This window comes from Pongo pygmaeus, chromosome 10 (genome assembly GCF_028885625.2).
Source record: "Pongo pygmaeus isolate AG05252 chromosome 10, NHGRI_mPonPyg2-v2.0_pri, whole genome shotgun sequence".
Classification (NCBI taxonomy): Eukaryota; Metazoa; Chordata; class Mammalia; order Primates; family Hominidae; genus Pongo; species Pongo pygmaeus.
In genome coordinates this window covers 110803879-111087500 of record NC_072383.2, presented here as the reverse complement: position 1 = coordinate 111087500, position 283622 = coordinate 110803879, and the positions used below count along the sequence as shown (strand labels likewise).

The window sequence follows — 283622 nt, the reverse complement described above, 5'->3', positions numbered from 1 at the left end:
AGGAACAAAAACAGATGTAAAGGAGGTACCACATGCTGAAGGAAGAGTCGGAAAATACAGGCAGCTTTGTTGGTTTCACAAAGGCAGAGAAGGGCAAAGAAGCAACCTCAAAATCTAAATCCAGTACTATCACTGCTACATGATCAAGGGAGGAGTCACTTAATTGCTGAATGCCTTAGTTTTCCTACCTATGATGCTGAGAGATATCAGTACATTGAATATGCTTACATTTTAATTACTGGATGCATATAAAAGTCGAACCCAAGAGGAGTTATTTTGATAATTAAGCAAAACAAAATTCGGACTACTAATCATCATTCAGGTGTCAGTTCACACGATCACCTTCTCTAAACCACCTATCAAAACTAACTGCATTCTCCCATCCTCACATTTCTGTGAGATTTTTTCCCTCCTAGAATTTATTACTACCTGAAATTGCCCTGTTTAGTCATGTGTTTGTCTGCTCTCTCTCAGCCATGAAAATGGCAATATTTTCCTATCTTACTGCTTTATCTTGCCTGGCTCATTAACTTCCTGTTGAATGAATTAATACTAGGTTAAAGTAATTTGAAGGCCGGACGCAGTGGCTCATGCCTGTAATCCCAGCACTTTGGGAGGCTGAGGCAGGAAGATCGCTTGAGCCCAGGAGTTTGAGACCAGCCTGGCCAACATGGCAAAACCCTGTCTCTATAAAAAAATACAAAAATTAGCCGGGTGTGGTGGTGCACACCTGTAGCCCCAGTAACCGGGAAGCTGAGGAGGGAGGATGGATTGAGCCTACGAAAACAAGGCTGCAGTGATCGCACCACTGCACTCCAGCCTGGGCAACAAAGTGAGACCCTATCTCAAAAAAACATAATAATAACAATAATAATAAAATTCTAGGGCTGGGCAGGGTGTCTCACGCCTATAATCCCAACACTTCAGGAGGCCAAGGTGAGAGGATCACTTGAACCCAGGAGTTTGAGACTGCTCTGGGCAACACAGTGAGACCCCATCTCTATTCAAATAATTTTAAAATTTTTAAAAATAAAATTCTAGGAAATGCAAACTAATATATAGTGACAGAAAGCAGAATAGTGGCTGCCTAAGAACAAAGGAGGGATTATAAAGAACATGAGGCAAAATTACCAGGGGTGATAGATGTGTTCATTATCTTGACTATGGTGGTGGTTTCCCAAGTGTATATGTATGTCAAAACTGATCAAATTGTACATTTAAATATATGCAATTAATTGCATGTCATTTATACCTCATTAAGGCTGGTTAACAAATAAAACAGGCTTATAATCCAAAAAATAATGAATCATTCAAAATTATGTGTATTATGTTCATAACCCGGCTTTTTGGGTGGTGCATAATACCAGGGCTGGAGGGGAGAAGGAATTACTCCATTTCAAACTGTCATCTTTAGCACTTGCTGCTTTGACTATGCCCACACTTCTATGCTTCTAAATTAACAAACTGGACAATGTAGGGACTATTACTACCCAGACCTTTTCCCAACCCCCAGCCCCGTCTTTTTCTCTCCTAAAGCAGCAGATCCTTACTTGTCTGGAAGAGCAGACACCAGGAACAAAAGGCTCAATGACTATTTGACAGATTAAAGAATAGACAACTGTTTATTTAAAAGCTCCCTAAAGAATTAGAACATTTGAGGCTATACACTGTTATGTTGAAATGCAGTTATATATTACCCAGTCTGTAAGCACTTGCCAACCGACCTGTCCAAGTCACTCACTTCCTACGAGTTCTCAGTTTTCTTTTTTCTCCCCTTTTTAAATTCCAGATCCATGTATGAATAACATGCCAGGTGTGTTTGGAGGAGACATTCCTAATATTTTGAAAAATCTCATTCAGGCCGGGTGCGGTGGCTCACGCCTGTAATTCCAGCACTTTGGGAGGCCAAGGCAGGTGGATCACGAGGTCAGGAGTTTGAGACCAGCCTGGCCAACATAGTGAAACCCTGTCTCTACTAAAAATACAAAAATTAGCCGGGCATAGTGGCGCGCCTGTAGTCCCAGTTACTTGGGAGGCTGAGGCAGGAGAATCGCTTGAACCTAGGAGGCGGAGATTGTGGTGAGCCGAGATTGCGCCACTGCACTCCAGCCTGGGCAACGGAGTGAGCCTCCGTCTCCAAAAAAAAAAAGAAAGAAAAAAAAAAAAGAAAAGAAAATCTCATTCAAATAGCCTCAATAGCTTGAATCGTTTTTTAAATGTCTGAGACAGTGACCATAATTGAACAATCATGGAAAAGAATAGACAATGGGTCTTAAGTGTGAGTGGTATATAGAGTGACTATACAAAATAGCAGGATCACTATCTGAAAACAACAGGTCACACTACTGTTTGACAACAGAATTAAGGCTTACAAATGGTTAGCAATAGTTACAAAATAATAGAAGCAACACAGTGATTAAAAGTAGGGATTCTGTCTCCACCACCTACTAGCTGTGAGGTTAGGCAATTTACTTAACCTCTGAAACTCAGTTTACTCATCTTTACAATGGGGCTAATAGTAGCCATCTGATAGGGCTGTGGTCAGAACTAAGCAAACGTTAGCTATTAGTAGTAGTATTATCCTGACCTTTCAAAGGATCTCATTAACTCACTAATCCTCCTTAGTTTCAAATCTTGTCATTTACTAGCATGTTGCTTATGGGCCTCGGTTTCCTCATCCATAAAACGGGTACCAGTAAAGTGACCTGACTGTTAAGGTTGCAGTGAAGGATTAAATAACGAGATGCGGCTCCCTTCCTTTCCATCTCCCAAAGCGAAGATCGCAGAGGAAGGAAATACTTCTAGTGGCTGCAGATACAGTCAGTTTTTCCATTTCTGGCACGTGAGGGGTAGGAGGAAAAGAAGACACAAAGGGGCATACAAAAGGGTCAGGGGTCCTGCGTGAAGTCCCCAAATGCACGCAAGTGGCACAGTGACCCAGAACGACTAGACCACTGGGGGTCCGGCCCCGCGCAACTCCCCTCTCGTGTCCCAAGGAGCCTCCCCAAGTGAGCAGGGTTATTTCGGAATCACCATGAGGCAATTCTCATGAGGCAATGGGTCAGGAATGCGGCGCTGAGCCGGGCCACTGGCACCCGTGGTTCCCTCGGCGGCTCTACCTGCCCCGGGCCTGACGGGCATCCCCGGGGCTGCCGCAGACGGAACTCGGGGAAGCAGGAAATGAATGGGGACCCGATGGGTGGGGGCGCGGTGGGGCCGGCCCCCGGCCCCGGGAGGGCGAGGGGACAAGGAGGAAACCGGCTCCCAACCCCGATCCGGGGCGGGAGCCCGAAGCCCGGCCGGGGCGGGAGCCTGAAGCCCGGCCGGGGCGCCCCCTTCCGGACGGGGCTAACCGAACGCGGCGGGGGCCGGGCCGAGGCCCGGGCCGGGCCCCTCGGGGCTCCTCACCTCCGCGATGTCATGTTCCTCCCGCCCTCCGGCTCCGCGACGGACCCGCTCCTTGCTCAGGCTCCGCTGGGCTCGGTCACATCGGGCTGGCCCGAGGGAGGCCCGCTCGGGACCGGACGCGGGGCAGAGCCAGCCGGCCGCGCACAGACCCCCCTCCAGGCCTGGGGATCCCGGAGACTGTGCAGCCGCCCCCCGGCCCGGCTCGCTCCTCCTCCGCCCCCGCCCTTCGCCGCCGTCGCCCCCGTGATGTCATCGCTCGCGACGCCCGCCGCCACTTCCTGCTTCCCGTCAGCCGAGGACTGAGCGACGGCCGGGAATGGCAGCTCGGGGGCTCCGCGGATGCGCCACGCGCAGTGTCCAAAGCATGCTTGCTTCCTCCTGGAAACGGCGGCCGCCGGGTGTGAGCTGCGCGCTCCGCGTCTACGCCACCGACCCGTCCGGGCCCGCTGCCACATCGATTTCATTCATTTCGTTCCACAAATCGCCGCTCCACTCATTAGCTGTGGAACCTTGGGGAAATTACCTATGGTCTCCGAGCCTCGGTTTCCTCCGTTCTTTTCTTTCTATAAGATAAAGATAGTAGGCTGGGCGCGTTGGTTCACGCCCGTAATCCCAACACTTTGGGAGGCTGCGGCAAGAGGGTCGCTTAAGCCTAGGAAGGAGTTCGAAGCCAGCCTGAGCAAAAAAGCAAGACCTCATCTCTGCAAAAAATGCAAAAAACTAACCGGGCGTGGAGGCTGCGGCGGGAAGATAACTTAAGCCCGAGAAGTCGGGGCTGCAGTGAGTCGTGATCACGCCACTGCACTCCAGCCTGGGCGACAGGGCAAGACACTGCCTAAAAAAAAAATAATAGGCTGGGCGCGGTGGCTCACGCCTGTAATCCCAGCACTTTGGGAAGCCGAGGTGGGCGGATCCCGAGGTCTAGAGATCGAGACCATCCTGGCCAACATGGTGAAACCCCGTCTCCACTAAAAATTCAAGAATTAGCCGGGCGTGGTGGGAGGCGCCTGTAGTCCCAGCTACTTGGGAGTCTGAAGCAGGAGAATCGCTTGAACCCGGGAGGCAGAGGTTGCATTGAGCCGAGATCGCGCCACTGCACTCCAGCCTGGCAATAGAGCGAGACTCCGTCTCAAAATAATAATAATAATAATTACAATAAATACTAGTTTGGGGTGGGAGCGGTGGCACACGCCTGAAATCCCAGCACTTCCCTTTGGGAGGCTGAGGCAGGCGAATCGCTTGTGTCCAGGAGTTGGGAACCAGCCCGGGCAAAATAGTGAAATCCTATCTCTACAAAAAATACAAAAATTAGCCGGGCGTGGTGGCGCGCGCCTGTAGTCCCAGCGCCTGTAGTCCCAGCTACTCGGGAGGCTGAGGTGAGAGGATTGCTTGAGCCTGGAAGGTCGAGGCTGCTGAGAGCCGAGATCGCGCCACTGCACTCAGGCCAGGTATGCTGGCTCACGCCTTCATCCCAGCACTTTGGGAGGCTGAGGCAGGAGGATTGCTTGAGCCTAGGAGTTCAAGACCAGCCTGGGCAACATGACGCGACCATGTCTCAAAAAAAAAAAAAAGCCGGGCGGTGGGGAAGTATTACTTTGGACACTCTGTGAAGCTCGAGCAAGAGAGCAAGGCCACAAACACAGAAGCCAGTCAAAATACGGAATACTATAGTATTCTGGTCTGGGAATAATGGTGGCTCAGACCAGATTGAGAAGAGTAGAGCTTTTACTTGATTGATGCGCATATGACTCATTGAAGGCTACAGATCTAGCTAAGCGTGATGGCTCACGCTTGTAATCCCAGCACTTTGGGAGGCCAAGGAGAGCAGATCACTTGAGGTCAGGAGTTCAAGACCAGCCTGGCCAACATGGTGAGACCCCCGTCTCAACTAAAAATACAAAGATTAGTCGGGCTTGGTGGCGCACACCTGTAGTCCCAGCTACTCCGGAGGCTGAGGTGGGAGAATTGCTTGAACCGGACAGGCAGAGGTTGCAGTGAGCCCAGACTGCACCACTGTGCTCCAGCCTGGGTGACAGGGCGAGACCCTTTCTCAAAAATAAATAAATAATAAAGGCTACAGATCTAGTGAATGGCAGAGCCATAAGTTTAACCCATATCTATATGGCTCCAAAATCCTCATTTTTTTAATGCTTGCCCATTTCATTCATATACAAATGACTCTCATACTGTGTGCTAACTGCTTCAGCACTCATGTGCTCCTTACAAAGATCACCTTTAATATATGCCAGTTTAATTCACATAAGAGCCATTTAACAAGCAGTTGTCCCTCTCCCTAAATCCTGGCCACCTAGATGACAAGCAACATTTTAACTGATCTCAGGCCTGCAGGCCTAAACTTCCTAATCCAATCTCCACATAGTAGCCAGAGTAATCTAAACTACAAAACTAGGCGGGGCGCGCGGGGCGCGGTAGCTCATGCCTGTAATCCCAACACTTTGGGAGGCCAAGGCAGGTGGATCACCTGAGGTCAGGAGTTTGAGGCCAGTCTGGCCAACATGGTGAACCCTCATCTCTACTAAAAATACAATTAATTGTGGCCAAGTGTGGTGGCTCACGCCTGTAATCCCAGCACTTTGGGAGGCCAAGGTGGGTGGATCACCTGAGGTCAGGAGTTTGAGACCAGCCTGGCCAACATGGTCAAACACAATCTCTACTAAAAATACAAAATTTAGGGCCGGGTGCGGTGGCTCACGCCTGTAATCCCAGCACTTTGGGAGGCGGAGGCGGGCAGATCACGAGGTCAGAAGATCGAGACCATCCTGGCTAACACAGTGAAACTCCGTCTCTACAAAAAATACAAAAAATTAGCCGGGCGTGGTGACGGGCGCCTGTAGTCCCAGCTGCTTGGGAGGCTGAGGCAGGAGAATGGCGTGAACCCAGGAGGTGGGGCTTGCAGTGAGCCGAGATCGCGCCACTGCACTCCAGCCTGGGCAACAGAGTGAGACTCTGTCTCAAAAAAAAAAAAAAAAATACAAAATACAAAATTTAGCTGGGTGCAGTGGTGGGCACCTGTAGTCCCAGCCACTCAGGAGGCTGAAGCGAGAGAATCGCTTGAACCCAGGAAGTGGTGCTTGCAGTGAGCCACGATTGCGTCACTGCACTCCTGCCTGGGCGTCAGAGCGAGACTCCATCTCAAAAAAAAAAAAAAAACTGCAAAACTAGTCACTCCCTACATTGAATTCATCAATGGCTTCTCCTTGATTTTAGAATGAAGTCCAAAAAAAAAAAAAAGGTTTATCCCCCTGGATGTGGTGGCTCACCTCTGTAATCCCAGTGTTTTGGGACTCCTAGGTGGGAGGATTTCTTGAGCCCAAAGAGTTCAAGAACAGCCTGGGCAGAGTAAGACCCTTGTCCCTATAAAAAAAAAAAAAAAAGTTTTTTGTTTTGTTTGAGGTGGAGTCTCATTCTGTTACCCAGGCTGGAGTGCAGTGGCGCAATCCCGGCTCACTGCAAACTCCACCTCCCGGATTCAAGCAATTCTCCTGCCTCAGCCTCCCAAGTAGCTGGGATTACAGGCACCCACAACCATGCCCAGCTAATTTTTTTTGTATCTTTAGTAGAGACAGGGTTTCGCCATGTTGGCCAGGCTGGTCTCCAACTCCTGACCTCAAGTGATCCACCCACCTCAGCCTCCCAAAGTGCTGGGATTACAGGCGTGAGTCACCATGCCCGGCCCAAAAAAAAGTTTAAAAAAATTTTTTTAGACACAAGGTCTTGCTACGTTGCCCAGGCTGGTCTTGAACTCCTGGCCTCAAGCAGTCCTCCCACTTTGACCTCCCAAGGCCTTGGATTTACAGGCATGAGCCAATGCACCAGAGTTTTTTAACTCTGGTCCCCAATCACTTCACCACCCCCTGTCTCCCCACTACTTACTTCATTCTCTATGACCCAGCCATGCTGAATGACTTTCAGCTCCCATCAATATGCCATATTCTTTCCCAGCTTAGAGCCTTTTAACAATCTGCTTTCTTTCCCCAGAGGGTTCTTCCTGACTCTCCTCCACATCAACTCTATGCCTCTGATCTCAGGCTAGGAGCCACTTCCTCTGGAATACAAGTTTCACCTGATTCTCTAGTCCAGGTCAGATGGTCACCAAGACACCTATCCTTAGAACCTAACACGCTACACTATAAATCTAAGAGCCGTATCATATAGGAAGCATTCAATTAAGTTTTGTGGTTTTTTTTTTTTTTTTTTTTTTTTTAGACAGTCTCGCTCTGTCTCCCAGGCTGGAGTGCAGTGGCGCGATCCCGGCTCACTGCAAGCACCGCCTCCCAGGTTCACGCCATTCTCCTGCCTCAGCCTCCCAAGTAGCTGGGACTACAGGTGACCGCCACCACGCCTGGCTAATTTTTTGTATTTTTTTTAGTAGAGACAGGGTTTCACCGCATTAGCCAGGAGGGTCTTGATCTCCTGACCTCGTGATCCACCCGCCTCGGCCTCCCAAAGTGCTGGAATTACAGGTGTGAGCCACCGCGCCTGGCTGCCAATTAAGTTCTTGATCTAGCTGCCTGGGTGTCTATAAGCAAATCATTTGACTCCTCTGTGTCTGTTTCCTTCTCTGCAAAGTAGGAATCAAAATCCTACCATAGGATAGGTTTGTGAAGTACTTAGAACAGTGTCTGGCAAAGTCAGCACTTGATAAAAGCTGGCTATCATTTGTCTCTTTTCCAAAGTAAACTATTAGCTCTTTGAGTGCAGGAACTACTACCTTCCTAGTGTTTCCTATATTCTGCACACTCTGCAGCTAGAATGAATAATCTTTTAAAAATACAAATCTAATCATGTCACTCCCCTGTTGTATGAAGGAGGTTCAAACCCTCTAGCATTAAGTTGAACTCCTTCCCTTAGCACATCAGTCCCTTCTAGATATGGCCTGTGCCAACACCCTCACATAATCTAGCAGTTTCTAAAGGCTTCTAGCTGTTTCTTGCATCCCTGTCTTCCAAAATTTAGTTCCTACTGCGTGGAATACTCTTCAAACCCTTCTCCATCTGGAAAACAGTCATGCAAGGTTCAACTCCAACGTAAGCAGCTCCTCCAGAAAACATTCTTTCACTTTTTGAGAATAAAAGAGAGACTCCTTTCCTATGCTCCTGGGGCTGCCTCTTCATGCCTCTATCAGCACCTAACACATTTCAACATAATTGTGGGTTCTGTCATCGTTGTTCTGTGTCTTCCTTTAGATTATGATCTCCTTTTAAGGCAAAGTCATTGTCTTCCTTTTTTTTTTTTTTAATACAGACAGGGTTTTGCCATGTTACCCAGATTGGTCTAAAACCCCTGGGCTCAAACAATCATCCTGCCTCCGCCTCCCAAAGTGCTAGGATTACAAGCATGAGCTACCGTGCCCAGCCAGTCTTCCCATCTTTATATGCCTGGAGTAGTGCCTGGCATATTCATTTATATGGCCGGGCATGGTAGCTAACAGGAGGATCTCTTGAGACAGGAGTTTGAGACCAGCCTGGCAGCCTGGGCAACATAGCAAAAAAAAAAAAAAAAAAAACAAAAAACCTCAATCTGAATTTTTTATTATTATTATTTATTTATTTTTTGAGATGGAGTCTTCACTCTGTCGCCCAGGCTGGAGTGCAGTGGCACAATCTCGGCTCACTGCAAGCTCTGCCTCCTGGGTTCACACCATTCTCCTGCCTCAGCCTCCCGAGTAGCTGGGACTACAGGCACCCGCCACCATGCCCAGCTAATTTTTTTGTATTTTTTAGTAGAGACAGGGTTTCACCGTGTTAGCCAGGATGGTCTTGATCTCCTGACTTCGTGATCTGCCTGCCTCGGCCTCCCAAAGTGCTGGGATTACAGGCATGAGCCACCGCGCCCGGCCAACTCTATCTTAATTTTAAAAAGATATATTCATTTAGAAATTAATTCAGATAATAGCCATTACTTCATTTGAATTTCTTTCTCAATTATGAAAGCAATACAAGTTCCTTGCAACAAGCTAAACAATAAACAGTAATTTTCTGTGTTCCTTAATGCATACGTACTCCATATCCCAATCCCCAGCAGTGTTAATGGTTTGATGTATGTCTTTCCACACTTTATGCATATACAAACACACAAACTCATCCCACACACAGGCTCACACACATACATAACACATATAAAGATATTTTTCTATTTTATTTATTTTTATTTTTATTTTTGAGACAGAGTCTCACTGTGTGGCTCAGGCTGGAGTGCAGTGGCACGGTCTCGGCTCATTGCAAACTCTGCCTCCCGGTTTCAAGTGATTCTCGTGCCTCAGCCTCCCAAGTAGCTGGAATTACAGGCATGCACCACCATGCCTGGCTAATTTTTGTATTTTTAGCAGAGATGGGGTTTCACCATGTTGGCCAGGCTTTAAAAGATTTACTGCCTAACAAAAAAACAAAAAATACAGCTGAGGCAACATTGTGAGACCCCATCTCTACAAAAAATGTAAAAAAATTAGCCAGGTATGGTGGTGTGCACTGTACTCCCAGCTACTCAGGGGGCTGAGGTGGGAGGATTGCTTGAACCCAGGAGGTCAAGGCTGCAGTGAGCCATGATCTCACCTTGCATTCCAGCCTGGGCGACAGAGCGATACTCCGTCTCCAAAAAAAAAAAAAAAAAATTAGGCTGGGCGAGGTGGCTGACGCCTGTAATCCCAGCACTTTGGGAGACCGAGGTGAGCAGATCACCTGAGGTCAGGAGTTCAAAACCAGCCTGGCCAACATGGTGAAATCCCGTCTCCAATAAAAACACAAAAAATTTGCCGGGCACGGTGGCTCATGCCTGTAATCCCAGCACTTTGGGAGGCTGAGGCAGGCAGATCACGAGGTCAGGAGATCGAGACCATCCTGGCTAACACAGTGAAACCCCACCTCTACTAAAAATACAAAAAATTAGTCAGGCATGGTGGCGGGCACCTATAGTCCCAGCTACTCGGGAGGCTGAGGCAGGAGAATGGCGTGAACCCAGGAGGTGGAGATTGCAGTGAGCCAAGATCATGCCACTGCACTCCAGCCTGGGCAAAAGAGCAAGACTCTGTTTCAAAAAAAAAAAAAAAATTAGCCAGGTGTGGTAGTGGGCGCCTGTAATCCCCGCTACTCAGGAGGCTGAGGCAGGAGAATGGCTTGAACCCAGGAGGCAGAGGTTGCAGTGAGCCAAGATCACGGCACTGCACTCCAGCCTGGGCAACAGAGCAAGACTCCATCTCAGAAAGAAAAAAAAAAAAGATTAAGTGTCTGCAAAAATGTCTGCTTTGTGATTAAAGTGCTGCACAAATTTCAGAGAATTTTATATATGGCAAAACTAAACTTAATAAAAACATTTACTTTATAACATGATATTTTGCCCAACTAATGAATTGTAAATCTTGCAATACCGCAACAAAACACAAGAGGGGGTTCATCTACGTTTTTATTTTAATGACAGGTCATTCAACACATATTTTGGGGCGTTTACTAGGTGAAATTATCTGAGATTGCCAGAAATTTTGAGGGGCCCACGTAAGCAACTGTGCATTTCATTCATTCATTGTGGTACATTTTCTGCAGCTGAAGTTTCTAAGAGGTGCTTTGCTGAGGAAGCTAAACAAATAAAGCTGCTGACATTCCCATTCTCAAAAAAAAGGGCAGTGTTCATCTGATCATTGTATTTGTATCCTCAGTGAATCAGAACCAGAAAAAGGCTAAATGATTCCCAGAGACACTGCCATGAAGCAGGTGGTTTCGATCTGAAAAAATCAAGGTGAAAAGCTCTAGCAACCAGAAAGAAGCGAATGGAGGAAAATGGAAAACGCAAGCTAGAAGGTATTACAAATGTGTACATGTTGGCTTAAGGGCTTTGAAGCAGTAAAGAACTATGACATATACTGTGTTGTGTATTTTGCAAAAGATAATAAGTATTCTTATTTTTAATTCTAACATGAGCAAAACTCTCATGCATCTTCATTAATCATCTCTTTAATCTTGCAGCCTAATGGTTAAGAGTGCAATCTTTGGAATCAGATCTATGCTGTGAGCAAGTTACTTAATGTCCTTGAGACTCAGTTTCCTCATAATAGTATCATTCACAGGTTGTTGGGAGAATTAAATGAAATAAAGCAAGGCACATTGCATGCAATATTGCTTATTATCTCCCATGCATAAACTTTAGCAGAATACTTGACAACAACTAGGATGTTGATGATCAGATGATTGTAGTGGTGATGGTGACAATAACAAGAGCTAACAGTTCGCCAGGTGCGGTGGCTCACGCCTGTAATCCTAGCACTTTGGGAGGCTGAGGCGGGTGGATCACTTGAGGTCAGGAGTTCAAAACCAGCTTGGCCATCATGGTGAAACCCTGTCTCTACTAAAAATACAAAAAATTAGCTGGGCATGGTGTTGTGCGCCTGTAATCCCTGCTACTCGGGAGGCTGAGGCAGGAGAATCACTTGAACCCAGGAGGCAGAGATTGCCGTGAGCCAAGATCGTGCCACCACACTCCAACCTGGGTGACAGAGCGAGACTCCATCTCAAAAAAAAAAAAAAAAAAAAAAGAGCTAACACTTATGTAGCATTTACCATCCATCAAATATGCTTCTCAGTACTGTTTATATATTATTTAATGTTCCCAACATCCTTATGAAGTAAGTTACTATTGTTATCCTCACTTTAATTTTTTTTTTTACTTTTTTTAAGACACAGTCTCATTCTGTAGGCCAGGCCGGAGGACAGGAATGAGAAAGGCCATGTACAAGAGGAAGTAGCCGCTAAATCCAAGGTAAGGGAAGAGGGGACCACTGACCTAATCTCAAGTGACAAGATTAGAGCTCACTGCACTGCAGCCCAGATCTCCAGGACTCAAGTGATCCTCCCGCCTTAGCCTCCCGAATAGCTGGGACTACAGGCACTAACAACCACACTCGGCTAATTTTTTTTTCTTTTTTTTGTTGTTGTTATTGTTTTGAGACTGAGTCTGGCTCTATTTCCCAGGCTGGAGTGCGCTGGCACGCAGTGGCACGATCTTTGGAATGCTGGGATTACAGGCGTGAGCCACCGTGTCCGGCCTTTTTTTTTTTTTTTTTCTTTTGTGAGAATCTTGCTCTGTTGCCTAGAGCGCAGTGTCGCGATCTTGGCTCACTGCAATCTCCACCTCCAGATTCAAGTGATTCTCCTGCCTCCGCGCCTCGACTGGCTGGCATTACAGACACGCACCACCCACACCCGGCTACCTTTTGTATTTTTAGTAGAGTCGGGATTTCACCATGTTGGCCAGGCTGGTCTCGAACTGCCAGCCTCACAGGATCCTCCTGCCTCGGCCTCCCAAAGGGCTGGGATTACAGGTGTGAGCCACCGCACCCGGCCTAGGATTTACTATTTTTTTCTTAACGGGGAAATACTACATTCCCCATGATGCCCCAGATCCGGAAGGAAGTGAGACTCGCACTTCCCATGATCGCTTATAGACCGGAAGCCGGGACCTTAGTTCTCTTTCCCATCTTGCAAGGTAGGAATCGCGGGCTTGTCTGCAAGAGTTGAGTTCAGGACTCCCAATCCTTCGCCATCCGAACCTGGAGGGCATCCAGTCGACACCTACAGGGGTCGGACATGTCCAAGGCTAACTGAGAGGCCTTCCAGACGCTTCATTTTTGTTGTTTGGGTTTGCGGCAGGGGACAAAGAGGGTGAGGTAGAATGCCGTAGTGGCTCCCTCCGGCTCTTCGCCACTCTCTTGGGCTGGGGGAACGAGGCCCTTTCGGGGACCCGTAGCGGACTGGTGGGTGTCAGAGGAAGCGGGGAGACGGCGCGTGCACTGTGTTCCCGGTCCTGGGTTCCAGAGGATGACACTGAGCCTGTCGCAGCCACGTTGGGGTTCCGCACTGAAGCCAAAAGGTTTGGCGTCTCCCAGCGTCCGCGACCGGAAGTCGCTTCTTGGTCTTTGCGATCTTTTTCTGTTTGGGCTCAATTTGGGCTGATTCTGTTTGTGTCCTCAATTCCTAAATCGAGTTTCTTGAAAAGAGACACTGGTCTTAAGGGTTAAGACGAAAGGTACTGAAAGTAAGGGATTTCAAGTTCTGGTCTTGGTGCTTCTAACCTGTGGACACATTCTGCATCTACGTTTTCTAATTCGCAAAACAGTAATAAAAAATAGTAGTTGTACGGACTTCTGATCGCTCAGTATTTGGTAAAAAAAACCTAATAGGTGTGAGATAGTTTCAAATCCTCAAAAAAAAGAGTTTATAATGTATTGGGGAGACAACCCCCAAATGAGTCATAGTGAAGGTTGGAGGAGAATGGGTAGAGTTTGAGAGGAAGGCCTGTGTCTTACCGGGGGAGGGATTGTAGTCTGGGGAGCCCAGCCCATGCATCTACAGGTTCGTTATTGTCTTGTTAAAGAGATGACTGGTGAAATGCCTTTTTTATCTACAAAAAAATATTTTTAGATGGCGGGTGAAAAAGTTGAGAAGCCAGATACTAAAGAGAAGAAACCCGAAGCCAAGAAGGCTGATGCTGGTGGCAAGGTGAAAAAGGGTAACCTCAAGGCTAAAAAGCCCAAGAAGGGGAAGCCCCATTGCAGCCGCAACCCTGTCCTTGTCAGAGGAATTGGCAGGTATTCCCGATCTGCCATGTATTCCAGAAAGGCCATGTACAAGAGGAAGTACTCAGCCGCTAAATCCAAGGTAAGAGAAGAGGGGACCACGGACCATCATGTCTTAACCTTAATTGGCATTCTCTTACTGTTGATGCATTTGTGTCCTTGTAGGTTGAAAAGAAAAAGAAGGAGAAGGTTCTTGCAACTGTTACAAAACCAGTTGGTGGTGACAAGAACGGCGGTACCCGGGTGGTTAAACTTCGCAAAATGGTAAGATGTGGGGACTGTAAATTGGATTTTCTGCTCATGCTTGAATACTGTGAAGATGTTTTTGAATACTTAGATACTGTAAGTTTCTGCATACCGGAGAATTTCTGATAGAAAATAAAGGGCTCTGGGTTTGTAACTTGGCTTCAACATTTACTGTTAATCTAAAGTAATTTAAGTTACTCGTCTGTGCTTTATTCTTTTGCATATAATATGGGAATGAGGCTGGGTGTGGTGGCTCATGCCTGTAATCCCAGCACTTTGGGAGGCCCAGGCGAGCAGATCCCCTGAGGTCAGGAGTTCAAGACCAGCCTGGCCAACATAGTGAAACCACATCTCTAGTAAAAATATACAAATTAGCTGGTTGCGTGCCTGTAGTCCCAGCTGCTCAGGAGGCTGAGGCAGGAGAACCGCTTGAACCCGGGAGGCAGAGGTTGCACTACTGCACTCCAGCCTGGGCGACAGAGGGAGACTCTATCTCAAAAAAAGATAAGATGAGAATGAGGGTTTACCTCAAAGAGTTATTGTGGAGATTAAATGAAATAATACATAGCCTGTTCTATAGAACATTTCCCACTAGAGCAGTGTTTCTTGGCCCCCTTTACCACACACAAGACCCAGTGTAATCTCAGGATTTGCTCTGTAATTTTCATTATGAGAACATTCCCAAATAAGTTACACCATACAGTTTCACAGTTGAGGATCACTGCATGAGAGGGAAGATGACAGTTGTCTTGTGAACTCGTTTTCCTATTAGGTGATCATGTTTGTGGTGAAAGTGAGACTGCACTAATGATATGGTATAGTTGGAAATAGGTTATTGTGAGTTATTTGTAGTCATGTCTTTAATGGCCCTTGCATGGTGTCTAACTTTTGCAGAAATGATCTGCCAGTCCTAGTGTCTGGTTTTATGCAATTTGTTTTCCTTTGTGGATGAAGTGGAGATAAGACTTGTTGCTGTGAGGATCAGATGAAGTGACTAGGATATGAACACACTTTACTTGAATTGGAAAACAAGCCATGTATCCCTAATCTGCAAAATGTGGCATGTCGCACATGTAATCTCTGAGGTTTAGTTTTTGCTCAAGATTACAAAGGTGACTTGCTTGATGCTTTCTTTGCTTCAGCACATATCTCATTCATTAAATGGTTTCTGTCCTTTTTTGCACACAGGATGCAGAAGCATAATTGACCTTTTCCAAGTCTACTTAGCAGAAATGAAAATGGAATCGTATAAATACAGTATTATACTCTAAAATAAAAAGGCTATAGCAAAAGTTTGACTGACATAGCTCGCTTCTACTAATCTGAATGGCTTATTTAAATAAGTTGGATCTGTGGACTCTCTCCAGCCTAGATATTATCCTACTGAAGATGTGCCTCGAAAGCTGTTGAGCCACGGCAAAAAACCCTTCAGTCAGCACGTGAGAAAACTGCGAGCCAGCATTACCCCCGGGACCATTCTGATCATCCTCACTGGACGCCACAGGGGCAAGGTGAGAGTGCCTGTGCTTGGGGAGCACAGTGAGCTTCACTGCAGCTGCCTGGGGTGCCTGGTGGCAATGCGTTTGCACGCTAGGTGTAGTTTTCCTTTATTTACCTATGTTTGGGGCAAGGGGAAATGATCTGCAAGATACAACTTAGTTGTTGGAAATAACAAGTTTAATCCATGGTGATTTATTAGCCATTTCCTGCTGTTGATTATGTTACACATGTTCATTTACTCAAAAATGTATTTATGCCTGGAGTACTACCTTAGTAGCTTGCTGTGGTTGCTTCCAGAACTGCTGAGCTATATACATACACATGTAGAAATTTCCTTTACCCAAATTTAGATGCCTGTGATTTTATGAATTCAGAAGTCAGTTTTTAATTGCAGAAAACTAATTATTTTCTTTTTAACTTACAGAGGGTGGTTTTCCTGAAGCAGCTGGCTAGTGGCTTGTTACTTGTGACTGGTAAGAAAATTCTTGGATTGTGATGTTCTGTGAAACTTCCATTTATACATGCTTGCAGTAGTATACACATTTGTTTGCTACTGATTACATGGTAGACACTTAATGCCACAAGTGTCTGAGGCCCATTTCATTGCCTTGTGTGCAAGTGGGTTAGACAGGTGGTCTTTTTTGTGTAGCAGCATAACAAGTAATAGTCACCTAAATTGCAGGATGATGACTGTTCCCCCTTTTCCTTGCTAAATTAATTTTTCCCCCTTAGGACCTCTGGTCCTCAATCGAGTTCCTCTACGAAGAACACACCAGAAATTTGTCATTGCCACCTCAACCAAAATTGATATCAGCAATGTAAAAATCCCAAAACATCTTACTGATGCTTACTTCAAGAAGAAGAAGCTGCGGAAGCCCAGACACCAGGAAGGTGAGATCTTCGACACAGAAAAAGAGGTAAGTTTCTACTTGTCATCTCCTGTGTTAGCACTGGCCCTTCTACTTGGGAGTGAAAAGAAACAGACCTAAGCATTGTTGCTCAAAAAGAAGAAAAATGAAAGGTTAGATAATGAGGAATACTGGGAGATACTTAGTATTCCAGATTCTTCTAAATTGAATAGTTCTTTTAGCAGTCTGGGAGCTCAACTTAGAATCCTGAAGTTTGGTGGAATTGTGTGGGAATTAACTGCTACCATTGTATTGGGAATGTGCCCTTACTTATCCTTGATGTGTACTAAAGTATACAAAAGCTTAAGAGCTATTTTTGTTACATAAAAAATGGGTTGTGTTTCACAGCATTCCGAGGAAAGGATTGTCAAAATTGTCTTTAATGTTTTCTAAATATTCTTGGGGATTAGTACTTGTGAGACAGGCCTTCTTAGTTGACCTACAAGTAATTTGGTATGTGCCTGTTTTAAAATGTTTGATTTTCTCTTTAATTAGAAATATGAGATTACGGAGCAGCGCAAGATTGATCAGAAAGCTGTGGACTCACAAATTTTACCAAAAATCAAAGCTATTCCTCAGCTCCAGGGCTACCTGCGATCTGTGTTTGCCCTGACGAATGGAATTTATCCTCACAAATTGGTGTTCTAAATATCTTAAGAACCTAATTAAATAGCTGACTACATTTTGTTTGTGTCTCTTTTTTAAATTTTTGGTTTTTTAAAAATATTCTTACCTTCCTGAAGGTGTAGTTTGACCATGCCAGCTCACCTGGGGGTTTTCCTTTGTAGAGAATGGGATTGGAAGGGACTGGTGTCTACAAGAGAGCTTGTTTATTGGCTTTGCATTGGTGTTCTTGGCTTCAGATTCGTCTTGGTGCCTGGCTAATAACTTTTTCACCCACCCTCTACCAATGTAAAGTGGGGCCATTTTCCCACTTATCTCTGAAGGAGTCAGTGCTAAACTACATGGATGAGAGAAGAGAATAACTGCTGACTATTCAGACAACAAACTCCCATTTCTCCCCCATGTGCTCAATTCTCAACTCCTCCCCAATAATTATGAGGCCGTGCTCTTGTTTCCCAGGCCAGTGCAGTGGCTGTTCATGGGCACATTTATCACATATTATGGCCCCAGTTCCTATTGCCTGGGCTAGTTCAACTCCTGGGCTCTAGCTATCCTGCCTAGACCTCAAGGTATTGGGATTATAGGCATAAGCCACCACACCCTGCCAAATTTGTGCATTTTAATTTTGGCAGATTCTCCCAAACACTCTCCCAAGTGTTAGACCAGTTTATTTGTTCTGGTAATGTACAAGAGTACCCATCTTCTCATAGGTGGGTTATCAAACTTGGATTTCTGCCAATGGAAAAAAATGTGGGCTGGGTGTGCTGCCTTCCACCTGTAACCCCCATATTTTGGGAGTTGGGGCCAGGAGGATCAATTGAGCCTAGGAGGTCCAGGCTGTGGTGACCTATGATTTCACCACTGCGCACCAATCCTGGGTGACAGTGAGACCCTGTGTCCAAAAAAAGTGAAAAAAGGCCGGGTGCCATAGCTTAACCTGTAATCCCAGCCCTTTGGGAGGCCAAAGCGGGCTGATCAACTGAGGTCAGGATTTTGAGACCAGCCTGGCCAACATGGTGAAACCCCGTCTCTACTAAAAATGCAAAAAAAATTAGCTGGACATGGTGGGCAGGTATCTATAATCCCAGCTACTCGGGAGGCTGAGGCAGGAGAATTTGGTTGGGAGAGAGAGGTTGCAGTAAGTGACATCACACCACTGCACTCCAGCCTGGGCGACAGAGCAAGACTGACTCAAAAAAAAAATGTTACTAGAATATTTTAAAATGACATGTTTATATAAATAACATTTTTATTAAAAAAAAAAAACTTGGTCCAGGCACAGTCACTCACACCTGTAATGTGTGCACCTGTAATGTGGGCAACGAGCAAAACTCCATCTCAAAAAATAAATAAGCCCAGCCTGGTGGCGTGTACCTGTGGTTCCAACTACTTGGGAGGCTGAGTGGGGAGGATGGCTTGAGCCTGGGAGTTCAAGTCTTCAGTGAGCTATGATCACACCACTGCACTCCAGCCTGGGCAACAGAGCAAGACCCTGTCTCTAAAAATAATTTTTCCAAAGCAAAAAATAACGAGGACAATGGTTTTATATATCTGCAAATGTATTTCATGTCTGGCTTCATAGGAGACAGATTCTTATATCTGCTTCTTTATTCAATCTATTGCAGTATCACATATATTACACCTCAGGAAAACTCCATTTTGCACTCGAGTTAAAAGGACAATGTCTTAACAGTAGTATGACAAACTGTTTTAACTTCACAGGTCCCTTTTTAAGGATCTCAGGAACAGATAAATATCCCTAGATCCTACTTTGAGAATCATTGCACTAGCCTCTGCATTGTTTCAAAGATTTGGAATCAAACAGATTCCACCCCTTTTGTTTTGACCAATAGAATGGCATAAGTGATGTGGATCATCCAAGCCTAGGCCTTGTGCAGCTGCCTTTCTTTCCCTCCTGGGACATTGCTGCAGCCATGCATAGAAGCCAGGGCTAGCCTCCTTGAGGGTAGATGAGGCCATATGGAGAAAAAGGCAGCCAAGAGCTGGCTCCAACCACCAGCTATGTGAGTGAGGCCAGCCAGCCACAGTCAAACCTCCAGATGCCTGCACCCACATGAATGACCCCAGGCAGGACCAGCAGAACTGCCCAGCAGAGCCCAACCCAAAATGCTGACCCACAGAATTATAAGCACATAAAATAGTTGTTTTAAGCCACTGTTTTTTGCTTTTTGTTTGTTTTTTGAGACGGAGTCTTGCTGTGTCGCCCAGGCTGGAGTGCAGTGGTGCCAGCTCAGCTCACTGCAACCTCTGCCTCCCAGGTTCAAGTGATTCTTCTGCCTCAGCCTCCCGCATAGCTGGGATTACAGGCGCCTGCCACTGTGCCCAGCTAATTTTTGTGTGTGTGTGTATTTTTGTATTTTTAGTAGAGACAGGGTTTCACCATGTTGGCCAGGCTGGTCTGGAACTCCTGACCTCAAGTGATCCTCCTACCTCAGCCTCCCAAAGTGCTGAGATTACAGGCGTGAGCCACCATGCCTGGCATGTGTCTTTATTTTCTTTTACTTATCCACATGAGCTAACTTTCTAAAAGCACATATACTGCTTTTATAACAAAAGATTATTGTTATTTTAAAAAGCAAATTGCAGAAAATTATGTAAAATATCACTTTTTAAAAAGTATATGTGGGAGTGTATATTCATGGCAACTTGAATCTATGCTCCCGGGGGAATAAAGAAAAGAAAAGATATATAAGCTTAGTTTTACAACTATGTAAATGTGTGCATAAATACAAAAGTTAAAAAGGAATACGATTTACACATATGAATTGAAAACATGTCTACACAAAACCCGTACATAATTGTTTATAGCAGCTTTATTCATAATTACCAAAACTTGGAGCAATAAAGATGTCCTTCAGTGAGTGAATGGATAACCTGTGGTACATCCATACAATGGGACATCATTTAGTGATAAAAAAGAAATGAGCTATCAAGCAACAACATATATGGAGGAACTTTAAATATATATTGCTAAGGGAAAGAAGCCCATCTGAAAAGGGCTGCTTTCATATACTGCATCATATTATATACTCTATGATTCCAGCTATATGACATCGTGGAAAAGGCAAAACTAAGGAGACAGCAAAGAGATCAAAGGTTGCACATGGGTTGTGGGTGGACAAGGAGAGATGGATGGGTGGACCACAGGATTTCTAGGACCAGGAATCTATTGTGTATGGTGCTAGAATGGTGGATATATGTCATTACCCATTTGTCAAAACCGATAGAATGTACAACACAAAGAGTGAACCCTGGCCGGGTGTGGTGGCTCATGACAAAAACAACAACAAAAAGTGAACCCAAATATAAACTGTAGGCTTTGGTTAATAATGCATCAATATTGGCTCATCACTTATAACCAATATACCACACTTATGCATTTTTTTTTTTTTTTTTTGAGACAGAGTCTCGGTCTGTCGCCCAGGCTGGAGTGCAGTGGTGCAATCTCAGCTCACTGCAAGCTCCGCCTCCTGGGTTCATGCCATTCTCCTGCCTCAGCCTCCCGAGTAGCTGGGAATACAGGTGTGTGCCACCACACCTGGCTAATTTTTTGTATTTTTAGTAGAGACAGGGTTTCAGCATGTTAGCTAGGATGATCTCGATCTCTTCACCTTGTGATCCGCCTGCCTCGGCCTCCCAAAGCGCTGGGACTACAGGAGTGAGCTACCGGGACTGGGGTTTTTTTTGGCTTTTTTTTTTTTTTTTTTTGAGATGGAGTCTTACTCTGTTGCCCAGGCTGAAGTGCAGTGGCATGTTCCCAGCTCACTGCAACCTCTGCCTCCCAGGTTCAAGAGATTCCCCTGCCTTAGCCTCCCAAGTAGCTGAGACTACAGGCACATGCCACCACACCCGGCTAATTTTTGTATTTTTAGTAGACAGGGGTTTTCAACATGTTGGCCAGGCTGGTCTCAAACTCCTGACCTCAAGTGATCCACCCGCCTTGGCCTCCCAAATTGCTGAGATTACAGGCGTGAGCCACTGTGACCAGCTCTTACAGGTAGTTTCTAAGAGCACCTCCCCAAGTAAATCAGTTGCCCAAGAATCACCATGTCAGGCTGCAGTTACAGGCAGTCTGGCCTTAACGCCAACCACGTTGCCTATCCTTTAAATGTCAGGTGACATTTTGTGTTATGGTGTCTTTATTCATTTATTTTTTTTGAGATGGAGTCTTGCTCTGTCATCCAGGCTGGAGTGCAGTGGCACCATCTCAGCTCACTGCAACTCCATCTCCTAGGTTCAAGCGATTCCCCTGCCCCAGCCTCCCAAGTAGCTGGGATTACAGGCATGAGCCACCATGCCCAGCTAATTTTTTGTATTTTTAGTAGAGACGGGGTTTCACCATGTTGGCCAGGCTGGTCTCGAACTCCTGACCTCAAGTGATCCACCCGTCTTGGCCTCCCAAAGTGCTATGATTACAGGCATGAGTCACCACACCCAGCCTGTTATGGTGTCTTAAAGGATCAAATAATATTAGCTAATACTGACTGGGTGCAGTGGCTCACACCTGTAATCCCAGACTTTTGGGAGGCCAAGACGGGAAGATCACTTGAACTCAGGAGTTCAAGACCAGCCCAGGCAACATGGTGAGATCCTGTCTATACAAAAAAAAAAAAAAAAAAAAAAAAAACAGAAATTAGCTGGGCGCCTGTGGTCCCAGCTACTCGGGAGGCTGAAGTTGGAGAATCGCTTGAGCCCAGGAGGCAGAGTTTGCAGTGAGCCATGATCGTGCCACTGCACTCCAGCCTGGGCAACAGAGCGAGACCCTGTCTCAAAAAAAAAAGAAAAAGTTGAAGAGTAGTAGCAACTATGAGTTTCAGTCTGTTAAACTCAAGACGTGCCAGAAATAATGAATTTTTCCGTTTTTATTTATTTTTTAATTTTTGAGACAGGATCTCACTCTGTCACCCAGGCTGGAGTGCAGTGGCATCATCACCACTGCTCACTGCATCCTTGACTGCCCTGGCTCACGTGATCCTTCAGCTTTAGCCTCCTGAGTAGCTGGGACTACATGGTGCTTGCCACCATGCCCAGCTTGTTTTTGTTGTTGTTTTGTTTGTCTTTCTGGGGGTTTTTTTGTTTTTGCAGAGACAGGGTCTCACCATGTTACCCAGGCTGGTCTTGAACTCCTGGGCTCAAGCAATCCTCCCATGTCAGCTTCCCAAAGTGCTGGAATTACAGGCATGAACCACTGTGCCTGCCCTCGTTTTTAGAAGTCAACTTGCTTCTGACTTTTAAAACCCTGTAGATTAAACTTTAGGTATTCTTAATTTATTTTTGTCTTTTAGAGACAGAGTCTCACTCTGTTACCCAGGCTGGAGTGCAGTGGCGCCATCTCAGCTCACAGCAACCTCCCCCTCCTGGGTTCAAATGATTCTTGTGCCTTAGCCTCCTGAGTAGCTGGGATCACAGGCGCCAGCCACCAAGCCTGGCTAATTTTTTTTTTTTTTTTTTTTTTTGAGACAGAGTCTCGCTCTGTTGCCCAGGCTGGAGTGCAGTGATGCAATCTCAGCTCACCACAACCTCTGCCTCCCGGGTTCAAGCAATTCTCCTGCCTCAGGCTCCTGAGTAGCTGGGACTACAGGCGTGCACCACCATGCCTGGCTAATTTTTGTATTTTTAGTAGAGACGGGGTTTTACTATGTTGGCCAGGCTGGTCTTGAACTCCTGACCTCGTGATAAGCCTGGCTAATTTTTGTATTTTTAGTAGAGATGGGGTTTTACTATGTTGGCCAGGCTGGTCTTGAACTCCTGACCTCGTGATAAGCCTGGCTAATTTTTGTATTTTTAGTAGAGATGGGGTTTCTCCATGTTGGCCAGGCTGGTCTCGAACTCTTGGCCTCAAGTGACTTGCCTGCCTTGGCCTTCCAAAGTGCTGGGATTACAGGCGTGCGCCACTGCACCCGGCCTACGTTGGGTATTCTTAGGGCTTGAGGTAGATCATATTATTCAAAAGATGGCAACAATATCTCCCACCCAATTTGGTATTCTTTTTTTATTTTTATTTTTTATATATTTTTATTTTTATTTTATTATTATTATTATTATTATTATTATTATTATTATTATTATTTCTGAGATGGAGTCTTGCTCTGTCACCCAGGCTGGAGTGCGGTGATGCAATCTCGGCTCACTGCAAGCTCTGCCTCCCAGGTTCACGCCATTCTGCCTCAGCCTCCCTAGTAGCTGGGACTACAGGCACCCGCCACCACGCCCGGCTAATTTCTTGTATTTTTAGTAGAGATGGGGTTTCACTGTGTTAGCCAGGATGGTCTCGATCTGACCTTTTGATCCGCCTGCCTTGGCCTCCCAAAGTGCTGGGATTACAGGCATGAGCCACTGCGCCTGGCCTATATTTTTGTTTTTTATTATACTTTAAGTTCTGGGATACATGTGCAGAACTTGCAGGTTTCTTACATAGGTACACATGTGCCATAGTGGTTTGCTGTACACATCAACCCATCTTCTAGGTTTTAAGCCCCACACGCATTAGATATTTGTCCTAATGGTATCCCTCCCCTTGCCCTCAACTCCCTGACAGGCCCCAGTGTGTGATGTTCCCCTGCCTGTATCCATGTGTTCTTTTTTTGAGGGGGACCGAGTCTTGCTCTGTCGCCCAGGCTGGAGTGCAGTGGCGCAATCTCGGCTCACTGCAACCTCCGCCTCCTGGGTTCACGATATTCTCCTGCCTCAGCCTCCCGAGTAGCTGGGACTATAGGTGCCCGCTACCACGCCCGGCTAATTTTTTGTATTTGTGGTAGAGACGGGGTTTCACTGTGTTAGCCAGGATGGTCTCAATCTCCTGACCTCATGATCTGCCCGCCTCAGCCTCCCAAAGTGCTGGTATTACAGGCGTGAGCCACTGCGCCTGGCCCTTTCCATGTGTTCTCATTGTTCAACTCCCACTTATGAGTGAGAACATGTGGTGTTTGGTTTTCTGTTCCTGTGTTAGTTTGCTGAGAATGATGGTTTCCAGCTTCATCCATGTCCCTACAAAGGACATGAACTCATTCTTTTTTATGGCTGCATAGTATTCCATGGTGTATATGTACCACATTTTCTTTATCCAGTCTATCATTGAAGGGCATCTGGGTTGGTGCCAAGTCCTTGCTCTTGTGAATAGTGCTGCAATAAACATACGTGTGCATGTGTCTTTACAGTAGAATGATTTATAATCCTTTGGGTATATACCCAGTAATGGGATTGCTGGGTCAAATGGTATTTCTGGTTCTAGAATCTTGAGGAATCGCCACACTGTCTTCCACAATGGTTCAACTAATTTACACTCCCACCAACAGTGTAAAAGCATTCCTATTTCTCCACATCCTCTTCAGCATCTGTTGTTTCCTGATTTTTTTAATGATCATCATTCTAACTGGTGTGGGATGATATCTCATTGTGGTTTTGATTTGCATTTCTCTAATGACCAGTGATGATGAGCTTTTTTTCATAAGTTTGTTGGCTGCATAAATGTCTTCTTTTGAGAAGTGTCTGTTCATATCCTTCACTCACTTTTTGATGGGATTGTTTGTTTTTTTCTTGTGAATTTGTTTAAGTTCCTTGTAGATTCTGGACATTAAAGCTTTGTCAGATGTATAGATTGCAAAAATTTTCTCCCATTGCAAAAATGCCTGTTCACTCTGATGATAGTTTCTTTTGCTGTGCAGAAGCTCTTTAGTTTAATTAGATCCCATTTGTCAATTTTGGCTTTTGTTGCACTTGCTTTTGGTGTTTTAGTCATGAAGTCTTTGCCCGTGCCTATGTCCTGAATGGTATTGCCGAGGTTTTCTTCTGGGGTTTTTATGATTTTAGGTCTTATATTTAAGTCTTTAATCCATCATGAGTTAATTTTTGTATAAGGCATAAGGAAGGGGTCCAGTTTCAGTTTTCTGCTTATGGCCAGCCAGTTTTCCCAACACCATTTATTAAACAGGGAACCCTTTCCCTATTGCTTTTGTCAGGTTTGTCAAATATCAGATGGTTGTAGATGTGTGGTGTTATTTCTGAGGCCTCTATTCTGTTCCATTGGTCTATACATCTGTTTTGGTACCAGTACCATGCTGTTTTGGTTACTATAGCCTTGTAGTATAGTTTGAAGTCAGGTAGCATGATGCCTTCAGCTTTGTTCTTTTTGCTTAGGATTATCTTGGCTATATGGGCTCTTTTTTGGTTCCATATGAAATTTAAAGTAGTTTTTTCTAATTCTGTAAAGAAAATCAATAGTAGCTTGATGGGGATAGCATTGAATGTATAAATTACTTTGGGCAGTATGGCTATTTTCACGATATTGATTCTTCCTATCCATGAGCATGGAATGTTTTTCCATTTGTTTGTGTCCTCTCTTATTTTGTTGAGCAGTGGTTTATAGTTCTCCTTGAAGAGGTCCTTCACATCCCTTGGAAGTTGTATTCCTAGGTATTTTATTCTCTTTGTAGCAATTGTGAGTAGGAGTTCACTCATGATTTGGCTCTCTGTCTATTATTGGTGTATAGGAAAGCTTGTGATTTTTGCACATTGATTTTGTATTGTGAGACTTTGCTGAAGTTGCTTATCAGCTTAAGGAGTTTTGGGGCTGAGATGATGGGGTTTTCTAAATATACAATCATGTCATCTGCAAACAGGGACAATTTGACTTCCTCTCTTCCTATTTGAATACGCTTTATTTCTTTATCTTGCCTGATTGCCCTGGCCAGAACTTCCAATACTATGTTGAATAGGAGTGGTGAGAGAGGGCATCCTTGTCTTGTGCTAGTTTTCAAAGAGAATGTTTCCAGCTTTTGCCCATTCAGTATGATATTGGCTATGGGTTTGTCATAAATAGCTCTTATTATTTTGAGATATGCTCCATCAACACCAGTTTATTGAGTGTTTTTAGTGTCAAAGGGTGTAGACTTTTATTGAAGGCCTTTTCTGCATCTATTGAGATAATTATCTGGTTTTTGCCATTGGTTCTGTTTATGTGATAGATTATGTTTATTGATTTGTGTATGTTGAACCAGCCTTGCATCCCAGGGATGAAGCCAACTTGATCATGGTCGATAAGCTTTTTGATGTGCTGCTGGATTCAGTTTGCCAGTATTTTATTGAGGATTTTCGCACTGATGTTCACCACGGATACTGGCCTGAAATTTTCTTTTTTTGTTGTGTCTCTGCCAGGGTTTGGTATTAAGATGAAGCTGACCTTATAAAATGAGTTAGGGAGGAGTCCCTCTTTTTCTCTTGTTTGGAATAGTTTCAGAAGGAATGGTACCAGCTCCTCTTTGTACCTCTGGTAGAATTTGGCTGTGAATCTGTCTGGTCCTGGGCTTTTTTTGGTAGGTAGGTTATTAATCACTGCCTCAATTTCAGAACTTGTTATTGGTCTATTCAGGGATTCAACTTATTCTGGTTTAGTCTTGGGAGGGTGTATGTGTCCAGGAATTTATCCATTTCTTCTAGATTTTCTAGTTTATTTGCATTGAGGTGTATGTAGTATTCTCTGATGGTAGTTTGTATTTCTGTAGGGTCAGTGGTGTGATATCCCCTTTATCTTTTTTTTGTTTTTTTTTAATGGAGTTTCACTCATGTAGCCCAGGCTGGAATGCAATGGCGCAATCTCAGCTCACTGCAACCTCCGCCTCCCGGGTTCAAGCAATTCTCCTGTCTCAGCCTCCCAAGTAGCTAGGATTACGGGTGCCTGCTATCATGCCTAGCTAATTTCTATATTTTTAGTAGAGATGGGTTTCAACATTTTGGCCAGGCTGGTCTCGAACTCCTGACCTCACGTGATCCACCTGCCTAGGCCTCCCAAAGTTTTGGGATTACAGGCATCAGCCACTGTGGCCGGCCCCCTTTACCCTTTATCATTTTTTTATTGTATCTATTTGATTCTTCGCTCTTTTCTTCTTTATTAGCCTGGCTAGTAGTCTATTTTGTTACTCTTCAAAACACCACCTCCTGGATTTACTGGGTTTTTTGTTGTTGTTTTTGTTTTGAGACGAAGTCTCACTCTGTCACTAGGCTGGAGTGCAATGGTGCAATCTCAGCTCACTGCAATCTCCACCTCCTGGGTTCAGGCGATTCTCCTGCCTCAGCCTCCCAAGTAGCTGGGACTACAGGCACATGCCACCACGCCCAGCTAATTTTTGTATTTTTAGTAGAGATGGGGTTTCACCATGTTGGCCAGGATGGTCTTGATCTCTTGACCTCGTGATCCACTCGCCTCGGCCTCCCAAAGTGTTGGGATTACAGGCATGAGCCACCACACCCAGCCTGGATACGTTGGTTTTTTGAAGGGTTTTTCGTGTGTCTATCTCCTTCAGTTCTGCTCTGATGTTAGTTATTTCTTGTCTTCTGCTAGCTTTTGAATTTGTTTGCTCTTGCTCCTCTAGTTCTTTTATTTTTTATTTATTTTATTTATTCATTTTTTTGAGATGGAGTCTTACTCTGTTGCCCAGTTCAGTGGCATGATCTTGGCTTTCCAGAACCTCTGCCTCCCGGGTTCAAGTGATTCTCCTGCCTCAGCCTCCCAAGTAGCTGGGACTATAGGCATGCACCAGCATGCCTGGCTAATTTGTGTATTTTTAGTAGAGACGTGGTTTCACTATGTTGGCCAGGCTGATCTCGAACTCCTGACCTCATGATCCGCCCCCCCGAGCTCCCAAAGTGCTGGGATTACAGGCATGAGCCACCGTGCCTGGCCTTCTAGTTCTTTTAATTGTGATGTTAGGGTGTTGATTTTAGATCTTTTCCAGTTTCTCTCTTTTTTTTTTTTTTTTTAGACAAGAGTCTCACGCTGTTGCCCAGGTGCTTGAGTGTAGTGGCGCCATCTCAGCTCACTGCAAGCTCCACCTCCCAGGTTCACGCCATTCTCCTGCCTCAGCCTCCCCTGTAGCTGGGACTACAGGCGCCTGCCACCACGCCCAGCTAATTTTTTGTATTTTCAGTAGAGACGGGGTTTCACCATGTTAGCCAAGATGGTCTCAATCTCCTGACCTTGTGATCCACCCACCTCGGCCTCCCAAAGTGCTGGGATTACAGGCGTGAGCCACCACGCCCAGCCTGATCTTTTCCAGTTTCTCATGTGGGCATTTACTGCTATAAATTTCCCTCCAGGCTGGGTGCAGTGGCTCATGCCTGTAATCCCAGCACTTTGAGAGGCCAAGGCAGGCAGATCATGAGATCAGGAGATCGAGACCATCCTGGCTAACATGGTGAAACCCTGTCTCTACTAAAAATACAAAAAAATTAGCCGGGCATGGTGGTGGGCGCCTGTAGTCCCAGCTACTCGGGAGGCTGAGGCAGGAGAATGGCGTGAACCCGGGAAGCGGAGGTTGCAGTGAGCTGAGATCGCGCCACTGCACTCCAGCCTGGGCGACAGAGCGAGATTCCATCTCAAAAAAAAAAAAAAAAAATTTCCCTCCAAACACTTCTTTAGCTGTGTCCCAGAGATTCTGATACATTGTGTCTTTGTTCTCACTGGTTTCAAAGAACTTATTTATTTCTGCCTTAATTTTGTTATTTACCCAGTAATCATTAAGGAGCAGGTTGTTCAGTTTCCATGTAGTTGTGTGGTTTTGAGTGAGTTTCTTAATCCTGAGTTCTAATTTGATTGCACTGTGTTCTGAGAAACCGTTATGATTTCCATTCTTTTTCATTTGCTGAAGATGGTTTTACTTCTAATTATATGGTCAATTTTAGAATAACTGCTATGTGGTGCTGAGAAGAATGTATATTCTGTTGATTTTGGGTGGAGAGTTCTGTAGATGTCTATTAGATCCGCTTGGTCCAGAGCTGAGTTCAAGTCCTGAATATCCTTGTCAATTTTCTTTCTTATTGATCCATCTAATATTGACAATGAGGTGTTAAAGTCTCCCACTATTATTGTGTGAAAGTCTAAGTATCTTTGTAGGTACTTGCATTATGAATCTGTGTGCTCCTGTATTGGGTGCATATATATTTAGGAGAGTTAGCTCTTCTCGATGCACTGATCCCTTTACCATTATGTAATGCCCTTCTTTATCTTTTTTGATCTTGGTTAAAGTCATTTCTATCAGAGACTAGGATTGCAGCCTCTGCTTTTTTTTTTTTTTTGCTTTCCATTTGCTTAGTAAATATTCCCCCATCCCTTTATTTTGAGCCTATGTGTGTCTTTGCATGTGAGATGGGTCTCCTGAATACAGCACACTGATGAGTCTTGACTCTTTATCCAATTTGCCAGTCTGTGTCTTTTTTTCCCCGCCGAGATAGAGTCTTGCTCTGTTCCCCAGGCTGGAGTGCAGTGGCACAATCTTGGCTCACTACAACCTCCACCTCCCAGGTTCAAGCAATTCTCCTGCCTCAGCCTCCTGAGTAGCTGGGATTACAGGTGCAAGCCACCACGCCCGGCTATTTTTTTTTGTATTTTTAGTAGAGATGGGGTTTCACCATGTTGGCCAGGGTTGTCTCAAACTCCTGACCTTGTGAACCACTGACTTCGGCCTCCCAAAGTGCTAGGATTACAGGTGTAAGCCACCGCGCCCAGCCCAGTCTGTGTCTTTTTTTTTTTTTTTTTGAGATGGAGTCTTGCTCTGTTGCCCAGGCTGGAGTGCAGTGGCGTGATCTCGGCTCACTGCAAGCTCTGCCTCCCAGGTTCACACCATTCTCCTGCCTTAGCCTCCCGAGTAGCTGGGACTACAGGCACCTGCCACCATGCCTGGCTAATTTTTTTGTATTTCTAGTAGAGACGGGGTTTCACCATGTTAGCCAGGATGGTCTTGATCTGGTGACCTCGTGATCCACCTGCCTTGGCCTCGTAAAGTGCTGAGATTACAGGTGTGAGCCACAGCGCCTGGCCCAGTCAGTGTCTTTTAATTGGAGCGTTTAGCCCATTTACATTTAAGGTTAATATAGTTATGTGTGAATTTGATCCTATCGTCATGATGCTAGCTGGTTATTTTGCACATTAGTTGACACAATTTCTTCATAGTGTCATTGTTCTTTATATTTTGGTATGTTTTTGCAGTGGCTGGTGCCAGTTTTTCCTTTCCATATTTAGTGCTTCCTTCAGGAGCTCTTGTAAGGCAGGCCTGGTGGTGACAAAATCCTTCAGCATTTGCTTGTCTGTAAAGGATTTTATTTCTTCTTCACTTATGAAGCTTAGTTTAGCTGGATATGAAATTCTGGGTTGAAAATTATTTTCATTAAGAATGTTGAATATTGGCCCCTACTCTCTTCTGGCTTATAGGGTTTCTGAAGAGAGATCCGCTATTAGTCTGATAGGCTTCCCTTTGTAGGGAACCTGACCTTTCTCTCTGGCTGCGCTTAACATTTTTTCCTTCATTTCAACCTTGGTGAATCTGATGATTACGTGTCTTTGGGTTGTTCTTCTCAAGGAGTATCTTAGTAGGGTTCTCTGTATTTCCTGAATTTGAATGTTGGCCTGTCTTGCTAGGTTGGGGAAGTTCTCCTGGATAATATCCTGAAGAGTGTTTTCTAACTTGATTCCATTCTCCCCATCACTTTCAGGTACACCAACCAATTGTAGGTTTGGTCTTTTCACATAGCTGTATATTTCTTGGAGGCTTTGTTCATTCCTTTTTATTATTTTTTCTCTAATCATGTCTTCCCACTTTATTTCATTAAGTTGATCTTTTCTTTCTTTCTTTCTTTTTTTTGACAGAGTTTCACTCTTGTTGCCCAGGCTGGAGTGCAATGGTGCAATCTTGGCTCACTGCAAACACCACCTCCCAGGTTCAAGCAATTCTCCTGCCTCAGCCTCCCAAATAGCTGGGATTACAGGCATGCACCACCATGACCGGCTAATTTTGTATTTTTAGTAGAGATAGTATTTCCCCATGTTGGCCAGGCTGGTCTCGAACTCCTGACCTCAGGTGATCCGCCCGCCTCGGCCTCCCAAAGTGCTGGGATTACAGGCGTGAGCCACTGCACCCGGCCTCTGTGTTTAATTTTTAAAGGAACTGCCATACTGCTTTCAACATTAAAGTATATACCTTTTTTCCCCCCCAAGACAGAGTCTCACTCTGTCACCCAGGCTGGACTGCAGTAGTGCGATCTCGGCTCATTGCAACCTCTGCCTCCCAGGTTCAAGCGATTCTTGTGCCTCAGCCTCCTGAGTAGCTAGCTGGGATTACAGATGCACACCAACCATGCCCAGCTAATTTTTTTTTTTTTTTTTTTTTTTTTTGAGACGGAGTTTGCTCTTTCACCCAGGCAGGAGTGAAGTGACGCAATCTTGGCTTACTGTAACCTCTGCCTCCCAGGTTCAAGTGATTCTTCTGCCTCAGCCTCCCGAGTAGCTGGGATTATAGGCGCCTGCCACCATGCCTGGCTAAGTTTTGTATTTTTAGTAGAGATGGGGTTTTGCCATGTTGGCCAGGCTGGGCTCAAACTCCTGATGTCCGGTGATCCACCTGTCTCAGCCTCCCAAAGTGCTAGAATTACAGGCGTGAGCCACCATGCTCAGCCGCCCAGCTAATGTTTTTGTATTTTTAATAGAGATGGGGTTTCACCATGCTGGCCAGGCTGGTCTCTAACTCCTGATCTCAAGTGATCCACCTGCCTTGGCCTCCCAAAGTGCTGGGATTACGGGCATGAGCCACTACGCCCAGCCTAAAGTATATACTTTTAACTCACTTTATACTACCACAGTTGGAGGCATTTATGAATGGGAGAGAAGTACCTGAGGCTGGGTAATTCTGTTTATTTGATTTTGTTTTTGAGATAGGGTCTCACTCTGTCACCCAGGCTGGAGTGCAGTGGGTCCATCACAGCTCACTGCAGCCTCAGCTTTCTGGGCTCAAGCGATCCTCCTGCTTCAGCCTCCTGAGTAGCTGGGACTATAGGCATGCACCACAAAGTCCAGATAATTTCTATTTTTTTTTTTGTAGAGATAGATTTCACCATGTTGCCTGGGTTGGTCTTGAACTCCTTAGCTCAAGTGATCTGCCAGCCTCGGCTTCCCAGAAGTGCTGGAGCTATAGGCGTGAGCCACCGCACCTGGCCAAGGCTGAGTAATTTATAAAGAGAGAGTGTTTATTTTGGCTCACAGTTCTGCAGGCTGTACAGGAAGTGTGGAATTAACATCAGCTTCTGGTGAAAGCTTCAGGAAGGTTACAAGCATGGTGGAAGGTGAAGGGGAGCAGTGTATCAAATGGCAAGAGAGAGAGTAAGAGGTAGGGAGAGGTCCTAGACTTTTAAACAACCAGATCTAGTATAAACTGAGTGAGAACTCAATTATCACCAAGGGTGCTAAAGCATTCACAAGGCATCTTCCCCATGATCCAATCACCTCCCACCAGGCCCCACCTTCAACACTGGAAATCATATTTTTCATATCTCTTTTTGTCGTTGTGTTGTTTTGTTTTGTTTTGTTTTGTTTGAGATGGAGTCTTGCTCTGTCACCCAGGCTGAATTGCAGTGGCGCGATCTTGGCTCACTGCAACCTCCACCTTCTGGGTTCAAGCAATTCTCCTGTCTCAGCCTCTCGAGTAGCTGGAACTACAGGCACATGCCACCATGCCCAGCTAATTTTTGTATTTTTAGTAGAGACGGGGTTTCACCATATTGGTCAGGCTGTTCTCGAACTCCTGACCTCAGGTGATCCACCCGCCTCAGCCTCCCAAAGTGCTGGGATTATAGGCATGAGCCACCACACTCAGCGGTTTTTGATGGTTTTTTTGAGATGGAGTGTCGCTCTGTTGCCCAAGCTAGAGTGCAGTGGTGCAATCTCAGCTCACTGCAACCTGTCTCCCAGGTTCAAGTGATTCTCGTGCCTCAGCCTCCCAAGTAGCTGGGATTACAGGCGCCTGCCACCAAGCCCAGCTAATTTTTGTCTTTTTAGTAGAGACGGGGTTTCACCATGTTGGCAAGGCTGGTCTTGAATTCTTGACCTTAAGTGATCTGCCCGCCTCAGCCTCCCAAAGTGCTGGGATTACAGGTGTGAGCCACTGCGCCCGTCCCCGGGAATCATATTTCAACATGAGACATAAAAGGAATAAACATCCAAACCATATACATTTGATTGCAGTTAAGATAAGTACTACTATGAAAAATAGTGTGCAAAAATGACTGAGAAACAGGAGGACCTATTGTGTTTGGGGGAATCAGATGTCCTCTACGAGGAGGCTGATAACTGGAGAATATGTAGGAGTTTGCCAAGTGAAGCAGGTGGGGAAGGGCATTCTGGCAGGGGGAACAGCAAGTGCAAAGGCCTAGAGGTAGGAAAATGGTACAATTGTTAAAGAAACTGCAAGCAGTCAGGGTGGCTTGCTGAGATGAAGATGGGCATTGTATGCCTAAGATCTCAGAAGCACAGACAACAAAAACAAAGATAGACAAACAGGACTTAAACCAAAAAGCTTCTGTACAGCAAAAGAAATAATCAAGGTAATGAACAGACAATACACACAATGAAAGAAAATATTTGTGGGCCAGGCACAGCAGCTCATGCTTGTAATCCCAGCACTTTGGGAGGCTAAGGCAGGCAGATCACCTAAGGTCAGGAGTTCAAGACCAGCCTGGCCAACATGGTGAAACCCTGTCTCTACTAAAAATATAAAAATTAGCTGAGTGTGGTGGCGTGTGCCTGTAATCCCAGCTACTTGGGAGGCTGAGGCAGGAGAATCGCTTGAACCCCGGAGATGGATGTTTCAGTGAGCCAAGATTGCATCACTGCACTCCAGCCTGCTCAACAGAGCAAAACTCTGTATCAAAAAAAAAAAGTTCGAGACCAGCCTGGCCAACATGATGAAACCCTATCTCTATTAAAAAGACGAAATATTAGCCAGGCATGGTGGCATGTCCCTGTGGTTCCAGCTACTTGGTAGGCTGAGGCACAAGAATGGCTTGAACCGAGATTGCGAGATTGCGGTGAGCCGAGATCGCGCCACTGCACTCCAGTCTCGGTCACAGAGTGAGACTTTTTCTCAAAAAAAAAAAAAAAAGAAAAAAGAAAAATAGACATTGCGTGTTCTCATTCCTAAGTGAATGCTAAAAAAGGTGTACACATGGACGTAGAGAGTAGAATGATAGATACTGGAGACTTGGAAGGATGAGGGGGTGTTAGGGGGTAGATGATGAGAAATTACTTAATGGGTACAATGTATATTATTTGGATGACAGATACCCTAGAAGCCCTGACTTGACCACTTCTCATGTAACATAATTGCATTTCTACCCCATATATATACCAATGTCCAACAAGTACATGAAAAAAGACATATATATATATATATCTTTATATATCTGTGTTTTTATATATATATATAAAGATGGCACTGGCCTGAGACGACGTGAAGCAGGTGACAAGTGGGAGTATATGATGCAAATTATTTTTTGTTTTGTTTTTGTTTGATCGATTGATTTTTTTGAGACCGAGCCTCATTCTGTCGACCAGGCTGGAGTGCAGTGGCATGATCTCCGCTCACTGCAACCTCTACCTCCCAGGTTGGAGTGATTCTAGTGCCTCAGTCTCCTGAGCAGCTGGGATTACAGGGGTCCGCCACCACGCCCAGCTAATTTTTGTATTATTTTTTAGTATAGGCGGGGTTTCGTCATGTTAGCCACGCTGGTCTCAAACTCCTGGCCTAAGTGATCTGCCCACCTCAGCCTCCCAAAGTGCTGGGATTACAGGTGCAAGCCACCATGCTCTGCCATTTTTGTTTTTATTGAAATGAAAGGATGCAAATTACACTTGGAAGAGGGCCAGCTTGGCAACTTGAGAGACCCAAATGCCGCAAACTATTAAACAACATAATGGTTTAATGTTTGAATTCATTCAGCACTAAAATTCTTGACTAAGCAGCTGCAGTGTTTTAAGCACCATGGCAGGCACCGGGGACTAAGTGATTAACCACAAAAATCTCAGTGGCTGACAGTAACAAGCATGTATTTCGCCCCTTCCAGGTCTGCAGGGTGGCTGTGCTTCAAGGCTGAGACCTGCCTGCCCACGTATCTCATTCGGGGACCAGCAGCTCCCAGAGACAAACTGGGCAAACACATTTAACCTTTGCTGGCATAACATCTGCTACAATTCCACTGGCCAAAGCATGACACATGTCCAAGTCCAACCTCAATGGGGCAGGGAAATATACCTCACCTGCTCTGGTGCGAAGTTTGGGAACGCCATTGTATTTGTTTCCTAGGCTGTGGTACAGGAAACACAAACTGGGTGGCTTAAGACAACAGAAATCTGGCTGGGCATGATGGTGCACATCTGTAGTCCCAGCTACTCAGAGGCTGAGGCAGGAGGATCCCTTGAGTTCAGGAGTTCAAGGTTGCAGTGAGCTATGATCGCACCACTGCACTCCAGCCTGGGCAATAGAATGAGACTCTGTCTCTAGAAAATAATAATTTTTTGGAGCATTTTGAATTTTGGATTCTTGGATTAGGGGTGCTCAACCTGTATTTCATAAAATTTTTGTGTTGCTGTCAAAGCTACATAATTATCCTTTCCGATAAATATATACAATTTTTTTTTGAGACAGAGTCTCACTCTGTCACCCAGGCCGGAGTGCAGTGTGCAGTGGCGCAGTCTCAGCTCACTGCAACCTCCGCCTCCTGGGTTCAAGCAATTCTCCTGCCTCAGCCTCCCGAGTAGCTGGAATTATAGGTGCATGCCACCACGCCTGGCTAATTTTTGTATTTTTAGTAGAGACGGGGTTTCACCATGTTGGTCAGGCTGGTCTCGAACTCCTGACCTCAGATGATCCACCCACCTCAGCCTTCCAACGTGCTGAGATTAAAGGTGTGAGCCACCGTGCCTGGCTTTTTTTTTTTTTTTCCTGAGATGGAGTCTTGCTCTGTCACCCAGGCTGGGCTCCAGTGACACGATCTTGGCTCACTGCAACCTCCGCCTTCTGGGTTCAAGCAATTCTCCTGCCTCAGCCTCCCAAGTAGCTGGGATTACAAACGTGTGCCACCACACCCAGCTAATTTTTGTATTTTTAGTAGAAATGAGGTTTCACCATGTTGGCCAGGCTGGTCTTCAACTCCTGACCTCAGCCTCCCAAAGTGCTGGGATTACAGGCATGAGCCACCACAGCCGGCCTATTTTATTTTAAAATGTAAATCATTTTATATATATATATTTTTTATTATACTTTAAGTCCTAGGGTACATGTGCACAACGTGCAGTTTTGTTACATATGTATACATGTGCCATGTTGGTGTGCTGCACCCATTAACTCATCATTTACATTAGGTATATCTCCTAATGCTATCCCTCCCTGCTCCCCCCACCCCACAACAGGCCCCATGTGTGATGTTCCCCTTCCTGTGTCCAAGTGTTCTAATTGTTCAATTCCTACCTATGAATGAGAACATGCGGTGTTTGGTTTTTTGTCCTTGCGATAGTTTGCTGAGAATGATGGTTTCCAGCTTCATCCATGTCCCTACAAAGGACATGAACTCATCATTTTTTTATGGCTGCATAGTATTCCATGGTGTATATGTGCCACATTTTCTTAATCCAGTCTATCATTGATGGGCATTTGGGTTGGTTCCAAGTCTTTGCTATTGTGAATAGTGCCTCAATAAACATACGTGTGCATATGTCTTTATAGCAGCATGACTTATAATCCTTTGGGTATATACTCAGTAATGGGATGGCTGGGTCAAATGGTATTTCTAGTTCTAGATCCCTGAGGAATTGCCACACTGTCTTCCACAATGGTCGAACTAGTTTACAGTCCCACCAACAGTGTAAAAGTGTTCCTATTTCTCCACATCCTCTCCAGCACCTGTTGTTTCCTGACTTTTTAATGATTGCCATTCTAACTGGTGTGAGATGGTATCTCATTGTGGTTTTGACTTGCATTTCTCTGATGGCCAGTGATGATGAGCATTTTTTCATGTGTCTGTTGGCTGCATAAATGTCTTCTTTTGAGAAGTGTCTGTTCATATCCTTCACCCACTTGTTGATGGGGTTGTTTTTTTCTTGTAAATTTGTTTGAGTTATTTGTAGATTCTGGATATTAGCCCTTTGTCAGATGAGTAGATTGCAAAAATTTTCTCCCATTCTGTAGGTTGCCTGTTCACTCTGATGGTAGTTTCTTTTGCTGTGCAGAAGCTCTTTAGTTTAATTATATCCTATAAAATGTAACTCATTATAAATGAATAGTCTCATGACTTTAACTGTTTTTCTTTCCAATTCTTGGTTCTCTGCCTCCTTCCCCACACCGGTTTCTTCCCTAATACTTCCTATCTCAGGGAATCATAGCTCCATTTCTGTTATGGGCTGAACTGTGTCCCTTTGAAAATTCACATGATGAAGTCCTAACCCTCAGTACCTCAGGATGTAATGTTATTTGGAGACAGGGTCTTCAGAGAGAGAGAATCAAGTTAAAATGAAGTCCTTAAGGGGAGGCCCCAATCCAATATGACTAATGTTCTTGTAAAAAGAGAAAATTTGGGCCAGGTGTAGTGACTCATGCTTGTAATCCCAGCACTTTGGGAGGTCAAGGTGGGAGGACTGCTTGAGTCCAGCAGTTGTAGGCAAGCCTGGGCAACACAGCAAGACCCCATCTTTAAAAAAAAATTAGCCAGGTGTGGTGGCACATGCCTGTAGTCCCAGCTACTAGGGAGGCTGAAGAGGGTGGTTCACTTGAGCCTAGCAGGCTGAGACTGCAGTGAGCCATGGTCGTGCCACTGCACTCCAGCAACAAAGTGAGACCTTGTCTCAAAAAAAAAAAAAAAGAGAGAGAGAGAGACGAAAAAATTTGGACACAGACACACACCAAGGGAAGATAATATACAGAGACATAGGGAGACTATGGTCATCTACAAGCCAAGGAGAGAGGTCTGGAATAGATTCTTCTTTCAAAACTCTCAGAAGGGCCAGGTGTGGTGGCTCACACCTGTAATCCTATCACTTTGGGAGGCAGAGGCGGGCAGATTGCTTGAGCTCAGGAGTTCGAGACTAGCCTGAGCAACATGGCAAAACCCTGTCTCTACAAAAAAATACAAAAATTAGCCAGGCGTGGTGGTGCATGCCCATGGTCCCAGCTACTCAGAAGGCTGAGGCGGGAGGATCACTTGAGCCTGGGAGGCAGAAGTTGCAGTGAGTTGAGATTGCACCACTGCACTCCAGCCTGGGCAACAGACTGAGACCCTGTCTCAAACAAACAAACAAAGAAACAAACAAAAAATCCTCAGAAGGAACAAACCTTGCTTACTTATGAAGGTAGATACCACCACTATCATCCCAGAAAACTGGGAAACAGGTAGGTGGAATTACTTCTTCATGGTAACATGCAAAAAATCTGGGACCAAATCCAAGTAGTCCATGATTCAAACACCACACTGCATTGCATGTAAGTGCTTTTTTTGGTGAATAGTACAATTGAAGTTTCCCCCACCATCCTCACATTCATTAACTCATACGTAGCAGTTACCAGCTTTAAACTTGACATCCTCCGGGAACCTCACCCCCAGACTAGGTGCCCGGACGTCTCATCCCCTTTGGAATGATTCCTTCCAAGTAGCCTCCCTGTCTTTCATGAGAGAGGGAAGCTGCCAGTCTCCTTGGGAACTCGATCCTCAAACCTAACTCTGCCTGGCACAGAGTAGGCATTTAATGAATACTGAAGGAACAAAAACGTACAGTGTTTGCTTTTCCTTGAGTGAAAACTCTGCAATAATATCTTTTGTCCACTTTTCCTTTGTGCTAACAACTTTTTTATTTTTGTTTTTATTTTTTGAGATGGACTCCTTAGGTCGCCCAGGCTGGAGTGCAGTGGCATAATCTCGGCTCGCAGCAACATTCATCTCCCGGGTTCAAGTGATTCTCACGCCTCAGCCTCCTGGTAACTGGGTAACTGGGATTACAGGCACGCACCACCACACCCGGCTAATTTTGTCATTTTAGTAGAGATGGGGTTTTGCCATGTTGGCCAGGCTGGTCTTGAACTCCTCACTTCAGGTGATCCGCTCACCTCGGCTTACCAAAGTGCTGGGATTACAGGCATGAGCCACAACTTTTTGGTTTTTCTTGTTTTTTTTTTGTTTTGTTTTGTTTTGTTTTTGAGACGGAGTCTCACTCTGTTGCCCAGACTGGAGTGCAGTGGCGCGATCTCGGCTCACCGCAAGCCCCGCCTCCTGGGTTCACGCCATTCTCCCGCCTCAGCCTCCGGAGTAGCTGGGACTACAGGCGCCCCCGACCGCGTCCGGCTAGTATTTTTAGTAGAGACGGGATTTCACCGTGTTAGCCAGGATGGTCTCGATCTCCTGACCTCGCAATCCACCCGCCTCGGCCTTCCAAAGTGCTGGGATTACAGGCGTGAGCCACCGCGCCCGGCCACAACTTTTTCTTAATCTAATTTTTTTGCAGGAGACGAATGTTAGCAAATTTCCAAGTCAGAACTAGAAATCCCAGTGCAGCAAGGCCTGTGATGCACACAAGGTGGCGATGGAGGACATAGCATCTTTCAGAGCTCCCTGCTGCTGATCTTTTCAAATGAGAAAGGCATTTAATGCTGCTTCATCTTCTGGCTTTTCATCAATGTGGAGGCCCGTCCTTTAGTTTTAGCAATTCAGTGGTGCTCCAAGGAGAATTTCCCCCTCCTCGTTTTCAAACATCTCTTTCATCTGATTTCTTTTCCCTGTTACTGCATAGATCCACCCATGAGCCAAAATAATCTTCTTTGAAATAAAAATATGAACAGGGCCTACCAGAACATTTGGAAAAAAGATTTTGAGTAGGTGTGTGTGTTTCCTCTTTGAGACTGTAATTAGTAAGATGGAAATAATCAATCTCCCCCATAGGTTCTGTGTGTGTGTGTGTGTGTGTGTGTGTGTGTGTGTGTGTGTGTATTTTTTCCTTGGTGCTTTGAAAGGCCTTAAAAATTAACATGGCTGCCTCATCTAAAACCACCTTTAAGCTCTAATAAAGTTTATCAAGGACCACTTATCTTCACCCCACACTCACGTATTTTTGGACCCAGGAAGGATTACGAAGTCATTTTAGACAGTCAGCTGGTACAGAAAAGCCAGCAGAAGGGAGAGATATTGCAAAATCCCAGAGGGGCCCCAGCTTGAGCCAGGGCTAGCGAGTATCATGTCAGCAACTGGGGCAGGAGGGAGTTGATCTCCATCAACAAGCCTGCTGCTCCCTCTTGGGGAGATGCCTCCCAGGATTAACTGAGGTCCAACCTAGTCACAGCTATTCCTCCCATTTTCCTCATATTTCTTCTCTGCTTCTAACTTAGGGTTGCCCAGCCAACACTTTCTCTTGCTCCTTTTCCCATCCTGATCCCCCATTCTTGAATAGAAGAGTAGAAATGACGATTCCAAAGAAAAGAAGTCATAAGCCATAAATCTTTCCTTCCTATAAATGAATGTCTTGTGTGTGTATGTGTGTGTCGTCTAGACTAGATACGGATTCTCTGCCTCGTAGCTTCCAACCTAAAGTTCTTTTGACCAGACATTTTCTTTGTCTTGCTGATCTGTTCTAGAAATCCCTACTAAATAGTCTTCTTTCCGGAGGGGGTTCTATAAATATTAATTCATCAGCTGCCTCATCATGGTGCAGTGGCAGCCATGCAGTCCTATGACTAATTAATTACTGTTGCTAAAATATTAAATAACTATTCATTATGCAGTCTAAAGACTTTAAGCCCTAGATCTGTGCTGTTTTCATCACTTAGGCTGAAGGACAAGAGTTCCTGGGCACCTTGACTCCTGATCTTAAAATATCATTAAGAGTAGAAGAAATAAGACTAAATATAGAAGAAATTTTATCTGAACTATTTAAGATGGTTAGAGTCCTGAATCTAAGCATTTAAAAATTGTGATGGGCTGGTCGTAGTGGCTCATGCCTGTAATCCCAGTGCTTTGGGGAGGCCAAGGTGTGAATATCACGTGAGGTCAGGAGTTGGAGATCAGCCTAGGCAACACAGGCAGAGCCCATCTCTACAAAATTTTTTTTTTAAATGAAAAAATACCAGCCTGGCCAACATGGTGAAACCCCACCTCTACTAAACGTACAAAAGTTAGCTGGGTATGATGGTGGGTGCCTGTAATCCCAGCTACTCGGGAGGCTGAACCAGGAGAATCACTTGAACCCGGGAGGCGGAGGTTGCAGTGAGCCAAGATCTAGCCATTGCACTCCAGCCTGGGTGACAGAGTGAAACTCCATCTCAAAATAAATAAATAAAATAAAATAGGCCAGGCGCGGTGGCTCACGCCTGTAATCCCAGCACTTTGGGAGGCCGAGGTGGGTGGATCACCTGAGGTCAGGACTTTGAGACCAGCCTGACCAACATGGTGAAACCCCGCCTCTACTAAAAATAAAAATTGGCTGGGCGTGGTGGTACATGCCTGTAATTCCAGCTACTCGGGAGGCTGAGGCAGGAGAATCATTTGAACCCAGGAGGTGGAGGTTGCAGTGAGCCAAAATCGCACTACTGCACTCCAGCCTGGGTGACAGAGCAAGACTCTGTCTCAAAAAATAATAATAATAATAATAATAATAATAGAGACAGGGTCTCTCTCTGTCACCCAGGCTAGAGTGCAGTGACACAACCATGGCTCATTGCAGCTTCAACCTCCTGGGCTCAAGCAATCCTCCCACCTCAGCCTTCTAAGTAGCTAGGACTACAGCTGCACATCACCATGCTCAGCTAATTGTTTGTTTGTTTATTTATTTATTTATTTAGAGACAGCGTTTCACTCTTGTTGCCAAGGCTGGAGTGCAATGGCACGATCTCGGCTCACCACAACCTCCGCCTCCTGGGTTCAAGTGATTCTCCTGCCTCAGCCTCCTGAGTAGCTGGGACTACAGGTGCACGCCACCACACTTGGATAATTTATATATATTTTTTAGTAGAGAAAGGGTTTCGCCATGTTGGCCACGCTGCTCTCGAACTCCTGACCTCAGGTGATCTGCCTGCCTCAGCCTCCCAAAATGCTGGGATTACAGGCGCAAGCCACCACAACCAGCCTATATATATATTTTTAATTGTGATAGATAGTTGTCATTAGGTTTGGAAAAGGGAATGAAGGGCCAGGCACAGTGGCTCACACCTGTAATCCCAGCACTTTGGGAGGCCGAGGCGGGTAGATCATGAGGTCAGGAGTTCGAGACCAGCCTGACCAACATGGTAAAACCCCATCTCTACTAAAAACACAAAAATTAGCCAGGCATGGTGGCACGCGCCTGTAATCACAGCTACTCGGGAGGCTGAGGCAGAAGAATCACTTGAAACCAGGAGGCGGAGGTTGCAGTGAGTCAAGAGGTTGCAGTGAGCCGAGATCATGCCATTGCACTCCAGCCTGGGCAACAGAGCGAGACTCCGTCTCAAAAAAAAAAAAAAGAAGGAATGAAGGAGTTTTCTTACAGGCAAAATAAGGAAGCTGAAGTTGTAAAATCAGACAGACCTGGGTTTACATCTGAGCTTTGATGTTTACTGGCTTTGTGACATTGAGCAAAGTATCTAACTGAGTCTTGGCTTCCCAGCTGAAAGTAGGAATAATACTACTCCCCCTGTCAGACATTTGGGAGGATTTGATGAAATGGCCATTCCATTACACTTGCCTGTTTTATTGTTTCCATGGTTCTAATCAACTCTGAACTGCTGGATTTATTGTTCTCTTCTTCCTCCTCTTCCTCTTCTTTTCTTCTTTTTTGAGACAGGGTCTTACTCTGTTGCCCAGGCTGGAGTGCAGTGGCATAATCTTAGCTGAATCACTGCAACTTCTGCCTTCTGGGCTCAAGCGATCTTCCTGCCTCAGCCTCCTGAGTAGCTGGGACTGTGGGTGTGCACCACCACGCCTGGCTAATTTTTGTATTTTTGGTAGTGACGGGGTTTTGTCATGTTGCCCAAGAGGGTCTCGAGCTTCTGGGCTCAAAAGATCTGCCAGCCTTGGCCTCCCAAAGTGCTGGGATTACTGGCGTGAGCCACTGTGCCCGGCCATAATATTCCATCTTATGGATATATCATATTTTAGTTAACCAGCCCCATATTGTTGGACATCTAGATTGATAATAGTTTTTCCTTTTGTAAACAATATTGAGCTACACAACCCTGTATGTCCATGCTTGACTACGAGTCTGATTATTTCCTTCAGACAACTTCCTCAAAGTTGAATTGCTGGATCAAAGGGTATGCACCTTAATGTTCTCCTGTTATTATTATTATTATTATTATTATTCTTTTTTTTTTTTTTTTGAGATGGAGTCTTGCTCTGTTGCCCAGGCTGGAGTGCAGTGGCATGATCTCGGCTCACTGCAACCTCCACCTCCTGGGTTCCAGCGATTCTCCTGCCTCAGCCTCCTGAGTATCTGGGACTACAGGTATATGCAACCATTCCTGGCTAATTTGTGTATTTTTTTTAGTAGAGACAGGGTTTCATCATGTTGACCAGGCTGGTCTGGAACTCCTGACCTCAGGTGATCTGCCCACCCTTGGCCTCCCAAAGTGCTGGGATTACAGGAGTCAGCCACTGCACCCGGCCTGTTTTATTATTTTTTAAGTGATACAAATATACAAGTAATAGAGAACAATCTCATCTCAGTAGTTCCAGACCAGCCCCACACTCCCATGGCAACTCACCTTAAACATCTGGTGTGTATTTGCTCATGCATTTTTCTTTATACATATAGTTTTCCTTTCTTGCTTTTATAAAATGGCACTGGTGGGCATATATATATTTTTGGTGGGGAGGGAGGGATGGGGTCTCCCTCTGTCGCCCGGGCTGGAGTGCAGTGGCAAGATAATAGCTCACTGCAGCCTCCACCTCCTGAGTTCAAGAGATCCTCTTGCTTCAGCCTCCCGAGTAGCTGGACTACGGACGCTTGCCACCCTGCCCCGCTAATTTTTATTTTTTGTAGAGATGGGGTCTCCCTATGTTGCCCAGGCTGGCCTCAAACTCCTGGGCTCAAGCAATTCTTCTGCCTTGACCTCCCGAAGTGCTGGGATTACAGGTGTGAGCCACCGCACCCGGCCTAGTGAGCATATTTTTAAGGTGTATGTCAATTAGTGTGGAACCCTGATGGAACGAACATAGCAATAATTAGAATTGCCACTCATGGAGCACATATTAAGTGTCGGGCATTGGGAACCAAGCATTGTTGACAGACGCTTTATTTTCACCAGGTTTTGAGTGCTTACTGGGTACTAGACTTTTCAGTCAATATTAATCACCTACTATGCGATTCTACCAAGTGCTTATGAACAAGTGTGCAGCGCCTATTCTGCGCCAGCCTTTTGCTTGCATCTCATTTAAACGTGAAAACAAGGAGTGATCTCTATGCTCTGCCCAGGGTGGGGGAGCGGGCCCGAGCAAGGGGTGCACACCTGAGTAGGGACAGGATAGGGGACGCGGCGTCCTCTTTCGTGGCGCGCTGCAGAGCCAGGGCTACCCTGAATGGCCAGGGGGAGAAGGGGCCGGCGGAGGTCAGGCCGAGGGCAGGCGGCAGCGAAGGGCGAGGCGCAGGACCAGGCCACCCGGGTGGCCTAGTCCGCGGAGCGGTGGGCGGGGCGGAGGGCGGGGCCTGTATTGTCCGCTCCGCGGGGCATGCCGGGAACCCCGCCCCCAACATGGCGTCTCACTGACAGTTGGCTGCCGAGCGGCAGAGGCGGATCCTGCTCCTGAGGGCGGCGGCGGCGGCGGCGGGGCCGGGGTCTCCCGGGCCGGGGTCGGGGGAATGGCGACTCGGACCGCCTAGGGCGGAGCTGCACGGGCGAGGCAGCAAGCGGGGCGCCGCTGGCGGGCGCGGCGGCCGCTGCCATGGACTGGTGATCGCGGCGGCTCCTGCTCCGTTTCCCCCGGCCGGGCGTCTGCTCCTCAGCGCCAAGCCCTCAGCTGGGGCCATGGGCTCGTCGGCGGCCGCGGCGGCGGCGGCGGCGGCGGCCGCTGACTCGGCGCAGTGGCTCTCGGTGAAGGAGGAGACCATCTTCCTGCACGACGGGCTGATCCGGGTCACCGACCTGGCCGAGCTGCCCAGCGAGATCCTCGGGGCCCCAGAGGCCGCCGACACCGACCTGGAGGTGAGCGAGGCGGCCCCCGGCCCCCGGCCCCCGCCATCGGACTGGCCCACTCGCCCGGCGCCCCCGGGTCGGGCCCCCTCCTCGCCCCAGCCGCGGCCTCGCCTCCCGGGGTCTGCCGGGACAGGTGTGTGTGGGCGCGGAGCTAGCAGGTGGGGGCCGCGGCCGCAGGTCTGCAGACCGCCCGCCCCGCTCTCCCTTCCTCCCTTCTCGGGGCCTGGCGCCCGCAGGGGATTTCATTTGTGGTTTTCTTTTGAGCGTTCCGACACCCGGCATTTTATTAGACTAGCGCCTGGCTCGGCCTTCATGCCTCGGAGGAGCCGCCGCCACCACCCGGGCCCTCCCTCCCCTCCCCTCCCCCACGGGCCCCCTGGACCCACTTCCAGGGCACACCCAGGTTGCTTAGCTTTGGGAACATTTTGATTTTCACGCTGTGCACCCTCCCACCCTTTTCTTCCTTACTTCTGTTTTTTTTGTTTTGTTTTGTTTTGTTTTTTTTCCGGGAGAGGGTAGTGGCAGCTGCGGGTCCGCGATGGGCAATCCAGCAACTTCTCTGTGTTGTGTCTCGGATGGATTGACACGGGGCCTTTGTCAGGGAAGCGGGCGAAGTGGACAGCGAGAGGGATGCTCCAGCGGCCCTCCATGCACTCTCGGGGAAGGGTCACTGGCGCGTTAGGCCGCAGGGCCTTTTTGTGTGCCCGGGGGTCGCCGAGCATCCCGGGTTCAGAGCCGTGGCAGGTGCAACAGCAGATCTCATCAGTTGAGCTGCTTGGCCTTGGAGGCAGAAGGGAACCAAATATGCCTGGTTGGTGGGAACTTTCCATCGACTTCACTTGGGTTCGTGTTTGCCTTGAGGTGGGAATACTGGCAGTGTCGTTTCATGGAGGCCAGCGGATGCTGACACTGCTTCCCCTCCACTTTGTGCGATGACATTTTGATGTGTAGGTAGTATGGGGTGTCATCAAATTTTTACTGCCGTAAGGAGAGCTTTCTGGGGTAGGGCGCAGAGAGGATGGCCTATCTTCTGGCTATAAACGGAATGCGAGGGATCTTTTGTGTTTTGCGGTTTTGCATGCAGTTTGGCTTTACGCACAACGAACATTTATAGAAATGAATTAAAAGCCATTACTGTGTGTTTCTGAAAACGGCAGTGATCGGATCCCATTGGCCGAGACATTTGGACGTGCTTGAGATGCGAATACGTTCCGCTGTATTTTTGTGTCTGGATTTGCGGTTGCTTCAGCACTTCCGTTATGAACTCTTAATTGACTTATTTTACAATCTAGTCACCAAAAACAGGAGGATATGGTTGGTAGGGAATTCCTAACATGGAATCATCGTTTTATTGTGTCTCATTTGGGCCTGTTCTATAAAAAGCAAGGTGTGTCTGAGTGTCTTGTCTGCCTGAAAACTCAAGGGGTATTATGCTATGATAGTGGAATCTTTTGATTTAATTGGCTGTGTTGTGTGTGAAAGGTCGAAAGTGGATGCTCTTTGTTTCTTTCTTTTCTTTTTTTTTTTCCCCGAGACCGAGTCTTGCTCTGTCGCCCAGGCTGGAGTGCAGTGGCGCGATCTCAGCCCACTGCAACCTCTGCCTCCCGGATTCAAGCTTCTCCTGCCTCTGCCTCCCGAGTAGCTGAGATTACAGGCGCGTGCCACCACGCCCGGCTAATTTTTGTATTTTTAGTAGAGACAGGGTTTCACCATGTTGGCCAGGCTGGTCTCGAACTCCTGACCTCAAGTGATCTGCCTGCCTTGGCTTCCCAAAGTGCTGAGATTACAGGCGTGAGCCACTGTGCCGTGCCTATGCTCTTTGTTTCTTAAAGACTAATCCAAGTTCACAGAACCAAAATTTATACATATATGTCATTTATGTAATTTATTTTTAGGATTAGAAAGAGTAGGATTAGTTAAAATATCTGTGCTGTTGGTTTTCCTAAAATGTTTATAAATGTTTTGCATGAATTTGTCAGCTATTTCCACAGAAGAATGGTTTTCAAAGGAAAGAACCTCTCTGGCCTGCTAGATTTTTTTTTTTTAATTGCTTTTTAAATTTATGGTCTGATTTCTCAGCAACTAGTATGTGTATGGGTGATAAACATTTATGACTGGTAGTAGTGAATAACTTGTTTCATTCTTTCCATGTTATACAGGCTCCATGGTATCAGGAGAAATAGATAGCTAAGAATGTCTTTGTGGCTATTAGATTTGTGTTTGTGTGGGTGTATTCATATATATATATATATAATCTTTTTTTTGTTTTGTTTTTTATTTTGAGACAGGGTCTCTCTCTGTTGCCCAGGCTAGAGTGCAGTGGCTCCATCTCAGCTCACTGCAACCTCCACCTCCCGGGTTGAGGCGATTTTCCTGCCTCAGCCTCCCAAGTAGCTGGGATTACAGGCATGCACCACCATGCCAGGCTAATTTTTGTATTTTTAGTAGAGACAAGGTTTTGCCATGTTGGCCAGGCAAGTCTCGAACTCCTGACCTCAGGTGATCCGCCTGCCTCGGCCTCCCAAAGTGCTGGGATTACAGGCAAGAGCCACCATGCCCAGTACATATTTAATTACTTAATAATATTGATTAAATGTATCCTACATGTCAGGCATTATTTTATTAAATTCTCAAAAGAGCCTAACAATTGGAAATATTGCACTCATTGTACAGATGAAGGAAGTGCAGAGTAGGTATTCGACTTGCTCAAGAGCACATAAAGAGCTTGCACGTTAACCTAGTTCTGTTCACCGCACATCTGCTCCTCATCATAATATTTTATTGCCTCCATGCATGTATAGTATTTGTATTTGCAATTATTTTAAATTTCATAACTGGCTACAGAAGGAAGAATCTCTATTTTCTTTTAGTAACTGTTTCTTTTTCATATTTGAAGAAGATTCGTGGTTTATTAATTTTTTTTTTTTTTTGAGACGGAGTCTCGTTCTGTCGCCCAGGCTGGAGTGCAGTGGCACAATCTCAGCTCACTGCAAGCTCCGCCTCCTAGGTTCACGCCATTCTCCTGCCTTAGCCTCCCCAGCAGCTGGGACTACAGGCGCATGCCGCCACGCCCAGCTAATTTTTGTATTTTTAGTAGAGACGGGGTTTCACCGTGTTAGCCAGGATGGTCTCGATCTGACCTTTTGATCCGCCTGCCTCGGCCTCCCAAAGTGCTGGGATTACAGGCGTGAGCCACCGCGCCCGGCCGGTTTATTAATTTTTTAAAAGCTATCTTTCGAAATACCACCACACCTATGAAATACAGTGTTTCAAGCCTCTCCTTCCAGTGGACATCTGGGTGAATAATGGCCATTTTCCACAGAGTTTTATAATATATAGAATCCTTCAGTTAACACTTTTGGATTATGAGGGACGGGACTCAAGTTGACTAATTTATGACTGGCAACGTTACTGCAGAAGAGTGCAATAGAGAGTCTTAGAATTTTACGCCGGGCGCAGTGGCTCACGCCTGTAATCCCAGCAATTTGGGAAGCCAAGACGGGTGGATCACGAGGTCAGGAGATTGAGACCATCCTGGCTAACACAGTGAAACCCCGTCTCTACTAAAAAAAAATACAAAAAGTTAGCCGGGCGTGGTAGCGGGCGCCTGTAGTCCCAGCTACTGGGGAGGCTGAGGCAGGAGAATGGCGTGAACCTGGGAGGCGGAGCTTGCAGTGAGCTGAGATCGCGTCACTGCACTCCAGCCTGGGCAACAGAGCGAGACTCCGTCAAAAAAAAAAAAGAGTCTTAGAATTTTAGAGCAGAAGAGACTTTAGAGATAATAATGTCCCTCATTTTAGAAAGAAGTTCTTTGAGATCAGGAGATCTCAGAGATCAGAAGATGAGGTTATGACTTAGTAACTATAGCATAGCTAGTTGTGGCAGGGCAATGACTAGACCCTAGCTTTTCTACCTTTGGATTCCAGTGTTCTGTTCACCCTGTAAGCGCTGCTCAAAGTCAATCTAAAGAAAGAATCCCTCCTAAGAAGTAGATCAACATGAACTTAGTATTTTAATTTAAGCAGATCCAGAGTATTTGAATTAAAATTTTTCTTCCCAGTAAATTCTTTTTCTTTCTTTCTTTTTTGAGACCGAGTTTTATTCTTGTCACCCAGGCTAGAGTGCAGTGATGCAATCTCGGCTCACTGCAACCTCCACCTCACGGGTTCAAGCAATTCTTCTACCTCAGCCTTCCAATTAGCTGGGATTACAGGCATGTGCCACCATGCCCAGCTAATTTTGTATTTTTAGTAGAGACTGGGTTTCACCATGTTGGCCAGGCTGGTCTCGAACTCCTGACCTCAAATGATCTGCCTTCCTTAGCCTCCCAAAGTGCCGAGATTATAGGCATGAGCTACCACACCCGGCCTCTTCCCAGTAAATTTCTAAACAGATTTTTTTTTAAGCAATAAATAATGTTTAATCAACTAATTCATTCAACCAGTATTGGTGGAATTTAGAGTGAGCTGGGCCCACCGTCCTGGATGTTGGGGATATAGCAGTGGATAAAATAAAATCCTTGTCCTCAAAAAGCTTATAATTTAGTGGGATGATATAGACAATGACAAATATGTAACATGACATAGAGGCAAATGATAAGTGCTAAAGTGAAAAGTATAGCTCAGTAAAGAGATGGAGAGCATTGGAAAGAGGGCTCTTTTTTTGTTTTAATTTTTTTTTTTTTTTATTAGAGATGGGGCCTTGCTGTATTGTCCAGGCTGGTCTTGAATTCCTCCTGGCCTCAAGTGATCTTCCCACCTGAGCCTCCCAGAGTGCTCAGCATGAGTCACTGCACTCAGCCAACTGTCCTATTTTATTTTATTTTTAATTATTTATTTTTGAGACAGAGATTCTCGCTCTGTTTCCCAGGCCGGAATGCAGTAATGCCATCTCTGCTCGCTGCAACCTCCACCTCCCGAGTTGAGGCGATTCCCCAGCCTCAGCCCCCTGAGGAGCTGAGATTACAGGCACGCACCACCACGCCTCGCTAATTTTTGTATTTTTAGTAGAGACGAGTTTTACCATGTTGGTCAGGCTGGTCTTGAACTCCGGACCTCAGGTGATCCGCCCACCTCCGCCTCCCAAAGAGTTGGGATTACAGGTGTCAGCCTCCACACCCAGCCTGTCCTGTTTTGTATAGGGTGGACACGAAAGGAAAGCCCAGGATGGCTTTTGAGCAGAGACCTGAAGGGAGGGAGGGAGTATACCATATGGCTACCCGGGAAAGAACATCCCATACAGAGACGACAACAAGAGCCAAGTCCTTGAGAGGGAAGCGTCCTCAGCATATTTGGAGCTCTGAGCCCAGTAAGCTAAAGGGGAGAGGAGAGATGGGTAGCAGGGGATACAGATCAAGTAGATCCTTGTAGGTGAGGGCTTTGGATTTTACTATGAGTGAATTAAGAATGCAGAGTGTGGCCGGGTGTGGTGGCTCACGCCCGTAATCCCAGCACTTTGGGAGGCCAAGGCAGGCAGATCACGAGGTCAGGAGATCGAGACCATCCTGGCTAACACGGTGAAACCCTGTCTCTACTAAAAATACAAAAAATTAGCCGGGCATGGTGGCGGGCGCCTGTAGTCCCAGCTGCTCAGGAGGCTGAGGCAGGAGAATTGCGTGAACCCAGGAGACGGAGCTTGCAGTGAGCCGAGATCACGCCACTGCACTCCAGCCTGAGCCACAGAGTGAGACTCCGTCTCAAAAACAAAACAAAACAAAAAAAAAGAATGCAGAGTGAGGCTTTTTGTTGTTCTTTAAAATAGCCATTTGTTAGAACATGTGGAAAAAGGCAAAGAGAAAAAAAAGAAGAAAATAGCCATTTGTATTTATTTTAATTTTATGTTGCTGGTGGAAAGCAAAAGGCATATAGGAATTTTTATTATTATTATTTTTTAGACAGGAGTCCTGCTCTGTTGCCCAGCCTAAGGTGCGGTGGCTCTATCTCAGTTCACTGCAACCTCTGCCTCTCAGGTTCAAGGGATTCTCCTGCCTCAGCCTGCCAAGTAGCTGGGATTACAGGCGACCCTCACCCCAGCTAATTTTTTTTTTTTGTATTTTTTGTAGAGATGGGGTTTCACCATATTGGCCAGGGTGGTCTTGAACTGCTGACCTCAAGTGATCCAACCGCCTCTACCTCTCAAATTTTTGGGATTACAGACGTGAGCCACCATGACCGGCTTAGGAAATTTTTTTAAAATGTTGAAATAAGTATACATTGAATAGAAATAAAAAAGCAATAACTCAAAAATAACATCTCAAATGTTATTGCATTTTGCATTGCATTTCATAGAACATTATTCTTTTTAAGATAAAGGGAATTTAAGAGGGGGAAAAAAAGGAATAGTTTACTTGTGGGAATTCCAAAAGCGTTCTGCTTCCTATTCCATTTTTCTTTACAAACCGCAGTTGGGAACAAGCAGGCATCGTATATAAGAGTGTTGACAGAGAAGCTGATTGACTTACCCAAGGTGGCTAAGGTATTTCTTACTCCACAGTTGAAGTTCATTTTATATTTAAGCATTTTGGTTAGTGCTTCTCATATTTCACTGTGTTTGCTTGTAAGTACTCCCTCTCCACCCCGCCCCACACCATACAAAGACTTGAACGTGAATGTTCAAGTCAGCTTTATTTGTGATTGCCCAAAGCTGGAAACAATCCAAATGTCCGTCAGCAGGTGAATGGATAAATAAATGTGGTACATCCATACAATGGAGTATTACTCAGCAACAAAAACGAATGAACCGTTGGTACTCACAACATGGATTTATGCAGAGTGGAAGAAACCAGACAAACAGGAGTACATACTGTAAGACGCCATTTCTATGAAATTCTAGAAATGCAGACTAATCTGTAGTGGTTGCCTGAGGATAGAGGCAGGCAGGAAAGGATGAGAGGGACGGAATATAAAGGAGCATGAAGAAACTTTTGGGGCAATGGCTCTTTCCCTATTTTGATTGTGGTGATGGTTTCACATTTGTATATGTATGTCAAAACTCTAAATCACACACTTTAAATATGTGCAGTTTACTGTATGCCAATTATATGTTAATTAACAAATGGAACCTAATAGATGCAAAGGGTTTTTGTTTATTATTTTGTTTTGCCAAATAAGAAAAGGGGCATTTGGGTTTGAAGTTGATCAGCTGAAATCGTCAAGGCTTTAAATACTTATCATACACTCAAGTGAAATCTTTGAGATGGTATTTAGGTTTATGTTGGTCTATTCTCCTAGGAGGACACTGCTAGCCTATATATCCTTTGGGCAAAATCCTTTGGAAAGTGTTTATGTACTTTTATAGAATTCTAGATTTGGATGAGTTAATGAATAAGTGAATAAACTACCCTTGTTCACCAGTAGTGTTGATTACCATGCAATTAATGAGCACTGTAATAGGAGTCACTGAATCTTGATGCAGTATTCTGTGAGCTTGGGCAAAAGGCCCAACAGGCTTTCAGGCTAGTCTGGCTCAAGCTGTAAAATGAGAATGAAGTATTTGAGGGCTGTGGGAGACAGTATCGCCTTGAAGTTAAAGTCAGGTTTAAAGAGTCAAACTGAGATTGAAATTCCAGCTCTGCTCCTTGCTTGCTGTGTGACCTTGGGCAAATTCCATACCTTTTTTTAAACATATTTTTCTAGAGACAGGTTCTCACTCTGTCACTGGCTGGAGAGCAGTGGTGTGATCATAGTTCACTGCAGCCTCACACTCCTGTGCTTTAAGTGGTCTTCCCACCTTAGCCTCCTGAGTAGCTAGGACTGCAGGTGTGCTACTAATTTTTTAATGTTTTATAGAGATGGAGTCATGCTGTGTTGCTCAGGCTGGTTGTGAACTCCTGGCCTCAAGCAATCCTCCTGTCTCAGTCTCCCAAAGTGCTGGGATTACAGGTGTGAGCCACTGCACCTGGCCAAATTCCATACCTTCAGAAATCACTAGTTACTTTTTTTTTTTTTTTGAGACAGAGTCTCGTTCTGTCACCCAGGCTAGAGTGCAATAGCACGATCGCATCTCACTGCAACCTTCGCCTCCCAGGTTCAAGTGGTTCTCCTGCCTCAGCCTCCCGAGTAGTTGAGATTACAGGCGTGCATCACCATGCCTGGCTAATTTTATATTTTTAGCAGACACAGGGTTTCACAGTGTTGGCCAGGCTGGTCTGGAACTCCTGACCTCTGGTGATCTGCCCGCTCTGCCTCCCAAAGTGCTGGGATTATATGTGTGAGCCACCGCACCCAGCCCCTAGTTTACCTTCTGGTGCATCTTCTTAGTCATCATTGTCACTATCTCTACCACTCCCACGACAACAGCGCCAGCATATTGAGTGGCACGTTCTGTGCTAAGTACTTCACATCCATTATTTTATTTAATCCTCACAAAAAACATGAGGTTCGTACTGGATTATCTTTATTTTTATTATTTTTGTTATGTTTTGTTTGTTTTGAAATGGAGTCTTACTTTGTCGCCCAGGCTGGAGTGCAGTGGCGTGATCTCGGCTCACTGCAACCTCCGCCTCCTGGGTTCAAGTGATTCTTCTGCCTCAGCCTCCCGAGTAACTCCCGTGCCACCACACCTGGCTATTTTTTATATTTTTAGTAGAGAGAGATGGGGTTTAACCATGTTGGCCAGGCTAACTCCTGATCTCAAGTGATCCACCCTCCTTGGCCTCCCAAGTGTTGGGATTTCAGGCATGAGCCACTGTGCCTGGCCAAGGATTATCTTTATTTTATAAATGAGGAAACTGGCACAGACAAAAGTTAAGTAACTTGACAAAGGCAAGATAGTTAGTGGCAAAGCTAAGGCTGAACTAGATCTGTCTGATTCCAGCCCTGAGTTCATATTCTTGAACTATTATGTTACACTATCATCATCTAAAAGAGTGGGATAATGATAGGGCTAATGTCAGAATTAAAAAGATGGAGGTGGCCAGATATGGTGTCTCATGCCTATAATCTCAGCACTATGGGAGGGCAAGGAGTGGATTGGCGTTCAGGACCAGCCTGGACAACATGGCAAAACTGTGTCCCTACAAACAAATACAATAAAATTAGCTGGGTGTGGTGGCATGCACTTGTAGTCCCAGCTACTCAGGAGGCTGAGGCTGAAAAATCACTTGAGCCTAGGAGGCAAAGGTTGTAGTAGGCCAAGACTGTGTCACTGTACTCCAGCCTGGGTGACAGAGCCAGACCCTGTCTCAAAAAAAACAAACAAAAATAATAATAATAATAAGATGGATATGGGCTGAGTGTGGTGGCTTATGCCTGTAATTCCAGCACTTGAGAGGCCAAAGCAGGAGAATTGCTTGAGGCCAGGAGTTCAAGACCAGCCTGGGCAACATAGCAAGATCCCATCTCTACAAAACATTTTAAAATTAGCTGGACATGGGCCAGGTGCAATGGCTCATGCCTGTAATCCCAGCACTTTGGGAGGCGGAGGCGGGCGGATCACGAGGTCAGGAGATCGAGACCATCCTCGCTAACACGGTGAAACCCCGTCTCTACTAAAAAAATACAAAAAATTAGCTGGGTGTGGTGGCGGGCGCCTGTAGTCCCAGCTACTCGGGAGGCTGAGGCAGGAGAACGGCGTGAACCCAGGAGGCGGAGCTTGCAGTGAGCCGAGATTGCGCCGCTGCACTCCAGCCTGGGCGACAGAGCGAGACTCCATCTCAAAAAAAAAAAAAAAAAAAAATTAGCTGGGCATGGTTGGCTACTTGGGAGGCTGAGGTGGGAGGATCACTTGAGTCCAGGAGCTGGAAGAGGCGGTAAGCTATGATTGTGCCACTGTACTCCAGCCTGCATGACAGAGTGATTCCCTGATACCGAAATATTAAAAAAAAAAAAAAAAAAAAAGATGTGATTATGTTTAAAGTGTATTGACTCTCTTTATAAGGTGCTATGTTGCTTGGAAGTTATTTTATGCATATTCAGCCAGCTGCCTATTGTATTTGAAAGCAAAACTATTCCATCAACATAATTTTTTCTATAGTAGTGGAATCGTTTTTTGTTTGTTTGGTTGGTTGGTGATCCCTGTGGAATTTTCTTTTTTTTTTTTTGAGACAGAGTTTCTCTCTTGTTGCCCAGTCTGGAGTACAATGGCGCGATCTCGGCTTACCGCAACCTCTACCTCCCGGGTTTAAGCGATTCTCCTGCCTCAGCCTTCCGAGTAGCTGGGATTACAGGCGCCCGCCTCCACGCCCAGCTCAGGTTTCTCCATGTTGGTCAGGCTGGTCTCGAACTCCTGACCTCAGGTGACTCGCTTGCCTTGGCCTCCCAAAGTGCTGGGATTACAGGTGTGAGCCACTGCACCTGGCTGGAATTTTCTTTCCTTTTTTTTTCTTTTTGAGATGGAGTTTCTCTTTTGTTGCCCAGGCTGGAGTGCAATGGCGCGATCTCGGCTCACTAAAACCTCCGCCTCTTGGGTTCAAGCTATTCTTCTGCCTCGGCCTCCCAAGTAGCTGAGATTACAGGCATGTGCCACCATGCCCAGCTAACTTTGTATTTTTAGAAGAGACGGGTTTCACTATGTTGGTCAGGCTGCTCTTGAACGCCTGACCTCAGGTGCTCCACCCACCTCGGCCTTCCAGAGTGCTGGGATTACAGGCATGAGCCACCGCGCCTGGCTGGAATTTTCTTCTTTCCCAATTTGTTTGCAATATGGCTAGGCAAATGAGATAATAGATAGTCTCTGTTTCAGTTTTTCTCCAATTGTATACCTAAGGTCTTGCTAAATAAATCAGCTTTGATTATTATCTGTTTTCTTGGTTTCCATCTTTACTGTCATAAAATACCACCTGTTGGCTTGAGATGTTGGATGGGTGGTCATGCATCTCTTCTTTCCTAGGTCTGAAGGTAAGTGTGGTGATAATTATGAAAGGACTGTCAATTGCCAAAAGTGCCCTATGCTTTCTCCTCCCCACCTTTCCCTGTTGTTTTACAACAGTGGTTGTGGGGTGAACACAAGGAGTGTAGTCTGCTTTACAAGATGTTTAGTCAATAGTTGTAGACAAATGTAAATAACAGCAGGTGATCAACTATGGGACAAATGCATAGGAGAGAAACTGCAGAAATTGTGTAACTTTTATTTTGATCCTGCATTTTAAGCACAGCTTAGGTATCTATTAATTAAAAAAAAAACAAAACTATGAGTAGTACATGAATACATTCTTGACAAAACGGAAATAACAGGTAAAACTGAAGTCCCTTTTAAGCACCATCTCTAATTTGGATCTCTGTGTCTTTCTTGCCCTGGCTAAATTAGTGACAATTTTTTCGTGTATATTCTTCAAGACCATTTTAAAATTTTGGTGTGTATATAACACATTCTATTTTTTTCTTTTTTACATAAAGATGTCATACTAGACATATCTTTCTGTAACTTGCTTTTTTTTTAAACTCAAGGGTATGTTTTGATCATTCTATGTCTCCATATATATATCTACCACATTATTTTTAAGTGCTGCACAAGACTCTAGAAATGCCACAGTTTTATTTAGACATTCCCTATTGATGAGTATCTTAGTTTCCTGTTGCCATGTTAACAGATTATCACAAATTTCATGGCTTAAGGCAACACGGATTTATTCTCTTACATTTTTGGAAGTTAAAAGTTTGAAATGAGTCTCACTGGGCTAAAAGTCAAGCATTGGTAGGTCTGGTTCCTTCTGCAGGCTCTAGGGGAGAATCTGTTCCCATGCCTTTTCCACAGCTTCTTGTGACCACTTGTATTTCTTGGCTTGTTGCTGTTTCCTCCATCTTCAGAGTATGTTACTGCAGTCTCTCATCTGTCATCACATCGCGTTCTCCTCTGACCCACTCTTCCCGCATCCCTTTTATAAGCACCCTTGTGAGTACATTTAGGGCCCACCCAGATAATACAGGATAATCCCTCCATCTCAAGATCTTTAACGTAATCACATCTGCAAAGTCCCTTTTGCCATCTAAGGTCACATTTACAGGTTCCAAGGATTAGTGGGTGGACATTTTGGTGGGCGCCATTATTCAGTTGAGCACGATGGGTATTTTGGTGGTTTTCAGTTTTTCACTCTTAAAAACAGTCCTACAGTACAGATTCTTGCATGCCTGCTTATGCACACCTGAGATTATTTCGCTAGGGTAAGTGGAATTCCTGGGTCATTGGTGACAAGTTAATTTTAATAGATATTACCAAATTGTCCTCCTGTGTGATTGCCAATTTATAGTCCTGGTATTAGTGTTTGATAGGACCTCGTTTCCACACACCCTCTCAGAGGCCATTTTAGAACTCATAGGTTTGCTTAATTTGGCTGGGTGAGGTGGCTCACACTGTAATCCTGGCATTTTGGAAGGCTGAGGCAGGCGGATCAGTTGAGGTCAGGAGTTCGAGTCCAGCCTGGCCAACATGGGAAAACCCCATCTCTACAAAAAATATTTTAAAAATTAGCTGGGCGTGGTGGTGGGCGCCTGTAATCCCAGCTACTTGGGAGGCTGAGGCAGGAGAATTGTTTGCACCTGAGAGGCGGAGGTTGCAGTGAGCCGAGATCACACCACTGCACTTCAGCCTCAAAAAAAAAAAAAAAAAAAAAAGAAATCCTAGGTTTGCTTAATAAGGCAATAACTTTCGCTCCAAAAGATGCATCCAATGGATGTAATTGGGTACCTAGAAATGCACGCTGAACCCTGGTCAGCCAAAGAAGCCAGAGTTTTCTGTCAGAGCACCTCTCTTGTGGCTTGATAGCCTTCTTGTCCCGGCATAGGCTCATTTTGGTCAGTAATCCGGTTAATACAGACCATGTCCATATATAGGCAGGAGAGAAACGATGACTCCTTACTCCGTGATGGTTTGTGGATAGTGCCAGAGACCAGAAGGGCGAGGGAGCTGCACACACCAGGAAGAGAAGCATTGGCTCCCAAAGTGTGCTCAGAATGCACAGCAGTTGTGAGGGAGACTATTTGGACTTAGAGCCCCTGAAAATTTTCTCTCTTACATGCTAATAACATGAGTGATTACACATTTTCTTACCTATATGAAAAATACCTATATTAAGTGGATTGTATTTTTATGCTATGTAAAACCTTTTTGATTATAAGTAAATAATACAGGGATGTTGTTGAAAATAGAGAAAACATCTAAAAGTATAAGAGAGACAATAAATACCCTGAGATTACACCATTCCACCAGAACGAAATTAATTTTTTATTATTTGCTTCTTCAGCTCATATTTTTATATAGATAAAATTGAGATTATATGCTATTTGCAATTTTGGATCCTGTGATCACTTACTGGGAACATTTTGAATAAGATTTAAAGATATAATTTTTAATGTCTGCATAGTAATTTATGGATATACTATAATTGTCTTCTGCTGTTTCTTTAAATCTGCTATTTTAAAGATAATCTACTATTTAAAGATAATATCAATTTATAGGAAGCGAAATAATTTTCAGTATTTAAAGTGTTATCTGTTTGATAGAGTTTGGTAAATTATAAATTTGTAGTGATTTTTAAAGTGTTTCTGTGACTTATTACTGTTAATACTTTATAATTTCAAGGGATTTTAATAGTGCTGGATGAATCCTCTCCCAATAATATTGAATATTTGCATGGAGCTTGTAGTTTAGAAAGTGCTATTAAGCACATTTGGTGAATAATTAATGTTCCATGATGGGACACTTTGGAGTGGACACATTTGGATCCCTAGCGCTTTTACTAAAACCTGCAGTTGGCTGAATTACTAGGTCAGAGCACAGTGTGTAGCAATTTTAGATTAACAAAAAGATGCGTAATTTGCAAAGTATTTTATGCAAATTGTAGGTTTAATAATGCTAATAACTGCAGATTCGTCATTCAACTAGTGGTTTTATACTAACAAAATATTAACATTCAGTTTGTATTTGTAATGGATCTTTTCAGCGTTTACTATATTTGCTTTGTGCTCTGTAGTTTGGGTTATGATTTCAACTGTGTAAAGTCTAATACAATAGATGTAGCTATTTATGGGGCAGAGTAGAAAATCTGGACCTTCTGTCTCTGTGACGTGTTTGCCTTTTTTTTTTTTTTTTGAGATGGAGTCTCGCTCTTTTGCCCAGGCTGGAGTGCAATGGCAAGATCTTGGCTCACTGCAACCTTTGCCTCCCGGGTTCAAGCGATTCTCCTGCCTCAGCCTCCCAAGTAGCTGGGATTACAGGTGCACGCCACCACGCCTGGCTAAATTTTCGTATTTTATTAGAGATGGGGTTTCACCATGTTGGCCAGGCTGGTCTCGAACTCCTGACCTCAGATGATCCACCCACCTCCGCCTCCCAAAGTGCTGGAATTACAGGCGTGAGCCACTGGGCCCCACCGGAAGCATTTTTTCAGTTGCATTTATAAATAAACTTTCCTTTCCCTCAGGAGTTCTGAACCTAAATAGGATTCAGAGATGCATGGGATCCATGAATAGAATTCATGGCATCTGTGACCTTGGATGGGAAAAAAATATGTATCTTTATTTTCACACACCTTTAGCTGAAATTCAGCATTTTGTTTTGTTTTCTTTCTTTCTTTCTTTTTTTTTTTTTTTTTTTTTTTGAGACCAAGTCTTACTCTGTCACCCAGGCTGGAGTGCAGTGGCACAATCTCAGCTCACTGCAACCTCCACCTCCCCGGTTCAAGTGATTCTGCCTCAGCCTCCCAAGAAACTGGGATTACAGGTGTGTGCCACCACACCTGGCTAATTTTTGTATTTTTGGTAGAGATGGGGTTTCACCATGTTGGCCAGGCGGGTCTCGTATTCCTGACCTCAAGTAATCTGCTTGCCTCAGCTTCCCAAAGTGCTGGGATTCCATGCGTGAGCCACTGCACCCAGCCAAAATTTAGCATTTTCTCCCTCTGAAGGCAGTCAACAAACCCAAGTAGTATTGGCAGTGTACCCACATGTACGATACAAAAAAAATAGTAACAAGCAATTTTTTCTTTTTCTTTTTTTTTTGTTTTTTTTGAGACAGCGTTTCACTCTTGTTGCCCAGGCTGAAGTGTAATGGCGCAATCTCGGCTCACTGCAACCTCTGCCTCCTGGGTTCAAGCGATTCTCCTGCCTTAGCCTCCAAGTAGCTGGTATTACAGGTGCCCACCACCATGTCTGGCTAATTTTTGTATTTTTAGTAGAGATGGGGTTTTGCCATGTTGGCCAGGCTGGTCTCTAACTCCTGACCTCAGGTGATCTGCCCACCTTGGGCTCCCAAAGTGCTGGGATTACAGGTGCTTTTTTTTTTCTTCTTTTTTTTAAATTTTGAAATAATTAAGAATGTTGGCCAGGTATGCCCAGCAACAAGCAATTTTTTCAAAAAAAGAACAATATGCTTTTTAAGAGACACGGTCTCACTCTGTTGTCCCGGCTGAGTACAGCAGCATAATCATAGCTCACTGCCACCTCAATTTCCTGAGCTCAAGTGATCCCGCCATCTCAGCTTCCCAAGTAGCTGGGACTATAGGCTCACACCACCATGCCTTACTAATTTTTTATTTTTAAAAATTTTTTTTGTAGAGATGGGGTCTCATTAGGTTGCCCAGGCTGGTCTTGAACTCCTGAGCTCAAGTTGTCTACCCACCTTGGCCTCCGAAAGTGCTGGGATTACAGATGTGAGCCACTGTGCTCTGCCAAAATGGAACAATTTTTTTTGGTTCACCAGGTATTTTGGGTTTTTTCCCTCTTGTCTGAGGGAGAATGTTGTTCAGCTGAAAGTATGCGAATAAAATTTAATAAAATTTTGTTAGTATTGGTATCTTATACTGCTAATCATTTTAAACAGGTAACCTCAAACTGTAACTGTTGCCTGTAATCCCAGCACTTTGGGAGGCTGAGGTGGGTGGATCACCTGAGCCCAGGGGTTTGAGACCAGCCTGGGCAACGTGGTGAAACCCAGTCTCTACTAAAAATACAAAAAATTAGCTGGGCGTGGTGGTATACACCCGAGTCTCAGGTACTCGGGAGGCTGAGGTGGGAGGATCACTTGAGTCCAGAAGGCAGAGGTTGCAGTGAATCAGCCGAGATTGCTCCACTGCACTCCAGCCTGGGCAACACAGGGAGACCCTGTCTCAAAAACAAAAAACAAACAAACAAAAAAAAAACAAAGAAGCAGCAGTAACAGTTGCTATCCCAAGAGAAACATTGTTTTTAAAATCTGAAATGCATTTTTGCTTCTGTCCACTTATAGAGTACAATTATATGCCTGCAGTTTCTTTTGTTGTTCAGATTGTTGTTTTACGTTAGTATTGCCAAGGTTCAGGAGTTTTACTTAAATAGCCTCCAGAACTGCACTGTCCAGTTGGTAGCCACCACCCACATGTGGCTATTGAGCACTTGAATGTGGCTGGTCAGAATTGAAATGTGCTGAAAGTATAATACACATCAGATTTGTGAAGGCTACATGCAAAAAAAATTTTAAAAGAACTCAGTGGTAATATTTTATTTTTTATTTACATTTTTAGAGACAGGGTCTCACTCTGTCACTCAGGCCAGAGTACAGTGGCACTATCGTAGCTCACTGTAACCTTGAACTCCTGGGCTCAGCCTCCCCAGCAGCTAGGACTATAGGCATATGCCACCACACCCGGCTAGTAATAATCCATATTGATTAAATGTTGAAATGATGACTTGTATATATAATGGGTTAAGTAAAATCTATTTAAATTAAAAATACTAGAATTAATTTTATCTGTTTATTTTTACCTTTTTTAACATGGCTTCTGGAAAATATTAAATTACATGTGTGTCTTATGTATTTCTGTTAGACAACTCTCTTTAAATAGAGGACAGTAAACTGGCTTTCAGGGTCATATCCAGCCAACTATCTGTTTTCATAAATAAAGTTTTATTGGAACATAACCAGCCTATTTGTTTCCATATTGTCTGCCTTCATGCTACAAAGCAGAATTGAGTAGTTGTGACAAGATCTTATGCCCCACAAGCCTTCTAGGGCTCTGTGATCAAATAAGATCATAAGTTGAGGACACAGGTCAGGAAAAATTCACTAATGGAGAATAAAATAAGAATAGGTAGTTATTTTTGATGAACTAAAGTAGTTCACGTGAGACTCTAGGAATTTTAATTGCAGTTACACTTTTTATTTTTAAAATTTTTATTTTTTTATTGAGACAGGGTCTCACTTTGTTGTCCACGGCTGGAGGGCAGTGGCATGCAGTCACGGCTCACTGTAGTCTGGACCTCCCGGGCTCAATTGATTCAAGTGCCTCAGCCTCTTGAGTAGCTGGGGCTACAGGCCCATGCCACCACGCCTGGCTAATTTTTGTGTTTTTGTAGAGATGGGGTTTCATCATGTTGTTCAGGCTGGTCTCAAACTCCTGGGCTCAAGCTATCTATCTGCCTTGGCCTCCCAAGGTGCTGGGATTACAAGCCTGAGCTGCTGCTCCTGGCATACATTTTGCCTTTTATTTATTTATTTATTTAATTTTTTTGAGGGAGAGAGTCTTGCTCTGTCACCTAGGCTGGAGTGCAGTGGCGTAATCTCGGCTCACTGCAAGCTCCGCCTCCCAGGTTCAAGCGATTCTCCTGCCTCAGCTTCCCAAGTATCTGGGACTACAGATGTGTGGCACTACGTCCAGCTAATTTTTGTATTTTTCGTAGAGATGGGGTTTCACTATATGTTGGCCAGGCTGGTCTCGAACTCCTGACCTCAGATGATTCACCTGCCTTAGCCTCCCAGACTGCTGGGATTACAGGCGTGAGCCACCGTGCCCAGCCCATTTTGCATTTTAGATAAGAAGGAAACACTTCCCAACAGTTGTAATATTATTAATATTTTTAATATTGGAACCTAGATAAGTAATATGGGGTCAGGACCTTTGATTTTTTTTTTTTTTTTGAGATTGAGTCTTGCTCTGTCATCCAGGCTGGAGTGCAGTGGTGCGATCTCGGCTCACTGCAACCTCTGTTCACTGCAACCTCTGCCTCCCAGGTTCAAGCAATTCTCCTGCCTCAGCCTCCTGAGTAGCTAGGATTACAGGCGCATGCCACCACTGCCTGGTTAATTTTTTTTTATTTTTAGTAGAGACGGTTTCACCATGTTGCCGAGGCTGGTCTCGAACTCCTGCCCTCGTGATCCACCTGCCTCAGCCTCCCGAAGTGCTGGGATTACAGGCCTGAGCCACCGCACCTGGCCTGACCTTTGATTTTTGTATAGCGCATAGTGCATTTTACATAGAGAATAATGAATTCCTGAGAGATTTCTGAAAATAGCTAGTTAGGTGGAGTTAATTGAAAATATGTTGCTTTGATCATCGTTCTAAAAATATTAATGACTTTGAATGAATTTTTTGTTTAACTTAGTTGTTCTATGATCAAGTAGTGAACTTGAGCACTATTCTATTTATTTTGCACATTTTTAGGTTTTCAGTAAACCTATTTTATGTCCATTAAGCCACTTTTATTGAGTGGCAGTACCTTGAAAACTGGGCCGGACGAGGTGGCTCATGCCTGTAATCCCAGCACTTTGGGAGGCCGAGGTGGGAGGATTGCTTGAGCTCAGGAGACCAGCCTGGGCAACACAACAAGACCTCGTCTCTATATATAAGAGAGAGAGGGAGTGTGTGTATGCGTGTGTATATACACACATATATAAATTTTATATACACATGAATACATATTTATTATATATTATATATAAATTTTAAAAAATTAAAGAATGGAACTGTTACAGAAGTTTTAAGATTTAGTATAATCTAATTATTGATTAGCATAATAAAACTATTGATTATAATTTATTTAAATCATTACAGAATGCTTAAAATTTTAAAAAATTAAAATGTTAGAGGAATTTTTGAAAATTTAGAAGATGTAAAAAAGCATAAGGGAGGCTGGGCGCAGTAGCTCACGCCTGTAATCCCAGCACTTGGGGAGGCCAAGGCAGTTGGATCACATGAGGTCGGGAATTCGAGACCAGCCTGGCAAACATGGTGGAACCCCGTCTCTACTAAATATACAAAAATTAGCCAGGCATGGTGATGTGTGCCTGTAGTCCCTGCCACTCTAGAGGCTCAGGCAGGAGGACTGATTGAGCCCGGAAGTTTGAGGCTGCAGTGAGCTGATTTTGCCAGTGCACTCCAGCCTGGTTGACAGAATGAGACCCCGTCTCAAAAAAAAAAAAAAAATTTAGAATTAGTTCAAGAGAGAATACAGGGGAATGTCTCCTTGCTAACATAACGCTCCCCACCTGCCTCTCCCACCACCAACTTCCCAGCAGCAGCCAGTATTAGTAGCTACTTAGATGCTCCCCAGAGGTAGTGAGTGCACGTATGAGTGACACATACGCAGATTCCTCTCTGACCTGGTCTCCTGATGTGCTCCCCTCCCTCCCATCACTCCACTGCAGTCTCCATAGCTTCCTTGTGTTCACATAGAGGAGGCCTGCAGGTTGGCTTCCACAGGGCCCTTACTCTTCACCCTGGAGAATATTGACTTCCATAAGGCAACAGTCCACCAGGTGATAAAGGTGGTATTTTTGAGAATGTTAAAGTATGAAGTACTTAGAAACTTAACATGTTAGAAAAACAAAAGAAAACAAAAAGCAAGGATATTACCCAGGGCAGCTTCAGCTCTGTTAGCAGATCAATGGGGACAGCTTTGAAACAACTGAAATGGAAATCTTTTCAAACAGATATATACAGTTGTGTACATAAGCACAGTCCCATTGAGTACAGATAGATACTTAAGTATCACAGCAATAGAGACAGAGGACTTGTAATGAATTCAAAGGCCCTCTGGTTGCAAGTCTGTTTGACAATTCCTACGTACATTGTAATTGGGAACCTATAGTGTTAACTAGAAGAGTGCTCCCAAATTCTGATCCTACCGGTTTATTTCATCTTTCTCCAAGTAGTTCTATTTGGTGCTTCAATGTCCGTCTTCCTGCTTCTGGAGTTAAGCAGGTATTTACACAAAAAATAAGTACATATCTTGCACATGACTGGTTTTTAAATGTATGTAAAGTACTATATTGTAGAGTTTTTTTGTTTTTGGAATACACGTTAACATGCAGGGCCATACAGAATATTGTGCCCTGTGGGATTTAAAGGAGGATGGTATATGGAGTCAGTGACAAATAACCTGGGACTTCAAAACGCAGGGTCCTTCAGGGGATCCTTATGAACACAGAGTGAGCCTAGTGGTTAAGACTGTAGGCTTTGGCATTGACACATCTCGCCAGCTGTTAGTTCAGCTCTACTACCTATCAGAATTTCAATTTCTTGGTTATAAAATGCCCCCCTTCAAGGGTAAATAAGGGCCGGGTGTGGTGACTCACACCTGTAATCTTAGCATTTCAGAGGCTGAGGTGGGAGGATTGCTTGACCCAGGAATGCAAAACAAGCCTGGGCAATGTAGTGAGACCCTATCTCTACAAAAATAAAATTAGAAAATTAGCCAGGTGTGGTGTCATGCACCTGTAGTCCCAGCTACTTGGGAGGCTGAGGTGGGAGGATCGCTTGAGCCTAGAGGTTGAGGCTGTGATTGCACCACTGCATTCAAGCCTGGGCGACAGAGAGACTCTGTCTCAAAAAAAAGGGTAAATAAGAAGACTAAAATGAGATAAATGGGGTAACGTACCCATAATAGCAACTGACATATGACATGTAATAATGAAGAAAATATGGATGGGAGAGGAGCTTTAAAATACCTGTTATAATTCAAGTATTGGGTCCCTCAAGTTTTTGTTGGTGTGTTGCATTCTAAAATCGTGTATTGTCGCAGATGAACAGACATTATCCTTCAGGTTTTTTAAAGCCAGAAAAAATTAGGTCCTTGTCTTTATTCATGTAGTTGAATAATAATACTGTTTTGATCTTATCTTTTTTTTTTTTTTTGAGATGGAGTTTCTCTCTTGTTCACCAGGCTGGAGTGCAATGGCGCGATCTCAGCTCACTGCAACCTCTGCCTCCTGGGTTCAAGCGATTCTCCTGCCTCAGCCTCCCAAGTAGCTGGGATTACAGGCATGCGCCACCATGCCTGGCTAATTTTTATATTTTTAGTAGAGACGGGATTTCACCATGTTGGCCAGGCTGGTCTCGAACTCCTGACCTCAGGTGATCCACCTGCCTCGGCCTCCCAAAGTGCTGGAATTACAGGTGTGAGCCACCGCCCCCAGCCGATCTTACCTTTAACAGAAATAATGTTGTTGGTTATTTTTGCTAGAGACATATGGGACCAGGTATAATTTATTTCCCCAGACTGAATTTAAAACATTTTTGCAAAAGGGCATCTTGATGATACATTTTCTCGTATATATTTTAATACTTTCATTTCCCTATATTTCTGTTTTATTTTTTCACTTTGTTGGAGATATAAGATCGAGGTACTTAGTTCTTGAGAATTGCCCCTCAAGGAAAACTTTATTCTTGGGATGATGGATGCTTCCAATGGAAACCCTTTTGATATATAACTTCTTTGATGATGGAAAAATTTGTGAATGGTAAGAATAGTATTTTGCTACTTTATAAATTTTATTCATTTATTTACTTAGAGACAGGGTCTCACTCTGTTGCCCAGGCTAGAGTGCAGTGGCTATTCACAGGTACAATCATGGCACACTGCAGCCCCAGACTCCTGGCCTCAAGCGATCCTCCTGCCCCAGCCTCCCAAGTAGCTGGGACTATAGGTGCATGCTACTGCCCCTGACTCTTTTGCTACTTTTATGTGTTTAAACCTATACCTAGATGCTTTCTAGAAATACTCTAGCTTTCTTTCTAATTAGCAAGAAAGATACTTTCTAGAAAATGGTGGAAAGATCATTGTAACTTCTTGTCCATGTGATTGTCATCCAAACCAGAAGATATCTCTGTTGCATCAATTGGGAAAAGTCCATTGTTGCACCTGTGCGTATTCCTCCCTCTTAATTCTCTTTGGGCTTTGTAGCAGCTCTTCTTAAACTTTAATGTGCGTACCACCTGGAGGTTTTGTTAAAATGTAGAGTAAGGCTGGGCGTGGTAGCTTATGCCTGTAGTCTCGGCACTTTGGGAAGCTGAGGCAGGAGGATCAGTTGAGCCCAGAAGTTCAAGTTTGCAGTGAGCTATGATCGTGCTGCTGCACTCCAGCCTGATGAGAGAGATCTTGTCTATGAAAAAAAAAAAAAAATGTAGGCCAGGCGCGGTGGCTCACGCCTGTAATCCCAACACTTTGGGAGGCCAAGGTGAGTGGATTACTGGAGGCCAGAAGTTGAAGACCAGCCTGGCCAAAATGGTGAAACCCCATCTCTACTAAAAATACAAAAAGTAGCCGGGCATGGTGGCTGGCACCTGTAATCCCAGCTACTCAGAAGTGAAGCACAAGAATCGTTTGAATCCGGGAGGCAGAGGTTGCAATGAGCTGAGATCACTCCCCTGCACTCCAGTGTGGGCGACAGAGTGAGACTCCGTCTCAAAAATAAAATACATAATAAAATAAAGTAATATGTAGATATAGAGTCTGATGTAGTGGTTGCTGGGGAGGGGGGTGGTCCTGAGAGTTTGCAATTTTTTTTTGGCATTTCTTTTTTGTTTGTTTATATTATTCTTTTTTTTTTTTTTTTTTTTTTTTAAAAAAAGCATGATTCACATGGTAGAGAAGATTCTGCATTTTTAACTAGGTCCCAGGTAATACTGATGATGCTGAGGGCCCAGGTCCACACCTGAGTGGCAGTTCTTTTTTTTTTTTTTGAGATGGAGTCTTGCTCTGTTGCCCAGGCTGGAGTGTAGGAGTGCAGTGGCCCATCTCAGCTCACTGCAACCTCCGCCTCCCGGGTTCACGCCATTCTCCTGCCTCAGCCTCCCTAGTAGCTGGAACTACAGGCGCCCGCCACCACTCCTGGCCAATTTTTTTGTATTTTTAGTAGAGACGAGGTTTCACCGCGTTAGCCAGGATGGTCTTGATCTCCTGACCTCGTGATCTACCCGCCTCGGCCTCCCAAAGTGCTGGGATTATAGGCATGAGCCACCGCACCCGGCTGGCAGTTCTTATACTACAGGATCTAGAATGTGTGTTTGTTGAGAGTAAGCGTCTTTCTTACTATGTTGACAGTGACACAAATTTCTTTTTAGCAAATGTAGCTTTGGATCTCTGTCTCTTGTAGCCTTATGAGTTTTTCTGGCATTATTTACAACTGAGAAACAGTATCTCCTCTGAATTTTCTTGATACATGTTTTGAATGAATCTTTTTGGTGTCATCAATTATGATTCAAAATGTTAGTTTAATCCTCCTTTCTTTGATCATAATCTGTCTATGGTCATAGACGGATAGGCACATTTATTACTACCCCCGAATAATATTCTGTCATTGAGATCATACTATATATGCTATTTGTACCTTATACTAAACAATATGTGTAAGGATATTTTTAATATTCATAACATAAAATTTACATAATGCTTTTTTTGCTTTTTTTTCTTTTTGAAATGAGGTTTTGCTATGTTATTCAAGCTGGTCTTGAACTCCTGGGCTGAGGTGATCCCCCTGCTTTGGGCTCCTGAATAGCTGGGATTACAGGTGTGTGCCACTGTGCCCAGCTCTTAATACTTTTTAATAGGTTGTAATATTTTATTTTATGGATGAATCATATTTTAACTGACCACATTATTTTATTGCTCTAAAAATAAACTTGTGGGATAGATACAATAGGAATTATTTTTTATTTTTTTTGAGACAGAATCTTGCTCTATCACCAGGCTGAAGTGCAGTGGCATGATGTTGGCTCATTGCAACCTACGCCTCCCGGGTTCAAGCAATTTCTTGTGCCTCAACCTCTGGAATAGCTGGGATTACAGGTGCCTGCCACCATGTCCAGCTAATTTTTGTATTTTTAGTAGAGACAGGGTTTCACCGTGTTGGCCAGGCTGGTCTCAAACTCCTCACCTCAAGTGATCCGCCTGCCTTGGCCTCCCAAAGTGCTGGGATGACAGGCGTGAGCCACTGGGCCTGGCCAGAATTAACTTTTAGATATGAGAACATGGAGGTTTCTACAGTAAAAGAATAAAATACATGGTAGTAGCAGTTTATTGAGCTCCTACTAGAAGCCTAGAATTGGATTAATGCCATTCATACCATACATTAGCATTTTGTAAGTAACATAAAACTAATACTGTATAATTAAGATTCTGAAATAGTGAATCTAGGAGTCTTTTTTGAATGCTATGTAATCTTTTTGATATAAGTCTTTTATGTATTACCTACTTTTGCTTTGGTAAACAAGGTTCTTAAAGATATTTTAATCTTTCTTTCATGACTTAGACTTAATTATTAAAATGGCCAATTTTTAGAGACTAATTTGTTGAGAGCTTCATCTCCTACCCTGAGTGTTTGGAAGTAACTGCTGTAGTAGTTTGTTTGTTTGTTTTCTCTATCCTTTCTCCCTCCTCCTTATCATCACAGCTCACTGCAGCCTCAACCTCCCAGACTCAAGCTATCTTCCCACCTTAGCCCCCCACCCAGTAGCTGGGCAGATGGGGTTTCACCATGTTGCTCAGCCTATTGGCGTTTTATCTGTCTTACTGAGCTACATCTCCTCACTGTCCGTGTCTACTTCACAGTTAAATTCTTTCTCTTCTCTGAGCTTATTTCCCCCCTCCCCTTTTTTTTTATTATGACTTTTCCTCTTTTAGCTACTCTGTTGGTGTGACAAAAACGCCTGTCATTAGGCAATGAGCGTTTTACTTACCAGTCAAATCACATCTTTAGCTTTAGGATCATAGAACTTGTGGGGCTGAAAAGGATCTTGAAATCATTTAGTCCTGCTTTTTTTCAGAAAACACTGAGTTCCTTTGGTCTATTGTGGTCATTACTGTGAACTTGGAGGCTTTTAAAATTACTCTGGAAAATAAAGTATGTTACATACAGAACAATGCCTCTCAAAGTATGGTCCACATACCACGAACTGTCTGTTACTGTAATGACAAGATAAGTACAAAAATACAGAGTAAACATTTAGAGACTTCTAGTGCCTAAACCCCTACCTCAGTAAGGTTGAAGGAACTTTTTATAATTCTTTTTAATCAGGAAGCCTAAAAGTTAGAAGAACCTTAAACTTTTTGGTAGTTAGCCCTATCCATAAGTGTTTGAATATATCATGGCAGTTTTTGTATGTTACCTTCTTGGTTAAGAAAAGGAAAGGGGCCTGACCTGGTGGCTCATGCCTCCCAGCACTTTGGGAGGCCGAGGCGGGAGGATCACTTGAGCCCAGGAGTTTGAGACCAGCCTAGGCAACATGGCAAAACCCTGTCTCTACCAAAATACAAAAATTAGCTGGGCATGGTGGTGCACACCTGTAGTCCCAGCTACTTGGGAGGCTAAGGTGGATGGATGGTTTGAGCCTGGGAAATGGAGGTTGCAGTGAGCCAAGATCATGCCACTGCGCTCCACCCTGGGTGACAGCCCAACCCTGTCTTTCTAAAAACAAAAAACAAAAAAACAAAAAAAAACACACACACACACACTAGAAAGAGAGTGAGAAGGAAAAGATCTAATGAGAAGTTACTGGGGATTTTTCAGCTTTCTTTTGTCATTAGGTTTTAGAACGTATATAGTTGTAATTATTTAGTGTTCATTCCCATTTTGATGCAATTTATGCCATTTACAATATCCCCTTTATTTTTAGCAATCATTTGATATTGTTTGGATTAGAGTAGCACTGTACTGATTTTTTAATCAAATCGAATTGTAGTTGAGCTTATCTATGACACAGTAAATATAGACCTTCAAAGTCTATTAGCTTCGTATGGTGCTTATATGTTTGAGGGACATATTTTTTATACTATTCAGGGTCATGAAATTGCCACTCTCAATTTAAGGATAAAGGAAGGTCAGTGACTGAGCCAAGTGACTCTCCCCAGATATCACCCCATTAGAAATTCTGTTTATAATCCAAGAGTCCTTAGAAATAAGATCCCTTTGACTTATTATATTTCATTTTGGCAAATTAAAAAAAAATTATTTGAGTATTAAGAAAGGTGAAGGGATTGCTTTTTGCTTCCTAATACTGTTCGCATCTGTGATATCATCCACACAATGTGATTGAATAATCTTTATATAATGAAATAGAATGGCACATTTTATTTTATTTTTATTTTTATTGTTTTTTTGAGACGGAGTCTCGCTGTCTCCCAGGCTGGAGTGCAGTGGTGCGACCTCGCTCACTGCAACCTCCGCCTCCCGGGCTCAAGCGATTCTCCTGCCTCAGCCTCCCAAACACCTGGGATCACAGGCATGCATGTGCCACCACGCCCGGCTAATTTTTGTATTTTTAGTAGACACGGGGTTTCTCCATGTTGGTCAGGCTGGTCTCGAACTCCCGACCTCAGGTGATCTGCCCGCTTCGGCCTCCCAAAGTGCTGGGATTACAGGTGTGAGCCACCGTGCCTGGCCTTTATTTTTATTTTTAAGACGGAGTCTCTCGCTTGGTCGCCCAGGCTGGAGTGCAGTGGCGCGGTATCAGCCTACTGCAACCTCCGCCTTCCGGGTTCAAGCCACTCTCCTGCCTCAGCCTCCCGAGTAGCTGGGATTACAGGCGTCGGCCACCGTGCCTGGCCCACATTTTTTTTTTTGAATCCCATTTGGCGGCCGGCGCGGTGGCTCATGCCTGTTATCTCAGCACTCTGGGAGGCCAAGGCGGGCCTGAAGTCAGGAGTTCTGAGACCAGCCTGGCCAACATGGCGAAACCCTGTCTCTACTAAAAAATACAAAAATTAGCTGGGCCTGGTGGCACGCGCCTGAATCCCAGCTACTCTGGAGAGTGAGGCAGGAGAATGGCTTGAACCCGGGAGGCGGAGGTTGCAGTGAGCCGAGATAGCGCCACCGCACTCCAGCCTGGGCGACCCAGCAAGACTCCATCTCAAAAAAAAAAAAATTAAAATCCCATTTGGCAAACCCTTAACCTTCTGCTTATTTAAATATAGCATAGAATAAATATTTGACCTGTAGGGCAGTACTCATCTTTGTTTTGAGTCTAGTTTTTATTTGTACAAAGGCTCAAATTCTTAATATTTATGATGATTTGAAATTGAACTAGGATTAGAATAACCAGCATAGACCATGGCTGAGAATATAATTTTGTAGTGGTGACCCAAAATAATTTGAGATTTGAAGTGTTGCTGTGCGTATGTGTGTGTATGTGCTTGTGTGTGTGTGTTGTTGTTTTGTTTTTTTGAGACAGTCTGCTCTGTTATCCAGGCTGGTGTGCGATGGCGCAATCTTGGCCCACTGCAATGTCTGCCTCCTGGGCTCATGCAATCCTCCTCCCTCAGCCTCTCAAGCAGCTGGGACTACAGGTGTGTACAACCACACCCAGCTAATTTTATATCTTTTGTAGAGACAAGGTTTCACCATGTTTGCTCAGACTAGTCTCAAACTACTGGCTGCTCCTTGGTTTTAATAGAAGCATTCTGAATAACATACCCAGGTTTTTCCCTCTTTCTGTCTCTTTTAAGCCACTATTGGGTGATAGGTCACACCTGTAATCCCAGCACTTTGAGAGCCCTAGGCAGGAGGATGCTTGAGCCTAGGAGAAGACCAGTCTTGGCAACATAGCGAGATCCTGCTTTTACAAAAAATTAAAAAATTAGCTGGTCATGGTGGTACGTGCCTACTCAAGAGGCTGAGGTGGGAGGATTGCTTGAGCCTGGTAGGTCGTGGCTGCGGTGAGCTGTGTTCACGCCACTGCACTCCAGCCTGGACAACAGAGCAAGACCCTATCTCAAAAAAATCAAAATAAAAAATATCTATTATTATTATTATTATTCTTAGAGGTAGGTTCTTGCTGTGTTACCCAGACTGGCCTTGAACTCCTGGGCTCAAGTGACCATCCTACGTCTGCTTCCTGAGTGGCTGGGCAACAGGCATGCACCACTGTGCTGGCTAAAAACCACTATTATTAATCCTGTCGAGCACATATTCTATTTTGGCAAATGTTAACTGATGAGATTAAAATTACCCTTCACATTAATAAAGTTCTATTTCTATAATATTTTCAGCAAGTAAGTGGATTCTAGGAGGACAGGAAATGATTCTTCTAGCCTAACTTTTTAAAGCTGAAGTTTAGAACTTATTTTGGGTTTTTCTTTGATGCATGAAAGGATCTGGTGGTAGTTTCCCTACCACACCCAGCTAATTTTGTATTTTTAGTAGAGATAGGGTTTTACCATATTGGCCAGACTGGTATCGAACTCCTGACCTTGTGATCCACCCTCCTTGTTCTCCCAAAGTCTGGGATTACAGGCATGACCCACCGCGCCCGGCCTGTAGTTTCTTAAAATAACTCGTCTCTATTTAACCAGTCACTGTTGAAACTCAGGAAAGAGCCACATTTTACAAAATATAAAAGACAATACGAAGCTGACTTTTTTTAGTAATATATGTTTTTCTATAAGAGAAATGACAAAAACAAGATGGTCTGTACATGGGTTAATAATTTTAGAGCCTTTTCTCTCAGTAGCATGTTTAGAATTTAGGGAAACAAGACAGGTTTGATAAAATATCCATTAGCCTAGAAAGATACTTAGAAAGAATCCCTCACCTGTTCTTTAAGTTACCCCTTGATTGTAATGAAGCCATGTGCTCATTCTTGGAACTGCAGAGCTGTCAAGAAACGTCATCAGACATAGTTTTAAGCTGGTAATGGTGGCTGCCAGTCAGGTGGCTGTCAGTCAGCTCCTTGGTTCTTATGAAATTCTTCTGCTGGTTTCCATAGAGTTAATGTTCTGTTTTGGTCTGGGGTAAAGCAAGGACTTAGTCTTTGTTATGGATGTTTGCTAACAGGAAATCAATGATGCTTCTAGCCTTTTGGCAACTGACTTGTAGGAATTCTGAAGTCTTCTTCATTACAGACAAGGTCTCATCACAAGCCAGAATGATTGTTGTCTTTGTTTAAAACACTTATGTTGGGCTGGTTGTGGTGTCTCATGCCTGCAACCCCAGCACTTTGGGAGGCCGAAGCAAGAGCATAGCTTGAGCCCTGGAGTTCGAGACCAGCCCTGGCAACATAGCGAGACTATGTCTCTACAAAAAATCAAACAACTAGCTGGGCATTGTGGCATGTACTTGTGGTCTCAGCTACTTGGGAGGCTGAGGTGGGAGGATTTTTGATCCCAGGAGGTTGAGGCTGCAGTGAGCTGTGATGGCACCACTGTACTTCAGCCTGGGCAACACAGCAAGACCTTGTCTCAAAAAAAAAAAGGGAAAAAAATGATGTCTTTGGGAGGCTGAGGTGGGCGGATCACCTGAGGTCAGGAGTTCGAGACCAGCCTGGCCAACATGGTAAAACCCTGTCTCTACTAAAAATATAAAAATTAGCTGGGCGTAGTGGCAGGCACCTGTAATCCCAGCTACTCAGGAGGCTGAGGCAGGAGAATCGCTTGAGCCCAGGAGGCGGAGGTTGCAATGAGCCGAGATCGTACTACAGCATTCCAGCCTGGGCAACAAGAGCAAGACTCTATCTCAAAAAAAAAAAAAAAAAAAAGATGCTCCACCCACAGATATTCTAAGGTAACCAGACTGGGATGAGACCAACTCATTAGTCTCGTTTAAAAGCTCTCAAAGCGATTCTAATATTCAGCCAGGGTTGAGAACAGCTACCCTAACTCGTATTCTTCTGATGTCCCCTCCTCGCCACCATAGGTATTTTCTTCATCTAAATGAAACGTTCTTATGTGCAAGAGCAGACCCTGTCTCAAAAAAATAAATTAAAATAGAAAGCAAAAGCTTCTTAATAGGAAAAGTTATTAGTTTCCCTATAACTGCATATGCATTTATATGAGAGCTCCTCAGCCTTCTCACTACCCACAGTGTGGTAGTTTTGCTGAATATCTGTTAAATTGAATGAAAACACCAAAACAGGAAAGTGAAGGGACATGGTAGGCCATATTCATTCTGTCTTTGTTTCAAAGATTAGGAAACCGGATAACAGAAAGATTAGTGACTGAGATGACTGAGATACTTTGGGTTAGAATTTTTGCCTTTTAAACATGCCGACAGTAATTTTATCTATTAGGCTATGTTACTACGTAGGTACTTATGCCATCCTTGGTAGTAAAATCTTTATGTCAGTCAGTGTAGCATAAAAAAAAGTAAAAATAGTCATTTATGATCTCCCATGATTTATCTGTAGCTTTAATGCAAGAAGACAACTAAACACACTAAATTAACACCTTTCACTTTTACCCCTTGCCTAGAAATTTGTATTTATTAAAGCATGATATTTATCTAGCCACTATGAATAGTTTATAGACAGACCTGGAAATTTATAGATTTGTCTTTGTTGGAATACTTGCTTAAACAGACTTGTTTCCTAAACCACTGGCCTCGTTTTCTACTATTAAAAGAATATTTAAATTGGTTACCTAAAGAAGATCTCCATGCTGTTATGAGCCATATTTCGAGATAGGAGAAGGAAGGCCAGCCATACTCCCTTATCTGTGTCCTGGCAGATGCAAACCTGCCCTGCCCTGCACATTTGGTTAGAGATGATAGTGCCAAACCACCACTTCTGACACGATCATGAGGCTGGTCTCCTTGTCTCCTTTGTGCACAGGGACTGCTCATCTTACAGTAAGCTTCTATTTGGAAGCAAGAGATTTGAATTCTTTGAAAACATTAATAAAGCAAGTCAGGAGGGGAGTACAGGGGCTGGCTATTTGATATACCTACACAGAAAGCTAGGTACAGATCTTCAGATCTGCAAGATATGGGAAATAAACCCTTACCCAAACCAAACTCATGTCTTCCTCTGTAGAATATGAAACGAGGTGGCCGGTGACCAAGCTGACCACACATTTTGAATGAAGGTGATGCTGTATGCTGCCATTCACACTCCAGTAGATTTCTGACATGGAATTAAGCTCTTTCTTAGGGAGACTAATAGGCCCTTAATTTAAATTGAGCCATACTTGCATTTGGTTCTAATCTACTGAGCTAGCCACATTAGCCAAAGAGTTGACCTAGCCCTGTCACTGACACCAGTAACCAGGAGAACAAAGGGTAGTGTGTTGTGTGGCCAAAAGTACTGGCACCATAAATCAGAGCAAACTGTATGTGGAGAATGAACATTGAGGGTGTGTCTTGCTGGCAACCTTAAGCTTTTAAAATTGTATTATTTTTTCTTATGATGAAATAAAGTCTTACTCACTTGAGGGACACTATAAAGATATTTGATTCTTTGAAGATTAGAAAAATGAATTCATCCAAGAACATTAAAACTTGTTAGATAAAAATATACTGACAGATTGGGGAGGGCCTGTTTGACTTCATTGGCTTCATGTGTAGTGTTAGTACATATCCTTAATAAAGAAAAACAACATGGGTACTTTAAACCTCTCAGAAGCAGATTCTTGGGTAGAATACTTAAAAGCTTATGAGAACATGACGATGCTGCTCCAAAAATCAATGAAGCCAAAGCAAGAGAAGTTATACAAAATAATATTATTTCTGATAACACATGCTGTTTCCCCAGAAATGATTATTACCTCCTTTTAGCATATCATGAGAATGGCATGTTTATTTTGAGTTTAGAGTTCTAAGAAGACATTTGGTATCTAAATAAAAAGTATCGTATGGCTGGGTGTGGTGGCTCATGCCTGTAATCCCAGCACTTTGGGAGGCCAAGGCACGAGATGACTTGAGCCCAGGAGATCAGCCTAGGCAACATGGCAAGACCCTGTCTCAACAATAAAATAAATTAATTAGCCAGGCATGGTGGTGCGCGCCTGTGGGTCCAGCTACATGGGAGGCTGAAGCAGGAAAATCACTTGAGTCCAGGAGTTTGGGGCTGCAGTGAGCTGTGTCTATGCCACTGCACTCCAGCCTGGGCAACAGAATGAGGCCCTGTCTCAAAAAAAAAGAAAATGAAAAAGAAAAATATCATATTATTGATAACCTTTCCAAAAAATATAAACATTTACAGAAATATAAAATTATTCAGTGTGTTCCCAGTCTGTTTTATTTCTTTTCTAGAATTAAGTAGGCTCCTTAAATCAAACTAATTTTTCTCCTTTGCCTTCAGCCCTTGCCAAAAATAAAATCCTCCTACACCTGTTCACCCATTTTTACTCCATAACACTCCAGGCACTGTTTCCAGGAAAAGGTTGAAATTAAGAATAATGTATTTCCTGCTGACCACCATATTTGTACTGCTGTAGTTGCATTCTGTGCCAATTTTTTTTTTTTTTTTTTTTTTGCCATCTGTTCTCAGCATGAGATTGAGATTCATATAACAAGAGGGAAGCAAAACTAGATGTTTTCATCTGACTTCTTCCCCAGGAGCATGCCTTATCTTTGCCAATTAGACTCTTCACTAGAAAGTAACTTGATAAGGAAATAGCATGCAACAAAATTTTTAAATGTTGATTTGGCCGTATTTTCTTCTAGGTTTCTTTATGCATAATCTTTCTTTTCTTTTTCTTTTTTTTTTTTTTTTGGAGCAAGAGTCTTGCTCTGTCGCCCAGGCTGGAGTGCAGTGGCGTGATCTCGGCTCACTCAACCTCTGCCTCCTGGGTTCAAGCGATTCTTCTGCCTCAGCCTCCCGAGTAGCTGGGACTATAGGCATGTGTTACCACACCTGGCTAAGTTTTTGTATTTTTAGTAGAGACAGGGTTTCACCATATTGGCCAAGCTGGTCTCGAACTCCTGACCTTGTGATCCGCCCGCTGGTCTCGAACTCCTGACCTTGTGATCCGCCCGCCTTGGCCTCCTAAAGTGCTGGGATTACAGGCGTGAGCCACCGCACCTGGCCTCTTTATGCATAATATTTCTAAAAGTAGTAAAAATATTTTATTTTTGTTTTGTAGCCTGTTTTATTCACCTAATGTTATATTTTAAGTATTTTTCCAGGATATCATATCCCTCCTCCTCATTCAAAGGCAATTTGTGTTTATTGTAAACAACTTGGAAAATAAAGGTAACAAAAAAAGATGAAAATCAACCATAATTTCTCTACTGTTAAGATTTTGAACCTGCTCCTCCTCTTCCTCTCTCTAAATATATAAATGCTTAGTATATATACATACATAGGTTTATATATAAAACCTATGCATGCACTTTTATTTATTTATATATTTTTTTCATTTCTTGCTAATATACACTTTTTTTTCCCCAAAAGATAGGGGGTTTCACTTTGTTGCTCAAGCTAGCTAGACTGCGGTGGTGTGATCATAGCTCACTGCAACTTCAAATACCTGTGCTCAAGCAATCCCAAGGAGGTGGGACTATATGCACACACCACTGTGTCCGGCTCATCTTTTAAGTTTTTTTATAGAGGCAGGGTCTAGCTATGTTGCTAGGCTGGTCTCAAATTCTTGGCCTCAAGCGATTCATCTGCCTAGACCTCCAAAGTGCTGGGATTACAGGCATGAGCTCCTGGCTCACATTTTTTATAAAAACAGGATTATGCTCCACATAATGTTTTAGTGAATATAAGTTTTAAGTTTTCCATCCATAGTTCTGTTTGATACAACATTCAGGAGCATTCTAAAACCTATTTCAAGGGCATAGTAGAGTCTGTTTGGTGAGGCTTATTTCTCTCAACTATAAAATTGATAGGTTTCTCACCTCTTGCTTTAGAGGTCGCTTATAAAAATAGAAAGATGCTAGGGTTACCCAGATAAAGTATATGCTCCTCCTAATGCATTCCCTTGTAGAACTACTCTTGTGTTAATCTAGTTTATTTCTTAATATCAACCATAACTTTTTTCTGTGCTGCAGCGATTTGATTAAATTTAAAAATTTTTTAAGTTTTTCCACCTGCAATTAGAATGCTTGGTCTTTAAAATGTTCAGATTATAAAAGTTCATGGTGTTCTGCTATTTTATGGTAGATCTCTATGGCCTATCCAGACTCAGAAGTGAACTATTTCTGCTCAAGACTGGGGCAAAGATAGAGGCAGAGCCCATGAGGTGACAGCCTGAAAAAGCTCAAGCATGGAATTCTGTATATTGTCCTGTTACACGTCATCCATATAAATGGAATGTGTGTACAGTTCATCTGGCAAGCAATTGGCATGAGAGCAAACACAGCTTGGGCTAACATACTGTCCTTATGTTCTAAATCAGCAGTTCTTACCACCTGCCATGGGGCCCCCGTCTCCTTCTGCCCTGAGCATCTTAGCTTTAGGAAACCACAGAGTGTGATGTCTTTCTCAGCTATGTTGGAATAGAAGAAAGGTTGTGAATCATAGCTCCACTAGGGTTCTGACGTATGATATTTGCATATCGATGGTTAATATTAGGTAATTGAAGTGCAAGTAAATTCCTTAAGTTTCCCTGGCTTTGTATTTCAATTGCTAGGTTCTTCCCAATCCGGGAGTCTCTGTTTTCTTTTCTTTCTTTTTTGTGTTTTTGAGACAGGGTCTCTCTCTGACTCCCAGGCTGGAGTGCAGTGGTGCAATCTTGGCTCACTGCAACCTCTGCCTCCCGGGTTGCAAGTGATTCTTATGCCTCACCTTCCCAAGTAGCTGGGATTACAAGCGTGCTCCATCACACCCGGCTAATTTTTGTATTTTTGTAGAGATGGGTTTTTGCCGTGTTGGCCAGGCTGGTATTGAACTCCTGGCCTCAAGTGATCCACCCACCTCGGCCTCCAAAAGTTCTGGGATTACAGACATGGGCCACCATGCCTGGCTGAGTCTCCTTTTTCAAAGAGCCTGCTTGACAGACACCAACTCATTTATCATCAGATATTTTTTATTCAACATTTGCTCCTCCTTCCTGAAATATATAAATATATATTTTATATGATAAATGTATATATTTGTGAAAAAAGAAACATGAAAAGTCGAGGCCAGAGGAATTGCAAACTGTAGTTAGAAGGCCAGATTCAACCCACAGATTTTGTTTGATGTGCAGAGGTTTTAAAAAATACTTTGAATGCCTTTAGGAGGGACATGAATTCTCCAATTTGCCTTGGGCACCAACATTTCCAGTATATATGGATATATGAAATACTAATCCAAATAATTGATAATAATTGATAATTAAGAGCTAGGAAAGCTCTGATTTAGGAATGTGAAATTCTGTCTCCTTTTCTCGTATTTTAAAAAAGGAGAGCAATCAAATAGGGTGGTCACTCAACATATTGCCCTGCTCCTTTCCCCACCACTGAGTTCTGGCTGGGGAAAATATGACTCTCAGAGCAACTGTCGGGCCTGGAGAAATTCAAGAACTATGGCAGCCTCAACACAAAAATCTTTCCTGATTTATGTTTTAAAGTGACCATTTCTCTCCCTCTCTCTGGAAAGCCAAGAGTAGCTTCAACCATAGATTGTCTAGGTTTTGTTTGTGCTTGTTTCGGAGTGCAGTATCTGGCGTTTAAATAGCTCGTCTTGCAATGAGAGCCAGTTTATATGTAGTAATAGGCTTCAACCTAAATAGAAAGTTTGAGTGGCAGTCGAGGGTGGGCAGAGTTTCTCAAGCTGCACCTGGTAAGAACTGCTGGTATGTACCAGAGTGATCTGAGGGGAGAGAAAGAAAAGGAAACAAAAGGAGAGAGAGAAAAGAATTTCTGGGATGCCTAAATTCCCAGGATCTCTGTTGGAAGGCATAGGGGGAATATGATTTTTTCACCAGTGCTCAAGGTGATTCTTATCAGGTATGTGTGAGAAACACAGGTAATGTGGTTCACAAAGTGGGCTCTGAGTTTAGAGACTGCCTTTTAATTCTAGTACACCAATTACAAGTGAGGTAACCTTGACCAATGGGTTAACCTTCTAAACCCGCAGTTTTCTCACCTGTGAAATGGGGACAGTTGCACTCCTTAGCTACCTCATGCTGTGGTTTTCCAGGTTAAGGACTATAGTGAATGGAAGCTTCTTATTCCAGCACATCATAAACATTTGGTGAATGTTGTTCCTAACTACCGGACTTCCTGTGAATTCTTGAGCCATAGCTCCAGAACATTCAGGAAAGATCAATGTTTGCTTTCTCTTCTTTCTTTCTTTTTTTTGTTTTTGAGACGGAGTCTCGCTCTATCGCCCAGGCTGGAGTGCAGTGGCACGATCTCTGCTTACTGCAAGCTCTGCCTCCCGGGTTCACGCCATTCTCCTGTCTCAGCCTCCCGAGTAGCTGGGACTACAGGCGCCTGCCACCATGCCTGGCTAATTTTTTTGTATTTTTAGTAGAGACGGGGTTTCACCATGTTAGCCAGGATGGTCTTGATCCCCTGACCTCGTGATCCACCTGCCTCGGCCTCCCAAGTGTTGGGATTATATTATAGGCGTGAGCCACCGCGCCCGGCCGGCTACTTCCTGTTCTTTCTAAAATAGCATCTTACAAAAGCCATACATACTCACCTGACAAAATTTGAAAAAGCAAAAGGAAGAAAATATAAATTACTCGAACCTCATTATTTCATGAATTTACTTCCAGGCTCTGTAACAAATGCCATAATATAATTAATATATAGTTAATTTTCTCTTGTAAACTAATTTTCCTCTAATTGATTATTCTGGTATTTACTTTTGTGTTTCTTATACTATTAAGGTTTGCTTGTTTGGTTGGTTGGTTTTGTTGGTTTTTGTAGACAGGAGTTAGAGTCTTGTTTATTGTTTTCATATTGTTTCATTGTCCTGGTTTTTTTCTTCTTCTGACCTTGTTCTTCCATCACACTTTTTTTTTTCTTTTTTTGGTAGGGGACAGGGTCTTGCTCTGTCACCCAGGTTGGAGTGTGCAGAAGGGCCGTCATGGCTTACTGCAGCCTTAACCTCCTGGGCTCAAGTGATCCTCCTGCCTCAGCCTCCTGAGTAGCTGGGACCACAGGTACATGCCATCACACCCTACTATTTTTGGCAATTTTTAAAAGATGGAGTCTTACTATACTAGTCAGGCTGGTCTTGAACTCCTGGGCTCATGTGATCCTCTTGCCTTGGCCTCCCAAAGTGCTGGGACAGGCATGCACCTCTGTACCCAGCCTGATCTTATCTTTTCTCTTCTCTTTTCTTTTCTTTTCTTTTTTTGGGACGGAGTTTCACTCTTGTTGCCCAGGCTGGAGTGCAATGGCGTGATCTCAGCTCACTGCAACCTGTATCTCCGGGTTTCAAGCAGTCCTCCTGCCTCAGCCTCCCAAATAGCTGGGATTACAGGCATGCGCCACCACGCCTGGCTTATTTTATATTTTTAATAGAGACAGGGTTTCACCATGTTGGTCAGGCTGGTCTTGAACTCCTGACCTCAGGTGATCCACCTGCCTTGGGCTCCCAAAGTGCTGGGATTACAGGTATGAGCTACCACATCTGGCCCTGATTTTTTTCTTAATCCAAACATTTTATATGTGATAGGAAAAACTCAAGACAGTCCAGAGACCTACTGCCATCTTCCCCCCAGTCTACCCTCTTCTGTATTCATACTTATGTGCCTCTGCCCTGTTGACCTTTTTGTGAGCTCTGAGTTAAGCTAGTTTTGGAGTTTGTATTTTGAACAGAAGTGTTGGATGGCTTGTTTAGTTTCTTATAGTGTGGCAGTTTACCAGGTCATGTTCTTTATGCATAACACTCATCTGAATTGTTACAGAAACCAGAGGACCAGTTATAACACCCCTGCAGTTTGTGGTTTTCAGTTTTAGTGTTTTGCTAAAACAGGACATTCTAGGATATTTCTGTAGTTGTTGATTTTTCTCCTTAAAGCCATTAAGGGTTGGAAATACTTGGAGTTAAAATTCTAAAAGTTGTCCCTTACAGTTTTAAATGAATGGAAATCAAAATTTATTACTAAAAGTTGTTAAATGATCTACAGACTTGCCTTAGGAAGCCTTGTAGAGGGAGATTTAGGATTCACATTAAGCCCTATTCAAAACCCATTCCATTTTCCTCCCTGCCATAGTTGGCATCCTCCAGGCAAGTTCATCTCAACTCTTAGCTTGTTCAGTCACAAAACCTGAAGATGCTACCCATCGGAGCTATTCATACAGTATTGTCTTTTTAAAAATGTCAATGTTGTTATATGCATATTTTTGCAACTTGTTTTTTTCAGTCAATATCTGGCCTCAGCTTTATTCACATATATATCACTCAGCCTCTTTATTTTTTAACTTCCTCACAGGTGATTTAGTCCTTCTCCTGTTGGTAAATATTTTAGGTTGATTTCACTTTTTTTTTCCAAGAGATGAGGTCTCTCTGTTGCCCAGGCTGCAGTATAGTGGCGTTATCATAGCTCACTGGAGCCTTGAACTCCTGGCCTCAAGAAATCCTCCCACTTCAGCCTTTCATGTAGCTAAGACTACAGGCATGTACCATCACACCCAGCTAATTTTAATTTTTTTTTGTAGAGGTGGGGTCTTGCCGTGTTGCCCAGGCTAGTCTCAAACTCCTCACCTCAAGTGATCCTCCCTCCCGGGTCTCCCCAAGTGCTGGGATTACAGACCTGAGCCACCATGCACAGCCTCAGTTTTTTCTCTAATACAAACAGTGTTCAATATTTTTGTACCTTCAAATGTTTTTTAATCCTTGCAGTGCATATTACTGCTTTGTACATCAGAAGCCATGTCATAAATAAAGCTTGTTGAATTGCATTTGGAACCTGCTGTTTAATTTATTTATTTAGAAATAGAGTTCAAAGAAATAGAATGTCAAATAATTTGAAGGATAGTTTTGAAAGAATGCTACCTATGTGCTCTGGGACATCAAGGATGCAGGTTAAACCTTTTACAACATATTTATGTAACAAAAATGTTTTTAAGCCTAAGTGGTTGTACATTTATTTTCTGTTATATTTGGTACAGCAGATTTCCAGTGTAATAAAAAAAGATTTGACATGTCTTTGGAGGTGATTTTGCTGTAGCTTTAGGAGTTTTTGTGAAATTCTAAAATTGTACAGTTATATGATTTTGAACATAAAAGAAGGAACCTTGTTTCATTTTACTAGTAACCTCTGAGTGTTACAGAGTGTTGTAAATTACATGTGCATCAGTGTAATAAATTACAGTGTTTTTGAAGGAACTTTCTAAGATGTAAAATTTTTTGGTTGTGATTTATGCTTCATTTTAACTGTTACATTGTTTACTAGGGAAAGGATTTCTTTGGTGAAAAAGCATATTGGAAAGAGAAGTTGAACTTTAGATGTCTTGTGACATCACAGAAGATAGGTATGACATGGTATAATTTGGCATATGTGGTTTTGGCAGCAAAAATGTAATCAGATCTCACAGAGGCAACTTCTTGCTTAAAATCCATTTTGCACTAGAGTTTTTTTCAGTATTGTAGAATATTTTCGTGTATTCATCCTATAATTACTTCTAGGCAAAACTATAACTCAGATGTGATAGTAAAAGCAGCATTAACATCAGGCAATTTTCTATATTTTACTTTAAAAATTGAAACAATTCTTAGAAGTTTGAAGTTATAGGTTCCAAAGAAAGGTCATAAAAACTAGATTACATTTCTTATTGTTTTTTGTTTGTTTGTTTGTTTTTAAATAGACAGGGTCTTTGTCACCCAGGCTGGAGTGCAGTGGTACGGTCATTGCTCACTGCAGCCTCAAACTCTTAGGCTCAAGCGATCCTCCCACCTCAGCCTCCTGAGCATGTAGTACTACAGGCATGCACTATCACAACTGGCTAATTTTTAATTTTTTTGTTGAAAACAGGGTCTTGCTGTGTTGATCAGGCTGGTTTTGAACTCCCAGGCTTAAGCAATCCTCTTGCCTTGGCCTCCCAAGCTGTTAGGATTACAGGTGTGAGCCACCATGCCCGGCCTTTAGTGTTTTTCTGATCATGGGATAGGACCAGTAGTTCAACAATAAATCCTTTTGTGAGAGATTGTATTGTACTTAATGTCAGATGGCAATAGTTAGCCTTCAACAATAAATCATTTCATATATCAAAAAGTGAAGCTATAGGTTATGAGCCAATTTAGGCTCTCTGAGGTCCAAATGAGAGGAAAATGGATGAGCAAACCTTTGGGGTCTAGAGTCATATTATTTTGGGTGAGCAATGTTTGACATATATTAGCTTCACCAGAAAATTTTGCCTTTGGATATAAATCCATTTCAACCAAGAATTTCTGGATTTGTCCCTGGTCTGCTAAGATGGGAGTTGAATGACTATCTAAGTACTATCTAATATAGTTAAGCTTTGTTTTATCTTCTTTTTAGTGGTTTATCCTTAGATTGCTTGCTCCCTGCCCCCAACACATATTAAGTCTTAGCTGGGAAAGGTACATTTAATTTTAGCTAGTCGGTTAGTTTTTCTGAACATTTGTTCTTTGCAGACTGAGGGAGACAGATGGATTTGAATTCTAAAGTGGAGTCTTTTGATGTAGCAGAAGAAATAACCAGTAAAGCGATAGACGAGGTTTCCAGGAAGTTTTAATTAGTCAGGCACAGCTGTGAGCAGGAATTGACAGGAAGGGCAAGATTCAGTGGCATAAAATAGGTAACATTTTTCATGTTTCTTAGAGGGACTTAGTGGTCAGCCATAGTTATTGGGAATTTTTATTGAGTAGTCACTGGGTGCATATTCACATTCAGCCAAACAGTTACAAACCACAGGTTTAGAGGCACAGGTTAATGCCTCTGATCTTAAAAAAGGTAAAGGGTCAGAAGTCTCAAATAGAAGTGCTGACCTGGGAGTGCATTTGGAAGTGGTGCTTTATTGTGTCTGTTGCTCCTTCTGTAGTTTGTTTGTCTGGTTTGGGGGAGCATGTATGTTCACTAGCAGGTGGCATTTTTAATGTATGTGCGCTGACAGGTAGCATTTTTAATCAGTTGCTCATTCAATAAATATTTGTCTAGCATCTATTATGTGTCAAGTTCTCTGGCACTTGTGATACATTGGTGAGCAAAATAGACAAAGCTGTAAGCTATACTGACAAGAGTTTAGAGTTAATTTGAAAAAGATTTTTAAAAATAATATTAGTAAATGTTATTGAGTGCTTACCTTGTGCCAGGTATTGTGTTTTGTGCCTTATTTCAGGAGAAACAATTCAAGACACATTGAGGTTTGAATGTAGAAGGTATAAAGATGAATGAATGTAAATCCCCACCCTTGAGCATGCAGTCTTATCAGCATCCTTCTAGTACCTACTAATTATATGTAAAATTTGTCAAATTCGGCATATGAATAGAATCATTCCTATGCACAATTCTGAGGATTGATAAATTTTGCAAACAGGGGCTTTCTATATCTTTTATGAGAGATTGTATTGTTGTACTTAATGTCAGATGGCAATAGTTAGCCTTACTGCACAGACTCTATCAAGGGGTCACTATAGACCAGGCGTTCTCATCCTCAGTACTATTGACATTTTGAGCCAGATCATTCTTTGCTGTGGGGCTGTCCTGTGCATTGTAGGATGTTAGCAGCATCCCTGGTCTCTACCCACTAGATGCCAGTAGCTCGTCTATACTTGCGACAACCAAAAATATCTCTAGACCTTGCCAGATGCCACCTGGAAGACAGTTTTTCCCTCCTACCTCAATGGGAGAGCCCCTGGTCTAGGCTTTAGTCTCCCCCAGACAAGCAATAGCTCCTTCCAGAGGCAGAGCTGATTGCAGCATCATCCCAAGTGTAGCTTGTGCATCAGCTCACACTGTTCCTAAAAATGTGAAGCACTTGGGCTCATCACACCTTGCATTGGGAATACTTTCATTATACAGTGATAGAGCCACATCTCTAGAGAAACCATTTCGTGCTTATCAGCAGTGGGGATGGTGATCTTAGTCTGCTTTCCAGTACTGGAATAATAACCAATAGGAATTACAATTTTTTATTATTAATTATATACAGATGTTCTTTGACTTATGATGAATTACATCCTGAAAAACCCATCATAAATTGAAGATACTGTAAGTTGAAAGTGGGTTTTTTTTTCTTTTTTTTTTGAGTCTCACTCTGTCACCCAGGCTGGAGTGCAGTGGTGCAATCTTGGCTCACTGCAACCATTGCCTCCTGGGTTCAAACGATTCTCCTGTCTCAGCTTCCCGAGTAGCTGGGATTACAGGTGTGTGCCACCATGCCCGGCTAATTTTTGTATATTTTGTAGAGACGGGGTTTCACCATGTTGGCCAGGCTGGTCTCGAACTCCTGATCTTAGGTAATCCACCTGCCTCAGCCTCCCAGAGTGCTGGGATTACAGGCATGAGCCACTGCGCCTGGCTGAAAGTGTGTTTTCAGTTTATATTTTCCACTTATGGTAGGTTTATCTAGATGTAAGCACATCGTAAGTCAGGGACTGTCTGTATTTAAAAGGTCTGAGTGGATGTGTATGTGCATGTTTGTGTATCTCTGTCTTTTGGGTAGCCCTTTTAAATACACACACACACAAACATACACACACACACACACACACACACACACACCCCTTGTATTCCTGTGATCCTACCATCCAGTTAAGATATAGACCCTTACTAGTACCTTTAAAGCTCCTGGTTAGCTGTAGAAGACCAACGCTCCCTCTCTTCCACATAGGAAACTGCCCTTCTGAGTTTTGTTTTTCTTTTGCTTTTATTATTTTATCATATTATGCATATAGCCCTAAACAATATAGGGCTTGTTTTAGTTTTGTGTGTTTTAAGACTTTATTATATAAATGTAGTATGTCGTGTATTTTTTTGTGACTTGCATTTTCTTGGACCCTGCATGTGTTATATGATTCTTCCGTGTTGATATGTGTCACTATACTTCATTTATTTTCACTGCTGCTTAATTTTGGATTATATAACTATGACACAGTGTACCCATTCTCCTGTTGGTGGATATTTGGGTTGTTTCCACTTTTTGATATTATAAATAGTGTTGCTACAAATATTCTTGTTCTTGTCATCTGGTGCTCATGTGCAAGAATTTCTATAGGGAATTACCTAGGAGTGGATTGATGGATTGTAGGCTAATCCCTGCAACCTGTAAATGTTATCCTATATGGTGATGTAGTTTGAATATATGTCCCTACCAAATCTCATGTTGAATTGTAATCCCCAGTGTTGGGGGTTAGGCCTCATGGGAGGTGTTTGGGTCATAGGGGTGTATTCTTGGTGCTGTCCTCACTGGTGAGTGAGTTCTCAGAAGATCTGTTTTTTTAAAAGTATGTGGCATCTGCTCCTAACTCTCTCTTGCTCCCACTCTGCCATGTGAGAGATGCCTGCTTCTGCTTCACCTTCCTCCACAAGTAAAAGCTCCGTAAGGCCTCCCCAGAAGCCAAGCAGATGCTGGCACCATGCTTTCTGTACAGCCTGCAGAACTGTGAGCCAGTTAAACCTCTTTTCTGTATAAATTACCGAGTCTCAGGTATGTCTTTTTTTTTTTTTTGAGATAGAGTCTCACTCTGTCACTGAGGCTGGAGTGTAGTGGCGTGATCTTGGCTCACTCCAACCTGCGCCTCCTGGGTTCAAGCGATTCTCTGCCTCAGCCTCCTGAGTAACTGTGACTACAGGCACGCACCACCACGTCTGGCTAATTTTTGTATTTTTAGTAGAGATGGGGTTTCACCATGTTGGCCAGGCTGGTCTCGAATTCCTGGCCTCCAGTGATCTGCCCACCTCAGCCTCACAAAGTAGAATTACGGGCGTGAGCCACTGTGCCCAGCCTCAGGTATTTCTTTATAGCAATGCAAGAATGGCCTAACACATATGGAGAAAGGGTCTTTGTAGATGTGGAATCATCAGTATTTAAATGCAGTCATAAGTGTCTGCATAAGAGAGAGGCAGAGAGAGATTACACAAAGAAGAGATTAAAGTTATGTGGCCAAAAGCCAGGGAATGCTGTCAGCCAACAGAAGCTGGAAGAAGCAAGAAACCGATTCTTTCCTAGAGCCCCTGGAGGGAGTGCAGCCCTGCCCACACTTCGATTTCAGCCCAGTGATACCGATTTCAGACTTCTAGCCTCCAGAACTGTGAGAGAATAAATATCTGTTGTTTTAAGCCACAAAATTCATGGTGATTTGTTACAGTAGGCACGGGAAACTAATATAATGCATTTTCAGCATAATCGGATAATGCCACATTGATTTCCAAGGTTTTTGCACCAATTTCTATTTCTACCAGGAGTGTCAAAGAATTGTTCCACATTCTTTCAACATTTTTCCAGCAGGAGATTTTTACTAAGCAATTCTGTAAAACTAGTGCAAATTTTAAAAAATTTAGTTTGGAATGCAAAAACAAGAAATAATGGAGTACATTAATAAGAAAGTAAAACTGTTAATACTGTAGTGTTGAATACTATAGTAATGAAGTTGAGGGATTTGGTTAAGTTTATGCATATGTTGTAGATAATGCATTATAACTATTATTTCACTTGCCTCATCCATCAACAAGTTAATATTTTCTGCACATATTCTTTCTTCCCTCTAGAAAATAATCCAGTGATTTGTTGGTACTCATTACGTGAATTGGCATACTCTTTTGTTTCTGTTTTGTTTATTTGTAGTTTTACTCTATGCCATCATACAAAATCTTTTTTGGCTAAACATAGATTGGTAAGAGTTTTTTTCTGTTTCTCTCTTTCTGATAACTCTAACCTTTCTGCTCAATTAGATAGCATATTTTTGCATATATTTTGAGGGAACAGATATTAGTTGTTAATCCCAGAAAATGTATTACCTGCTTGTCTCATGAAGTATATATCATTTGATGATAAAAATATTGCTCATACTAACAATAATTGGACCTTAGAGGTGAATTGCATTTGACACTTTAAAGTTTTAAATGCATTTTCTCATTTGATTAATTTGTGTGCCTTAGAGGTAAGTCATTTAAACAAATATATTTACTTCTGAGGAAACTGAATTAATATTAGTTGTTTATAAACAGTTTTGAGTCTCAAAGTTTCTATCTGCAAAACTAAGTGGTAAATTGAGGTGATTTAGCTAGGCCTGTTTTAAAAGGCTGCTGATTTTAATAGCTTCCTAGCGTTGGAAGAAAAAATTCTTGTGTGTCATTTACATTATAAGAACTATCATGAAAGGCTACCAGTTTCTTCTTGATCACAGCCAGTGATCATAATCATTCAATATACCCTATTTTGTTTTTGACAAGCTTTTGTTAAAAAACTTATTATAACAAATTTGGAAAATTGTAAAAATACATAAGAGTAGGTGAAGTCACATAATAAACCCTTACGTACCCATCAGCAAGTTCGACAGTTATCAGCTCTTGGCGAATCGTATTTCATTTGTACTTCTACCTACTTCTCTCTTTCCCATGTTATTCCCATATTACTTTGGAGTAAATCCATTACATGTTATCTTATCTATAAATATTTAAGTATATATCAAAAGATGAGTACTCCTTTTAAAACATAATCACAATCAATCATATCTTTTAAAATTAACAATAATTATTTAATATAATTAAATATATTGGCAGTATTCAAATTTCCAAATTTTATAATTGTGCTAATTTTTTTTTTTTTTTTTTTGAGACGGAGTCTTGCTCTGTTGCCCAGGTTGGAGTGCAGTGGCGCGATCTCGGCTCACTGCAACCTCCGCCTCCTGGGTTCAAGCAATTCTCCTGCCTCAGCCTCCTGAGTAGCTGGGACTAACAGGTGCCTGCCACCATGCCCAGCTAATTTTTTATATTTTTAGTAGAGACAGGGTTTCACCGTGTTAGCCAGGATGGTCTTGATCTCCCGACCTCATGATCCACCTGCCTCGGCCTCCCAAAGTGCTGGGATTACAGGCGTGAGCCACTGCGCTCGGTCTAATTGTGCTAATTTTTTAAAACGGCTGTTTGAATCAGAGTCTAAATAAGGCACACACACTGAGATTGGTTGATTTTTTTGTTTGTTTGTTTGTTTTGTTTATTGAGACGGAGTCTTACCCTGTCCCAGGCTGGAGTGCAGTGGCGCAATCTTGGCTCACTGCAACCTCCGCCTCCTGGGTTCAAGCGATTCTCCTGCCTCAACCTCCCAAGTAGCTGGGATTACAGGCATGTGCCACCACGCCTGGCTAATTTTTGTATTTTTAGTAGAGACGGGGTTTCACTGTGTTGGCCAGGCTGGTCTCGAACTCCTGACCTCAGGTGATCCACCCATCTCGCCCTCCCAAAGTGCCACCGTGCCAGCCAATGTTTTTTTTTTTTTTTTTTTTTTTGAGATGGAGTTTCACTCGTGTTGCCCAGGCTGGAGTGCAGTGCTGCGATCTCGGCTCACCACAACCTCTGCCTCCCAGGTTCAAGCAATTCTCCTGCCTCAGCCTCCTGAGTAGCGGGGATTACAGGTGTGCACCACCATGCCCTGCTAATTTTGTATTTTTAGTAGAGACGGGGTTTCTCCATGTTGAGGCTGGTCTTGAACTCCTAACCTCAGGTGATCTGCCCACCTCGGCCGCCCAAAGTGCTGGGATTACAGGCATGAGCCACCGCACCCCGCCATGTTTTTTAAACTATAATTCTTATCTGCCACACACAAACTTTCTGCCTTGCAGTTTATTTGTCGAAGAAAATTGGTTGTCTTGTTTTCTGCAGTCTAGATTTTGCTTATTTCATCCTCATGATATAGTTTAATATGTTTTTTCTGTGTTCACTATTTTCTGTAAATTCATATTTGGATCTCTAGACCATGCTTTAGTACCACTCAGGTTTGATTTTTTTTCCCCAAGACTTCTTCATGGGTGATGGTGTATAACTTCATCAGTGCACACATAATGTCTGCTTGTCTCTTTTTGTGATGTTTGCAGCTGCTAAAGCTCACTGCCTAAATCTATTAAATCGGTAGAGATTGCAAAACAATGATTGTCTGTCTTTCACTTATTAACTAGAACATTTATTTATTTATTTTTATTTTTTATTTCCATAGGTTATTGGGGAACAGGTTGTGCTTGGTTCCATGAGTAAGTTCATTAGTGATGATTTGTGAGGTTTTGGTACACCCATCATCTGAGCAGTATACGCTGCACCCAATTTATAGTCTTTTTTTTTTTTTTGAGACAGAGTCTCACTCTGTCGCCCAGACTGGAGTGCAATGGTGTGATCTTGGCTCACTGCAACCTCCGCTTCCTGGGTTCAAGCGATTCTCCTGCCTCAGCTTCTCGAGTAGCTGGGACTACAGGTGCGCACCACTGTGCCCACCTTATTTTTGTATTTTTAGAGACAGGGTTTCACCATGTTGGCCAGGCTGGTCTCGAACTCCTGACCTCGTGATCTGCCCGCCTCGGCCTCCCAAAGTGTTGGGATTACAGGCGTGAACCCCAATTTATAGTCTTTTATCCTTCACCCACTTCCCACCCTTTTCCCCTTGAGTCCCCAAACCCCATTGTTTCGTTCTTATGCCTTTGCATCCTCATAGCTTAGCTCCGAGTTATAAGTGAGAACATACGATGTTTGGTTTTCCATTCCTGAGTTACTTCACTTACAGTAATAGTCTCCAGTCCCATTTAGGTTGCTGCAAATGCCATTCATTCATTCCTTTTTTATGGCTGAGTAGTATTCCATTGTGTATATATATATATATCACAGTTTCTTTATCCACTTGTTGATTGATGGGCATTTGGGTGGGTGGCACATTTTTGCAATTGCAAATTGTGCTGCTGTAAACATGCACGTGCAAGTATCTTTTTTGTATAATGACTTCTTTTCTTCTGGGTAGATATGCAGTAGTGGGATTGCTGGATCAAATGGTAATTCTACTTTCAGTTCTTTAAAGAATCTCCACACTGTTTTCCATAGTGGTTGTACTAGTTTACATTCCCACCAGCAATGTAGAAGTGTTCCTTGTTCACCGCATCCATGCCAACATGTATTACTTTTGATTTTTTTGATTATGGCTTTTTTTTTTTTTTTTTTTGAGATAGAGTTTCGCTCTTGTCACCCAGGCTGGACTGCAATGGCAGGATCTCTGCTCACTGCAACCTCTGCCTCCCAGGTTCAAGCAATTCTCCTGCTTCAGCCTCTCGAGTAGCTGGAATTACAGGCACCCACCACCATGCCGGCTAATTTTTTTTTTTTTGTATTTTTAGTAGAGATGGGGGTTACTGTGTTGACCAGGCTGGTCTCGAACTCCTGACCTCATGATCTGCCCACCTCGGCCTCCCAAAGTGCGGGGATTACAGGCGTGAGCCACCGTGACTGGCCGATTATGGCCATTCTTGCAGGAGTAAGGTGGTATGACATTGTGGTTTTGATTTGCATTTCCCTGATCATTAGTGATGTTGAGCATTTTTTCATATGTTTGTTGGCCATTTGTATATCTTCTTTTGAGAATTGTCTATTCATGTCCTTAGTCCACTTTTTGATGGGATTGTTTGTTTTTTTCTTGCTAATTTGTTTGAGTTCATTGTAGATTCTGGATATTACTCTTTTGTCAGATGTATAGATCGTGAAGATTTTCTCCCACTTTATTTATTTATTTAAGAGGGAGTCTAGCTCTGTTGCCCAGGCTGGAGTGCAGTGGCGTGATCTCAGCCCACTGCAACCTCCACCTCCCGGATTCAAGCGATTCTCCTGCCTCAGCCTCCCAAGTGGCTGGGACTACAGGCACGCACCACCACACCCAGCTAATTTTTGTGTTTTTTAGTAGAGATGGGGTTTCACCATGTTGGCCAGGCTGGTATTGAACTCCTGACCTCAGGTGATCCGCCCACCTTGGGGTCCCAAAGTGCTGGGATTATAGACATGAGCCACCGCAGCTGGCCCCACTTACTTAAAGTGAAGTTTTCTCTCATCAGCCATTTGCTTACCTAGGTGTGGAATACATATGAGAAATCAGGATAAATGTTTGCATTTCTCCTTATATTAAGCAATTTTCAAAATAATGAATGGTTTGCCAACATCCTCTAGTGATAATTTTCCTTTTTGTAAGAGTATGAACTTGTGGATTTAAACATTTGACGTTTTTCTGTCCCTTGCATTATTGTGCTTTTTTTATTTGTTTGTTTAATAGATACAGGGATTTTGCTTTGTTGCTCCGGTCTTGAACTCGTGGGCTCAAGCAGTCCTCCCTCCTTGGCCTCCCAAAGTGCTGGAATTACAGGCATGAGCCACCATGTCTGGCCTCTATTGTCCATACTAATCTGGCAATATCATTGTTTCTCAAAATGGATAATTTTTTTTCTAAAGAAGATATACAAATGGCCAATAAGCCCATTAAAAGATGTGATGCTCAACGTCATTACCCATTAGAGAAATGCAAGTTAAAACTACATGAACATACCACTTCACACCCACTAGGATGAATATAATCAGAAATACATAATAACAAGTGGCACCAAAGATGTGGAGAAATTAAAATCCTCATGCGTTGCTGGTGGGAATGTAAAATGGTGCAGCCATCTAGGAAAACAGTCTAGCATTTCCTCTAGCTGGTAAACATAGAGTTAACATATGACTCAGCTGTTCCATTTTTAGGTATTTACACAAGGGGGATGGAAACATGTCTATATAACCTGTGCATGAATGTTCATAGCAGCATTATTTGTAATAGCCAAAAAATGAAAACAATTAAAATGTCCATCAACTGATGAATGGATAAATAAAATATGGTCTAGCTATACAATGGAATTTTATTCAGCAATAAAAGGAACGAAATATTGACACATATTAAAATATGGATGACCCTTGAAAACAGTATACTAAGAGAAAGAGACCAATGACAAAAGACCTCACATAATATGATTCCATTTATATGAAATGTAAAAAATAGGCAAATCTATAAATATAGAAAATAGAATAGTGGTTGCCAAGGGCTGGGAGATTTGGGGAAAATGGAGAGAGACTACTAATGGGTTCAGGGTTTTGTGGTTTTTTTTGCAGTAGGATGGGGGTGTGTGATGAAAATGTTCTGCAATGTGAATATATTATACTAAAGGCCATTGAATTATATTTTAGGTGGATGAATTTTATGGTACGTGAATTATGTTACAACAAATCTTTAATAAAGATTATATTATTTTTTATAAAAGGAGTCCCTGAAGTCACCCAAGGAGCTTGCTTAAATGCAGATTCCAGGGCAATATCCTAGACCTCTGGAAAAATCTTTAGAAATGGATTCCAGGAATCTTTTTTTTTTTTTTGAGACAGAGTCTTACTCTGTCACTCAGGCTGGAGTGCAGTGGCATGATCTTGGCTCACTGCAACCTCCACCTCCTGGGTTCGAGCGATCAATTCTCCTGCCTCAGCCTCCCCAGTAGCTGGGATTACAGGCTCATGCCACCAGGACTGGCTAATTTTTGTATTTTTAGTAGAGATGGGGTTTTACCATGTTGGCCAGGCTGGTCTCAAACACCCGACCTTAGGTGATCCACCTGCCTCAGCCCCTGAAAATGCTGGGATTATAGGTGTGAGCCACCGCGCCCTGCCCCAGGAATCTTTATATAAAGTGAGCACATCCAGGGATTTTGATGCATACTGTTTGAGTGACATATTATCAAAGTTCTTTATTATGCTTTGTGCATACCAGTAACTTCCTATTTCTGCTTCTGGTATAATAGAGAATAGGTCTTCCTCTTCCACATGACAGCCCTTCAGTCTTAGGAAGACAGCTCCCCCTTCCCACCCGTCTCTTTTGTAGGCCATGCATCCCCAGTTCCTTAACCATTTCTCATGTGACATGATTTCCAGATTAGTCAAATCATCTTCTTCTGGACACACTCTAGTCTCTTAATGACTTCTTAAAATGAGGTACTTGGAACTGAACAGGATATTCCAGTTATAGTTTGACCATTGCAGAATATAAATGGGATTATTACCTCACTTGTCCCTGACACTGGAATTCTACTGATGCATTTTAAGATTGCATTAGCTTTTGAAAACAGTGTTGGCTCAAGTGAAGCTTGTGTTTAACTCAAACCTCGCTTACGCCACCCCTGACTCTCCCAGCTTTTATCTAGTCAGGTCTTTGTTGTATGACATCAGGAAAAATTCCCTTTCTTGTTGGTGATCTGGTCTAAAACATGGAAAGAATATCTTTAATGTCATAATAATTATTTAGCAGTTTCAACTTTTTCAGAGCATTGACTGTACATGATCTCCTTAGATTTTAACAACTGTGTAAAATGAAGGGAGGTGCTACCCTCGTTTTATAGATGCAGAAATACAGACTGAGAGACCTGAAGTAAAATGCCTAAGGGGAGGGAGAGGTATTTGCAGAGGCTGGCATAGAACCTAGTTCCCCCAACTCAGTGGTTTGAAATCTTGGCTGCACATTGGATTCACCTGTGGGGTTTAAAAACTGATGCTGGACTAGGTGTGGTGGCTCATGCCTGTAATCTCAGCACTTTGGGAGGCTGAGGCAGGAGGATCACCTGAGGTCAGGAGTTCAAGACCATCCTGGCCAACATGGTGAAACCCTGTCTTTACTAAAAATACAAAAAATAGCTGGGTGTGGTGGCACGTGCCTGTAGTCCCAGCTACTAGGGAGATTGAGGCATGAGAATCACTTGAATCTGGGAGGCGGCAGTTGCATGAGTCGAGATCATGCCAGTGCACTCCAGCCTGGGTGACAGAGCGAGACTCCATCTCAAAAAAAACAAAACAAACCAAAACACACCAAAACAAAAAATCCGATGCCTAGGCCCCATCCTCAGATATTCTGAGGTAACCAGACCGGGGTGGGACCAACTCACTACTCTTGTTTAAAAGCTATCAAAACAATTCTAATATCCAGCCAGGGTTGAGAACAGCTGCCCTAAATCATATTCTGATGTCCCCTCCCCCTCACCACATGTATTTTCTTCATCTAATTAAAAGGTTCTTATGTGGAAGAGAGAGGATTATTTTCCATCATTCCAGAAGGCAAAAGTAAAATTAGTCCAAGTGGGAGAGGATTACTCAGATGTATAGTGGAAACCAGGTGTAAGTCCTAAGAGGATTATTCTTGGAATTTATTTATCTTCTCATTCATTAATTTATCAAACATTTATGTGCCAGACACTGTGCTCAGCTCTGGGGACACAAACATGAGTATGACATGGTCTCCCCCTTTTGGGGCTCACAGTTGAAAGGGAAGACAAACTGTAAATAAATAACATCATAGTGGAGTGTGGTAAGTGTTACACATATTAGAGCTGTTCAATTTCCTTTTTAAATTTGTTATAGTTTTGTATTAAAAATTGTCAGTAGTGATTTTCTTACCATAATATATTTATGCCAAGCATTTGGTGAATATGTTGCACTATATTAGTCTTTACATTAAGTATATAATTCAAGCAACAGATAAAGTTAGTCTGCAGAAATTTTGTGGAAATATCTTCTTTCTCTAAATACTCCTAATAGTAAAATGTACAATAGTATTCAAACCATTTTGAAGAATTTAGTCCTATGTCTTCCTTTTTTTTTTTTTTTTTTTTGAGACAAAGTATCACTCTTTTGCCCAGGCTGGAGTGCAGTGGTGCGGTCTCAGCTCACTGCAACCTCCCACCGCAACCTCTGCCTCCCAGGTTCAAGGGTTTCTCCTGCCTCAGCATCCCAAGTAGCTGAGATTACAGGTGCCCATCACCACGCCCAGCTAATTTTTGTATTTTTAATAGAGATGGGGTTTCACTATGTTCGTCAGGCTGGTCTTAAACTCCTGACCTCAGGTGATCTGCCTGCCTTGGCCTCCCAAAGTGCTGGTATTATAGGCGTGAGCCACCGCGCCTGGCTAGTCCTCCAAATTTTTTATTTTTAAAAAATATTTTTATTAAAAAAAGTAGAGATGGGGTCTCACTGTGTTGCCCAGATTTGTCTCAAACTCCTGGGCTGAAGCAATCGATCCTACCACTTAGGCCTTCCCAAGTATTGAGATTACAGGCGTGAGCCACTGTACCTAACCTCCAAATTCTATTCTGTTAATTATTAAGCATAGGTATATGATCTGTATTTATTTTGTCAAGATTTTATGTTGATGAAAAAATGATTTTGTAACATGGAGAAAATTTTACATATAGATTTGATGCCTCAGATCAACTCTCAAGAGCCAGTCTGTATATCACTCACTCTACTTCCTTTATAGATACCATTTATTAAAAACAAATCAATAGGCCAAGTGTGGTGGCTCATGCCTGTAATTCCAGCACTTTGGGACGCCGAGGTGGGCGGATCTCTTCAGGCTAGGAATTCTAGACCAGCCTGGCCGTCATGGCGAAATCCTGTCTCTACCAAAAATACAGAAATTAACCCAATGTTGTGGTGGACGTCTGTAATCCCAGCTACTTGGGAGGCTGAGGCACGAGAATAGCTTGAACCCAGGAGGTGGAGGTTGCAATGAGCTGAGATTGCACCACTGCACTCCAGCCTGGGCAACAGAGCGAGACTCTGTTAAAAACAAACAAACAAACAAACAAAAACCAAAACAAATCAATACATTCTTATTAAAACAGCTAAAACACTTTTCCTTATAGTTTATAGCTGACCTTCTGATAAGAAGTATGTATACAGTACTGTGAAAACTCAGAGAAACTGTTTTGGAAAGGGGAAGAGAAAGAGGAAATCAGAGTTTCTCAAAGTAGGTCTTGATGGAGCAGAGCTGAATTTTGAAAGGTAGGATTTACACTGAGTCGGGTAGGCATTTAGGCAACAAGAGCAGGGAGATGGAAAAATAGAACCCTGGTCAAAGGGACAGCACAAAAGATCAAAACTGGGCAGGGGCCACAACAAGATGGAACTTTCATGGTAAAAGAATTTGAACAGTAATTTCTTATGTATTGGAGTCCTCACAATTCTGGCAATCCTGCTGTCACCAGCAGTTACATGAAGATCTGGGAAAGTCACCATATGCTGGAGAAAGTTTTGCAGGGCTTAGCCAAAACTAAAAAATCTAGCAAGAAGTCAGAGTCCATTCCAGTTTTGGCATCCAGTTAGAGGCTAAAACTCATGAATTAAAGTATGGAAATTTAATATCGTCGTTCTTAGTTAGGTTTAAGACCCTTTTTACAAATAAGAGATGTTGAAAGTGAGTTTGAATAAACACGTATTTCCAAGTTGGATAAGATCATGCAGCTTCAGGTTCTAATTTAATTGATAAGTGATCCACCCTGGATTTGGGCTTTAGTAAGAGAGAATTCCACCCTCCCATCATGATGTACTTACTTGGCTCGAATGAGAGCTTTTCAAGTCTTTGTTGATTGCAACATGCAATTCAGTTTGGCTGTAATTGCTGTCTTCATTATGTGAAAAATGGTAGAAAAAAAATCTGTAGAAAGGTTTAAGCATCTATTCTAACATTTGAGAGGGTTTCAGTATTCTGCCTTTACTTAAAAGTTTTGTATTGGTAGGGCATGGTGGCTCATGCCTGTAATCCCAGCACTTTGGGAGGCTGAGGCAGGAGGATCGCTTGAACCCCAGGAGTTTGAGATCAGCCTAGACAACATGGTGAAACCCTACCTCTAAAAAAATTTTTAAATTAGCTAGGCATAGTGATGCGCGCCTGTAGTCCCAGCTACCCAGGAGGCTGAGGTGGGAGGATCACTTGAGCCCAGGTGGTGGAGGTTGCAGTAAGCTGAGATTGCACCACTGCACTCCAGCCTGGACGACAGGGCAAGACCCTGTCTCAAAAAAATAAATAAATAAATAAATAAATAAAAAGTTTTACATTGAGGTTGCAAGTCTAGCCAGTCGATCTCCTTTGAAATAATCCAAGTATAAATTCCTTTTATGCTGACAGGTTCATATAATGAATTGAATTGATTAATGTCCCATACTGGGGAGTATAGTAATATAATTCATCTGCTTAGAGCCCGAGTGACCCTGAGTTTTAAACATCATTTCCTTTTGGAAATGGAAAGGTTTTATTGCTCATTGATAATTCCCAATATCTGCAGGGTCTTTCCCATTTACCATCCTGTCTTCTGTCCTAACCAGGAACATAATCAGCTCTACATTATTTGAAATTAACTGCTGCCAAAGTACAACAGATGGGACTAGTGAACTGATGTAAGGAAAGTATTTCCTGTGGTACTTGTGTCACCATTTGTTTGACTACCAGTTATTTAAAGAGCGTTTGCATGTGAAAAATGATCCGTGCTAGTTATGACTGCTTTTCTTTTTTCTGTCTTTGGAAACTCAGAAGTTCTAAGCATTTCTTCTGTATAAACAATGTAACTTGTCATTAGTCTGTTGTTTTTGAAACAGAAAAAATAACATCCATGTTTCTATTATCACAAACACTAATTTCAAAATTGAATAAGTGTGTTTTACAGACTCCTAATTAGAGGGCATATGCAATGTTTATACTGCTTTTTATTGTGGTTTTAATAATTTTTTATTTAATGATTTGATTTAATTTAATTTAATGTTTTATTTAACATAAATAAAAAATCATTAATATTTCATTTTGAGATGTTATGATTTAATTAAACACTTCCTTTTTTTCTCCTCCCCGAGATGGAGTCTTGCTCTGTCTCCCAGGCTGGAATGCAGTGGCGTGATCTTGGCTTACTGCAACCTCCACCTCCTGCCTCAGGCAAGTCTCCTGCCTCAGCCTTCTGAGTAGCTGGGATTACAGGCATGCGCCATCACACCCAGCTAATTTTTGTATTCTTAGGGGTTTCACCAGGCTGGTCTCGAACTCTCGACCTCATGATCTGCCCACCTTGGCCTCCCAAAGTGCTGGGATTACAGGCGTGAGCCACCGCGCCTGGCCCAACACTTCCCTTTTATACATTGAGATTGCTTCTACCTTTCCCACTATAATAAACAATACTGCAATGAATATCTCTGTGTATTTCTTACTTCTAGAATATTGCTTTAGGACAAATTCCTAGAAATGTAATTTCTATTTCTTTCAGAAATATGCTCAAATATATAAGAGAAGATGATTTTAGCTTCTTACTTGACCCTTTTCAATAATTATCCCTCTGCTGTTCTGAACAGCAAAGTAGATGGAAATTGATGTTTATCCTTACAGGATTATAGTAGTTTATGCTAACGATTAGTCTGGTTAATGTCCTCATATGTATATATAAGATTCTCTACCACTTCAAAAGCGTCTATATGCCTATCCTCACTCCTACACTTACTTGAAATGCAGGTTGGCATTTCACATTTCACATCATGGCTGGCTGGTATGTGTTGTCCAGTATTTTCCCAGAAAAAAATGGAAATAAATTAGTAAATTGGCTAAAATGATCTGATTGATTGTCTGTTTTTTTTTGTTTTTTTTTGTGTTTTTTTGAGACAGGGTCTTACTCTGTCACTCAGGTTGGAATGCAGTGGTGCGATCATAGCTCGCTGCAGCCTTGAACTCCTGGGCTCAAGCAATCCTCCTGCCTCAGCCTTTTAGGTAGCTGGGACTATAGGTGCATGCCACCACACCCAGCTAATTATTTTTTATTTTGTAGAGACTGTCTTGCCATGTTGCTCAGGCTGGTCTCAAACTCCTGGCCTCAAGATCACCTGAACCTCCCAAAGTGTTGGGATTACAGGCGTGAGCCATCACAGCTGGCCTGACCACTCTATTCTTCTATCAAATATTGTAGTCTTGTTCAAAGCCAGATTTGGCCAGCAAAGAATATTTTACCCACATTCAATTAGACTTTACAGAGTGACTGTTGCCTTAGTTTAAAAACACTTATGTTGGCCAGGTGTGGTGGCTCATGCCTGCAATCCCATCACTTTGGGAGGCCGAGGCAGGAGGATTGCTTGAGCCCAGGAGTTTGAGACTAGCCTGGGTAACATAGCGAGACCTTGTCTATACAAAAAAATTAGCCGAGTGTGGTGGTGCAGGCCTGTGGTTCCAGCTACTTGAGAGGCTCAGGCTGCAGTGAGCCATGATCGTTCCACGGCACTCCAGCAGCCTGGGTGGCAGAGCAAGGCTGCTGGAGTCAGCCTGTCTCAAAAGAAAAAAAAAAACTGCAACAAAACACATATGTTATGTGTGATTAAAAAAAATACATTAAGGCTGTGAGTTACTTTGGCAGTCACTCCCTTAATTAGGGTAACGTTAGCATTATCACCAAAGTACAGTTAGTAACCCTTCTGATTAAGGACGACAGGGATATTCCCTTTTCCTTAAATAGCTTTCCACTTTTTTAAAAAGAAAAATATTAAATTTCTAATGACATTTTGGTCAAGAGCAGTGGTTTTATGTGAGGATCTGAGACAAATCATTTAATATTCATAAGTACCAGAATAGATGTGCTGTAGCTGACTTACAAAAACCCAAAGGTATGATGTCTTTTTATAAAATGACTTTAGGCCATGACCTTCAAACTTTAGAATTCTAAAAAAACAGCGGCATAGCAAACAGTTCTGAGTTTTCATAAGGGGCCCCTGAAATGGATAACGCTGAGTAGCCTAATGGATTTCTGAAAGCATAGTGTGCTTTAGATACTGCTAAATCAATAAACACAACAGTCATTTAAGTGTGTATGTTATATAATATTTGGTTAATTGTATTATAACTCAAATTCTTTCAGTGTACTTGTCTTTTAAATTGAATGCTAAATATAACTGGAGTACTTGTAAAAATAGAATGGTCAGAAAAATGCAGAGTATATTATGTCATTTTTCTAAACTATATTAAGTTAATATTTGGAGTTAGCTACAGATTTTGTCATACACATCATTTTATGTACCATGAAATGTCATATTTCAGAAGTACTCCTGTTGAATAATAAAAATAAATAGCCCTGTTTTATGTTACTGAGTTGTTCGTCATTTGAGTTAAATAAAAGATTATATTGAATTTTTTTAGTAGTTGCTTCATATTACATAAGTAGACGATCGGTGTACCATAAATAAAAATGTATGTTGAGTACATAGGTAGGTATTTTATATAAAAGAGTTGTTTTGGGTGGAAGAAATAACAATACTGAAAAGCTTTTTTAAAGTGCCAAAAACTTTATTATTTGTTTAGATGTTTATGACTGGGAAGATGATCAAAGTTAAAATTTTGCAGTTTTTCATATCATTGAAAAATATTTCAGTAATCTTTATTGATTGTAATAGTGGAGGCTGATATTTGGGGGGAATAGCACTAAAAAACAAATGAAAATCGGCAGTATGACTTTCTTGAGTTTGATAACAGCTTCAAGGCTGGTGGTTGCCCTTGAAATGTGATCATTTTTTAAGGAACTTGAGTTGTTTTATCTGCTGCCATCTGAAAAATAAAAAGGTAATGTGTGTTTGGTGAATCTAAATAAAAGGGTAGGGAAATACAGTTTTATATTACTTGATGGTGAAGGACATTTAATCAATTATTATTTGTTTGATGTGGTTGTATTAAAAACTAAGTAAGTGGCTGAGCGTAGTGGCTCACGCCTATACTCTTAGCACTTTGGGAGGCTAAGGCAGGCAGATCGCTTGAGCTCTGGAGTTCAAGACTAGCCTAGGCAACGTAGGGAGACCCCCATCTCTACAAAAAATACAAAAAATTAGCTGCATAGTGGCACATGCCTCTAGTCTCAACTACTCAGGAGGCTGAGGTTGGATGATTGACCACTGAGCCTGGGAAGCTTGAGGCTCCAGTGAGCTAAGATTGCACCACTGTACTCCAGCCTGGGTGAGTGAGACCCCGTCAAAAAAAAAAAAAAAAAAAGAAAGAGAAAAAGAAGGAAAGAAAGAGGAAAGAAAGAAAGAAGCACCTCAGTAAAAAATACCCCTAATTTTTATTTTTAATGATATTATTTTCAATATGTCTTTACCCAGTGATATCTAGTTGAACACAACTATAGTCTGGTTGGAATTTTTTTCCTTTTATTTAATCTTTAAAATTACCATACAGTCAAACTGGCCTTTTTTGGGAGGTGTGTAGTTCTATGAATTTTAACACGTTATTAATTCATGTAACCACCACCACAACTGGGAACAATTCCTTCAACCCCCACAAAAAAAACTCCCTCATACTATCCCTGCGTAGTCAGACCCTACCCTTACCCCTAAACCCTGGTAACCATTGATCTATTCTCCATTACCATAGTTTTTTTTTTTTCCAGAATGTCACAGAAATGAAATCATACAGAACATAAGCCTTGGAAATTGGCTTCTCTCAACAAAATACCATTAGATTCATTGAAGTAGTTGTGTTTATCATTATTTTCTTTCTTTGCTAAGTTGTTGGTTGAAATTTTATGGCATCCTGATATTACATCAGATCTGATAAGCTGGCACTGAATTTTTTTAAAACTATGAATATTTTTCATATTAGTTAACTGAGATAGTTAATTTTTTGAATTGGGATTTGTTGTATTGTTTGTTTTCACAGTATTTTCAGTTTTATTATAAAAGTACACACCCAATAAAGATTAAGTCATTTCTTAACTCTACCTGCATTCAACCCTTGCTCTTTTTATTTATTTTATTTTATTTATTTATTTTTAGAGACAAGGTCTCACTACTAGGCTGGTCTTGAACTCCTGGCCTCAAGTGATCCTCCTACCTCCTCCTCCCTAAGTGCTGGGATAACAGGCATGAGCCACCGCGCCCGGCCAACACTTGCTCTTGAGCAGCTTTCTTTGTTTTTACCATCTTGGCAAGTTCCTTGCATCTTTTCATGCAGCCTTTCTTTGTCCTGCCAGGTACTGCTTGTGCTGTTTTCTCTCATCTTTCAGGTGTGTTGACTGGGTATGTTTTCAAAGCTTGTTCAAAAAGCTTCTGTTCGTTGTCCAAGGGGTGAAGTGGGTGCATGGACCTTAAAATCATTCTGAAGGTGTTTCATTGTCTGCTTGAGGCAATGTTCTTTTTAAAGTTTATCAAAAGCCTTTTTGGTTTGTCATCTTTTTGATGAGGGTCCAATTTTTGGAGGCTCTTTGCTTTGCCAGTAACACCTTTGGTGGTTGTCTTGACCTCAGTAGAAGAATGTATGTTGATGTAATTAGCAATAACTTCCCAACTTCCCATCTTGAATTCATCCCAGCAGGGAAGAGATTCATAGCTTTAACTTGTAGCTGCAGATCATCTTCTTACCAGTTGTTGCTGCCATTTCCACCTCTGCCCATTTATTTCTCTGCATTCTTAGATGCTTATTACATACGAGCCCCAGCTTCCTGTTTCTCCTTTGTAATTTGTTCATTTATTTCTTCTGTTTTTCCAGAGCAGCCATTCCTACTTCTTTTGTAGATGATGTGTTTCATTCAAGTACTATAAGCTTTCTAGTTCAAGCTGATTACAAAGTTTTTCTACTTCTTCCATCATTTCTTTTTTTTTCTTTTTTGAGACAGGGTCTCCCCTTGTCACCCAGGCTGGAGTGCACTGGTGCCATCATAACTCACTGCGGCCTTGGACTCCTAGCCTCAGGCAGTCCTTCCACCTTGGCCTCCCAAAGTTCTAGGATTACAGGCATGAGCCACCATACCTGGCCTTCTACCATCATGTTAACCCACCCTGCCTCATTGTTGGTAAAGTGATTCCAGATCTTAGATGAGTTTCGAAGTTTTTGCCTTTCTTTCTTTTTCTTTCTTTCTTTTTTTTTTTTTTTTTTAAGCAGACAGGGTCTTACTATGTTGCTCAGGCTGGAGTGCAGTGGCTATTCACAGGCACGATCATAGCTGCTACAGCCTCGAACTCCTGGGCTCAAGCAGTCCTTCTGCCACAGCCTCCCAAGTAGCTGGAAGTATAAGCGTATGTCACCCACCTAGCTTGCCATTTCTTTGTAATGTTTTTTTTTTTTTGGATGTCTTTTTTTTTCTTTGCCAATAATACTTGTTGTCTAATTATAAGTTCTTTCTCCTTTGCTAATTGAGCAGCTTCTAATTCAGCTTATCTTTGTTTTTCTTTAGCTTCTTGCTCCTTTTGTTTTGGTTTTGTGTTGTTGTTTTTAAATTGTGAACTTTTTTTTCAATTCAATTCAGAGATTTGCATATGTAGCTAAGTAAGGCAATTACAGTGTTTGCATTGTTTTGGAAATTCTTGTTATTTTATTGGGCTAAAATATTAATAACAAGTTTCTAAAGGCAAAATTTGAGATAAAAGAGTATTTTTCCAGTTTGTAAGGGAAATAAATTGCACTATGACCTCTCTTAATGTCAGTGCCAAAGACCTGGCAGAATTTTCTTTGCTTTTGTTCCAGGCCTCTTCCCACCCTGACTTTCTGGTCTACTGTGAACCAGGCACCTCTATTGTCTGATAATCTGTTTCAGTGTGCTTGCTCCTAGAGTGTTCTCCTTTGTTGATTACAGTAGTCTGTTCGTTTTGATCTAGTCAAATTTATGTGCATAAACTCTTTGCATTGTAAATTTAGTTTGATTCTTGAGATTTAGTTTGATCTCGAGAGCTGGTTCCTTTCTTAGTTGATAGAAGAAGATATAATGGTTTTATTATCCCCAGCTGCTGAAAATGGAGGCCTCCTGATAATTGTATGTTTTGGCAAGAAAACAATCTAATATGAATTGGATAAATCTATACCATATCACAAATTAAAATAATGGGTTAACGCTATTAAGAATGGGGTATGCTGCCAGGCATAGTGGCTCAGGCCTGTAATCCCAGCACTTTGGGAGTCCGAGGTGGGCAGATCACCTGAGGTCAGGAGTTCGAGACCAGCCTGGCCAATGTGGCGAAACCTCATCTCTGCTAAAAATACAAAAATTAGCTGGGCATGGTGGCACGCCCTTGTAATCCCAGCTACTAGGGAGGCTGAGGCAGAATTGCTTGAACCTGGGAGGTGGAGGTTGCAGTGAGCTGAGATCGGCCACTGCACTCCAGCCTGGGCAACAGAGCAAGACTCCATCTCAAAAAAACAGAATGGGGTATGCTTCACAACCAAAGAACCATGAATAATCCATCATTTATTAAACATATATATATTAGGTTTTGAAGAACAGAGATAAAACTTGTACTCTATCTGGTAATAGGAGTTAGAAACTTTAACTTTTTTTTTTTTTTTGAGACGGAGTCTCACTCTGTCATCCAGGCTGGAGTGCAGTGGTGCGATCTCGGCTCACTGCAACCTCTACCTCCCGGGTTCAAGCAATTGTTCTGCCTCAGGCTCCTGAGTAGCTGGGACTACAAGTGTGGGCCACCATGCCTGGCTAATTTTTTTTTGTATTTTTAGTAGAGATGGCGTTTCACCATTTTGGCCAGGCTGGCCTCGAACTCCTGACCTCGTGATCTGCCTGCCTCGGCCTCCCCAAAGTGCTGGAATTACAGGCGTGAGCCACCGTGCCTGTCCTAGAAACTTAACATTTATAACTCAAGATCATTTACTAAAGGTTTATGCTTCAATTTTTTTTCTTTTTTTGGTAGTATTATTTTTTGAGACAGGGTCTCGCTCTGTCACCCAGGCTGTAGTGCAGGGCACCATCATGGCTCACTGCAGCCTCTACTTCCCGGGCTTTAGCAATCCTCCCACCTCAGTCTCCCAAGTAGCCGCAACGACGGGTGCACACTGCCAAGCCTGGCTATTTTTTGTATTTTTGGTAGAGAGAGGGTTTCACCATGTTGCCCAGGCTGGTTTCCAACTGCTGGGCTCAAGCTATCCACCCACCTCAGCCTCCCAAAGTGCTGGGATTACAGGCATGAGCCACCACGCCTGGCTTTATACTTCAATTTTCTAAAATAAATTATGGAGTTAATTTCTGACTTTCACACTTAACTATATTCTTTTATGATTTGGGCTCTTTCAATTAGGTCTAATCCCAATTTTCATGGAAGCATTAACAGAAAAGCCAAAGGGGGAACAATTCCATCAGCAAAGAGCTGGCTTTACAGTATACATTTTCCATTTGATTGTAATTAAAATAATTTTTGGCATTGATATTTTGGGATATCATTAAACATATTTTCTTCCTTAGATGAGTTTGGTGAAAGTAATATTTACCCACTTCTCCACTGTCTTTTTCCTTAGATTTTAACCTTTGAGACCAAGAACCCGTCGGAATTAGCAGAACGTTTGCGCTCTGTTTGTGGGAATCAGAGCAATGCCTATGCCCGGCTGCTGGAATACCGCCTGAATGCCTTGCGAGGACTGTGGAATGCCCAGCGCCAGCTGGCCTTAGAAGAACAGCATGAAAGGGAAAGTTCAGGTGATGAGGAAACTTTGGCCCTGCTCAAACGCCAGGGCTTGTTGCAGCAACCTGAGCAAGCGCCCTTCACATCGAGGATGGGGCTCCTGCTGGTCTTCCCCCTTATTCAGTCCCAGAGTAGAACAGACCCCTCTCTCTGTAACATAACTGCTGAGGTGCTATTGAACTGCCTTCGTGACTGCCAGCCTTTGAGCTTGACCAAGGAGCCTGCTGACTGTCTCAATGGAATTGAAACTTTGCTGTGCTCTTGGCTAGAGGAGACTTCTGACACAGGCCGACACATCCCACATAAGCAAAAAGAAAATGCTGCTGCTGCCCTGGTGGCTTTGGCTTGTGCCAGGTAAGGAAAATCGAATGTATCATTTGGTGACCTTGTGACTACTGCCACCTGGGTTGGGTGAATGAAGAAGAGGCTAAGTATATTTGATAGAAGTCTTAACATTCAGAAGTCCTTCTTTGCTTTCAGTATTGAATTTCACAGCCTAGACAGTGCATAGATGCTTTCACCAAACTTGGCACCAGGTGCCTGAGCTGGAACCAAACTTCATGTTTTCTGTTTCTGGTATACCATGATAACATCTTAAACAGCAGAAAATGGAGAATCAACCCTTGACCTATCTAATTGTCCCTTAGATGGTTAGTGTTCTACATCAAGTAGTTAGCAGAAGATGTTATGTCTACTTCTCCTAGGAGGATGGTCAAAAATTTATAGAGCTATTAATTTTTCATACTTGTCTATAAGAAGTACATCAGCAAGCTAGTGGGCTATTACTCACCTGAACTCAGTCACAAAATTGGTCACAAATTATATTTTTGGACCTAATACTTGTTTTGATCAATTTAATTGGAAGATTTCTCAGTATATATCTAGATTTAATAATAGTACACATGGCTGGACGTGGTAGCTCACGCTTGTAATCCTAGCACTTTGGGAGGCTGAGGTGGGCAGATCACTTGAGGTCAGGAGTTCTAGACTGCCCTGGCCAACATGGTGAAACCCTGTCTCTACTAAAAATACAAAAATTAGCCGGGCGTTGTGGTGGGTGCCTGTAATCCCAGCTACCTGGAGGCTGAGGCAGGACAATCGTTTAAACCCAGGAAGTGGAGGTTGCAGTGAGCCAAGTTGGCGCCACTGCACCCTAACCTGGGCGATAGACCAAGACTTTGTCTTTAAAAAAAAAAAAAAATTGTGTGCTGTTCTTCATGTGCAAGTCATCAACCCACTATCAATAGGAAATATGCTTGGAGTTGCTTTTCTTTTTGCTTTTCTCTCTTTTCTCTTTTCTTTTCTTTTCTCTTTTTTTTGAGACAGAGTCTCACTCTGTCACCCAGGCTGGAGTGCAGTGGCATGATCTTGGCTCACCGCAACTTCCACCTCCCGGGTTCAAGTGATTCTCCTGCCTCAGCCTCCCGAGTAGCTGGGATTACAGGTGCCCAACTAATTTTTTTGTATTTTTAGTAGAGATGGGGTTTCACCATGTTGGCCAGACTGGTCTCAAATTCCTGACCTCAAGTGATCTGCCCACCTCAGCCTCCGAAATTACTGGGATACAGGCATGAGCCACTGTGCCTGGCCTATTCCTCTCTTTTTTTTTTTGAGATGGGGTCTTGCTCTCAAAGACCAGGCTGAAGTGCAGTGACATGATCTCAGCTCACTGTGATCCTCCCACCTCAGCCTCCCGAGTAGCTGGGACTACAGGCACCTGCCACCACGGCTGGCTAATTTTTCGTATCTTTGGTAGAGACGGGGTTTCCCCTTGTTGCCCAGGCTGGTCTCAAACTCCTGAGCTCAAGCAATCTGCCGGCCTTGGCCTCCCAGAGTGCTGGGATTACAGGCATGAGCCACCCTGCCCGGCCTGGAGTTGCTTTTCTAGGAATTTTATACATTCTTCTACCCATTGACCCGTATGATCACTGGCATCTGTTTGTGAGAAGGAAGTTTCACTACCTTTGTTTTCCTCTAGACTAATTGCCTAGAGAACAGTTAGGACCACAGCCTGACAGATTAGTGTCACTATTCTGTCTGTCTTCCGTAGAATTTTTTCCTTGGTTGGGATCTTCTTTCTTTTAGCCAAACATTTGTGGGAGAATTCTTCTTGGATAATTATGAAGTTCTTAGTTATAAGTCTTCTTGCCCTGTTTTTCTCTTTATAGTTTCAAAGTTGACCTTCAAATGATTGAATCTCAAGGGTTTTTTAAAGGCAAAATGGCACCAGTATTTATTGTAAGTTTCTTTGCTCTGAGCAAGCTGTCATAGCCTAGTTTTAGATCCCCTAAAACTGTGGTTTGTGAATCCTGACATGTGCTTAATTCTAGAGTCATTGTGTGCTACTGAAATAAGTTTCCTTGTAAAGGCTTTATATTGGATTGATTTATTTTCTGCATATGCAGAGACAATTTCAAGTCCAAGATCTGTTATCACTGTGCAAATTCCATTTGAGAAAATGTGCTTTTAGACAGTACTATCTTTAGACAGATTTAGGATGTTAGGAAAAATTATCAACTCTTTAGTTTCAAACAGTTTAAGTTATTAATTGTTGGTTCATAAAACTCACATTTTTATTATGTACCCAAATTCAGCGTATACCAAAAATAGTTATTGAACTTACTTCCTGTGCTGGAGATTCTAAATTTCATTCAGCAGAAATGTTGAAATGGATGTATTTATTTATTTATTTATTCTTCTTGGGTTTTTTTTTTAAATATGGTTCCTACATTTTATTGCTAATATCATGTTCTGGACTTCAGAAGTCATGTGCTTTTCAGTGTTAGATCATCTTACTAAAGTTATTAGTGGCATATTATTGAATTTTTGGGTTGATGCTCTCAAAGACAAAGTAACCCTTCCCCAAAATTATTATGAAGATGTTTATTCATTCAACCAACTAACATTTATTGAACATTTCTGATGTATAGGAATCTTGCCTGGTCTTAGGGATATAGTGATTCTAGGTTCCTTACCTCACAGAGCTTACGGTTGAATGGACTCAGGGTGAGTCATTCTGCAAAACCTTATTGCTCACTTACTGCATGGAAGGCATTCTCTTGGCGGTAGGGATACAGTGGAGAGCAGGTAGACCGTGCCTAAAATTGCAGAGTTTACATAAGAGTACGGGAGGCAGACAGTGAGCAACAAATATAGGTAAAAGATCATTGTAGAGAGGAATATTCACTGTAGGAAAAGACAGAGAGATATTTTGATAGAGAATGACTGTGGAGGTGGGGAGCAGCATTAGCTGGAGATGCTAGGGAAGGCCTTACTGAAGAGGTGACACTTGAACTGGGCACTGGATGATGAGAAACAGCCAGTGGCAGAGAGTTCCATGTAAATGGAGTGGTGAGTGACAAAACTGACATTCTTCTTGTGCTTGGGGTATCTGAGGGGACAGCACAGTGGGCAGGGTTTCTGGAACGTGACGGTAGAAGGAGAGGGGCAGGAGATGAGGTCGGCAGGGCCCAGATCACATAGGGGCTTGTGAGCCATGGAAGGACTTTACATTTTACTCTTAAAATCTGATTGAAGGCTGGGTATGGTGGCTCATGTCTATAATTTCAGCACTTTGGGAGGCTAAAGCAGGAGCATCTCTTGAGGCCAGGAGTTCGAGACCAGTCTAGGCAACATAATAAGACCCTGTCTCTCTTTTTTTTTTTTTTTTTTTTTTAAAGACATGGTCTCATTCCGTTGCCTAGGCTGGAGTGCAGTGGTGTGATCATAGCTCACTGCAACCTTGAACTCCTGGATTCAAGCAATCCTCCTGCCTCAGCCTCCCAAATTGCTGGGATTACAGGTGTGAGCCACTGCACCCAGCCAGACCCTGTCTCTTTTAAAAAAACAAATCTGATTGAATCTGGCAGGTAATAATTCCTTAGAGTTGGTTAATAGTTCTAAACTTTCTAAATGTTAAAGATTTTGCTTCTTTATTTTAAACCTCACTATTCCCCAGGAAAGTGTCCCTGTTGGGCAGATGAAGAAGCAAAAATCCATAGGAGTTAGGTGACAGGACTGAGATTGCGCAGCTGGTGAGTGGCAGAGCCAGGTTTTAGAACCCATGTGTCCCGATTCCAACTTGTTTTTATACTCTATCTGTTGCCTCCTTGCCTTCTATTAATGCTATTCTTTTGTTTTTATTCTCTGAAACTAGAGATAGTGAAAGGGGCAATTAACAGGAAGACTCTAGGCCTACTTAGTTCTGCATTAGGTATTCCATTTCTATTGGTGTTTAGGCATATGGTACCCAGCAATTAAAGCCTTGGCTAAGAGACTAAGGCAGCAAGTCGAAGTCAGCCCATCTGATATAGGCGATCATTTAGTTCAGGAAGTGTTCTTGTGGTGATTTGTACTTGGGATGCGGCCAGGTAAGTCTTGTGCATCTTAAAAGCCCCTTCTTTTAGATCTTGCTGACCATATGACAGACTTCCCAGAGCCTTGAGTCTTGGAAACCACAAGGAATTCAGGTAGTGGTGAGCCCTGTTGCAAGTATTACAACTATGTGCAGTCAGAGGGATACAGGAGCATCTCTCAGCACAAAGCATTATTTATTTGAGTATATTCCTTTTGGTCATATTGAATATGATGGAGTTTAGTTAGCTGTTTTTCCAAATGAATGAACTTAGCAAAGATTTTAAAATCAAGCCTGGAAATACTGTTAGACTCTATGATCCTCCAGAGGGTGACTTGGTGATATAGTAACCAAGCATAATAGCCACAAGTTCTTTGCGCTTGAGCAGGGGAAAATTGTTTACTTTTCCAAATGCAAGGAGAACTTCTTCATAATTGGCATGGTGTTGTTTTCATTGTGTCTTTGTGTGTGAGCCAATGGTGATAGTTAATAATCAAGTGTATTTTTTACAACACATCATCTGACTAGCAGAAGCAGAGAGACACATTTTGGAACTTTTCCGTGTGGTTAGTTAAATTAGCATTAATGACCTAAATTATTTTACTTTAAATTTTGATGATTTACTGTTCCTTCCTTTTATTTTTAGGGGATCATTGAAAACTTTCGTCCATACAGTCCATCTGTTACAGAAACAGACAGATCTAGGGTCCCTGCCTGTAGCTGACGTGCTGTATAGGTAAGTTGTCACTTTGTATCCTTACCCTCCTTCCAAACTAGGCAGATTTGTGCCAAATGCTTCCTTTATTAAGTAGATTGCTAAACTCTTATCAATTAGTGATTCACTTTGAAATAAGTATAGACTCATATTTACCTTCTTAAGTATGAATTTTATTTTTTATCTTTCCTTTTTGGAAAGTTTTTAGAGCATGTTATTTTTCATTGTTTTTTAGTTCTATGTCTTTAAAAATGCAATAGCTGGTGGGGCATAATAACTCATGAGTGTGGTAGTGCATGCCTGTGGTCCCAGCTACTAGGGAGGCTGAAGCAGGAGGATTGTTTGAGGCTAGGAGGCAGAGGTTACAGGAAGCCGAGATCACACCACTGCACTCCAGCCTAGGTGACAGGGCGAGACTCTGTTTCAAAAAATAAAAATGCAATAGCTTATAATGAATTCTGATGTAAATTTTGAGATGATAATATATTAAGGTATAGTGAAGAAAGTGAAAATCATTCATAATCTCATTACCCAAGATAACTACTCCTAACATTTTGGTACATATGCTTCCTAATTCATAACTCACTCTGTCTCTCTCTCACACACAAAAATACACATAAAATAGTATATTTTACACACACATATAATTTTTATAAACACAGCTCTGTAATTTTTTAATTTAAAAATATTGTAGCCGGGCGTGATGGCTCATGCGTGTAATCCCAGCACTTTGGGAGGCCAAGGCAGGAGGATCACTTGAGGTCAGGAGTTCAAAACCAGCCTGCCAACATGGCAAAACTCCATCTCTACTAAAAATACAAAAAAATTAGCCGGGCGTGGTGGTGGGCCCCTGTAGTCCCAGCTGCTTGGGAGGCTGAGGCAGGAGAATGGCATGAACCTGGGAGGTGGAGCTTGCAGTGAACCGAGATCACGCCACTGCACTCCAGCCTGAGTGACAGAGCGAGACTCTGTCTCAAAAAAAAAAACAAAAATAAACAAACAAAAAAATTAGCCAGGCATTGTGGCAGGTGCCTGTGGTCCCATCTACTCGGGAGGCTGAGGCAGGAGAATCGCTTGAACTCAGGAGGCAGAGGTTGCAGTCAGCTGAGATCGCACCACTGCACTCCAGCCTGGGTGACAGAGCGAGACTCTGTCTAAAAAAAGGAAAAATAAATAAAAAATAAAAATACTATGAATGTCTTTTTTGAATAATATTTGTATAAAATATTATACATCTTAGTTTTAAAATTTTGGTTTCTACTCTTTGGGGTAGCAGGTATACTTCTTGCTGAAATGGATTGTCTCAGTGTCTTTGTGATTTTCTTTCTCCCCCATATAGGCTGTTGCTTTTGGAAGGGGGGCCTGGATCTCCCTCCTGTTTGCTTGGGGGCAAACACATAGTATCATGGGGTTATGAAGACATGTTGCCTGCGCCGGATAGCAACACTGGCTCCAGTTCTGAAAATAAAGGTAATGTAAAAGTTTTTGTCCTGTGATTAATAGTAAGATGTAAATAAAGAGGTTTTAGATCACTGTAGCAAATGATTTGGCTGTGACTCTGTGTGTTCCTTTTAATTAAGAGCTCCAGATTTCTATTCAGTGTGTTCATTGTCTGCTTTATCAGTAAACGTATAAAAGCTGATACTGGTGAGGTAAGAAAATGGATAGGTTTTATTATCACAAGGAAAAGATATCATCCATACAGTCTTGCCAAGGAGCCATGAATTACTTAAATTGGCTGCTGGATGTTTGAGTTTGGGTATGATAGCCTTAAGTTGAATTTTTTTGTCTGCTAATAGAATATCAGGACTTACTGCTTGATAATATTTCCTTTAGTAATTTATTGTGTGTGTGTTAATGAGCTCTCCTGTCCTAAAAGCAAAAAATGAAGAGGTTCAAGAGAGCATGAATTGTTAACATCTACTTTAAACAAATAAGCTAGGTTAAAATGTTTTTACAGAGCTTTACAGTATTACATGTCAGTTTCTTACATTATCTCAACAAAAATGGCAGAAGCTCTCTTAACTGACTTGCCAGATGGGATAGACCTCTCCATTCACTCAGTAAAATGTCTAGGCTGCTGCCCTGCCATGGCCCACTGAACCCACAGGGCTGGTCAGCTCTGCTCCCACCAGCGGAGTTGCAGGCTTGCCAAGAGGCAGGCTTGCTCCCAAACCAGTTTGTTAATTGTAACTGGTACTTATTATTGTGATTTTATCATTAAATCTTACATAACTGATGAAATAGGAATTAAAAAAACCCAGGAAATAGTTGCCATTAAGAAGTTGAATGTTTTAGAAAAACTCCACGAAGTGAGTCTCTAAGAAACTGGTGTTCATCAGGTGTGGGATTGAGAGTCTGTTCCTCCCTCCCTTTCATTTCCCACCTTCCATGGGGCGGCCTTCCTGGGCAACCCCACCAGCACGGAGGAGAATCTAAGTGGCAGGCCCCCTCGCATCTCTCAGCCCAGGGCTTGTACCTTTCCATGGTCTACCATTTCTTCTAAACAGGCATGAGAGTGTGTGGAGAAGACGAGGCAAGGCTTTTAAATATGATTTATTTCCTTCACTAACTCAACCAGAGTCAACAGGAGTGGGAGAATGCCTGCAGTACCCAAGAAGTTCTCAGACATTATCGGCTCCATCTTACTTCTTAATACAGAACTAAAACTTCTTTCTTGATTCTCTCCTTTTAAAAAACTCCATTTGGTATCTCCCTTGGGGTAGTTTCTCACTGAGGAGGATGGCATTAAGCTGATCTGTTTGCTTTCATTTTCCTGAACCTTTGGTTTTGCATCTAGGGAGAGGATGGTTTTCTTTTTTTCTCTCTCTCTTTTTTTCTTTTTCTTCTTTCTTTTTTTTTTTTTTTTTTGAGATGGGGTCTCGCTGTGTTGCCCAAGTTGGAGTGCAGTGGTACAATCACAACTGCAGCCTCGACCTCCCAGGCTCAAGCAATCCTTCCACCGTAGCCTCCTGAGTAGCTGGGACCACAGGCATGCACTAACATGCCTGGATAATTACTTTATTTATTTATTTATTTATGTAGAGATGGGGATCTCGCTTTGTTGCCCAAGCTGGTCTTTAACTCCTAGGCTCAAGCCATCCTCCCACCACCTCAGCTTCCCAAAGTGCCAGGATGAGCCATGGCGCCTGGCCTGTTTTTCTTATAATAGTTTTTAGACTAATTTATGTAATTTTTTTTTTTTTTTGAGATGGAGCTTCACTCTTGTCGCCTAGGCTACAGTGCAATGGCGCCATCTTGGCTCACTGCAACCTCTGCCTCCCAGGTTCAAGCAATTCTGCCTCAGCCTCCCTAGTAGCTGGGATTACAAGTGCCCACCACCATGCCCGGCTAATTTTTGTATTTTTAGTAGAGATGGGGTTTCGCCATGTTGGCCAGGCTGGTCTTGAACTCCTGACCTCAGGTGATCTGCCCGCCTCGGCCTCCCAAAGTGTTGGGATTACAGGCATGAACCACCGTGCCCAGCCGCAGTGTAACTTTTAATATTGAAACATTCCACATTTGACTGAAGTTGAGAGAATACTCTAATAAGACCTGTGTACTCATCACTCAGCTTCAACAAGTATCCACTCCTGGCTAATCTTGTTTTGTTTGTCCTTTTCACTTCTGCCCCTCGACAGAGCCATACCCAGAAGGCCTTGGGCCTTAATCTAAAGATTGATGAATAAATGTAATCTATAAGTTTTAAATTAAAATGTTTAAGGTGTGAAATTAATGTTTTAAAAATGGTTACCCACTTTAACAAATTTTTTTATTGAGGAACCAATAGGTACAGGTCCCAGTTGTCTCAGATTAGTAGACTGAATGTTTAAGCTAACAGCACTTTTGGTACTAATTTGATGGTGTGACATTGCATTTCCTCCAGCTAATATGGCATGCTTCGGGTGGAAAGACTCCACTTAAACATAGTGGAGCAGAATGATTATGAAAATAAACACTGAAAGTTTTATCCATAAGCTCTATTTTAAGGCAAATTCTTTGGAATTTGAGTTACTAAACCAATTACTATCATATAGAGAGATACTCTTTTAGATCGAGGAAGACAGAGCTAAGGGGAAACATATTGCTGTTTTAAAATAGAAAAGATATTAAACTTTTGTGCTGTGTCCCTCCAGAGACTAAAATTAGGATCTCTGAATGGAAAATCTACAGAGGCAGATTTTAGTTTAATGTATATCATTAGTATATTAACACAATTTCATTTGCCACTTATGGAATACTGGCTTTGCATCAGAGAGCAGTATAGATGTATTTACCTCTATTATCTCATCTGGCCATCACTGTAACCCTTGAGGTACATATTATTATCCTCATCTTACAGATGAAGAAACTGACGTTCAAAGAAGTTCAGGGTCACTTACTGAGCTCATAAGAGCTCATGCCTCTCTTACTATGCAATTACTAATAAAAGTGTTGTACTATATTCTTAGTCATTTCAAATTAGAATTATGATTAGTCATTTCAAATTAGAATTAGGAATGACTTGACTCAGTACAAGCTTTTCAAAAAAAAAGAAAGAAAAACATTTGGTGGGCTAAACCTCATTCCCCTGCTGGTAACTGTCTGACCTTATCTTGGTCTCTGGTCCACATGCATTTTGGATGTTTGATTTGGGGGTTCAAGCCATCTTCCCTGAAAGTCACATTGAAGCTCTTATTTTAGAAGTGAGAAGTAATCTTTCACTCAACCTCCTAATGGCTTTTTCATTAGAAAAAGCATGTTTATAATTTCAATAGAAAAAATATATATATAATTTACCTGTGAAAAAACGATTTCAGATGCTGACTTGGGACGCTGTCTCACGGCAGACGGTCTTTACCTGTATACTACTAACTCAGTTGGAAGAGGAGTAAGCAAATTGGGGTCTGGATTACATGGTACTCTCAGGTCAGTTGCATGGAACTTCCTGAATGATTGGGCTAGAACATTTTCCTCCTTACATAAATCTCTGAAGAAGACACTGGGGGTAGATTCCAACTCCCCATAGACTAGTAACTAAATAACAAGTCTGAACTAATTCAAATAATTCCAATCTTCTCTTATTGCCACCTTTCCCCATCTTGTTCTGTTAATGTATTTTAGCCTTGTTTTGGCCCAGAAGAGTTTGGTAGCCCCCAAGATCATTGTTTCCAGCCAGAAAGTCCTCTGTGATCAGTATTTTTGTAACAATATCAGTGACTCCTCCATGTTGATAAGTGGACATTTTTCTACTTAAGTCTCTTTGAACTTGGGTTTGACATTGGATTAACAAGTGATTTTCAGTCGGGATATAAGATCTATAAACTGCTGCCAAAAGAAACTACAGTTTGAGAGTCTTGTATACATTTAGATCTTTTCCCCCAACTTTTTCTCCCCTCTAAGTTATTGCGGAAAGTCAATATTTGCTATAGTTTGGCAGTACTGAAGTTAATGTAATACATTCACTTTCCTTCAGATGTTTTACATACTTACTCATTTTTAAAAATTAGGTCGAAAATGTTGTTTGTGTCTGTTGTAGCTTGTGTGGGGTTTCTGACGTAGCCAGGTGATTCAGCCTGTCCTCCGTTCATTCCACAGAGGTTTTGTGTACTGCCGGAACGAGGAGTTGGAACCAGGATGGGTGGCTTTTGGCAGCGGCAGTCTTCTCCACCGGCCTGTCTCTTTCGATAATAAACCTCACTCCCTTTTCCAGGTCATTGACCAGAACACCCTTCAGGTAAACAGAAAAACAAGGCATTTTTAAAACATATTTTAGAGGCAATAAAGAAAGTTCCTGATATCATCAGAAGTAATAATAATACAGTTGATATATTTTCCTCCCAGAGTGGCATCCTTTTAATTGTTATAGTTTGGGCATTCTGTTTTTTATTTAATGTCTTAGACTTTTCCCATATGAACTGAGTGAATGTGTTCTCTAAGTTTCTGCAGCCTACAACAAACTTTTTTTTATAATTAAGAAAAAATTCTAGGCAGTCAAAGATGGTATAAATACTAGCTGGTTTTTTTTGTTTTTTTTTTTTTTCTTTTTTTGAACCAGATCTATTTTGGGAAGGCATCATTTCCTTATTCAATTTGTTCTAAACAGCCTCTCTGTGGGAAAGGGAGCTTTGAAATGAGTGTAGAGTAAAATCATTGTGTGCTAGGGATTGAGAGCTTGGCTTTAGTGCTCTCGTAAGCACTCTGCCACAGCACTTGCTATATTACACTGCAGTTACCTGCTTTTCTGTCTGACTTCACTGACCATGCACATCTTTAGGTATGGACCCTGTCCTACTCATCTGTGTATCCTTAGAACGTAACACACTGCCAGACATTTGACTGATAATAACAACAATGATGGTAACTACCATTCCTCAGTATCTCCTATGTGCTAGGCCCTGGCCTAAGCAATTAACATACACTTCCTCTTCCTACCTGTGAGGCATTACTATGTAGGTTTATCTTACAGATAAGGAAACTGAGGCTAGGCACCTAGTAAGCATTCAGTAAGTGTTTATTGTTGAGTGTAAGAATACAGCTCAGAGTGGTTAAGTAACTTGCCTAAGGTCATACAGCCAATAGTAGCAGCAGCAGAACTTGAACCTTTGGTTCTGTGCCCAGGAGTTTGAACTCTTTACACTGCAACTTTTTGCCTTTCAAACAAAGTTGGATTAAATGATTAGAGTTGGCATCTGTGGAGTGAGTGCTCTGAGAGTAGTCACATCTAGAAATTAAGTGTAATGTTACATTTCTTCTTGTTTGTCACTCAACTGCCTGTCCTAGAGAACAGGGACTGAATCTTGTTCACCACTGTCATCTCCAGAGCACATAGTAGGTGCTCAATAATTGTTGGATGAATAAAATGAACAAATTAACAAATAGATGCCCAATTAACCTAATTTCTTGTCACAAGTGCAGACAGATGAGAATGTCTCATACTTATTTGAAATAGAAGTTATAGGACTGGTAGTTAAACAGATGTTAAATCTCAAAACATGATTTACATTTGAAATAATGCCGGGTTCCTCAGTGTTGTTGCAGAAACTTTGACACTGTCCAAGAAAACAGGGCTGTAGGTCACAAACTAGATATGTGCATTGCAATGGAGCACTTTGGGGATAGCACAGGCCAATTAGAAGCTGTCAACTTTCTAGTCTTCCTGGCACTGTAGGTTCAAAGTATGGTTACATCAACTAAATGAGTTTTTACTTTTGAGCTAGACAAAACAGGTCTGGAAAAAAGTTCATGTGAAATCACTTGAGGGGTCAGAGATTGCCTTGGGAAAACTAGTTCCCCCTCCCAAAGTAATGGGGAATTGAACATTGTTCTTACTGTTCTCTGAAGGCATCTGACTTTCTCTAATTATTTTTATTTTGAGTTTCTCAGCTCTTCTATTTCTGGGTTTTTTTTTTAAACCTAGCCAGCAGGTTTTTGTGGTTCTAATGTTCAGTCATTTTAAGTGCTTGTCTTTGGCAGTAAAAATTAGTATGTAGCTACATATTTAATGTGAAATGTTCCAAAGCTTATTCATTATGCTGAAACAGAAGGATGTTTAGTATTAAAAACACATGCCTTCATGTTTAATATACAGAATTGGTGTTTGTCTTTTCCTCCTGATGGACTTGGTGAATTTCAGTAAGCCCTCATATGCTAAGTTAGGATCTGTCATGGGCCTTTATATTTTTTACTTTGTTTCTCCTTCTCCCTCTTCTCAGCTTTTCCTCTTGGCTTTCTTTTGCTGTCTCTTTTTTCCTTCTTTTCATATTCATTAAATAACTTTGAGTTAGGCTTTCCATTAGGTACTGGAGATATAGAGGTGAATAAGACACAGTTCTTGTCCTTTAAATAAAATTATCATAAATTCATTTACTAAAGAAATTTCAGAAAGTGCTGCTTCTATAAAACTTTGTTTTTAATAAGTGTTAGATACAACACATATGCATAACAGATTCAAAGTGTTTAGTAAATACTTCTTCCTATTAAAAAGTAATTTGAATTAATCCCAAGAACCTTTTCATCTGTTGCATGGCTGTTCATATTTATTCTATTGCCCATTGTATGAACTTTTATATTTTTGCCATGTAATTTGTGTATATTATTATTAGAGATAAATATCCGTTTTATTTTGACCAGAAAGCCTAGTGAATTCTCATCTTGGACATAATGGCATTAATGATGAGCTGATAGGATTAATCAGAATTTATATGTGGCTCTAATGGAGATTTCCTCCCTTTCATGCCCAGGTGTGCCAAGTGGTGCCAATGCCAGTCAATCACCTCCCCATTGGCAGCACCATGAGCACTGTGCACCTGTCTTCAGATGGCACTTACTTCTATTGGATCTGGTCTCCTGCCAGCCTGAATGAGAAAACACCAAAGGGACATTCTGTCTTCATGGACATTTTTGAACTTGTGGTAAGTTTAAACTTTCTTGCTTGTGTCTTTGCAGAAACATTTCTGTTTGCTTTCTTTTTATATTGGTGTGCAAAGGGCCTAAGAACCTTGCAGCATATATAGTGTGTTCAGTGTTTCCTTAAAATTGATTTTTCTCTTAGATGTCTTTGAAGGTTTCTTTGTTTGGAGTCGTATGACAATAAGTAGAGCCAAGCTTTCTGAAGGTTAATCTGATGACTGGAGATAATATTATTTAATGTGTAGACAGCAGGGTTTTTAAGTAGAAATGCTTACGGGCTGTTGGAAATGTGGGGCAACATTACAGTAGCAAGAATGGGTCTACAGATAGAAATTGGGAGTCTCTGAGAGAGATAACAACATTGTGACACGTCATTTACCTTTTAGATATTAGCCAAATGCTCACTGAGAGCCAAGTGTGTTCTGTCTAGGTGGTGGGAGTACAGAGATGGGCAGGGTGGGCAGCGTTCTTGCCCAAATGTGATGAGTATTCAGGCCCCAGAGTTGGGTGGATTGATGGTGATGGAGAGACATAAACATTAACCATAAACAAGTGAGCAAATAAGTGCACAAGATAATCGTAGTTAGTGAGGGAAAAGTAGTCATATACCAGATGAAGAGGCTGGGGAGTAGGTGAGGGAAGAACATTCCAGAAAGAGGATACCACACGTGCAAAGTGTCTGTGGCAGGAGGCAGCATGTTTTAGGGAGAAAAAGTGGGCCAGAGTGGCTGGAATGCAGAGAGAGGAGGAGGGCTTGGGGTAAGAAGCAGCTGGGAGCCACAGCACTTTAGATCCACACCGTCCTGCACAGTGGCCGCTAGCCATATGTTGCTATTTAAATTTCACTTGAAATTTAATAAAATTAAAACTGGAGTTGCATAGCTCTAGTGGCCACAGTTCAAGTGCTCAGTAGCCGTATGGCTAGTGGCTTCTTCATTGAACAGCAAATATATAGAACATTTCCATCATGAAGAATGTTCTATTGGACAGAGCCGGTCTAGGTAGTATTTGTAGAGACTTATAAAAGAACAAATTGCCCCAAGCCAGGTCTGTGACAAAACCTGTTTTCATGACGTAATTTACAGTCTCCTTCTGGGAAGAAATTAGCATTCCCGTAAAACAAAACAAAACAAAACAAAACAAAAAACACCGAAGCAATTTTCTAATAAATTTTAACAGGATTAAAACATGTTCTGGGAAACCAGTCATCCAACCCAGCAGCGGACTGTCACTCAGGAGTCTCGTAACCTTTAACTGTGCATGTTATTTTTCTATTGAATCTCACAGTGTCCTCTAACCATTATCTTATAAAATGTCCCTGCCACAGTGAATCTTTGAATTGGTCTGCTAGAGATTGAACATGTGTTCATAATCGTCAGAAAAGCTTTTTTTTTTTTAATTAGTTTTTAAAGAGACTTACCAGCTGTTTAAGGAATTTTCATTTAGGTCTTGGCTGAGCACAGTGGCTCATGCCTGTAATCCCAGTGCTTGGAAGGCTGAGATGGGAGGATCTCTTGAGCCCAGGAGTTTTAAAAATGGAGCTGGAACTTAAAGTGGCAATGTTTGTCTGAAATGACAGTGCTCCTGCTCTGTCAGAGACCAGCCTGGGCAACATAGCGAGACCCCGTCTCTGCAAAAAAATACAAAAATTAGCTGGGTGTTGTGGCATGTGCCTGTAGTCCCAGCAACTAAGGAGTCTGAGCAGTAGGATCACTTCAGCCTGGGAGGTCGACCAGAAGGTTGATCGGGGTGGCAGTGAGCCCTGATTGTACTGGTGTACTCCAGCCTGAGTGACAGAGACAGACCCTGTCTCAAAAAAAAAAAAAAATTTTGGTCTTTAGCCTAAGAATAATGGGAACATTGAAGAATTCCCTGATTCTCTGATATGCTTTTGTTAAATTAAAAGAAAAAATTGTATCAAAAAAATCCACACACTTTTTTTTTTTTTGGATACAGGCTCATAATGAAAAACAGGAGACCCTTGCCCCACTCCTCCAATCCCAGCATGCTCTTCAGGCAGTCATATTCTTCTGGTGGTGACCTTCATATCCCTAAGTAAAATGCTTATATTGCTGTTTCTTGATTTATGAATGCCAGATATAAACAAAGTTGATTTTTCTTTCTTTTTTGCTGTGATAGATGAGGGTTTGTCTCAATTCTCCCTCTTTTCTTTTTATCCTTCCTTTTTTTTTTTTTTTGAGAGAGAAAGAGAGGGTCTCGCTTTGTTACCCAGGCTGGAATGCAATGGCACAGTCATGGCCCATTGCGGCCTCAACCTCCTGTGCTCAGGTGATCCTCCCACCTCAGCCTCCCAAGTAGCTGGGACTTAGGCGTGCATGACCACACCCAGCTAATTTTTGTGTTTTTTTGTAGAGACAGCATTTCACCCATGTTGCTTGGGCTGGCTTCAAACTCCTGAACTCAAGTGATCAGCATGCCTCGGCCTCCCAAAGTGCTAGGATAACAGGCCTGAGCCACCACACCTGGCCTCCCTCTTTCTTTTCTGATTCCGCCTAGCATATTGATTTCCTTTGTTTTAGTTTTTCTTTTAGTTATCTTTGTAATTTACAGTTAAACCTTTATTTCTTCTTTATGAACTCTAGGCAGTATCTCTTATCCCCCTACTTTAGAAGATAAGATGGAGAGTGTAGTGTCCTTTCTCATACTTCTGTGTGGAGAAAGCCAAGTATACATTTAGGGGAATACCCAGAGGAAGAGAGATGACTCACCCCACCAGCCTTAGAGAATCTTAGCAACTGGGACATCAGATGTGGTGCAGAGCCATTGTGAGACAAGGTAGTAGACTGTGAGTTTACATAAGGGCCTGCAGGCCCCCTTCCTGTTCACACATTTGCATTCAGATGCTGGCTGTCCAGGCCCAAGACTTAGTTATTTTCTGAAGAAACTGAATGACCCTGGAAAAAAGACCTCTCATACTGAAGTTGGGGTCATCTAGGAAAAAGACTTGCCTCCCTGGTGAATCACCCACAAGTGATGTCTTCCAGCAAGGAAGACTCAACCCTGTCCACAGAATTCCTGATTAGTGCTGAACTGTTAAAAAAAGAGCAGACAAAATAAAAACCCAAACAAACAAAATTCCAAACTTTGGAGAGGTATGTGTGTGGAGGGGAGGCAAATGGGTTAAAAAAAATAGTGCTAATGATCGAAGCCAGGGGTTGAGCACATAGGAAGCTCATTGTTCTATTCTTTTTTCTTTTGTGTATGTTGAAAATTTTCCCTAATAAAAAGTTTTAAAATTAAACAAAAAGAGCAGACTACCAAGGATCACTAGAAAAGTGAGGAAAGCTTCTAATATGAAGATTAAAAATGAGAAAAAGTTAAAAAACAGCCAACTGGCCTCCTACTGCCCAAGATGCTGAAAGGAAAGAAGGCCAAGGGGAAGAAGGTGGCTCCAGCCCCTGCTGTTGTGAAGAAGCAGGAGGCCAAGAAAGTGGTGAATTCCCTATTTGAGAAAAGGCCTAAGAATTTTGGTATTGGACAGGACATCCAGCCCAAAAGAGACCTCACCTACTTTGTGAAATGGCCCGCTATGTCAGGTTGCAGCGGCAGAGAGCCATCCTCTATAAGCGGCTGAAAGTGCCTCCTGCGAGAAACCAGTTCATCCAGGCCCTGAACTGCCAAACAGTTACTCAACTGCCTAAGCTGGCCCACAAATACAGACCAGAGACAAAGCAAGAGAAGAAGCAGGGGCTGTTGGCCCAGGCTGAGAAGAAAGCTGCTGACAAAGGGGACGTCCCCACTAAGAGACCACCTGCCCTTCGAGCAGGAGTTAACACCATCACCACCTTGGTGGAGAACAAGAAAGCTCGGCTGGTGGTGATTGCACACGACGTGGATTCCATTGAGCTGGTTGTCTTCTTGCCTGCCCTGTGTTGTAAAATGGGGGTCCCTTACTGCATTATCAAGGGGAAGGCAAGACTGGGCCGTCTAGTCCACAGGGAGACCTGCACCACTGTCACCTTCACACAGGTGAACTTGGAAGACAAAGGCGCTTTGGCTAAGCTGGTGGAAGCTATCAGGACCAATGACAATGACAGATACGATGAGATCTGCTGTCACTGGGGAGGCAATATCTTGGGTCCCAAGTCTGTGGCTTGCATTGCCAAGCTCGAAAAGGCAAAGGCTAAAGAACTTGCCACTAAACTGGGTTAAATGTATACTGTTGAGTTTTCTGTGCATAAAAATAATGAAAATAATACAAATTTTCCTTAAAAAAAAAAAACAGCTAGCTGAAGAAATAGAGTAAAACTTCACATAAGCACTAACTGCTCTGTGAGATATGTGAAGATATTGCATTCATATTATAAAACAGGACAGGATGCCTCAAAAAGGAATTATCAGGGAAAGAGAAAATTAAAACTATGATTATCCAAATTTGAAAATTAGTAAAAGAGTTAAGAAATATTTCAGAAAGGACAAGTAGATAAAGAACAGTAAATGTGAGGGAAAAGATAAAAGATGTGGTGGAGCCATCCATCTAAAATCTTGCTAATAGGAGTTCCAAAAAGAGAACAGAAAATAAAGAGGATGACATGATCAAGAAATAATACAGGCGGAGGTCTGGGTGCAGTGACTCATGCCTGTAATCCCAACACTTTGGGAGGCTGAGGTGGGCAGATCATTAGGTCAGGAGTTCGAGACCAGCCTGGCCAACGTGGTGAAACCCTGTCCCTACTAAAAATACAAAAATTAGCTGGGCATGGTGGTGGGCACCTGTAAAGCCCAGCTACTAGGGAGGCTGAGGCAGGAGAATCATTTGAACCTGGTAGGCTCCACCAAGGCGGAGCTGAGATCGCACCATTGCACTCCAGCCTGGGCAACAGGGCAAGACTCCATCTCAAAAAAAAGAAATACGACCGGGCGCGGTGGCTCATTCCTGTAATCCCAGCACTTTGGGAGGCCGAGGCGGGTGGATCACAAGGTCAGGAGTTCGAGACCAGCCTGGCCAAGATGGTGAAACCCCATCTCTACTAAAAATAAAAAAAATTAGCTGGGCGTGATGGCAGGCACCTGTAGTCCCAGCTACTCAGGAGGCTGAGGCAGGAGAATTCCTTGAACCTGGGAGGCGGAGGTTGCAGTGAGCCGAGATCGTGCCACTGCACTCTAGCCTGGGCAACACAGCGAGGCTCCATCTCAAAAAAAAAAAAAAAAGAAGTAATACAGGCTGGGTGCAGTAGTTCATGCCTATAATGTTAGTAGGGCCAAGAAGTTCAAGACCAGCCTGAGCAACATAGTGGGATGCCACCTCTACAAAATTTTTTTTTAGATTATGCAGGCATGATGGCACACTCCTGTAGTATTAGCTACTCGGGAGGCTGAGGCAGGAGGATTGCTTGAGCCCTGGAGGTCAAGACTGCAGTGAGCTGTGATTGCACCACTGCATTCCAGCCTGAGTGACAGAGTGAGAACCTGTCTCAGAAAGAAAAAAGAAACAATACAGGAAAGACTTCAGACTGAAGGACGTTGGTATCTGGATTAAAAGGTATCTGACATAGTGAATGCAAAATGCACACACCATCATGAAATTTCAGATTACCAAGGATAAAAGAGGAGTCTAAAGCTTCCAGAAATGTAAAAAAAGAAAACATACAAATGTTGAGCAATTAGAAAAGCACCAGGCTATCCAATAGCATTCCTGGATGTGAAAACGGAGCAGTACTTTCAGAATTCTGAGGGAAATTGTTTTTGTTTCTTTCTTTTTCTGTTTTTTTTTTGAGATGGAATCTTCCTCTGTCACTCAGGCTGGAGTGGAGTGGCATGATCTCGGCTCACTGCAACCTCCACCTCCCAGGCTGAAGCGATTTTCCTGCTTCAGCTTCCCTGGTAGCTGGGACTACAGGCCATCATGCCCAGCTAATTTTTGTATTTTTAGCAGAGATGGGGTTTCACCATGTTGGCCAGCCTTGTCTCAAACTCCTGACCTCAAGTGATCTACTCCCTTGGCCTCCCAAAGTGCTGGACTTATAGGCGTGAGCCACTGTGCCTGGCCTTGGGTCTTCCTTTTTAATAGTTCAGCGTCCCCTGCCTCCTGCCAGAAATTGTTTTTCAACCTAGAAGTACATATTCAACCAAATTGTCAATCAACTGTGAAGACAACATAAAGATATATTTAGACGTATAGTTACATAATCAAAAGCTGATACCTGCCTTGGAGGAAATAGAACAATTAAAAAACAGTCCCTGCCTGTGGCATGAAATAAAAAGTTGGGGAGGAAGGAACCTGCTCTACATTAAAAGAACAACTTCTGAATAATATTCAGAGTCTGAATAAAACAAACCAATTAAAAAAAATCTTTTTGGAGATAATTTGAATATGAAAGTATTAGGAATATTAGATGAAACCAAGGGGCTTAGTCTTAGTTTACTTTGTTTGTTTTTTGAGACAGAGTCTCTCTGTCACCCAGCCTGGAGTACGGTGGCTAGATCTCGGCTCACTGCAGCCTCAGACTCCTGGGCTCAAGTGAACCTCCCACCTCAGCCTCCCAAGTAGCTGGGGCCACAGGCACGTGCCACTATGCCTGGCTAATTTTGGTATTTTTTGTAGAGACGGGGGTGGGAGGTTTCTCCATGTTGTCCAAGCTGGTCTTGAACTCTGGGCTCACTGGATCCTCCTGCCTCAGTCTCCCAAAGTGTTGGGATTACAGATGTGAGGTCCCCGCATCTAAACTTAGTCTAATTTTTAAGTATGATGGTGAAATATGTAAGAAAATGTCCTTATTTTTAAAGATGCTTAGTGAAGTATTCAGAATATTCAGAAATGGAATTGCGTGATGTCTGGGATTCACCTTAAAATAGTTGAGCAGAAAAGAAAAAATAGGAGGATAGGTTAAACAGGTGTGGCAATAGTTGAATCTGAATCATGGGTACATGTAGGCTCATTGTACTATTCTCTTTTTTGCATATGTTTGAAATTTTTCATCATTGAAAAACTTTTTAAGTGTCACTCAGCTACTAATTTAGTAACTTTCCTTAAACGCTAACTTGGGAAGCTAAACATAGATATCTGGCTTACTGCCTATGGTACTTTCACAGAATGGAACACTGTGAAATATATACGGCAGCCGGGCATGGTAGCTCATGCCTGTAACCCCAGCACTTTGTTTTTTTTTTTTTTGAGATGGAGTCTCACTCTGTCACCCAGGCTGGAGTGCAGTGGTGTGATCTCGGCTGACTGCAACCTACACCTCCCAGGTTCAAGTGATTCTCCCGCCTCAGCCTCCTGAGTAGCTGAGATTACAGGCGCCCGCCACCACACTGGCTAATTTTTGTATTTTTAGTAGAGACAGAGTTTCACCATGTTGGCCAGGCTGGTCTTGATCTCCTGACCTCAGGTGATCCACCCGGCTTGACCTCCCAAAGTGCTGGGATTACAGGAGTAACCTACCACGCCTGGCCAATCCAAGCACTTTGGGAGGCTTGAGGCAGGAGGATCGCTTGAGTCTGGAATTTTGAGACCAGCCTGGGCAACATGCAACATAGTGAGACCCCATCTCTACAAAAAAAGAAAAAAAATTAATATAATTTTTTAAAAATTAAAAAAAGTGCGAGACAGATCTACCTAGAATGAAGTAGATTAATTTCCATGTTTAGTACAGAAAGCTAGGCTCAGAACACTGTGTGTATTCACTACCTGCTGTGTAATAAAAGGGGCTAGGGGACAGAATTTTTCTGCAATTGTCTTTCTTCTGTGTTAACAACTTTTCCTCTCTCAGTTGATTGTCCGCCACAGCATACAGATACGTTAGAGTATATCCCATCTTGAAAAAACAAAACCAACTCTCCTGATTCGTGCCCACCTCAAGGCACTCTATTTTTTTGGCTCCCCATTATAGTGAAACTCTTGAAAGCATTTATTTTCATTGTCTTTGCCTCCTCTCCTTCCATTTTCTCTTGAACCCATCGCTCTTGATGTATCCTCATCATGCCACCAAACAGTTCTTCCGAAGTTCACCAGTGGCTCCCACATTGCTGAATTCAGTGGTCCACTATTATTTGACATGGTTGATCACTTTGGCTGTGGACACTCCATGATACTTCTACTTGCTGATTGTTCCTTCTGAGTCTTATCTGTAGGACCTCTTCTCTCTGCTGTGTCTGCTTCTGTCAACTGTCTTAACTTCTTAGTTTATCTCCTTTTGTTTTGTGGCCTCAAACACCTGTATATGTTGATGATGCTCAAATTTTCTTCTCAGCCAAAACCTGTTACCAAAACTCTAGGTGCATATTGATGTGGCTGTTTGCTTGTATGTGCACAGAATATTAGACTTCTCCAGTTGGAAATCTGATGGTCACCTCAAGCTAAATATGCCCCCAGCTAAACTCCTGAGGTTAGCTCAGATTTGCTCCTTCCAAAATCTTTACCATTTCAGATAATGGCATCTGTGTCTTTCCAGTGCTGGCCAGAGACCTTTGATGTCACTCTGGACTCTGCCTTCTCCCCCTACCCCTGCCAAATTCCATATCTAGTCAGCAAATACTGTCTGCTCTATCTTCAAAATGTATCCCATCCCATTACTTCTATAGAGGTGCTGAATGATTGGGCCCCCACTGCACCTACACCCTCTGTACTGCCATCCACTGCACCTACCACCTGTTGCACCTATACCCTCTGCACCTACATCCACTGAACTTATAGCTTCTGCACTTACCACTTGCTGCATTTACACCCTCTGCACCTACATCCACTGCACCTACACCCTCTGCACCTACATTCACTGCACCTACACCTTCTGCACTTACCACTTGCTGCACTTACATCCTGCGCTCCTACATCCACTGCATCTACACCCTCTGCACCTACATTCACTGCACCTACACCCTCTGTACCTACACCTTCTGCATCTACATCCACTGCACCTACACCCTCTGCACCTACATCCATACACCTACACCATCTACACCTATATCCACTGCATCTACACCTTCTGCACCTACATCCACTGCACCTACACCCTCTGCACCTACACCATCTGCACCTACACCATCTGCACCTACACCATCTGCACCTACATCCACTGCACCTATACCCTCTGCACCTACACCATCTACACCTAGATCCACTGCACCTACATCCTCTGTAGTTACCACTTGCTTCATCTACACCCTCTGCACCTACATCCACTGTACTCACACCCTTTGCACCTACATCAAATGCACCTACATCCTCTGCACCTACACCATCTGCACCTACATCCACTGTACTTACACACTTTGCACCTACATCCAATGTACCTACATCCACTGCACCTACACCCTCTGCACCTATATCCACCGCACCTACACCTTCTGCACCTACATCCTCCGCATCTACACCATCTGCACCTACATCCACTGCATCTACACCCTCTGCACCCACATCCACTCCACCTACACCTTCTGTACTTACCACTTGCTGCACCTATACCCTCTGCACCCACATCCACTGCACCTACACCCTCTGCACCCACATCCACTGCACCTACATCCACTGCACCTACACCCTCTGTACCTACATCCACTGCACCTACACCCTCTGCACTTACACCATCTGCACCTACATCCACTGCACCTACACACTCTGCACCTACCACTGTCTGTACCTACATCCACTGCACCTGCACCCTGTGCACCTACCACCTGCTGCACCTACACCCTCTGCACCTACCATACCTTCTTGTTCATGCCACTTAGCCGTGCTTCCTTCATGTTACTCACACACACCAAGTATGTTCCCCCTCTGTCCCTTGTGCTGGAATATTGGACTGTAGATAACCAAGTGGCTGCTTCTCTCACTTTTTAAATGTCTCTGCTCAAATATCACCTTATCAGGCCAGGCACAGTGGCTCACACCTGTAATCCCAGCACTTTGGGAGGCCAAGGTGGGAGGATAGCTTGAAGCCAAGGATTTGAGACCAGCCTGGGCAACAGAGTGAGACCACATCACTACATATATATATGTATACGTATGTATATATGTGTGTGTTGTTTTTTTTTTTTAATTTAGTGGTGCATGTCCATAGTCCCAGCTATTTGGAGGGCTAAGGTGGGAGGATTGCTTGAGCCCAGGAGTTTAAGGCTGCAGAGAAGTACAATCACACCACTGCACTGCAGCCTGGGCAGCAGAGTGAGACAGACCCTGTCTCAAAAAAAGAAAAAAAGGGCCAGGTACAGTGGCTCATGCCTGTAATCCCAGCACTTTGGGAGGTTGAAGCAGGAGGATCACTTGAAGCCAGGAGTTCAAGATGAGCCTGGGCAACAAAGTGAGGCCCTGTCTCTACTAAAAAAAAAAAAAATTAACATTAGCCAGTTGCTGAGGTAGAAGGATCACTTCAGTCCAGGAGTCCAAGGCTGTAGTGAGCTAGGATTGCACCACTGCATTCCAGCCTGGTGACAGAGTAAGACCCTATCTCTTAAAAAAAAAAAAAAAAAAAAATCACCTTACCAGAAAGACTTTTCTATATGAAATATTTTATATAAAACAAAAGACCATTCTATATAAAATTTTTGTATAAAATAAAATCCTGTTCCTCCCTATCCTCTTTGCCCTGCTTTAGTTTTCTTCTTACTGCTCATTTATTTGCTTATTTATTGGCTGTCTCCCCTGCTTAGAATGTCAGCTCCAGCAGGGAAGGGATTTTTGTTTCTCTCTCTCTCTTTTTTTTTTTTTTTTTTTTTTTTTTTTAAGACGGGATTTCGCTATGTTGCCCCGGCTAGCCTCGAACTCCTGGACTCAAGTAGTCCGGCCTGCCTTGGCTTCCCAAAGTGCTGTGGTTGTGGATATGAGCCACCGCGCCCTCCGGTGCTAGAATAGTACGCGGCACACAGTAGATGCTTATTAAATATTTGCTAAATGAATGAATGAATGAATTAATTAAACATCACAAGAGACTGGAAGCATTGGTTTCCCCGGGGAAGGCAACTGGTTGGGGCAAGACTTATGGGGCAAAACTTACTTTCCACCATTGATCTTTTCATATGTTTTTAAAGTTTAACAATGGGCTTTTTAGAAAAACTTTTAAAAAAGGAATTTTTTAATAAAAAGGAGAACTTGTTTAACAGCACTGAATTCTGCCAGAGAAGTCAAGGTCAGACTGAAAGAGGCCTTTTGAATGTATAATATGGAGGCCGTTGCAGCACTAACAAGAGCTATTTTGAGGAATAATAGGAGTGGCAGCCAGATGGAGTTGGTTGAGGGTAAGGTAGGGAGGATAAGATGGAAAAGAATAGATCTTTCTCTCCAGGGGTTTGATGTGAAAACAGGAGAGAAATCAGAGGGGGGTGATGGAATGGACTGTGGGGACATGGAAATATTTTAATTTCATTTTTTAAAATTTAAGTAATAATAAATAAATAAATAAAATAAAATAAAATTTAAGTTATTGAATAGATTTTAAAAAGTACCTGTTTCTAAATTCACAAATGATAGGGCTTAGCCATAGACCTCCTATGATTTGCTGGGCCAAACCAGGCAAAAAACTTTATGAAATAATGCTTTAGATGAAATGATTTATAGAGTTCTAGCCCTGAAATTCTCTACTGAGTTATGATTAATCTTGCTTTCTAAATAATATAGGTACTTGTCACATAGATGTGGCTAATAATAATTACTGGAAGGAATTAGATTTGCTGGGAATTATGATTTCACTCCGATACTTAGGAGTATTGATAAGTGCTCACTTCAGCAGCACAGACATCAAAATTGGAATGATACAGAAAAGATTAGCATGGCCTGTATAAGAAAAGAAAAAAGAAGACCAGTCTGAGCAACAAAGTGAGACCTCATCTCTCCAAAAAATAAAAAAAATTAGCCAGGTGTGGTGGTGCACGACTGTAGTCCCAGCTACTTAGGGGGCTGAGGCAGGGGGATTGCTTGAGCCCAGAAGGTCAAGGCTGTAGTGAGCTATGATTGCGCCACCGCACCCCAGCCTGAGTGACAGAGTGAGACCCTGCCTCCCCCCCAACAAAAAAAGAAAGAAAACTAAGTACTGATAACTTTCTCTTCAAGCTTATTAATAGCTATGTTGTTTTAATTTAAAATATTTTTAACCTGATATTCACATAGTTATGCAACTCAGAAGGTACAAAAGTCTGTCACCTACCCTGCTTCCTAGCTCAGTTTCCCTCCTCAGAGGCAAGTGAGGTTAGCATTTTCTTCTGTATCCTTCCACGGACTGAGCACATACAAACAAATGCATGTGTTTATGTTGTTTTAACTTTTCTGTTTTGTACACAAATGGTGATTTATTATACACATTCTTCTGTACCTTGCTCTATTATTGAAGTAAAATTCTACTTTAAAGCAAGATTGATTGATTGATTGATTTTGAGATGGAATCTTGTTCTGTCGCCCAGGCTGGAGTACAGTGGCACGATCTCGGCTCACTGCAACCTCTGTCTCTCGGGTTCAATAAATCCTCCTGCCTCAGCCTCCTGAGTGGCTGAGATTACAGGCGCAAGCCACCACCACCATGCCCAGCTAATTTTTTTTTTTTTTTGAGACGGAGTCTTGCTCTGTTGCCCAGGCTGGAGTGCAATGGTGCGATCTCGGCTCACCGCAACCTCCGCTTCCCAGGTTCAAGCGATTCTCCTGCCTCAGCCTCCTGAGTAGCTGGGATTACAGGCACCACCACCACACCCAGCTAATTTTTGTATTTTTAGTAGAGACGGGGTTTCACCGTGTTGGTCAGGCTGGTCTCAACTCCTGACCTCAAGTGATCCACCCTCCTCGGCCTCCCAAACTGCTGAGATTATAGGCGTGAGCCACTGCATCTGGCCCTCATTCGATATTTGAATCCCCTCAATAACATCCCTCATGAAATATTTTTTTACTTTTTTATTTTTTACATGGAGTCTCACACTGTTGCCCGGGCTGGAGTGCAATGGTGTGATCTCGGCTCACTGCAACCTCCGCCTCCTGGGTTCAAGCAATTCTCCTGCCTCAGCCTCCCTAGTAGCTGAGATTACAGGTGCCTGCCACGACCCTTGGCTAAATTTTTGTATTTTTAGTAGAGACAGGGTTTCACTATGTTGGCCAGGCTTGTCTCAAACTCCTGACCTTGTGATCTGCCCACCTCAGTCTCCCAAAGTGCTGGGATTACAGGCATGAGCCACCGCACCTGGCCGAAAGATTTTTTTCCCGGCATTTTTATTTTGTGGCATGCTTGTGATCCTAATCCACTGTATACAGATGGAAGCTTCTCATCCAGCCTTATGGATGTAAGTCCTGGGCACTTCATGCAGTAGCCTCAAGTTTAGATAGCTATGTCTTCACATATTCGTTCATCTCCTACATTACAAAGGGCCTTCTACATGTCAGGTAGTATTCTAGGAGCTGGTGATACAGTATAGAAAAGACAGTGAGATCTCTGTCCTCATGGAGCTTACATTCTAGTGGAGGAGACAGAAGCACAGTTTCAAGCATCGGTAAGTATTATAAAGGAAGATGAAGTAAAGCAATAGAGAAATGATTTAGTGTGTGTTTGGTGTGGGACTATTCTAGGTAATGATCAGGGGAGCCTCTCTGAGGAGGTGGTATTTGCATTGACACCTGAATAAAATAAAGGAATGAGACATGTAAAGATCTGGCAGAAGAGCATTACAGACAGGAAATGGCATGTGCAGAGGCCCCTGAGATAGGCATGAGGTTGGCATGTTGAGGAAGAACAACAAGAAGTCTGTGTGTCTCAAGTGGAGTGATGAGAGTGAGTAATGGGAGATGAAGTTGGAGAGGTAGCCAGGGCCATATCTTAAAGGGCCTTGCAAGGTATTGGGATTTTATTCTAGGTGAGATGGGAGACTCCTGGAAATTGTTGAGCAGGAAAGTGATGGGATTTTGTTTTAAAGGTTCATTGTAGGTTTGGGGTAAAGAATAAAGCCAGAAGAGACTTAAAGAGACAAAGCAAATGTATATAATGTGTGGGTTGCGTCTTGTTTGGTTTGTGAATCAAACAAACCAACTGTCAACTGTAAAAAGTATTTTTTCTCTTTTTTCTTTTTCTTTTTTTTTTGTGAGATGGAGTCTCACTCTGTCACCCAGGCTGGAGTGCAGTGGCGCAATCTCGGCTCACTGCAAGCTCCGCCTCCCTGGTTCACACCATTCTCCTGCTTCAGCCTCCCGAGTAGCTGGGACTACAGGTGCCCGCCACCACGCCTGGCTCATTTTTTGTATTTTTTTTTTTTTTGACACTTGAATGAAGCGTTTAATATGATTTTGACAAAAATCCTGAATATTCATTTTATATATGTTATTGTCAAAGCTCTGGCTAGAAACGATTAAATTGCAAATGGTATTGAAAAGGGAAGCATTCAGCAGTTGGATAATCCAAATGCAGGAAGGTGCTCCCAGATCAGTCAGCCGAATGATTCTAAATGGAAACAAGTGCCAAAGAAACCTAAGGTCCCAAATAAATGAACTAATTGCAGCCTTCATCTCATTTATTCCCATGCTAATCTTCTCTGTATCGTTCCAATTTTAGTATATGTGCTGCTGAAGCGAGCACAATTTTTTGTATTTTTAGTAGAGACGGGGTTTCACCGTGTTAGCCAGGATGGTCTCGATCTCCTGACCTCATGATCCGCCCACCTTGGCCTCCCAAAGTGCTGGGATTGCAGGTGTAAGCCACCACGCCTGGCTCTTTTTTCTTTTTTTTTAAAGATGGGGTCTCACTATGTTGCCCAGGTTGGCCTTGAACTCCTGGGCTCAAGTGACCCTCCTACCTCAGCCTCCCAAAGTGCTAGGATTATAGACTTGAGCCACTGCACCTGGCCTGTAAAAAGTATTTTTGAGAAAATTGGGGAAATTGAATTATGGACTCAATATTAGATGATGTCAAGAATTATTGCTAATAATAAGTCAGATTACATTGTAGTTATTAAAGAAAATATCTATATTTTATAGTGATATACACTGAAATATGTGGGGGTGAAATGACATAATGGCTGGGAGAGATGAAGCAAATATGTCAAAATCTTGATAACTTGTATCTAGAGTGATAGTAAGCGGATATTACTAAGTTCTTTTTGTGTATATTTTAGTATTAAGAAAAATTTTGTAATGAAACATTTTTTAAAAGAATGCACCTTGCGAGAAAGGGGCAAGAATGGGATTAGTAGGAAGCTATTGCCACAGACCAGGTGAAAGATAATAATGTGTTGGACTGAGGGTGAAGTAATGATGGAGGTGGTAAAAAAGTGAGCAGAATTGGGATATATTCTTTTAAAAATTGGTGACAAATCCTTTTATTGATCCCAGTGGTATCATGCAGCATCCAAAACTATCTGTGATTTGTTTTTTTGTTGTTGTTTGTTTGTTTTTTTTGAGACGGAGTTTCGCTCTTGTTGCTCAGGCTGGAGTGCAATGGTGCGATCTCAGCTCACCACAACCTCCTCCTCCCAGGTTCAAGTGATTCCCCTGCCTCAGCCTCCAGAGTAGCTGGGACTACAGGCATATACCACCATGCCCAGCTAATTTTTGTATTTTTAGTAGAGACAGGGTTTCTCCATGTTGGTCAGGCTGGTCTCAAACTTCCGACCTCGGGTGATCTGCCCTCCTCGACCTCCCAAAGTGTTGTGATTAGAGGCGTGAGCCACTGCATCCGGCCTGATTTCTTTATTATATTTTATTTATTATTATTATTTTTTGAGACAGGGTGTTGCTCTTTTGCCCAGGCTGGAGTGGAATGGTGTGATCACAGTTCACTGCAGCCTAGAACCTTGCAGGCTCAAGTGATCTTCTCACCTCTGCCTCCCTCACAGCCGGGACCACAGGCGCCTGCCACCATGCCCAGCTAATTTAAAAAATTATTTTCTAGAGCCTATGATTGATTGATTGATTGATGATTTTTTTTGAGACTAGCTCTCACTCTATCACTCAGGCTGGAGTGCAGTGGTATGATCACAGCTTACTGCAGCCTCAACCTCCCAGGCTCAAGTGATCCTCTCACCTAGCTTCCCAAGTAGCTGGGACCACAGGCACACACCACCTTGCTGGGCTAATTTTGGTATATTTTGAATAGATGAGGTTTCACCATGTTGCCCAGGTTGGTCTCAAACTCCTGAGCTCAAGCAATCCACCAGCCTCAGCCTCTCAAAGTGCTGGGATTAAAGACATGAGCCACTATGCCTGGCCTGATTTCTTTAAATGCTAGAATGTAAAACATTAACCGATTATCCCTTTAAAAAGAAAGAATAGGCTAGGTGTGGTGGCTCATGCCTGTAATCCCAGCACTTTGGGAGGCTGAAGTGGGAGGATTACCTGAGGTCAGGAGTTGGAGACCAGCCTGGCCAACATGGTGAAACCCTGTTTCTACTAAAAATACAAAAATTAGCTGGGCATGGTGGCACACACCTGTAATCCCAGATACTCAGGAGGTTGAGGTAGGATAATTGCTTGAGCCCGGGAGATAGAGGTTGCAGTGAGCTGAGATCGTGCCATTGCACTCCAGCCTGGCCGACAGAGCGAGACTCTGTCTCAAAAAACAAACAAACAAACAAACAAAGAAGTAGCTTTTCTTATTTATAGTTTTATTTCTTCCCCCCAGATTTCCAAGAGTAACCATGTATTAGTTTTATCATTAGAAAAAAAAAAACCTAAACATTAAAAAAATTCTTGGGACACCATCTGTATTCCTCCAGTATGTCATTTTTCATAAAACAATCAGCTCAGTTCGATCTATTATGCCAAATAGATCTCTTGGTACCTAAGACTCGGGGAAAACTAATGGATTGAAACGACTAAGATCAGAGAGCAGAATCTAACTAGTCATGTTTACCTCTCAAAATAATACCTTGTTAACTAAGCATGGAATTAGATAACTAATTGTTATAAAAGGCAGACTATAGAAATATATTTAGGCCAGCCTGGGCAACATAGTGAGACCCCATTTCTACAAAAAAAAAATTTTTTTAATTAGCCGGGTGTGGTGGTTCACACCTGTAGTCTCAGCTAGTAAGTAGCATGAGGTGGGAGGATCACTTGAGCCCTGAAGGTTGAGGCTGCAGTGAGCCATGATCGTGCCACTACACTCCAGCTTGGGTGACACACCAAAACCCTGTCTCAAAAAGAAAAGAAAAAGAAGAGAAGAGAAGAGAAGAGATATATTTAGGAATATGATGTAACAAAATGGAATGTTGAGATTATCCTGCTTAACTAACAAACTATTATTAATATAAAATGACCTCTAACATTTGGATCACAGAATTTCTCTGACTTTTAAGGTATTTCAGTTATTTACTTTTACTCAATGAACAATCCCCAAGCTAAGTAACTTGAGGTAACAATGATGTATAGGTTGATGGGGCTCAGCTGGGTGGTTCTTCTGCTCTGCATGGTGAAGCTGAAGTCACATCTGCAGCTTCATTCAACTGGGAGCTTAGCTTGGGCTGTGCCACTGAAGATGGCCTGTCATCCTCTAGGGCCTATCTCCGCTTGGCACCCATTATTCAGTAATGTATGCTGAAGCTCGACATCACGGAAGCTGGTTTTCAGGAAGGAGCTTTTCAAGAGGACAAGTGGATATCAAGTCTCTGCTTGCATCATGCTTTCTTTTTTTGAGACATTGTGTTGCTCTATGGCCCAGGCTGGAGTGTAGTGGTGCTACTATCTCCACTCACTGCAAACTCCCCACTCTGGGCTCAAGCATTCCTCCCACCTCAGCCTCCTGAGTAGCTGGGACTACAGGCTCCTGCCACCATGCCTGGCTAATTTTTATATTTTTTTTATAGACTGAGTTTTGCCATGTTGCCCAGGCTGATCTTGAAACTCTTAGGCTCAAGCAATCCGCTTGCCTGAACCTCCCAAAGTGCTGGGATTACAGGCATGAGCCACCGCCCCCTGCTGCATCTTTTTTTTTTTTTTTTTGAGACAGAGTCTTGCTCTGTCACCTAGGCTGGAGTGCAGAGGTGGGATCTCCGCTCACTGCAACCTCTGCCTCCTGGGTTCAAGCGGTTCTCCTGCCTCAGTAACTGGAATTACAGGTGCACACCACCACAGCTAGCTAATTTTGTATTTTTAGTAGAGATGGGGTTTCACCACGTTGGCCAGGCTGGTCTCGAACTCCTGGCCTCAAGTGATCCACCTGCTTCAGCCTCCCAAAGTGCTGGGATTACAGGCATGAGCCACCGTACCTGGCCAGCAACTTGCTTTCTAATGTGGAAAAAAAAAAAAGTCATATGACCAAGTCCAGACTTGGACGGGGACTATACAAGGGCATGAATACAAGGATGCATCATTCATTAGGGGCCACCAATGTGACAGTCTACCCACATGGAGCAATAGGCCTTCTGAAACTCTAGAACACAATTCTGGTCTTTAAGACTACAAAATAGCTGAGGCATGTAATCTTTCTGCCTGATTTGGCTACTTCTACTCTGGACACATTCCTGCTTGAGAATCTTCTATAACTCTTTTTTTCTTTTTTTAGAGAATGGGGTCTCACAATGGTCTCTAATTCCTGGGCTCAAGCTGTTCTCCTGCCTCTGCCTCTACCTACTGGGATTACAGGCGTAATCCAGCTAGGAGCCACTGCACCCAGCCTATAACTCTTTTTTACCTTTTCAAGCCTCTTTTGAAAAAATATCCTCACTTCTGTTTTGTTCTGAGAGGTCTTCTGCCCCCATGTGCTCTATATAAACTGCAGTTTTAAATTTTTATTAGTGACAATTTTATTGCTATTTTTCTCTCCTTATGTTACTTCCTAAAGATATTGTCAATGTAGTAATGGACACACTAAGCATCTTCCCCTCTTCTCCCTAAGGGTTTATTGTTTCCTTCCAGTTATGATCCAGAAGACTAAGCTACCCTTCCTTCATTCTGTATTAATTGAGAGCCTATACTATATTGCCGTATCTGGGTAGCCCAGTAAATAAGCTTTTGTTTTCGTGGAGCTTATATTAGAGTATGGGAAGTGAGACAATACGGAAGTAAACAACAAGAACAAAATAATTTCAGCTAGTGATAAATGCTGGGGAGAAAATTAAACAGGATAATGTGAGAGGGAGTGCACAGGGTGGAGATGGGGAGCTCCTTTAGCTCACGGGGCACATAAGGCCTTTCTAAGGAAAGACATTTGAGCTGAGATCTGAATGATAAGAAGCCATCCATCCTGACAGACAGGGTGACCAACTATCCCAGTTTGCTTGAGACTGAGGGATTGCTCATGACATGGAACTTTCGGTGCTAAAACCTGCACTTCCAGGCAAACTGCAATGGATGGGTAGCACAAGAGGGAATAGCAAGTAGCAAGGCCCAGCATTAGGAGGAAGCATGGTATTTTGGAGGTGTGACAGAAGGCGAGTGTGGCTAAAAATGTAGTGAGAGAGGGTTGAATTGAGGCAGATGATGCTGAGGAGGTCAGCAGACATTGGCCCTTGTGAGGCCCTGTCAGTAATTTGGATTTTATCATGTGTGTTGGAAAACCACTGCAGGGTTTTAAATGAGGGAAGACATGGTTTTACCTTTTTTTTTTGGTGGGGCGGGGTGGGACAGGATCTCCCTCTGTTGCCCAGGCTGGAGTGCAGTGTGGAATCATGGTTCACTGCAGCCTTCCCTTCCTGGGCTCTTTCAGTCCTCCCGCCTCAGTCTCCCTTGTAGCAGGGACTACAGGCGTGTGCCACTGCCCTTGGATAATTTTTTTTGTGTGTATGTGTGTGTGTGTGTTTGAGACAGGTTGGTCTCAAACTATGTTGCCCAGGCTGGTCTCGAACTCCTGGGCGCAAGTGATCTTCCCTTCTTGGCCTCTCAAAGTGCTGGGATTACAGGTGTGAGCCACTGTGCCTGGCTTTATTTACATTTTTAAATGATCACTGGCTATGCAGAGAGTAAACCATTGGGGTGCCTGTGGAAGTGGGAAGACAGGTTGAGAGGCTGGTCTAATAATCTCTCTTGAGATGATGTTGACTTGGACCAGAGTGGTTGCCAGGAAGGAAGCCTGGGCTGCTTCTCACTCCTCCCAGCTCTTCCTCTCTTTCTAAATCAGCAGCTTCTTACCCTGAAGAGCATCTTTGCTAAAGTAGGGATTTCCAGCAGATTTACCATTTTGCAGCAAACTTCAGCCCTACTTGTATCACACAGGTGCTTTATCAGTTTTTCCTTGCAGTATTTTCAAAGTACTCAAATACAATAATATAGTGTTTTGTTTGTTTTTAAGGTATCTATTGATTTTCTCATAGGGCCAGATTGGGTAATGCTTTTGAATGCCAAGCTTAAAGTGATTGATTTTTATCTTGGATGCTTTTGAAGGAGTATATTTAGAATTGTGCGACGTACATAGAGCTATGCTTGCTAAAAGTTAATCTAGTAGGAGAGTTCGGGTAAGACAACGAAGTAAGAGGTGGATGTGTTGAATTTTAGGTGACAGGAGGCTGTTCAAGTAGAAATGTCGGTGGGGAGGGTGAGGGGCAGTTAGAAAAGTGGAACTAGATCTTAGTAGCAAGGATGGGTCTGTAAATAGAAATGTGGGAGTCGCTGTAGAGAAGCGGAGTTGGATTTGGGGGAGGGCCCTGATCTGTTTATTCAGCAGGCAATCGAGTATTCATTGAATGCCTCCTAAGTGCTGGGGATGTTATGGCAAACAAGGCAGGCAGATCCCTGTTCTCAGGGAGTTGGCATTCATCGGGGCGTGTTAAGGTAGAAGGGCAAACAATAAATGACTTCATGAGTAAAATAATTTCAGAGAGTAGTACGTGCTGTGTAGATAATGAAACAGCATGATGTGCTCTGGCTTGGGGTGCTGGGGAGGATTCTTTTCTAGATTGGCAACCAGGGCAGACCTCTTTGAGTGGGTAACGTTTAACTGAGACCTGAATGATAGGAAAGAGCCAGTCTCTGGAAGGTCTAGGGATAGAGCATTCCAGGTGGAGGTCTTGGACACCAGGGGTAGGTCTAATCTTGGGAAAGGTCCCATTTAAGCAAATGAAGATGTTGACCAACAAAGAGAGAGACAGGAAGGAGGGCAGGGACTGTGCTGGCTTCACTCACCAGCACAGTGAGCACTTTACACAGAGGTAAGTGTTCATGTTAAAAAGAAACAAACCAGGCTGGGCATGGTGGCTCACGCCTGTAATTCCAGCACTTTGAGAGGCTGAGGCAGGCAGATTGCTTGAGCCCAGGAGTTCAAGACCAGCCTGGGCAACATGGCAAAACCCTGTCGCTACAAAAAATATTAATACAAAAATTAGCCAGATGTGGTGGCGCATTCCTGTGGTCCCAGCTACTCAAGAGGCTGGGGTGGGAGGATCATCTGAGCGTGGGGAGATTGAGGGTTCAGTGAGCTGTGATCACGCCACTACACTCTAGCCTGAGTGACAGAGCAAGACCCTGTCCCAAAAAAAAAAAAAAAAAAAAAAGAAACTAAAAGAAACAAACCAGGCTTGTGTTCTGCCACCAACACTAAGGAATCAGAATCCCAAGAAGGATGGCAGTGATGGCGCGACCTGCAAGGGAGTCAAGGAAAAGGTCAGTGGTTTTGGTTTTAGGTCACTGGTGGACCATTGAGATTGCCGACTCATTAGAGGGTGCTGAATTCAGAGACTACCAACTGCAAAGGGTTAAAAAGCAGGGGATGGGGAAATAGAAACAGCATTTTTGGACTCTGTAACAAATCTTTTTCTTTATCATTTGTGAATATGTCATAAAAGACTCCCCCACTACGTACACCCACTTTTGGGAATCTTTCCTGGCTATGCTCCTGAGTTTACTCACTTTCTCTTGCCCCTTCTGTGTTACCAACCTTTCCCTGTGGACTCCTCTTTTGCTTTCCCTTTGCTTCTGAAGATTTGCCACTTTGCACTCCCATTCCTTCTTATCTCCACACCCCACAGCTGCAGGCCAGTCCTGCCTGTCTTTGCTGGTGGGGACCCAGTTCTTGGATCTAGAAAGGGGCCATGAGAGATTTGACAAAAGGGATGATATTTTAATGGACCACCAAGGTTTTGTTTAAGACCTGTGAATATTTGAAAACAAGGAGAAGGAAGTCAATAGAGAGGGAGACACTAATGATGAAGAGGCAGAGGGGAGCACAGGACTTGAGGCAGAAGTGGAAGGGTTCATCTTCAATAGTATGAGGTGAAATCCTTCTTCCTCTGAATTAAGACAAAGGAAATATAGTAAATGAGGCTGGGTCCCAAGATTCTTAAGTTGGAAGAGACGTGAGTAGGAGAAGCTTATAGTAAGTGGTCTGGATCTTTTTAGCAATACAGAAAGCCAGGTGGAAAAAGAAAAAAAAAAGAAGAAAGAAGAAAACCAGGTGGTCTGCTGAAAGTCAAACTCAAAATTGGTGAAGGAATTTTGGAGTCACCACTCCAAAGATTTTTCTGGGGAATAACCAAGTGATGAATGAAAGAACTGCAGAGCACCAGCAAAGATCCAGCTGAAGTTGATGTGTATTTTTAGCAAAGTCTGGCTTTGTCCAGCCTTGCTCTGCCAGGGCCTGAGCAGCTGGTGCTAATGTTAACTGCTGTTAATAAAGAGTTTGGATTTTAGCCACTGAAGATATTTCGAGAAGACATTATCCTTGTGGTTGTCCTTAACAGTAAATCAAAGACTGATTGATTTGTTTTCCTCTCATTTGACTTCAACCTGTCAGAGGCATGTAATTAGTAAGCGCTGCCTGTGGAATCCAGTGTAAGGAATTTTAATCAACAACTTTTCATAGACCTATTAAACATTATAGCTATTATGAAAAGTGAAAGATCTCAAACTTAGCGTAGTCTCTTTTGTTTGTAGTAGTTTCTATAGCACATTTAAGTTTTAAGGTATACATCTACTCAGGAGCAGTTTTTGAAATATTTTTAATTTACTCACAATAATATCCTCAGTAGAAATTTGCTAACTAAATGGAAACAGATATCATTTTAGGACCTCCTTTTTTTCTATATCAGGTTGAAAATGGTGTATTTGTAGCCAACCCGCTTCAGGAACGTATAATTCTAATGAGGAAAGAGGGCGAATCTGCAAAAAGCATTAATGAGATGCTTCTAAGTAGACTTTCTCGGTATAGAGCCTCCCCGTCAGCAACGCTTGCTGCCCTGACTGGTTCCACCATCTCCAACACACTGAAAGAGGATCAAGCAGGTATGTTACTCTGTGCTTCCCAGATCTGTTTCCTTGTGTAGCTCCGTTCAGCTGCGTCTTATTGAGCACTTCGTCCGTGCTGTACAAAGCCCTTTCCTTTGCATAGTTGACTTTATTTGGTCTTCCAGTCATTGTCCAGCTTTTTATTCCAAGCCAATACATGTTATAGGCTGTGGACATAAATTCGTATGAACCTGTAAGAATGCAAAATAGCCCCATGTTAAACTGTAAACACCTTATCATCATCACCATTCATATAAATTAGTTGATTTCATATTTCGTGTATGTTTTGTGAATGTGAAAACCTGATACTTAGCATCATCTTCCCTAAATACAGTCTTGACCAAGCAAATAACAGAAAAGCCTTCTACAGTAGATATTTTGTTTTTTAGAATTTATCAAATTCTAAAAATTTATTTAGTTTTTTAATTTAATGTTTTAAAATAGATAATACACGTACAGAATTTGAAAGTCAAAACAATGTAAAAAGGTATGTGCAGAGAAGTCTTATTCTCACCATGTTGGTAAATTTTATATTCTGACCCCACCCTACCCCACCACAGGTAACTATATTTATTATTTTTCATTTATCCTTCCAGTGTTTATTTATGCAAATATAATTAAAGATAAATTTATATGTTCATAATTTCTGCCTTTTCTTAATAAAAGGTAGTATACTATATACATTGTTCTGCATGTTTTTTTGGTTGTTTTTTGTTTTTTTTTTTTGAGATGGAGTCTTGCTCTGTCGCCCAGGCTGGAGTGCAGTGGCATGATCTCAGCTCACTGCAAGCTCCGCCTCCCAGGTTCACGCCATTCTCCTGCCTCAGCCTCCCGAGTAGCTGGGACTACAGATGCCCGCTACCATGCCCAGCTAATTTTTTGTATTTTTAGTAGAGATGGGGTTTCACTGTGTTAGCCAGGATGGTCTCGATCTCCTGACCTTGTGATCCACCCACCTCGGCCTCCCAAAGTGCTGGGATTACAGCCGCGCCTGGCTGTTCTGCACTTTTAAAGTAGGAGTTCTTAAACAGGATACACCTTTAAGGGAGTATGTTATTAAACATACTCCCTGAAAGTTTTAGATATCATTTTATATGTATCTGTCATAACTTTCATCAGATTTTCAGTCATCTATGACCCCCAAAAACATTAAGAACCATTATTCCATAGAGTTTACAGATTACATACCAAATATTTGGATTTATAACAAACTATGAACTGCAGTAAAAGATAAAGCTAGAAAAAGATGCCATATGTAGAAAACTGCATCTGAATTAATATGCATTTAATGAATTCAGTGTAATTTTATGCTCTATTTTTATAGTTGGAAATGCTAGGAAGAGAAAATATTTATAGTTAATTTATTATGAGACTACCAAATTAAATACTTATTAGTCCATATTAGAATTTAAGGACAGTATTTTATTTTCACAGGCTTCTTTTGTATCAAAGATAAGTGGCAAAATTGTTAATAATTTTTATGATTTGGGTAAGTGGATAATTCCAACTGTAGAAGATACTTTCTAGAGGACAGTTTTTTTGTTTTTATTTTTGTTGTTACCTAAATTAACATTTTCATGACAAGCTGAAGGCCTGATCTGGGTTTGTCCCTTGGGAGAAAATGAAATCTTACCCTAAACAATGGAAATACTAAAAGAATGCTTGTTGAAAATATGTATAATATCAAAAAAAGACCTCAGAAGGCAAGGACATATTTAGAATTTGTTAGAAATGTGCATGCTTTGGCAGCACATATACTAGAATTTGGTAGAAACTGGTATCTGTATTCTAAACATGTGGTCTCATTGTACTTTTTTTTTTTAAGACATGAGGTCTTGTTATGTTGTCCAGGCTGGTCTCAAACTCCTGGGCTCAAGCAATCATCGTACTTTTATGTGGATTCTTTAACGTGATGTTGCTACATTAAAAATTCACTAAGTTATAAACTAAGAAACTTTTCAAAAGTAAGCGAACATTCAAGGTGTCTATAAAGTTTTGGCCAGGGGCAGTGGCTTACGCCTATAATCCCAGCATTTTGGGAGGCTGAGGTGGGTGGATCACCTGAGGTCAGGAGTTCAAGACCAGCCTGGCCAAAATGGTGAAACCCCATCTCTACTAAAAATACAAAAATTAGCCAGGCATGATGACGGGCTCCCGTAGTCTCAGCTACTCGGGAGGCTGAGGCAGGAGAATCACTTCAGCCCGGGAGGCAGAAGTTGCAGTGGGCTGAGATCATGCCATTGCACTCCAGCCTGGGCGACAGAGCAAGACTCAGTCTCAAAAAAAAAAAAAAGTTTTTATTCCATTAAAAACTAATGCCTATTGCCATGTTAATAAGCGTATGTCTATTAAAAACATCTTGGTGAAAATGTTACACTCACAAAGTTGCTAATTTTCTAATTATTGCTGTCTTTAGGTTTCTTACCAGTGGAAATTTATCTTCTTGAATTTATGTCCTTAATGAAGAATATACTTGGGGGGGGCTTGAAGCTTAAAAAAAAAATAAAACTTTTTAGAAGCACAAGCATTCAAAACAAATATCAGATAGATTAGGTTTCACTTTACTCACTCTTCTAATCTAAACCATCTAAAAATGATTTTCATCTATCCGGGCTATAGATAATAAGTTATATTTTATAGCCTGACAGCTTTCTAAGTAAAGCACTCCAATTGATTCTCTGTTGACATAATCAATCCTCGCTAGGCTTGTATATAGAAAATCCGTAAATTCACTCCACGTTTTAGATATGCCAGTAAGGGAGATTAAAGTACATTTTACACCTCTTGATTAGAAACAATAATTATTTTCCTAATGACAGTTTATGTCATTGACCCTTAAAAAAAAGAAAAATGTATATAAGGGGTTATAATAAATTACACAGCTATAAAATTGTTTTGTGATAGATATTGTGAAAGCTTTCATTAGGTTGAAATTTTGGCCGATTTCATGTTGAAAGCTGTTTGTTATGAGTTTAATATCACAAGCCTGTCAAGAATTTGTTCTATATAAAATGGAAAGAAAAAACCAAGATCTTGATTGGAATATAGGTTGTTCATCCCAAATCTACAAATCTAAAATGCTCCCAAATCTGAAACTTTTTGAGTGCCTACATGATGCTCAAAAGAAATGTTCTCACTAATCTCAGATGTAATGAGTAAAAATAAATAAAAACAAAGGAAATGTTCATTGGAATATTTTGGATTTTGGATTTTTCAATTAGGAATGCTCAACTCTTAAGTATAATGCAAATATTTCAAATTCTGTAAAAATCTGAAATCCAAAACACTTCTGGTCCCAGGCATTTCAGATAAATGTACTCAACCTATATCAGTTTTCTAAGGGAAACACAAACAAATGCTAGGATTCTTCTCTTATTTTGAGATTTAGTCCATGTGAGGATTTTTTTTTTGGAATAATTTGTAGAGGCATGATAGCATATTGAGGATTGGGAGCACCGTCAAGAAATGTTCAGACCATATAAATAGGAGGCTCAGGGTCAGGCTGTGGAGCCAGAAGATAATTATTTTTTTCCTTAGCTATTACTTCTTACTCTGTTTTCCTAATCTGGAAATCTGTTTTCCAAATCTTAGTTTGAGTTTGGGTCTCCCTTATTATATCCTACTCTGTGTTGGTAATCAAATTAATTTTTGTGTCAAATATTTTGACTTAGCATTTTCATTCCTTTCTCCAGCAAATACTAGCTGTGGGCTGCCTCTAAAAATGCTGCGGAAGACACCCATATATACCTGTGGCACCTACTTGGTGATGCTGGTGCCTCCTCCAGGGGGATCAGGCAGCTCTGCCACACGATCTCTTTTTGGTGGAACAAGTGGTTTGTCATCTTTAAAAAGTAAGTGAATTTTACTTGTGGCACTTTCCTCGATTTATCTCAAACTCTGAAATTTAAGGCTTTCCTATTAATTATTTTAAACTTACTTTGTTAAATAGTTGTTTGCAATAGCTCTCTGATAACAAAAAATACCAATTATCAATATAGGCTAGGAAGATTTAACAATATAATTTTTTGTGGATGACATATTAGTATAGTTTTGAAAACTATTGTCCTATAAAATTAATAGAAATAATAATCAGTTCAACAAAGTTTTAGGAAATAAAATAATATTTTGTCACATTATTTACTGATGATACAGCAAGAGCTCTACTCACTATGATAGAATTTCTTTTTTTTTTAGACGGAGTCTTGCTCTGTCGCCCAGGCTGGAGTGCAGTGGCATGATCTCAGCCCACTGCAACTTCTGCCTCCCGGGTTGAAGTGATTCTCCTGCCTCAGCCTCCCTAGTAGCTAAGATTACAGGCACATGCCACCATGCCCGGCTAATTTTTTTATTTTTAGTAGAGATGGCGTTTCACCATGTTGGCCAGGCTGTTCTCGAATTCCTGGCCTCAGGTGACCCACCCACCTTGGCCTCCCAAAGTGCTGGGATTACAGGCATGAGCCACCACGCCCTGCCAATAGAATTTCAAAGCTATTAAAATACATATGTAAAACACCTCCATTTTAGGACACAGATACAAAATACTAAGCATAAGACATAGAAAAGCAAATGTGTAACAATGTATTAGTATTTTTAAATATACATATATTATTATAAGGAGGCACACTATAGTAATTAAAGCAGTGTAATTTTGGCTTCAGAGTGCACACATAGTTCAATGGGATAAAGTATAGAATTAAATGTTCCTCAGGCTGGGGGCAGTGGCTTTATTGAAATATAACTCACACACTGTAAATTTCACCCCTTTAATATATACAATTCAGTGGTTTTTAATATGTTCACAGAGTTGTGCAGTCGTTACCACTAATCTATCCATCACCCCAAAAAGAAACCTCATACTCATCAACAGTTGCTCTCCTACTCCCTGACCCCTGGCGTCTACCAATCTACTTTCTGTCTCTGTGGAGTTACCTATACTCTACTTTTCATATAAATGGAATTATACAACATATGGCCTTTTATGACTGCTTTTTCGTTTGTTTATTTGCTTGATTTTTAATTTTTGGTTTTACTCGATAGTAGCAAAATACCACTTATTGTTTTGTCTCATTCTGTGCATATTATGGTGGCTGAGCTATGAATAAAATCAGAAGGAGCTATAAAAGTAGATGCAGACAGACATGTAAAAATCTTGTTTCTTTTAGTAACTATTATCTTGGGAAAATTAATCATTCAAAGCCTCAACTTTCCCATTAAAAAAAAATGTGCAGATGATTATACCTACCACATAGGATAGTGTGAGGACACTTGACACATTATGGAGAGTTCTATATAAATATAGAATAATTTTTCCCTCGATGTAAATATAGTTGAAGATTGTATCAACTGGAGAGCTGTGTGATGTGAGAAGAGATGGAGAGTGTTCTCTACTCATGCACAATTCCACCCTCGCTTGAAGATACTCCTTGCTATAGTGGGCTTGGTCTCCAGGAAGAAAGTACATGGAATGAGGTTTTCTCCTTAGTGCTTGCAAATGTGCATTTATTATTGGACACCAATGATCCTAGATCTTTCTCAGTCTTTAGCCATGGGATCACTACGTGGTTACTGAGGCTCAGACAGGTGAAGTGATGTGGTCCAAGTCTCTTGACACCAGACCCAGCTCTTTTTTATTGTTTCCAAGTTGTTTTATCCATCAGTTACACATTGCTGGAGAGGCCTTAGGAAACTTAAAATCATGGCGGAAGGCAAAGGAGAAGCAGGCATCTTCACAGGGTGGCAGGATGGAGTGAGTCTGTGACTGCTTTTTAAACTTAACATAATGTTTTCGAGGTTCATCCATATTACAGCATGAATCAGTACTTCATTACTTTTTATGGTTGAATTATATTTCATTGTGTGGATAATATCCCATTTTGTTTATCCATTCATAAGTTGATGGACATTTGAGTTGTTTCTACTTTTTGGCTATTTTGAATAATGTTGTTATGAACATTAGTATGTAAGTTTTGTGTGGATGTTTTTCATACTCTTGGGCACATACATAGGAGTGGAATTGCTGGGTCATATGGTAACTGTATGTTTACCCTTGGAGGGACTGCTAAACTGTTTCCCAAAGTGGCCATACCATTTTACGTTCTCATCTCCAAAGTATAATGGTTCTATTTTCTCTACATCCTCACCAACATTTGTTATTTTCCATTTTTCTGATTATAGCCATCTTTGTGGATATGAAGTTGTACTTCATTGTGATTTTGTGCATTTCCTTAATGACTAATGATGCTTAGCATCTTTTCATGTGCTTATTGGCCATTTGTATACCTTCTTTGGAGGAATATCTATTCCTCCAAAGTCTTTTGTCCATTTAAAGATTGGGTTTTTTGGCCAGGCGCAGTGGCTCACGCCTGTAATCCCAGCACTTGGGAGGCTGTGGCGGGCAGATCATGAGGTCAAGAGATCGAGACCATCGTGGCCAACGTGGTGAAACTCCGTCTCTACTAAAATACAAAAATTAGCTGGGCGTGGTGGCGCGTGCCTGTAGTCCCAGCTGCACAGGAGGCTGAGGTAGGAGAATTGCTTGAACCCGGGAGGCGGAGGTTGCAGTGAGCCTAGATCGCGCCACTGCACTCCAGCCTGGTGACAGAGTGAGATTCTGTCTCTAAATAAATAAATAAATAAAACAAAAATAAAAATTGGGTTTTTATGTTATTGACCATCGGTCTTTTTTTCCCTTTTTCCTACTGTTACCACATATTATGACCGTTAGTCTTATTAAATTGTGTTTAGTCTCCTTGGCATGGCTTTTTTGCCCAATTGAAATTGACCCCATTTAATTAAAGTGGGTCTTCATGGTACCATTCTTTCATGAGGATATAGCTTACACAGTGATTCTACTTTAGCGCAACAAATCAGTAAATGCTTAAATTCCTTCTGTGTCCTGTTCCTCTTTGGCTACTGTGGGGGCTGCTCAGAAAGTGGAAGAATTGGTGCTTGCCTTTAACAGTTCTTAGTCTAGTTAGGAGAGATGACGTAGATGTGTGAGACGATGAGAAAATGATAGACAATGCTGCATCCCTGCTGGAAGGATCCGTGTGGAGCAGATTTGTGAGTTGCACAATCTGAGAAAGAAAGGCTCATTGTGGAGTGGGGTAGAAAGGAGAGACTTCATGAGGTTTTGAGTTTAAGCCATAAAGAACGGGTATTATTCATATAAGTGGCCAAGTGGGGAGAAAGCATATGTATGGTAAGTACCATGAAAAAAGAGATTTGGAAGTCTATTTTCCACTGTCCCATTTTGTTTAATGGGACAGTAGAAAATAGAAAAAAGAGTATCATTTATGTTATAACTTAAGTTAGGCACGATGCGGATCTGGGCTACTAGGGTGATTAGAATATGAAAAAGAAGAAAACTCAAGAGACACAGTGCTAAAGTTTTGTTTGAAAATGGGGAAGAAAATAAAATCAATGATAGCAATTAATACATATATATATATATATGCTGGTATGGATCCTTGACATATTTTAACTCATTTACTCTTTAAAATAACTATATAAGGTAGGACTTTTATTATTTCCACTCTAGAAATGAGGAAACTGAAATGTTCAATGACTTTCCCAGGGCCACCCAAAAGTTTTAGAACTGGAATTCAAACTCTGAAGCCCAAAGTCCATGCTCTTTAATACTGCACTATCCTGTGTTAAGGGAAAAAGCCAGGGTGTGTCCAGGTTTTAGAGCCAGTATTACGAAAGATTGCAGCTGAGCTGTGTTTGAGTATACACCAAGCTTTATTGAACACTGACTAACTGCAAAGTGTTTCTTGTAAACATTTTCATCTTGTGATATTAGTGATCATAACCCCTCTTGCAGTTACCCTTTTGATAATGTATATCGGAAAGGACCGTCATGCAAAACTTGCCATTTTAAAAACACTTTGAAAACTATGGTTCAGTATTAAATTTAGGAAAATTTCTGGTGGTGAGTTTTCTTTCTGTGGTCTTATGCATGTCTTCTCCATCTCTTTACCACCAATTACCACCAATACGCAACAACAAGAAAAGGGTGTGATTTTTATAAAAGTCTTGTTAAAAGCCTAAAATTTAAACTTTAAAAATAATCTTCAGGCTCATTAAACAGCTTAATGTTTGTTTCCAAAGTCCTAGCCTCCAGCTTGGTGTATAATATTTCGGATGGTCAGTTTACAAGTCGTGCAGATCTCATAGATGCTGCTGGAAGCTCACTGGGGCGTGGTGCTCTCGTACCAGGATTGGGTAAGAAATAAACTTGCACATTTCTTTGGAAAATTTCAAGTTTTAGCAAATTTCTCTTGAACTATCTTGCCAGTTCCCTGTGGCATTCTAGTTTCCTTGAAAAGAAAGACATTTTTTATTTTGTTTTGTTTTGTTTGAGACAGGGTCTCTTCTGTCACCTAGGCTGGAGTGAAGTGGTATGATCTTGGCTCACTGCAGCCTCCACCTCCTGGGCTCAAGCCGTCCTCCCATCTCAGCCTCCTGAGTAACTGGGACTACAGGAGCACACCACCATGCCCAGCTAATTTTGTTTATTTTTTGTAGAGCCAAGGTCTCACTATGTCACCCAGGCTGGTCTCAAACTCCTGGGCTCAAGCAATCTTCCTGCCTTGGCCTCCCAAAGTGCTGGGATTATAGGCATGAACCATTGTGTCCAGCCAGAAAGAATTTTTTTATATTAAATTTTAATTTTGGGAATGAGTATAAGACATTGTCATATGTAAAATTCCTCTGAATAAACTGCAATTGAATATACTGTTGATTAGGTTGTGTGATGATGCCTATAAGAAATTCTCAAGGTTAATGCCATAAAAAGTTTATTTCCTGTGAGGAATTGGTATACCTGTTATTGTTAGAAAATGAACATTAAGTAATATACTGGATTTTCTCTTTGCCCTGGGTGGTAGGAAGCTTATTTCTAAGTTTTGGGCTCAGTTATTAGGGCTTTTTATTGTGTATTAATGTTAATTGGTCCTATTATACCTGGGTTTTTAATGTAAACCACTTAAATCCTCTTTGGAAGTAGGTCACAGATAAATCAGTTACTAAGAGCTATCTATTTTGTGAGACTTACTCTTTCTCACACAGGAGTTAAGCAAAATTAAAAATTAAATGCTAGCTTTTGCCGAGTCCCAACCTAATGCCTTGCCAAATAAATCTGTGGGACTAGGGATATGGGTTGTCAACATTAGAGAGCATCCTTGCCCTTCCACTTTGTAGCAGTGCTTGTGAGAAATATGTATACAGGTAGCTGGTGGCATGGTGACTGAATACAGTATGCTCTTTTTGCAGGAGCGTGTTATGACACAGTGAACAACATGCTATGGACATGCTCAAATGATTATATCGATCAGTGGTGTAACCCTGGGAATCAAGCCTTCCATTATGTCTGCCAGAGACTTGGAGTCAGTCACATTATCACTGAGCCCAAAGGTGAGGTGCACTCAGGGTCTTGCAGGAAAAGATTTTCCTCTGAAATATGAGAGAATACCACAGCATTAGTAGGTGAAAACATAGCCCAATCCCAGAATGTGTCACCAGTTTTCCCTCTTTGAACTTTTGAAACCTAAAGTCCTTTGTTATCTGTAACCATGAAAGATGAGTTATGATTAAGTAAATAAGTATGTAAATAAATAGAGCTTTTGAAGTGGTCCATAGACTTTTTTAAAGGAAAATTGTTATGTCCTTCCTGAAATTGTTGGAACTTTGTTGCAAAAATTGATTATTTGTATTTGGCATGGGATTATTTGCTGTTGTAATGTTTTACATTGATAATGACTTAATTATACACAAACTTAGATAGAATTACCAGTGAAGGACCTTTGTATTTTTCAATATTAATATGAACATTCTTAATATTAAGTTAATAGTAAAATCTTTTGGCTTTAAAGTCAACTATGCTAATATGGAGGAATTAATCACTCAGCAAGTCCCCTACCCATAAAGCAACACTAAAACAGGCAATTATCAAAAACAACTATTTCCAGGCCCTGGAAATTGCCAAGGCATACACTAAATTGAGACTTGTTATTCATTTTAAAAAGCCTTGAACTTTGGGTAAGAACAGTGGAAGTCCATGGTGTTCTTAGCTAGAACTGCTCCTATCCTCCATCTCAGTCTGCTTTGAGAGAATTACTATGCTGACCACCTCAAGCTTGGTCAGCACAGTAATTCTCTCAGGGTGGAGAAGATTGTGAAAAGCAGCAGTTTTGCTGCCAGAGGGGGCTGACTTGATAGGGAGCAGAGCGTGGAAAAACCTCATATCCAGTAGCATTGTCAGTAACAGTAGTCATCTTGGTGGCAAACAAACAGAGACCAGTGGCTCCGCAGGTCTTAGATCTTGATCCCAGTTAGGGCAAGCAGTGGCCCAGCTGACTAGCTAGAAGTTTACTAGTGAGATCTGGATAGTGAGAAAGCTGTGGGGGACCACACATCTACACAGAAGAGACCTAAGACAGCCTAAGCTACTCACACAGTTCTGGCTAAACATGAGTCTGCATACACATGCAAAGATGTGAGAGGGCCCAACAGGAAGTAAAAACCAGAGCAGAGTTTAAAACCGCATGACCTTTGCTGCACTTCTCCCGAAATACACAGATCCATCCAGGGTGAAAGTATTACTGGCTCAAGGTGTTTGAGCACAATCATTGGTTGACAACCACTAAGGAATACAGATAGGGGTGACCCCTAGGAAGCCAGGCTGAAAAAGAAAAATAAGAATAATTAAAAATAAATCAGGCTAGGCGCTGTGGCCCACTGTAATCCCAGCACTTTGGGAGGCTGAGGCGGGCAGATCACCTGAGGTCAGGAGTTCAAGACCAGCCTGGCCAACATGGTGAAACCCCGTCTCTACTAAAAATACAAAAAAGTTAGCTGGGCGTGGTGGCAGCCACCTGTAGTCTCAGCTACTTGGGAGGCTGGGGCAGGAGAATCACTTGAACTGGGAGGCTGAGGTTGCAGTGAGCTGAGATCATGCCATTGCACCCCAGCCTGGGCAACAACTTAACTTTTTTGAAACTCTGTCTCAAAAAAATAAAATAAGATAAAATAAAAAAAAATAAATGCAAGAAAGAAACAAGTATTTGAAAAAATAAACTGAGCAGAGAAATCAGTAACTACACAATGCAGGAGAAATGCAGATGTTGGACTGATGACTTTAAAGTCAGATGAAGACTTAAAGCAGCCATTATAAATACATTTAAAGAACTAAAGGAATCCAAGTTTAAAAAAATTAAAGGCAAGTATGATGACTATGATTAAGCAAATTGAGAATTTCAGTAAAGAGATTATTTAAAAAAACAAAACAAAACAACAACAACAAAAAAAAATGGAAATTCCGGATTTGAAAAGAAAAATTCAGTAGAGTGGCTCAACAGCAGATCTGAGCTGCTGGGAGAAGAAAGCAGCAAACCTGGGCCATAGATTGGTAGAGTTGTTCTGTCTGAAGAGCAGAACGGGACACTTGGGGAGTACTGATCAGACATTTGTAGAATAGAATGTCCTTCCCTGTGGGTTCATCTGATGCTTTCTCGTGGTTAAACTGAAGTTATGGATTGGGGGAAGAATACCGCAGAAGCGGTATCCCCTTCACATTACTTCTATTCCAAGATACATGATATTGACATGACTTATTACTAGTGATATTAAAAACTGATCACTTGGTTTAAATGATGTCTGCCAGATTTCTCCACTATAAAGATTCCACTTCTCCCTTTCCACACTGTGTTAGTCTCGACCACACTGAAGGGAAGGGGAATTAAGCTCCACCTCCTGGAAGAAGCATATCAGAGAACTTGTAGACTTGGTCCTTCAGAGGACCAAAGCCAGTTCATGTAGACAAATGTTAATCACCACAGTAATTAATATCTGTAGGGTCAGTGTTTTTTCTCAGCTTTCATTCTTGATTTTGGTATTTGTGTAAATTTACTAAAACTTGGTGAGTTGTGCATTTAGAGTGGGCGAGTTTTATGGAATGTAAATTATATCTTGATAAAGCTTTTTTTTTTGAAAAAAGCAAAAAGTAGAAAAGGAAGTCCACTTTATATTACTGACTACCAAGCCTCTTGCCTGAACTCCAGACTATGGATTCACTTCCACTTGGTTATCTAACGGGCATTTTCAGCTTAACATGTCAAAACATGAGGAGCTATTTATAGATGAGAGTTCTAATATGGAGCAGACATAGGATATGGTTTTACTAGAATGGTTACCAGTAGGGGCTGTGGAATGAGGTGGCCTGAATCCAAATCCCAGTTCTACCACTTCTTAGCTGCGTGACCTAGGGCAAGTTCCTTAACTTCTCTGACTCTTGGTTTATTGCTCTACAAAACAGGGCTAAAATAGTCTAAGTTGAGAACCATGTAAAGCATTCAGCCCATTCTTCAGCATATAAAAAGGGCTCAGGAAGTGGTAGCTACTTATGTTCCAAGCAAATGAACTCCCCAAGTGTTTTCACCCCAGCACCTGTGGCAGGGAGAAGCGTTCTCTGGCAGCAGTGAAAGAGATTATAGCCAAAATACCCTTTTCTAGTGCGCACGCACCTTTTGTAAGTCAGAGGTCTATTCTTTGGGGACCACCCATAGAGATGTCTTTCCTCACTCAGTTTCCTTTTCATCTTCTAGAAGAGGCTATAACCACGAATGAGGTTATAAACCAATTATTGCACCATGTTGGTGCGATGTGCATACACCAACTCAATCTTCTTGCCACCAACCCCAATCTTCCAATCACAAGTGTCTTGGGCAAGCAGCATCCAATTGAAGCACACCATCTTAGCAGTATTTGTGACATTATGGAGAAGGCCATGGTTAATGGAGATACCTGTATTATACGCTGCATTCTCATTGTCTTTCAGGTAAATACACTGTTTTGAGATAAATAAGATGATAGAGACAAGGAAACGCAAACCTTGGCTTCAGCCAGTTCATTTTTACCAGAAGAAAAATTTAATGATTTTCCTGTTCTGCGTCTTACCACCTTCTAATCCTGTAGTTAGAATTATCATATTCATTGCACTGTGATTAATGGAGTATTGCTATACATAGCTTATTACAATTAATATATGCAAAATATTTACTATAATTATACCGTTACACAATAGAAGAGATTGTGGTTAAACAAAATCCACCTGGTTATTTGTTTATAGGATATCTACCATGTACTTTCTTTGTAGAGATAATTTTATCCCCAGTAGAATTAGCATTTTTAGATAGACTCCTTATGTTTCTGTAGGTGGTATTTAAATTTTTCTTCAGCCCACAAACTGAAAGGAATCGAGACATCATTAGACGGTCGGGATTGCTTCTTTGGCAGTTGTTGATGGCACCAAAAGATCAAATTTGCCCTGAAATTCAGAAGGAAGTCTGTCTTGCCATCAGGTAAACGCTAATGATTTTCGTAGTGCTCTCTGCAAAATGATTCTTCTGCAAGGCATTGTAATCTTCCCTGAAAGCTGGTAGTATAAATGCCTCTTACCCCATCCCACAGTCGGGACCTCATGGATTGGGGATAATTTCGCTGGAGAGGGGTTTGTGGCTCCACCTTCAGAGGACCAAAGCCAACTGTGTACCTGCATTTCCTTATCTCACTGTTTGGATCTAAAAACAAACAAACAAAACCAACCCTTTAAGTGGATATTTTGATTGTTTGCAAGCTGATGTTCTCATTTTGCAGAGTGTGGCAGGGTGGTTAAGAAGCAAGCTTTGGCAACAGGCAGACCTGGGTTCTAGACTTTGCCACTCACTAGTGTGACCTTGGTTTAAGGTTCGCATTTCCTTAGCTGTAAGATGGGCATAAAAATAGCCCCTGTTTTATGGGTTTGTGAGGTTTTCCTAAGGTAAGGCCTGATGCAAAGTAAGTGCTCAACAATGCAAGCCTTTATCAACCTGTTTAAAACCTTTTCAGACAAGAGAGCAGAATTTATAGGCCATTTTCTATTTATTGTCAGTCTTTTTTTTTTTTCTTAGTTCAGTGAACTTTTTTTCTTTTTGCTTTTTTGAGATGGAGTTTCACTCTTGTTGCCCAGGCTCGAGTGCAGTGGTGCGATCTCAGCTCGCCGCAACCTCTGCCTCTCGGCTTCAAGTGAGTCTCCTGCCTCAGCCTCTCAACTAGCTGGGATTACAGGCATGTGCCACCATGCCCAGCTAATTTTTGTATTTTTAGTAGAGGTGGGGTTTCACCATGTTTGCCAAACTGGTCTCGAACTCTGACCTCAGGTGATCCACCCACCTTGGCCTCTGAAAGTACTGGGATTACAGGTGTGAGCCACCATGCCTGGCCTCAGCAAACTTTTATACAGGAATACAGCCTTAAAGTGATTAAGTATAATTTAGTGTCCAAGAGAGAGCTGAATGGTTTGTCTGAAAGATCTGTATGACAGGGGTGAGCATAGATGACTGGAAGTTGTTTTCCTTCCACAGCACATTATGCTTCGAATCTCTTTCTGTGGAGCATTAAGGCAATGACTGAAATCTGATGCTTTGAGGAAACTTTTGGAGGGGATGGGTATATTCACTATCTTGATTGTGGTGATGGTTTCATTGGTGTATACATATGTCAGACTTATCAGATTGTACACTGTAAATATGTGCACTTGATTAAATGTTAAACCTCAATTAAAAAAAGAAAAGAGGCTGAGTGTGGTAGCTCATGCCTGTGATCCCTAGCACTTTGAGGGGCCATGGCAGGAGGATCGCTGAGGCCAAGTTTGAGACCAGTCTGGGCAACATAGTAAGACCTCGTCTCTACAAAAAAAATAAAAACAAAATTAGCCCGATGCCCTGGCAAGCACCTGTAGTCCCAGCTATTTGGGAGACTGAGGTGGGAGGATCACTTGAGCCTGGGAGGTCAAGGCTGCAATGAACCGAGATCACAACCCTACACTCCATGCACTCCAGCCTGGGTGACAGTGAGAGCCTGTCTAAAACACACACACGCATATAAGCACACACACAAATAAATTAATGAAAAGAAAAAAGATTCTGATGCCATTTGCAATATTGTTCTTCCCTTCTCTTCGGAAAAGCTGAGAATTAGAAATTTACTTTCTTAAGTGTTTTTTTGGGGAGGCACAATCGTTATATGTAGGCTTGACTACATTGACTTTTCATAGCTTACCAATTCTCTCTAACCAGTTCTGCATCTAGCCTCAAGTACTTATCATTTTGGTAATTCACAGGAAGAGGAGGAGAGGGATGCCACTTATCAGGGAAGTGATTGGACTGGATCGTGACAGTGAATTTAGGTTCAAATGCCTTTTTAGGCCAGGTGCAATAGCTCACACCTGCAATCCCAGCACTTTGGGAGGCCAAGGTGGGTGGATTGCTTGAGCTCAGGAGTTTAAGACTAACCTGGGCAACATATTGAGACCCTGTCTCAATTTTTTTTAATGCCTTTTTAGTGATAAAAGTTATTTCACAGTTTTATGTAATCAATTGACATCTTTAATAAAAATATGAATTTAAATATTTAGAGTTGATTTTCTAGAACATTTGCTTAAATGTTTTGACTTTTTTGTCATTTCAGCTCTGGTTTAAATATCTTGTACCCAGGTGAAACTGAAATCAATAACTTACTTAAACTGGTCTTAACAGAAGGTAAGAATTATCCTTTAATTATCTTTGAACAGCCGTCCTTTTTTTGTCCCCAAGGAAACAACTGCATATTAAGATAATATTGACACTTCTTCATGTATGTTAGTCAGCATATTTAAGAAATGTATCTGTAGGCCAGGCACGGTGGCTCACACCTGTAATCCCAGCACTTTGGTAGGCCAAGGCAGGAGGATGACTTGACCCAGGAGCTCGAGACCAGCCTGGCCAGCATAGCAAGACGCTGACTCTATAAAAAATAAAAACAATTAGCTGGGCATGGTGGCCCATACCTTGTTGTCCCAGCTACTCGGGAGTCTGAGGCAGGAGGATTGCATCAGCCCAAGAGGTTGAGGATGCAGTGAGCTGTGATGACACAACTGCACTCTAACCTGGGCAACAGAACGAGACCCTGTCTCAAAAAAAAAAAAAAAAAAAAAGAAAGAATGTATCTGCATATATGCTTACACTTCAACCAGATTGAAAGCAAAAACCATGTTTTATATATCTGCAAGCTTTATAAACTTTCTGTCTACACTGCTTAGCATAGTGTGTGTGACTATAGATGTTTAATAAATAAAATAATCACTTATTGGTGATTTCTAAGCCAGTTGTCTTCACACATTGGAGCCTAACATTTTAAGTTAGACTAAACAACACAACAAAAGGTACTATGTTAAAGATAGTTGGCATTTAAAAGCAACATTAAAGAATAAAAAATCACACTTCATGATATATCAAGAGGGTAATTACACTTTAATCAGGATGCTGGTTAAAAAGTCGGATTCCTTGTGATGCCATTTTTGCCACTTTTATTTGTATAAGTCCGTATGTCTGGTGCCCCTAGCTTGCCGACAATCTATTTGTTTAAAAACTTTCTAAAAATAGCATCAGTTTTCTAGGAGTCATTACCAGGGTAGTTGATGGAGCTTCTTCTGTGTTAGGAGAGAGAAACAGTGGACTCTCCCAGCTACGGGATGTGATCCTAACCAACCTGGCTGAACAGCTCCAAAACAACCGATTTGGCAGTGATGAGGATGATCATTACAGGTGACACTAGTTATATTATTCACTCCTAGCCTTTGTGTTCTCAGTTGTTAGTTTACATTTAAATGTGTTTGATCAACTTTAGTCTCCTGTTATAACTAATACGATCATTAGCATGTTAAACCTAAAGCATGGACCAGTTGAAAGATAATAGATTCCACAGTTCCCCTCAGAACTGATAACTGCACATTTCAGTTTGATCAGTAAGTTGGGCCTGGGGAAAGGGTCTTTAGCAAAAATAACAGATGCAACTTATTTAGGAGATCTTGGTTCAGAGTACCATCCAAATTGCTGGTTTATGAGAAAGGCTGAGTATGTGTGTTAGAGCTGGTGAAGGGGACAAAGGTGTTGTTTTTCTATGTTATTTATAAAATACTTTGACTTTGTAGTTGGGTGCCATTTGATTTCTATAAGTTTGATTTAAATAATATACCTAGTTGTTAGCATTATTACTAAGGTGATTTGCTTAAGAATCAATTATGTATCTTCTATTTGTCATCTTATACTAATTATATAAAATTTATCCTTTTATGAATAAACCATCAATATTTTATTGTTACATTTTTCCTGCATTTTAAAGACTAAATGATGAACTTTTACACTACATTCTGAAGATTGTTGTACGAGAATCCTGTATCTTAATCACCAAGTGCCAAACTGTCTCTAAAGATGATTTTCAAAAGCTCCTTTCAACTGTGCCTGTAAGTAAAAATGTGTTTACTGAAAGCAAAATTATATCAAGCATCCCTGTTTTCATTTTATTGTATTGACAGGTGTGTGTATACATACAGACTTACAATAATTTATGAAAGGCCAGGCGCAGTGGCTCACGCCTGTAATCCCAGCACTTTGGGAGGCCAAGGTGGGTGGATCATCTGAGGTCAGGAGTTCAAGACCAGTCTGACCAACATGGTGAAACCCTGTCTCTACTAAAAATACAAAAATTAGCAGGGTGTGGTGGTACACATCGGTAATCCCAGCTACTTAGGAGGCTGAGGCAGGAGAATCACGTGCCCAGGAGGTAGAGTTTGCAGTGAGCCGAGATCGCGCCACCGCACTCCAGCCTGGGTGACAGAGCAAGACTCCGTCTCAAATAATAATAATAATAATAATTTATGAAAGTCAGTGGATTACTACTTACCCTAGAAATGTAGAACTAGACAAATCCACTTGAAAAACTTTCCAAAGACTATTCCCCCTGCTTAAATTGCTTGATGCAATAAATTGATCAGATTTGGGGGGTTTTGTTTTATCTAGTGAGAGTGTTTTTTCCCTATTAATTTTTAATTTTACATTGTTTCTAAACCATGAGTGTTTTATAGAGACCAATAGGAATCAAAAGATTCTTTTAAGGGTTTGAGTATTCTTCTATAATGGAGATGTGTGTGAGAGGGAGGGGAAAGAATAATTATTAAGAGGCAAAAATTCAAGTAAGTATCTAATTAGTGAGGATTGTGTACCAAAAGGCAGAAAGTTATAGTGTGTCAAAGTATGTATGGAAAGGCAGAAAGTTATAGTAAGTGTGTCAAAGTATGTATGGAAAGCCATGTGGAAATAAGTCACCTGAAAAACTAACTTGGTCTGTTTTCTGTACTTTCTCTTTTTGTTTTCTTTGTCAAAATCTTTTAAAAACATGAGGATTACATGATCGCTCTTTCAGTAGGATTTAGATCATTTAAATGCGCTTATTTGTATTAAAGGCTGCATCCTCCTGCCTGCGCTATCTGATGGCAGTTCAGAATCACCTTCTCAGTAACACTATTTTGATTAAACCTGATGAGAATGATGACAGTGACAGCTCCTTGCAGGGAGAGACATTGAAGGTACAGGTAAACACCAAGCTTTATTTTAACGATGCGTTCTACCCAGTGTGAAAAGCAGCTTAATTGGCTAAATTTCTGTGTTTTATAATGTCAGAATTCACCTTGTGGCTTATATTCTTGTGAGAGGTAACATTAGGCCACTCATTCCATTAATTTTTTATGTCATTGCACAGTAGTCACCTACTTGTGACACTCATAATGTGTCATCCATGTGCTCCTGTCAACCTTTTTGTGCCTTTGTTTACTTCCGTCTTCTTTTAAGAACTATAAAATATGGCACTTACAAGTGATCTCATGTGTACCTGCAATTTATAGCTACATAGACATATATATGTATATATATATATATAAATCAATCTTGGGAGCATTAAATAATTTCAAAATTTTAGATGGTTTATTATATTCTCTTGATGAAAATAACTTTTAAAAGGTGGTAATTTTGTCAATCTTTGTATGGAATAATCTAATTTCTAAACCTATAGTCAATTTCATTTTCTGTGATTATTTTTAAATTAGCTTCTGTGTAAACTCACTAACTTGTTCCCACATGACAATTTATAGCAGTCCAAAGATTTTTTTATAGCCATGGTTGTTATAATTTTGACAGATGCTCAATGCTGTTGTTTGCATTGTTCTTCAGAATTTCATCTTTGTGGGAGAATCAGAGAAATCAACAAGAACTTTATACTTTCTTAAAATGTTAAACACACTGAAAAATCAACCAAGGAAGCCACAGTTAAAGATAAAAGCCAATGCAGTTTGCCCCTTTCTTACTCCTTTATGCAGATATACTATTTAAATAATACATCTGATAGTTTGTACTTATGAGTTTATCTCATTGTATAATCCATTTTTAAATAGGCAGACATACATGCACTTTTAATTTAAGTTGTTGATAATATTTATTTAACTTATCTTGCCTTAGTTTTCTCATCAGTAAAAAGGGACAATAACATCCTCTTTGTAAAGTTGCTGTATTAACAACAAGCCCTGTAAATACCTGGCACTTTGCTGCCATGTGGTATGGAGTCAGTAGATGATCGTGCATGTCATTAGTGTGACTTAAAACATGATTTGGCTCATCATTAGTTCAGAGTTCCTACTCTCAATGATTAAAAAAGTCTCAATAATACTAAAAACAGCTGGGTGTGGTGGCTGACACCTGTAATCCCAGAACTTTGGGAGGCTGAAGCAGGTGGATCACTTGAGGCCAAGAGTTCGAGACCAGCCTGGCCAACATGGTGAAACCCCATCTCTACTGAAAAATACAAAAATTAGCCGGGTGTGATGGCACTCCCCTGTCATTCCAGCTACTGGGGAGGCTGAGGCGTGAGAATTGCTTGAACCCAGAAGGTGGAGGTTGCAGGGAACCCTGATCATGCCACTGCACTCCAGCCTGGGTGACAGAGTGAGACTGTGTCTCAAAAAATAGAATAATAATAAGACCCCAGAAAATTCCAACAATGAGAAAGTTTTTTTCTATTTGAAGGCTAAATTTTAGCCTTAGTAGATTTTTTTTTTTTTTTTTTTTTTTTTTTTTTGAGATGGAGTCTCTCTTTGTCGCCAGGTTGGAGAGCCGTGGTGCAATCTCGGCTCACTGCAACCTCCATCTCCTGGGTTCAAGCGATTCTCCTGCCTCAGCCTCCTGAATAGCTGGGATTACAGATGTGTGCCACCATGCCCAGCTAATTTTTGAAGTTTTAGTAGAGACAGGGTTTGGACCGTGTTGTCCAGACTGGTCTTGAACTCCTGACCTCAAGCGATCCACCTGCCTTGGCCTCCCAAAGTGCTGGAATTACAGGCATGAGCCACTGTGCCCAGCCTAGCCTTAGTAAATTCTTAATTAAACATTGAGAGAAATGTAAAGACTCTTAGGAAAGGCTGAATAGGCTCAGTTGTCTAGGTTTCTGGGGAAACATGTCCCCTAAAGAGTTTGTATTTTTTTAACTGAAAATAATTGTAAACTAAACATTTCTATGATGTTAGCTAGTCTTTCTTAACACATTGTTTAGTATTTGTACTCCCACAAATTCTCTAATAGTTATTTTAATGTTTAATAGCCTGTAACTGCTTGCTACTTTAATTGAATTTTTTTAACTGCCTGTTTTTAACTGTGATTTGTTTAGGACATTGAGTAAAAGGTCACTTGTACTGTTTTAGAATGTTGTGTTTTTGTCTCATTTTATTCACCGCCTCTACATGCGCCTTTTACTGTTCTGTTTTTCTCTTTAGCTATCCTCATACCACCCAAGGCAGTCTTCCACCTGGACAGTTTCTGGGCTGGCCACCAGGAGCTCTCTTGTGCTGGATGGGATGGGAGATATTTCTTGTGCTGGCTGGGATGGGAGCCTTTTCTCCTAGGGACTCAGTGTGATCCCTCTGAAATACTGCGTATTTCTGTCAGCTCTCCAGACCTTGGCCTCCCAAATTGCTACTTGCCATTTACTGCTTTGGGCTTATTCTGGCCACCTCATTATTTCTAGCAGAATTTACTGCTTTGGGCTTATTCTGGCCATCTCATTATTTCATTTGGAAATACATCATTAAATACATCATTTCATGTTGTCATTGTGAACGTATGTTCATCACAAAGCTTAAAAATAATATGATGATATTTTCTGCCTAGGAGCTAAAAGTCAGTATTTTGGCTCTTGCCACCCAAATCCTGACTGGATGTGATGAAGTATTGGAAATGCTACAGCAGGTCACAACTGCCCTCATAAATAGTGACATAGCAGACCGTGAGCAGAGGTGAGGAATGGATTGTGGGCTGTGACCAGCTGCCCTGTGGGAAGAAAAGTTTGTTCACTGAAATTAAATCTTTTTAGAATATAGAAGGATCAATTTTATATAGAGAGATTTTTGTGAGAATAGGCTAAAAGGGCAAGTGTTTGAAAGCCAATGCAGTCACACTCTTTCATGTGCTTTCAGGTGAGATTGGGCCGACAGCCATGATCTAAGGGTAGCGAGGTTGTGGAGGGCACAGCCTAATCTCTGCCACTTGAGACTTCTACTGCCATCACTCCCAAAGTGGCCTTTCCTTTAATTATCAAGGTCAGCACCATGCACACTTAGTTTCCTCATGATAAAGACTTTTGGGAGGAAAAAGTGACTTATCAACTGCTGCACAAAGGATGACACTGATGTGGTACCTCAAGATTTTACTGTAATTTTACTTCTCCAAATACATGGCTGACCTATATAGAGGGCAGACTTCTCTTTCACAGTAATAAAGCCCTTTCTTAGCCCTTCACATTAAAATTTCTGCTGTAACCCCATCTCTACTAAAAATACAAAAAAAAAAAAAAAAAAAAAATTAGCCAGGCATGGTGGCAGGCACCTGTAGTCCCAGCTACTCGGGAGGCTAAGGCAGCAGAATGGCCTGAACCCGGGAGGCGGAGCTTGCAGTGAGCTGAGATTGCGCCACTGCATTCCAGCCTGGGCGACAGAGCAAGACTCTGTCTCAAAAAAAAAAAAAAAAAAAAAAAAATTCTACTGTGGTTTGTTTTTAGAGATGCATTGCATACTGTGTTTTTTGACGATTTGCATGTTGGAGTTGTAGATCTAAAAGAATCCTACAGTGTAATTTTTGCTTCCTTAACCCTGTCTGTTCCTGTGGACTTGGTTCTTACCCACTCCCAGAGAGTAGATAGGAGGTTGGGATTGAGAACAATGTAACCCAGATAGGCATTGCATTGAGGCTTAGTAATACGTAGTTCTGTCTAATGGGAGAGCCTGGGTTTCTGGTTCCACTACCAATATCCTAAGTAGCCTTAAGGAATTTACATAATCCATTTCTTTCTGCATTCCTTAATTCTTCTAGCAGAGGACAGGGATATTAAGAATGTGATTTTAAAGATAAATTAAAAATTTGCCTACTTAGATGAGTCAAAATCATAGAGACAGAAAGAATGGTGGTTGCCAGGGGCTGGGGGCAAGGGGAAAATGAGGAGTTATTGTTTAATGCGCATAGAGTTTGGGTTTTATAACACAAAAAGAGTTGTGGAGATGGATGGTGGTGATGGTTGCACAACATTATTTAATAACACTGAAATGTACACTTAAAATGGTTAAGATGGTAAATTTTATGCTATGTTTATTTTACCATAATAAAAAAAAAAATTGGGGGAAGAAATCTGCCTGCTTCTGCATGCCCCAGAGAAGCCTCAATTTCTCTAGACCAGTAATGGATGTCACAGCTCTGGGCAGGTGAATCAATGTTGTAGCCATTCACTTCCTCCTGTTTAGAGTCACTGTGTAGCATAGTGACCAGCAGCCCCAGAGGCAAGGGAACTTTACAGGTAGTAGCCATTGGCATTTTAGAATCCATTTGTAAAGTGCTTCAAAGGTGCTATGAAATGCACCATGTAGCAACCTAGAACCTAGAACCTAAGTAGTTCATACCTGTAATCACAACAATTTGGGAGGCCGAGGTGGGAGGATCACTTGTACCCAGGAGATCAAGGCTGCAGTAAGCTGTGATCGTACCACTGCACTCCAGCCTGGGTGACAGAGTGAGAGCCTGTCAAAAAAAAAAAAAAAAGCAGCTTATAAATTTTTTGGCAAAAATCAGAGACTGAAAGTGAAATCTATTAATAACTTTATTTCTGTTCTTCCTCAGTGGCAGAAGGTGGAAAATTTGTGGACTGAATTGCTATCGTTGAAAGTGCTTAAGTAGTTTAAGGAGGTGCAGTTTAGGAGAAATTGTCAGATAAAGATGACATTAGTGCTTCTTCACATGTTTGAGCATTGCTTAGGCTGTGTGTTTTTCTTGAACTTTTTGTAGGTTAAAAGGCTTGGAACAAGTTACTAAGGCTACTATGCTTGGTCACCTTCTTCCAGTGTTACTGACCTCCCTGATGCATCCAAATTTACAGACTCTGATCATGGCCGATGCCCTGATGCCTCAGCTAGTGCAGCTGGTACTCTATACCAGCCAGGTATGATCCTTGGTGTGCCAAAGTGAACTGCTTTTTGGCCAACCTGCTTCACAGGGTGGCTGTTTGCTTTCACTGAAGACAGAATGAACATAATCCTGCCTTTCAGAAACCAAGGGAAATAATGATGGAATGAAGAAAAATATCATGTCATAAAAATAAACAAATAATAAGGGAAAACATTTTATTTGTTTGACTAAATTACTAACTGCAACCTTTTAGCAAGTGTTCATGGCTGATCAGCTATAAAAATGCTAATATACAATGCTACTAAAAACCCACCATTATAGTTTGTCTCCTGAGTCCTTGCCAGCTAATAGTAGCTAATATAAATGATGCATTCCATTACAGCATTAAGTAAAATAATGTTAAGTGGTCTAAGTAGCACAGCATTTCTTAGTGAAGGAGAGCAGACTAGGATTGTAAAAAGATGATTTAAGAGAGACCTCTAAGTTTGGCTCTCATACCATTCAGATAATTAACAGTAGCACTGGAAGACATAATGATGGTTCTGTGTTTCAGACGGCATTGCTGCTTAAAACCCAGTGTCCGGTTTTTGCTGAGGTGGGCTGTTCCCCGTGTGGTGCACCAGACCAGAAGTGCAGGCTGTTCCCTGATGAGAGGTAATGAATGCTGCTTCCTTGCAGGAACCCTTTTCTTGTTTTCTTTGGGTGAAAGCCTAGTACTCCTTTTATGAAAATGATTTTTAGCAAGGATTATCTAGCTGTGAAAAGAAAAAGACTTCAGAATGAAAATTTTAGATAACTGTAGCATTGCTTTGTAGATTTATAGCAACTGGTTAGAATAAATTTCCCCATGGATCAAGAGATTAGTTCAAAATTGATCTGAAATTCTCATATGCTAATAGTGGGGATGTAAAATATTATGACTTTGGCAGGCAGTTTGGCTGTTTCTTTTTTTTTTTTTTCTGAGACGGAGTCTTGCTCTGTCACCCAGGCTGGAGTGCAGTGGCGCAATCTCAGCTTACTGCAACCTCCACCTCCTGGGTTCAAGCAATTCTCTGGTCTCAGCCTCATGAGTAGCTAGGATTACAGGCATAAGCCACCACACCCAGCTAATTTTTGTATTTTTTAGTAGAGACGAGGTCTCACTGTGTTGGCCAGGCTGGTTTTGAACTCCTGACCTCATGATCCACCCACCTCGGCCTCCCAAAGTGCTGGGATTACAGGCGTGAGCCACTGCACCCTGCCGGCTGTTTCTTAAAAAGTTAAACATACACCTGTTGTATGACCCAACTATTTCACTTTTAGGTATTCACACAAGACAAGAAAGCATAGGTTCTTACGAAGCTTTGACATTAAGGTTCATAACAGTTTTGGTTAGAAGAGCCCAAAACTGGAAACAACATAAATGTCCATCAGTAAGTGAATGGATAAGCAAATTGTGATACAGTCATACAATGGACTCTAATCAGCAATAAAAAGGAATGAACCATTGTTATATACAACAATGTTTATATAATCTCAAAATACTTAACCCTGAGTGAAAGAAGCCACATACTATAAAACTCTAGAAAATGCAAACTAATCTCTAGTGACAGACAGCAAATAAGTGATCACCTGGTGGAGAAATGGAGTGGTTACAAAGAGGAAGAAGGAAACTTAATGGTATAACAAATGTCCAAACTTATCAAGTTGTATGTTTTAAATATGTGCAATTTATTATGTCAATTATGTTGCATTAAAGCTGTCTTTAAAAAAGATTTCCCGGGTTTCTCTAGAGCAGCAGGCTATGGAATCGAGCTTTTCGCAGTGATGAAAACTTCTATCTGTGCTGTCTAGTTCCATAGCCACAGGTAGTTATTTAGCACCTGCAATATAGCTAATGTGACTGAGGAGCTGAATTTTAAATTTTATTTCATTTAAATTCAATTTAATTGAAATGGCCACGTGTGACTAGTAGCTACCATATTGGACAGTAAGGCTTTGCAGCTCAAGCTTCAGAGTTGAAAGAATAAGAGAATTCCATGGTAACTAAGTTTAAGTCTTAGGAGTTTGTATTCCACAACTTCAGGCTCCATGCCGTCCTTGAGAGTTCAATTACAGTAGGTAAGAGAACCTTTGAAGGCACCTTTCTTCAGTAAAAATTACGGTGCAAAGTAGCTATGCAGACTCCTGGAGTTTTCAACAATTGGCATGTAGATATCAACAAAAGGAAATGTTTACAGGATGCTAACCCTGTGGGATTTGCAAAGTGGCCAGTCTTAAAGATCCTTTACAGTATCTTTTTTTTTGTTTTTCTGAGTACCTTTAAATGAGAGTTGATCAGGTCTTCTCTTGGATATCAATTGGGCTCTCCCTTGAAAAAAAGAGGGAAAAATGAAAATATATCTCTGCTTCTTGTCCTGGAAAAAGGCAAAAAAGAAAAAAAAAAGCAAATATAATATCTGACAACAAAGAAAGAAAAAACTCTTAAATGTAGGAATTTTTAAAATGTTTCTGATTGCCACTGATATCAAGCATTTAAAAGCCTCAGTGTTATCATACTGCATGCTGTGGAAAATTAAAGAGTAATTTAATGTTTACTTTGTTTTTCCTTTCCTTGGCTGCTAAGCTAAATCACTTTCTCTTTTTCTGTTTAGAATGTTAGAAGAGAAGGAAGAGCCAGGATTTCTCACTGGTTTAAAGATTCCTGCCCCATGGGCTGCTGGAAAGACTGTGGAGACAGTCCACCCCGTCAGAGACAACTATAAATTTAAAGAAACGGTCCATATCCCAGGAGCTCGCTGCCTGTACCTTAGATTTGATAGCAGATGCTCTTCGCAATATGACTATGACAAAGTAAGTAAGAACTGGGTTATTATTGGTTCCACCTCGAGTAAGCTGATTCTTAGATGCTTCTTATTTTTCTTTGCTGCTGGTCACCATTCTTGACTGATTTCTGTCTGCAGATATCTCTAAGGAGAACTTTGCTAAGATAAAGTTCTTATCTTTGAAGGGTAGTGATTGAGGGAGTTAAAGAAACACCACCTCTGCAGTTTAAGAACAACGTTTTAATGATATGTTGAAAGTGTACTTTGTAAGCTTTCAGGTGCTTAGATCTGAGTGGAAGGAAATGTTCCTTTTCATTCTGCTTACCCCCTGCCCTCCCTCTGTGCTTGAAGTTACCCCAGATGTGTGATGTCCATTCATCTAGAAAGGTCTCACTGCCCAATTCTTGGGGCTTCTCATGTATCTTTTGGGAAAAGGTGGCTTTTTAGAAGGGTTTCAGAGGTGCTAGGATCTGGTTTATATTTATTTAAACATTTGTTCTTTTTTTGAGGAAGAGTAGTTTCCAACCTGGTGGCTTAACAGTTATGAACGAAAGGAAGCATCTTAGGGGTTGAAGCATTTTCTTCTACTTAGAATTATTGAATTGTAACCCGTCATGTGGTCTTAGGGGGAAAGGCTAATGAAATATGTAACATATGAAAGAAGAGTTGGAGGATTATCTAATAGCTTCATGCATACTATTTTTATGTAGCTTCTTAGTGATCTGTTGTCTCTCACCCCTGCAAACTGTGTGAGGGCAAATGGGCTTAAATCCTAGCAGGGGATTCTGACTTCTGAGGCTGGCTTTTAAAAAAATTCTATCCGGGGAGGTTTTTAGGTTAAAAATAAAGGACTTCTTAACTGTATATACTATGAGATGGTGAAACACATTTCTGGGCAAGTTATAGAATCCTCTTCCCCATTATCTTTTAGGATAGTGAAGATTCCCAGGTGTCCCCAAAGCCTTGTCTTCAAAACTCACCTTAGCTGGAAGCAAGAAAATATATGAGATGATCTTTAGTAGGCCTTTTAGAAACATATCTCCTAGCATCAGTCCACCGTAATTCATAGCTCCTGGCATTGGCTACCCCCATTTCCCAGGTTCAGGTGAAGTGACTTTTAATATAGAAATGTGAGAGGCTGCCATTTTAGTTGGTGTCATTTTGTTTCTCCTTTAAAAACTGTATTTTGCATTTCTGATATGAGCTAACTTATGCCTGCAGTAGACATTAGTGTTAAATGGTGAAGCACAAAGAGGCTTACTACATGGATAAAAGTACATTTACTTTTCCAGTGGTCCCTGGCTGGTGTCAGCAAAAGGCCCCAAAGGGTAAGAAATCACAAAATAATAAGCATTCAGGGCTGACGATAGAGCTACTAAATCTGAACTTAGATGTAGTGAGAAGCAGTCAGAGTGCACATTAGAAGACAGGGTTTGGTATTTACAGAAGCCAGAGCTTTATTTTTCCTGTGGAAGTCTTTGAATGCCAAAGGAGCTATAAATGTTTCTTCTGCTGATTAGAAAGTCAGCCAGCTGGTTATAAATGAATCAGAGAAATATTGATACATGAAAACTGACCCAAGAAGCAGCAGCCCCCTTTCTGGCCCAAATTTGTATCATTTTCTTTTTATACCATTAAGCAACATCCTAAGAATATATGGCTTATTTTCAATTTGTTGCATTTTTTAAAATTCTTATTTATTCATTGATTTTTTTTTTTTTTGGTGCTTTATTTTGTTGTTGTGTTAGATATAACCATATTTCCATCTGTATTTGCTCACTTTATTAATTTTGGGGAGGACTTAAGGGGCCAAACTAACTGTTATTAATGAGTTATTTGTTATTAATTAGCATTAAAATAGCTATTTCAAAAATATTGATGTACAATAACTGAGTATAACTATTTAATGTGAGGTCCCCAAGCCAATTAAAGTGTGGTAATATAAAAAGTATACTTCTTTTTATTAAGAATTGTTATTACTCTGTGGCTTCCCTGTAAATACCAATGACTGATTGCATCCAAACTAGTATCAGTTATACCTAAAAAAATCAGGAAATATTAGTTATACTATAATGACACCAATGCCTGGTTATAATTGTATTTTAAACAAATGTTTTTGCAGCCTTTTTATTTGTAGATGTTGTTTTTGTTTTTCTTTTACAGTCTAACAGTATATTTTCTGTTTTGAAGTTGGTGATATATGCGGGGCCTAACACAAACAGTAGGAAGGTTGCTGAATATGGAGGCAACACACTGGGATATGGCAGCCGTAGTGTCTTAGGAACTGGTTGGCCGAAAGACTTGGTGAAGGTATGGTATCCAGTCATAATCGCTTCCTAGAAAAGAAAATGAACTTGCAGTCCTCACAGGTCCAAGTACTAACTGTAATCCCAGAAAAACATTTGCCCTGGGGGCTTTTGTTGAGGTGGAGCCACCTTACCAGGCCTGTCAGCTCACTCCTTCTATTCAGAATGACCCTCCTTTCACTTGTAGGACATCAGACCCCTGTTCACTCCCTTTCACAAATTACTCCATGGATAGAAGTTGTCACAGCATTTTCTTCCTTGTTGATTAAAAGGGTTGCTAGATCTTCCAGCTTAGTTCTCCTCTACACTCCCTGTTGACAAGTACCCTAGAACCACAAGGCCATTGCAGTGCAAAAGTATTGAGTTAATGTGTTCAGATGAATTTGGGCCTTTGGAGCAAAAACAATTATCCATTCTCAAACTGAATGAAATTAGTGCCATGCTTTGTAATTTGGCCCTCAAACTACTTAACTGTGTATCTGCCTGGGATATGACTATAAAACTGAAATGTCTGTTAAAACCCAAAAATGTCTCCAAAGTCTGTTCCCAGGGCCTTTATTTCATATATGTTATGGACTCTCTTTAATTCAGCCATAGATGGCAAGCCATTTGTTAGAAATTATGGCCAGGTGCAGCTGCTCATGCCTATAGTCCCAGCACTTTGGGAGGCTGCGGCGGGCGGATCACCTGAGGTCGGGAGTTTGAGACCAGCCTGGCCAACATGGTGAAACCCCGTCTCTACTACAAATACAAAAATTAGCCAGGCGTGGTGGTGTGTGTCTGTCATGCCAGCTACTCAGGAGGCTGAGACAGGAGAATCGCTTAAACCCAGGAGGCGGAGGTTGCAGTGAGTCAAGATTGCGCCATTGCACTGCAGTCTGGGCGACAGAACGAAACTCCATTTCAAAAAAAAAAGAGAGAAATTATGCTCAAGGCCGAGCAAGGTGGCTCACACCTGTAATCCCAGCACTTTGGGAGGCTGAGGTGGACAGACTGCTTGAGCCCAAGAATTTGAGACCAGTCTGGGCAACATAGTGAGACTTCGTCTCTACAAAAAAAAAAAAAAAAAAAATTAGCTGGGCATGGTTCTGAACACTTGTAGCTCCAGCTACTCAGGAGGCTGAAGTGGGAGAACTGCTTGAGCCCAGGAGATTGAGAGTACAGTGAGCCATGATTGTGCCACTGCACTCCAGCCTGGGTGACAGAGTAAGACCTTGTCTCAAAAAAAAAAAATTATTCTCAAGATTTGATTAACCTTTACCTTGATCTTGCTAATGGGCAACTGTGGCCCATTTCACAGATGCCTCATCCCAAAGGCTACCTCATCAGGAGAGACACTTAAAGGACTGGTTGTCTAAATGAGAGGGAATAGAATTTGAATCAAAAAGCAAGTGAGAAAAGGAGTGAAATATTGCTGTGGTCCTTTTTGAAAGTAAACCTCTGAAATTCATTGCTCTTTTGAAAATTGTGTATCTTGTTTTTAAAGTGCATTTCCCCCCCTTCCTTAAATTTTAAGGTGGAAGGAGATACAGTCACCTTCTCCTTTGAAATGAGAAGTGGCCGTGAACACAACACTCCTGATAAAGCCATGTGGGGCTTTGCTTGCACAGTTCGCGCTCAGGTACTTGAATCTAACCACTGCCGTGGACAAAATGTACTGTCTGCTATGTGCCTTGATTACATACACCATATTTGCCTTGGAAACAGGGCAGAATATGAGTCACTCTTTCATCTTTCTCTTCTAGTTGGCACTAGTCAACTACTAGCAGTTAGTAGTACTTTTACAGAATAAAACTAGCCATGACCTAAAATCAGCTCAGCAGCACAGAAATAAATCTGTTGATTGGAGCTCCCTCTTCAAAGCTTGGGGAGGTGACCTGACCCCAGCATCTTTCCACAGGGCAAAGAGGACTCAATAGAACTTAATAGAAATAAGCACTTGGATCCTGGGTTTTAAGAGTAGTTAAGCATCCGGCTGGGCGTGGTGGCTCACACCTGTAATCCCAGCACTTTGGGAGGCTGAGGCAGGCGGATCAACTGAGGTCAGGAGTTCGAGATCAGCCTGGCCAACCTGGTGAAACCCTGTCTCTACTAAAAATACAAAAATTAGCCAGGTGTGGTGGCAGGCACCTGTAGTCCTAGCTATTTGAGAGGCTGAGGGAGGAGAATCGCTTGAACTGGGAGGCAGAGATTGCCGTGAGCTGAGATCATGCCACTGTACTCCAGCCTGAGTGATAGAGCGAGACTCCGTCTCAAAAATTAAAAAACAAAAACAAACAAAAAAAAAACAGAGTGCTTAAGCATCCTACTTACCCCTCCAGTTGCCTGATTCCAAAGACGTATTTTAGACTTTGAGGTTTCTTAAGCTTAACCAAGCTAAGACTCTCCAGAGTGGCATTAACTGCTAGAATGTAAGCTCCGTGAGAGCAGGGATCTTCATTTCACTCTCCGATGTATCTCAGACACCTAGAACAATGGCTGGCACACAGAGGACACCCAGTAAATATTTCTTGAATGAATTCACTGCAGTCATTGACAACATCACAGTTTGAGCACAGGGTGGAAGTGAAAAAATGAAATAGTGATTTATACTTAGGTGGGCACAACAGAGAGGAAGCTATCAAAGAATCAGGCTTCTTTATTTCATTTGTACTATTTATTTGATTTGTACTATTGTGTATGGGGTCTGATCAACTATTTTCTCTCCAGAAATGTGTTGAGACTTCACTCTGGTCATTCCAGTGCCACCATCTAGTCATGATTTGGGTGCTGTACCTGTGTCCCCTAGCAGTGATACTTGATGCTGCTCTGTAGAACCCTGTGGTTGGGGACAGTGCAGTGTGGGGCAGCACAGGTAGCAGCCTCTGCCAGCGTACACTGACCGGTGTGGTTTACCCTTGTCTGCATTGTAGGAGTCTTCGGAGGATGTCTCAGGAGGCTTGCCCTTTCTGGTAGACCTGGCTTTAGGTCTGTCTGTGTTAGCTTGTTCCATGTTAAGAATCCTGTACAATGGACCAGAAATTACCAAAGAAGAAGAAGCCTGTCAGGAACTATTGCGATCCAAACTTTTACAAAGGTAACAAAAAGGTTGAAATTGAGCTAGTGTTGCCTAGAAAGGAAAAAGGACTTTATGTGGAAAAATCCTTTTGGTACATTTCCCTGGTGATTGTGCCTACTGCCTGGCAATCTCATGGGTGTCATTGTGTCTAAGAAATAAGATGAAAATTACACCTTAATGCTTTCTGGCCCTTACTTTACTAAATTTAAAATTACATCTTTGAACTGCATAAGCTTTTCTCCAACACAGTTATTGTCTAATTAAATTGAATGATCCCCAAGAGGATGGGTGGATGTGTGATAAAGCAAACACAGCAAATGTTTACTGTACAATCTAGACAAGTGTGTCTGTGGACATTAACCATGTCATTCTTTCAGCTTTTCTGTACATTTAAAAGTTTTAATGATTAAATATTGGGGGGGAGCTAGATCCCCAAAGATGGGCTTTGATACAATGCTCACTTTTCTTTAGCTTCTGGAGAAGGTTTGATGAGTAATTACTTAACACAGAATGTGATCCTTCATATGTTTGATGTATCTGCAAACATCCAATAGCTTTCCAATAATCTTGTTGAGAGAGGAAGTGAACAGCCTCTTTTCTGTCTGCTCAGGTGCCAGTGGCAGGTGGAGGCCAATGGCGTGATCTCCCCTGCCCTTACTCCGAGCCCCTCTCCACTGCCTCTGACCATAGAGGAAGACAGAGAATTCACCTACCCCTCTGATGTCCTCGTGCCTCCTGTTGGAAACTACTTTGATCTGCCTCGGATCAGACTGCCTCCAGGAATCATGATAAAGCTCAGGGAAATTTCTGGGCGTGCTAGACCTCAATTTAGACCAAGTATAAAGTATGTTGCTGTGTAGTGTTTTACTTTTCCCAATGGGAAAAAAAGTTTAAACAATTGAAATGGGTGTGTTTCTTCTGTGGTCTAGTAAATGAAACTTTAATTTTATGTTTACTCCATGAATGTTAAAATTAACTGAGTCTAGAGGGCCCACCAGGCGGTATTCCAGACTAGGGGCTCTCAAAATTTGGCCCTCCAGTCAGCAGCATTGGCATCACTTGGGAACTTGTTGGTTCTTGGACCCCATTTTGCACCTATTGAATCAGAAGGTCTGAGGATGGGGCGCAGCTTAACAAGTTTCCCATTTGACTGATGCATGCTAAAATGTGACAAGTGCTAGGTTTATCTCTAGTATTTTGACCTTCTACTAGCAGTCAGCCTCTGCTTTACTTTCCAGAGTCTAGAGACATGTGTTTATTTTTGATGCCTAGAGAAATGGTGAGGAGTTCTCTAATGTAGAATGTACAGACTTACAGTTACAAATGTCTGTGGTATTCTTGCTTAAAGTCAAGTCTGTTTTGCAGGCCTCTGCTCTGCCTCCTGAGGCAGGATTTCAGAGAGAAAACTTTAGAGAATATATGAAATTTGAAATGAAAAAAATACAGAAAACACTATTGTTTTTAGCCCAACATCCATATGTACTGAACACTGCAGGCCATAATACTGCATAAAATTAATTAGTGGATAGATGCTGCTGAAGATCTTTTCTTAGCCTTAGCCCTCTTCCAACTCTAATATGTCTCTAACTCAAAATGTAACAATCATAGAAAATGAAGTCTTTTTCTTTTTTTTTGAGAGGGAGTCTTGCTCTGTCACACAGGCTGGAGTGCAGTGACGTGATCTCGGCTCACTACAACCTTTGTCTCCTAGATTCAAGAGATTCTCCTGCCTCAGCCTCCCTAGTAACTGGGATTACAGGCACACGCCACCACAATCGGCTAATTTTTGTATTTTTAGTAGAAACGGGGTTTCTCCATGTTGCCCAGGCTGGTCTCAAACTCCTGACCTCAAGTGATTCGCCCACCTCAGCCTCCCAAAGTGCTAGGATTACAGGCTGAAGTCTCTTTACTCTTGATTTTCAGCTTTATCAGCCAATGTCAGTTTTATCAGTTAATATACTAAATTATTTGCCAACATAAGACTCCGACAATGCCATTATACTATTCATACCTCTTACTCTGTTGTAATAAAGGAGGTGTGGTGAATATTTAATATTTTTAGATCAAAGCCTAAGTTCTCCAACCTGTAAAATACTCTCTTGGGCCTGGGGCATGGTGGCTCATGCCTGTAATCCCAATACTTTGGGAGGCCAAGTCAGGAGAATCACTTGAGCCCGGGAGTTCAAGACCAGCCTGAGCAACATAGTGAGAAACCGCCACCCTAAAATTTTTTTTCTTAAATTAGCTGAGCATGGCAGCATGCACCTGTAGTCTCAGCTACCCAGGAGGCTGAGGCAGGAGGATCCCTTGAGCCCAGGAGTTTGAGGCTGCAGTGAGCCATGATTGCTCCACTGAACTGCAGCCTAGGTGACAGAGGGAGACCTTGTCTCTAAAAAAATAAAAAATAAAAATAAAATACAGTATCGAGAAGCTGAGAGCATGGCATATATCTGACTGATTTCCATTGTGATCACAGAGAAGTGATTCAGCCAGACGTGATGGAGGAAATGGTGGTATCTTGTGTTATTAAGCACTTGAACTTGGTTGATGCACTGCAGTCTCTAATAAATTTCCAATATCAAGAAGAACATGCTGAAGAATATGATTTATTATGTAAAATTATGGGAGAGACCTTTAAGAAACTCAATGCCATGGAGAGACAGCTGCAGGTAAATATCTGATAACTGTTGGAAACAATTTCTTTTATGGAAATTTAAAGAAATTTAGAATGTGATCTAATTTTTAAAATTACTATTGTGACTAAAATTTTGAATCATACTTGTTTTTATTTTGCATCTATTTTAATGTATTTATTAGAGTGTTGCAGAACTGGAACAAAAATGGCAAAGTGAAGTTGATGATGCCACGCAGGGGAAACTGGAGAACAACATGCCTTTCTTTTATGATTACCATTTTAATGAGGTGAGCAAAGTGTATGATTTGTCACTGGGGTATTGCCATTTAGAGAGCAAAGGTATATACTCTGTGTGTGTGTGTGTGTGTGTGTGTGTGTGTAGAGGTAAAATAATGTCATTTCCTAAAATGTTGCACACTTCAAAAATGTACCCATTCTTTAAAAGAGGTTAAATGAAAATTGATTAGATCAACATGCAGTATACAAATAATTACTCATTAGGTTTTTTTAACTGATTAATAGTTTTATAAAGATATATAAAGAAGTTGTCATCATGGTCAAATTTTGCTTTCAAGCCTTAAAAAACAAAAAATAGGCAAAATTATAAGCCCTGAAAGAATTCCCAGAAAGTAGTCAATGCCATTTTTAATCATTAAAATATCAAATAATAACTTACAAATGAGTTTCAAGCATAGAAATGTGGACCAAAGGTGGTGGTTTTTCTCTGAAATTTTCTGTTCATTTTAATGTATGTATAGTAAAACTTGGTTCTTGCAGATCCTGCATACCATCTTTTTTTTCTTTAGAACAAAATGAAAGAACTAGAACTTTTATGTTCAATGAAGGAAGTCTCCTTTGATGGGAATGATCTTGAAAACATGGTCCTATCACTGAGGTTAGTCGTATTAATAACTATTAAGGCTATTATCACCTTGATGCTCAAAACACATTGTAAAGGTCTAGTCTCTTAATAGATATATTTTTAAATGTTGTGAATTTACTAAATATTTTAGAGTTGGAACTCATTTGGTAAATTGGAAATTTTGGTTTTAGCCTTCAAAAGTTAGCATAGGCATTTGAAACAGAAAAAGGAGCCAGAAGTGGCCACTGTTCCTTGGATGAGGAAACAGGGAAGTAAGCAATGTTGATCAGGTTACTTTTGCTTAGTTTCCCCTGTGTCCTCTCTTATTCTTTGTAAACATTTTTTTTAATAGTTGTTTTTGGTAAGCTAGAGAACAACTCAATGCACATCAGTCTTTCTTTATAGGGAGAAGTTCCTACAAGAAGTGAATTCTCTTATTCAGAAACCCTCACACCCATTGGCTAAAACAAAGACGTTAGTGAAGAGTTTAATGAACCGAGCCGAGCTGTTGCTGCATGTCACCATCGCGGCCCAGTCGGGCCTCACGAGAAGCATCTCTGGGACCCCTGCTGAAACCCCAGGTACTGCTCAAAGATAGCCCCTAATCGGCTTCTGGTCCTACTCTGTTCATATAAGACACATCAGCTATATTTTGAAAAATTCACTCTTGGGTACTCTGAGAAAGGAAAACAAAAGGAAATTTTAACATATTTAATTTTGCCTTATACTTTCTCTACAAAGCACTTGAGTGACAAAAGAAAAATAAATACTTGTATGTCATTAAATTCCTTTGGTCAACTTCTTGTTTTCTTTATTTTATTTTATTTTTTGAGACTGAGTCTCGCTCTGTCGCCCAGACTAGAGTGCAGTGGCGCAATCTTGGCTCACCGGAACCTCCGCCTCCCAGGTTCAAGCAATTCTTCTGCTTCAGCCTCCCGAGTAGCTGGGATTACAGGCGCATGCCACCATGCCTGGCTAATTTTTGTATTTTTGGTAGAGATGGGGTTTCACTATGTTGGCTAGGTTGGTCTCGAACTCCTGACCTCAGGTGGTCCGCCCGCCTTAGCCTCCTAACATGCTAGGATTACAGGTGTGAGCCACTGCGCCCGTTTTTGTTTTCATACTAACATATATAATTATATTTCATAGTAACATATACAATTAGTCAACATCATGAATCTTGTAACATTTTTTCCTCTTTACTTGAAGCTGAGTTTGCATTTCATCTTTAGTAATTATGTGGAACCTTGTGGTATGACTTCCTGGGAATTAACTTTTTCTAGGTCACATTTTATTTTATTTTATCTTTTATTTTTTTGAGACGGAGTCTCACTCTGTTGTCCAGGCTGGAGTGCGGTGACACAATCTCTGCTCACTGCAGTCTCTGTCTCCTGGGTTCAAGCGATTCTCCTGCCTCAGCTTCCCAGGTAGGTGGGATTACAGGCGCTCACCACCATGTCCAGCTAATTTTTGTATTTTTAGTAGAGACAGGGTTTTGCTATGTTGGCCAGGCTGGTCTTGAACCCCTGACCTCAGGTGATCTGCCCACCTCAGCCTCCCAAAGTGCTGGGATTACAGGCGTGAGCCACCACGCCCGGCCTATGTCACATTTTAATTGTTAGCCTAAAAATGCATCTCTCAGGAAAATCACTGAGTCTTCTTACTTAAGACAGGATCTGTAACATGGCACAGCCCACAAGCATTCATTCTTAACCTGAGAGATAAAGTTAAATAAATGCGTTCTTAAATGAAAGAGTCCATGTTACCTAGCCTCACTGCCCAGTGGACAGTAGGGAGCAGGCAAACTTGTTTTCATCCCAGCTGGTCATCTAAGGCTCTTCTTACTTGGGATTTGAAGTCTAGGAGGACTCCCAGGGTCTCATTCTCTAATACAGGTTCTCCCTGAGAACTTCAGGGGAAGACACAGGTTTGAGAGAGAGTGTGAGATACAATCACATGCCAGGATGGTCTGCTATACACATAAGCCCTTGTTAAAGGTCCTGTATATAGACCTGACCACTTGGTAAGCCTGTTAGTACTGTCCCAGAGGCTCTTGACCTCAGAGATAACAGTGTCTTCAAAAATTATACTTTTTTTATATTTAAGCTGTCTAACCACTCTTAAGACAGATACAAAATGGTTTTCTCAGCTGGGCACAGTGGCTCATGCCTGTAATCCCAGAACTTTGGGAGGCCAAGGCAGGAGGATCGCTTAGACCAGGAGTTCAAGACCAGGCTTTGCCACATAGCAGGACCTGGTCTCTACAAAAAAATATAAAAATTAGCCAGGCATGGTGGCATGCACCTGTAATCCCAGCTACTTGGGAGGCTGAGTTGGGAGGATTGCTTGAGTCCAGGAGCTCAAGGCTGTAGTAAGCCATGATTGCAGCACTGCTCTTCAGCCTGGGCAACAGAGCAAGACCCTGTCTCTAAATAAATAAATAAATAAGTGAAAATTTTAGAAAAATAAAACAAAATGTTTTTTTTTCCTGCACTTTCTCAATATCTTTTTTTCTTAGCTAGTCTTGACATATAGTTTTATCTTCTTCCATTTATGGATTGTTTTATAAAACACCTATTTCCCTGGACAGGGTTAAGGAGTATATCTTATAGAAAGACCAGTTCAGATTCCAACTCAAGTGTGATATTTAATTCCTACCAACTATGATCAAAGCAGAGGTATCATTAAATGACAATAAATCAGTTAAATAAATCTGGGGTTAAAGCAGGGAAAAAGCCCATCTCTGAAAAAAATGGATTTGGATATATTTGAATTAAGGAATTTGGGCCAGGTGTGGTAGCTCACACCTGTAATCCTGGCACTTTGGGAGGCCAAGGTGGGCGGATCACTTGAAGTCAGGAGTTTGAGACCAGCCTGGCCAACATGGCAAAACCCCGTCTCTACTAAAAAAATACAGAAGTTACCTGGGTGTGGTGGTGCACACCTGTAATCGCAGCTACTTGGGAGGCTGAGGTAGGAGAATCGCTTGAACCTGGGAGATGAAGGTTGCAGAAAGCCGAGATCACACCACTGCACTGCATCCTGGGTGACAGCGAGACCCATCTCAAAAAAATAAGAAATTGAAAAATTAGAAAAAAGAAATTTGTGCTTTTCGGCAATACTTTCTGTGTCCTCCATTGCTTTTTAGAATGCTTACGTTAAAGTGAACATTGATAGCTATGAAATTCAATGAATTTTTTAGCTTTTCTTTGGAAAACCAATTTAATAAAAAGATTTTAATTTTTTTAAGTTAAAATAATTTTTAACCTAATACTTAGGTTAAAAAATTGATGTAAAAACCATTAGTATGCTGTGCTAGCTAGATTGGTGGCTGAACTGTGATAGAAAGCAAAGATACACTTAGACTGTTGGGTAGTTCTGTGTTGCATTTGGCTGTTGTACAGATAGCAGAAATGTCAGCCTTTTTATTCCTTTTTTTTCCAGCTTGTAAATCAGCTTCTGAAACAAAAGTGATATCTCACGCTGTCAGGCAGCCTGTTTTTCTTCGCAGCATGTCAGCTCCTTCTGACCTGGAAATGATTGGTAATGAAGATTTGGAATTTACTAGAGCAAATCAGAGGTAAATGGCTAATGGCCAGGGTTGGGTTCCCACATGCAGCTGAATGCATTCATCAAAACAAGCTCCCTGAGTGTGTTTCTCATCTTGCCAGTCTGTTCTGTGTTCCCCATAGGCGTCGCCACGTGACCAGCCACCGCAGCAGCTCCTTTACACTCCTGCAGTCGCTGGCCATTGAGGACAGCAGGGACAAGCCCACCTACAGTGTCCTGCTAGGGCAGCTGTTTGCTTTCATCGGCACCAACCCTGACCAAGCTGTACGTCACATTTTGCGGGCTCCAGATGAATAGCACCTAACAGCATGCGGGGTCTTGCGGCAGTTAGCAGGAGTCAGGTGTCCCTCCTTCTTGTGCATTTCAGGTGTCCAGCAGCAGTTTTCTTTTGGCTGCACAGACAAGGTGGCGGCGGGGAAACACTCGCAAGCAGGCACTAGTGCACATGCGGGAATTGCTGACAGCTGCCGTACGAGTTGGGGGAGTGACGCATCTTGTGGGTCCAGTGACGATGGTCCTTCAGGGAGGACCCAGGTTAGTTGTTTCTGTTAGTTTATACTGTCCTTTCTAGAATGGTCAGAGCCATTCCAAAGATTATTCTTGGGACCCAAACATAGGCGGTAATATTTGCTAATGTTTTCCTCTAAAATATTTATATAAAAGTGGTACATGATCTTGCAAAATCTCAACATATTAATAGAACGTAAAACTCTCGGTATTCACCTTCTTCTCCTGAATTCCACTCTGTCCATTAAGAGCTCATTACAGCAACCATACATGCATAAGCAGCTGTATAATTCTTTTTGTACACATAAATGTGTTTGTGTGTAAATTTTTTTCAACTTAATTCAGATTATATTATCCATGCCTTTCTATAACCGTGGTTGTTTTGCTCAGTATGTCTTAGATAGCTCAGATATCTGTGTTTTCATATCAGCACATATAGGTCTGGTCTGCTTTATCTTTTTTTTATTTGACACAGAGTCTCACTCTGTTACCAAGGCTGGAGTGCAGTGGCATGATCTTGGCTCATGGCAGCCTCTGCCTCCCGGGTTCAAGTGATTCTCGTGTCCAAACCTCCCAAGTAGCTGGGATTACAGGCACATGCCACCACACCTAGCTAATTTTTATATTTTTAGTAGAGATGGGGTTTCACCATGTTGGACAGGCTGGTCTCAAACTCCCGACCTCAGGTGATCTGCCTGCCTCGGCCCTCCAAAGTGCTGTGATTACAGGCATGAGCCACCGTGCCCAGCCTTTTTTTTTTTTTTAAGCAGATTCTCGTTCTGTCACCCAGGCTGGCATGCAATGACGTGATCATGGCTCACTGCAGCCTTGACCTCCCCATGCTCAAGCGATCTTCCCACCTCAGCCTCCCAAGTAGCTGGGACTATAGGCGCATACCACCATGCCCAGCTAATGTATTTATTTTTTGTAGAGATAGGGTCTTGCCATGTTGCCCAGGCTGGTCTCAAATTTCTGGGCTCAAGGGATCCTCCTGTCTCAGTCTCCCAGACTGCTGGGATTAAAGGCATGAGCCACCACACCTGGCTGCTTTAAGATTTTTAAGAGCTCATAGATATACATTATATAGATGACCTTTTCTAAAAAAATTAACTCAGGAGGCTGAGGTGGGCGGATCACGAGGTCAGGAGATAGAGACCATCCTGGCTAACACGGTGAAACCCCGTCTCTACTAAAAATACAAAAAATTAGCCGGGCGTGGTGGCGGGCGCCTGTGGTCCCAGCTACTCAGGAGGCTGAGGCAGGAGAATGGCGTGAACCCGGGAGGCGGAGCTTGCAGTGAGCCAAGATTGCGCCGCTGCACTCCAGCCTGGGTGACAGAGCGAGACTCCGTCTCAAAAAAAAAAAAAAAAGAAGAATTATAGAAATCTGTGTGTCCTCTCCCTACCCTCCTCTGCCTCACACACTCATTGTTAGATTGATAACTAAAAGTTCTATAAGATTAAATAATTGTTAAAGGTAAAAAAAAAAAAAAAAAATTAACTCATCCTCTACTGATGGACGCATAGGTTCATTTGTCTTTATTTCTTTTGTTTTTGTTTTGTTTTGTTTTTGCATTAACAACCTCCTTCTACCTATATTTTTATATATTTCCATGACTGTTATTACTGAACCAATTTCTAAAAATGTAATCGTAGATACTAACTCTGAAGATGATTTTATAACTCATTTGTGAGTTGTTCTATATGAGTTTCCTATTGGGCTTCAAAGATCTTCAAATAGAAATAGAAAATGCATTTCTCTACAAGCCCTGGACTGGAGCTGCTGGAGGCTGCTGTGCTTCCTGACAGTTCTTTGAGGAATTCTGGCCAACAGGCAGAGAGGGTTCAGTGGCTGGAGGAAAATGGGTTAATTAAGAGCTGAAGTGCGTATCTTGAGAAATCTTGAGATCTTCCCACCTCAGCCTTACAAGTAGCTGCGAGTACAGGAGAGGTCAGACTATTCTTTGGAAACAAGTCCAAAATTTCAGTGGCTTAAAAGACAAAATTTTGTTGGGCCCAGTGGTTCACACCTATAATCCCAGCACTTAAGGAAGCCAAGGCAGGAGGATCACTTGAGGCTAGGAGTTCAAGACCAGCCTGGGCAATATAGTGAGACCCTGTCTCTACAAAAAAGAAAAAATTAGCCATAGTGGTGGGGCATGCCTGTGGTCCCAGCTACTGGGGAAGATGAGGCAGGAAGATCGCTTGAGGCCAGGAGGTTGAGGCTGCAGTAAGCTATGATCGCACCACCCTGCACTTCAGCCTGGGCAACAGAGCAAAACCTTGTCACAAAAAAATGAAGAAGAAAAAATTTTAGGTCTTGCTTCTGTTCATGATGGGTTCATGCTGGCTCATGGTAATCACAGAGGAAGAAACCATCACCTGGAGAGCTGCCAGGCTCCTTGTCAGAACTCTGGCTCATTGACCAGACTTGTCACTGCCCAGCCAACCACAGGGTGCCCAGAAAGAAATAGTGAAAAGCCCTAATGATTACCACAGCCTATTTCCAGAATTTAATTTCTCCATAAAACTGGCAGCACTATTCCTTTTTCCCTCGATTATTGTCATTTGTCAGAAACTTGAAAAAAATGTATAGAAAATGCCAAAAAATAAAATGAAAATCACCTACAAGTAGACCCTCTTAAGATAACATCTGTTAGCACTTTAGTGTCTGTGTTCTAACTGTAGTGTTCTTAGTGGTTCTGTAGCACTGCATTATATGCTTGAAACTTTAACAAATTCCCTATTTTTGAACATTAGGTTAGTTTTGCTTGTTTTTGCTTTTATAAACAATACTATGTTGCATGTCTTTGTCGATAAATCCTGATAGTTTCAATTCTAAACTAATATTAATTGGTATAGAATCGGCCCTATGTTGTGTTTTTGCATTGGGAAAGTTTTATTTTATATCAACTAGGCTTTCATCTTCTGCTAATAACTGAAGTGTGAACTCAAAAACAGACACTTAGCTAATCCATTTGAGCCTCAGTTGTCTCGTTAATAAAACTGCCTTGGCTAGGCACAGTGGCTCAGGCCTGTAATCCCAGCACTTTGGGAGGCCGAGGTGGGAGGATTACTTGAGCTCAGGAGTTTGAAACCAGCCTGGGCAACATAGCAAAACATCATCTCTACTAAAAGTCAAAAAAATTAGCTGGATGTGGTGGTGTGCATCTGTGGTCCCAGCTACTTGGGAGGCAGAGGTGGGAGGATCACCTGAGCCCAAGAGATCAAGGCTGCAGCGAGCTGTGATCGTACCACTGCACTCCAGCCTGGGTAACAGACCAAGACCCTGTCTCTAAAAAAAAAAAAAAGAAAGAAACAGCACTTACAGTATTCAGTGCTACTTAGATTATTGTAGACATGTCTGAAATAACTGGTTTCATGATCAAATAAGTTTGGAAAATGTTGAATGTCCCCTGCTTGTAGAGAGGCCATTCACTTTACCCTTACTGAAGGCTCTGAAAAGTCCCACAGTAGTCTGTTTTAATTTCCCTAACCCAGGATTTCCCAGACTTTTCTGGAGTGTGGACCGCTGTTTTGGAGGCACACCTAAAACTTCTGCCCAGCAGTCTTGCATAGTTTGGGAGACACTGAGCTGGATGTTCTCCAAGATCCCTTCAGTTCTGGATTCATCCAGATACTCCAGAGTTTCTCAAGAGGCCTCTCCTGCTCAGCCACTGTTCTTGACGTGGTTCAGGAAGCCTGAGCTTTGGTTTCTCTTTCACAGAATTGAAGAACTCACATGTGGTGGGATGGTCGAGCAGGTCCAGGAAGCCTTTGGCGAGACCATGACCTCTGTTGTGTCTTTGTGTGCTCGTTACCCTATCGCTTGCGCAAATAGCATTGGACTGTTATGTACCATACCTTACACCAGGTAAGTATGGAAAGGCCTTTTGTTGTATGTAAGTTACACTGCAGTATAGTCGATTAAGTGAAAGTATTTTTAATTTTAAAAATTGCATTTTTTGCTTTCATTATCCAGAACTAGCTATACAAAACTTTTCTCCTGAAAGACACTTAAGGTTCCTATGTAAATTTCTTATTATTGAGTTCCTACATGACTAAATGCAGCCATTAGGATTATATTACATTGTGAAGATACAGAGGTTCAAAGAAAAATAAAAGGTCCCTAGGAAATTACTTACATATTTGGCAGAAATATTTTGCATATATACATTTATTTCCTCACTTGGGTCACTTAGTTACTAATTTGAAGATGTCAAGCATTCATTGAATCCCCTTAGGACAAAATACATGATTTTTTTCCATCGTGGCAACATTGAGTTGAATCCATCGATTTTTGCTTGATATTGTATATAAACAAACCAGAATTTGAAGTTCCTTGTTAATGAAGGGAATCATCATTATAAGAAAATCATTTTGTGTTTGATTGCACATGGCAGTATCCTAAGTTGTAGGGAAAGAGCTGCACCAGCATGTTTTATGCCCCTTTGAACCTCACATGAGAGTTTCCTGAGTGTCGGTCAGTTATGTTTATCTAGTGTAATCCACGACCCTTTGTCAGGAGCGAAGAGAAGTGCCTGGTACGCAGTGGCCTTGTGCAGCTCATGGATCGACTGTGTAGCTTGAGCAGTCAGACCGAGTCCAGCTCCAGTGAGAAGCAGACCAAGAAGCAGAAGGTGGCCACCATGGCCTGGGCTGCCTTCCAGGTGCTTGCCAACCGCTGTGTTGAGTGGGAAAAAGAGGAAGGTGAGATGCCGGACTCCTTTCTAGAGCTCACTGATTTCTTCTATTGATGTGTTAGTTTATTGTTTTTTTAATGCTAAATGAAAGAGAGAAAGGCTCTATTAAATGACATGATCAGATGGGTTAAATCAGTGGATGATTTCATGAGAAACTTTTCCTCAGTGTGGTTCTATGAAAACTTACAGCATTACGATGAGACTGAATGATATCCCTGTACCCTGAAGGAGTACAGTAATCCCAGGAAATTGCGAAGATATTTTTTATTCTCTCCTTGTCAACACTGCTAACAGTTTCCAAATATATATTTTTTTAATTAAAAAAAATTTATTAGACACAAGGTCTGTCACCCAGGCTAGGGTACAGTGGTGCAATCATAGCTCACTGTAACCTCAACCTCCCTGGCTCAAGTGCTAAGAGATCCCCCGACCGCAGCCTCCCAAGTAGGACTATAGGCGCACTCTACCATGCCCAGCTAATGTTTTTTGTTGTTGTTGTTTGTTTTTAGAGACAGGATCTTGCTGTGTTGCCCAGGTTGGTCTCAAACTCCTGGCCTCAAGCAGTCCTCGCGCCTTGGCGTTCAAAAAAACAAGTATTTTTTGAAGTGGCTTTTCAGTTGCATTTTCAAGGTGATGTTTCCAAATTTTATTTTTAATGACCAATCCAAATAAAAAGTAAACCTGGGCTGGGTGCAGTGACACGTGCCTATAGTCCCAGCCACTCAGAAGGCTGAAGTGGGAAGATTGCTTGAGCCAGGGAAGTCGAGGCTGCAGTGAGCTGTGATCGTGCCACTACACTCCCTGGGCAACAGAGCGAGACCCTGTTTCAAAAAAAAAGTAAACTTGACGGATAAATTTCCCAATAAGATTCCAGGCCTGTGTATATAACTTGTTTATTTATCTGTTTATTTGTTCACGATGCATTTTAATGTCTTGAGAGTCTATTATATGCCAGGCAAAAGATAAATAAGGCATTATTCCTCCCTTTAAAAATATGGTCTGGCATAGGCTGGGCGCAGTGGCTCACGCCTGTAATCCCGGTACTTTGGGAGGCTGAGGAGGGCGGATCACCTGAGGTCAGGAGTTCGAGACCAGCCTGACCAACATGGAGAAACCCTGTCTCTACTAAAAATACAAAATTAGCTGGGCATGGTGGCACATGCCTGTAATCCCAGCTACTAGGGAGGGTGAGGCAGGAGAATCACTTGAACCTGGGAGGCGGAGGTTGCGGTGAACCGAGATCATGCCATTGCCCTCCAGCCTGGGGAACAAGAGCGAGACTCAATCTCAAAAAAAAAAAAAAAAAAAAAAGGTCTGACAGGGAAATAGACGAATAAGCAAATACTTATAGTGTAATCAGTGCCACAACTAAGGTAGATAGGATGTGCAGTGGGAGTGTAGAGGTCCCAGAGACCAGCTATGCTAGGGATCCAGCAAAGCTTCCCAGATAAGGTGACACGGGAGTTACTCTTGAAGGATGGAGAAGACTTTTGAGCAGAACAAACAGTGTGTGTAGACTCAGGGATCTAAAAGAGCATGGAAAGTTCAGGAAACAATAAATACTTTTTCATAACTTTTACATGCTTGGGAGGTTCTAGAACTATGGTGAACATGGAAGAATCCAGAAAGGTCTTTTATTGTGTTTGGGAAAGTATGAGTTAAGAAATCAAGATGTTTTCATCGCTGGTGAAATAGTGATTCTTCCCTATCAATCAAAGTATGTTCTTTGGTTATGTATGGATTAATCATATTCAATTTTCATTAATAGTAATGTCTACCCCCCACATTGAGTTATTTTTAAAATAACTATTATCCTTTTTATGTATAGATATTATCTAATGAGGAGACACTATTAGATGGTTCATGAAACATTAAGCAAGATAAATGGGCAGGGCTCGCCGCCCCCTCAGGCTCACCATGGCACCCTCAGTTTTTCACCAATCTCTTTTTTTCTTTCTTTAACTGTGAAGGTGGCTCCACAGAGGCTGTGCACTCAGGTCTGGCCCGGCAGGTGTCCAGCCTTCTCACTAACCATCTTGCCCGAGCTACAGAGTGCTGTGGCAACCAGGCTGCTGGGAATGACGCGCTCCAGGATGTCCTTAGTCTTCTCAATGATCTCTCAAGGTATGCAAGGTCCAGCCTGGAGCTCTGGGAGAAGCTGGCTTTCCTCTTGAATGATCGGGGTTTCTTTTGGTGGTGGTTGTCTTTTCGAAATAGCTAAATTACTAGGCCATTTTGACACACTCTTGCCTCAAAAAAATAATGGAGGATAAAGTCATTGAAATGTAGTATTTAGTTCCAAAATATAAAGATTATTTAGGTGAATAGCTAAATCATAAAATAATGTATTATCATTTGCTTTAATACCTTACTCACAGCAGCTGCTAACCTTTCCCATAGATGCAGTTGTATTCATTAACCAAAAATCTTACCCTCATTATAGCAAGATCAAAGAGGAATGAGTCAGGGCCTGTAATTAACTCACTTTCTCATGCTGTGTCTTTAAAAGAAGATATTCTGTGCTGGTTGTATACTCCCTGCGTGAGTCATGAGGCCCATAAAATATCCACATATGACTGACTGCATGTTATTTAGCTTTCTTGGAATGTAACAGTTTTAGCTGTGGCAGATCCTAGAACATTGAAGCCTATAAAACACTGTATGATAGCTTTGGTCTTGAGGTACTCATTAAGAAAGAATAAATAACATAAATTCCAAAGAGAACTATTTACAAGTTAATCTCTGTTCCCAGATCCAGTCATTCTCCCTAGCAATCATGTATTATAGAATACTTCTCCCCTCTCCCTTAACCTGGTTTACCAGGATCCAAGCCCCCATTCTTTCCGTAACCTCAAGATGGTAGATGAGCTTCTGTAACTCATGGGAAATTGAGTCTTCACTCTGAAGGCTCCTGTGTATACATGTTAAATAAATTTGTATGTCTTTTTCCCTGTTAAAAAAATGAAAGAATAAATGACAAACTGAAACGCTCTTAGTTTGAGTTTCTAAGTCTCAGTGCTCCATGAATCACTCTGAATTTAGGATCTCAAGTAAACATCAGAGATCAGAAAATATTCAAAAATCTTTCTTTTTAAGTGTTAGTGTTGTTTGGTTTCATCAAATGTTTCCAAAATTCTTAATTCTTCACAGAAGCATAGTGCCAAATTCATGTCTTCCTCATGAAATCAGATTTCATTGGTTTGTTTCATTCAGAGAACTCTTGCTTCTGAATGTCTATAGATCAACATTTCTAGCACTGTTTACCTTTTCTTCCTTTTTTTCCAGGAGCCACATAGGTAAAGCCATCCTGAGCCAGCCAGCTTGTGTGTCCAAACTCCTCTCCCTGCTGCTTGACCAACGCCCGTCTCCAAAGCTAGTCCTTATTATTCTCCAGCTGTGCAGGGCGGCACTGCCCCTGATGAGTGTAGAAGACTGTGGAAACGTGGAGCTCCCACCCTGGAGCTACTCTGTCCCCTCCTTAAACAGTGAGCAGGAGGATCCCAGCGACCCAGCTTCCAAGATCGCCTCCTTGCTCTTAGCAAAGCTGGCAGATTATGTGGTTCCAGGTGAGAAGCTCCTCAACAGGAGAGTAGCATGGCAGTGCAGCCGTCCTGTGCCCAGTCAGGTCCCCCTTGCATCTTGCTTCCTGTGATAAAAGAGTGAGTGACAGAGAAGGGAGCGGGGACAGAGGAATAGAGAAGGGGGAAGAGAGATTCCAAATCCCAAATCATTATTTCTCATTTTAGCAGAGCCGCCAAAACAACACTGCAGTTTTCCTGAATGAGCTTTGTTTTTTGCTTAAAGGATGTCAGACAGTTCTTTCTCCAACCGCTTCTGAACCTGACACCACATTGACAAAAACCAGTCCTAAGAATTCCTTGAAAGGAGATAAAGATCCTGGAGAAGAGAGTGAGGCTGTGGATGGCAAGCTCTCAATATTTATCCATAAGCGGGAAGACCAGTCATCCCATGAAGTCCTCCAGCCATTGCTAAGGTGACCATAATGATCGTGATAGCTACACATCCTCAAGCACCACCCATGTCACAGGCACTGTGCTAAGTAAGCCCTGTACATGTATCGACTGCCTCGGCCCTCTTTACACCCCTTTCAGGTAGACACTGTCACTGTGATTCCTGTGGTGACACAGAAAGAAACTGAGGCAGAGCTGAAATGCAGATGTAGTCTTCTCTGACCACAGAACCCAAGCTCTGAACCACAACTTGGTACTGTCTCTCTAAGCGCAAATGAGAGCTAAAGCCATGTGGACTATGTATTATTGTCTATGGGAAGTCTCCAGTGTGAGTTGGGCTTTGAGAAGGAATAATGCTGTTTGATTTTTAGTTGTTGGCATCCTTCAGCTGTTGGTAAATTTAGGTAAACTCCAACTCATTGACTGTGAGTTGGAGAAACAAGAGACACTTTTTTAAACCTTTAATTAGTTGAAGTATGAAATGGTGTGATTACTCAAGAAGAAAGTAAAAATATAGTCATTGCCCAAATATTACAAACCTGCAGGGCTTTGTTAGTGGGATCCAGGGCAACAGGAAGGCTTGCCACATAGCACAAGGGAATTCAGAGCAGGTATTTATGTCTCAGATGGAAGAGGCATCTCTTTACTTAAATGATCTGACGATGTTGTCATCCTCATAATTGAATCCCCTCTCTGCCATTATGGCAACTGAAAACACTAATGGGACCATGGTGTAAACTAAGCAGGATTATGGCAGGTCAGGGCTTATATGAGGAAATCTCCAAGAAACATTCCTGGACATTGCAATGCATCATAGTACAAATTTGATGAAAGATTTTTTTTGGAGAGCCAAGTTCAGGAGGCAGGAGAAGCAGAACTATTAGAAAGGAAGATCCAGTCATTCACCAAGGGATCACATCTATGGTGTAGTTAAAGTTCCCTCTCCTTGGGATTTAGATGATGTCCTCAGGCCCTGCTTTTGTTGTGGGTTCATGTCAGTTTTTCATTTTGTGCATTATTTTCATCTGGATTTCTAGATACCCCTACAACTCTAAAAATGCTGTTGTTTTGGGCCCTAAAGTGCTGTAATTAAGCAGTAATAAATTATTTCCTTTTTGAAAAATTGAGTCTTAAATTGTGGATTTTAAAAGCTAGTGTTAGAGGGCCAGGCATGGTGGCTCATACCTGTAATCCCAGTGCTTTAGGAGTCCAAGGCAGGAGGATGGCTTGAGCCCAGGAGTTTGAGACCAGCCTGGGCAACATAGTGAGATCCCATCTCTTCAAAAAATACAAAAATTAGGCAAGCATAGTGGCGTGAACCTGTGGTCCCAGCTATATGGGAGGCTGAGGTGGGAGAATCACCTGAACCTAGGGAGATTGAGGCTGCAGTGAGCTGTGATCATGCCACTGCACTCCAACCTGGGTGACAGAGCAATACCCTGTCTCAAAAAAAAAAAAAAAAAAAAAAAAAGCTAATGTTAGTGTATAATAGGGCCTCACCATGACTGGGTGACCCCATGGCATGCAGCCCACTTTTGGCAGTGCCTGTAAGGTGTGCTGTGTTCTCTGCATGTCTTTTTTCAGTAGTTCAGAAGGACGGCCCTTCCGACTTGGTACTGGCGCCAACATGGAGAAAGTTGTGAAGATGGATCGAGACATGACCAAGGTAACCTCATGAGGTTAAAACAATGAAACCTGAAATTGTAGAGTATTTGTCATGCTTTAGATTTTCAGAACAAATTAAGAAAAGAAAAAATTAGTTCAAGTTCCAACGAAGAGACAAGGTGAGAAATTGAAGTCAGTGCCTTAACTGAGGCCATTTTAAAGAGAACTAGTTAAAATCAGTTTGTCAAAATCAAAACTTTTAGTTTTGACCTAGAAATTTTTTCTTAGCTCTTTTAAGAAAGTTTAATAGTTTGAAGTTGAAAATAGTTTAATAGCCTAAAAATAGTTTGAAATAGGTGAGATAGTTGAAAATAGGTGAAAGGTTGCTAAGAAAATAACAGATAATAAGAATTACAAATACCTTATTAAAAATATAAAAATATACCCAGGCTCACAAATAATTAAAGGAAAGGAATAAAAACAATAGTAATATATCATTTTTCATCTGTCAGACAAGTAAAGTCAAGAAAGATTAGTAATACCCTTTATTGTCAAGGTGAAGGTAACTAAAGTCTCAAGTGTCCAGGGAGAAACACACAGGGTGTTCTTCACAGTTTTGTTTGAAAAAACAAACAAAATAGGCCAGGCGCTGTGGCTCACGCCTGTAATCCCAGCACTTTGAGACACCAAGGCAGGTGGATTACCTGACGTCAGGAGTTCGAGACTAGCCTGGCCAACATGGCAAAATCCTGTCTACTAAAAAATACAAAAATTAGCCAGGCGTGGTGGCAGGCACCTGTAATCCCAGCTACTTGGGAGGCTGAGGCAGGAGAATTGCTTGAGCCTGGGAGGCGGAGGTTGCAGTGAGCCGAGATCACACCACTGCATTCTAGTCTGGGCGACAGAGCAAGACTCAGTCTCGAACTAAACAAAAACAAAAAATAGGATCCACATACTCATAAAGAGGGGATTGGTTAAAGAAATTATTACAGTCATATAATGAAATGCTGTGCAACTATGAAAAACAATGAGGTAGATCTCCGTGTATTGATGTGGAAGAGTCTCCGTGATACACTGATAACTGATAAAAGCAAAATGAAATGCAGCCTGTGTGTCAGGGCCCTGTGATACGTATGCCAGAATTTGCATGGAAGTTATCTAGATGACTAACCATTATCTCAGCCTGGATGAGGCCTGGGATGTCTATGGAAATTTTACTCTCTACATATAATATTTTATGTTTGAATTTAAAAAAATGAGTGTGGATTGCTTTGGTAATTGAGGGGAAAGAGACTTGAAAAATACAGTGCTGGGAAGAGTGAAATGAATCTTCTCAGTGTCTTCAACCTCACCCCAGGGTGGCTGTTGCGAAGTGATTACAGAAGAGGCTGCAGCCGCCCTGCGGAAAGCCACCAAGTGGGCACAGTCGGGCCTCATCGTCAGCATTGGGCCACCTGTAGAGTCTATCAACCCAGAGACTGTGAGTGGACTATCCACAGGCGACAAAAAGAAAACCGCCCAAACTTCCATTTGCCGAGAGAGGAACTCGGAGCTTGCGAGGTAAACCTTCCACAGGTAGGAGCTGTCCACGCTCATCTCAGGTTTACTTTGTAATGAGTTTGTTTTTAGCGTTTTAATTTTCTACCATCCCCTTGACCTCTTGGAAATGAGGCCCCCGTCTGCTGTAGTAGTTGCACTCAAGGTACAGCCTGGAGCACGTCGGGGAGTAATGACCATCCAGGTAGATCTGAGATTGTCATGAAAGAATAGAGGGATGCTCCTGGCTGAGGGGACATTTATAGCCAGAGGATTCTTTTGAGTAGTATTAATAAACTCTGGTCTTGCTACCTTTATTTCTTGCAAGTGGTACATCTCCACTGCCCCAACTGAACACAAACTTCTTTCTAGGAGCAGAAGCAGCAGTTAAGTGTTGCCTCTGTGAAGTTGGTTCGAGGTGTTTTGTGCTTGAAAGCCAGGAATAGTTGCAATGCAGTGTCTTTCCCTGATCCTCATGGCTTATAAATAAAGTTTGAGGTCCATTGTTTGAGGCAGTTCTTCAGATACCACAAAGAATATGAAACAGTGATTTCTTCCTAATGATAATGTAGCTTCTTATTTTCTCAGTCAATGGAATCCACTTTTTCTTGTATAAATAGAAAAGGTTTTCCTCTGATGCTAACCCTGAAAGCCACTTCCCTGCAGTGTTAACCATCACTGGGCACTGACACTTTTTCCTGTTGACACTTGCAGGACTGATCCCGTGCGTCCGTTCATCAGTGGGCACGTGGCAAACAGCATGGCTGCAGAAGTGATCGCCTTGCTACATAGCTTGCTCATGGCACCTGAATCAAATGCTGCTCAAATATGGACCACAACAGCAGAGAAGGTTAGCACAGTGTTGCTACTCAACTGAGAAAATAAAAAGTAAGCTAATTAGAATTAGAATCATACCCAGCAAGGGACATTTTAGTAAAGAGAAATTTTCCAAATTCGTCAGATACCTGTTAACTGACTTTCCCCTGGAATTTGCTTTGCTGTAGTAGTTTCAACTCTGTTAACCTATATCACCTGTCACTCGCGGTTCTCATTTTGCAGAAGATAGGACAGTATTCTCAGGGAAAGAGTGACAGGCCTTGTTTCTCTTCTTCTTGCTTATGTTAGATTGGTACTGACATTAGGAGATCATGCAGTGTTGGTTTATTGGATTTAAGTGTACTCACTAAGTCCAAGGAGGCCTCTGCATGATTTACACTGCCTGAGTGCCCTGTCAGTAAGTGATTCATCATTACAAACAGTAGCCCAGTTGCCAGAAACTACAGATCTGTAAGCAATTCCCCCTTTCCACAGCCACTGTTCAAATGAACCGCTTATGACATGTCCTGAAGGTAACTGAGTGTTGCCAAGTGGACAGTATACTGGGATGGTTTTCCTTCAGATAAATGATTCTTTCATTTTAGAGGTTTTAGTGACATGATGTTTGATTCTCCCAGTTGTGTATTTCCAGTTTTGTCCAGTTACATAGACAAATATGGGCAAATGTCATTAGCCATACCTGATAGTTTTTTGGTCCCTCACATGTCCAGAGTTCCTTCAATACATGGGACCCAGGCACTGTTGTAGACACTTTATCACCCTTGGCATCAAAACAACCAAATCTTTAACTCCTAGTGCACGGGCTGCTTCTATATTTAGGTTCTGTCTCGAGCACTGATGTACATTCCACAATTGGGGAAATACGCAGAAAGCATTCTGGAAAATGGCAGCAGCAGTGGCAGGAAACTTGCCAAACTTCAGAGAATTGCACGCCAGGCCGTTGCCGCACTGTGTGCACTTGGAGGCTTCAAAGAGACAATCAAGATAGGATCCGAGGTTCAGGTACCAACCACCATTTTCCCCAAATCATTGCTTCCCCCATATGTATAAGCATCCATCGATTAATTGATCATCTGTGAGACAAGTATTATCCAACCAGCTGTACAAAAAAAACCTGTTTCTTCAAGCTAAATAAGGAATCTGAGAAATTCTTGAATTCAAATCCACACTGTGCCACACATTATTCAGATATGAATGCAATACTGTCTTAGGTTAACTATAATACTTGTGTCCTGTAGTGTGATCAGTATCAGTCTTAGAATTGATGATGGAATTAGAATGGAAGGAAAACAGTGTTTTCCTGCAAATATTTATTTACGATTAAACAGCAGTAACAAGTTGTTTGTTTGTTTATTTATTTGTTTTGAGACAGAGTCTTGCTCTGTTCCCCAGGCTGGGGTGCAATGGTACAATCTCAGCTCACTGCAACCTCTGTCTCCCGGGTTCAAATGATTCTCCTACCTCAGCCTCCCAAGTAGCTGGAATTACAGGCGCCCACCACCTTGCCCGGCTAGTTTTTGTATTTTTAATAGAGATGGGATTTCATCATGCTGGCCAGGCTGGTCTCGAACTCCTGACCTCAAGTGATCCACATGCCTCAACCTCCCAAAGTGCTGGGATTACAGGAATGAGCCACCACACCTGGCCTAGCAGTAACGAATTTCTATTTGAGATGACAGCATGTTGTGATCACCTTGCAGTTAGGTTTTAGGGCCTATTATAAGTCATGTCTAGGGCTTGGTATCTGCTACCCTAGTAGTATAAACTATTACTGTAACGCCAACAATGACAACTATAAATTTACTCTTTCCTCTTGTCTCCTAAGACAGCTTGCCCACACATCAGAGCTGGTTGGTAGTGCTAATCTATCTCTGTCTCCAGGTTTTAGGTAGAGGAATCTCAGGAAGCATTGGAGTAGTGGCTTCTATCAATGAACAGGAAGGTATAGCTACAGTCAGATTCCCACCCATAGACTGTAGAAAGACTTCGCAAGCATCAGACACATTGACTATTCCATTGTCTAGACTTTGTGTTCCAAGATCAGAGGTAAGGTGATTTTTAAATGCTTTGTAAAATGTCTGCCAATGGTAACTGTACTGTAATGAGCTTATGCACATGCTCAGTGCAGAAGCACAAATGCTTGATTATCTTAAATTGTACTTGTGATGTATATTTATATATTGGTTATAGTTATTTAATAGTGTAATGCTTATGTGAAAATTTTCATCTAGATGACCAAATTCATTTCTTTGTTGGTTAGGGCTCTTCTACAGTGTATTTTTAATTGTTTTGATGTGGTTTGCAGTTTTCTGTATGGTGATTTTATTTTTTTAACTGAAAATTTAAGAATTAACTCCAGATAATAATAACACCCTCATTTCTTATAAACTAACTACTTGAATTTAACTTTTTGCCATGCCCCCCCACCGCCATCAGGCATTGCCTCTTCATAAACTGTCCATTACTGAGAAGGTAGTACAGGCAGTCCAGTCCATGTTGCTTCCTCAGGAGGGAAGTCTCTCTATTCACACCTCACTTCCTGCAACAGGAGATGGGTCAGCTCCTGTGATGGCAGTCGTTCGGCTCCTTGCTGAAATAAGGACAAGGTGAGTACACTCCCCACGTTGCCTTATGTGCTGACATGGTGCAAGCTGACAGAAGAAGGGATCCTTGGTGGGCCCCTCCACTCCCAACTTAATGAGTCCACAGCTTGAAGCTTACACTAAACTGAGCAACAGTAACCATTCTTTTACAGTTTTTACCATAGTTCGTTGCATTCCTTAATTTCTGCAATTTTTATTGCGTTCCCCAATGTCTACACTTCAAAATAAAGTTTAGCATACAAATGAAATGTGATGTGTGAAACACATATATAAGGCTCCACTGATTTGCTTTGTTAAAAGAACTCTGTTCCATCACAGGAATAACTCTACTACCTTGAGGCAGGAGAATCGCTTGAACTCAGGAGGCGGAGGTTGCAGTGAGCCAAGATTGTGCCACTACACTCCAGCCTGGGCAACAAGAGCGAAACTCCATCTCAAATAAATAATTAAATAAATAAAATGGTTCAGGCCACACTGATACATATCTGGCCTATCACTTTCCAAACTGATGATGGGAAAACTAGGACATGCACCCAGGTGTTGGTGTTGGTCTTTTCCTGCAAATACATTTATTTAGCATTAAACAGCAGTAACAGGTGTCTCTTTTTGACAATGAAACTTCTTTTTTTTTGGACACAGAGTCTCGCTGTGTCACCCAGGCTGGAGTGCAGTGGCATAATCTCGGCTCACTGCAACCTCTGCCTCCCTAGTTCAAGCGATTCTCCTGCCTCAGCCTCCTGAGTAGCTGGGATTACAGGCGCATACCATCACTCCTGGCTAATTTTTATATTTTTAGTAGAGACGGGGTTTCGCCATGTTGGCCAGGCTGATTTGAAACTCCTGACCTCTGGTGATCCACCTGCGTCAGTCTCCCAAACTGCTGGGATTACAGGCGTAGGCCACCATGCCCGGCCAACAATGGCACTTCTTAGAAACGTCTAGTGTGTATTTTGAATCAGGTGAGAGCGATCGCCATACAGATTTTCCCAGTTTTTGAATCCCTCTTGCTTCCCTAGGGCAAAGTTAGGAAAAGCTTTTAAGAGACAGTGCTGATTTCTCACCCGGCACTTTGTGTCTCCATTTAGTGGCGATGGCAACCATTTTTCTCTTTTCCAATTCTTCATGCAGTGTCAGCAGTTACTGTGTGGCAATATATTTCCAAGACAGTCCAGCTCAGAAAAAAAGCAAGATGAGTGGGGTGTTTGAACCTTGTTGTAAATTGGGGGGCAAAATTGATTGAAATGTTTTTCACAGTTGCCTTTTTTGACAATGAACACTGATGACTTTGAAATATTGTAAATCTTTTAACATTAAGAGCATGCCTGGTCATGGCCCAGCTTTTAGAAGACAGCTTATTTTGTGAAGAATTCATACAACAATGTCCAGCGGCTGTTGAAGTTCTTAACCTAGTAGCCCAGGAATGTAGTGCTGGTGAGTACCTGAACTTTCCTTACCACCCTGTTTTATTGAATTTTATCAGCACATTTGCAATTTGATAATGGTATGTTAAGTGTTTTCATACACACACATCAAAACAGCTGAGCTGTAAGGACAACACCTGTCACAACTCACGTGCATCACAGACCTAGAAATGTAAATAAAAAGCTTTTAATCTACACCAGTTAGGAAATCAGCATTTTTCAATTAACTTTAGGACCATGTCAGAGTGTTTTCTTTTCTTCATTCTTATTGATTTGTTGCCTTTATTTACCTATTAGAACTATAATATTTAGGAGCTGTCCTTAGGGCTGGCATGTACATTTTGACTGTTGTCATTGGCTACATTTGAATTCCCAGTGAAGAGTTTGCACTAACATCCATCCTTGCATGTGTGTGTGTGAGTGTGTGTGTGTGTGTGTGTATGGAAGAGTCCAAACAAATACCAAAATTGAGAGACTAGTATAATGAACCTTCAGGATTCCATTATCCAGTTTCAACAGTTGTCAACTCATAACTGATCCTGTTTTATCTGTGCTGCAACCCCTGGAATTATTTTTAATCCTAGATATTATTTTATTCATAAGTATTTTAGTTTACGTCTCTGAAAAATAAAGAATCTTAAATAACTACAACACCGTTATCACCTGTCTAAATTATTAACAGTAATTTTTAAATATTATTAAGTATCTAAGCTGGGCATGGCAGCATGTGCCTGTAATCCTAGCTACTTGGGAAGCTGAGGCAGGAGGATCGCTTGAGCCCAGGAGTTTGAGTGCAGCCTGGGCAACATAGTGAGACCCTGTCTTTAAAAATATGTGTATATACATATCTAGTCAGTGTTTAACATCCTAATTTTCCCATAAAGATCATTCTTGTTTTTACATTTATTTATTTGAATGGTGATCCAAATAAAGTTTACAAATTGTTACTTTGTTGCTGTGTCTTTTTAATCTATTTTAAAATATAGATTCCTCTTAGTCTTTTTTTTTTCTTTGCCTTACAATTTGTTTGTGGAAGGTTTCCCAGTCTGGATTTTGATGACTGTATCCCTATGGTGTCATTTACCATGTTCATTTGCCCTTTTGTTTCCTGTAAATTGGTAGTTGGCCTGGTTAAATGAAAATTTATCCTTTGTCCCCAAGGATATAACTGGACCTTAAGTGAAATTGTTCACAATTCAATTTGCATTCCTCCAATGCTAACATTTTCACAAACTACGTGTTAGAAATGGACAGCTTTAACTCCCTTAGTGCTTGTAGGTTCATCCTCTTTTTTTTTTTTTTTTGGTCTTTTAAAAAATCTGTATTACTTTTTCTCATGCCATTTATTTTGTCAGTAACTCTCTAATACCTTTTCTATTTGTAGTTTTTGTTACTCTTTCACATTGTGGTCATTTCTGTTGTTTTCTTTTTATTTTTAAATTTGTCTATATCTGTTTTACTTCTCACATCTCTTTCTTTTGATAAGGGTAGTGCCTTGGATTCAGCAGAAGCTCCAGCTGGGAGATCCAGGAACCATTAATAAACCTCAGAGAGATCCTAAGAATAGAGAACAAGAACAGAAGCAAGGGGTGTGCTAGGCTTCAAGGGTGAAATTACTTGTGACTTCGTTTTGTACTCTTAGTAGGTCCTTAGTTCACTGCCTCTGACTTTTTTTATATTGTTGGCTTAGATTGCATTCGAAGACATATTTTGACTGATTATAGCAGCATATAACATGCTGAATTAATCACTTGCTTTTCTATGGGACTGTTTCTGGGTATCCTCTTATATATTTTATAGAATAAAGAGGTCTTAATTGTGAAATTTATATTGATACTTAATGCATAAGGTAGGATTTGTAATAATTTAGAGCAGTGGTCTCACATGGTTTTGATCATAGTCCCCCTAACCTATTTTTCCTAGTGGAAAACCACTTTGTGGTAACAAAGAGTTGCAAAGAAATGTATGGGAAGTGCTTGTTAATTACTACAAAAGAGAAGACTATGAGCTTATGCACATTGATTTGTATTCTAAATAGTATCCTATGTAAAGTTTAAGAATCCTTGGGCCGGGCGCGGTGGCTCATGCCTGTAATCCTAGCACTTTGGGAGGCCGAGGCAGGCGGATCATGAGGTCAGGAGATCGAGACCATCCTGGCTAACACGGTGAAACCCCGTCTCCACTAAAAATACAAAAAATTAGCCAGGCGTGGTGGCGGGCGCCTGTAGTCTCAGCTACTTGGGAGGTTGAGGCAGGAGAATGGCGTGAACCCAGGAGGTGGAGCTTGCAGTGAGCCGAGATCATGCCACTGCACTCCAGCCTGGGCAACACAGCGAGACTCCGTCTCAAAAAAAAAGAATCCTTAATAACTCACTTATTAGGTTACCAGAAATGATTCTGACATTTGAAGTAAATGGCAAAGTTTACTGACTCCAGTGTCAGTTAGTGATAAAAACCAAAGGGAAAAACCTATGTTCCGGGTTACTTTGCAGAACAGTGGTAGATTCTTAGGCCTACAAGGGAGGCATAGACTGTACTCAGGAGAAAAGCTGTTTAATAAACAAGATTCAAGGTGAGGAGTAGGTAGAAGAGAGAGAGTTATTTGATTTTCATTTTTTAAGGTATTAAAATTTTTATTTTATATATGAAAATGTCATGAAATTTATAAGCAATAATGTATGGATACTCAAATTTTTAAAAATTTTTAAATTTTAAAATATTTAATCAACTTGTATTATTTTTCCTCTTCTGGGATGAATTAAGTGGCAAACTTGGCCATTCTAATATTTACTCACTGATAGCTAAATTTTATAGTGTCTCTATCTAAAGAAGACAGTACCAGATTCTATTTGATCTAGGGAGATAGCACTACAAAACTTTTTTCCTTGAAAAAATATTCCTGAAGGCCGGGCGTGGTGGCTCACGCCTGTAATCCCAGCACTTCGGGAGGCCAAGGTGGGCAGATCACTTGAGGGTAGCAGTTCGAGAACAGCCTGGCCAACATGGTGAAGGCCTGTCTCTACTCAGAATACAAAAATTAGCCAGGTGTGGTAGGGTGTGCCTGTAATCCCAGCTACTTGGGAGGCTGAGGCATAAGAATCGGTTGAACCCAGGAGGTGGAGGTTGCCATGAGCTGAGATTGTGCCACTGCACTCCAGCCTGGGTGACAGAGCAAGACTCTGTCTAAAAGAAGAAAGAGAAAAAAAAGAAATATTCCTGAGACATTAACTGGATCCCTTGGTTGAAATAGCAGAGGAAGCAGATTTTTGAACCTGAAGAAAAGGCACATAGAAACCAAAAAAGTTCTCAACATTATTTTACCCCCTTGCAGAAGCTAGAATCTCCCAGTTTCAGCTGTTTCCTCTTCTCCCAGCTTCCTAATGTACTTACTCCCTGAGCCAGATATTCTCCAACTTTGGAAGTTCCTCAGAACTCCTGGGAAGCATGATTACAAAGTCAGAATTTTAAGTAGAGGGTGGTCCCAGTCAGCAGGCTACTGGAACCATCAGACCTCACTGGAAGAAACAGGGCTCCAAGTTTCACCCTGACCCTCCTTACTTTTACCTACCCTTCTCCTGAGCTTTCCTGGCTTCTACACTGAGCAATCCCTCTGCTGAGATCCAGGCTTAGCAGCTACTTCTTTAAAAATATCCCCCTCCCCAGCCTCATGAATGCACCAAATTGATAACCAAAGTCATTCCTTACTCTGGAATCAGCTCTCCTTCCCGAGTTCCCTGTTTTACTTAATATTCAGACTAATTTTGTTTTTGCTTTTGTTGTTTTTTGAGACAGGGTTTCGCTTTGTCACCCAGGCTGGAGTGCAGTGTTGCGATCAAGGCTCACTGCAGCCACAACCTTCTGGGCTCAGGCAATCCTCTTGCTTCAGCCTCCTGAGTAGCTGGGACCACAGGTGCACACCACCATGCCTGGCTAATTTTTTTTTGTTTTTAAAAGACAGTCTCGCTCTGTCGCCCAGGCTGGAGTGCAGTGGCACGATCTTAGCTCACTACAATCTCTGCCTCCCAGGTTCAGGTGATTCTCCTGCCTCAGCCTACCGAGTAGCTAGGAATACAGGTGCCTGCCACCGCACCTGGATAATTTTTGCATTTTTAGTAGAGACAGGGTTTTACCATGTTGGACAGGCTGTTCTCAAACTTCTGACCTCAAGTGATCCGCCCACTTCAACCTCCGAAAGTGCTGGGATTACAGGCATGAGCCACCACACCCAGTGTAATTTTTTTAATTATTAGAAAAATGAGGGCCAGGTGCTGTGGCTCACGCCTGTAATTTCAGCACTTTGGGAGGCCGAGGTGGGTGGATTACCTGAGGTCAGGGGTTCCAGACCAGCCTGTCCAACATGGTGAAACCCCGTCTCTACTTAAAATACAAAAATTAGGCCAGGTGTGATGGCTCACGCCTGTAATCCCAGCACTTTGGGAGGCCAAGGCAGGCGGATCACGAGGTCAGGAGTTCAAGACTTCCTGGCCAAGATGGTGAAACCCCGTCTATACTAAAAATACAAAAATTAGCCGGGTGTGGTGGCACGCACCTATAGTCCCAGCTACTCAGGTAGCTGAGGCAGAAGAAGCACTTGAACCCAGGAGGCAGAGGTTGCAGTGAGCCGAGATCACACCACTGCACTCCAGCCTGAGTGACACAGTGAGACTCCGTCTCAAAAAAAAAAAAGAAAAATCAGCCGGGCATGGGGGCGAGTGCCTGTAATCCCAGCTACTCAGGAGGCTGAGGCAGGAGAATCGCTTGAACCCAGGAGGCGGAGGTTGTAGTGAGCCGAGATCATGCCATTGCACTCCAGCCTGGTCGACAGAGTGAGACTCCATCTCAAAAAAAAAAAAAAAAAAGAAAAAGAAAAACAAGAGATAGCGTCTCCCTATGTTGCCTCTGGGCTCAAGTGATTTTCCCTCCTTAGCCCCCCAAAGTGCTAGGATTACAGGCATGAGAAACCGCACCAGGTTAGTTTTGATGCCCAGATACTGAGTCAAGTATAATGCCTCTTCCTTGTCCCTTCACATCCAATCACTTGCCATATCCAGTTCTTCCTTTAAAATGCTCCTGAGGCTGGGCACAGTGGCTCACATCTATAATCCCAGCACTTTGAGAGGCCAAGGCAGGCGGAATGCTTGAGCCCAAAAGTTTGAGACCAGCCTGGGCAAAATGGAGGAAACTCCATATCTACAAAAAAGCCAGGCATGGTGGTGGATACTTGTAGTCCCAGCTACTCGGGAGGCTGAGGTGGGAAGATCACCTGAGTCCAGGAAGTCAGGGCTGCAGTGAGCTGTGATTGCACCACTGCCCTCCAGCCTGAGAGACAGAGTGAGACCCTGTCTCAATAAAATAAAATAAAATAAAATAAAATGCTCCTGAAATTTATCCCTTTCCTGCCCGTTTTCACTACCAACACTTTAAAACAGGTGCTTTTTTTAATTGTAATTTTTATGTCCTGGGCAACATAGCAAGACCCTGTCTCTACAAAAAATACAAAAAATTAGCCAAGTGTGGTGGCTCACGCCTGTGGTCCCACCTGCTTGGGAGGCTGAGGTGGGAGGATCACTTGAGCCTGGGAAGCAGAGGTTGTAGTGAGCCGAGATTGCGCCATTGCATTCCATCCTGGGCAACAGAGCAAGAGACCTTGTCTCAAAAAAATAAAAATTTGTAGAGATAGGGTCTCACTATGTCTCCCAGGCTGGTCTCAAACTCCTGGGCTCAAGCAGTCCTGCCTCAGCCTCCCGAAGTGCTGCAATTATAGGCATGCACCACCATGCAGGGCCAAGGCAGGTGCTTCTTATCTCTTATTTATTTATTTATTTAGAGACAGAGTCACACTCTGTCACCCAGGCTGGAATGCAGTGGCGTGATCTCAGCTCACTGCAACCTCTGCCTCCTGGGTTCAAGCGATTATCATGCCTCACCCTCCCGAGTAGCTGGGATTAAAGCATGTGCCACCATGCCTGGCTAATGTTTGTATTTTTTGTAGGCATGGTGGTTTGCCGTGTTGGCCAGGCTGGTTTTGAACTTCTGGCCTCAAGTGATCCATCTGCCTCAGCCTCCCAAAGTGCTGGGATTACAGGCATGAGCCACCGCATTTGGCTTTCTAAGATCTAACTTAATGATGTTTTCATTAAGCCTTTCTGGATGCTCGAATGAAGTCACTGCTCATTCACCTGTGCCTCTGCTTGTACCTTATATTACATAATCACATACTGCAGCCCAGCACTGTGCTCTTTACTGTGTGTGTGTGCATGTGTGTGGTCTGCGTGTGTGTGCACCTTATTTTCCCTCCATAGTAGGGGCTTTGGCTCATATATCTTTGTATTCTCCAACACTTTGCGGTGTGCCTTGCTCATAGCAGGTGCTCCATAGATATTAGATTTTTAAAAATTAATGTAGATGATAAGAATAATAGTCTTCACTTATTAGATGATGAGAATAACAACACATTTATTGAATGCCTGTGCTAGAGACTTAGCCAAGGGCTTTACTTAAGTTATTTCATCACATCTTCACAACAGCCCTGTGAGACACAGGTGCTGTTGTTACCCAGTATTGCAAGTGAGATGATAAATACTGAGTACTAGGGCCAGGTTCTGAATCCAGGAGTTGGACTGCACCAGAGGCTAAGCACTTGCCCTCATTGTTGTAATGCTGGGCTACGTATGGAAGACAAAGATGTCTCAGGGTATTTGTTGTTTTATAAGAATTTCAGGCTGGGCACGGTGGCTCAAGCCTGTAATCCCAGCACTTTGGGAGGCCGAGGCAGGCGGATCACTTGAGGTCAGGAGTTCGAGACCAGCCTGGCCAACATGGTGAAACCCTGTCTCTACTAAAAATACAAAAATTAACTGGGCGCAGTGGCACGTGCCTGTAATCCCAGCTACTCGGGAGGGTGAGGCAGGAGAATCTCTTGAACCCAGGAGGCGGAGGTTGCAGTAAGCCAGGATCGCGCCACTGCACTCCAGCCTGGGCAACAGAATGAAACTCTGTCTCAAAAAAAAAAAAAAAAAAAAAAATTCAATGAGCTCTGTAAGTGCATTTTATTTTGATGCTGCTCCAAAAGAGTCAGCACCCACTTGGGAGTTGCGGGAGTTGTTTTCACAGATTCAACATGTGCCCTCTACAGGAGAGCGACTTGCAGTTGTGGAGGTACAGTGTGAACGGCTGAGGATGCTCTACCGGGACTGTGCTCGGCCCCCACCGCCTCCTTTGCAGGCTGACCGGAGACAGGTGAGCTCTCTGCGGTGCTTCGCGCCTCCTGCAGCTGCCACACAAATCACTGAGTAAGGCCAGCAGCAAGTTAAGGACGTTTAGAATAAGTGTTGGCAAAGCCGTTTGGAGGTGCATTCTTTTGTGGTGACATGCCCTCCTTTGCGGTGCCATGCTCTCATCTTTGAATGTCAGAGCAAATTGAGCTGACATTCTGAATATTGATTATAACAAGGGAGCAAAACTTAGTAATTTATAAATAGCTTCTTTGTGCTGTCAATAACAAAAAGCTTTTTTTTAAAGTTTAGAGATAAAGTCAGTTTCATAACAGAGAACATAAGTGAGTAATTAAAAAACAAAAGTGGCCTGGGCATGGTGGCTCACGCCTGTAATCCCAACATTTTGAGAGGCCATGGTGGGCAGATCACATAAGGCTGGAAGTTTGAGACCAGCCTGGCCAACATGTTGAAACCCAATCTCTACTAAAAATACTAAAATTAGCTGGGCATAGTGGTGCACATCAGTAATCCCAGCTACTTGGGAGGCTGAGGCAGGAGAATCGCTTCAACCCGGGAGGTAGAGGTTGCAGTAAGCCGAGATTGTGCCATTGCACTCCAGCCTAGGTGACAGAGCAAGACTCTGTCCAAAAAAAAAGAAAGGCAAAATGTTAAAAATTGATACATCTATGAATGTTCTTAGCAGCATTATTCACAATAGCCAAAAAGTGGAAACTGCAAATATACATCAACTGATGAATAAATAAAATATGCACTAGCCATGTAATGGAATATCGTTTGTTCATAAAAAGGAATGAGGTATTGATACATGCTACAACATGAATGAACTTGAAATTACAGTAAGTGAAAGAAGCCAGACACAAAAGACCACATCTTATATAAATTCTATTTATATGAAATGTCTAGTGCAGGTAAATCCATAGACATAGAAAATAGATTAGTGATTGCCAGGAGCTGGGGGCAAAGGAGAGTTAAGGGAAGAGAGGAACGGGGGTTGACTCCTGAAGGGTATGGAACTTCCTTCAGTAGGGACAAAAATGTTCTAAAATTAGATCATGATAATGGTTGCACAACTCTGTGAATATACTAAAAACCATTGACTTACCCCATAAATATATACACCTACCATGTACCCATAAATATTAAAAATCAAAACAAAACATTGACTTATACACTTCAAATGGGTGAATTGTGTGTTATATGAATTCTTTTTTTTTTTTTTTGAACTGGAGTCTCGCTCTGTCACCCAGGCTGGAGTGCAGTGGCCTGATCTCAGCTCACTGCAACCTCCACCTCCCGGGTTCAACTGATTCTCCTACCTCAGCCTCCTGAGTAGCTGGGATTCTGCAGCCTGGATGACAGAATGAGACTCTGTCTCAAAAAATAAAAAATAATAATAATAAATTTTTTTAAAAGATGCTTTTATCTGATAGAGAAGCTTGAGATTTTTATGATTAGAATGATTAAAAATAAAACTGAGAAAGCAAGACAACTAACCTTTAAAAAAGGAAAAAGGAAGTGTCACCATGGTTCCCTGCTTAGCCTTGAGCTGAATATTAAGTCATGCATTTATAAATTGTACTAAAATTTGTTCTGTAACTACATGGGGACTATAAGAGGATGGGGACCAGACCTTGGAATTGATGATAATAGAAGATAAATAGTGTCTTAAAGGGATAGTAAAAATTTTATTTGGAAAAAAGATAGCTTTTTAAAAAATATATGTGCCTGGCTGGGCATGGCGGCTCACGCCTATAATCCTAGCACTTTGGAAGGCCAAGACAGACAGATAGCTTGAGCCCAGGAGTTTGAGATCAGCCTGGGCAACATAGCAAGATCCCATCTTTACAAAAAATACAAAAATTAGCTGGGTGTGGTGATGCACACCTGTAGTCCCAGCTACTGGGGAGGCTGAAGCAAGAGGACCACTTGAGCCCAGGAGCTTGAGGCTGCAGCAAACTATGATTGCACCACTGCACTCCAGTCTGGGTGATGGGAGTGAGACTCTGTCTCTAAATAAATAAATGTGTGTGTGTGTGTGTGTATGCCTATATTTTAATACCATCAGATAAAATTTTTTTTTTCTTTGAGAGAGTAAAGGGATTGTGTTTGCAGTTCTACTGAATATGGGTTTTTCTCCCTGATGCAGCCCAAAGAGATTACTTGGAGCCCCTCGCGAGTGTTTCCGCCTGTTCGAGCCTGCATGTTCTCATCTCACCTTACCTCAGTCACCTTCCTGGCTGACCCCAGCGCTGGGGGAGGCCTGCCCCGGGGCACTTTTATCTATGCCACTTCACCATTGCCAGTTCAGGTGAGACATCACATGACACACTGTCTTTTGCATCTTCAGATTTGAAAGAAAAAGCAGGTTTCAGGCCTGGGTTTATCCCTCTGATTGCTGCTCTCTTCTGGCGTCTCTTCAGGCCCCATCTTTTTACTGGGAAATTGAAATCGTTTCCTATGGAGACACCGATGATGACACTGGGCCCATAGTTTCCTTTGGCTTCACTACAGAAGCAGAGAAGCGAGATGGGGCTTGGACTAATCCAGTGGGCACTTGTCTTTTCCATAAGTAAGTAAAAGAAGTAGCTCAGTGTGACAGCGGTAGCCTCCCACAAGGTGTGTACAGGTGTTCAGGAAGTCAAAATAGAGTTCTGTCTTCAAGTGAGTTTGGGGAAAGGAGAGCATTATTTTTCCTTTCTGGAGATTTCCAGTGCACATTAGTAAGATTCCTTCCTAGTTGACCTGTAATTTTTAAAAAATCTGTTTATTTTGCAAATTCTATAACCCTTTATTCTAGGAATACAGTTTGGGAAATATTGGTGTGGGTATTTTAATACTAAAGTGATATTATAATAATCTCACAATGCCGACCCCCTCCCCCCCACTTCACCACTTCCCTGCTTGTGTGTTGGCCAGTGAGGCTTATCTTTCTTGTCTTTGACCTCCCTTCTTTGTATTTTTCATAGCAATGGCCGAGCCGTGCACTACAATGGCTCCAGTTTGTTACAGTGGAAGAGCGTTCGCTTAGACGTGACTCTCTCCCCCGGTGAGTGCAGTGGGAGCTTTTCCACCCTGTGTGATTCTGTTGGTCTCAGGTTTGGGTCTAAACAGGTTAAAGTTAAATAAATTTAGCAATTGTAAATAGGCAATTTGTCATTTAGCGAAAACCAAACACGTCCGTGCTGCCCCCTAGTTTACACCAAACCCCTCACTTTATGAGCCCTCTAGCTGTGAGGCACTGGAGAAGTGCCTTATTGGGCCAGGCACGGTGGCTCACGCCTATAATTCCAGCATTTGGGAAGGCTGAGGCAAGAGGATCACTTGAGCCCAGGAGTTCAAGACCACCCTGGGCAACATGGCGAAACCCCATCACTAGAAAAAATACAAAAATTAGTGGTGGCGCATGCTTGTGGTCCCAGCTACTCGAGAGGCTGAGGCAGGAAAATCACTTGAACCCAGAAGGTTGAGGCTGCAGTGAGCTGTGATCATACCACTACACTCCAGCCGGGGTGACAGAGTGAGACCCTATCTCAAAAAACAAAGAGAGAGAGAGAAACGCCTTATTGGTAGATACAGCCTATAAACATCTGGTCAAGCTTTGACAAATATTCTGCCTGTATGTTTCAGTCACATAGACAGTCAACTCAATAAAGAACCCTTTCCTCCTTTTTAGCCTCCATGTAAATAACTAGATCTGTATAGTAGTTGAATTAGGATTGGCCCTACGTACTCCAGCTATAGCAAAGAAACAGAACTGTCCTGCTGACATTCGAAGCAGCCAAATATGTTGATTACTTATTTTTTGACAATGCATCTTAGGCTTCATCTATAATAGAACTTAAATTGAGATACATAGTAAACAATCTGGGATGATGAGATGGGGAATATGAAGTCACTCCAGTAGGTAACCTCTTATAGCTGCCTGGAGGGTACTTTTGCCATCGCTTGTCCTTAAGGGTGCTGCTTGTTAAATTACACTTTTCCTGGGAGCACAGTGTGGTTTTTTTAATGTTTTTGTTTGTTTGTTTGTTTGTTTGTTCTTTTGAAATGGAGTCTTGCTCTGTCACTCAGGCTGGAGTGCAGTGGTGCGATCTCAACTCACTGCAACCTCCACCTCCTGGGCTCAAGCAATTCTCCTGCCATAGCCTCCCATATAGCTGGGATTACAGGTGCCTGCCACCATGCCCAGCTAATTTTTGTATTTTTAGTAGAGACGGGGTTTCACCATGTTGGCCAGGCTGGTCTCAAACTTCTGATCTCAAGTAATCTGCCTGCCTAAGCCTCCCAAAGTGCTGGGCTCTCAGGTGTGAGCCACCACGCCTGGCCCCTGGCAGCATAGTGTTTTTACTCAAGCCAAGTCATATTATGACTTGGAAATCATTTCAGGGCAAAGTAAAAATTTTTCTCTTACTTCACAAAGCAGAACTCAGACATCTCAGCAGAGTACTTACCTAAGCGCTTTCAGCACAAAAGGGTATGTCGGGGGGGGGGGGGGGGGTGGTAGGCTGGGGGAGCATTTTCAGTGTTTTTATTTCCTTGTTGCTGTATTTGTTGTTTTATCAGTTTTGGTTTTTGAGAACATTTAGGACTGGACTATGGGCACACAGACTACCCCCTTTCTAGAGAAATGTGTCTGCAAAGGAATAGGAATTAGAACCCAATCTGTCTAACAGAATCTCAACCCCTCTACCAATACATGGGCTTCCATTCATCAACAGATACTTGCTGAGCATCTCCTACCTGCTAGGCCCTCTTCCGGCCCCTGGGGATGCCATGGCGAACGATGACAAGTCCCCAGCCACTGGAAAGCTCCCATTCCTATGGTATCTAAGCCATAGGAGACTCTGTGATCAAAACAGAACCTTAGAACTTCATGCACTTATTGGAGAATTTACAAAAGATAAATTATAAGGCCACACGTGGTAGCAGCTTGCTTGAGGCAGCTGATGTAAGAGTGCTGATGCGATCGACAGGCTCCTCTTGGTTCTGTAAGTCCTACCCCGGTGTCCAGTCATCTGATCAGATAACAGCCTGGATTATGTTGGTTACCTTCACTTTTTGCAAAATGCCTTAAATGCTTATAAGTAGGGAACATAATGGAATTTAATGGTCTATCTTTAGCTTACATTGTGGGTGAAGTTTAAAATTATATATTTATTTTGTTTTTCTTTTTTCTTTTTTTTTTTTTGAGACTGGGTCTCACTCTGTCACCCCGGCTAGAGTGCAGTGGTGCAATCACAGCTCACTGCAGCCTTGACCCCCTGGGCTCAAGTGACCCTCCCACCTCAGCCTCCTGAGTAACTGGGACCATAGGCACACACCACCATGCCTGACTAATTTTTGTATTTTTTGTAGAGACGAAGTCTCACTGTGTTGCCTAGGCTGGTCTTGAACTCCTGTGCTCAAGCAGTCTTCCCACCTTGGCCTCCCAAAATGCTGGGATTACAGGCATGAACCATCACGTCTGGCCTTAAATTATATATTTTAAGGCCATTTCTGAATATTCCACCGGAGATGATATTACTATTACCTTTTTACTTATTTGTCATAAGTAATCCTCCATGTGTCAAAAGAGAAAAACTTCATTTTTCTATTTTAAAAATAGTACCTAGTGTTTTTCATTTTTTTCTTGCCTGCCAGGAAAATAAAGGCTAAATTTAATATGTAATTGCGGTAACTAATTTAACACAGACACTAGGCATTTTCCTTCTAAAAATTCTGACAGCTTCTTTAAATGGGTTGTTTCTGTTATGTTACTTTATATCTAAATATAAAAACTTAGGCTGGGCGCGGTGGCTCACGACTGTAATTCCAGCACTTTGGGAGGCCGAGGCAGGCGGATTGCCTGAGGTCAGGAGTTCGAGATCAGTCTGGCCAACATGGCAAAACCCCATCTCTACTAAAAATACAAAAATTAACTGGGCATGCTGGTAGGCGCCTGTAATCCCAGCTACTCTGGAGGCTGAGGCAGGAGAATTGCTTGAACCCGGGAGGCAGAGGTTGCAGTGAGCCGAGATGGCGCCACTGTACTCCAGCCTGGGCAACAGAGTGAGACTCCATCTCAATAAATAAATAAATACAATAACTTCATGTCCATTTCAGAAGTAAATGAGGGCATAAATAGTCAGTGATGTGTAGGGTGACACTCTGGTTGCAAATTTAAAATTTACTTAATAAAAGGGAGAAAATGTGTTTTCCTTCCCATTCTCTGCTATAGGTGACGTGGCAGGAATCGGCTGGGAGAGAACCGAGGGGACTCCACCTCCTCCGGGACAGCCAGCCAAGGGCCGAGTGTACTTCACATACTGCGGGCAGCGCCTCTCACCGTATCTTGAAGACGTCTCTGGTGGCATGTGGCCAGTGGTTCACATTCAGAAAAAGGCAGGTTACCTTGTTGGGAAAGGAAAACAAATTCTCCTTCATCACCTGTTCCTGTTAGACATGGAAAAATGAAAGGGAGCAAACAGGACCTCATTGTACGTAATATTGGTACACAATGGCAGAGGAAGGGCAGAGCCAGCTTGAGCGAGTGTGTGCTTCCTTTGTATTGACCCCACAGTCTTAGACTGAATGATGCTGTATCAGGAACTTAGTGCTTCATTGCCTTCACATCTTTTTAGCAACCTTTCCCAGACAACAATGCAAGGAACACTAGAGTTCTTTCAAATGTCAGTAAAATGATTACATGATCAAGTAAATTTTGAAAGTGATTCTCTTTGGTTGCTCAGTATGTCAGAAACTTGGAGAGAACCTTCAGTAAAGATTTGTAAGTTCAACTTAGTTAACCAGCATCCTCATACATGTTTAATGATGGAACTCTTGTTTCTTAAGGGGCATCTATTAATATCCAATGTTCTGGAACATTATTACTTACTACATGCTGGTAGCTCCCAAATCCATATCTGTATCCCAGACCTTTCCCTAAACTCCATGCTCACATACCAAGCAGCCGGGGCAACATCTCTAAAGAGATGCCTTATTGGCATGTCGAGGTTAACGTGACCAAGACTGAGCCTAACTCTCCCCCAAACCCAAAGCTGCCACTTCCCCAGTCTTCTTCATCTGAGGAAATGGCAGCTCCATGCTTTTAGTTGCTAAAGCCAAAAACCTTGATATTCTCCTTGACTCCTCTTTTTTCTCCTGCTCCACATCCAACCTGTCAGCAGATCTTGATTCTAACCTTCAAAATGTATCTAGAATCTGACCCCTTCTCCCATTCTTCCATCAACAACCCGTTCCTGCCACCATCTTCCCTTGGGTAGCTCATTACAGTGTTCTGACTCCTCTCCCAGCCCCCATTCTTGCCCGTTCACATGTCTTATCTTTTTTTTTCCCCCCTTCAGGACATCTCTAAGGTAATACATGTCTTTTCAACCCAGCAATCACAATGATCTTTTCAAGATGTTAGTTGGAATGTCACTATCCAGTCAGTGGCTTCTCGTGTCACGCATTTTAAAAGCCCAAGTCTTTATAATGACTTACAAGATGCCAGATGTGGTAGTGCCAAAGTAGTCCCCGCTGCTCTGGAGGCTGAGTTAGGAGTATCACTTGAGCCCAGGAGTTCCAGGTTGCAATGCGTTATGATTGCACCTATGAATAGTCAGTTGTACTCCAGCCTAGGCAACATAGTGAGACTCCAGATGTGCACCACCACACCGGGCTAATTTTTGTATTTTTAGTAGAGATGGAGTTTCACCATGTTGGCTAGGCTGGTCTCGAACTCCTGACCTCATGATCCGCCCACTTCGGCCTCCCAAAGTGCTGGGATTACAGGCAAGAGCTACCACATCCGGCCAAGCTCCATCTTTTAAAAAAATAACCTATAAGGTCCTATAGGATCTGGCCCTGTACCATGTGTCTGAAACCATCTTTTATCTCTGTATTTGTTGAGTGAATTAATGATGCCAATAATTTAAAGCAGCATTTCTCAGCCTGTTCCATTCATGCATTCAACAAATATTTATTGAATACTTACCCTATGTCAAGCACTATGCTAAGCTCTGGATATATAGCAGTGAGCAAAACAGATATGATCTCTGTCTTCATTGGGTTATGATCAGTTGGAGGAATCAATCAGACAGTAGTCAAATAATCACATAAATATGCATGTGTATGTATGTAATCACAGACTAATAAATGCTGTGAATGAGAATCATAGACTTCCTAGAAGCAAGTGGCAGGCATATCTGATCTTGTATCTCTTAATCTGAAGAAGTGCTGCTTGAGGCAGGTCTGGAATATTAGCTGGTCTTAACTAGGCAAAGTTGGACAAAAGAATATTCTAGGTGGAAGGAACAGCATGGGTGCTGGTGTCAGGTAGAGAGGAGCAGTGTCAGGTAGAGAGGAGCAGTGTTGGAAATGAGAGGTCAACGTGTTTGAGCAGCAAAGTACATGAGAGTGTGAGGTGAGGGACAGGGAGGCAGGGCTGGCTGTACAGGGCTCTGAGCGCAGGTGTGCTCAGTCCCTCCAGCCCCCACCTGGTTTCTCATGCCAGCACACACCTCGGGCTATTCTTCCAAGGTGACATTTAGTGAGCTGCACCTTGGGCTCTTGCAGAAATAAAAATAAATGTAAGTCTTTCCAAATCCTTCATTTGGTCTCCTTTCCAGAACACCAAAACCCGAGCTAACTTTGGCTCCCGGCCGTTTGCCTACGCGGAAGGGCAGGCCCACCGCAACGCTGCTGACCTGTGCACTGACCTAGCAGAAGAGATCAGCGCTAACTTTGAGGCCCTGCCTTTCGCCATGGCATCTGACAGTGACAATGATGCTGGCACCAGTATTGCATCAGACCCAGGCACTCATGGGCCACCATGCCGGATTGCTGCCGTGGCCACCGCTCAGCAACGTAAGTCACCTCCTGGAACTTACTGCCTCCGTGGCTTCCTGAGACCGTGAATGTTATGAATTCCATAAACCCATTGCACTTGAGCATCCTCATTACAATCAGGAGTTGCAAACTCACGTGCCCATTGGTAATGGGGTCACGGGCCTGGTGAAAGAAGGTGGGGAGCAGGAGGAAGCACAGCAGACCACAAAGTTCATCCCTATTTCCAGGAAACCTGCTATGCCTCAGGGCAGCCAGTGCAAGACCACTAGAGCCCCAGGACTTTGTATGAAGTCTCCTCATGTCACAGTGTTACTCATTTTCAAAAATTGTCCTAAAACCGAGGTAATCACAGAATAATAAAATGCTAGGCAATGGATATATAGGTGTGCACTGAAAACTTTTATGATGGTCGGGCGAGGTGGCTCACGCCTGTAATGCCAGCACTTTGGGAGGCCGAGTTGGGCAGATCACCTAAGGTTGGGAGTTCGAGACCAGCCTGACCAGCATGAAGAAACCCCGTCTCTACTAAAAATACAAAATTAGCTGGGGGTGGTGGTGTGTGCCTGTAATCCCAGCTACTCAGGAGGCTGAGGCAGAAGAATTGCTTGAACCGGGAGGTGGAGGTTGCAGTGAGCCGAGATCGCGCCATTGCACTCCAGCCTGGGCAACAAGAGCGAAACTCCGTCTCAAAAAAAAAAAAATCTTTTGTGATTACTTGTAACAATTTTGTCATAAAATTAAATAAAAAAGCTCACCAAAGTAAGGATGTTTGCAGGCCATATTTGGCCCATGGGATACTGGTTTGCAAACTGTTTTAAGATTCTGTTTAGGGCCAGACACAGTGGCTCACATCTATAATCCCAACACTGGGGGGTCAAGGAAGGAGGATGGCTTGAGCCCAGGATTTTGAGACCAGCCTAGGCAACACAGTGAGACCCTGTCTCTACAAAAAAATTTAAAAAATAGCCAGATGTGGTGGCACACACCTGTAGTCCCAGCCACTCAGGAGGATGAGGTGGGAGCCCAGGAGGTTTAGCTGCAGTGACCTATCTTTGCACCACTGCTTGCCAGCCTAGGCAACAGAGTGAGCTTCTGTCTCAAAAAAAAAAAAAAAAAAAAAAAAAAAAAAAGCCTATTTAGTTCTATAGTGAAGGACTTTCTAAAGTCTTCTCTGAATTGAATGAATTATACTCATAAAAACTATTTTAGGATTCAGGGTAATTATAGATAATTAGTTATTCCTAGACTCTGTGATTTAAAATTCCTCAGTGTACTAGGAGTCTTCCTATCATGCAAATTAAGATAATCTGGTTTGTCTAAGGGTGAGAAATTAAGGATTTTTCTAGCCTTCTCTTGTTTAGAATTCGCTGTCCTTGTGCTCTGTTACAGAATATGATAGTGACACCTCCTGTCATTATAAAGTCGAGCTCAGCTATGAGAATTTCATCACCTCTGGCCCAGACCCTCACCCGCCTCCCATTGCAGATGATGAAAGCGATGATGATGACGATGATGACATCCCGCAGGTAAGAGACCCGCAGGCTTAGATCAGGACTCAGCAGCATTTGCTTAGCTCCCTAGTGACTAGGACAAGCCTTGAGGAGTGATTTTGATGTGAGAGTGCAAAGCTGGTTTTGTTACTCTCAGTGACATCATTGTGCTTGAACAGTGACCTTACAGTGTTAATTTTTCTAAACCCCTATCAATAGCGATATCCGTTGGGCCATTTTGCCCAGCGAAGATCCAGAAACTGGAGAAGTGAAGTGCTTTGCAATAGTTCAGAATCCTGTGAAAGTGCTTCTATGGCTTCTTTAGAGGGAAAGGAAGAGCTTGCCCTAGTGTTGCTGTTCCCTGCCCTGGCATCTGGGGGTGTATCTAGTACAGGGGTCCATGCCTGATCTTTCTATTACTGGCATTTAAGTGGGGTGAAGGCCTCAGGGTGAGGGCTGTAAGTTAGGGAAACAGTGATGCCTGCACCAGATATTCCTTCTCTGTTCATGAGGTTCCTTCTGCTTCCAGGAGGACCACTACGCCCTGCTGGTGAAAGCATGGGAGACCAAGGTTTTTCCTACCATCCGAAGACGCTTCCGCAATGAAGCAGAGCGGAAATCGGGCCTGGACCAGATAAAGGGGGCCTTACAACTAGGTCTGGTACTTTTTGTTCTGCTAAGGAGGTTACTTCATGACTTGAAGTGAGGAGCTGGATGAAAATCAGAATGTAAATCAGGAGAGACTCATCTAATGTTGCACCAGACTTAACAGTGTCTTCAACCTTACCTTTAGTGAACTCTGATCTTTTGTTTTCATTGCTGGTCTTTGATTTGCTTGTCGATTTGGCTGAGTATTTTGGGTTGATGGGCTGCTGCAGTGAAGCTGGAGTGGTTATAATGGGAAACTCTGTGGTCTGGTGGTTAACAGTTCACATCTGAAGTCGCACTATTTACCAGCTGTGTGGACTTGAGAAAATTACTTAATATCTCTGGGCTTTCCCCATCTTTAAAATGGAATATGTGCTCTGCAAGGTTGATTTGGCAGTCTCTCACTGTTCCCTGATTCCTGCTTATTAAACAGTATTTTTGACCGGCCATGGTTGCTCACGCCTATAATCCCAGCACTTTAGGAGGCTGAGGTGGGTGGATCACCTGAGGTCAGGAGTTCGAGACCAGCCTGGCCAACATGGCGAAACCCCATCTCTACTAAAAATGCAAAATTAGCTGGGTGTGGTGGCACACACCTATAGTCCAAGCTACTCCAGCGGCTGAGACAGGAGAATCGCTTGAACCCAGGAGGCAGAAGCGGCAGTGAGCCGAGATTGTGCCACTGCACTCCAGCCTGGGCAAGATAGAACGAGAGTCTGTCTCAAATACATACATACATACGTACACACATACATAAACAAACAGTATTTTTTTCTCATACCCACTGTTCCTTTTGAAAACATTGCAAAGATTATTGTTCCCTAATCTTCTAATCTTAGGCCACAATTTCTTGTTTATTCTAACACTTAATTCCAAAAGCGTCTGTCTCTAATCACAGCCCCCTTTTAAACTCTGCTCAGAAAATTGCCATGCTTTTTCCTTACAGTAAGACCAGTGAATAAAAGAATGATAGATAGGTGGGATGGAGTTAGGCCTTGTGTAAAAAAAGCAGATTCTAGGCCAGGCGCAGTGGCTCACGCCTGTAATCCCAGGACTTTGGGAAGCCGAGGCAGGCGGATCACAAGGTCAGGAGATTGAGACCACCCTGGCTAACACGGTGAAACCTGTCTCTACTAAAAATACAAAAAATTAGCCGGGCATGGTGGCGGGCACCTGTAGTCCCAGTTACTCGGAAGGCTGAGGCAGGAGAATGGCAGGAACCCAGGAGGCAGAGCTTGCAGTGATCAAATATCGCACCACTGCACTCCAGCCTTGGCAACAGAGCGAAACTCCCGTCTCAAAAAAAAAAAGCAGATTCTATCAACACCCACTTTTTAAATTATTTTTTTGAGAGAGTCTCGCTCTATATTAACTGGGCTGGAGTGCAGTGGTGCAATCATAGCTCATTGCAGCCTCAAACTCTTGGGATCAAGAGATCCTCCTGCTTCAGCTTCCTGAGTACCTGGGACTACAGGCACTCACTATCATGCCTGGCTAATTTTTTTATTTTTTATAGTGACAAGGTGTTGCTATGTCCCTCAGGCTGGTCTTGAACTCCTGGCTTCAAACAGTCTTCCCACCTGGGCCTCCAAAGTGCTAGGATTACAGGTGTGAGCTACTGCCCCTGACCAACACCTGCCCTTTCACCCACAACGTCGTGGGCACTGTGGGGCCTAAGGCAACAACAGGATATGGAGGAATTGTGCCCATGTTGCTTTCCTCCCATAATGCTTTTCTTCCCAGGTCTTTGGACATTTAATTACTTGGTTTATTAATTAATAGTAGCTGTTGCTATCAAACATAATCGTATGTTCTTTCTCTGGGAAGAAAGAGGAATCTCAATAAGTGGATAGAAGAAGCTCATATAGCCTTCTCTCTCTCCTAAACGAGCAACATGTGTTTATTGCAGTAAAAATCAAACAGTACAAAAATATATAGAGAAATAAACATGGCCAGGCACGGTGGCTCACACCTGTAATCTCAGCACTTTGGAAGGCCAAGGCAGGCAGATCACTTGAGGTCAGGAGTTTTGAGACCAGCCTAGGCAACATGGTGAACCCCCATCTCTACTAAAAATACAAAAATATTAGCCAAGTCTGTTGGTGCGTGCCTGTAATCCCAACTACTTGAGAGGCTGAAGCATGAGAATCACTTGAGCCTGGGAGATGGAAGTTGCAGTGAGCCGAGATTGCACCACTGCACTCCAGCCTGGGCGACAGAGCAAGACTCTGTCTCAAAAAAAAAAAAGAAAAGAAAAGAAAAAGAAACGTTACCCTCACTTTCTTCTTCCTCTCCATTTATCCTGTAATTTGTTATTTTGAGTTAACGAAAATGAAATAACTGCAAAATAATGGACCATTTTTAGTCATTTTATACTGATGAACACTTCGGTTTTTTCCACTTTTTTGCTATCTACCAACAGTGCTACTTGCTCTGTCTCCCAGGCTGGAGTGCAATGGTGCAATCTCAGCTCACTGCAACCTCCACCTCCCGGGTTCAAGCAGTTCTCCTGCCTCAGCCTCCCGAGTAGCTGGGATTACAGGCACCTGCCACCACGCCCAGCTAATTTGTATTTTTAGTAGAGGCGGGGTTTTGCCATGTTGGCCAGGCTGGTCTCGAACTCCTGACCTCAGGTGATCCACCCACCTCGGCCTCCCAAAGTGTTGGGATTATAGGCGTGAGCCACTACGCCTGGCCCTTTTTTTTTTTTTTTTTTTTTTTTTTTTTTAAGATGGAGTCTTTCCCTGTTGTTGAGGCTGGAGTGCAGTGGCGCCAGTTTGGCTCACTGCAACCTCTGTCTCCTGGGTTCAAGCAATTCTCCTGCCTCAACCTCCCGAGCAGCTGGGTTTACAGGCACCCGCCACCATGGCTGACTAATTTTTGTATTTTTAGTAGAGACAGGGTTTCACCGTGTTGGCCAGGCTGGTCTTGAACTCTTGGCCTCAAGTGATCTACCCGCCTCAGCCTCCCAACGTGCTGGGATTACAGGTGTGAACCACTGTGCCTGGCCTTAGTGCTTATATTTCTGTGGAACAGATTTGAGACATTCCTAAAAATAGTGCATTTAGTATTCCAAACATGGTAGATACTGCATAATTTCCTTCGCCAGAGGGTTATGTACTCCCATAAACAGTGTTTGAAAGATTCCCTTATCATTTCACTCTACGTGTAAGTCAGTGTCGTGGTTGATCTGTGCTGTTATATTTTTTAGGTATGGTGCTCTTACCCAGTGCTGTTATATTTTTTAGGTATGGTGGATATTGCCCGACAGACGGTTGAATTTCTCTATGAAGAGAATGGTGGCATCCCAAGAGACCTTTATCTTCCCACCATTGAAGACATTAAAGACGAAGCAAACAAGTTCACAATTGATAAAGTTCGAAAAGGTTTTGCTTTCCTCCTTACTCCACCTATGAAATTTCCTATGAAATGAGAGGTTGAATTTTCCTTAATGTGCACAAGCAGCTGGTGGCTCTCCTAGGGTGACTCTCCTTACTCTGAGCTGACCTCTTCCACACTGCCCCATGTGAAGCCCTAGAGCAACCCTGGTGGGGCCCTTCCCACTTCCCAGAACTCGGTAGCATGAGCTGAGAGGGGCAGGCAGCTGCACAAGAAGAGAGGTAGGGCCCGGGCTCCATCTCTACTAAAAATATAGAAAATAGCCGGGCCTGGTGGTGCACGCCTGTAATCCCAGCTACTCTAGAGGCTGAGTCAGGAGAATCACTTGAACCTGGGAGGCAGAGGTTGCAGTGAGCCGAGATCACACCACTGCACTCCAGCCTGGGCCACAGAGCAAGACTCTGTCTCAAAAAACAAACAAAAAATTATTTGCCCATTTTAAACTGGCTTGTCTTTTTATTCTTCAATTGTAAGAGCTTTTACAACGTTCTATTACCTTCCAGACTGAGTTGTGTTCTTGCTTGGTTATAACAAAACAGGGTTCTGCTAAAGCCCATAGAGCTATTTTATTATATTTTATTTTATTATTTTATTTTTATCTGGAGAGCTATTTTAGATGCTAAATGTAAGAACCCAGATGCAGTGGTACTTTTTCCTGAAAAACTTCTCCCTCTACACTCCTCAGGTCTCACAGTAGTAACCCGCTCTCCAGACAGCAATAATGTAGCCAGCAGTGCTGTTGGAACTGCTCTGCCAAAATTTGCCATCCGAGGGATGCTGAAAACCTTTGGGCTTCATGGAGTCGTCTTAGATGTTGATTCAGTGAGTGAACAGCCATTCTGATTAATAAGCTATTTTATGTATACTGAGGCTGTCATGCCCAGATTCCCAAGTACCTTAAAAAGTGATTATACAGATGAGTTTCTCTTCAAATCAGGGACGAAGACACAAAGCAAAAATGCTCTAATGCCAATTGACTTGCCTGAGCTTTCCTCAGGGACTCAGATCAGGGCTGGCAATAGATGGTAGGCTGTCCAGTCTGAAAGCTGTCAGCACCTTCAGACCACACCACGTCTACCATTATTTTCTGTCTGACATGTTCAAACTGTTCCTGCATTATATCTACCCAAGTTCCCAGGGAAAAGTCCCCATTGTCCTTGATGAATGGATGATCTGTCATTGTCATGATGGTCATACAGACACAAATCAAAGAAATAGGCTGGGCGTGGGGCTCACACCTGTAATCCCAGCACTTTGGGAGGCCGAGGAAGGAGGATTACCTGAGCCCAGGAGTTCAAGACCAGCCTGGGCAACATGGCGAGACCCTGTCTCTACAAAAAATTAGCCAGTCATGGTGGGCATATCTGTAGTCCCAGCTATGTGGGAGGCTAAGGTGGAGGATCGTTTGAGCCTGAGAGGTCAAGGCTGCAGTGAGCTGTGATGGCCTCAGTGTTCTCCAGCCTGGGCAACAGAGTGAGTCCCTGTCTCCAAAGGAAAAAAAAAAGAAAAAAGTTCTGTCATTTTGATCACGTCATCTCACTGATTCTCTCAGCCTCAATTTCCCTAACTGTGAAATGAGTGTATTAAACTGGATCAGTGGTTTCCTCCTCCATTTTGCAAAGCTCTCTCCTAGGACACAGCTAGGACTTTTAGGGAAGGGGGCAGAGAAGTAACAGAGTAAGAGAGGACAAGGCCAAAGCTTTCTTTTGAAAAGAGACTCCTGTTTGAAAGCCATGACTATGTGATTCTGAGGTTGCATGCCCATCCTTGTATTTGAGAAGCTTCCTATGCAGGAAAAACTGGTGAAATAATATACAGATCAAGCCTGAGAGTCTCTGATAAGATATTAATATTATCAATCACTGTACATTGGTATCTGTCTAGAGAGATACAGATGATATTAGGTTCCATTAATGCTTTGAAATTTACCTTGAAAAAATTTACATCTTTAGGCCAGATGCGGTGGCTCATGCCTGTAATCCCAGCACTTTGGGAGGCCGAGGCAGGTGGATCACTTGAGGTCAGGAGCTTGAGACCAGCCTAGCCAACATGATGAAACCCCATCTCTACTAAAAATACAAAGCCGAGGCAGGAGAATTGCTTGAACCCCAGAGGCAGAGGTTGCGGTGAGCCGAGATCATGCCATGGCACTCCAACCTGGGCAACAGAGCAAGACTCTGTCTCAAAAAAAAAAAAAAAAATTACATCATCTGACTCTATTTTGTCAGAGTGTAATTTAACTCATTACATTTTTTTAGAGGGGCTGTTGATTGACTGGTGGTCACTGAGGTGAACTTTCAAATGGAAAATTCCATCAATAATACTGTTAATCTCCCACTGCCTTCTGATGCAAACTTCTGACTCTGATTATAAGAAAATACATTACTGATGATATTTTTGAGCAATGGAAATGTGTGAAAATAAAAATTAGAAAAATAGAATTGTCCTTATTGTAATCATTCTGTTATTTCTAAGGTAATTTCTCTCCATTTTAATAATCCCTAAATGAAAATTGCATTGGTATTTGCATCCAAAATGCATATGTATGAGCTTACTTTTTATTTTCCTAGAAATAAAATAGAGCTATCAGATTCCCTGCTTTTAAGATATTATTAACATAAAAACAATGAACATAAATTTTACCTAGCAACAGTGTGTGCTGGAAATATAGCACTATTCTCTTTAAATTGCTAACTTATGATTACACTGAAAATCTTTATTGTATCAATTAAAATTTTCCATCTGGTATGGAAAAACTAAAACACTCAGTACTAAGCAGATGTCTTTGAACTTAGACTAAATCAATGGCATGAAACTAGCATTTATTGCTATAGTCTGGTTATATATATGTATAAATATATATATATTAGTCTGGTTGTGTGTGTGTTTATGTATATATTATCGTGTTCTTTTTTATTTTGATTGAAGTTTTTTTTTTTTAAATAATTGGCTTTTGGCCTTTCTAGTATGTCGTTAATTCACATTTATATTTAAGAATTCATTTAAAATCTCTCTGATTCCTGGCTGGGCATGGTGGTTCACGCCTGTAATCCCAGCATTTTGGGAGGCCAAGGCAGGCGGATCACTTGAGGTGAGGAGTTTAAGACCAGCCTGGCCAACATGGTGAAACCCCATCTCCACTAAAAATACAAAAATTAGCTGCGCACAGTGGTGGGTGCCTAGTCCCAGCTACTTGGGAGGCTGAGGCGGGAGAATCTCTTGAACCTGGGAGGCAGAGACTGCAGTGTGCCGAGATGACGCCACTGCACTCCAGCTTGGATGACACAGTGAGACTCCATCTCAAAAAAAATAAAATAAGATCTCTCTGATTTCTGATGTTTGTTATTTTGTTATTTTCTTAGAAAAGCACATAGCAAGTTTATATAGTAATAAGATTACTTATAATATGTGTTTCAAAAATGTATTGTGAATTCTCTTTCATTTGTTTTGTCTATGATATAGCAATTAGTTACAAATTATCCTGGACTGAAAATACACACACACACACACACACACACACACACGCACACACACGGAAAACAAAAGCAAACAGCACAGACATTTTCTTTTCCTATTGTAGGTGAATGAATTGGTGCAGGTAGAAACGTACCTCCGCAGTGAAGGTGTGCTGGTGCGATACTGGTATCCTATTGACATGTTGGAAAGGCCCCCAGCAGGCTACCGAAGGACGGCCACCAATGGGCTGGTCACACTGGACAATACCAACCTTCAAATTCACAGGTACAATTGGGCCCTTCTTTCTACTGGGTCACAGAAATCCACCAACTTCACTCTACCACATGTACCATGTACCATTTATCCTCGGCAATAAAGTTTTTCCTTCAAAGCTAACACTTAGAGAAGGCAGCTAATAAAGATAACAGCAAAATTGCAGGAGGTGTGAAGAAAAGTCGGGGGATCTAGGGGCCAGTCACGGTAGCTCACACCTGTAAACCCAGCACTTTGGGAGGCCCAGGTGGGCAGATCACTTGAGGTCACGAGTTCAAGACCAGCCTGGCCAACCTGGTGAAATCGCATCTGTACTAAAAATACAAAAATTAGCCAATCTTGGTGATGGGCATTTGTAATACCAGCTACTCTGGAGGCTAAGGCAGGAGAATCTATTAAACCTGGGAGACGGAGGTTGCGGTGAGCCAAGATTGTGCCACTGCACTCCAACCTGGGTGACAAAGGGAGACTCCGTTTCAAAAAAAAAAGTTGGGGGATCTAGAATCATCTGGCTTATGCAACATGCACCCTGCTGTGATTTGGGAGGATTGATGGGTAGCTAGAGATTGACTGACTCATTGAACTTAAGACCACCCAAATGCTGCAATGCAATCTCAAGCGGAGACAGCAAGAGGTCTTGCCGTCTAGACAGATAAGCATATCTGGAGTTCCAGTGAAAGATGAGAGCTGGAGATACACTCAACTTGGTTCAAAATTGTCAACGTCACAAGAAATCGTGATGGCTAATGGATGAATAGCCATCACATTCCATGGATTGGAAGAGCGTAGAGAAAGTTACGGAGAGTGAAAGCAAGTCAAGAAAAGGTAAGAAGATGTCCATGTATAGTGTAAGCTCCTTTCCCTGTGAAGCCAATCAGGTATTGCTTGAGTGCTTTCTATGTGCCTAGCACTGTGCAGGTTTCCAGAAGAGAAGAGAAGATGTTTAAGGCATGTGCCTGCCCTCAGTGGGCTGAAACCTAAAGATGTGGCAAAGCTCCCTCATGTTCACCATTGACAATTCCCCTGAGGATTATTCCTTTCCATCTTAAAATGTCTTGTAATAATTCAGAAGAAAATATAATAATAAATGGAGTTCTCTAATAAAAATTTCCAGAAACTATTTTTCATGCTGTTCATCCATTAGCCATCACAATTTCTCATGATGTTGACAGTGTTGAACCAAGTTGAGTGTATCTCCAGCTCTCATCTCTCACTGGAACTCCAGATATGCTTATCTATCTAGACGGCAAGACCTCTTGAGAGAGATCATCTCCACTTGAGATTGCATTGCAGCGTTTGGGTGATTTAAGTTCAATGAGTCAGTCAAATTCACAAGACCAAAATAGGTCACACATGACTTTCTTAGCTTTACTTAGCGAGATACATTGACAGGAAGTAGGCATACCACAGGGCAACATCACAAATGTTTCTTCAACAGGGGTCCTCACAGTCGTCCACATAGAAGTTCAGGGGCTATTCCCTGACCCTACCTACTGACCCCACCTACATACCTACCCAAGTGTCAACTTAAGGAGAAATGTCCCATGGCAGGGCTCCTGCAGCCGGTGTCAACAGCCCCGTGTCCTAATCCAAGCTGACATCTCTTGTGAACACTCCACAGGCATGGCTTCCAGGGATTCCAGCAAGAGGCATGCCCAGTTACAAGCATCACCATGCTCCAGAAGCCTCGAAGCTGTGGCTTCCCACCAAGAATGTTCTTCTTCACAGTCCTCCCCATTTAGACACAGCTTGCCTGTGAGGGGTCACTAGTATCATAAGCAGTGCCTTATGATGTTGCCGACATTCTTTGTCAGGTTTTCAGAAGAACTGACTTTAAAACACCTTAACCAAGGGCAGTTCTGAGGTAGACAAGGATAGGGTTTTGTTGACCTTTAACTCACAAATAATCTCATAAGCCCCTAAAATTTATCGTGTGAGGTGGAATCTGAATTTTTCCCCGAAATCTCCTCTGTCTCTGGCCTCCCCATATCTGGAAGGGGCACCACGAGCCATCCTTTTTCCTCAAGAGAGCTATCAGCAAGTGCCATTGACTGTTCCAAAATATGTCCCCATCTGCATACGTCTCCATTCCTACCTCTACCACAACAGCCCAGGCCTCGGCTCTCCTCTCCACAACAGCTGGAGTGATCTTTTAGACACAGAAATCAGCTCTCCCTCCTCTAATGCGGACCTTCCTATGGAGTACATTCAAACCTAACCTGCTTCACAGAACCCCACAGGAGCCTCTGAGCTTGGCAGCCCCTCTGTGGTGCTCACACAGCTAGGGTGCGTCTTCCTTAGGGATGGCCCAGAGCTCCCCCTGGCTGTCTCGTTCTGTAATTCAGGTCCCTGTGAATACTCACCTCTTCAAAAAGCTCTGCCCTCGTCATCTAAGGTGACTGTCCAGGCGCTCTTTGTCAGGAAACTACAGTATTTTAATGCTCTCCCAGGACCTGACGTTTTTACTGCTGTTATTTTGCTTGTTTGTTAAAATTTGTTCTTGTGGGCCGGGGGCGGTGGCTTGCACCTGTAATCCCAGCACTTTGGGAGGCCGAGGTGGGCGGTTCACTTGAGGCCAGGAGTTCAAAACCAGCCTGGCCAACAGGTAAAACCCCATCTCTACTTAAAATACAAAAATTAGCCGGGTCTGGTGGCATGTGCCTATGGTCCCAGCTACTCGGGAGGCTGAAGCATGAGAATCACTTGATCCCAGGAGGCAGAGTTTGCTGGAGTCCCCAGTGCCTAAGCTAGGCCCTGACACACATTGTAGACTCAAAATAGTTGCTGAAAAGGGTCCCCAAACATACATGCTTGAATGTCAACATGGTATTATTAAAAGCTTTTAGAGCTTTATTTAATAAGTCGTTTGGTCATATTTTTTAGCAAACATCTTTGATAGATGAAACCTGTTGACTGCTGACTAGCAACTGAGAGAGAAGGCAAGAAAGTCCTTATAGAGTTACAATCAACTTACAAGTGTAGGATGTTTACTCAGTGTTAATGTGGTGGTCTTGGTATTGGAAGACGCAGGAAACATGCCATGCAGATCTGTGTGATCATTCAGTGGTTGGATTTCTAGTCCTGGCACAGATTTCCATCAAGATTGTATTCTGTGCTAAAGCACTCACAGTGGTTTTAAAGAAGACTTTGGTTAGCTGGGCTTGGTGGTGCACACCTGTAGTCCCAGCGATTTAAGTGGGAGGCTGAGGTGAGAGCATTGCTTGAGCCCGGGAGTTCAAGGCTGCAGTGAGCCATGATTACCAGTGTCCTCCAACCTGGGCAACAGAGCAAGACCTTGTCTCAAAAATTTTTTTTAATAAATAAAGAGGATTTTGGAAAACAGAGGCTAGAGCAGCAGTGGCTTCAGAGGCATTAGCAGTGTACAGTGTCCAAACCGGGGCTGCAGGTCAGACCCAAAACAAGCTCATAGCCAGGCACGGTGGCTCACGCCTGTAATCTTAGCACTTTGGGAGGCCAAGGAAGGAAGATCATTTGAGCCCAGGAGTTCAAGACTAGTCTGGGCAACATAGAGAGACTCTGTCTTGGCTGGGCACAGTGGGTCACGCCTATAATCCCAGCACTTTGGGAGGCCGAGGTGGGCAGATCACTTGAGGTGAGGAGTTTGAGACCAGCCTAGCCAACATGGTAAGGCCCCGTCTCTACTAAAAATACAAAAATCAGCCAGGCATGGTGGCACATGCCTGTAATCCCGGCTACTTGGGAGGCCAAGGCAGGAGAATCTCTTGAACCTGGGAGGTGGAGGTTGCAGTGAGCCGAGATCACACCACTGCACTCCAGCCTGAGTGACAGAGCAAGACTCCATCTCAAAAAAAAAAGAGAGAGAGACCGTGTCTCTACAAAAATAAGAAAAAAATAGCTAGGAGCAGTGGCACATGTCTGTAGTCCCAGCTACTCAAGAGGCTAAAGCTGGAAGATTGCTTGAGCCTGGGAGGTCAAGGCTGCAGTGAGCTATGATCACACCACTGCACTCCAATCGGGGCAACAGGTCCCGTCTCAAAAAAGCCCAAGAAAACAAAACAAACAGTTCCGTCCCTGGTAACTTTGGCCTATAAAGCTGAGGTGAAAGCCAAGGGGAGAACTATGGGGTTCTCAGCTTGCCCATTCAGTCCTTACCAGTTTGGCTGCTGTGGTCCTCATGTGCATTGTTAATGCAGTGAACACATGGGCTTCCAAGGAGGGAGGAGACAGGAGAAGTGTGTTTATTGTTCATGCTGGCATGAGAACCACACAGACTGGTGTTGATAAGGAAGAAACCACCTATGATGTAGTTTCTTAGCTGTCTTCTTTTTGTTTATCTTCACTTCACACATACACTCATCAAGTGTTCCATGTGGGGTTGTTTCTTTAATTGCCATTACACCTAAATTTGAATTATGATACACCAGCATTAAATTTAATTAGGGTCAGTAGGAATATCAAATGACCCCCATGGGTTCAGAGTGAGTTTGGGACCTAGGTTTTTGTTTTTTAGAAACAGAGTCTTGCTCTGTCACCCAGGCTGGAGTGCAGTGGCACAGTCGGCCCACTGCAGCCTCCAACTACTGGGCTCAGCAGTCCTCCCACCTCAGCCTCCCAAGTAGCTGAGACTACAGGGCGATTTCTGTTTTTTGTAGAGAGGGAGTCTCACTATGTTCCCCAGGCTGGTCTCAAACTCCTGACCTCAAGTAATCCTCCTGCCTTGGCCTCCCAAAGTGCTAGAATTACAGGTGTAAGCCATTGCGCCTGGCCCGTAAGACGTGCTTAGGCACTAATGAGCTATTATTCAAGTTGAATGCCGATCACTTTACAAATTCATCACATATCACATAAAAAAATGCCCACAATGGTATTTTTATAATAGCTTTATTGAGATATAATTTACATACCATGCAGTTTACCCATTTAAAGTACACAAGTCAGTGGTTTTTATTATATTCACAAAGTTGTCCAACCATTACCACAATCAATTTTAGAACATTTTCATCACCCCAAAAGAAACCCCATATTCATAGCAGTTACTTCCCATCCTCCTTTCCCACCATCTGCTGACAACCACCAATCTATTTTCTGTTTCTATGCATTTTCCTCTGGACAATTTACAGAAACGGAATCCAGTATGTGGCCCTTTGTATCTGGTGTCTCACTGAGAACATGATGTTTCAAGGTTTATTCCCGTTGTGGCGTATGTCAATCTTTGATCTATTTGATGGCTGAAAAATACCCCATTGTATAGACTTACCATTGAGTTAATGGACACTTGAGTTCTTATCACTGTTTGGCTATTATGAATAATGCTACTATGAACATACATGTACAAATTTTTGTGTGGACCTGTATTTTTATTTTTTTCCCTACAGTGCTTTTTTGAGCTGGGAAAAATCAAACGTAACAATATAACTTAATGTGACTTTTGTTTAAAACTCAAGTGACTCCTTTAGGGTTTGGAACATCAGGCTGGAAGAGAAGCCTGAGGCGGGATCCTTTTCCTTCAGAACCTGCGGCCTGGTCCCGGTATGGGAGCCGGAGCATCAGGGCTTTGAGCATCTCACCCACCTTTTCCCTTGCAGGGAGCTGCTGCGCTGCGAGGCTGCGCTGGCCAGGCTGTACTGCCGCATGGCCCTGCTCAATATCTTCGCCCCCAAGTTGCCTCACTTGTTCACTCGCCTCTTCCACATCCCTGCCATCCGGGACATTACCCTGGAGCACCTGCAACTGCTGTCCAATCAGCTCCTCGCACCTCCCCTCCCAGGTAAAACTTGGCTTTGCTGCTGTCACTCTGGAACTTAGCACCAGGCGGGCACTGTGCACAGTGTAGTTATTCCCCGCATGAGGGCGAGAAGTGCCTCATGGTGCGCATAGGCTCACGTGAGAAATTGCACACAGGAACTGGGATTCTCCTGGCAGGGCTTTCTCACTCTTTGAAAAATGTAATGGATTACTCACTTGAGTCATTACTCTATTAAGCATTCATCAAGTTTCCCAACATAATTGTGGATCAAGGAAAATTAAGTATTATTTATGAAACCAAGTCACTGTATTGTTGCCACAGACATTCTATTTGACATTAGAAAGAAAGGAAATGTTCCTGTCATCAGCGTCCTCCAAAGCAGACCTATTTGATTCATCATAAGTTCTGCTGAGGCTGTTCCAAAGGCCAGCCTGTGTGCCCTTGGCATGAGGGCTGTGTCTGCTCCCCAGTGAATGCCAGGTGATGAGTCTGCCCTCAGCACCATCCAGGACTCAGGGGCCCTTTCTGTCTTCCCCTGGCATCTCAGCCTCCAGCCTGCCCCCTTGATTTCCCAGCAACTAAGATGGGAACAAGAGGTGAGGCAGGCAGGGGGCACCCCTCAAAGCTCACTTGCAGATAGCATTCTAGGCTCAGTCAGCATCCTGGGTAGCTGCCCTCCAGCTCACAACTGTGGGGTCCCACCCAGCCAGGGCATGTGTGCACTACATCGCTACTGGCCCATATGAGCGCCTGGGGTCCACAGCCCACCCCAAGAACTTAGATGCCCTGAAACATACCTGGAAAGCATCAAGTGTGGTGGCAGAAGCTTTGCCCTGATGATCTAACAAGTTTCTGTATAGGCTGTGCCCTGAGGTACCCTGAGGGGGTGGGCCAGGGTAGTCAGACAGGTCAGGCTCTGGGAACCCCTGGATCCAAGCAGCCCCATTTGATATATTTCATAGACCTGGGCCTCTGTGTAGATTTTATTTTAGGAAACAGTTTCACAGCTGAAAAGAAAGCAAAAGTATGAAGCCCATTGATCTCCTGGGTCCTCCTCCACCATCCTGGTGCAGAGGATCTGATTGCCGGCATCTGTTATCCAGGACATCGTATCCAGGATAACCCTCCCGTCTGGGGTTTCTGGATGGGTTATTCATTGTCTGTTACTTAGACTCTCACAGCTACTGGCTGCTTTGATTCTTGTCAACTTCTGTTTCCTTTCCGTCCCCAGACGGCACCATCAGCTCCAGCTCGATCCTCCTGGCGCAGTCTTTACAGCATTGCATCCATTCCCAGAACTGCTCCGCCACGGACCTCTTTTACCAGGGCAACTCCCAGACAGTGAGAGAGTGGCTCAACGTGGCCATCACCCGGACCCTGCACCAGGGCGAGGAGAGCCTTTTAGAGCTGACGAAACAGATCTGCTCTTTCCTGCAGGTAGAAGTCTAAAGCTCATGTTCCTGCAGTGTGGTTACCATTTTTAACGGGGAGTCTCACTGGCTTGCTGAAAATGACTCTCCTTTCCCTTCCAAGTCCCTATTCCTCTCGATTTCCTTTTCCTAGAAGCTCTTCTGCTTTATCTCATCTGTAGCTTGCTTCCTTCCAGAGGGCTATTTAGTCGTTTGGCTGATTTCCTGGGCCATGTGAGATGAGAAGATGAAATGCTGTCCCTGTGTTTAGCCCGTGGCTTTCCTTATTCAGTGTCTCTTTGCAGACAGCACCAGAGCAGTTCCCCTCCGAAGAGTTCCCAATTTCCGAATCCAAAGTCAACATGGATGTGAATTTCCCTGGGGCAGCTTTTGTTGTTGTGTCTTGTAAAGAAAGTCAATCTGGATTCCGCAAAGAGTAAGTTGCCTGTTCTCAAGAAGATGGTGATGGGGAGAAGAAAGCTAAATGAATTCTGGTGAAACTGCCCAAGGAAAAAAATTCAAATCACTGATTCTTTAATGCAAATGACTTACAGTTCTCTCCATATTTCTATGTTTGGGGAATTAGTCTATAAAGAATGACCTTCCAGAGTGTGGTGGAAATGACTTGGGCCCAGTTCTCATCTAACGTCCCCTGGTGAGAAGGCAATGCTGCCTGTCCCCATGTGCGTGGCTAGACCCTGTATTAACACCCACCCATCCCTCCTTCTCAGCTCCTCTCTGTACAAGGCGCCATGGGCACGGGTGCTTGTATACGGCCTCGGCCACAAAGTGAAGAGAAATGGCCAGCTGAACCTCATCGAGGCCGCCTGTTACCCGCGGGACGCGTCCCCGGCCAACACTGGGCTTGCACCTCCCCCCACCGCTGACCAGTACCCCTCTGTGGTCCTCTCCACAGACAGGGTCCACATCAAACTGGGTGAGTCTCCAGCAGCTTGTCATGACGAGAACAGCTGGAGTCATTCTCCGCTTGCCTTCTTTTTGAAGCTATAATGAATTTTGTACCTTGCATGTTCCAGTTCCTATTGATAAAGAATAGGACTTCTTGGGACTTCTTCTGGAAGAAACTTCTGCTTCTTTTAGAGGCAGTAAATTAAAAGACTTATCTTTCCTACCTAGAGAAGGCCTGGCAGATGCTGTCCAGACTACAGTGGAGATTTCCTTTCTTTTCACAAGTATGTGCTGAGATGTGTCTGTTTAGAATGATATAACCAGAGCAATCGCATCCTTACAGCTGGCTCAGGCTATGATAATCCCAGTTGCCATTCCTTGAATTCTCATTAACCAAATTCTCAACATGGCTCCCCAGGGCACTGGCCACTGCGAGCGTCTGCTCCTCAACTAACTGGAAGCTCGATTGCTCTCGTCTCCTGGGCGTTTTTTGAAGCCTCCATCGTTTTAGAGTTAGATGAGGGCTCTGCCTCCACATGCCCTGAAGCTGTCACTGCCTGTCCTCTAGATGCACCAGGGCCCGCTGGCTCTGTGTCTGAGTAGGCACAGAAAAGAAAGGAAATCCTTGTCACAGGCCTCCACTGTTCCTCCTTGGCATGCTTGACAGGAAAAGACTGACGCGTGTTTGCCAGAGACAGAAAACATACGTGAACATTTAGCCAAAATAACAGGCCTGGGCTTCTCCACACCCCAGTCCTTGAGACAATGCATCTTAGGGAATGAAATGAAAGGACATTTCTTCAGTGATTTGGTCATTGCTAAACAACTTTATGGTCTTTTTTATTAGAGTCTGTTTTTCATAGTATTTTTCCTATACTAGCTGTTTTTTAAACTTTACATTTAAAACAGAGGATCTCTGTCATTCCACAATTATCACCATGTAAACATTCACCCCAGAGTATACAAGCCAATGTGGTTTGCTTCTGACTTGTCCAAAGCCCTCTGATGCCCTGGCTTCTGTCTGACTGGTGTTTATAGAGGGGCTTCAGGGGCAGTGCAGGATATGAGGGGGATCAAGCCTTGGACCTTCTTCCTCTCACTGTAGACAGCTTTGGTCACACGTAGGCCACGGCAGTGACAAAAGGTGATAAGATAATCAAAACCCAGGGTTCCACTAGTCTTAAGTCTTGGGGACCCCTTGCTGGTCCACTGTAATAAGCATAATGGTCTTAGTGGGATTGCAGCCATACCAAATAACTGATTATTTCTTTACCAAGCTGGGACTATCCCAGTGAGGCATCTTTTAAAGTGTTACTTACTTTCCCCATTCTGGTTGGTATCTAACTGAATGACAAGTGTGTGTCCTCTGTTCTCATCTCTGCCCTTTGTCCCATTTGCCGAATCCACCCCAGTAAGCAGACTCCCTGGAGGGATGGCCTCCATCTCCTCGTGTCCCTGCAGCCCACTGTCCGGAGTGTCGGGAGTTATGTGTCCTTCTCCTGGAGCAGATGAGTGGGTGGGCTCTCCAGCCCTGTTTCTACGTGCACACCTGGCAGGACCTTTTGTGAGGCTTATTTGGGTCAGGTGCTGCCAATCACCTGCTTTCTTCCTGGGTGCTTCTTGCAGGAGTGTCTCCACCTCCTGGAGCCGTCCTGGTGTTACATTCCCTGCCCCTGGAGTTCCCACTGGCTATGGCCTTCGCAGAGCAGCTGCTGTCCTGGAAATCAGAGGACAGTGAAGGGAAGTCCGAAGATGAGCCTGACACCATTCCGACATCCGTCCTCCTGCAGGTGGTGGAGCTGCTAGGTGAGGCTGCCTTCCCTGGGGATCGGAATCTAGGGTGGGGGTGGAGCTGGCGTGGTGCCTGAGGAAGGAGCTTGCCAGGTGGTATAGGGAGTGGCCACGGGTAGCCCAGGCAGCTGCAGCCTCCTTCAGATTGCTCTCGTTTGAAGTGGACTTGGGGAATAGATCTTAAGGTACAACCTAGATTCCCAAATCCATGATTTGCTGGGTATTTTCATTATTTTGAAGATTGGAAACTAACCAGGAAAATAAGATTAACTTTATCCACTTTACTTTAAAACAGAAGTATATGCCATTATTGTAACTTTAAGGGTGAAGGGTGGTGTGGAAATGAACAATGTTGCAAAATCAAAGGTTATAACTGCATAGTCCCTCAAAGGGTCAAAAAGGTTGCAAAACTCATGGAATGATAAAGGTAAAAGTTGTGCATTTTACCATATGCAAATTTACATAAACAAATTCTAAATAAATATTAAACTTTAATTAATGATATGCCTCCTTAAGTGTTTAGGGATGAAGCATACTGATGTCTACAACTTATTTTGAAATAATCAAAAACTAAGATGGGTTTGTTGATGAATAGAGGGGTAGATGGATATGTAGTAGAGCAAATACAGCAACATGTTTATGGTGGAATCTAGCTGGTAAGTACACAGGTATTTACTGTATAATTTCTTCAGGCTTTCTGTATTTTTGAATTTTTCCATGATGTTGCAGGGAAGAAAACATTGCACACTCGGGCCAGATGCAGTGGCTCACGCCTGTAATCCCAACACTTTGGGAGGCCAAGGCGGGTGGATCACCTGAGGTCAGGAGTATGAGACCAGCCTGACCAACATGATGAAACCCTGTCTCTACTAAATGCAAAAAATTGGCCGGGCATGGTGGTGCATGCCTGTAGTCCCAGCTACTGAGGAGGCTGAGGCAGGAGGATCGCTTGAACCCAGGAGGCGGAGGTTGCAGTGAGCCGAGATTGCGCCATTGCACTCCAGCCTGGGCAACAAGAGTGAAACTCCGTCTCAAAAAAACAGAAAACACTGCACACTCGGATGCCTTCAGTGCCTTCAGGGTTCAAACAGATCAGCTAAATGAGGGAAATAAAGAGGAAAGTTGGCAGGGGGACTTTGGTGAGCTGGAGGCACAGAGGACACGTGCCCTATCACCCACTGCTACAGGAGAACATGGCCGTGCTTCTGCCAGAACTGTAATTTCTTTCTTTTTTTTTTTTTTTTTTTTTTTTTGAGACGGAGTCTCACTCTGTCGCCCAGGCTGGAGTGCAGTGGCGCCGTCTCAGCTCACTGCAAGCTCTGCCTCCCAGGTTCACGCCATTCTCCTGCCTCAGCCTCCAGAGTAGCTAGGACCACAGGCACCCGCCACCACACCCGGCTAATTTTTTGTATTTTTAGTAGAGACAGGGTTTTACCATGTTAGCCAGGATGGTCTTGATCTCCTGACCTCATGATCCGCCCGCCTCGGCCTCCCAAAGTGCTGGGATTACAGACATGAGCCACTGCGCCCGGCCTGGAACCGTAATTTCTTATTTCAAGAAAATCCAGGAATCCAAATGTTGATGTGAATTTCTCAATTTTTAAATGTTGGCAACCAAGTCAAATTCTTTCATACACCCTAGGAGGGCCAAGCGCAGTGGTTCACACCTGTGATGCAGCACTTTGAGAGGCTGAGGCAAGAGGATCGCTTAAGTTCAGGATATGGAGCAACATAGCCAGACCCTTTCTCTGCAAAAAATAAAAAACACCCAGGGAGTGGGTGGGGGGACATAAGCAGAGAACACTGTCTGAGAATGAGTTTCAGCTTATAGGCCGTCATGTGCAATTTTGGTGAAGAATTCTCTCCAAGGTCATCTTACATGAATGCTAAATGGTAGAGCAAGGACAACGGAGGTGACATGAATAGTTCTGGCATCTGAAGGCCTCGCCTTGTGCCCCAGCGGAGAGGGGAGCATGGACACCTGTCTTCTGTGGAGGTTCTGTGAGAGCCCATGTTCCAGGACAGTCACAAACTTGCTTCCAACCAGAATTCGAAAGCAGTGTCAGTCCCGAGAGAGCAGGAAGCTTGATCCCCTCGTTGGTAGGTGCTGGACTTAGTAAGTCAGCTTCAGCAGGCCCTTGGGATTCCCCCGGCCAGTAACCTTTTATCCTGTACAAGAGCCATCTGGATGTAGCAAACTGCAGTTCACTCTTTTGCAGGGTAAGGGCTCAGCTGGCTCAGTGGGACGCAGGCTTTAGATGTTCATGATCCCTAATCGTGTCTCACGTACATGAGCTTTCTCTCTTTCCACTCAGATCCAGGGTACATGACTATGTGAATGTAAGATATGCGTCTGGTATGAAGGAGACCTTGGCACAAACGTGTGGTCCATCTTGTGGTTCTAGATAGTGTTTCCCAAACTTCAGTCATTATCATGCCACCGTTATATGATTGTTTCCATGTCCACAAATTGTGCCTATCAGCATTTATTTACTTACTTATTTTATTGTTTTGAAATGGAGTCTCACTCTGTCACCCAGGCTGGAGCGCAGTGGTGTGATCTCAGCTCACTGCAACTTCCGCTTCCTGGGTTCAAGTGATTCTCCTGCCCCAGCCTCCTGAGTAGTTGGGAATACAGGTGCCCACCACCATGCCCAGCTAATTTTTTTGTATTTTTAGTAGAAACGGGATTTCACCATGTTAGCCAGGCTGGTCTCAGTCTCCTGACCTCAGGTGACCTACCTGCCTTGGCCTCCCATAGTACTGGGATTACAGGCATGAACCACTGAGCCCAGCCAGCATTTATTTATTTAACAGTTTTTATTGCAATCAACTCCTCCTTTTTTAAAACTTAAATTTAGTTTTAAGGAAACCTTAGCTGGGCACGGTGGCTCATGCCTGTAATCCCAGCACTTTGGGAGGCCCAGGCAGGTGGATCACGAGGTCAGGAGATCAAGGCCATCCTGGCTAACACAGTGAAACCCTGTCTCTACTAAAAATACAAAAAATTAGCCGGGTGTGATAGCAGGCGCCTGTGGTCCCAGCTACTTGGGAGGCTGAGGCAAGAGAATGGTGTGAACCCAGGAGGCGGAGCTTACAGTGAGCCGAGATGGCGCCACGGCACTCCAGCCTGGGCAACAGAGTGGGACTCCATCTCAAAAAAAAAAAAAAAAGAAAGGAAACCTTTACATCACTTCTCTAAATACAAAATTAGTATCCATTGGCATAATTAAAAGGTACCCATAAAAATAAATACAGGCTGGGCCTGGTGTCTCACGCCTGTAATCCTAGCACTTTGGGAGGCTGAGGCAAAAGGATGGCTTGAGCCCAGGAGTTCAAGACCAGCCAGGACAACACAATGAGACCCTGTCTCAATCAGTCAATCAGTCCATCTATCCATCCATTCATACATACATACATTCAAAGAAAATAGTTGCTGTCACAAAAATCTAGCTAAATACTGTTCCCTGTCAAAGGCTCTGGGACTCTGGCCCACTTTCTCTTAAGGATATGCCAGCCAGCCAGGCGCAGTGGCTCACACCTATAATCCTAGCACTTTGGGAGGCTGAGGTGGGCAGATCACCTGAGGTCGGGAGTTTGAGACCAGCCTGACCAACATGGAGGAACCCTGTCTCTACTAAAAATGCAAAATTAGCCAAGTGTGGTGGTGCATGCCTGTAATCCCAGCTACTCGGGAGGCTGAGGCAGGAGAATTGCTTGAACCTGGGAGGCAGAGGTTGTGGTGAGCCAAGATCGCGCCATTGCACTCCAGCCTGGGCAACAAGAGCAAAACTCCATCTCAAAAAAAACAAAAAAGAATATGCCAGCCTTGGCCAGGTGCAGTGGCTCACACCTGTAATCCCAGCACTTTGGGAGGCTGAGGCACGCGGACCACTTGAGGCCAGAAGTTCAAGACCAGCCTGGCCAACATGACGAAACCCCATCTCTGCTAAAAATACAAAAATTAGCTGGGTGTGGTGGCACATGCCTGTAATTCAAGTTACTCTGGATGCTGAAGCATGAGAATTGCTTGAACCTGGGAGGCAGAGGTTGCAGTGAGCTGAGATCGCGCCACTGCACTCCAGCCTGGGTGATAAGAGACAGACTCTGTCTCAATTTGAAAAAAAAAAAAAAAAAAGCAGCTTAAAAAATTTATATTAAAGAAGGCCAGGCGCAGTGGCTCATGCCTGTAATCCCAGTACTTTGGGAGACTGAAGCGGGTGGATCACGAGGTCAGGAGTTCAAGACCAGCCTGGCCAAGATGGTGAAACCCCGTCTCTACTAAAAATACAAAAATTAACTGGGCGTGCTGGTAGGAGCCTGTAATCCCAGCTATGCGGGAGGCTGAGGCAGAGAATTGCTTGAACCCAGGAGTCAGAGGTCGCAGTGAGCTGAGCTCACGCCACTGCACTCCAGCCTGGGTGACAGAGTGAGACTCACTCTCAAAAAAAAAATTATTAAAAAAATAATTTAAATTAAAAAAAAAAAAAGAATATGCCAGCCTCATGGCCAGGCACAATGGCACACACCTGTAAACCCAGCACTTTGGGAGGCTGAGGTGGGAGGATTGCTTGAGCCCAGGAGTTGTAGACCAGCCTGGGCAACATGGCAAAACCATGAAAACTGTCTCTGCAAAAGAAAAATAATAATACAAAAATTAGCTGGGCATGGTTTCACACTCCTGCAATCCCAGCTACTCAGGAGGCTGAGGTATCACTTGAGCCTAGGAGCAACAGTGAGCTATGGTTGTGCCACTGCACTCCAGCCTGGGTGACAGAGCAAGACCCTGTCTCAAAAAAGAAAAATAAAATAAATAATGCCACCCTCAAAGTAAGGCTTTCTTGTTGGCAAAAATCAGGACTAAAAGAGGAGTTTAAAAGGAACAATGTTTCAGTGTGTGTTTCAGTGCCGTTTGGTAAAATTGGCTTGTGTGCCCCATAGTAAGCATCCAGTACTTTGGGAAACATTATTCTAGGGACTTATCACCAACATGCTGCATGACCTTTTGAGACAAAATATGATGGTGTTTTGCTGGCACCCTGCCGTTGGGCACAAGGGTCAAAGCCGTCACCTCTGGAGCCGACCTGTCAGCTCTGAATCCCAGCTCTCTTGTCTGGCAGCTGTGTGCCCTCCAGCCAGGCCTCCACCTCCCAACCTCTGTTTCTCCATCTGTAAGAAGGGAGTGAATTGCAAAGTCACTGTTCACAGGGTTGTTACGAGGGTTGATTCCAGGCTCAGAACTGCGCCTGGAACATACCCAGTGCTGCATAGTAATTACTGTTACTATTTTCATTTGCCTCAGGAAACTTCTTGTGGACCACGGACATGGCAGCCTGCGTGAAGGAGCTTGTTTTCCATCTCCTGGCAGAGCTCCTGCGCACGGTGCACACCCTGGAGCAGAGGCGGCACCCCGCTGGCCTGTCCTCCTCAATCGCCCTCCAGCTGAACCCCTGCCTGGCCATGCTGATGGCCTTGCAGTCGGAGCTCCACAAGCTGTACGACGAGGAGACGCAGAACTGGGTTTCAGGCGGCACCTGCGGGGGCTCCGGGGGGGCGGCGGCTAGCGACCAGGGCAGGTTCTCTACATATTTTCATGCACTCATGGAAGGGTGCCTGGCTGTGGCCGAAGTGACCCTGCCTACTAACATGAGTGTCACAGCCAGCGGGGTGACCTCAGCGACTGCCCCAAATCTCAGTGACTCGTCCTCCTCCTCCTCGTCCTCCCCAGGACAGACCCCACAGAGTCCCAGCCTCCTCTCCAAGAGGAAGAAAGTCAAGATGAAGCGGGAAAAGGCCTCCTCGTCGGGCAAGCGCCAGTCCTCCCGCACCGTGGACTCGGACCCCACCCTGCTCAGCATCGGAGGCAGCAAGCCCGAGGACATGCTGTGGTTCCACCGCGCACTCACCCTGCTCATCATCCTCCGCCACCTCACCAGGAAGGACCCACAGGGGCTGGGCGTGACGAGTGACGCCATCGCCGATGCCTGCCAGGCCCTGGTGGGCCCCACCGCCCACAGCCGCTTGCTGGTGATCTCCGGGATCCCCACCCACCTGGACGAGGGCGTAGTCAGAGGCGCCATCCGCAAGGCCTGCAACGCCCACGGCGGGGTCTTCAAAGACGAGATCTACATCCCGCTGCAGGAAGAAGACCCCAAGAAGCCGAAAGACAAGGCCGAGGGCGGGGACGGGAAAGTTGAGCCCGAGAAGACACTGGCCTTCCCCGGCACAGACAGCATGGAGGTCAGCACGTCCAGCAGCCTGACCCCCGCCATGAGCATCAGCGCCTCCGCCTCCACCAGCCAGGCCTCCATCTGCAGCTCCCAGGGTATCTCCCAAACCGTCAGCGACCTCTCTGTGGATCCGCTGCCTGCCGGCCTCGAGCTGCCCATCCCTCCGGGCCTGTTGGAGCCCCACGCAGTGTCCAGCCAGGAGAGCCTGGACATTTCCCTGTGCAGCACCGGCAGCCTGGGCAGCCTGGGCAGCCTGGGGGAGCCCCTGGACAATGCAGAGACGGCGTCGGTGTCGGACATGGGCTCCATGTACACAGTCACTTCCCTGGACAACCAGCCCCTCGCCGCCCGCCCCATCAAAGGCTTCGCAGTCGTGGAGGTAACAGCTCTCAAGCCTCTGCAACCACTAAATCATGACCCATTTCAATCCCCCAAGCCTCTTTAAATCTTCCAAAGTTATTTCCTAGTAGGTAATGGTGGAGCGGTTGGGAACTCCCTGGGGCAGCCCTTGGAATGAGCACAGTGAGGCTGCTTGGGGTGACATCTCTGAGTGACACCAAGTCCCATGTCACGAAGTAAAGGGGAGCCAGAGGGCTCAGGGCCTGGCCTTCCGCGGTGGGTGGGCGCCATCAGTGCATTCTGACTCAGCCCCATCGCATCTTCTTGAATGGCCTTGGGTTCTTTTTGTTCTTTTTGGTTCTTTTTGTTCTTTTTGTTCTTTTTGGTTGCCATTGGCAGGAGGGATGGTCACTGAGCAGCGTGAGAATAGACTCCTGCCATTCTGTCCCAGGTGATTCTGAGTTTCAGATGACCTGCATGCTAGTGAGTCATAGTTCCACTTCAGGATCCCATGTATTTCTTAGGCCTCGCTGTTTAGAAATCCTGCATCAGAGCCTTTCTGTGCTTTTGCATAACAGTACAGGTAGGGAACTGACATGCATTACTCTCCCAGCAGGCTCTGCAAGGAGGGTTGAAGGATCAAGCAGCTGGTTTCTTTCCTAGAATCACTTTTTGAATCCATCATCCTCCTTCATGGGGACTTCCTCAGAGTTAGGCATGAATTTTTCCTCCCTGGGAATCAGAGTAAAGCCACAGATCTGGCCGGGGTTTAGTGACAGAGATTTCAGGTTGAGTCATTTGCTAAAAGTCACTGTTGTCGGCCTGTGGGAGAAAGTTTCCCAGGAGGTCCAGCTCACTGGAGTCGGGCAGCTTTCACATCTCTCCAGATGAATAGAGGGTTTCCAGGAAGAGGTGGGAAGGAGAAGTTCACTCACACTGAATGACTGGTCAAGCTACTCAAATCCTGACCCTGTTCTCTGTTCACACAGATAAGATCCCGAGCCAAAATTGAGAAAATTCGAGCAAGTTTATTTAACAATAATGACTTGATTGGTTTGTCAAGTTTGGATGGTGAAGATGAATTGATGGAAATGTCAACAGAAGAGATTCTAACCGTGTCTGTAGTAAATCAGAGTCTCTTTGATACTCAAGGGAGCCCAGGGTTAGAAGATTATTTCAATGATAAGTCAATTAAAGGTGGGTTCTGGATTTGTTTTTAATCTGTAGACTTTTTGTGGAGCAATTTTAGGCTCACAGAAAAAAATTTGCATTAAAATCTCCTCCCCTCCCCAGTGTCCCCTATTTTTAACATCTTGCATTAAAGAGAAATTTGGCAGCTACTCCTGGGTTGCAGATTTTGAAAACAATTCAGAGTGTTGGTGAGATGGGACAAGAGGCTTCATTGTTTGTCAGTGGGGGCTGATTGTGTGCATCTTTGTATGATGTGAAAAGAAATGTTCCCCCTTCTCCCAGCTGTCAGGGCGCTGAAGGCCATGGGGGCAGCCCCTGCCACAGGCCTGCCGCGTTCCAGCTGGAGAGGCTACCAGGGGTGGCTTTGCACCGCCTGCAACAGGCTTGAATGTGGGCTAGTATTCAAGTCATTTTTTCCTTTTTGTCTAGCCAGGCTTCCCCTGGTTCAAGTGCAAGTATATTTATTTTGTTCTGTCCTGTGCACCTAGAACATTGCTGGTAATTATTACGTCATATGCTTGAGGACAGCTCTTGCCTCCCCCTTGTAAACTGACTCCTGGGAAAGAAACAGTTCCATCCCTTTTTTCGCTGAAGTCCCATTTGCCAGCTCCTTTGCCATTCTGGTGGCTCTTTTGTGGAGTAAATTCTGCTTCCCCACTAATTTCTTTTTTTTTCTAAATTCCTCTTTTTTTCCTTTTTTAATTCATTTTTTTCTTTTTAAAATTCTTTTCTTTAAAAAAAATTATTTTATTTATTATTTGTACAGAGAGGGTCTTCCTATGTTGCCCAGGCTGGTCTCAAACTCCTAGGCTCAAGCAGTCCTCCAGCCTCGGCCTCCCAAAGTGTTAGGACTATAGGCGTGAGTCACCACACTGGCCTTCATCTAATTCTTTAATGTTTGAAATTTCATCTTAGAGTTGCTATGTTCTTCTGTGTTTTTGAAGTATAAAATTGTAATCTTTTTTTTTTTAAGACAGAGTCTCGCTCTGTCACCCGGGCTGGAGCGCAGTGGTGCAATCTCAGCTCACTGCAACTTCCACCTCTCGGGTTCAAGCAATTCTCCCTGCCTCAGCCTCTCCAGTAGCTGGGATTACAGGTGCACGCCACCATACCCAGCTAATTTTTGTATTTTTAGTAGAGACGGGGTTTCACCATGTTGGCCAGGCTGGTCTCGAACTCCTGACCTCAGGTGATTTGCCCGCCTTGGCCTCCCAAAGTGCTGGGATTACGGGTGTGAACCACTGCGCCCAGCCAAAACATGTACTATTGAGTAGAGGTTTTGTTGTTTTAAATTATTACCCCAGGCCGGGCACGGTGGCTCATGCCTGTAATCCCAGCACTTTGGAAAGCCGAGGCAGATGGATTGCTTGAGCCCAGGAATTTCAGACCAGCCTGGCCAGCATAGTGAGACCTCGTCTCTACAAAAAATAAAATAAGCTGGGCATGGTGGCGCATGCCTGTAGTCCCAGCTACTCAGGAGGCTAAAGTGGGAAGATCACTTGAGCCCAGGAGTTGAAGGCTGCAGTGAGCTGAGATCACGCCACTGCACTCCAACCTGGGTGACCCCATCTTTAAAAAAAAACATGGTTAACCCAATCATGAAATCTGGAAATGTTCCCTCAGAGGTAGGATCAGGGTGAGGTAAGTGAGATCTTGGGTACACAATTTAATGGGGCTCCAAAAAACTCAGTCAGTAAGAGAAATAATATTCTAGTATAGTTTTTTTAAAGTCAAAATTAAAGTATCCATGATCAGCAAAGTGTTAAAATTTTAAATAAAGATAGGATCAGCATTACTGATCTTTTTGTCTTCCTCAGGCTCTGATATGGGTCAGCACAGCACTGTAAATATTTTGCTCATCATGGAGGTTTTTTTACATTAATTTTTTTTTTTTTTTGAGATGGAGTCTCACTCTGTCGCCCAGGCTGGAGTGCAGTGGCGCGATCTCAGCTCACTGCAACCTCTGCCTCCCGGGTTCAAGCAGTTCTTCTACCTCAGCCTCCTGAGTAGCTGGGACTACAGGCACTCACCACCATGATGGCAAATTTTTGTATTTTTAGTAGAGAAGGGTTTTCACCATGTTGGCCAGGCTGGACTTGAACTCCTGACCTCAGGTGATCCTGCGGAGGCCTGCCTCGGCCTCCCAAAGTGCTGGGACTACAAGCATGAGCCACCGTGCCCAATTTTTTTTTTTTTTTTTTTTAGCCCACGAGTGCTACTAAATAATTTTGACTGATTAAAATACTGCAGTAAAGTATTGTTTATCTTGATGACTGAGGTTTTTGGCGTTTCCTTAAATCTTGCCTGGCATTGAGCAAAGACCTCGGTGGGCTCACCCTGGTCCCAGCCTTGTCAAGGTGTGCGTTTTGCCCCCTCGGCTCTCAGCTGCCCCCAAAGTCGATGTCAGATCTGCTTGACAGGAAGCCTGAGGTCTTTCTGCCATGATTATCTTTCCCAGTCTTCTCATACTTAGATACTGAATTTTAGTTCTAGTTCCTGGTTCTTTTACAGTCAAACTTTCCACATATGGTACCTGGTCTTTTGGTACTGCATGGATCTGCCTCATGGTGCCAGGTACACTCCTCATGTGAGGGTTGTTTGTTTCCTTTTTTTTGTTTTTTTTTTTTGTTTTTTTGTTTTTTTTGAAACAGAGTCTCACTCTGTCACCCAGGCTGGAATGCAGTGGTGCCATCTCGTCTCACTGCAACCTCCACCTCCTGGTTTCAAGTGATTCTCGTGCCTTAGCCTCTCCCGAGTAGCTGAGATGACAGGCACACGCCACCACACCTGGCTAATTTTTGTATTTTGCTTCACCATGTTGCCCAGGCTGGTCTTGAACTCCTTACCTCAAGTGACCCACCTGCCTCAGCCTTCCAAAGTGCTGGGATTACAGCTGTGAGCTATCGCACCTGGCCTCATGTGAAGGTTTTTAACTTGTGACTCTGCTGAGTCAGCTGAGGGCTCAGCCTCTCTCTTCCACGCACCTGCCTCTCCCACCCTCAGCCCAGATATGCTGGAGTTGCCACAGCTGGGCCTGGCCTAGTCCAGACTCCCCAGGAGAGGGAGCAGTGCAGAGGGGATGAGGGGCCTGGGCTGCCTGGAGAAAGGAGTGATTCCTGAGAGCATGCAGATGGGTTCATGACTGGCGCTTAGGAAAGGTGAGAGCACCTTCTGAAGTGCTTGTTTGGGGACAAAAAAAATATTTTTTCTGGTGCTCATAGACAGTTTTTTTGTATCTCAGAAAACTTTCTTTTTCACCTGCTCATTGTGCCAGTTTTGAAGAATATTTCCTAAGAATGCGAGCACCTGTTTAACAAGTTGTACTTCCCACTAAAAATACTTGCTGCTGGCTATCTATCCTCTGGGATTATTCTAGACTAAACTGCTATGATAAATAGCCCCAGGAGGACAATGGCTCAAGTCCAGTGGAAGTTAATTCCCTGCAGATGTAAGAGTGAGGGTGAGCACTGAGGTGTGCCCACCCTCGGGGAGGGTCCTGTTGTCCCCGAGCAGCCAGGTAGGGGCCAAGTACAGAGGACAGCAGCCTGGCCCCCATGTGGCTCACATCCCACAGTAACCACAGTTGCAGGGCCGCACCTTACGGCAAGGAAGGCTGGGCATGTGCTGGGCTGTGCCCAGAGAGGGAGCCAGGCTTTGGTGGGCAGCTCTTCCTTGCACTAATGTCCATCCACTGCCCCTTTCAAACAGTGTTTGGAAACAGAATGCTCGCAGGGCTTGTCCCAATGCATGTTCACGGCAGAATTGTTTTGCCCCCTCTCCATCCAACAGGGGAGAAGCTGGTGCCCGGAGCCAGAGAGGTTCTGACGGAGATATTTAAGAGTTGTGCCCATTCAGAGCAGACGCTGAGCCTGACACCAGCGAAGCCCATCAGAGTCTCTGACATTTATCTTAGCAAAGAGCAGATCAACTCCCAGACCCCAGGCAACCTCCTCCACCTCTTCTTCACCAATGTCCGGCCTCCAAAAAAGGTGCTGGAGGATCAGCTCACCCAGGTAGCTGCCCGTCCCCACCATACCCAGGCCGGGCCTCGGGTGCCCTGCAGGGCGAACCTGAGAGCCTCCCCACTGCCTCTGTGCTCCACAGATCCTGAGGAAGTATGGTGTGCCAAAACCCAAGTTTGACAAGAGCAAGTACAGCAAGGCTGGGAAGGAGCAGCACCCCATGAAGGTGGTGAGCACCAAGCGGCCCATCACCAAGCCACCCACCAAGGACAAGGCCGTGCTCAACAGCGTCAGGTGCGTGCCCCAAGGAGCCTGCACAGCCTGGCCTGTGGGCAGATATGGGGGCGGCTTCCGAGCAGGAGCCTGGGGGGTGGCAGCTCCTCTGGAGGATCCTGGTGTCAGGCTTTTTTTGTCATGCTTTGTCGCCCAGGCTGGAGTGCAGTGGCCCGATCACAGCTCACTGCAGCCAGGCTCAAGCGATCCTCCCACCTCAGCCTCCTGAGTGTCTGGGACTACAGGCACATGACACCTCACCTGACGAATTTTTTAAAATTTTCTGTAGAGATGGGGTTTCACCATGTTGGCCAGGCTGGTCTCGAACTCCTGGGCTCAAGCGATCAGCCTGCACTGGCCTCCCACAGTGCCGAGGTTACAAGCGGGAGCCACTGCGCCCCGTGGGTGTCTGGGCCCTTTCTGCTGAGCTCCTTTCTCAGTCCTCAGCTCCATCAGGTGAACATCAGAGTTTCATTTTATCCACAAGTGTGGTCAGATTCTGACCATGAAGGCTGGAAAGCCGACCCATCTAAATGAAGACAACATCTACAGTGTTGTATATTTTCTTTAATCCTACTTATTTTAGCCACACAAATAATGCATAGTTATTGTAGAAAGATTAGAAAATGCATAATGCCTTAAGCCTGGGAGTTCAAGACCAGCCTGGGCAACATGGGAAAACACCATCTCTACAAAACAATATAAAAATTAGCTGACTGTGGTGGCATGCACCTGTGGTCCCAGCTACTCAAGAAGCTACTCAAGAAGCTGAGGCAGGAGGATGGCTTGAGCCCCAGAGGTCGAGGCTGCAGTGAGCCATGATCACACCACTGCACTGGTGACAGCGAGACCCTATCTCAAAAAAAAGAAAAAGAAAATGCATAGTGCCTATTGGAAAAAATTAAATTGCCCCATGCATAGCAACTACTTTTAAGTACATGACCTTTGATTTATGCCTATGTATTATTTTCTCAAGTTTTGAATGACTAAAATAGTACAAAATTTAAAAGCAGATGCAGTGAAAAGCCACTCTTCCTCCCGACCATTCTTAAGCCTTGAAGTTCTCCTCCCTAAGCCTGCAAGGTTACTTCTGTAGCCTTTCGCAAGAACCCTTTCTATAAATACAGAAGCAAATCTATACATATGCCCAGTGTTGGGTACCATACACAATGTCCATACCTTGCCATTTTTATTTAATACTAATTTTGGAAATCATTTCAGACCAGTACAAAAAGAATTCCCCATTCCTTTTTTAAAAAATAGCCTCATAACATTCCATGTGTGGATATGCATATAAATTTAATAGAATATTCTTTACATACGGGTCTGTGACTCTCGAGTACACAGAGATGAAACCTTGATAGCAAAATATTACCCAGCAAGAATCTCTAGAGGAATTGTTTAACCAGAAAAAACTTTTAAAAGTTAATTAATTATGTAGAAATGGTGTTTTTCAATCAGCACTGTCCCATAGTACTTTTCTGTGCTGGTGGAAATCAGTGCTCTATCTATATCCATGCTGTTGGGTACAGCAGCCCCTAGCCACAACCGGCTATAGGGCATTTGCTGTGTGGCAAGGGTGAACAGGAACTGAATTTGTTATTATATTTCATTTTAATTAACCTTAGGTAGCTACATCGGGCTAACAGCTACCTTATTGAACAGTGTAGCTCTAAAATATGTAGAAAGAGTGTTTGAAAAGAGTCTCTACAAGATTTTTCATATTTTAAGGCACGGATTTGTCCTTGTAATTTGCTCCGTGAACTTTTCTCACTCAGAACAAAGGCAGTCTTGAACCCCACCCTATCTGAGCCCTAAGCCCTCAGCTGGAGGAGGGAGCAGGAATGAATGACTGTACGAGGCTGTGTATTTCCTATCGGGAGGAGGTGTGAACGTGCATTAGTCTAATTCCAGTGCTTTGGTCTACAGCAGGACTGCCTTAAGTGAGAAGAAGCCAACTGTGAAGCCAAAATCACCAGAAAAGAGCAAACCAGATGAAAAGGACCCAGAAAAGTCACCTACCAAAAAACAAGAAGGTGAATGAGCAGACGGGGCCTGGAGTGGGCTGGGACCTGCTTCCATCCTGGAGACTAGGCACCCCCCGAGGAGCAGGCCTCTGCTTTTCCCGACTGGCCGCTCTCCTATTGGGATGGCCTCTGCTCTGGGCTCTGGGTTCCCTGGGGTATCAGGCAGGGCAGCATTTCCAGAGATTCTGGGAAATATTCCTGGCCAGGGATCGCCCCTCGATGCCATCTTTGATGGCCATGAACTTGAGGAGGTAAAATAGCAGTTCCAGAAACACCGCACGCCCGGGATAAAGAACAGATGATTGTGACCGAAAAGTGAAGCTTGGGAAGTCTGCATGGACGCTTTCTTCTAGAAGGCACTGGCCTAAGCTAGCGGCCTGTGCTGGGGCAGTGAACACAAGCTTCCAGAAAGGCCCAGGCAACATTGGAGAAAGCTATTCTTGTCTGGAAAATTGCTTTGTCAGTCGGGGATGTTTTAGAGATTCATAGAAAGAGGGGATGTGGGAAACTGCAGCCTGTTGAGGGAGACAGAGCCCTCGGGGTCCTGGGCACATGAGGGCTTATGAGTATCCTGTGCGCAGTGGGTCACAGTGGCAAATGACAATTCCCAGAGTTATGGGAGGGAGAGGGGAATTAGATGGGTTGGGCCGTAAGGGAGAGGCTGTGGTGAGCAGAGCACGTTGGAGGCGCGCGATGTGTGCAGGTCTCACCAGATTCCTCACACTGAACCCTTTCCACCAGTCCCTGAGGAAAAATACCTAACACTGGAAGGATTTCACAAATTTGTTATTGACCGAGCCAAGCAAGACATCCGCAGTGTCTGGAGGGCGATCTTGTCCTGTGGTTACGATCTTCATTTTGAGAGGTAAGAGGGTTACCCCTCGACTCAGTTGGCACCTTGCATAGAAATTGTTTTCAGCCAAGAGCATAATTTCTGAGGAGCTGATCCATCTCCCCTGCTGATAATGCTTTCTGAGTTATTTCATAATTTCTGAGTTTTTTCCTAAGTGCTAAATGGGTTTTCTAACCCATTTGTAAACAAACCTGTTCTTTTTCTCCACACTCCTGACTTGGAGACTGGGCTGGTCAGCTTGGGCTGCCGTGACAGGACACCACACACTGGGTGGCTTAAACAACAGAAACGCATTCTCTCTCAGTTCTGGAGGCTGGAAGGCCCAGATCAAGGTGTCAGCAGTGCTGGTTTCTCCTGGGGCCACGCTCCTTGGCTCCCAGACTGCCACCTTCTCAAGGTCCTCACATGGGGTCTTCCCTCAGTACCTATCTGTGTCCTAATCTCCTCTTCTTACAAGGATACCAGTCCTGTTGGATGAGGAGCCCACGCTGATGACCTCTTTTAACCTGAATCACCTCTTTAAAGGCCCTGACTCCAAATGCAGTCACACTGGGGATTAGGGCTTCAACATACGTGTCTGGTCGGGAACTGGGAGGACACAGTTCAGTCCCATAACAGACAATTTCTTACCCCAAAGAACCTTGTCCTCAGAGTCACACTTTGCCTCGAGTCCCCATTGCCCTCACTCCTTCCCAGGCAGGGGCACAGCTAGGCCACAGCTCGCCAGGGCTCCAGGGCTAAATATGGTTTCCCCTTTCTAGCTGTAAGTGAATCCCAGGCACTCCAGAAATCACCCTGCCCTGCCCTGCCTCTGGCTCACGTGCGTGTGCACACACACACCCCCCCCACTCACACATACACACACACACCCCTACTCACACATACACACACACACCCCCCTACTCACACACACACACACACCCCCTACTCACACACACACACACCCTACTCACACACACACACCCCTACTCACACATACACACACACACCCCTACTCACACACACACACACACACCCCTACTCACACACACACACACCCCCCACTCACACACACACACACCCCTACTCACACACACACACACCCCTACTCACACATACACACACCCCCTACTCACACATACACACACACCCGCACTCACACATACACACACAACCCTACTCACACATACACACATACCCCCTACTCACACACACACACACCCCCTACTCACACATACACACACACCCCCACTCACACATACACACTCCCCTACTCACACATACACACACCCCCTACTCACACACACCCCCTACTCACACATACACACACACACCCTACTCACACATACACACACACCCCCTACTCACACATACACACACACCCCCTACTCACACATACACACACACCAACTCACACATACACACACACACCCCCTACTCACACATACACACACACCCCCTGCTCACACATACACACACACACCCCTACTCACACATACACACATCCCTACTCACACATACACACACACACACCCTACTCACACATACATACCTCCTACTCACACATATACACACACACCCCTTACACATACACACACCCCCCCTTACTCAGACATACACACCCCCTACTCACATATACACACACACACACCCCCTACTCACACATACACACACACACCCCTACTCACACATACACACACACACCCCCTACTCACACATACACACATACCTCCTACTCACATATACACACACACACCCCCTACTCACACATACACACACCCCCCCTACTCAGACATACACACCCCCTACTCACATATACACACACACACACCCCCTACTCACACATACACACACACCCCTACTCACACATACACACACACCCCCCCCAATCACACATACACACCCCCCTACTCACACATACACACACACCCCCCACTCACACATACACACCCCCCTACTCACACATACACACACACCCCCCACTCACACATACACACACACCCCCTACTCACACATACACACCCCCTACTCACACATACACAGACCCCCACTCACACATACACACTCCCCTACTCACACATACACACACACACCCCCTACTCACACATACACACACACCCTACTCACACATACACACACACCCCCTACTCACACATACACACACACCCCCTACTCACACATACACACCCCCTGCTCACACATACACACACACCCCCTGCTCACACATACACACACACACACCTACTCACACACACACATATCCCTACTCACACATACACACACACACCCCCTACTCACACATACACACATACCTCCTACTCACACATATACACACACACACCCCCTACTCACACATACACACCCCCTACTCAGACATACACACCCCCTACTCACATATACACACACCCCCTACTCACACATGCACACAAACACCCCTACTCACACATACACACACCCCCTGCTCACACATACACACACACACCCCCACTCACACAAACACACACACATCCCTACTCACACATACACACACACACCCCCTACTCACACATAACACACATACCTCCTACTCACACATATACACACACACACCCTACTCACACATACACACACACCCCCACTCAGACATACACACCCCCTACTCACATATACACACACACACACCCTACTCACATACACACACACACACCCCTACTCACACATACACACACACACCCCCACTCACACATACACACACACACCCCCTACTCACACATACACACACACAGGCCTCCTACTCACACACACACACACCCCCCTACTCACACATACACATACGCACCCTCTACTCACACATACACACACCCGTACTGTCACACACACACACACCCCTACTCACACATACACACACACACCCTACTCACACACACACACACACACCCCCACTCACACATACACACACACCCCTACTCACACATACACACACACCGCCTACTCACACATACACACACACCCCCTATTCACACATACACATACACACACCCTACTCACACACACACACACCCCTACTCGCACATACACACACACACCCCTACTCACACATACACACAAACACACTCCTACTCACACATAAACACACACCCCTACTCACACATACACACACACCCCGTACGCACACATACACACACCCACCCTCTACTCACACATACACACACACACCCGTACTCTCTCTCACACACACACACCCCTACTCACACATACACACACACCCCCCTACTCACACATACACACACCCACCACTACTCATACACACACACACACCCCTACTCACACATACACACACACCCCCTACTCAGACATACACACACACCTACCCCCTACTCACACATACACACACACACCCCTACTCACACAAACACACACCCATCCCCTACTCACACACACACACCCCTACTCACACATACACACACCCCCCTACCCACACATACAAACACACACACCCCCTACTCACACATACAAACACACACACCCCTACTCACACATACACACACACCCCCTGCTCACACATACACACGCACACCCCTACTCACACATACACACACCCATCCCTACTCACACATACACACACCCTACTCACACATACACACATATCGCCTACTCACACATATACACACACACACCCCCTACTCACACATACAGACACCCCTCCTACTCAGACATACCCCCTACTCACATATACACACACACCCCCCCTACTCACACATACACACACACCCCCGTACTCATACACACACACACCCCCACTCACACATACACACACACACTCCCTACTCACACATACACACGCCTCCTACTCACACATACACACACACACCCCTACTCACACATACACACCCCCTACTCACACATACACCCACACACCCCCCTACTCACACACACACACCCCCTACTCACACATACACACACACACCCCTACTCACACATACACACACACACCCCTACTCACACATACACACACACCCCCCTACTCACACATACAAACACACACACCCCTACTCACATACACACACACCCCCTACTCACACATACACACACACATCCCTACTCACACATACACACATCCCCTACTCACACATACACACACACCCCCTACTCACACATACACACCCCCCTACTCACACATAAACACACATCCCCTACTCACACACACACACCCCCTACTCACACATACACACACACCCCCACTCACACATACACACACACCCCCTACTCACACATACACACACACCCCCTACTCACACATACACACATACTCCCTCCTCACACATACACACACACCCCCCACTCACACACACACAGCCCCTACTCACACATACACACACACCCCCCACTCACACACACACAGCCCCTACTCACACATACACACACACACCCCTACTCACACACACGCACCCTCTACTCACACATACACACACACACCCGTACTCACACACACACACGCACCCCTACTCACACATACACACACACCCGTACTCACACACACACACACCCCTACTCACACATACACACACACCGCCTACTCACACATACACACACACACCCCCTACTCACACATACACACACACACTCCTACTCACACATACACACACACCCCCTACTCACACATACACACATACACCCCTACTCACACATACACACACACACCCCTACTCACACACACACACCCCCTACTCACACATACACCCACACACCCCTACTCACACACACACCCACCCCCTACTCACACACACACACCCCTACTCGCACATACACACACACCCCCTACTCGCACATACACACACACTGCCTACTCACACATACACACACACACCCCCCTACTCACACATACACACACACACCCCCCTACTCACACATACAAACACACACACCCCTACTCACACATACACACACCCCCTACTCACACATACACACACACACACCCCTACTCACATACACACACACACCCCTACTCATACACACACACACACCCGTACTCACACACACACACGCACCCCTACTCACACATACACACACACCCGTACTCACACACACACACCCCTACTCACACATACACACACACCGCCTACTCACACATACACACACACACCCCCTACTCACACATACACACACACACTCCTACTCACACATACACACACACCCCCTACTCACACATACACACATACACCCCTACTCACACATACACACACACACCCCTACTCACACATACACACACCCCCTACTCACACATACACCCACACACCCCTACTCACACACACACCCACCCCCTACTCACACACACACACCCCTACTCGCACATACACACACACCCCCTACTCGCACATACACACACACACCGCCTACTCACACATACACACACACACACCCCTACTCACACATACACACACACACCCCCCCTACTCACACATACAAACACACACACCCCTACTCACACATACACACACCCCCTACTCACACATACACACACACACACCCCTACTCACATACACACACACACCCCTACTCATACACACACACACACCCCTACTCACACATACACACACACACCCCCTACTCACACGTACACACACACCCCCTACTCACACATACACACACACCCCCCCTACTCACACATACACGCACACACCCCCTACTCACACATACACACACACACTCCTACTCACACATATACACACGCCCCTACTCACACACACACATACCCCTACTCACACACACACACACACCCCCCTACTCACACACACACACACCCCCCTACTCAGCCTTGTCCACAGCAAGTGCATCTGGCATTAATCAATGAAAATGGCTACCAGGCCGGGCGCAGTGCTTCACACCTGTAATCCCAGCACTTTCGGAGGCATGAGGTCAGGAGCTTGAGACCAGCCTGGCCAATATGGTGAAACCCCATCTCTACTAAAAATACAAAAATTAGCCGGGCATGGGGCACATGCCTGTAGTCCTAGCTACTCAGGAGGCTGAGGCAGGACAATCGCTTGAACCCAGGAGGCAGAGGTTGCAGTGAGCCGAGATTGTGTCACTGTACTCCAGCCTGGGCGACAGAGCGAGACTCCATCTCAAAAAAAAAGAAAAAGAAAATGGCTACCAAGGCTGAGCACGGTGGCTCATGCCTGTAATCCCAGCACTTTGGGAGGCCGAGGCGGGTGGATCACCTGAGGTCAGGAGTTAGAGACCAACCTGATCAACATGGTGAAACCCCGTCTCTACTACTAGCCAGGTGTGGTGGTAGGTGCTTGTAATCCCAGCTACTCAGGAAGCTGAGGCAGGAGAATCACTTGAACCCAGGAGGCAAAGGGTTGCAGTGAGCCAAGACTGCACCACTGCACTCTAGCCTGGGCAACAAGAGCCACACTCTGTCTTAAAAAAAAAAAAAAAAGCCAGACAAGGTGGCTCACACGGGTAATCCCAGCACTTTGAGAGGCCGAGGCGGGGAGATCACCTGAGGTCAGGAGTTCAAGACCAACTTGACCAACATGGTGAAACCCTGTCTCTACTAAAAATACAAAAATTAGCCGAGCATGGTGGCGCATGCCTGTAATGCCAGCTACCTGGGAGGCTGAGGCAGGAGAATCACTTGAACCTGGGAGGCGGGGGTTGCGGCGAGCCGAGATTGTGCCATTGCACTCTAGCCTGGGCAACAAGAGCAAAACTCCATCTCAAAAAAAAGAAAAGAAAAGAAAATGGCAACCAAAACATGCTTTTTTAAAAAATCCATTTTCAGAATTGAGAAATGCTTTACTGCTTGGTGCCAGCCTTTTGTACCATCGTTGAAGGCTCACAGTCAATCCCTGAATGGATCTTGCATTATGGTGGCAGGGACAAGTTTTCTGAACTTGTTTTAGAAACCATGGCACTTTGGGAGCTGAGGCGGGAGGATGGCTTGAGCCCAGGATTTCAAGAACAGCCTGGGCGACACAACGAGACCCCATCTCTACAAAAAAAATTAAAAATTGGCCGGGCGCATTGGCTCACGGCTGTAATCCCAGCACTTTGGGAGGCTGAGGCGGGCGGATCATGAGGTCAGGAGATCGAGACCAACCTGGCTAACACGGTGAAACCCCGTCTCTACTAAAAATACAAAAAAAAAATTAGCCGGGTGTGGTGACAGGCACCTGTAGTCCTAGTTAGTCGGGAGGCTGAGGCAGAAGAATGGCGTGAACCTGGGAGGCAGAGCTTGCAGTGAGCTGAGATCGCGCCACTGCACTCCAGCCTGGGCAACAGAGCGAGAGTCCATCGCAAAAAATAAATAAATAAAAATTAAAAAATTAAAAAATTAAAATTTTTAAATTAGGCAAGCGAAGTGGCTCGCACTTGTGGTCCCAGCTACTGGGGAGGCTGAGGTGGGAGGATCGCTTGAATCCAGAAGTTCAAGGCTGCAGTGAGCTATGATCACCCCACTGCACTCCAGCCCGGGCAACAGAGCAAGACTTTGTCTCTAAGGAGAGAAAAGCTTTGTGACACACTGCAGGCTGATGCCATTAGGAGCTCCTCCTTCATCCTCACGCGCTGCTGCCGGCACACAGGAGTGAGGCATGGGTGGGTGCATGGTGCCACCTCCCAGAAGGATGCAGCATTCCCACTTCCACCGGCACGCTTGGCTTGCTTCTTTTGAAAGAGGTTTCCCCATGAGGAGCTGTCCAGGTACCAAGAAACAACCTGGAAGGCGAGGCCATCTTCTGAATGTGCTCCAGGAGCTGAGGACAGGGCTCTGTAGGAGAAATGCAACAGTCATCCTGGTGCGCCCCGCCTCACTTTGCCCCTCTCCCCCTGTCCCCACCCCCAGGTGCGCCTGCATCGATGTCCGACACGCACAGAAGGCCTCAAGAAAGTGGACCCTGGAGATGGACGTGGCGCTTGTGCAATACATCAACCAGCTGTGCCGCCACCTCGCCATCACACCCGCACGGCTCCATCCCCATGAGGTGTATCTGGACCCCGCGGATGCTGCTGACCCCAGAGTGGCCTGTCTCCTGAGTATGTGGCCCTGGGCCTATCCCCTCCCCTGCTGCCTGATGCAGGCATGCCCCATGACAAGGGGCATTTACAAGGGCTAGATTCATTTAGACGTCCATCAAACGAACACTTATGAACAAGTGCTACGCGCCAGGTGTGCAAGGAAGAGGGGGCTGACAAAACAGGGAGGGCAAGGCAGAGAGCCAGGACTGTGGCCTAATTAGTCTGGGGCCTTTTTTAATGCCAATGACAACAAAGCCAGGGAGCAGATACAGAAATGCACGGCTGCAGGGGATGCCCAGGCCGCTGCCTGGAGGCCCCACTGAGGCCAGGCTGCCATGGGGAGTGAGAAGCTTCTATAGTCTGCTAACTTGCAGTAGAGGCATTAGCCTTCATAACGGGGAACACCATGTTTTTGTTAAAAGCTAGGATTGCGGGAAGGCCCATTCAGGTGCCCCTGTGTTTCCAAAGAGAGAAAGCTGTTCTCTGGGCCAGGCGCGCTGGCTCATGCCTGTAATCCCAGCACTTTGAGAGGCCAAGGCAGGCGGATCACCTGAGGTCGGGAGTTCGAGACTAGCCTGACCAACATGGAGAAACCCTGTCTCTACTAAAAGTACAAAATTAGCCGGGCATGGTGGCGCATGCCTGTAATCCCAGCTACTTGGGAGGCTGAGGCAGGAGAATCGCTTGAACCTGGGAGGCGGAGGTTGCGGTGAGCCAAGATTGCGCCATTGCACTCCAGCCTGGGCAACAAGTGCAAAACTCCATCTCCAAAAAAAGCTAGGATTGCACACAAAAAATAAATTGTTAGTTCGCAGACGCCCTCCCTTTACGAGGTGTTGGTGAGCAGCTCATTACACTCGTCCCAGGGGCTGTGCTCAGCCGCTTGCCTCATCAGCAACAGATGCAGAACCCTTGCTCTCTCCTGGGTGCCAAGGAGGTAAAGGTGGGCAAGAGGTTGTTCTGACTTCCGTCTGTCGCAGTGAGAAGGGTGAAGGACTGAAGAGAAGTGTGCCAGTGGCACAGTTTCCTGGTTTTGATATGACATCACCATTGGGGGACACTGGGAGAAGTGTACACGGGACTCTTTGTGCCATTTTTGCAACCTCCTATATTACTATTTCAAAATAGTAAGTCAAAAAATAATATAGTGCACAGCCCTGGCATGGCCCTGAAAGTAGATGAGGGGGCCTTGGACTCCTTAAGAGCCAGCACCTCCATCTGGCCAACCAGGTCCTCGCCCTTTGTGTCTGCTTGGCATAGGCACAGGCACATTGGGGGCCATTCACTCACTGACAGCATCTCCAGGGTCCCAGGTAAAAAATCCACCAATCCTGTTTGCCTGTGAGTCAGGCATCTCAGCCATCTGGCCGAGATCTCAGCCTGACTGCTCCTGTGCCCTGCAGATGTGCCCATTGAGAGCCTGCGCCTGCGCTTCGCCTTGCTGCAGTCCCTCAACACCACACTGGAGACCTTCTTCCTGCCCCTGGTGGAGCTGCGCCAGACACCCATGTACACCCACAGCATCGCCGCCCTGCTGAAGGAGGCCAAAGGTCAGTGCCTGCGCCCACCCTGGCCCTGCTGGAAGAGAGAGGTGACCTGCAAGACGCCAGGGCCAGAATCCATGGGCAGGGTCCTTGGGCAGCCCCCCAGGAAGATGCCTCCCCACCCCAACCTTTCATCTTGCAGGCAGGGCTCCTCTGGAGCAACAGGCCCACCCAAGGGAAGTTACTTTAATTATAAAAGTAACATATGCTCTGAAAAATAAAATTATTTGTAAGGTTTTCAAATTAATTAGAAATATATGAAGGTCTGTTTACTATCTGGCCTCCACATCCCTACATCCCAGAAGTGACATTGTTAACAGATGAGTCTCTATCCTTCCAGACTTTTCTCTTCACATATAAACAGACACATGTGTACACACATACAGCTTTTTGTCTTTTTTTAAATTAAAAATAGGTATCATTTTCTACATTCCATTTTGCAACTCTAGTTTGTTTGCATTGTTTCTGGAAATTGGATGTCTCCTGGGAATGACAAAGGGTAAATGCTGGGTGGATGCTGACACACCACCCTCCACAGTCAGGACCCTGCTCTACTGCCACCAGGGGGCCTGAGAGTGCCACACCCAGGGACCCGAGGAGAGTCTTGGGGGGACTGGGAAGAAAGGGACAAAGCCCCACCCAAGCCTTTCCCACGTTCCTCTTCTTAGGGCTGATCTTCTATGACACGAAGGTGACCGTGATGAATCGAGTGCTGAATGCCACTGTGCAGAGGACAGCGGACCATGCGGCCCCTGAGATCACCTTGGACCCACTGGAAATTGTGGGAGGTGGGGTTGGCTGCGGAGAGCAAAAAATGCAAAACGGCAGTGCCTAAACACACTAGCGGATTTCTGGAACATAAAAGAAGGGGGTTCAGGGCTGGTGCGGCGGTTCCTCCTGTCGTTCTGCTGGAGCGCCCTGTGTGGCTTCCTGCTGGAAGGTCGCCTCAGAAGCTCAGGGAAGGGGCATAGCAGAAGGAGCTTGGCTCCCGGGGACCTGCCCAGCTGCACGGGGTCAGGTGGGGCAGGCTTTGCTCTGATCAGCCATGTGCCTGCCAAAAATGGGGATTCCAGCATCAAAGGAAAGGGAGAGAAGGGCATTGGGGAGGCTCCCCAGAGTCTCTGCCACAGCGTATAGACAGAAGGGATATGCGCAGAGGAAACGAGAGAGGAGTTGGGGGGTGAGGACCTCCCCAAGAGGCAGAGGGAAGCCTCTAGAAGATGAGAAGGGGCCAAGCACTGGGGGCCCAGGAGGGCAGGTTCCAGAAGTGGGAGCCATGAGCTAAGGCACAGAAGGCTTTAAGGTGTTCTGAGGGCAGAGAAGGTGCAGGGGGCCGAGTGAGGGAGCAGGGGTCCAGGGACAGGCACAGGCCTGCTAGGCCCGGGGTCTCTCCTCAAGGTGAGGGGAGAGGGCGGCCACGGCGGGGTGCTTTGATCAGCTCATCTCACTTTCCAGGGGAAATCAGAGCTTCTGAAAACTCCTACTTCTGTCAGGCTGCCAGGCAGCTGGCCTCAGTGCCGTCGTCTCAGCTCTGCGTCAAGCTTGCCAGTGGCGGTGACCCCACATATGCCTTCAACATCCGCTTCACTGGCGAGGAGGTCCATGGCACCAGTAAGTGGTGGCCCGCCAGACTCCCCGCTGGAGGAGCTGTGTTTAGTGTCCAGCCTTAGCCCCAGCTGCCCAAGACCTCCATTTGCAAGAGTAAAAGCCACATCCTCAGCACCTGTGCTGCAGAAGCCAGGTCTGCACCCAGAGTGGCCTCACGCCCGTGTCCTCCAGACCAGCCCCCTGTGGAAGCCTCAGCCAGTCCCTGCTGGGCTTGGGGATGGCACCTCTGCTCAGGGCCCTCCTCGGTGCTGATTGGCCCCCTCCCCGGGAAGGGCCCTGGCTGAGGAGTTGGTGGGCCTAAAAGCTTGTGTGTGCCCCATGAGAGGCAGGGTGTTGGGGAGCCCTTGGTGGCACCATCGGACTCTGCAGGGATGAGGACTGGCAGCTGAGCAAGTGCTCCCTTGTGACCTCTTATGCTTAGCCCCAGACATTCAGGAAACGTGTCCACTGCAGATGGAGAAGAAAGCTAGTTTCTCCACAGCCGGGCACACTGGAGGGAAAGGCTGTCCGGGCAGGAGGGAGCCCCTACCCACCTCCTTCTCCCCTTTCCTCTGATCTGCCCCCGCGGGAACGCAGCTGCCTCCCAGACGGGGGACTCTGGCATCCTACGGGCAGGCCTCCTAGGCCTCTCTGAGAACAGCTCTGGTTCACTGACAGCTCAGACTCACGCTCAACACCTTATCCTCCCCACAGCAGCGAACCTGCCCAGAGTGCCAGCCCTGGCCCATCCTACACATAGGGAAACTGGGACTCTACAAAGCCAAGTCACTTCCTAAGGTCATGCAGCCAGCTGGGGTTCCAGGGTCCAGGCCCCTGGCCTTCCAGGCGTCAGCAGTCAGGATGCTCCTGCTTCTCCTTGAAGCAGAGGTGAGGGCCAGGCCCACCATCTGCCCCCACACTGGGTTTCCGTGTCTCTGACCAAGCAGGGTGTGGGCACAGCTGTGCTCAGAGCTCCCTGACCTCAGGGTACCGATAGGGAACGCAGGGAAGGCCAGAGGAGATTTGCAACAAAACCAAAGGCCCATCTTGAATGGCGGCGGGAGAGGATGAGCAGTTACTGTTGCCCTTTGCACATTCACACATTTGTCCATTCACTTACACATTCATCGGACAAACACGAGCCCGGGCAGTGGGGGAGGCAGTGCTGAGTGAAACAGGTGGTCCTGCCCTCAGCCTGGCCCAGAGGGACAGACGTGGACCAAACAAGTCCACAACTCAGGCAGGCTTGCAGCTGTGAGAGGTTGCCTGTGTGGGGACCTGCGGTGACCTCACTGAATCTTCGAATGGCCTTTGGGGTAGGTATGGTCACTCTCCCATTTGACAGACAGGTGACTGAGCCTCAGGGACATCTTGCCCTCCGTGGTATCCCTGGGTGGCCCCACTAGTGAGTGGAGAGCAGGATTGGACTTGAGGTCTCCCAGGCCTGGGGTGGCTTCTTTCCACCCTGCCACAGCGGCAGGTAGGCCGTGGAAGGCGTAGCCACTCCAGCCAGCAGGTGAGAGGGAGGGAACGGTGTCACCTCCCGCCGGGACACCCCAGGTACCCACGTGTCTCGTCTGTCTTGCAGGCGGCTCTTTCCGCCACTTCCTGTGGCAGGTGTGTAAGGAGCTGCAGAGTTCCTCACTGTCGCTGCTGCTGCTGTGCCCCAGCTCAGCTGTCAATAAGAACAAGGTAGGCAGAGACCGGGAGGAGGCTCCACGCCCCCGAGCTCATGTCCGGCGCAGTGGCTGGGGTGGCAGGGCAGTGTGTGTCTCATCAAAGCCAAACCTTTTCAGAAACCCTCCCAATCTGTGGGGACAGGTCCTCGCCACACTGGATGGGCAAGCTCTGGGAACTTGTAGTCACTTCTCTCCTGCCTGCCACAGGGTGCGGTGGCTTGAAACACATGTTCCCTGGTGGGCACAGAAGCCCACGCCCAGGTCACCTCATGCCCACCTCCGCTTCCAGGGCAAATATATCCTGACCCCGAGCCCCATCACCTACGGGGAGGAGCAGCTGCTGCACTTCCTGGGGCAGCTGCTGGGGATTGCTATTCGGGCAGACGTCCCGCTACCCCTGGACCTTCTGCCCTCCTTCTGGAAGACGCTGGTGGGCGAGCCCTTGGACCCTGAGCAAGACCTGCAGGAAGCGGACATCCTCACCTACAATTACGTCAAGAAGTTTGAGAGCGTGAGTGCAAGGCACAGTTCTGGGGGGCTGCAGAGCCCGGGGCCTCCCCGCCACCTTGCTTAGGCTTCCATGCGGACCCGAGCTCCCTGCTGAGGCTGGGTTGGGATCCCACAGAGAACTTTAGGGGTGTAAGCCATGTGCCAGGAAGGCTTGTTTCATGGGGACAGAGGCCTCTGGCCTCCCTCCCTGCTGGCAGCAGAGATTGGAGGTGACATGACCAGCCCTGTTGGCCCTCCCCTCCCACATTAGTGCTCGTCGCCTGGCCACGGGCAAGGGCTCCTGGAGCTGAGTGAACAGGCACTGGGAGAACGGCTGTAGGGGTGAAGGTTAAGAGTTGTTTCAGGACCTCAGAGCACAGGAGTCAGCCCTGGGACCACCTGAGCTCCACCAAGGGGGAGGCGTCAGGATGGAGCCCTGCCTGCCTGTCCAGGGCACGCGTAGGCCACGCACAGATGTTGACAGCATGGCGCTGTTGCCCAGTGCCCCTCTGGAGGGAGATGGGGTCCACAGTCCCTCCGTTCACTCAGTGGCCGTCACTGAGGCCCTGTCACGGGCCAGCCAGGCTCTGGCACTCGCCCTGTCCTCAGGGAGTGTCCAGGCTTGTCTCCTTCGTGGTGGAGGGCGGAGGGCTTTATTCTATCATCACAAGGCCAGGAGGAAAGTGAGGCTCACCAAAGGGAGGTGACTTGCCCGGGCCCTCACAGCTGGCAGGGAGCAGAGCCACCGGGAGCCCAGGGCTGCCTGCTCTGACTTCCGGGCTCTCCAGCACCACATGCCCTGCAGCTGAGAGAGCCATCCTGGCTGAGTGTGGAGGGCAACGTCCCACCCAGCGCCCCTCAAGGCCATGAGAGTGGACGTTGTGCCTGAGGCCTGGCAGAAGCTGCTCTCTCCTGGGCCTCAGGTGAAGGTGGTGCCAGCTGCTTCTGCCTATGCCAGCAGAATACGCCATGGCCGACTGAGGCACTGCCTGGCCAGGTCTCTGGTCTCTGCCATTGTCCCCCTGGGTCACTCAGGACAGCCATTGCAAGACAATAGCAGAGCCAGAGTCCCAGATGCCAGTGGCTTCTCAGTAGAAACAGGGATGACAAGGCATTGTCTAAAGGGTGGAAGAACACCCACAGTGGGCTGGGGGTTTATGCGTCTCCTGCACTCCTCCGAGGAGTCCTCCTGGGGCTCTGGGTGCAGCGCAGGCTGGGGCAGCAGGGGATGTGAGGCGGGGTCCCAGCAGACAGGCCAGCTGAGGCTTCTGGCTACAGGGATGGCCAGGGCCCCAGAGGGTGTGGGATGCAGAACCACATGGTGTTGTGGGGTGCATACTAGGAAGAAATGCTCTTGACTTGTATCAGTGGAGTGTCTGCGGTGAAGGGGTAGGGAGGTTGCTACTAAGGAGACTCCAGGCTTAGACCCGAATGTCCATCCACCTGTCACTGTCCCCAAGCTGCAGTCAGTCTCCTTTGGGTCCAACCCTGTCATCTCCCTGGTAGCCCAGCAGGCACAGTGCGAATCAGTTTTCCCTGGACCCTGATCCTGGTCGCCAAATGTGGGGAGGCGGTAGCCTGTACACCTCCACAGACAGGACTAAGTCAGGGCTGTCTGGTGGCAAGGGACAGAAATCCCAACTCCAACAAGCTTTAGAAAAAATTGTTTAAAATGAGTTGCTCTTAGGCCGGGCATGGTGGCTCACGCCTGTAATCCCAGCACTTCGGGAGGCCGAGGCGGGCAGATCACGAGGTCAGGAGATCGAGACCATCTGGCTAACACGGTGAAACCCCATCTCTACTAAAAATACAAAAAATTAGCCGGGTGTGGTGGCGGGCACCTGTAGTCCCAGCTACTCGAGAGGCTGAGGCAGGAGAATGGCATGAACTCGAAAGGCAGAGCTTGCAGTGAGCTGATACTGCGCCACTGCACTCCAGCCTGGGCGACAGAGCAAGACTCCATCTCAAAAAAAAAAAAAAAAAAAAATTAGTTGCTCTTAAAACAAAAAGCATGATGGGTTTGACTTCAGGCAGGGCCAAATCCAGGTGTTCAAACAGTGTCATCTGGTATTGGTCTCAGGCCTCTGATCCAGATTGCTTTAAAAAAAAACAAGAAAGAGGACAGGCGCAGTGGCTCACGCCTGTAATCCCAGCACTTTGGGAGGCTGAGGCAGGTGGATCATGAGGTCAGGAGTTCAAGACCAGCCTGGCCAAGGTGGTGAAACCCCGTCTCTACTAAAAATACAAAAATTAGCCAGGCATGGTGGCGGGTGCCTGTAATCCCAGCTACTCGGGAGACTGAGGCAGAGAATTGCTTGAACCCAGGAGGCAGAGGTTGCAGTGAGCTGAGATTGCGCCACTGCACTCCAGCTGACAGAGCGAGAATCTGTCTCAAAAAAAAAAAAAAGAAAAAGCGGTCTGGGTGCAGTGGCTCACACCTGTAATCCCAGCGCTTTGGAAGGCTGAGGCAGGTAGATCACCTGAGGTCGGGAGTTAGAGACCAGCCTGGCCAACATAGTGAAACCCAGTCTCTACTAAAAATACAAAAATTGACCAAGCATGGTGGTGGGCGCCTGTAGTCCCAGCTACTCGGGAGGCTGAGGCAGGAGAATTGCTTGCACCCAGGAGGCGAGGTTGCAGTGAGCCAAGATTGCGCCATTGCACTTCAGCCTGGGCAACAAGAGCAAGACTCCATCTCAAAAAAAAAAAAAAAAAAAACATAATTAGCCTCAAGCAGTCTCTCCCAGCACAGAGGCAGAGGTGGCCTCCAGCAGTAAAGGGTTTCCCATCATAGTCGGTCCATGCCAGTGAGAGAGGATCGCTGCCTCCAAACAGACATGGGAAAAGGCCTGGAATGTGGGTCTCTTTAGCCTGGCCTGGGTCACACGCCCGGCCCTGAACTGATGGCAGCTTCTGATTGGCCAAACCTGTGTCACGTGCTCATCTACACGGCTGAGGGTAGACCCCACCAGCTGCGCTTGGGGTTTACCCAGCCACCTGGGGATCAGGCTTCCACCTCCCATGGCCTCATAATGAGCCTCGCTCTGCCTCCACCCTCCAGATCAATGATGAGACCGAGCTGGAGGCCCTGTGCGCTGAGATTGCCTCCCAGCACCTGGCCACCGAGAGCCCCGACAGCCCCAACAAGCCCTGCTGCAGGTTCACCTACCTGACCATGACGGGCGAGGAGGTGGAGCTGTGCAGCCGGGGCCGGCACATCCTTGTGGCGTGAGTGTGTGCGCGTGGCAGGGGCTGGCGGGGGCTGGCAGGGGCTGGCCCGGCCAGCCAGCCAGGGTATGACAGCAGCATCTGTTCCTGGGCAATGACACGAGGACCTAGGTCAGGTGACAGGTGGATTTCACCAGGAGAGGGAGATGAGGCAAGATAGTGGGTGCCAAGAAAGAGGGTCCTCAGCAGAAGGGGTTTACTAAGAAAACAGCAGCTCTGAGGTGGTGGCACCAGAGGCAGGAAAAGACTGGGATGACCAGGGCGGCTGGGCCCCAGGCCTCTCCCAAGAGAGGATCCGGGACCTCCGGCTGAGTGGGTGTGGCCCCCAGACCCAGCCTCTTCAGCGGTGTTCTCCCTCACCTGTGCTCCTCACCCGGGCAGGTGGGAGAACAAGGACATCTACGCGGCAGCCATCCGGAGCCTGCGGCTGCGGGAGCTGCAGAATGTGGAATGCGTGACGGCCGTGCGGGCCGGCCTGGGCTCCATCATCCCCCTGCAGCTGCTGACCACACTCAGCCCGCTGGAGATGGAGCTGCGCACCTGCGGCCTCCCCTACATCAACCTCGAGTTCCTCAAGGTAGATGCCCCAGGGCCAGGCTGGGTGGGGAGGTGGTGAGCCCCAGACGTGCCTCCCTGTCACCCTCAACTCCAGCAGCAGGCATCGGCAGTGGTCTGTCTCAGCTCTGTCCTTGCCACAGACCTGTATCATTGTCATCGTTGTCATCTCCCTGTGCTCACAGCCCACACGTTGCACCCTGCCCCAGGATTGGGCCTGGCCTGCAGACTCCAGGGCTAGGGAGGCACTGGGTAGGTGGGGCTCCAGGGCTCCTGACACCTGGACCTCTCCTCCCCAGGCCCACACCATGTACCAGGTGGGGCTGATGGAGACGGACCAGCACATCGAGTTCTTCTGGGGGGCGCTGGAGATGTTCACCCAGGAGGAGCTGTGCAAGTTCATCAAGTTTGCCTGCAACCAGGAGCGCATCCCGTTCACCTGCCCCTGCAAAGATGGGGGTCCCGACACCGCCCATGTTCCCCCATACCCCATGAAGATCGCCCCCCCAGATGGCACAGCAGGTACCGCCCTCCCCTGGTCATGTCCCAAGTAGGGACACACTAGCCTTTCTCTGTTTGAAACTGGGGCTGCCAGGCCCCATGTGAAGGGAGAACAATGAACAGGAGCCCCACATGCCAAAACTCAGACATCATTGAGGATTAGGGCCGGGCAGGAACCAGCCATACAGGCCTGCTGTTAGATACTTTCTCATATCTTAAAAGAAGCGGAAAATCCAGAATTCTTCAAATCTTCTAACCTTTAAATGCAGAAAAAAAAAAAAACGAAACAATTTGCTGGGCAGACAAACCCATCAGCAGTTTGGCACATGTGCTGTCCAGCAGCTCTCTCCCCTTTTCCCCCCAAGAACATCTCGCAGGTTCCCAGGCCCTCATCCCCCTCCTGCTGGGCCCCAGGATTGGCTTGGGGCTACCCAAGGAGGCCAACCTGGAAGCAGAGGCCAGCCCAGCTTCCCTGGGAGCCTCACAGATGTGGGCCCAACCCTCTGATGCTGGCTTGGTTTCTCGTAGGTTCCCCAGACTCTCGCTACATCCGCGTGGAGACCTGCATGTTCATGATCAAGCTTCCCCAGTACTCCTCTCTGGAAATCATGCTGGAGAAACTTCGTTGTGCCATTCACTACCGCGAAGACCCCCTCAGTGGCTGATGGGAGGGAGCCCCAGAATTAGGCTGTCACTGAGGCACCCACTCTGCCGGCTTGGGAAGCCACCACTGCGGCCCGTCCCTCCAGGGCCCGCGTGAGGAGTTGGCAACATTTTGCTTTTCTGAACTTTCGTCCACGTTCCAGGGCCTCCTGGAAGACTTAACCTTTTGTCTTTGTACGTTTCGTGATGGGTTGGTTCTTTTGCTGCCTGTTTGTGGTCTATTTGTAGGATAGTTTAGTTCCCAGACAGTTTGTGTCTAATTTGATCTTCTTGAACATTGTCCCTCGTGGCCACCAGATTCTAATGCCATAAGGCCCCAGCTGGTTCCCCATCACAGAACCACCTAGCAGGAAGCCGGGGGTACAATGACCTCGGCCACACAGAGCGCCCGTGCTTTCAGCAGAGCGCCTCCACAGACAAGCCTGTGGCCAGCCCTGCCCTCCAGCCTCGAGCTGGAGTTGCTCCAGAGGCAGCCCCAGCAGGCCTCCCTCCACCTAGAGGTGGCTGGGCCAAGTGCCCAAACACGCGAGACACACAGGGAGCTTTATGTGTTCATCTTCCTGCTTTAGAACTTGCTCCCGGTCTTGGTTTTTCTGAGGAAAAGCCCACAGTGGTTCCCCTGCCCCTCCCATACCTCCCTATCTGCCGTCTGTCTCTTTGGGCCCTGGTCTGACAGTTTTCATCTGAGGCCTCCTCGGGAGCAGGAGACTTAAGGGTTCATCCCGACCTTAGTTCACAGAGCCTAGCTGGGTGCATCCCAGCCGCAGGGGGTGAGAAGACACCCAGAGATGGGGGACAGTGCTCAGGTGGGGGCCTCCTCCAAGACTCTGGTTGAAGAGGAAAGCACATGATTCAAGCCTACCCCACAAAAAAGGAGCACAAAATGCTCAGAAATGGCCCTTCCTCCCTGCAGTGATGTAGGACAAGGGAAAGGGCCACACCCCCGTTTTCAAAAGAGTGGACTGAGGTGCTCTGCTCAATTTGGGGTCTGCTTTAGTGACCCAGACACTCAAGTCCAGATGGAGACTCCAGGGGGGTCCTTCTGCCCCTCTGGCCAGCCCCACCCAGCACTCCCCATCACCCCATGTAAGTGTGTGTGCCAGGGCTGAGCTGCCTCCAGGCTCACCCACTGCCCCAGTGCATATTTGCCCCAAATAGGTCTTTGTCCAGTGGTACTCTGTTCATGAGCAGCACAGGCCATCTTGTTGGACACTGTCACTTTGGGCCTTGCCAGTTCTCACAGAATCACATTGCTGTATTTATTGTATAATATTGTGAATATTGGAAGTTTTGAGTGAGTGCTGTCTAGAAGGTTTTGGAGTGTGGATGCTGGTCCAAGAAAGAAGATGTGCCCTGGCCTGCTGGAAAGATTGTGAATTCTAGAGATAGAGCCGTTAGCATCCATCTCCTCCCTGTAACTCTTAGGAAATGCATCAAGGACCATTATAGAAAGGATCCCCTGACCTAAGGATGAAATCGAGCTAGGGTTAATCATGACAGCTGCATCAGTTGTATTTGATGCAAGTCACCTCTGGAGGTGAGTGTCCGCAAGCAGTTCCCCTGCTTTGAAAGAAGATGGTCAGCCCGCTGCCTCCCCAGCGGCCACAGCTCCTTTGAGTGTGGGGGGGTCACATCCAGGATGTATTCCTGACAACAAGGATCCTTTTATTTTCATTTCTGCATAATGAAAGAGCCTTTCGATTTATTAGAAGTGGTTTTTCCTCCCTACATCTTTAAATTCTTGGTTCTTTTTAGTCCTCATCCCTTGAATGGACTTGTCAGCTACCTCCCCAGGAGGAGTTCAGAAGCTTCTGTTGGCCATCACTTGAGTAGATGACAGCTGTAAGGTATCTGCTGCTAACATGGCTGCTTCTCCGAGAGCACATTGAGGTCCAGACAGATCCAAACCTTGGCCCTAAAAAATGTGTGCTGTAAAGTTACTTGATGTATATTTATTATAATTATTTATGGTTGCATTTAACAAACTTTTCATTCAATCTGATGCTATTTACACCATGCTGTGTAAAGGAAGCTCACTAAAGGAAAAAAGTCACACCAATAAATAACCTTCATCTAATTTTGATTTACCTTAAGAGTTGTGTGATCATCTACTCTTGCTGAGCAAGTTCAAAGGCTGGCATGCTTGGATGGCTCTGATATTTAAGTGCTGCCAAGTGGCTAGGAATTAAAGTGTTTCTAATTATTATGGTCTCTTGGCATTTGACGTGATTCTTACTCCATGAGGCTTTTAAACTACCCTTCCCCGAACCTGACTCTTCAGTCTGTGCATTCCATGTAGAAATTACGAAGGCAGGGGAATCCAAAATCAATGCTAAACCTAACCCTACATCCCCTGCCCACTTTTTGTCCTGGCAGCCAGTCTATGCGCTTGGGCCTGGTGTGGGCATGTTCCTCAAGCGGATTGTTACCGTGGCAGAGTCTGGGCCCCTCTTAGACACAGCTCCTCCTTCAGGAGCAGGCAGTGGATGTAGACCTACCTTGTGCAGAAGGGACATACAGGAAAGAGGTGAGGACTTGCTGAGTCTTGCTGTCCATGATCAACACTCAGGTCCTTGCACAGCTGCCTCCCTGGCCAGGGAGCCCAGGTTGGCTATACTCTGCATAATCTCAGTTCTCTGTGACCTGCTTGTCCCCTCCTACTGTTCCATGGTAGTCCTTACCCAGAGCCGCTTTATTCTCACGCTCTCAACTCCACCTTTCTTGTACTTCATAAACACTAACTTTGGAAGGGTGGCAAGATGGCCAAATAGGAACAGCTCTGGTCTGCAGCTCCCAGCGAGACCAACACAGAAGGCAGGTGATTTCTGCATTTCTAACTGAGGTATCTGGCTCATCTCAATGGGACTGGTTAGACAGTGGGTGCAACCTACGGAGGGTGATCTGAAGCAGGGTGGGGCGTCGCCTCACCCAGGAAGCACAAGGGGTCAGCAAACTCCCTCCCCTAGCCAAGGGAAGCCATGAGGGACTGTGCCGGGAAGAATGGTGCACTCCGGCCCAGATACTATGCTTTTCCCACAGTCTTCACAACCTGCAGACCAAGAGATTCCCTCCAGTGCCTACGCCACCAGGGCTCTGAGTTTCAAGCACAAAACTGGGCGGCCGTACAGGCAGACACCGAGCTAGCTGCAGGAGTTTTTTCATACCCCAGTGGCACCTGGAATGCCAGCAAGACAGAACAATTCACTCCCCAGGAAAGTGGGCTGAAGCCAGGGAGCCAAGTGGTCTAGTTCAGCAGATCCCACCCCCATGGAGCCCAGCAAGCTAAGATCCACTGGCTTGAAATTCTCACTGCCAGCACAGCAGTCTGAAGTCAACCTGGGATGTTCGAGCTTGGTGTGGGGAGGGGCGCCTGCCATTACTGAGGCTTCAGTAGGCGGGTTTTCCCCTCACAGTGTAAACAAAGCTGCCAGGAAGTTCGAACTGGGTGGAGCCCACCACAGCTCGGCAAAGCCGCTGTAGCCAGACTGCCTATTTAGACTCCTCCTCTCTGGGCAGGGCATCTCTGAAAGGCAGCAGCCCCAGTCAAGGGCTGATAGATAAAATTCCTGTCTCCCTGGGACAGAGCACCTGGGGGAAGGGGCGGCTGTGGGCACAGCTTCAGCAGACTTAAACTCCCTGCCTGCCGGCTCTGAAGACAGCAGCAGATCTCCCAGCACAGCACTTGAGCTCTGCTAATGGACAGACTGCCTCCTCAAGTTGGTCCCTGAACCCCATGCTTCCTGACTGGGAAACACCTCCCAGCAGGGACCGACAGACACCTCATACAGGAGAGCTCTGGCTGGCATCGAGCAGGTGCCCCTCTGGGACAAAACTTCCAGAGGAAGGAACAGACAGCAATCTTTGCTGTTCTGCAGCCTCTGCTGGTAATACTGGTCTGGAGCAGACCTCCAGCAAACCCCAGCAGACCTGCAGCAGAGGGGCCTGTTAGAAGAAAAACTTAACAAACAGAAAGGAATAGCATCAACATCAACAAAAACAACATCCACACAGAAACCCCATCCAAAGGTCACCAACATCAAGGACCAAAGGTAGATAAATCAACAAAGATGAGGAAAAACCAGTGCCAAAAGCCTGAAAATTCCAAAAACCAAAACACTTCTCCTCCAAAGGATCACAGCTCCTCCCCAGCAAGAGAACAAAACTGGATGGGGAACGAGTTTGATGAGTTGACAGAAGTAGGCTTCAGAAGGTGGGTAATAAGAAACCCCTCCAAGCTAAAGGAGCATGTTCTAACCCAGGGCAAAGACGCTAAGAACCTTGAAAGAAGGTTAGAGGAATTGCTAACTAGAATAACCAGTTTAGAGAGGAATATAAATGACCTGATGGAGCTGAAAAACACAGCACGAGAACTTCGTGAAGCATACACAACTATCAACAGCCGAATCGATCAAGCAGAAGAAAGGATATCAGAGATTGAAGATCAACTTAATGAAATAAAGTGAGAAGACAAGATTAGAGAAAAAAGAATGAAAAGGAATGAACAAAGCCTCCAAGAAATATGGCACTATGTGAAAAGACCAAACCTACATATGATTGGTGTACCTGAAAGTGACAGGGAGAATGGAACCAAGTTGGAAAACACTCTTCAGGATATTATCCAGGAGAACTTCCCCAACCTAGCAAGACAGGCCAACATTCCAATTCAGGAAATACAGAGACCACCACAAAGATACTCCTCAAGAAGAGGAACACCAAGACACACAATCATCACATTCACCAAGGTTGAAGTGTAGGAAAAAATGTTAAGGGCAGCCAGAGAGAAAGGTCGGGTTACCCACAAAGGGAAGCCCATCAGACTAACAGCAGATCTCTCTGCAGAAACCCTACAAGCCAGAAGAGAGTGGAAGCCAATATTCAACATTCTTAAAGAAAAGAATTTTCAACCCAGAATTCCATATCCAGCCAAACTAAGCTTCATAAGCGAAGAAGAAATAAAATCCTTTACACACAAGCAAATGCTGAGAGATGCTGTCACCACCAGGCCTGCCTTACAAGATCTCCTAACGGAGGCACTAAATATGGAAAGGTAAAACCAGGACCAGCCACTGCAAAAACATAGCAAATTGTAAAGACCATCGACACTAGGAAAAAACTGCATCAACTAACAGGCAAAACAACCAGCTAGCATCATAATGACTGGATCAAATTCACACATAACAATATTAACCTTAAAAGTAAATGGGCTGAATGCCCAAATTAAAAGACACAGACTGGCAAATTGGATAGAGTCAAGACCCATCAACGTGCTGTATTCAGGAGACCCATCTCACATGCAAAGACACACCTCACATGCAAAGACACACCTCACGTGCAAAGACACACATAGGCTCAAAATAAAGGGATAGAAGAATGTTTACGAAGCAAATGGAATGCAAAAAAAAGCAGGGGTTGCAATCCTAGTCTCTGATACAACAGACTTTAAACCAACAAAGATCAAAAAAGATAAAGAAGGGCATTACATAATAGTAAAGGGATCAATGCAACAAGAAGAGCTCACTATCCTAAATATATATGCACCCAATACAGGAGCACCCAGACTCATAAAGTAAGTTCTTAGAGGCCTACAAAGAGGCTTAGACTCCCGCACAATAATGGTGGGAGACTTTAATACCCCACTGTCCATGTTAGATCAACGAGACAGAAAATTAACAAGCATATTCAGGACTTGAACTCAGCTCTGGACCATGTGGACCTAATAGACATCTACAGAACTCTCCACCCCAAATCAACAGAATATACATTCTTCTCAGCACCACATCACATTTGTTCTAAAATTGACCACATAATTGGAAGTAAAACACTCTTCTGCAAATGCAAAAGAATGGAAATTATAACAAATAGTCTCTCAGACCACAGTGCAATCAAATTAGAATTCAGGATTAAGAAACTCACTCAAAAACTGCACAACTACATGGAAACTGAACAACCTGCTCTTGAATGACTACTGGGTAAATAATGAAATTAAGGCAGAAATACATAAGTTCTTTGAAACCAATGAGAACAAAGACACAACGTACCAGAATCTCTGGGACACAGCTAAAGCAGTGTTGAGAGGGAAATTTATAGCACTACATGCCCACAGGAGAAAGCAGGAAAGATCTAAAATCAACACCCTAACATCACAATGAAAAGAACTAGAGAAGCAAAAGCAAACAAATTCAAAAGCTAGCAGAAGACAAGAAAGAACTAAGATCAGGCAAAACTGAAGGAGATAGAGACAGGAAAACCCCTTCAAAGAATCAGTGAATCCAGGACCTCATTTTGTGAAAAGATTAACAAAATACACCACTAGCCAGACTAATAGAGAAGAGAGAAAAATCAAATAGACACAATAAAAAATTATAAAGGGGATATTACCACTGATCCCACAGAAGTACAAACTACCATCAGAGAATACTATAAACACCTCTATGCAAATAAACTAGAAAATCTAGAAGAAATTGATAAATTCCTGGACACATACACCCTCCCAAGACTAAACCAGGAAGAAGTCAAATCCTTGAATAGACCAATAATAAGTTCTGAAATTGAGGCAGTAATTAATAGCCTACCAACCGAAAAAAACCCAGGACCAGATGGAGTCAGAGTCAAATTCTACTAAAGGTACAAAGAGGAGCTGGTACCATTCCTTCTGAAACTATTCCAAATAATAGAAAAAGAGGGACTCCTCCCTAACTTATTTTATGAGGCCAGCATCATCCTAATACCAAAACCTGACAGAGACACAACAAAAAAATAAAATTTCAGGCCAATACCCCTGATGAACATCAATGTGAAAATCCTCAATAAAATACTGGTAAACTGGCCAGGCACAGTGGCTCATGCCTGTAATCCCAGCACTTTGGGAGGCCAAGGTGGGCAGATCACAAGGTCAGGAGATCGAGACCATACTGGCTAACACGGTGAAACCCTGGCTCTACTAAAAATACAAAAAAATTACCCGGGCGGGCGCCTGTAGTCCCAACTACTCGGGAGGCTGAGGCAGGAGAATAGCATGAACCCGGGAGGCAGAGCTTGCAGTGAGCTGAGATCACGCCACTGCACTCCAGCCTGGGCAACAGAGTGAGACTCTGTCTCAAAAAAAAAAAAAACTGGCAAACTGAATCTAGCAGCACATCAAAAAGCTTATCCACCAGTCAGCTTCATCCCAGGGATTCAAGGCTGGTTCAACATACTCAAATCAATAAATGTAATCCATCATATAAATAGACCAATGACAAAAAACACATGATTATCTCAATAGATGCAGAAAAGGCCTTTGATAAAATTCAGCACCCCTTCATGCTAAAAACTCTCAATAAATTAGGTATTGATGGAACTCATCTCAAAATAATAAGAGTTATTTATGACAGACCCACAGCCAATATCATACTGAATGGGCAAAAACTGGAAGCATTCCCTTTGAAAACTGGCACAAGACAAGGATGCCCTCTCTCACCACTCCTATTCAACATAGTGTTGGAAGTTCTGGTCAGGGCAGTCAGGCAAGATAAATAAAGGGTATTCAAGTAGGAAGAGAGGAAATCATATTGTCTCTGTTTGCAGATGACATAATTGTATATTCAGAAAACCCCATTGTTGGCCGGTCGCAGTGGCTCACGCCTGTAATGTTGATCTGCCAAGGTGGGCAGATCACGAGGTCCGCAGTTTGAGACCAGCCTGACCAACATGGTGAATCCCCGTCTCTACTAAAAATACAAAAATTAGCTGGGCATGGTAACACACACCTGTAATCCCAGCTACGCAGGAGGCTGAGGCAGGAGAATCACTTGAACCCAGGAGGCAGAGGTTGCAGTGATTGTGCCATTGCACTCCAGCCTGGGCGACAGAGCGAGACTCTGTCTCAAAAAAAAAAAAAGAAAGAAAAAGGAAAGAAAACCCCATTGTCTCAGCCCAAAATCTCCTTAAGCTGATAAACAACTTCAGCAAAATCTCAGGATACAAAATCAATGTGCAAAAATCACAAGCATTCCTATACACCAATAATAAACAGCCAAATCCCATTCACAATTGCTACAAAGAGAATAAAATACCTAGGAATACAACTTAGAAGGGACAAGAAGGACCTCTTGAAGGAGAACTACAAAACACTGCTCAAGGAAATAAAGACACAAACAAATGGAAAAACATTCCACACTCATGGATAGGAAGAATCAATATTGTGAAAATGGCCATATTGCCGAAAGTAATTTATAGAGTCAATGCTATCCCCATCAAACTACCATTGCGAATTAGGAAAAACTACTTTAAATTTCATTTGGAACCAAAAAAGAGCCCGTATAGCCAAGACAATCCTAAGCAAAAAGAACAAAGCTGGAGGCATCACGCTGCCTGACTTCCATCTATACTACAAGGCTACAGTAACCAAAACAGCATGGTACTGGTACCAAAACAGATATATAGATCAATGGAACAGAACAGAGGCCTCAGAAGTAACACCACACATCTACAACCATCTGATCTTTGACAAACCTGACAAAAACAAGCAATGGGGAAAGGATTCCCTATTTAATAAATGGTGCTGGGAAAACTAGCTAGCCATATGCAGAAAACTGAAACTGGACCCCTTCCTTACACCTTATACAAAAATTAACTCAAGATGGATTAAAGACTTAAATATAAGACCTAAAACCATAAAAACCCCAGAAGAAAACCTAGGCAGTACCACTCAGGACATAGGCATGGGCAAAGACTTCATGACTAAAACACCAAAAGCAATGGCAACAAAAGCCAAAATTGACAAATGGGATCTAATTAAAGAGCTTCTGCACAGCAAAAGAAACTGTCATCAGAGTGAACAAGCAACCTACAGAATGGGAGAAAATTTTTGCAATTTATCCATCTGACAAAGGGCTAATATCCAGAATCTACAAAGAACTTAAACAAATTTACAAGAAAAAAACAAACCCCATCAAAAAGTGGGCGAAGGATATGAACAGACACTTCTCAAAAAAAAGACATTTATGCGGCCAACAAACATGAAAATAAGCTCATCATCACTAGTCATTGAAGAAATGCAAATGGAAACCACAATGAGATACCATCTCACCCCAGTTAGAATGGCGATCATTAAAAAGTCAGGAAACAACAGATGCTGGAGAGGATGTGGAGAAATAGGAACGCTTTTATATTGTTGGTGGGAGTGTAAATTAGTTCAATCATTGTGGAAGACAGTGTGGTGATTCCTCAAGGATCTAGAACAAGAAATACCATTTGACCCAGCAATCCCATTACTGGGTATATAAATCATTCTACTGTTAAAAACACATGAACACATATGTTTATTGCAGCACTGTTCACAATAGCAAAGACTTGGAACCAACCCAAATGCCCATCAATGATAGACTGGATTCAGGAGATTGAGACCAACCTGGCTAACACGCTGAAACCCCGTCTCTACTAAAAATACAAAAAAATTAGCCAGGCGTGGTGGTGGGTGCCTATAGTCCCAGCTACTCGGGAGGCTGAGGCAGGAGAATGGCGTGAACCCGGGAGGTGGAGCTTGCAGTGAGCCCAGATCGCACCACTGTACTCCAGCCTGGATGACAGTGAGACTCCATCTCAAAAAAAAAAAAAAAAAAAAAAAAAAGACTGGATAAAGAAAATGTGGCACATATAAACTTATAAAGAAAGTTTTGGTGCCACAAAAGAAATAGCACTCACATGTAAAATTTTCTTTTTAATTCTCAGCAAGGCAAGTTACTTCTATAGAAGGGTGCACCCTTACAGATGGAGCAATGGTGAGTGCACACTTGGACAAAGGAGGGGAAGGGGTTCTTATCTCTGATGCATGTGGCCCCTGCTGCTGTGTCGTTCCCCTATTGGCTAGGGTTAGACCGCACAGGCTAAACTAATTCCAATTGGCTAATTTAAAGAGAGTGATGGGGTGAGTGGTTTGGTGGGAAAAATGGTTATGACAGAGCAGGTAATCAGAATGAGTCAGGGTGGGGCAGGTAGTCAAAAAAGGTTGCTTTATGAGGAAGTTAAGTTTAGAAGGCAAAGAATTGAACATACTGACATGTTGATTCTTTGAAAAGAAATTTAGAACTCATATCTAACAACACCAGGGAATACTATGTAGCCATAAAAAAGAATCAGTTCCCCCTCCCCCTCCCCCTCCCCCTCCCCCTCCTTCTCCCTCTCCTTTCTTTGGTCTCCCTCTCCTTCTTTTTTCGGTCTCCCTCTGTTGCCGAAGCTGGACTGTACTGCCGTGATCTCGGCTCGCTGCAACCTCCCTGCCTCGGGCTCCTGTGATTCTCCTGCCTCGGAGTGCCTGGGATTGCAGGCGCGCGCTGCCACACCTGACTGGTTTTTGTATTTTTGGTGGAGATGGGGTTTCGCCATGTTGACCGGGCTGGTCTCCAGCTCCTGGCCTCGAGTGATCTGCCCACCTCGACCTCCCGAGGTGCTGTGATTGCAGACGGAGTCTCGCTCACTCAATGCTCAATGTTGCTCAGGCTGGAGTGCAGTGGCGTGATCTCGGCTCGCTACAACCTCCACCTCCCAACCGCCTGCCTTGGCCTCCTAAAGTGCTAAGATTACCGCCTCTGCCCCGCCGCCACCCTGTCTAGGAAGTGAGGAGCGTCTCTGCCTGGCCGCCCATCGTCCAGGATGTGAGGAGCCCCTCTGCCTGGCCACCCTGTCTGGGAAGTGAGGAGCGCCTCTGCCCGGCCGCCATCCCATATAGGAAGTGAGGAGCGTCTCTGCCCGGTCTCTCCGTCTGGGAGGTGAGGAGCGCCTCTGCCTGGCCACTGCCCCGTCTGGGAGGTGAGGAGCACCTCTGCCCGGCCACCACCCCGTCTGGGAGGAAGTGAGGAGCACCTCTGCCCGGCCGCCCCGTCTGGGAGGTGAGGAGCGCCTCTGCCCGGCCGCCCCGTCTGGGAGGTGAGGAGCGCTTCTGCCCGGCTGCCCTGTCTGGGAGGTGTACCCAACAGCTCCGAAGAGACAGCGACCATCGGGAGCGGGCCATGAGGACGATGGCGGTTTTGTTGAAAAGAAGGGGGGGAAGTGTGGGGAAAGAAAGGAGAGATCAGATTGTTGCTGTGTCTGTGTAGAAAGAGGTGGGCATAGGAGACTCCATTTTGTTCTGACTAAGAGAAATTCTTCTGCCTTGGGATGCTGTTGATCTATGGCCTTTCCCCCAGCCCCCTGCTCTCTGAAACATGTGCTGTGTCAACTCAGGGTTAAATGGATTAAGGGCGGTGCAAGATGTGCTTTGTTAAACAGATGCTTGAAGGCAGCATGCTCTTTAAGAGTCATCACCACTCCCTAATCTCAAGTACCCAGGGGCACAAACACTGCAGAAGGCCGCAGGGTCCTCTGCCTAGGAAAATCAGAGACCTTTGTTCATGTGTTTATCTCCTGACCTTCTCTCCACTATTATCCTATGACCCTGCCATATCCCCCTCTCCGAGAAACACCCAAGAATCATCAATAAATACTTCATTAAAAAAAAAAATACAAAAAATTAGCTGGGCGTGGTGGCAGGTGCCTGTAGTCCCAGCTACTTGAGGGGCTGAAGCAGGAGAATGGCGTGAACCCGGGAGGCGGAGCTTGCAGTGAGCAGAGACCATGCACCACTGCACTCCAGCCTGGGGAACAGAGCGAGACTCCATCTCAAAAAAAAAAAAAAAAAAAAAAGAAGAAAACAAAAAAGAAAAGGTACAGTAAAAATAAAAAGGAAAAAACATAAAAAATGTGCAATAAATTATTGTTGACTATTAAAAAAAAAAAAGAATCAGTTCATGTCCTTTGCAGGGACATGGATGAAGCTGGAAACCATTCTCAGCAAACTACCACAGGAACAGAAAACGAAACACTGCATGTTCTCACTCGTAAGTGGGAGTTGAACAATGAGAACGCATGGACCCAGGGAGAGGAACATCACACACCAGGCCTGTCGGGGGTGGGGGGATAGTGGAGGGATACCATTAGGAGAAATACCTAATGTAGATGACGGGTTGATGGGTGCAGCAAACCACCATGGCACATGTATACCTATGTAACAAACCTCCACATTCTGCACATGTAGCCAAGAACTTAAAGTATAATAATTTTTTTTTAAATGCTAACTTTGGTGGAAGTGTCCCAGATGTGTCTTTTTTATAGGCAGAGCAAGGACCCTCTTCAACAAAGAACAGGCAGCTTTCCTTCCTTCCCCTGTCTTGCTTCAGGGTGCTGGGAACAGGGAGCAAACACAACCACTCACAGCAAAGAGATTTCTGTTTAGATGAGAAGCTGAGGAACAAGATGCCTAGCTGTCTCCCTGGCTGAGCAGAACCAGGAGTCCCCTGCCCTCCACTGCTGAGGCCATTGCACTGGGCTGCCTCTTGAGAAGTAAGTATGGTTCGAAAAGTGTACCATCCACTAAAGAGAAGATACTCATCTTCATTTGTCAGCAGGGAAATACAGATTAAAATGACAATGTGCTGGTTGCAGTGGCTCACGCCTCTAATCCCAGCACTTTGGGAAGCCGAAGAGTGAGGATCACTTGAGGTCAAGATCGAGAGTTCAAGACCAACCTGGCCAAAAAGGCGAAATGCTGTCTCTACTGAAAATAAAAAATTAGCCAGGTGTGTTGGTGCGTGCCTGTAGTCCCAGCTACTCTGGAGGCTGAGGCAGGAGAATCGCTTGAACCCAGGAGGCAGAGCTTGCAGAGAGCTGAGGTTGTGCCACTGCACTCCAGCCTGGGCAACAGAGCAAGACTCTGTCTCAAAAAATAAAAAATAAATAAAATAAAATAAAATGTCAATGTGATATACTACACCACCAAAAGGATTAGGAAGACAATACCATGGTTGGGGAAGATGTGGAACAACAGAGTTCTCATACACTGCTTATGAAAATGTAAACTACTCCTATTTTGGAAAACTGGTACTATCTCTACACATACCTATAAACCCAGTGATCCCATCACAGGTATAAACCCAGTAGAATTACCCACATTCGCCAAAGGACATGTATGAGAAAGTTCACAGCAGCACTAACAGTCACAGCCAAAACTGGAAGCAAGTTGAAGGTCCATCAACAGTGGAATAAATTTTGTTTGTTTTCTTTTTTCTTTTTCTTTTTTTTTTTTTGAGACAGAGTCTTACTCTGTCACCCAGGCTGGAGTGCAGTGGCGCGATCTAGGCTCAGTGCAACTTCTGCCTCCCGAGTTCAAGCGATTCTCGTGCCCCAGACTCTCCAGTAGCAGGGACTACAGATGCCCGCCACCACACCCAGCTAATTTTTGTATTTTTAGTAGAGACGGGGTTTCACCATGTTGACCAGGCTTGTCTCAAACTCCTGACCTCAAGCGATCTGCCTGTCTTGGCCTCCCAAAGTGCTGGGATTACAGGCGTGAGCCACCGCGCCCAGCCAGAATAAATTATTGGCATACAATGAAATACTGTACAGGAAGAAAATGAACAAACCACTGCTACATGCAACAACATGGGTGAGCCAGTAACATAATGATCAGCAAAAGAAGCTAGACCTAAGAGGCTACTTAATGGTAGGATTCCATGGATAATGTTGAACGTGGACAGTAATAACCGATAGTGATAGAATGTCAAGGCGTGGGTTACGTTTGTTCCGGGATGGGGAGAGTGGCCTGGGAGTGTGAGAAGTGTTGTAGTATCTTAGTAAAGTTCTGTTTCTTGATTTGGGTGGTGGTGACAAATACGTGTTCACACTTAGCTGTACACATCCATGCACTTTTCTATAAGAACGTTGTACTATACAGATGGTTTCTTATAAGTCAAGAAAGAAAAGCACACATTCTGGCTTCATGAAACCAAGAGACAGCTGTAATTTCAATCACAATTTATGAAGAAGGACAATAAATGACTTAGCCAGAGTATATCATAAGAAGCAAGATTATTTGCACTGTCTTTAAAAAAAAAAAAAAAATGTAATGGAGAAGAATTGGAGGCCCCATGTGCCAGGGAAAAACAGAGATTGGAAGTTCATGTAAAAAGCAGTTAGAATTAACAACACCAGAAGTTATATATATTTGGAGAAACAACCTCAGAAACTCCAACTCCAGCCCTGTGGTATTTGGAGAAGGAATGACTAGACCAAAATGGGGACAAAATAAAGTCTGTCTTCTGAACATCCCAACCCCTTTCGCAGTGCCACTCCAGGTTTAGACTGCAGACCAGAAGACCTCTCTCTAAACTAACTCAGAGAAAAGACCTACAGAGATTGACATCTGGGGATCGCCAGTGAAAGTGCCACCTGATTGATTGCCCTATAGTGAAAACCAGCAGTTTAGGAGAGTTGCTCTTAGTGCCCTACTCTTACATAGCCAGCCAGCCAAGAAGTATCAGAAGGAAAAGTCTACAACATAAAATACTGAAGTGAAAATAACTCCCAGGAAATGGACAACACAAAGAGTAGAAGATATCAAAAAATAACTATGCTGCAAAAGTATAAGAAAAAGTATCCATTAAATAGCGGAAAAAAAGACTGTGAGAGGATAAAAGATACAGGTTTTGAAAATTACTATTAGAGGCCAGGCATGGTGACTCACACCTGTAATCCCAGCACTTTGGGAGGCTGAGGTGGGTGGATCACCTAAGGTCAGGAGTTTGAGACCAGCCTGGCCAACGTGGTGAAACCCCATCTCTACTAAAAATACAAAAATTGGCTGGGCGTGGTGGCAGGTGCCTGTAATCCCAACTACTTGGGAGGCTGAGGCAGAAGAATTGCTAGAACCTGGAAGGCAGAGGTTGCAGTGAGCTAAGATCATGCCACTGCACTCCAGCCTGGGTGAATATGCGAGACTGTCTCAAAAAAGAAAGAAAATTAATATCAGAAATAAGCTTAATATAAGGATAAAAGGATAAAGCTGAGGAAATCTTCCATAAAGTAAAAAAGACAAAATAAAAATGATCAGTCGAAGAGGGTCAACATTCAACTGTAATTGGAAATCTGCAAAGAAGAGAAAAAACAGGAAATTGCCAACATAAGAATAGGAGAAAATTCTGAAAAACATGAAGAAGACCTAAGTTCCCAGAATGAAAGTGCTAAGTGTCACTCTTTGAATGGAAAAATAATCCACACCAA

The 283622-nt window shown here is 43.8% G+C and overlaps 3 protein-coding genes and 2 pseudogenes across 16 annotated transcripts in view; 3 read left to right on the top strand and 2 right to left on the bottom strand.

The window, feature by feature from the left end:
- Positions 1–3639, bottom strand: part of PTPN11 (protein tyrosine phosphatase non-receptor type 11) — a 97545-nt gene extending 93906 nt beyond the window's left edge. For 2 of the 4 annotated variants that reach the window (XM_054443519.2, XM_054443520.2), the window contains exon 1: positions 3409–3639. In XM_054443519.2, coding sequence (XP_054299494.1) covers positions 3409–3422 — 14 coding nt within the window. In that variant the 5' untranslated portion in view covers positions 3423–3639. The remainder of the gene's footprint in view (positions 1–3408) is intronic. The other 2 variants (XM_063647115.1, XM_063647116.1) reach the window with 1 other exon arrangement.
- Positions 3640–3698: 59 nt separating this feature from the next.
- On the top strand, positions 3699–17326 carry RPL6 (ribosomal protein L6). Of its 5 annotated transcripts, XM_054444349.2 has the most exons (9): positions 3699–3806; positions 11078–11219; positions 12093–12174; positions 13836–14072; positions 14156–14254; positions 15604–15747; positions 16161–16209; positions 16469–16653; positions 17140–17326. In XM_054444349.2, the coding sequence occupies exons 4-9, from the start codon at positions 13836–13838 to the stop codon at positions 17290–17292; spliced, it is 867 nt and encodes a 288-aa protein (XP_054300324.1). In that variant the 5' UTR covers positions 3699–3806; positions 11078–11219; positions 12093–12174; the 3' UTR covers positions 17293–17326. The 5 variants fall into 5 exon arrangements, with proteins under 5 accessions (XP_054300324.1, XP_054300322.1, XP_054300319.1 ...); XM_054444347.2 differs by lacking the exons at positions 3699–3806; positions 11078–11219; positions 12093–12174 and adding an exon at positions 12837–12900; XM_054444344.2 differs by lacking the exons at positions 3699–3806; positions 11078–11219; positions 12093–12174 and adding an exon at positions 12870–13284.
- Positions 17327–44788: 27462 nt separating this feature from the next.
- On the top strand, positions 44789–270627 carry HECTD4 (HECT domain E3 ubiquitin protein ligase 4). 7 transcript variants are annotated; one of them, XM_054442179.2, is made up of 76 exons: positions 44789–45251; positions 107817–108334; positions 112981–113070; positions 114389–114519; positions 117849–117957; positions 118627–118765; positions 121272–121442; positions 144316–144508; positions 148204–148362; positions 152624–152737; positions 153788–153928; positions 157117–157349; positions 157727–157872; positions 160019–160089; positions 161028–161133; positions 161711–161831; positions 162831–162959; positions 165580–165704; positions 167740–167893; positions 168413–168513; positions 170493–170691; positions 172854–172973; positions 174486–174590; positions 175882–176045; positions 176638–176871; positions 178504–178696; positions 178845–178949; positions 179469–179557; positions 179930–180105; positions 182969–183104; positions 183217–183358; positions 183462–183628; positions 187328–187474; positions 188126–188310; positions 190274–190427; positions 191589–191869; positions 192108–192297; positions 193859–193940; positions 195237–195439; positions 196130–196265; positions 197072–197254; positions 198134–198298; positions 198689–198858; positions 200171–200286; positions 207412–207515; positions 209661–209822; positions 209935–210083; positions 210481–210560; positions 213732–213895; positions 216124–216361; positions 217733–217869; positions 218363–218489; positions 221730–221867; positions 222566–222702; positions 225461–225621; positions 231177–231358; positions 232569–232774; positions 233052–233182; positions 233478–233683; positions 235282–235461; positions 240749–242055; positions 243005–243212; positions 246996–247219; positions 247311–247462; positions 249371–249477; positions 250210–250333; positions 258132–258322; positions 259708–259854; positions 260517–260636; positions 261304–261459; positions 263024–263127; positions 263404–263625; positions 266665–266831; positions 267213–267408; positions 267686–267908; positions 268416–270627. In XM_054442179.2, the coding sequence occupies exons 1-76, from the start codon at positions 45075–45077 to the stop codon at positions 268550–268552; spliced, it is 13257 nt and encodes a 4418-aa protein (XP_054298154.1). In that variant the 5' UTR covers positions 44789–45074; the 3' UTR covers positions 268553–270627. The 7 variants fall into 7 exon arrangements, with proteins under 7 accessions (XP_054298154.1, XP_054298155.1, XP_063503182.1 ...); XM_054442180.2 differs by having other exon boundaries at positions 44823–45251; positions 162831–162953; XM_063647112.1 differs by having other exon boundaries at positions 44823–45251; positions 162831–162953; positions 172827–172973.
- On the top strand, positions 123951–127108 carry LOC129009367 (large ribosomal subunit protein eL8-like; annotated as a pseudogene).
- On the bottom strand, positions 135841–135938 carry LOC129011026 (U6 spliceosomal RNA; annotated as a pseudogene).
- Positions 270628–283622: the final 12995 nt, after the last annotated feature.

Bases quoted from the DNA above. Each gene is read 5' to 3' on its own strand.
- RPL6 (XM_054444349.2), top strand. From the start codon at position 13,836: ATGGCGGGTGAAAAAGTTGAGAAGCCAGATACTAAAGAGAAGAAACCC. The intron at 14,073-14,155 runs GTAAGAGAAGAG...GTGTCCTTGTAG, and splicing joins ACTCAGCCGCTAAATCCAAG to GTTGAAAAGAAAAAGAAGGA. The intron at 15,748-16,160 runs GTGAGAGTGCCT...TTTAACTTACAG, and splicing joins CTGGACGCCACAGGGGCAAG to AGGGTGGTTTTCCTGAAGCA.
- HECTD4 (XM_054442178.2), top strand. From the start codon at position 45,075: ATGGGCTCGTCGGCGGCCGCGGCGGCGGCGGCGGCGGCGGCCGCTGAC. The intron at 162,960-165,579 runs GTAAACACCAAG...TTTTCTGCCTAG, and splicing joins GAGAGACATTGAAGGTACAG to GAGCTAAAAGTCAGTATTTT. The intron at 231,359-232,568 runs GTAAAACTTGGC...TTCCGTCCCCAG, and splicing joins CCTCGCACCTCCCCTCCCAG to ACGGCACCATCAGCTCCAGC.